The sequence below is a fragment of the Trachemys scripta genome, chromosome 11, assembly GCF_013100865.1.
Source record: "Trachemys scripta elegans isolate TJP31775 chromosome 11, CAS_Tse_1.0, whole genome shotgun sequence".
NCBI lineage: Eukaryota > Metazoa > Chordata > Testudines > Emydidae > Trachemys > Trachemys scripta.
The window spans coordinates 35,381,226-35,669,583 of NC_048308.1; the positions used below are offsets into that span (position 1 = coordinate 35,381,226).

General features: G+C 41.8%; 2 protein-coding genes across 5 annotated transcripts in view; one reads left to right on the top strand and one right to left on the bottom strand.

Annotated features, from left to right (window-relative positions):
* Positions 1-10,407: 10,407 nt before the first annotated feature.
* Positions 10,408-174,725, bottom strand: STK39 (serine/threonine kinase 39). Of its 3 annotated transcripts, XM_034785163.1 has the most exons (21): positions 174,487-174,611; positions 166,670-166,825; positions 166,150-166,246; positions 132,502-132,614; positions 123,874-123,982; positions 122,175-122,316; positions 118,965-119,020; positions 112,329-112,438; positions 112,135-112,236; positions 108,491-108,624; positions 104,734-104,782; positions 104,564-104,629; positions 76,864-76,932; positions 75,927-76,049; positions 75,766-75,798; positions 71,896-71,958; positions 71,237-71,304; positions 46,694-46,746; positions 44,559-44,627; positions 18,827-18,891; positions 10,409-11,975 (listed from the first exon to the last, which is right to left on the bottom strand). In XM_034785163.1, exons 4-21 carry the CDS (start codon positions 132,514-132,516, stop codon positions 11,901-11,903), a joined length of 1,401 nt encoding a protein of 466 aa, XP_034641054.1. In that variant the 5' UTR covers positions 132,517-132,614; positions 166,150-166,246; positions 166,670-166,825; positions 174,487-174,611; the 3' UTR covers positions 10,409-11,900. The 3 variants fall into 3 exon arrangements, with proteins under 3 accessions (XP_034641051.1, XP_034641054.1, XP_034641053.1); XM_034785160.1 differs by lacking the exons at positions 166,150-166,246; positions 166,670-166,825 and having other exon boundaries at positions 10,408-11,975; positions 174,487-174,725; XM_034785162.1 differs by lacking the exons at positions 76,864-76,932; positions 166,150-166,246; positions 166,670-166,825 and having other exon boundaries at positions 174,487-174,723.
* Positions 174,726-242,032: 67,307 nt separating this feature from the next.
* The window catches only part of CERS6 (ceramide synthase 6), a 215,759-nt gene continuing 169,433 nt past the window's right edge, over positions 242,033-288,358 (top strand). The window contains exon 1 of one of the 2 annotated variants that reach the window (XM_034785788.1): positions 242,033-242,532. In XM_034785788.1, the coding sequence (XP_034641679.1) occupies positions 242,363-242,532 (170 nt within the window). In that variant the 5' untranslated portion in view covers positions 242,033-242,362. The remainder of the gene's footprint in view (positions 242,533-288,358) is intronic. The other variant, XM_034785789.1, reaches the window with a different exon arrangement.

Sequence of the window (288,358 nt, forward strand, 5' to 3'; positions counted from 1 at the left end):
TCATCACAATTTGGCAAGATATCTAAGCTGTGGAAATAAACCTGCTGCTTTGAAGGACAGATACATTCTATACAGTGATGATACACGAAATGAAATCCTGCTATAATTCTTAAGACTACATAAATATTATGGGAGTGACACACAAAAAGAGGAGACAAAAATATTTGTGTGTTTAAAAATGGCACAAAATAATGAACAAGGACTTTAGGGAAATTTCAGAACATAAAAATCTTTCAGCTCCATCATTGATTGTGGTTTATAAGTAAGTTATGTTGAGACATGCAGTGCACAGCAGTAATTCATGATGCAGTTGGCAACATAATTTGTGGGCTGTCCAGCTGTATGGAAAGTAGCATTATAGGCTATCATCTACAAACTTATACAGGAATACTTCTCAAAATGCCTAGCACAAATGACCCCAAAATACTATTTCACAGATACTTATCTGCTGCAGGTCCCACGGGATGATGTAATGCATAATTTTGGGGGATCATCTCTCCATCGTCTTTCCATAGTTCATTCTTGTAACGCACGTTCCGATAAAATATTCCTGTGTCTCAAGTTTCAGCTATGTTATAAAGCATTACATATAACCCGATTACAACAGCATATGTGTATAAAAATCAGAATATTTAGAGCTCAAGGATGATTGTATAGGAAACTTGGATGGGGATGGCATATTCAATTCAATCATTCCTTTGGTTTCAGAATCCTCGAGAGATTATTTTGTAGTTGATTTAAAAGATTGGCTAATTCCAGAACTCAAGGTTTCTTGACAAAAATGTTCTGATGCAAAATTCTTTCCTGCTCATTCAAAAGTTCCAAGCCCAGAAATAAGGGTTACTGACAATTTCTATTTCTTAGTGAAATACACTGAAAACTTTTTAGTGTCAATTCCAAAAGGTTAAAAAGAAACCCATCTAGGTATCATGTAAAGCAGGTAAATAAAACTAATTTTATATCACTGTTCCTAAGTTTCAAGAAGGCTGGAATAAAGGAACAGTATGGACCATATGCACAAATCCATCTTCCTTTGTATTTTAGTTAACATCAAAACAGATTTGAAATGTCGGGGTTCTAATGAAACAGTTAAGTTGCCCCATGAAAGGACTGTGGGGGGAAAAAGGCTCTAAGATGACTTTGCTATCATACTCTAAGTTGTGCTGATGTCCTAAAATTCCAATTGGCTGTTCTGGCAGCCAAGGATTTCTAGGGCAGAGCCTTCCCACTCTCCCACAGCCATGCACATAAACCCGCTACAGAGTGGAGAATGTAGTAGTGCAGGAGCCAGTGGTGAGCTGGAGCCAGTTCGCACGAACCAGTTGTTAAATTTAGAAGCCCTTTTAGAACCGGTTGTTCTGCAGGGCACAACCGGTTCTAAAAGGGCTTCTAAATTTAACAACCAGTAAGTTGAAGTGATCCAGGAGCGGCCGCCCACCCTGAGCACATTATCCAAAAGTGGTGCCTTGGGCGCTGACCTGTGGGTGCTCCGGGGCTGGAGCACCCACAGGGAAAATTTGGTGGGTGCAGAGCACCCACCAGCAGCTCCCCGCCCCACCCCCCAGCCCCAGCTCACCTCCGCTCTGCCTCCTCCTCCCCTGAACGCTCCGCCCCACTTCTCCTCCTCCCCCCCCGCTTCCCGTGAATCAGCTGTTCGTGCGAGAAGCCTAGGAGAGCGGAGAAGCGGTACGGCGGCTTCGCGCTCAGACCCAGGGAGGCGGAGACGGAGCGGAGGTGAGCCGGGGCAGGGGGGCCGCCTGCGCTGCAGCAGGTAACCGGGGAGGGGGTGCAGGGGAACTGCTCCCTGCCCCAGCTCATCTCTGCTCCGCCTCCGTCTCCCTGGGCCTGAGCGCGAAGCTGCCGCTTGCTTCTCAGCCCTCCTAGGCTTCCTGTGCGAACAGTTGATTCGCGGGAAGTGGGGGGGCTGCAAGCTCGGCCTGACCTGGTGCTCTAGGTGCTGCGCGGCGGTGGCGTGGCCCAGCTCCAGCCGAGTGGTGCAGCTGTAGCACCACCAGCCACCTCCAGGCAGTGCAGTAAGGGGGCAGGGAGTGGGGGGGAGGGTTGGATAGAGGGCAGGGGAGTTCGGGGGGGGGGTCAGGGCGGTCAGCGGGGGGAGGACGGGGGGGGGGAAGGGGCAGGGGGCCTGGGTGTGTGTGTCAAGGAACGGGGGGGGTGGGGGGGGGCGGGGGTCCGGGGGGCAGGCCATGACCCCTTTGTGGGGTGAGGAGGGAACCGGTTGTTAAGATTTTGGCAGCTCATCACTGGCAGGAGCCATTATGGCAGCCCTGTGTTACTCAAGGATCTAGGACACGTGTTGTGGGACAGGTAAGGTAGCTGTTCACCAGCAGGAGAGCAGTGGAGAAATGCTCTAATGCATCTGAGGGACTGGTCATTTAAATCAATATTCTGATCCACTCAAAATAGCTTCAGCATTATCTCAATCATTTTGGATTTTTCAAAAATAATCTCTGAAGAAATTTGCCCAAAGTGTCCTCTTCTGCCGTTCTTTAAATAGTGTTCTGAAAAAGTGAGGATATAAAAATGATACCTGCTTACCTAACAGATCTTTGGGTTTACTTTTAAGTACCTTTTTATTTTTAATTCTGTTTGTCCTGCAGAACCAACGCAGTGAAGATGAAGTGAACTAGGTTCTGTTCATTTATGTGTGTCAACAAGAAATTAAGAGTTTTAACCTAGGGTCCAAAAGATTACATCTATGGAAGCCCATTGAAGGCAATGGGTTGCACTGGTATTACTGAGGGCATAACTTGGCTTGCAAAACCTCTATCACTGGTGACGATGCACAAAAAGGAATGAATTCAGTTTGATTCACAGTCCCAGGTTAAATTTGCAGGGTTGTACATTAGAAGACAGAAAAGTCTTCTTGCTTGTAGATTAAGTAAATTTAATACAATTATTGCAAAATAATAAATGTTGACCACCCCATATGTTATTTTGCAATCATTTTTTTAAAATAGAACTGCACTAAATATTACTGATTGGTGAGGAAAACAGTTTACTTTCTAGTGCAACGTAGAATCAGATCAGGGGTGTTCTCACTACAACTAGTGTGTGGAAATAAATGTAGAGAGAATAAACATTCTGGGAGTGAGGATGATGGGGGAAATGGGGTGAAGGAAAGAAATGAGTGATTTATGATAACTTGATCTATGTAAATGCATTGGCAGTACTTAATCCAAAACTTCCTAGCTTGGTTTCAAGTTCTCCTTAATATCATTCAAGAGATGTCATTTTTATGCCATAAGGAATAGCCCCAGACATGTACAAATACATAAATGCAACAAAATGCATATTGCAATTAATAAAAGTCAAAAATGTTACCATGGGCTAAATATATCTTACTCCTCACAGCTGAACTCCAGTCTATATTTTCTGTTAGCATCAGCTCTTACTTTGCCTAAATATTATAGCCAAAGATGTAAACTCCAGCAAGACTAGAACAGATATATTCAGACTGATCACAAATCATCATATGGATATGGTGAAATTCCACATTGTTTATTATTAACAAATACCTGTGGTTGAATATCCTGTAATGATTTTAATTGCAATAAAATCAATTACTCCCTCAAAAGATCAAAACCATGATTATGTTGAAAACTGAATATTTTGCTATTAAAAGGCAGGGGGAGCTGGGGAAGAATGAACAAGGCTTTTAGCTCATCTGCATGAACAGAAGCCTGTTTTAGATTCTATAGAGCAATCTTTTGGATGATAGTAACAATGAATATAGTAGATCTCGGATTCAGATGTTTGTTGGTCTTGTAAATCCAACAAAGGAACATTGTCACACCTGCCATATGAATGTCTGAAAAGGTAATTTAGAATCATAGTGATTATACAATGCTGAATTGTATTTAAATAGCTTTCATCCATGGCTCTGAATTCATATTTTTAAAGTGCTAGGTAGAAAAAAAAATTTATCCATCACATCTTATGAAAGGAAACTCAAAGAGCTCGGCTTGTTTAGCCTAACCAAAAGAAGGCTGAGGGGAGATATGATTGCTCTCTACAAATATATCAGAGGGATAAATACCAGGGAGGGAGAGGAATTAAAGCTCAGTACCAATGTGGACACAAGAACAAATGGATATAAACTGGCCATCAGGAAGTTTAGACTTGAAATTAGACAAAGGTTTCTAACCAGCAGAGGAGTGAAGTTCTGGAACAGCCTTCCAAGGGGAGCACTGGAGGCAAAAGACATATCTGGCTTCAAGACTAAGCTTGATACATTTATGGAGGAAATGGCAATTAATTGATCTTTGACTATTAGTGGTAAATATGCCCAATGGCCTGTGATGGGATGTTAGATGGGATGGAATCTGAGTTACTACAGAGAATTCTTTCCTGGATGTCTGGCTGGTAAGTCTTGCCCACATGCTCAGGGTTTAACTGATTGCCATATTTGGGATCGGGAAGGAATTTTCCTCCAGGGCACATTGGCAGAGGCCCTAGGGGGTTCGCCTTCCTCTGCAGCGCAGGGCATGGATCACTTGCTGGAGGATTCTCTGCACCTTGAAGTCTTTAAACCATGATTTGAGGATTTCAATAGCTCCGACAAAGGTTAGGGGTTTATTACAGGAGTGGGTTGGTGAGATTCTGTGGCCTGTGTTGTGCAGGTCAGCCTAGATGAGCATAATGGTCCCTTCTGACCTTAAAGTCTATGAGTATGTGGATACAAACTTTTGTCACTTTGCTTCTTTAATTCTTTTGAGGGGCTTCATGTTTATGGATGACAAAGCTGTGCAATGTCTGATGGACAGTCTTACAGTGTTAGCACTGAAATCAACCATAAACAACTGGAAAGCTGTCTGTCAGAGATCATTCTCTGCTTGACTGAATACGATGTGCTATTAAAAAAAGGAAAAGGTTGCTGCACGGAGAGATGTGGAAGATGTTTGGGATATTTTATTAACCACCTTTCATTCAAATCAAAAACACATTCAAGCAGTGGTGGGGTCATTATTATTCATTTTATAGCCCGCAAAAGCATGCTAGGGAATTCTTAACTGAGAAACACGGGGTGAAAACCTGACCTCATTGAAGTCAATAGATAAACGCTCATTGACTTCTGTGGGGGCCAGGATTTCATCAATGGTTTTCCATCAGCTATTCTATAGTTGTTCTGTTTCTATAGCTACGTAATACACAATAAATGTTCTATTTGAGCCCAATCATTTGACTATCATATAGGGACTCTTTACTCAAAACAAAAATCATGTTGAAGTCAGTGGGTTGTAATCAGGTCCAACACATCTGTCCCCAAACTTTCCCTCTTCCTGTGGAGCTTGGTTGCTGAAGCTAAAGAGGAATGTTTAAGGTGCTGTAATTGTTCCAGCTCTAATAACTCTAATCATGTGTCCACATTTATGCCTTTATTTTAAAATGAACTAAATACATAAGTCATGTATGACTGGAGTTAAAAAACAAACAAACAAGTGGTTGTGAATGTTTTTACTTTCACCGATAAAACATGTCTATATATTGCCAACCATTGTAATGACTTACATTGTCAAGAATACAGTTTTCAGATCACCCAAAGAACTTTACAAACACAACATCCTTGAAAAGTTGTCATATCCATTTACCAGTCTAGGTATAAAAATCTATTCTTTTGTCTTAATTTAATAGTCTAATAAAGTTACTTTCCCCATTTATATATAATTTTGCAAGGCTTTTATACAGCGATATACACAGTCATGGCAAAGATCACTACACCAGTGCTGAAATGAAGTGATCTCTAGCGGGGAAAAAAGACATCAGCCTTGTTATATGGTAGTGGCTATTGTGCAACAATTTAGGCTGGAAAGTGAAGAATGCCCTATCCAAACTCAATGGCAGGGAAACTTAGGAAGCCAAACATATAAATTGCCCACACTGGAATTTTGTCAGGGCATCAGAGCTATCAAATGCTATTTCATAACCACTTTGTTTTACACTTCATTTATTGTTGTAGTGTTGTAGTATGTTCTATGCGGCCAATTGACAATACAGGACATTTACAGAATATGCCTGTTTCTTTGTCATATAAGTCCCAACATGATAAAGATTAAAGAAGAATTTTCAACATTTTCAGGTCACTCATATGTCTTGTGAATGATAGTGATTTATGGATCCAGAGAGACTTTTCAGGTGCTAATCTTGTAAAACTACCACGTGTATAACCTCTCCTTTCTTTATAGAATAGTACAGGTATCGGATTTAACATCAAAACACATCATCCTTAATATCTAAAGGCATCTAAACACAGATCCCTCCCATCCACAACCACTGGGCCACACCAGTACCCCTGGCTCTTGATAACATTTCATTTTAGATGACAATGAAGTTAGCTGTTTTTCTGAGAGCCAAGACTAGATATCTCATGATTACCTTAAATCCCTTTAACTCTGGAGAAGCTATACCTCATTTATCCTCCAGAAAATTAGCAAGTAGAGATAAACCTATACGCTCTATTAAGTAACTACAATGTTTTGAGCAGGTACATCAGGGAAGGCAGAATGGAACCATTTAGCCACGGGCACAGTAATTGAGATTAAAAATAAAAGCACTCTCTATTTAATAAACCTTTCCATATATTAGCAGAGTCCCTCCCTAGTGAATTACACTTTTCTCTTATAACAGGAAAGACCCAAACAACTCAGTCCTTGAAGATCTTTCCAGTTACAGGTCTTTGGCACGTGGAAAGGATGCAGACACCTTTTATTCATAAAATTTGCATATTAAAAAAAGGAGAGGGATAGAGGAGAGAAATGAATATGGGGAATTGATGTTGAATAAAAATGCCTTAACTGTTTCCCCACAAAAACACATCCATCTGCCATAATGGTTTTCTCTACCCCACGGAGACGGCAGAGTAATACAATCTTTCATATTCATGTTTGTAGATTGGATGGCAAGATACTACCTGGACTTGCTTCCTGAGAAGCACATTATTGCCTCTCATTTGGTCCATGCAGCAAAAACTAAATTTTCTTGCTCATGGCCATAACTCTTTATGGATAACTCCCTTTAATATCTCGTCTGCTCCAAGAAGCACTGCCTATGAAGATTACATTCTTTGCTTCTCAACTACTGGGTTTGATTCAGCGCCTCTGATTACTTTCACTATGCAAACAGTTTGACAAGCAGCTGTTTAACAATCATAAAGCAGCCATAAAACCACATTTTTATGTACACTGTAATGTTAGTAATTCATTTTGTCACTGTGAATAAACCTAACATGTCACAATGCTCAGCTATTAAGTCTGGATATTTAATCAATTGGACCATCGTGTAATAAAATGCAGTAAAAGAGGGAGAGATTTTGCTGGTGGGGATTTTTGCTGGTGTGAGCAAATCTAGTTGCTCTGTCAGTTCATTAGCAGAAGGAGATCAGAGATGTTGGTTCCTGCTCATCTGCCAACTTCTCTCTTTAAAATTACTACCACAGTATGGTCACGCCTGGGTATGGAAACATTGCAAGATGCTTGGTGAGCTGGTCACTGATGCTGGGAAAAATCTCCACAAATCAACCTAACATGCACTGGAACTGAGCTAAAGAAAAAACTGAACTGCTCATTATGATGAATATAATTAATTACTAACAAAGTCTCACATTTTCTGCTGCTTTGAAGAACCCTAAAGAGAAAACTCCTCCCTCCTAAACAGAATCTGTAATTTCACCCCACTTAATTAGCAGATTTTTTTTTTTTTTTTTTTAAGGTCTGTGTCAGACTCATCATCATCATGACTGATTTCAGGCACAGGCCATCTCACATCCAACATCAGTATGCAAGTCTAGCTGGTGGAAAGGAAAACAAGCCTCTGATTAGGCAAGAAAAGTGGGTCTGGGGGCAGAGGAAGAAAGGGCTATTTACAAGTTATGCAGAATGATCCATTTCTTAGGAAGATAATTTTATTTAGAAGCATTTTGCAGATGAGCCTTTTCATCTCCAATCCTAGGGGAATAAAAGCAGGATCTGTTCAGGGAATAAATAACCCTTGAGACTCTGGCTCTAGGATGTCAAATACCATCAGGACTAGCCAGTTTCCTAAAGGCAGGCACGGTTCCAGTGGATATGTTGGCAGGAGGAGGAAGTGATCGTAGCTATTGGTCAGGACTTCCCTCCCTAGCTTCTAGCACGTCCTCTTCCTGCCCCTGTTAAATACCCCTGCTTCCCTGACTTCTGGATGTCCTTACAGGAAGCAGCAGGGAGCTTCTGGTAGAAGCAGCTGCACAGTGCAGGCGTGGGGCAGAAAGCAGTTGCCTTGGGACCCAGAACCGTAGTATATATTGGAGTCATATGCCAGGAAGCTGGGCAGAACTTCTTATAAGCTGAGGGTCAGGGAAGTGGATGTCTCATTTGACATCAAGGAGAGGGAATAGTAAGAAACGGGGGAGGAACTGCTGGGAAGGGGCACAAAGAAGAGAGAGATGGAAGCCAAGCTTACTTGGCCTAAGGTTAAACATATTGAAGATTTCATGTCCCGAGAGTTAAGAGGATGAACATTCCACCTTGCCCGTACACCCGGCTTGTTTTTTCTTAACTGAACATCAGCTAACAACTGTAGACATTGTAGCAGGTCAGTTTGGCGCTGAGCTGGTTTTATATGCTTATTCTTTTACAGCAGTGGGCAGACACAATTGGTTTTCCCATCTACTGGCTTCAAACTCTACCCAAAATGAAGAGCTGCTTTCAACACACTGGAAAGAAAAGTGTACTGAAAAGGCTGGTTCCACAGATATTGAAATTAATTAATAACTTCTACAAGTGCAAAACTGTAAGCAATGACATATAATCATTGCTGTAAAAATACTAGAGATTTCTTCAATAAGCCCCATTCCCTGGGCTCACAGATGACTATACAGTACCTCACCTGTTCCAAGTTTGTCTAATTAACTAGACATTTCTCCTTTTCAATGTAACCAGGTGTTCTCCATCCCTTACTAGACATCACCATTGTCTGATCAACTCCTGCAAAATAAATAGCACCCATGACTACTCTGGGGCCACACACCATCCCAGTGTGTGCATCCATGTTTTGGTTATTTCTCATGCAAAATTGCTCATGTAACAGTCACTGGTTTTCTTTTCCTCTCCATATTCAGTTGAAGTATCTGAATGCAGCATTTAAAAGGTCCTTCACTCTGGAATGCCATTGTGCTTTCTGTTTATATTCCTACACAGAAGCTGCACATGTTAAGCTATGGGTTTTTTTTGTTTGTTTGCCAACTTTGAGTATCAAATCTTTGTCTATACTGATAGTTTGGTGGCATAATCTGCCTCATGAGAGTAATATTTACTAAATTTAAAGCTGAAGCTGTTATTTTTCCCCAAGTTACTTTCCTTCTAAATTCCTTTTGTTGTTGTGGGTTCTATTTTACATACAGTGCTTTGGTACTTGCAAAAAGCACTTTAATGCAACTGTAATAAAGCAAAGAAACTATTTCCTGGCATGAAGACCAGCTCTTTCTTTGTATCCAGGAAAACCTTTAAAGTGTTTTTCATGCTTCTACAGCATATCACTAATGAGCAGCACTAGAATAGGCACACCCTTCTAGGGTACTGTCGACTACTTCATCAATAGGTTGTGTTGTCTCTATCTAGGTACTTATATACCCCCAATTACTGTGCTATCTGAGCACATTTGGCTTCCCAGCCTTTTTCCTGGCTTCTTTAGTGCAGCATGGAATTTCTAAATTCTAATCCTGATTTCTCGGGTAGCCTAGGGCAAGCAGCAAGCCTCCCTGAACACCACTTTTCTGTAAAATGAAAGTTATCCACCTATTTTCACAGGAGAATTAGTTAATAATTGTACAGTGCTTTAAAAATCCAAGATGCTGTATGTGCCAAGAATCATTAAATGCAATCACAGCTCATGCACTTAAATACTTTCACTCTTGCTTAGTGACTAATGATCTGTTCACAGCATTACAAGCATGTGAAGTGCTTTATCAGAAGCCAGATGGGTTTATAATTTCCCCTTTTAGTTTACTCTTATTTCAATAGAGGCTTTTTCTTGCTAACTGATACTTCTTAATTACATCGCCTGTCAAATTGCACCTTCTCCCCTAATTTGGGCAGGCGAGCAGTTTCCTTATTCTTATTCAAAACAGTTTTGAGAAAGTAGTTCCACAGTTCCAGTTCTGCTCTCACCATTGCCTCCTTCACAACTATTGCCTCAACACTTGGGACTTTTAACACTAGATTTGACAAAGCACTGAACAGTGAGCAGTAGGGAACACTCCTCCACTGCAGGCAAATGGACAGGAAAATATAATTGGGGGTGGGGGGAGCGGAGGGGGGTTCCATTTCTTCTTCTGACCTTTATGAACCAGGGTTTCCTTTCCAGGTGGCATTTTCAATAAGCCAAGTAAAGAACACAAGTGTTGCAGATGATCTTATAAGAGTGTGTGTTATTTGCCATATTACAACAGTAATGCACAAAATACACAGATCAAAGAAACTCATTACACAGCCTATTTGTGCAACACTTTTATTTTCCTTTTACCTTTGCAGTCATCTTTGAATTGTGTAAACAATAAAATGGAATGAAATTACACTGAGTTTTATGCAATTGGCTCTAGAACACCCCAACAATTATGACAAGGAGTTATAAATAACTTTTTCTTAATATATATTTGCCATTTTCAGTACATTAAAGAGCTGCCATTGATCTAGTTTTAGCTAGGAAGTAGTTTAAATGGTAACATCCAAGGAATATACCTCCTTGAACATGTACTCCAAATTTCAGAATCTTTCTGAAGTTTATTAGCTCCATAATAGCTATGTCACAGGTTAAGCATAAGACTACTTGGGTCAGAAGTGGGGTTTTATTTTTTTTTTTTTTTTTAAACAAAATGTTACCTTTTAGTCATTGCACAAACCCCTTTCTATTATTTTCACTCCACCTTGGTATTTTGCAGAATTTCAAGTAAAGCTCAGATTCTGTTCAAGTTTTATCACCTTTACAAAGTAATTTCTATCGCTTAAGGATAAGCCAAATCAGACATGGGCACAGTAAGCAGTCTAGCTTAATGGCAATATTTTATAATAATTCTTGCTTGTAGACTCCCCAACAAAGCATAGTTTAGGCCAAACTTGTCTGAAGTCTTTGCTACAGTATATCCCCTTCTAACCAAGAACAAATATATACGGTGCTTCTAGAACTGAGTCTATTCTAGATTTAAGCAGCCTCAGGCACATTCTCAAAACATCAATGTCTGCAAGGCACCTCCCACACCCTTGACAATCAGATTGTGGATTGGTTTTTAGACACACAAACCAACAAAAGCTTCCTAAACTCATAATTAAATCATTTCAAAAACTAGAAGTTACAAATACTTCAAAGATATACCTGAAACTTTTTTTGTTTCAACAGGAGATTAACTGCAAGTAGCACATAATCAGCTCAATCATTTTCTTATAGCTAGGATGTGTAATGCATAAATATATGAAAAATAAAATTCACAGTCAGTTTTAAAACTAGAATTCAAGTTTGGCTAATACAGGTTAACTTTTATAAGTATGTTAATTTCTAAATACAACAGAAGAGAGGTGGTATTGTCAATCAGAAGTACATAATTAAAATAGTATCACTGAAATTTTATGAAAGCTGAAATAAATTTGATAGAAAATTCCTTTTGTAACCAATAAATACAGCCACCTGAGTGCATTTCCATATGCTTTTCACATAGGGGAAATCCAAATTGATAAGAGACGTTTAGTAGCATTTTGAATGTTAGCAGCAGCGGTGTAGCTGAGGGCTTTGCGTCTTCTGACTTTGTGAATTGCTAGAGAATGAAGCAGAACTCAGTGTGGGTGCTTTAATTTTCTTTGCATCTAAGCTGGCCTCCTCACAAACTCACAATTCTGCTGGGGGTTGAGGGACAGACATCAGCTGACACTTAACTGAGCAAACCCAATCAGTTTCACCTCATCAGGGATCTCAGTGCCATCACAACCAGAAGCCTGGAAGAAGAAAACAGACATTCATTAGAACATTTGACAGCCATTCTATAATTCTACAGTTCCCTGTACTGCCACACTAGTAACAAAATGCTTTATTCAGTTTAAGAATGAAGTGTCTACACAGTTAGGACTATCCTCTATCACTGTTCATAAACTGCACACTTATAGCAAGGCACAAAATGTTTAAATCAATATGGCTAATTACAAAAAAATTGTGAAAAATGTTTGGGGCCATGCTTCCAGGAAAACAGTTGGCAATCATCCAAAACTGGCACTTTTAAAAAACACAAAAGCAAATGGTTTTTTCCAGAGGGGCCCTCCAAGTCTGCCTTCTAAATGTGTGAGAAACAGAATAGCTATATGCATAGTTGCAATCTGATTTGTAGAATACATTCTGCTGCATACACAAAAAAAATATGCCACAAGATTACAATTACTGATTTCAAATCTGTTTTAGAATATTTGGCCAGGAATTTTAAAAATAAGAATAGGGACTTTTGGGGGAGTCTGTGCTATTATTTGGGAAAGTACTAAGGTTTCTCCCTTTGACATACTCTACAATCTAGTACTAGCAATCACAAGTGCTTCTTTATTAATGTGCTTTGCAGCATGCAACTGGCACAATGTAATATACCCATTTAAAGGGTAAATTATTTTCACAAATAATAGTGAAAGTATAAGTCAGATTTTCTAGCAAGGAACTACTGCTTCAAAACTACTTTTAACAAGTGCAATTTGTTTAGTCTTGTAACTGTTCTTTTTAAATACAAAATTGGTGCCTGTAGCTGAGTGGTGACTACATTTTCACAGAAGTCCTCATCAAGTTGCTAGAAACTAGATACACCTCTTTGGTGCATACATCTGATTATAAGAAATAAAGTACCAGTAGTTTGATGAATGGTGGTTAGTGGTAAATTACACTGAAAGACACCTTTTGACTCTACTTGGCACAGCTCCCATTAAACTGTTACAACACTTAGTCTCCCCCATGAAAAATTCTTTTAATCCTTTTATGTCTTTATTACAAGTTAGTGTGTATATCTGGAACAGTGAGAAAAGAGCCACAGAACGTGTACATAAAGTGCATGCATTCTCACTGACATTTTTCACCAATAGTTTTTCATCACTGACAAGGAAAACCAATTGGGTGTTTGCAAGAGCCATACTGAGTTGCTCACTCTTAAAGGCCAGATACAGTAAAAGTATTTCATCAGTTTCTCTTCTTCTATTTTTGTTTGGGAGTCAGAAAACAATTTTATTTCTATTACAGAAATGCAGGATGAGGCCTTGTCTTCTCCCTCAGTGCAGAGTATTGAATAGGCCTTAGTTATCACTGATGCCCTATGTTAAAAGCTTCATGTAGCTCCACTGATTTCAGTAGAAAGACTTCCACTGACAATGGGCACTGGACCTTTAGTGGCTAAATGCAGTTGTCATATCATCTACCAATCTCACTCTCACCCTTATCCACTAGTTATATTTCTCTTAATTGAAAGGACTTGTCCAGGAGAAGAGGTATTCTGTTTTAAAAGCAATCTAAAGGTATTGTCAATAAGACAGGCAACTTTTTATATATATAAATATATATATATATATTTTTTTTACAGTGTCACTTTAAAAGATTAGGCAGTTACAGATTAAAATAAGAGTAATTCTAGCTAGTATTGTTGATAAATGCAAAGTAATGCACTTTGGAATACATAACCCCAACTATACATATAAAATGATGAGTGGTAACAGCTAATTTAGACCCCAAGAAAGATCTTGGAGTCAGTTCTGGGTCGTACTCTGAAAACATCCACTCAATGTGCAGCAGCAGTCAAAAAACCCTAACAGAATGTTGGGAATCATTACATTAGGGATAGATAAGAAGATAGAAAATAATATATTGTCTCTATATAAATCCATGGTACGCCCACATCTTGAATACTGTGTGCAGATGTGATCACCTCATCTCAAAAAAAGATATAGCAGAATTGGAAGAGGTTCAGAAAAGGGCAACAAAAATGATTAGGGGTATGGAACGGCTTCCGTATGAGGAGAGATTAATAGGATTGGGACTTTTCAGCTTGGAAAAGAGACAACTAAGGGACGATAAGATAGAGGTCTATACAATCATGACTGGTGTGGAGAAAGTAAATAAGGAAGTGTAATTTACTCCTTCTCATAACACAAGAACTGGGGGGAGGGGAGCGGAGGGGTTGTCACCAAATGAAATTAATAGGCAGCAGGTTTAAAACAAACAAAAGGAACTATTTTTTCACATAACACACAGTCAACCCTGTGAAACTCCTTGCCAGAGGATGATGTGAAGGCTAAGACTATAACAGCGTTAAAAAAAAAAAAAACTAGATAAGTTCATGGAGAATAGGTCCATCAATGGCTATTAGCCAGGATGGGCAGGGATGATGTCCCTAGCCTCTATTTGCCAGAAGCTGGGAATGGGCGACAGGGGATAGATCACTTGATGATTACCTGTTCTGTTCATTCCCTCTGGGGCATCTGGCATTGGCCACTGTCAGAGGACAGGATACTGGACTAGATGGACCTTTGGTCTGACCCTGTATGGCCGTTCTTATGTAATATTGAAATCGGCTCAATTTTCAACACGGGGCATAAAAATAGAAATTTAATGAAGTATAAATGCCAATATCTACATTGCAACAGTTAGGAAAGGCTCCAATTAGTTACAATTTACAGTTCATGAACCAACCAAACAAGTTGTCTCATTCAAGTATTTTACTCTAAGGCAAACTTAGAAAAAACCCTAATTATATTGAACAGCATTTCTGTTTCCTTGGCTATTACCACAAATATTTGTATCTGAATAACAACAGTTTCCTTCTCAGTTCTTGATCCCGCAAGTGAAGTCATAATTCTGAGTTAACTACAACAGCCTATTGCCACAAATTGAATTTCACACTACATCTTTCATATCATCTACCAACCTCACTCTCACCCTCATGATTACGGTGTCACAAATGGCACAAATTCTACAGTATGACATTAACAGAGGGTTAAACAATCACAATTAGGATTTCATCCCTGTTTGCTTCCTAAAAGTAACATTTTTAATCATCAAATGGGTACGCAAAATTTATTGAAGACATGGAAGTTGCGTGGATCTAAAATTCTTAGATATTGTATAGTTAAAGTTTTCTAAAGGAGACAATAGTTGCTATTTAAGCAGAAGTCCAAACATGAATGGAAACAATCTGTAAACAGACAGAAAGTAACAGACACATAGTAATGAGGCAAGATTAACTTGCACGCTTTTCAATCACATTTACAAAGTCAGTGGACAGACGATGTGTGTTAGACTTCAGCCTCCCGGGAAATATTTACTAGCAAAATGAATTTGAACTGAGTTGTATAGAAACACTGTCAAATGGAGTGAATCTTGCCTAAAAATTAATGAAAAATAGAGGAGAGTGTGTGGTTGATAAAGTTCAGTGTTAGGCACTATTTTATTTGGCATCTATTCCACGACCTAGGAGCAGGAGGAATCAGATCACGTATGAAATACACTGAAGGATACTACGAAACTGAGAGGTATTAAAAAGTCAAAGGATAGGGAAATGGAAGAGAAACTTGGGGAGGTTAGAAATATCCATAGGAATTAGGTAGCTTTTTCCCAAGAGTGAATCTAACAAAGAATATCTGTGGGAGAACTATCCAAATAGAAGATATTCCCTCAGAAGATGACACACAGGATGCCCAGTGATGTCAACAGAAGATAGAACTGTACTTCAGAAAGGGGTAATGCTGAAATTTTTTTTAGGTTGAATGGGCATAGAAAATTATGATCTGGCACCTCCCCTTCCCAAAGGGAACCAACACCATTTTGGACCATACATAAAAAGGCCTCTCTTCACAGACCAGGAGAGCGATACTCCTTCCCTACAGGCATTGGAATATCACATGCCACTGTGTATGCCTCAGTACCAGAAACATAGTAGAGAAACTGAAGAGATGTCAGAGAAATACAAGAAAGCATGTCAAGTGGAATGGTTTTTGATGAGCTATTAAACTAACTGAATGCTATGTAGCTAGCCTGGCTAAACAATAACAAAGAGGAAAGACAAGAAAAGACTATATTTAGAGGCTAAATGACATAGGCTAGGTCCACACTACCCGCCTCATTTGGCGGGTAGAGATCGATCTTCTGGGATCGATTTATCGTGTCTCATCTGGACGCGATAAATCTATCCCAGAAGCGCTCCCCCGTCGACTGCGGAACTCCTGCTCACCGAGAGGAGGAAGCGCTGTCGACGGGGGAGCTTGCCTGTGCCACGTGGACCCGCAGTAAGTAAACTTAGTTCTATCTAGGAAACGTCGACTTCAGCTACGCTATTCTCGTAGCTGAAGTTGCATTTCCTAGATCGATCCCCCGCCCCAGTGTGGACCAAGCCATAGAAATAGAGAGAGAGTTTACGGTATGGGATTAATGGTATGAAATCAAGCAAAGGGAAGTTTTAAACCTACATTAACACTTTTTCTTGAATGGTTGGTTCTATGAAACAGTCTGATAAGGGAAGGGGTGGAAGCCCCATTGATGATGTCATTTTAAAATGACAAAGAGGGAACAATCCCACACTGACAAGTGGATGTTCTAGGTGATCTATTATGTCTTCTCTCTAAAAATCGAATCTAGACTATAACCCATCATGAAGTAGCCTATTTTATAAAGAAAGTACCTCTCTGGATGGTCTATCCTTTCATATACAGCACAGTCATTCTCAGCTAAGAGTGCTAAAAGCTAGAAAGTTAATTGGTAGCAGTAATAGTTACATAACTAATCAGTCATACAAATTTTCTACTTAATTTTGGAAAAATGCAAATATAGCACATCAATGCAGGCAATTTTGAAGTCTTTGCAATGTAAGTTTAAATTTATATTAATACATCTTGTATTGTTTTGACATAGACTTCAGGCATCTATAGATTTGTATATCTAAGATGATCATTTTGGTCAACTTTTATCAAAATTTATTAAAAGTAGTAAAATAGCAGTAAGTGAGATAAAATCTAGATTATGCTATGACAACTATTTGCTACATCTTGATTTCATGTTTATTTTGAGTGACCTGAATGCCATTCCCATCACGCTATTTCACAGGCACACCAGAGACTACAGTCATTATTTCCTGGTGTGAGTATGCCATTAAAATGTGCCTGTCCATTAGAGCCCATTATTGTGATTTGATGGTTGGAGTTAGTGTTACTTCTTGTTCATTAGGCTTTCACTTGAGCGGCTCTACAATAGCTCCCAGTCACATTAGACCTTTATATATTCACCTTGTATGATGTGCTCTCTCCCCCCTACAGCTAAGAGTACTTGGCTCCACAGGAAAGCTTTATTAGGAGAGTATAGCTTTGAATTCACTTTAATTCATGTACATGGTTCAGATACATTGCCAGAGGTCAGTAAAATGGTTGTTTGCATCAAGATTCCCAACTTGTTTTACTTAAAGAGTACCAAAAGTGTAATACTGAAGTAGGGGGCCCTTTACTCAGTGAAGAAACCATTGCAGGGACAGAGATTGTATAATTGTTTCTCTTGTTTTCCCTCCCAGTAGCATGGCCTATCCACACAGCAACTCACTTTTTAACTAATGACCAGATTGAGACATCCATACACAACCTGCCTTACAGCCACGGTTATATGAACGCATTCTGGGACCTCCTGCAGGGACTTCTACGTAGTTTCCAACCACAAAGTATTGCACTGAGGAATGGATTTAGAGGACTGAATTCAATGGCTTTTTCCCAGTGTAGATCAGATCCCTCAAGCATCGTACTGGTTCAACTGGATCAAGGTAAAAACTTTGTCCAATTCTTTCCAACAGCTAGTGCAGGGTTGGGCAAATTTTTTGGCCTGAGGGCCACATCTGGGTATGGAAATTTTGTGGTGGGCCATGAATGCTCACAAAATTGGGGTTGGGGTGTAGGAGGGGGTGAGGGTTCCAGCTGGGTGAGCGGGCTCTGGAGTGGGGCTAGGGATGAAGGTTTGGGGGTGCAGAAGGGTGCTCTGGGCTAGGACTGAGGGGTTCAGAGGGCAGGAGGGGGATCAGGCCTGGGACAGGGGGATGGGGCACGGGAGGAGGTCATGGGTGCAGGTTCCAGGCAGCACTTACCTCAAGCAGCTCCCAGAAGCAGCAGCATATCCCCCCTCCGGCTCCTACACAGAGGTGAAGCGGCGGCCAGGCACCTCTACGGACTGCCCCGTCCATAAGCGCCACCCCTGCAGCTCCCATTGGCCACGGTTCCTGGCCAACGGGAGCTGCAGAGCCAGCGCTTGGGGCGGGGACAGCGTGCGGAGCCCCGTGGCTGCCCCTACATGTAGGAGCCAGAGTGGGGACATGCAGCTGCTTACAGGAGACATGCGGAGCCACTGCATATGCGGAGCAGAGCAATCACCCGACCTTACTCCCCGGCAGGAGCACCGGAGTGGGGCAAGCCCCCGACCCCGCTCCCCGATGGGAGCTTGAGGGCTGGATTAAAAGGTCTGACGGACTGGATGTGGCCCATGGGCCCTAGTTTGCCCACCCCTGAGTTATTGCCACCAGCAATTGCAGAACACACAGGACAGTTGTGTGTTCCAATGGAACACATTGTCCAGGCATTACCAGATCATAGCATTCCAAACAGTGGTTTGTTGCAATGCGTTTTCAGCTGAAGAAGAGAGGGCTGCTTTCTATTTTCCTGTTAGTTTGTACACTGTTCAAAAATATAAATATTCTGTACAGAAGAAGAGCCAATAATAAATCAGAAGCTAAAAAAAGTTTGCTTCAAATATTAGTAATTATTTTCTGTGTGTACTGTTTTGTCACCAAGAACCTTTTACTTACCAATTTAAAAGTCAATGTTTTCAAGGCCTGAGGATCATCTACCATCTTCTGTAAATTAGCAGCAACTGTAAAACAAATTGTGAAAAGTAACATACATAGAAAATAGCATTAAATACAGTTCTCTTTCAGATGAGAGTATTCGAGCAATTCCACTAGCACACATACATTTGTAATATACCACTTAAATGGCTAAATTTCTGTCAGGCTACAAAGAATGTTACAGATATTAACAGAGCAGCACATAAGTCTAGAATCTATTATGTACTTTAGAGTGTACAATCTTTAATTTCCAGGAAAGTGGAGAGGGGAATGTTTGTGGGGGTAATACATTTTCCCATTCATCTGACCTTTTGTTAGCCCACGGTTAGAGCTCTCTCTCTATGGTAACCGTTTCTGCTGTGTTAGAGTACATATTGAGTGCAATGGCATATCTACCCTGGAAGATTATAAGCATTAAGAGGGAGTAGGAAACCGTCTGGCCAACCTGGCCAATTCAAATACTCTGGCAAGTTTCGCTCTTGAAACTGAAGAGAAAAAGAAATATTCAAAAAGCATGTACCGGGTCTGTGCACACCAGGAAAGCTAAATGACATTTTGTAACCTAAAACTACTAATTTAAATGAATCAACACAGAAACCAAAATACTGTCACCAATATTTTCAGCCTCGTGACAAGCGTTAGAAACTCAATGAGTCAATATGCTACCAACGAGAGTGGTATTAGAACTATTTCTGCCTTTTTAAAAAGGAGAGAGGACAAAGAAAAACAGTAAATCCCTTTTCAATGAAAGTACTTAACTTGTCTGTTAATCAATCTATTTAGATGTTAATCTTGGCAGATTCATTTGACTGTTTTCAAGTTCATTGGTTTGTTAAACCTACTCTACACAACTTTGAACATTACAGGATTCTGCACTAGCTAGTTCAAAATTAATCACTGTCAGCCTCTGTTCAATCCTGTTTTATGAGCGTGAGTACCATTGCTAGGACATCACCATGAGAGAGAGGCTCCGGTCTCAGCAGTGCTGCAGAGTCCATATGCACTGGTCAACAGAGCACAACAGGGGTACTCAAGTAGTGGAGATTTCTGAATACATTGGACAGATTACTGCAGCAAAATGGAGAATGAAGAAATCAAGTGTTTTACTAAAGCAATGTTTTCCTCTACATGCTTCCTTTCTGTTAATTGTATAAAAATGCAGAAAGCACACCATGGTTTATTGGTTTGCATGTTGACACTTCTTAAAACCCCTGGTTTCCCTGCCACTGGATATACATTTAAAAAGTACCACACTCAGAACTGACTGAGGAAATAGAAATCTAATTACTATTGCTAGTCGCCGTGGTCCAAATTCCACCCTGGGGTAAATGTGCACTGTCCCAGTACAATTTACTATACATCCTAAGGTGGAATGTAGTCCCATATAAAGAACTAGAGTTATTTAATTTATTAAATTTAAGTTATTAAAAAAATGTAGACATTTTAGCTTCCATGTAACCATGCCAAACCTGAAAAAAAATTGGGCTTCATTTCTACGCTAAGGTATGTGCTCACCATTAGCGCAGTCTTTGGTAGGGGGGTGGCATGCAGAAACTTGTGACAGAACTTGACCCTCTAGCTAGAAAAGGAATCTAGAAATAGTAGAAAGGGTGCTTGAAACTTCAAGACCAAACACTAACAAATTCTGTAAGGTAAACTGTGAAAATGACAAGAAGTTTGCTTGTACAATTGGATTAATCCATTTCAAATTAAAGTGATTTTCTTATTTAAAATTCCATTGGATTTTTTATTCTACTCATCTACAGTTTTTGTTTTAATCAGACAACTCACATCTCTAAACCACAGATCAATCTTATTCTAGCCTCTAAAGTCCACACATTCTACCCAGTCAAAATATAGTGCACATTTAAAACAAAAGTTAATTAGAATAATACTTAGACCAAGTAAATATATAATATGAGGCACATTGCCTCCCATCTGCTGAAACTAGGATAGAGCTGTGTAACACTATTAGGCCTGGAATTTCATCATGATACCATGATACCATTCAGGCAGTGTTTGTGACTTATCTGAAATCCAATAAAGTATTCTATTTAAAAGTAAGGGGTAGATTCTCAGCTGGTGTCAATTGACGTCATTGAATTAAATGGATCTCTTAATTTAAACGTTCAGTTTCAATTTTACATCAAGAAAAGTTGACTTTTAGTTAACACTGACTATTTGCTGACTTGCTCCTGGATTATTTCCATTCTGCTGCTGCTATTCCAGTCAAGTGAAGGGCTTCAATCTGCCCTCTAAGACACAGCTACTGCACCACACTGATATGCGCAACACCCCTTTATCAATATAATGCAATGTTGTGTAGTGGAAAGCAGCACTGAGCTCTTAGTTATTTGAATGATCATCTTAAAAACCATGGTCTCCAGTTGTCAATCCTGCATCTCAGGGACCTTAGAAATTCAAATTCTTTTAGTCATCTCAAAGCAAAAACAGCAAAGATGACCACGCAGCTGATTGCTTATCCTAATGCTATTTTTATATTCTCAAAACACTTTTACTTTCCTGTAAAAAATGTTAAAATGCCTGTATTTAACCAATTTTACATATTATTCTAGATGATGATATGTTTCAAAGGTAATGCTCATTAAAAGTGGAGGCTTTTTATTCACATTTGCTATGTTTTGTATCTAGACTCTAAGGCCAACTCAGAGTTCAGTACCGAAAGTTGGCCACCTAAATCCATATTTAGAAAGCTAAATAGATGTGGCTTGATTTTTAGGAGGCACTGAGCACCCATGGTCTTATTTACTTCACTGGGAGCAGCAGATGCTCACAGTACCTCTGAAAATCAGGCTGGTTGTTTGGATTCTTAAGATGAAACCTATGTGCCTAACTTTAAGCATCCAAATGTGAAGATCCTGGCTTAATCTGCTGGTAGGGATTTGGGGGGTAGGGAGGCAAACTGGAAAGTTCCTAGCATCCTTTGGGCATGATGGAAACAACCACATTAACTAATAGCACCAGCCAATGATCTGCTGCTGACTGTTTTAGGCCTTTAGTCCAAATTATATCCCTTCAGAAATATTGTTTCAATTAAGTGACAAAAAGAAAGCAGAAGCACACGCTCTAGAGATGTGGAATCAGATGGTTTAGGAGCAATTAAAGCAGGCTTGTCATTCATTCAGGAAGACAGCTTAAGTGATTTACTGACAGTCTCTTCAACTATGACAGCTATAATTCTATATTTAAAGTGTGACATAACGTCATACAACATAGCCAATATAAAATCATTCCATGTCTTCCTCGCAATACCTAGACACAGCAAAGCAGATATAAAATATTGCATATAAAATTTAACACAGAATTTCTTTGTCTTTGTGGGTTTAAGTTAAAAATTGTTTAATTTCCTTTTAGTTGTAATTAAAGAAAATGGAAGAGGGAGAAATCCACACCAACCACAGGGCCACAAACCAGTGAAAATGAGAAGTTTATAATGGCATCGTGCGATAAACTTAACTACAGTTGCTGCTAGTGATCACCCTTACTAGAATTATTGATAGTATCGGGCAAGAAATGGAGAAGAGCAATTCTTGTAAGTGGTACTGCTACCTAGGACTCATCTCTTCATCAATAAAGCCATCTACTGATTTAGCATCTTTGTTAGTTGGAAAAACCAGAAGAATGAAGTTGTGTGAAGATTTCACTGACCATCTAAGAAACGTTATGCTCTATCTTTACTTGCTTGGGGGAAGTGAGAAGACAAACAAAAAAATAAATTAAATGATCTTCATCCAAAATTGAGGGAGAAGTAATAAAAGACATGCAACAACAGTATTTCTATTGCAAGTCAATGGATACAAAGTCTATTTTATCTGATTAGTGCTTTGAGGAATCCTATACTGAGATAAGCAGTACTCCTCTCTTATTTCTTGCAATATTCGAAATTTCCAGAGAGATAAGTGATGTAGTGCAGAGACTCAGCTATGAGTTAACTTTCTCCAGCTGAGATATTTGAAGACGTGGGAGCAAAGAAAACCATACGTGTGTATGTGTTTCAGCTGTAAGATGGTTATAAGACTATTTAGCCTCACTGGGGTGATATGAAGTTTGTGTAAAGTGCTTTAAAATTCTTGGATAAGCACTACCTTGCATATCCAGATTATATTAGTTTGACTGCAGGCAGTAGCGACTGCCAATCTGAAGTTCCTGGTGGGAATTCCTAGCTCTCCCAGGACCCTACGTTGCTGGAAGGTCTCAACTTTATTTTGGTTTCTGGTATCCTTTAGGTGTTATAGTCATGTTCCCATAAGGTTCGAGCGAGTAAATGTGAGTAAGAGGTAGAGGGAAGATTAATAAAATTAAGGATAAAAATTCGTGCCAGCAATATCCTGGAACAAAAAAGGGAGAAGAGAGAAGAGTACCTGATGATATTTCTCAGAATCAAAATTTTCTCCAAATGTTACAAGCATTTTTTTTAGTACAATAGGTTTTATGTTGTGTACAGCAGTGAATGAGGTGGTTTTTTAGGTTTCTAAGTGATCTATATTTGGCTTGGGGACCACAATTCATTCTAGATACCACTGTAAGGCTTTGCTTAGTTACAAATGGCTGCGCCACTCTGTCAACCTGATAATGTTACTGCAACTCCACAATCACTGCAGAATAAAAGGTCAAGAACAACGTTTATGCAAACACAACATGGACTGCTCTAATTCAGGACAGACGTAACAAGAAAAATTAAACAAAAACTTTGCACTCTATGAAATTGCATATATTTATTTGGGATGCAGATACATATTACCATTTTCCATACAAGGCTTCAAGCTGATAAATCAGATCTTAGTTTTATAAAAATGACCAACCATCTAATTCAAGTTACAGAAACACAAACACAAACACACAACAAAAGTAAATGGCAATTCAATCTCCAAGATTACAAAAAGTTTGCCTAACTGCATTTTCATCAGTCTCAAATTGCAGTTTTATTCTTCTAGTGTCATAGAATATTGTGGCTGACTAGTTGAAATTCTCTACACAGGAGTTTTAACCCTAATGACTTCTGAATAGGGAAAATCTCTGGAAAAATAAAAAATTAAGGAGATAGTAAATACAGTAATGTGAATAATGCTTTTCAACTACAATGCCAAGTCAGTCAACTGAGGCAGAGCCGTCTGGCATAAACACAAAGCACAAGACGGAATCCAGAGGTTTGAGACATTACTTTGTGGCCCACTCCAGAAGGAAATATTTTCATGCACCTCTCCATTTTCAGATGGATGGGGAGCCTTTGATTAATCTTCCTGGCTTCTTAACATTTAAAAAGTGATTCACCATTTGGTAACCCTGTCCCTCCTGCCCAAACCTCTCTAGGGTACAGCTGCTGGCACTGAGAAGAGAAATGCTAGGCTAGATTCTGAAATAAACTATTTTTTTAACAGTGAAAATAACTGTATGCATATATTGTATCATTACATTTTAGGCTAGATAATTTGGTTAGGGATACCTTCAGCAGCTAACTGAGAGCTAGTTAAATTCTCCCAAATATGTATATATTTCTACCATGGAGTCCAAAGGAGAAGTAGTAATGACAGCTTCATTTTCCAGCTGATTGTTCTGTGGGTAATCCTGTTTGAAGGCAGCAAAACACAGCCTGTATGTAGTGGGGACACAATCCCTCCAAGTTTCCTGTGTGCGCTCAGTCTCACCAGATTGGCCTTTTCATTTTGAACCTTATTTTCCTATGTGTAGGCAGTGACTTTGGCACTTTCATTTGATAAGCAGATTACTACATGAAACGGCAACTGCCTTTGGGATCTGCTGGCTTCAGAATTCATTCTGCTTCCCCTTTTTACTGATATTAGAGAGAAATGGGATGTTGGATTGATGGGACACTCTCCAATGGAATAATGAGCTCTTGAAAACTCAACTGCCCAAAGAACTGAATTTAATCTGTACATTCTTGTGGTGGTAGTTTGTCATAAGGCGTTTGCTGGGCTGTATATCCATTGATGTCTTAGACTGGGCAATACTGCATCACATTTGCAAGACTGTGTCAAATGCAAAATTCTAAGTTTTACAGCATGCTTAGACAGCATTTCATTTCTGGTTTATCCATTATGCAAATGAATTTTTCTCCCTGGGCAAGTGTCTTAATCTGTACACCTATCCAATCCCAAAACATGGAAGTGTGTGAACTTTGGTTACATAAATGTTTCTCTGCTTCTAAATTTGCTCCTAGTAGTGTACTGAACAGCCAGAATTGTTCGTATGAGAAACTAAGGCGGGGTTAAGAAAAGATTTATAAATGTATGGAGTTACTCCCTTAGTGCAGACATTCAAGATAACAGTCAAAAGACCCTTTTATCAGAAGCTGTTTAAGAAAAGCAGCCAGAGAACTATTACAGCATTTGGAGATGATCTGTGATTGCTCACTAAGGAGCGGGTATTCAGAGGACTGGACGGTAGCTGACATTTCTTAGAAGAAAGGAACAAAAGATACAGAGATCAACCGAGCTGTAAGTCTGACTTCTATTGTGAGGAAGATATTGGACACATTGATAAGGAAAAACATTTTGAAATGCATTATTTATAAAGGAGCTGTCATCAGGAATTCAAAGAAAGATTAAGCTTCACAAATTTGTTTGAATTCTCAAAGTACATTGCTGAATCGGTAGATAAAGATAAAAACAGTGGACGTGATTTATCTGGATTTCAGCATGCGATACTCTCTTGTGCAACAAATTGATTTGGAACTTCAGAATACACGGTTTAAGGAGAACCATATTCTCAGCTGGCTAGAAGGACAAGAAAAAATAGTTATCTACCTTTCTTAACTGTTGTTCTTGGAGATGTGTTGTTCATGTCTACTCCATTCTAGGTGTACGCGCCCACATATGCAGCCTTTGGAGATTTTTGCCTTAGCAGTACTCATAGGGCCAGATGTAGTGCCCTCTGGAGTGCTGCACTCATACCGCGGTATATCAAGCGCTGCCGGCCCTACGCCCTCTCTGTTCCTTCTTGCTGACAACTCTGACGGGGGGCAGGAGGGTGGGTAATGGAATGGACATGAGCAACACATCTCGAAGAACAGCAGTTACGAAAGGTACTTAACCATTTTTTCTTCTTCGAGTGCTTGCTCATGTCGATTCCATTCCAGGTGACTCACAAGCAGAATCAATGGAGGTGGGCTCAGCGTTCACAGTCTCACAGCTTGCAGCACTGCTCTGCCAAAGCCAGCATCGTCTCGAGCCTGCTGGGTCAGCACGTAGTGCGATGCGAACAGGTGGACAGATGACCAGGTCATGGCCCAACAGATCTATTGGATTGGCACCTGCGCCAGGAAGCCTGCTGCTGATGCCTGCATCCTAGCTGAATGAGCCGTCACGATTGCCGGTGGGGGCACCTTTGCCAGCTCGTAGCAGTAGAGGATGCAGGCTGTGATCCAAGACGAGATTCTCTGGGCTGACACTGGGCAACTTTTCATCCTGTCAGCGACAGCAATGAACATCTGTGTTGACTTACGGAATGGCATTGTTCTCTCAATGTAGAAGGCCAACGCCCCTCTGATGTCCAGGGTATGCAGCCTGCGCTCTTCATCTGTTGCATGAGGCATTGGGCAAAGGACTGGTAAGTAAATGTCTTGACCAGTGTGGAACTGGGAGATGATCTTGGGCAAGGCAGGGTGCGGATGCAGTTGGACCTTGTCCCTACAGAAGACCATATAGGGTGGCTCCAACGTGAGAGCCCTGATCTCGGACACCCTACAAACCGAAGTTATAGCGACCCAGAAGGCGACCTTCCAGGAGAGAAGCAGAAGGGAGCAGGAAGCCCCAAGCCACTATGTCCAAGACCCAGCGGTCCAACGTAACCTCTGACTGGGCTGAGTGGTAGGGGGAAGGTGGTTGAGGAAAAGGTGGGTAGGATATGGTCGACTGACTGGGGCGTCGCTCTTGGGTGCGCCTTCAAAATGACTGCTTCTGGGCCTCTGGGTGTTTGGCTGCCCCAGGCTGGGCTGGCGAGTGGGAGGAAGAAGGGCAACGAAGACTTAAACTAGCATCCCTTCTCCTCGTAGGTCCCTGACGAGGCTGCCAGGGTCTTGGCGGTGGCCGGAAGGGCTTCCTGGCTGCTTGTGGCATGTGCATGCCCAGCAAGCGAAGGGTAGATCTACAGTCTGTTTGATCTGAGAACAGACCAACTCCATCAGAAGGAAGGTCCTGGATCGAGGCCTGCAGTCTGGAGCCAGAAACTACGTCGCATGACCACCGCCAGTGCAACTACCCTTGCCGCCGAATCCGCCGCGTCCCATGCCATTTGCAGGGAGCATCTGGCTGCTGCTATGCCTTCCTCCACCGAAGTGCCAAACTCTTGGGCCAAACCCTGAGGTAGGGATTCCTGGAACTTTTTAAGACCGTCCCACAGATTCAAATTGTACCGGCCCAGCAGGGCCTGATGATTCGCCACCCAAAATTGCAGGCTGGCGATAGAATAAATCTTTCTCCCAAATAAATCAAGTTTCTTAGCATCCTTGTTTTTGCGAGTCGAGGTGGTGGGGACCTGCTTGTCTTTTTTGTTGGCTGCAGATACAACCAGCGAGCCTGGGGGCAGGTGGGTATAAAGGTATTCGTAATCTTTGGCCGGTGAAAAGTACTTTTTCTCAGCCCGTTTTGAGGTGAGTGGGATGTGGTCTACCACAAGGACATAGCTATCTTGAGGATCCCCTCATACACAGGCAAGACGACCCGGGCGGGCACAGAGGTCGAGAGGACGTTGAAGAGGGCATCCTCCTACTCCGCTATCTCTTGCGTCTTGAGCCCCAAGTTCTCAGCCACATGCTGGAGAAGGGTTTGATGTGCCCTAAACTCATCCAGCAGGCTAGCTCTGGAAGGTCCTGCAACCTCCTCGTCTGGGGAGGACGAGGAAGACTAGACTGTCAGTGCGGGTGCTGGAGTCTCAACCACCGGAGAAAGAGGCTTTGGCGTGGGCACAGGTTCCTCTGCCCCGACCTCACAATGGGCTTCTGGTACTGGGTCCGGTGCCAGTGGGGCCACCATGTAGTGCTGTGAAGGAGGAGTGTCACTACTGGTATGGGTCCACATGCTTCAATAAAGGCCACTGCGCTGGCCACTGGCCATGCTGCCATTGTGGTGCTGCTGATGAGGGAACAGGCTCCAGTGCCCAGTCACACCGATGAGACCGTGGGGACGGGCTGAACTGGTCCTCCGTACCGGAGGAACCCTCTTCTAGTGACCAGGGAGGAGCTGTCGATGCTTGAGTTTGTTTGCTGGACGTGGCTACAGGTGACCGTTGCCTGGGCATGACTGAACGGGAACTGTACCATGGAGAGAAGTACCAGTGCCGGGGGGACTGGAACCAGGACCATTCCCACCATTCTGGTGACTGGGACTGACACCTAGAGGACAATCGTCAAGACAGCGAGCGGTGCCAGGAATAGTAAGGGGAGCGTTGGCCCTGTGCTGGAGAGTAGCGCCGCGGGGATCTGGAAGCTCACTTGGGCAACCAGCGACCTGACCCGGGATTCTGAACGTGGCAACGAAGAGCGATGCCTTCTGTCCAGCGACCGGCATCGTTCTCCTGTGCCCTGAGGATCTTAACAGCGGGCTTGCCCTCTTGGGGAGCCTTAGCCAGGTCCTGCGGCATCGGGCTCGTCACTGGAGCAGGTGGAGACTGTGCTCTCTCTGCGCTGCGGAAGCCTGGGATGATGAAGGTGCAGGCAAGAGTGCGGGTCCCATACTGCTCCCAAGAGTCGGTGGCAGACCCTTCAGTGTGTTAGGATCTAAATGAGCTGGATGTGTTGAAATAGTTAAGCTCCTAGTTATCTATAAAATCCTTAGGGGCTAGTCTATCAATAATGTGTGTGCCCCAGCAGGGGAGGCACGATCGTGTGGCTCCAGAGCAGTCTGGTGGGCAGTGCTGCGTCCCTTGATAGATGACTGCTGGGCCTTCTTGCTCGCTGCCGGGGAGCACTTCTTGGCCTTCCTCTTCGGCACCCGGGATAGCGAAAGGTGCCAGGAGGAGTCAGGTGCCGGTGGTGGACTGTGCATGGAGGCTGAGGCACTCGGTGCGACCTGCCCAGAGGGGTCGGAAGTCAGGTGGAGGGTGGACTCCATCAGAACAGCACTGAGGCAGACGTCCCACTCTTTCTGGATGCGGGGCCAAAAGTTTTTGCAGATCCGGCACCGCTCCTTAACATGTGACTCCCCCAGGCACTTAAGGAAGCTGCTGTGGGGGTCACTCACAGGCATAGGCCTGCTGCAGTCCGAGCAAGGCTTGAACCTGGGAGACTGGTACATGCCCCGCCTCGAAGAAGAATTAGAGAGAGCCAAAGCAGTTTTGGCTGAAGAGGAACAGTGAAGTGGAGGAAGGGCCATCTAGGATTATTGTAGTTTTTCCTGTGCATATACGTAAGGGACTAAACTAGCTGACTGGGAAGAAAATTCCATAGTGATAAATGGCTCGGATAGCTCAAAAGATTATTTATATTACAGAAGTACCCAGAAATTCAGCCCTTTACATTAATTGGATTTAGTATTGCCCAATATGCACCAATCTTTTGCTTGTACAGAAAAGGAGCAAATACCAATTGTAACTGATTAGTAGAGGGTGGCACTTCTGGAGACTATAGAATGTGTTTTTGCCAACTAACAGCACTATTGCAGAACAAACACAAGAGGACATGATCCCTGCTGTGTACTTTAAGATAAAGGATAAGGCAACACACTAGTCACCACAAAGAATCAAAGGCTGTGGCCTACACGGAAGCAGGATACTGAATACTAACCAGAGTGGGAAAGACTTGATGGTGATCATCAATAATACACTGAAGAAAATCTGCACAATGTTTGACAGGAGTAAAAGGCGGACAAACAAGGCCTAGAAATATATACATAAAATTATGGAATATACATTAGCGCAAGCTATTCTAATACTAATAAGGGACAGGTCCTGCCCTGATTTAAAGGCTGTGCAACTCCATTGGGTTCCCTGGGTTTGCACAGAATGTAAGTCAGGTTACAATTTGGCCCTAAGGCAGTGAGTAGTAAAACCACTTTCAGAGAGTGTATTAATCGGTTTCTCTCTTACATAGGATGAAGTCATTGAAAGGGTTTGCTGAAGACAACCAAAGTTACTGGGGCACCGGGGGGGAATTCTTAGAAACTGGCCAACCCAGGGCAGACTAACCAAGTCTGGTATCCTGTTTCAAAAGAAGCCAAAAACTTAATACACCTGGCTAACCTTTCAGAGTAGCAGCCGTGTTAGTCTGTATCCGCAAAAAGAACAGGAGTACTTGTGGCACCTTAGAGACTAACAAATTTATTAGAGCATAAGCTTTCGTGGGCTACTGCCCACTTCTTCGGATGCATATAGAGTGGAACATATATTGAGGAGATATATATACACACATACAGAAAGCATGAACAGGTGGGAGTTGTCTTACCAATGCTGAGAGGCCAATTAAGTAAGAGAAAAAAAACTTTTGAAGTGATAATCAAGCTAGCCCAGTACAGACAGTTTGATAAGAAGTGTCTATCTCCCGTTGTAAGCATTCTCACATTTCTTATCAAACTGTCTGTACTGGGCTAGCTTGATTATTACTTTAAAAAAAAATTTCTCTTACTTAATTGGCCTCTGAGTTGATAAGACAACTCCCACCTGTTCACGCTCTCTGTATGTGTGTATATTCCAAAATTTAGCAGGAGATTAGAACATTGTGTCACTACTAGTAGACAGCTGAATCTTAGGTGCACTACATTTTGTTTTGAGAAGAGGACTCATGAAAGCTTTGAGGTCAAAACAGACAAATAGAGGAGCAGTCCAGCTAAACAGTGGGGAAAAAAATATCCTAAAATCAGTGTGCTGTATGACAAGGAGCCAATAGACTTCGTGACCGTATTTTTTTTTTCTCTCCAAGGAGTCTAAGAGGAGCAACTAGATGTTGCATGAGCTGAAGTCAATACAGGGAAGACAGCAGCAGCCCCAGCAACTAAAATGCTCAACTCCAAGTGAATAAAGTTCAACACAATTATCAGATTAAAGTGTGTGTTTTTGGAGATATTGTATGGATGAAAAATGTTTGCCCGTGATGTTTAATTCTTAAAATGCTGGCATTTTCTACAGAGCATTAATTTCGTGTGTGTGTGTGTGTGTGTGTGTGTGTGTGTGTGTGTGTGTGTGTGTACAGTGAGAGGACAGATATCAAGTCTCCAAAAGATTAAATGCTGAAACAATCTATAACCCAAATGCACATCCTAGTCGCAGACTGTAAGGGGAGGTTTGAATCTGGTCCTGTTGGAAACAGATATTGACAGTAAGTCTTCTTAAACAGGAAATGGTGGGATAAAAATGTTGAATTCTTGCCAGCCTTATGTAATAGGAAGGTTGCAAATCCATGTTTGCATTGCTTAAAGACAGTTCTGACAGATAGGAACCTCTGAAATATTCATCCCCACTTGAACTGCATCAAATCTAGAGATTATGTAAAAATGGTAGTCCTCAAATTCCTTAATACCCAGAAGCAGCAGGCAGAAAGACGCGAACTCAGGACTGAACCAAAGTAGTATGCAAGCAATAGCTGCCAGAAAGTTTTCCATCTATTGAGAACAGAGTATATTCCATTGAATAGGAACATTATATCAAATGTGAACATGAAATAATTTTGGTGCTAGAACTATACCTAGTGTTCAAGCAATTCCAGCAACATGGTATTGGTTAGGGGGTCAAAAACAAAAAATACTCAAGATAAAGTACCGGGTAAGTAATATATGATACCAGTGACTCATAGCAATGTATTCCTCATATTATAAGCAAAACAAACAGATTCAAATTGTGACAATTGTTTTCACAGAGTTTATAGGAGCAGCCACGCTCCAACCTGCTGACACGTGCATACCTGGGACTATGAAGCCCAGCTCTAGTTTGAGGCTCTGCCCCTTCAGTCCTATTGGTGGAGTCCCAGAGCAGCTGACTGGCCTGCTGGCCCTACTTAAGCCAGCAGGAGGAACAAGAAGCTGTCTGAACAACTGGGCTCCACCCTATTCTGGACTGTGTGCCTTGTGCTTCCTTTTCCTGCACCTCTGGCTTGATTTTCTGACATCTTGGGCTGGCACAACTCCTGGTGTCTGATTCATGGTTCTATCCTCCAGTTTGTCTCTTACTTCTGACCCCCTGATAAGGATCCTGATCCAGCTGACTCCTGACCTGCGACCACAGTCCCTGGCTCTGACTGCTTGGTCTGGTTGCCCACAGCCTGCCCGTGACAGTGTTAAAATTATGCTGGTTAAAAACCAGGAAATGTGTAGCCAGAAGTTAGTATGTTGGCTATTGGGTATAACTGGTGGACAAAATAATGAGGATGAACAGCCTACTTTTCCGTTTTTGGGTTTCTTAAAAAGAGATTTTAAAAGAAAAAAACCAAACCAAAACAAAAAACTAAAACAAAACATGCTCCTCTCTTCCGTCCCATTTGACATCCCAGCTCACCTTGTCTCATCCTATTTTCCTTGACCCCAAGACAGAAGGAGCAGAAAATGAGCCTGAAAGACTTTCTTCCTGAGAGAAGGCTATTAAACTTTGCTCTTCAAGGAACTTTCTTTTTCACTTGTGAGTCCTGAAAATCCTATTATCCTGACATCCATTCCTCAGGCCATCAGTGTGGATACCTAACTGCCAGTACTGTAAAGGCACATAAGAGCCTGTTCTGTTCCATTCCTTTTGGAACTTTCTCCCCTTCCTTCCTTTTATTTTATTGACTTTTCATCAAATGCTGAAATAAACTGCATTGCATCAGCACAGTGAGATGAGATGACCACAATCCTACTGTACCTAAGGAGAAAAGGTCCAAACACATGATGTCCCTGACCAGAATGTGAACCAGGGTCCACGCAATAGGTACTGTGGTTGACCTGTCAGGCAAAGTATCCATTCGTGACTGACCAGCCATTCAGTGTTCTAAAGACATCACCAAAAGCCATATTTCCCCCACCTTTGCCATCCCCTCTCTCCTTTCACCTTGGGTCAGTCTGTCTGTTAGAAACAGGAAAAGTGAATATTCTTTACACATCAGAATTGTAAGTAAAATTAACTCTTTCCTTTTCAACAGAGGCTAATATTTTATATCTAAAAAGGAGACGGGCTTTAAAGGTTTAATTTTGTTTTGCCTAATCATTCAGTTTCAACATAAACACTTGTTTTAATAGGGTTACCATATTTCAGCAAGCAAAAAAAGAGGACGGGAGGAGCCCCGCCCCGCCCCTCCCACTTCCCCCCCTCAGAACCCCCAACCCTCCCCCCCACTCCTTGTCCCCTGACTGCCCCCTCCTGGGACCCCTGCCCCTAACTGCCCCCCAGGACTCCACCCCCTACCTAAGCCTCCCTGCCTCTTGTCCCCTGACTGCCCCCTCCTGAGACCCTCCCCCCATCCTAAATGGCCCCCTAGGACTCTACCCCCTACCTGTACACTGACTGCCCCAACCCTTATCCACACCCCCACCCCCAGACAGCCCCCCCCCGAACCCCCACCCCCCCCCAGTCTATTGACTGCCCCCTCCAGAACCTCCCTGCCCCTTCTCCGACCCCCTCGCTCCCTTGTTGGCCTTCGCCTAATGTCTCTGTGAACTTGCTCAGGAACGGCTGGAGCAGTTCGTCCCGGCACATTGGGGAGTGGGGGAGGAGCTCCAGACTGCCGGAGGCGATCTGCGAATGCAGGGAGGGAGGGAGGGAGGGATCTCTGCTGCAGGGGAGAGGAGGAGGAGCTCTCTCTGGCTGTCAGAGACCCATGTAAGTGGCACCATCTGGCCGGCTGCCCTGTTAGCCACGTGCGCTCTGCATGGGGGGGGGGTGAAGTCCAGACATTTACAAATTCCCCCCGGACGCTATTTTTAGCTCAAAAAGCCAGACATGTCCGGGGGAATCCGGAGAAATGGTAACCCTAGTTTTAATTTCTTGTTCTTTCTTGTCTTTCAACTTTAGAACAAATGCTTTTGCATGTTTACCAAGAAATTGAGTAAGCTAGCTAGGGTTTCTGTAGGAAACCCCCCCAGAATTCATTGCATCTCTGTTTTTATGTTGGACAATGAGTTTAACACCCTGAACTCTCTTGACCCTTGAAATTAATACAGAACATATTTCAATGAACATAAAGTTCTTCAGTATCAAAGACATTTTATACACAGCTTACATGATTAACAAGGCATAATATTCAGATTTTTCTTCTTTGAAGGAGCAATTAGATGCAAGGTTTGACCACCTAAGGCTGTATTTGATGCTCTCTGAATCCCCAAGAGTCTAGTCATTATGAGTCACCCTTCAGTGTGTTAGGATCTAAATGAGCTGGATGTGTTGAAATATTTAAGCTCCTAGTTATCTATAAAATCCTTAGGGGCTAGTCTATCAATAATGTGTGCGCGTCTCTTATTAAAGCTAATGGGAGTTACGTGACTGTGTTGAGATGACAATACTTACTATAAAATAGCTCAAGTAAAATTAGCTGTAGGTCAGGAGAGAGATAAATAAGACTGCTCTCCAGAACAGTCTGTTCCAACCAGAAACACAGATTAAAACCAATTTTCTAGCGATTGAGTTTCTTTGGTCTGTCATTAGGATCCTTATGGAGTATCTATATATTTGATAGGTACTATCAAACAATGGCAGGAGAATTGAGGAATGGAACAGATATTACAACTTTACTCTATACAAGTATAAAGCTTGAACAACAACAACAAAACTATTTAACAAAACTTCAACAAAGTCCTCAAGACTACCAAAATTAGCAGGGATTTGAGATGCAATGAAGATATTAATGAAGAACCTGTGAAGCTTCAGGCTTTCAGAAAGTAGTGCTACCCAAATTAGGTACTTCTAGCAATGTTGTAGCTTTTCATAAATAACTGTAAGAAACTTACTTTCAGCAAAATCGCTTTTCTGATTACAGAAAGAAAGGTGGTAGGCTAGAATTAAGTGAACAAAAAGCATCACTAAGTTCAGCTAAGTAGTTTTTTTTTTTTTTTTAAAAAGATGAAGATGGGGATAAACAAAGCCAAAGGGGGGGGGGGGGGGACTATAGAAGCAAAAAGGGCAAGCCACAAGGAACTGTGTGGCATTTTTGTGTGCCTACAACATCAAATGCTCTTATAGGAAGAGGTTAAGAAGAGTAAAATTAACATACTGAACTTTCACTTTTGGATCCTTTGGTTGAAGCAGACAAGCATAAGATAAGTTACAAATGAATCCCTACAGGATTCTTGAACGAAGAGAAGACTCTACCTTTTGATATCCTTCAAAGCCGTATCATTCTACTGAGTGATCAAGCTGCCTAAAGTACTATACAAAGTCTTTATGCATCATGTGGTCTATGTATCTCAAAACTAACAACCTTTTCTAAAAATCACATGTGGATTAACATGAACACTTCTGCTTTTACCTCTCCAGACAAACAAGCAAAACCACTATTCATTTACTAAGGGCTGGTCCACACTTAGTCCGGACTTCGGACTAAGGTACACAAATTCAGCTACGTTAATAACGTAGCTGAATTCGAAGTACCTTACTCCGGACTTACCGCGGTCCAGACGCGGCCGGAAGTCTCCCCCCGTCGACGCCGCGTACTCCTCTCGGCGAGCTGGAGTACCAGCGCCGATTGTGAGCACTTCCGGGATCGATCCCAGAACATCGATGGCGTGCCTCCGGACCAGCCGGTAAGTGTAGACTAGGCCTAAGAGAGCAATTCCCTGGACAGAATTTCATGACAAAAAATAGCTTTTGTGGTATGGCAGATATATCCCAAAAGACTGACTTGCAAACGAAATGAATGAATGAATGAATGAAATAGTCTCAGTGCAACGAATCTAAGAATGAAACTTGTGGTGATCGGTCAAATAGTTAGATAAGAATTTGCAATGAGATACGGTACAAAAAAAAAAAGCTGATCAGATTTTAGGCTGCAAGCCCTGAAGCATTAAGTCATGGAAGGAGAAAGTAACAGAATTGTTGGATGGAGATAGTTGGAGCAAAGATGGGGACAGCTTTTTCTCTCTTTATATGGAAGGTTGGTAGCACTACTGCCACTGCTTCACTTTGGTGTTCTCTAGTGTGCCTAGCAGACTCAGTGCTTGGCCTGTCATATGCACTATCCTCCATTTTAGACCTTAATGCATAACAGTAGAGCAAAAACCAAAACAGAGGGTAGTCATGGCTGCCACCAACCTCACCTGAATCCCCAGGGCTTATGCTACCTAGGACTAGCTTCAGATACTTGAATGATGGAATAAACACAAGGGAGAGAGAGGAATTATTCACCTGAGCATAAGGGACTATTAACCAGACTATTAATCAGAAAAGGAGGTAAGCAAAGGAGGGAGGGGAAATTCTGATGCTAAAAATGAATAAACTATTCAAAAGGGAAGAAGCAGAAGCTCCAGCATGTGAGACATTTGAAACTAGACTGGACAAAGTAAATAAAATTAAACACATAAACAAACAGTAAAATATTGTAGGGAATAATTTATCAGTAGAAGGGGGGAGACCAGTAGTCTTTTCATTTTCTAATTTCTATGACACTAAGGTTAATAGAGAGCCATCAATACTATTCTTTATTACTCAGTATTTCTTATGGCAAAGCCACTGTGAAGTTGGTCCAGCACCCATTCTTTGGTGTGGCCAGCACACTTGTCTTTGAATCCAACAATCTTTTACTTTAGATGTAAGGCTTTCAACCTCACCTACTTATTGCAGCAGTTCTTACAACCTTTGCTGAATGTGAATCAGCACCCAAATGAAAAAGAAACCATGCCATATTGCGATATTTTAAGTTGAATTAATTAAATGAAACGTATTAATGAAAGGGCAGGTGTAGAAACGAGATTCAAACAATACTCTCCAAATGGCTTCAAACTTCTTACAAGAGCATGTAACAGATGTATATAAAGAAACGATTAGTGTTGCCCATTCCAAATATTATCTACATATTACTCAGTTGGCTCTTTCTGACATAGTAGACTTCTCAGTAGAAATTTTTGATATTCTTGAACAAAAGTTGTTGTTCTGGTGACTAAGTGATGTTGCTTGGTTCTGATTATATCATCTGGCAAATAGGAGTCAAACTAGTGGTAGTGAACAAGTGCATCAAATATCTGATATGTATCAGACTATCCTCTCCTCTATGCTGTTCAAAATCTATATGGAGGTCTCTTGGCAATCATTTCTGAACACAGGATCGTGTCATTAACACACTGATCCACAATTGTATATCTCATCACCAAGCCCTTATCAGGGTGTTTTGGTTTTGTTTCATTTTTGGTGGGCAGAAAGGGACATGCTAATAACTGTAAGAGCATCTTGACTTTGGGGGATTTAATTGAAGCTAGGCTCTAGCACATAAAATAGTACACTTTTGAGTGTTGCAGAAATATACAATTCCACTGGCTTCATAGAAGACAAAACATTCCCTTAAAAAAATGGAGGGGACTATAGATTGACAAACCGTGCCAAACGTGTTTCTGAATTGAGTTGCTATTTTTTTAAATGAGAAATTGCCACAAAGCTTACTCATATTTGAGCTGCTTGACCATTGTCAAGCCAATAGCTTAAAAGTTTAGTTTGGCTAAATATATCCAAGTAGCAAGCTGGCCTACTGTCCAAGCTAAATCAGTTGAATGGCATATGGCAAGCTTTAATCATTTAAGGCTCTTCTACACATCCATTTAGTTTGCGGCAAGCTGGGGTGTGAATCTACACAACACTAACCTGCTGCAGACTGAGTGGACCCTGCTGGCATGCATTAACAGTTTGTTAGTGAGCTTTGATCGAGTCCTTTTTGAAAGCCTCTACTGTACAGAATCAGTAACACATCACTGTTCTCTACCTTGGCCCTACATCTTGCTCCTAACTCGGATTTCTGAGTTGGGTGAGTAAACAGAACCCTGTCTACTAGAGGAAGAAAGCACTGATTACTGCAAGATAGACCCGCAACGAGCTAATGAAAAGACCCGAGTTCTTCAATGACCAGACATAATCTAAATTGACTGAGATATCTTCAGAGTCTGAAGATAACTGATTGCACTGTTCCCAAGTAGAGAAATGTTTCCATTTAGCTAGGAAGCAGTTCCTAATTGAATCTTTCTTACTTTGAGTAAGAATGGCTTGAATGGCCTCTGAACATGAGCATTCTAGATCTGATGCCCATCCAAATGCCAGGCCATCAGGTGAAGTGGATCTGAAGTGGATCTGAACTGGAGTGTCTGATTTTGCAATCTTCCTGAGTTAGGTGATCTCAGAAGGGACAGACCCTGAGAGGAGGACAGGCTGACATTCTCAAAATTCTGGGAACCAAAATTCTCTGGGGCAGTTGGGTGCTATGAGAATGACTCTGACCCAGTCAGGACAAATCTCTCTCAAGACCTGTGGTAGCAGGAGAGTGGGTGGAAAGGCATATTGGAGTTGGTCTGTCCATGTCAACAGGAAAGCATCACCTTGGGAGTCGTGGCCCATAGCTGTTCTGGAGAGGTACAGGGGAAATTTCCTGTTTGTTGGGATGCAAAGAGAACCCATTGAGGTATTCCCCACAGAGTGAACATATCACTCAGGACAGAGCTGTGTATTCCCCACTTGTGATCTGCACAGAAGTGCCTAACTAGGTTGCTTGCTAAAGAATAGTGAACACTTGGTAGGTATGTGGCTATCCAGTGATGTGGTTTCTGATGCATCAATTCTGAAGCCTGACTGCTTCCAGGCAAAGGGGAAGGGATCTTGCTCCATCCTGCTTGTTTATATAAAGAATGTGGTGATGTTGTCCAATATTACTTGGATATAGAGTGACTATAAGCAGGAGAAAGACCTGCTGGCCAGGTGGATCACACTCAGTTCTAGCAGGTTGACGTGCAGTCTAGCCTCCCATGGGGTCCAAATGCCCTGTACAGTGTGATCATTCAGGTGAGTGCCCCAACCCAGAAGGGCTGCCTCTGTTGTGGTGGTGGCACTGGGGGTGGGAGTGCTGAATGTGACTCCTACTCACACTTGTTTTGGGTTCGACCACCAGGTAAGAGAGGTAATGACATACAGTCTTTGTCTGGTGAGCAGACAGACCAGAGAAAGGCCTGCAGGCAGCACAGATGAAGTTTGGTGAATGGTGTCACATAAGTACATGAAGACACATGGCCTAGTAGAGAAAGGCATATTTTCACTATAGTCTTTGGTCTGCAAGTAGCCTGTGTTATCAGACTTCTCACTGAAATCTTTCTGTGGGGAGAAAAGATCTTGCTGAAACTGAATCCAGCATTGCCCCAGTAAAGTTTGTCTGTGTGTGTGGGGGGTCAAAATGGACTTTTATTTGTTCACACAGACACCCAGTGCTGCTAGAAGATGGAGCAGGAACAAAGTCACGGATTTAACCTTGTTGTTGGAAACCTATTAGGAGCCAATTGTCCAAATATGGGAAAATTCTGTAATCGTGACATCTCATTTGGTCTGCCACCACAGAGAAAACCCTTATGAATATCCTGCGCGCTGTGGCGAATCCAAAGGGAAAGACTCTGAGCTGATAGTGTTCCTGACCTACCAGGAACCGGAGAAACTTTTTATGGGATAGATGACTGTCTATACAAATATAGGCAGTCATGTTGAGAGGCGTGAATCAGATTCCCTCCTCTAGGGAGGGAATTATTGATGCTAGTGTATTTTGACTTTCTGAATTTTGACTTTCAAATAAAGATGTTCAACTGTTAAATGTCTAGAATGGGTCTCCATCCTCCATTTTTGGGGGTGATTAAGAAGTATCGGGAATAGAACCCTCTCCCTTGAAACTGAGGTGGCCCTTGTTCTATTGGTCCCTGAAGAGTGAATCTATTCCTGCCGAAGAATCTCCTTTTGAGTGGTCCCTGAAGAGGAAGAGGGAAGGAGGTTTGTGGGGAGGAAGGGAGAGAAATTCAATGGAGCAATCACAGTTAATAATTTCTAGAACTCAACTGTCTGTCATGACACAGTCCCACTTGTGGGCAAAAAGTGAGAGATTATCCCAAAGATTGGGGAGGGATAGAAGTGTTTGGCATCAGTAACACTGGGTGGTTCTTGACTAGGAACAAGTAGAGGTCACAGTAGTAGTGGGGGCTGAAAATTGAGACCCGTGAACCCTCTGCTGCTTGAGCAGAGGCTGATGGTGGAATGTTTCTCGAGAGGGTCGTCTTGGCCTACAATCTCTGGACTGGGGTGCATGGCACGTATACATGTCCATGGGTGGAATACATGGGACCATCACTCAAACAACAAGTGTATATAATTCTTTATGTATATGCAACACCTCCTTTTTTCGCTACTTGTCCTTCCTGAACAAACTATGCCAATATTTCAGTCATTAACTTTATCCCACTAAGTCTCTCTGATGCCAAGTCATAATTTAGCTTATGTACTAATACTTCTTGTTTTTCCTGTTTATCCCCCATATGCCTTGCGGGTGTGTATAGACATCTAATATGTTGTGCAGATTCCCCCACTGTTTTCTCTCTTGATGTTCCTATGACCCTACTTTTCCATTCCTCTCCTCCCTCACCCATCCCAAAATCTAGCCCTTTAAGGACACCTTTTTCATACTTACACATAGGCTTTTGTCAGCTTCCCCCTCTGAACCTAATTTAAATCCCTCCTCCCTAGGTTGATGAGCCAGTGTCTGAAGGTGCTCTTTCCCTTCCTGGTCAGGTGGGCCTCATCTCTTCCCAGTAATCCTCTTTCCTGGAACAGCATCCCATGGTCTAGGAAGCCAAAACCTTCTGTCAATACCCCCTGCACAGCCATGCATTCATCTCTAGGATGCATATTCTTGCCAGGGCCCTTAATCTCATCCTACTCATTTGCTTTGGGTTATACCAGACGGTATCCTTGGTGCCCACATGGTTGAACATCATGGGGTAGTGGTCAGAGGTCCAATGAGCCTCATCACTCTGTGATGTCTTGGATGAGGGCTCCGAGCAGGCAGCACACTTCCCAAGATGTCGTCAGGTCAGCAGATGGATGCCTCTGTGCATCCACCACTTTACATCTCCTTCTCTTAGGTGTGGTAGTGTGAGCATCCAAGTCTTGGGGGCAGGTGGCTTCTCCTTCTCAGCCACTGGGGTCTGCTCTTCTCCACCTATTGCCAGTACAGCATATCTTATCCTTGACACCCTTATTTCAGTTCAAAATCTTCCTCTGAAGCCCATGTTAACTGAAGCAAATCCAGTAGCACTCAGGAGGTGAAAAATGTTGAGAGTTAACAGCAAATGCTGTGAAAGGGTACATGCCAAATGAACCCCAGTAACAGCTTTTATTCACATGCAGTTGCCACACTTTCTGCAACTGTCTGATGAGCACAGTTCCAACAATCCTTCAGGAACAGGTTATGCCAAGAAACTGTCTATCCTGATACTAATCACATGTGTCCCTGATTTTCCAACTCTACAGCTCCTCAGATTTATAAAAAGGAGCTATGAAAAGATCAAGTTTCACAAGGCTTTCACAGAACTCAGCTTTGTTTTCATGCACATTATTTACAGGCTGAATTTGTGCATGCTTCAGCTAAAAAGTGAAACAATTTATCAGCTGCATTCAATCTGGAAGCTAATGGAACCAGGTCCTCTGCTGAAGCAAGGTTAACCGAGCTAATATCCCTGCCATAGCTCCCCCACTCACCCACCCCCACACACACAGGAAGATTTTAAGCCTTTTATTTTGAAAAAGCCAAAGCAATATCAAGACATGCACAAGAAATGAGCTTCCTAAACAGATTTACACGTTCAGGACCATCTTCCCGTCAGGATTTTAGCTTGTTTTTAAAACCCAAATGGGTTAAATTAATTCCTCCAGTATTCAAGTTAGTGGAACAAGTTTTGCTCAATTTCTTTTAACCTACTCTGGGAAATCCATTTTTCAGTTCCCAGTTCAAATGATTTAATGCTGTTTTTTATTTTCTTACAGGAGGTATGGCAGTTAAAAGACCCGTGGTAAATCTATTATTCAGGTGTACAAGCATAACACTCAGTTTGTGCTCTTGACTATATTTTTTGGACAAGACTGGACAATCCCTTTAAAGCATGGTTAAAGAATGAATTGAAATATACATAACATCTGGACATGAAACCTGAAGTCCAAGTTTCTCTGGCTCCAGTATTACATTCACTACTGCTTCTAGTAATGGGCATAACATCCACTGTTCTTTTCTATCTACCAATCACTATTTACAGGACTTTTTCCCCCCATGCTATAAAATCTCAGTGAGATGAAAATTTGTAGAGCCCTGCAAATCTGTAGATATCAACATCCGGATACCCGTGGACCATGTTTGCTGATCGACGCGGATCCGCAATTTTGTATCTAGAGCCCTACAAATCTGCAGATATCCGCTTTATATATGTGCATATCTGCATCCGGGATGGTTTTTGGTTTGGTTATTTTGGAGGAGGTAAATGGACCTTAATTTAACTCAAATTTAATTTTTATATTTTTGTGCAGAAGCAAAACAAAGTTTGCAGGATGTGTGTGTGTGCGCATCAGTGAGATATGAAAACAGTAAGCCACATTCCAGAAGCATACTGTTCTGTCTACAAATTTCTGGAATGTTAAAATGCTGCACAAAATGAGCAGACATTATGAAATACTACATGCAAAATTTTAAAAAATGTAGCGCAAAGATCAGCATCTACAGGACTCAAGGTAAGGACTTGCTTTAGTTTTACCAGACATACTATTACTTGGAATTAATTCATTCGTACAGGATTTTAGTACAGTCATGAAATGTCCAACAGCTACACAAATGGCTTTCCCCTCCAATATGAGGCAGACTATGGTATACCAAGAAACAATCATAGATAGGGAGAACAATAAAGATCAAGATCCCCAATGTATTAAAAATATCAAACTCTCTGGTGCAGTCCAAAATAAGGTTAAAACACGATAATCTATTTTTTTTTTTTTTTTTTACTGACTAGCTGGATAATGTCTCTATTTATCCAAAGAGGAACAACAAGTTGATTGAATGTTTAAAGTTGTGAATTTAGTGTTTGTTCAGTGGTACATGTCCCAATCCCTGCAGCCCCTATGGTACCTCAGGCTCCAGTTTTCAGGGACTGGGAGGCCTAAATTTAGTCTGTGTTGCTGAGATACAAGAGAAGGAGCACCAGTGAATGCAGCCAGCACACCACGTAAGAGGAGTCAGCTTCCAGCTTACCCAGGTGCAAGTTTGAGCTTACTGATTTTCAAATACTGATTTTCAAATATGCCTTCCTGTCCCCTAGGATCTGTACAGTTTTCTCCATCCCATCCATATGCCATCTCTAAAGCAAAGGGGAGGGCTAGAAGGCAAGGGATTCTTTTTCATGGGGCCAAGTTGAAACATTAGGCTTGAGACTTTGCATGCAGAGAGAAATGGCTGCAATTCTGGCAACCTCCCACTTCTGCTGTGAGAAAAATGGAGAAAAGAGCTGGGTGACACTGCCTGTGGGAGAAGCAGCAGGGAATGGCAGCTGAATTTGGGGACTGAGTCAGAAAGGAATCATACTCCTGGTTGACAGCTATGGAGACTGAAATTGTCTGTTTATATGTAAAGTGGGTATGGCTTCTTTTTCAGCTTCCCAGTCCCAGCCAAAACAAACATGGACTTTGTTTATACAATAGCATTGGAATATCAGTTTCCTTCCTAAAATACTTCAGCGAGTTAGATTTTGATAAAGTATCTGAGTAGCCTCTTTTAGGTAGGTGATGAGGCTAAAAACCCTCAAGCAGAACTTTTTTGTACTTAGATGTAGGAAATTGGATCATGGAGGGTACGGGGATCCAACCAAGTGGACAAACGTGGTGAGGAAGGACAGCAATGCAAGGACCAGGAGTTGAACCCACTAGGTAACCTGGACAAACAACTCATCTGAACCAATATTTGATGAGTGTGAATGTTCCTTGACTGCTCTGATTCTGACACTGGTGCAGTAATTCAATTCTACATAGTGTTACCAGTACCAAATGTACATCACGTGAGAGGTAAGCCTCTAATATTTTTTAATGATGTTCCAGTCACAAGTGTCCTTTGTTATGCTCTTCAACAATTCCTTTATTATGGTAAAAAGAGGAAGCTACTGGATTCTTGCATCCAATTTTTGAGGAGCCAACTTGCAGAGAAAAGAGACTTTCCTAGCCAATCATGTTTTGCCAAGTATAATATTTTAGAAGCGATCACCAAAGACCCTAGGGCAATTAATCACTTTGAGATTCTCCCTTTTCACTAGAAATTGCTTGACGACATCAGGTGGGATTTTTAAAATCTTTCAGGACTGGTCTAATTTCTCTCTCTCTCTCTCCCTCCATGAATTCAATGGGAGATTTATTATGGACTTCTATGAGAGCAGAATTAGGCCAATGCTGAGCCCTTTTGAAAAAATCTCATCCATAAATCCTAACTAGCTAATTCAAAAGTCAATTTTCTTTTGAACAAAAATTGGAATTAGCACAAAAGTTATGACTTACTGCTTGGAAAATAACAGCAGGAGAGACAGCCCGGTGAAATCAAAACCTATGTTAAATCAGTAGGAGTTCTGACTTCCAGAGATAATGGAAGGATTTATATCAAAGTGGACCGCTGGCTCTCTTGTGCATATATGAAAAGGAAAGCAAAGTAGAGAATGCATTTTGTATAAAAAGATGCAGAAGCACATCCATTTAGCACAAGTTTTAGTAAGAGCATAATTGCAAACTAAGTGTAATTTACCTATAACTACATCGTGACCATCAACCAGGCCTGCAGAGAACAGCTCTTGAGAAACGCCATCTGCCGTGTCTGTCCAAAAGGTGAAATGAATATGTATTAGTGGCCATAAAATAAAAATCAATAATCCAATGCAATTTAAGAAAATATATTTCAGCTTCAAACACCCAGCTAAGTGTGTTTGAATTCAAAACGGTCTTTATTAGAAAAAGATAAAAAAGGGTACCATAATTCCCCATTGATTATTAGCCCATCATACTCTGCACAGCAAGAAACAAGAGAACATTTTGATTCTTCATGAAGCCCATAAAGATCATTCCCTGGCATTGACATTTCTCCCTTATTACCTAACTAGATATTTTATATTGCACTCATCATTGTAATATCTGAGCACCTTACAAAAGACGACAGGGGGTTGTTGCGGTGTGATTCTCACTCTCTTCCTCCCCAGGCAGAAAAGATAATCACGTTAAGTTCTCTTGATGAGCTTGCTTTATTATTGTTATGAAGAAAGAGCTACATTGAAGAGATGGGCCCTTTCATTTGGATTTCAAAGTTGTAATTTTCAAGGTCATTCTGATCAGGGAGTTCCATAGCTGGAGTAGACACTAAGAGCAACATCTTCAACTAATGTCTTACTCTGTGTACAGCTCCTTCATTCCTGAAGGATGCAATTGTTGAAGAAAGCCAAGGCTAAGGAAGGAGAGAGACAGTGCCTAAGATAGCTCAATCCCCACTCCTGCAGAGCTTAGACCTACAACCTTGTTCTCAATGTTGTCTGTAAATGGGAGGTCAGGTCACTGACCGGAACCCTGGGGTGAGGGTGTTTCTTAGTAAGCAGGCTGATATATTTTTGATCATTTGGACATTTTCCATGGCTTGTGTACTCATTCCCAGGCTTAGAGAGAGTTGCAGTAATATAGCCTGGAGTTCACAAAAGCATGACTCATGGTGTCTACCTGCCTGTCAGAATAGTGCACTGGCTCCTGGTCAGCCCTTGTTCTCTCTCTTTTCATTGCCACAGTCAGTAAGAAATCCAGGTAGAGAAAGATCTGTCTGGGGGATCATCTAGAGGCTGATCTCCTTAATGATTGCCAGTGATAGGGGGTATGTTTGTGTACTTATATTAAAACAAATGATTGCAAAAATCCCACTATATAAATAAATTAAATTAATAAGAGAGGAGAGCATATAGCTCTATATATCCCATCCACTACACTATAGGTATATTTTACCCAAAACACCAACACACACACACACACACACACACCTTCTTATGTCCAAGAAAAATACATCTTTAAGTAATCATAATTTCCCTTCCAATTTAGATTCCTTTGTAGGCAGTAGCACTCTTAGTATTTATTCAGTTTAGAAAACTGTTGCTGTGAAATCTGAAGTACAGTGATAGCCGAAATGTTGGCTAAGTGGACTGTATCTTCTTACTCAACCTATCAGCTGTGTGTTTTAACCAATAACATCTGCAAAAATACAGTTGTATGGCTTCTTACAACTATTAGCAATAGAAAGCAAATACAGCTGGAAAAGTGAGCTGGATTCTAAAATTCCAATTACAATAACGTAATTATTAGTGAAGATACACAAGCCAGAAATACAGCTAAACTTTCAGATAAAGATGGAGTTTGCAGAATTGGCAAATACTTCTCACTTGTAAAACTGAGCAAGTTTTATATGGAAGTCAAAAGAGACTCAAATGTGGACCCTCACAATGCCATTTTCAGAGTACTATTTCAGACTATAACCACACGTGCTTTCAGGGATACCTTACTCTACTTTCCATCATTCATACAATGATCAGTTTATTGTTACAGCATGTACATTTTTATGGTGTAACTCATGTCACCTTGCAAAGAGACCTTTCTATATACTGCATATTTCACTATATTAAAAAGTGAAACGAAAAGTCTATCCTGTATCTACTATACTGTTCAAGATATAACTTTGTCACTAGAATTTACATATTCTGCATTATTTTTGTTTGGTTTAAATAGTGTAATATAAAACCTTTGCATAGTAGGAAACACTTCAGAGTGGTAAGTTATATTAACCATAAACAATAATGAATTCTGAAATACCCTTTTGAGCACTAAAATAATTATTTTAATTAACAGTCGTCTTACCTCTGCCTGGAGTAAACTCAAATCGTATGTCATTAAGTTCCTTTCTAGAGTTCCTGAAAAATATTCAGTGGAAACATTAAAATAAGTTTGAATAAGCTGTGCTTCATTACAAGTGTATTCAACTTTATAAATAAAGTTGCTGTTAATATATAAAGAGCATTTTACAGTTTTATGTTCTACGGTTACTCAACTGGAGTATAAAATACAAGCAGACAGGGAGGATGGGTAGCTCAGTGGTTTGAGCATTGGCCTGCTAAACCCAGGGTTGTGAGTTCAATCCCTGAGGGGGCCACTTAGGGATCTGGGGCAAAATCAGTACCTGAACCTGCTAGTGAAGGCAGGGGGCTGGACTCAATGGACCTTTTGGGGTCCCTTCCAGTTCTATGAGATAGGTATATCTCCATATTATTATATAAATACTGGTCTTATAAGAGCAACCAACAGAATTATGTATTTTTAAAGTATTAAAAAAAATAGTGGCATCGGATCCAGTAAAACAAACTTTTATTATGGGGGGGGGGGGGGGGGGGAGGGGAAACCCAGCTCCAGTCCTCCAATACAGGAACAGCCCATACTTTAAAGTTGTTGGGATAATCATTGCTGCAGTATTTCAGTATGGTACTTCAAATTTCCAGTACTTGATGTACAAAATCTTAATAAAACTCTGTACAATGAAACAAGAATATTTTGGTGATTATGGTGGATTATATTTAGTTTTTCTTTAAACAAACAATCTTGGTCACATCATTTTCAGCCAGAAAATTTCAGGGACCCACATGCTAGAATAAACCCAGAATACAAAATGAACATCAGACTCTATATATAACCCTAATAATGTTAGTTTTCAAGTGAAACAAAAAACATAATAAAGCAATGTTTTGAAAGACAGAAGTCTCCCAGCATCAAGTTATATAAATGTATATGTATTATAATATCAGAAACAAATCATCTCTCTACCACCCACCTACCACTGAGGACAGAAATACAGAGCAAGAAAAATGGTTTCTTTTGTTTTTCCCTCTCCTTGCCTGACAGTTAACGAGAAACAGTACAAAACATGGAAGTCTTGGGAATTCAAAACTGTAAACAACCCAATAAGAAGCCTTATTTTTGGTTTCACGTGCTGGCCACCACTTCCTGCAGCGCCCATTGGCTGGGAACGGCAAACCGCAGCCACTGGGAGCTGCGGGTGGCTGTGCCTGCGGACGGTCAATATAAACAAACTGTCTCACGGCCCGCCAGTGGATTACCCTGACGGGGTGCGTGCGGCTCACGGGCAGCCAGTTGCCCACAACTGCTCTATAATGTTTAATAAAATTGGTTGGAAAACTTTTCAAGATTTCATTGGTAATATACACACCCTAACACTTATTTTATGTAGCTCAAGTAAGCCACATTGTCTATTCATTCTTTAGGAGCCTACATTCAATATACTTTCAAGAGTAAAACAAGCTATGATTAATTGTAAGTAGTAGTCTTGCCCCATTGAGGCGATATATAGTTTGCAAAATGCCAAATTGGATATAGCTACTGACGGTCAAGTATCGAAGAAACATCTTCAGACTCCAACTTAGCATTTTTAACTGAAAGCACATTATTGTTCCTCTGGGAACCATGACTATAAATTTTACATTTGACTTCTGTGTTTAAACCCCTTCTCACAATTTAATGTGATTTGGCATAAGGTGTTACAATCAGGTGGTGTTTTCACAGAGACATGATATTTAATCAGATATTCAGTTTAACACAGTGTGCACTTATTATTTAGTACTCACCCTGCGGTAGCACCCACAGTATGCTAGGCTGTCTCTACACATAAAAAAGAGTCCCGGGACTCAAGAACACACAATCGAAACAATAGACAACAATCCAGCCAATGGCAGGAGTTGATGCTTGGTATAAACCGTGCCAACTACTTCAGTCCCTGTACTCTCTCTTCTCCGCATCCTCTCCTCAGGCATGCCAACTAACCTGCTCTGTCACTGTTAACACAACGTGCACTCCTTCCAAGCAGCCCAACCTGGATTCAGGTTTAGTATGAGAGAAGATGGTAGCCAGTAGCAAGATGCCCTTGTTAATGCAAGTATCTAAAAGGTTAGGGGCCCACATGGTCTGACCTGCCCTTTGCAGTCACTGGATGCTCTTTCATCTTGGATCCCTTTTCCTTCCCTGATCCTGAAGGCATGTATTACAGGCATAGACCATGCATCTTTTTTGAGCTCCATAACTTAGTTTAACCATGGCAAAAATCCATGCACTGCACCCTAGTAGGGAGGGTATACAGTGACCAATATGGCGGTATAGCTCCATAAGAAAGCTGCATGTAAGTGCACGTGAGTGAACTGCATCCCTACATACTAGATGAGTGTGTGTTGTGGATAGAAACAGGCTGGCACAGAAAACAACATTGGGGGTGAGGCAGGGTGGTGATTGCTGGTGGAAGAGGCCAGCAACACAACCCTCAACATGGACCAAGTGGCTAGGAACCCTGACAAAGGAGGTATGATGTGATCGTGGCTGTTAGTTCAGTTGGAAGAGTGCCTGCATTGCAGGCCTGCATCCTGCCCATAGTGTTGCCCCATTGTCACTGTAACGAAGTGGGGGATTTTTTTATTTTTTTTGTGGTTTTCCAATGTTTGCATGCAGAGGGAGTGGGACTCAGGGTCCCTGGGTGTTACTGGTTTAACGAGGTGAGGGGGAGTTTGCTGTTACAGAGGACTGGAGAGGGAACTTGGGACCCCAGCTGATGGCCTGGAGGGGGGACACCCCTATCCGGAGACCCAGTTCAGGAGTTGCAACCGGTTCTGGCCAGTGGGAGGACAATGGGCTGCGAAGAGAGGACCCCATGACCTAACCAGCCAGTTCCAGCCAGAAGAGGGCGGAGAGGAGAGGAGGCCCAGACGACCCCGTTTACCTGGAAAGAAGACAATGGACAGAGGTGGGGCCTGAAGCCCAGGTGACATCAGATGCCCAGCTGGGAAGCAGGGGGGCTCTGGGCTGGAGAGGGGGAGCAGGCAGAGCCCACCTGGATGCAGGGGAGACTGGGATGTGCTGTGCTGAGGGAGGCCAGGCCTGAGGGTCAGAGTTTCCTGTGCTGTGTTCAACGCTCAATAAACCCTCCTGTTTTACGCTGGCTGAGAGTCACTCCGGTCTAGAGAACAGGGTTGCATCAACCCCCGGGGGGGGTGGAGGCCCTGGAGGTCCAGAGTGAGTGGACTCCCTGAGGAGGCCCACGGCGAGAGACAGACCTGCTACGGCTCAGAGAGGTGCGGGGCTCCAGAAGATGGAGGGCCCTGACCCCGAGAGAGAGAGGACCCCCGAGAAGGGCTGTCTCACTGAAAGGGGTTCCCCCCACGGACCGCACGGGGCCAAGAGTGGGCACGATCTGTGAGCCCGTGACAGTCCACTCTTTGGTCTCTGTGCAAAGCTTGGTTTTTGTCAGGGTGAGGTGAATTTCACCCACAATATGATTTAACAACAATTTAAATAACTTATTTCTATATATACTTTCTCTAAATATGTCCAAGCTACTAGTACTTGTTGGGGACTAAAACTGGAGGTTAGTTTATAGCTTTAAAATATGCTTGAGTGGTCCAAGTGTAAAATAAACTTCTGAATACTATCTGAAATATGTAAGATATCATTCACCTGCCATTCACCTGCTCCAATAGCTTAGCAAGAGCAATCCAATTTTTAACACAGCTTTTTACAAAAAACAAAAAATTTCATTTGGGCGGCTCAATTAAGTTTTCATCGGAGAACAAACTATTCAAGAAATGTAAGAATACGTGGAAACAGGCTTATAATTAAAGTGCTTCATCAACCATAATTACAGCATTGCTTTAATACAGGAAAGCATAGGGGTTCCCCCCCCATTCTAGCTGTAGCAATGTTTATAAAACTGCTTTAATACAAACAGTTCCTTTTTCCAGTACTTTTTCCACTCAGAAGTTCTTCCCATGAATACGAGATCAGACTGCTTATATCGATGGTACAGCATTCAAGCCTAAAAAACCACTGCCTTCATATTTACCAGGAAAAAAGCGTTTCAGCCAGTTCAGCATGCAACAAAGTCACTGTATGTTTCCTATACATCGTAAAGAATTTCTTTTGGATTCTACAGGGATTGTGCTGCAAAAATCTCCTTTCCGTTCAAATTTCCAATTTTGGTATTAGTTAATAATTTTCACCATCAATAAAACATTTCGTTCATTTGCAAAATAGAAATCCATCTCATTTTTGGAAACAGCAAGCGGGCTAAGCCCAGAGACTAACTTAATTGCTGTAGCACACTCTTTTTTCTAATGAATAGCTCAATCTACTTGAAAAGCTAACAGCAGTAGAATGTGTTTTTCAGTCCATTATTCTTCTCTTCAGTAAGGAAGCTATAAGCAGGTTCAAATATCAGTGTACCAGGCCATGAAGTCTTACTGTGGGAAACCTAAATCCAACAGGCAGGCACATTCAGCCATGACGGAGATCTATCATCACTTGCTAGAAACATTATATAGTCAGGAAACAGCAAAACATAACAAAAACGGATACTTCACCTTACCAGAATGAGCTAGAAGATATTGAAAAATTACAAAGCTACATGCAATGTTTATAATGAAAAGTATCCACCTACTGAATATACCAGACACTTATTATTATTCAATTATTTCAACTTTGAGGTATCTGGCACTTTATTGTAGCAAAACAGATACTAATAGGTAATTTGGTATCATCTAATAGAAAGATATAGATAATGCAACTATGCAGTTATCTGATTAGTAACATAGAGCCTTTTATTGGGCTCATTTGCTTCTGCCATCAAGTCCACATCCATTAATCAGCAGAGAATTATAGTATAAAATAATGTTTCTCTCTGGAAAAACCAGGGAGGCTCTTTCTTTTCTTGGTAAGGTTACTTGAAAGCCAAAGCTTTCATTCTTTGGGCTTACTTCCAATATCAGATTCACAGAAATATGTGGAATAATTTATTCAGCAGAGGGCTGACAGTGAACTTCACATTAAACACCCATTCTTGAAAAAGCAAGTGAGCCAAATGTCTAACATCCCCCTTAATCAGGACACTGTTTCACCAAATGCAGGAGGCATCACCTCCTGGCACTCGGTATCTGCATACTGCCTTTTGAAGCTAGTGCAACAGGAGCACCAAATCTTTACTCCATGCCTTTATGGGGATGAACAGTAGACTCTCACTCCCTCAGATTTGTAGACAACACTGAATTGTCCAGGCTATGTGTGTTTTCACTGGAAAACTGAGAAATCCAAAATGCAGCACTTGGGAACATTATATCAATTTGTACTAAATCTGTTAGTCTCTAAGGTGCCACAAGTACTCCTGTTCTTTTTGCGGATACAGACTAACACGGCTGCTACTCTGAATTCTGAGGGCTGTGTGTCTAGCAACTGCAGATTACGATTTCCCAGCTGGAGAATACAGTATATAACAAGACATTAAAAGTATTATATACTATTTGATAGAAGTTACTAATAAGCAACTTTTAAATGATCCTTCTGACTTTCAGAGCAGCATCTATGCAAAACACATTTTAACAGTTATAAAAGGGAACTGCATAGTTTCATTGTATGCAGTTTACCGCCCAGGGAAGTGAAAGGCCTGCTATAGTCTGGAGTTTGGGGTTGTTTACTTTTTTGGACTGTGGCATTTTACAACAAAAAGACTAAAATTATGACATAACTTTCACTGCACCAAGACACAAGCCACAGGCCTCAAAATACCACAAAATTAGCTACAAAGTTTTGCAGTGCTTATTGGTCATGCTACACTACATGTAGTTTGAGAATGCAACTTTCAAAGACAGGATACAACTGTTCCATGTTGTGGACTACCACTTACAGATTCTCTGATGGACCACTTCCCCTCCCAGTTGCAATCACAGAACGTCTCCATGGCAATTTCAATAATTGCTTACATGGAAAAATAGCAAGGAAAGTATTCATGCACGTTAAGTGTTTATATTTTCCATTTAGAAAAGTTATTTTTACTGTCTTTTTCATTTCAGCTCCCCATGGTGCCGGAGCATCATTCTTTCTCATCTACTCTGTTTCTTTAAGGCCTAGTAAGTTTTACCAGAATACTATGTATGTTAGGAGTGTGAAATGAAATGAAATAAATCACATCTCAAACCAGTATAGCTAATCTGGAAAAAGCCGCAGTGTAGATAGAGTGATACCAGCCAAGAAGTCCTTTCACACGTATACATACTCGGTTCAAGGAACTGGTTTAGACTATACTGGCAATAGAGTTCTTTTGCCAGTATAAGCTGCATCTCCAACAGGGAAATTGCCAGTATACCTCTACAGGCTAACCATTTCTAGCAACAGCAAGGTGTAATTTGGAAACCAGAAGGAAGAGAGCCAGTATCATGTTGCCAGCCCGGTTTCTGAAGACCACCAGCAATATTCTGTTTGCCACAGTTTAGGAATGAGACAAGCTTTTGAATTTACACAGCACTCTTCTTCAATTCTGGGAAGTGTACTCAGAGCGTCACAGCTGTAGCACAGCAGCTCTGGTGTTGTAGTTTAGACACTTACTACAGTGATGGAAGGAGTTTTTCCAGTTGCTGTAGTAAATTCAGCCCCTCAGCACAGGGCATCTGCCATCCTAGCAGTGTCTACAATGGGGCTTAGGATGGCTTAACTAAACTACATTTCAGTTATAGGCCAGGCCTTAGGCAAATTAAGCCTTTTATGTTCACACATTGTCTGCAAGCAGCTTATAATTTTCTCTTATAATTTGCAAGCCTACTTCTAGCATTTGATGTGAACTGTGTTATCTGGTGTTGGACATACAGATCAGGCTCCAATATTTGTCCCATGACTGGAGCTGCCAAATTCTTAGAATGAGATTATCATCAGCACAAATATTGGTATTTGAGGATTCACTGTTTGCTGTAAACATTTTCATACATACATATATATATATATATATGTGTGTGTGTGTGTGTTTCATATATATATATATGAATGAAACACACACACACACACACACACACACACACACACACACACTTCAAATTCACTGTTTCTGTGAATTTGTTTGCTGAAATATTCAATGAAAGTGAGCACAAAGCATAACTAGCCAATTCCATTGCTTTTTTTAGAGTGCATTGCCAAGGAAAGTTTGGTGGTATTCTTTCACCCAACACTATTGTTGACTGTCATTCTCTTTTATGGAATTCCAGCCAGTTTTCAATCCAGGTGACAGTATTAGTGTTTGAGCTAATTTGAATTAATTTTAGAAGCAGGATTTCATGAGACTATCAGAAGTTTTATTAAACTCAGAACAATTGCCTGCTGCATTCTCTTCATCCATTAATTGTGCAACAAGCAAAGCAAGTCTTTTGTTAGGCAAGACCCATTCTCTAGAAATCCACAATGCTTATTGCTTACAGTCCCATTATCCTCTAGACATTTAATGATTTCTTTAAATTATTTGTTGCATTTTAAGAAGGCTAGATAAAAGCTACACTTAGGTTTCGAGAGTTCAGAGCATTACTTCTTTCTTTTGGTGTAAACTGCCTTTACTTTTCTGGTCTTTAGACATCTCTCCAAGGCTAATTAGTGTAAGTGATACAATAAATTAATTTGCTAATTCCCTTGATTCGCTTGGATGCAGGTCCTGTGGACTAGCTAATCTGTATGTAGATTTCCCAGGTATTCCTTTCCTTTATTTATTTATTTATTAAAAACAGTTCCTATTTTGTAAGGTATAGTTACTTTTCATTAGTTAGTTGTTCAAACTGATTCCATGTATTTTTGTTAGACAGAAGTGTTAGAAGAAAGGAATTCAGTATCTTAGTCATTAATTTAATCTCCCTCATTATTTGTTAATGGCCCCTACTTTCTTCTAGTACTACTTCTCTCTCTAATATATCTGTGAAACTCTACTCTTTGAAACACACACACACACACACACACACACACACACACCTTTTTGCAGTCCCTCATCATGCTTATTTGGCAGCTATGTTTCTTGCTTCTTCAGAAGCACTGTAGCCTGAGGCACCTTAATTATGGTAGTTTGGGGAGATTTCCCAGCTTTTTTCTGCAGTAGAGCAGCGTACATTAAAGCACATTAACTGGAGTTAGCTTTCCAAAACTGCTTTTTTGATAGCTAATAGGCACATTAGTCACTTCCAGGTGCCAAAGTTCTACAGAGTCACTTTAAATCACCCCTTCCCCCCACCAAAACATAATGAATGACCATTTAATCATACCACAACATTTTGGCAGGCATCACCCTTGCAATGTGATTTTGGTATTTAAACCCTGCACTTTATGACAGACATTTTAAAATCCTTCATTGATTTTTTGCTTTCATTGTTATCATGTGATGCAGATGTTAAACAGCTAAGGTATCCCACTTTCTGGTTTGATAAGCACTATGTTTTCATACAGAAACCAAAGCAAGGTGGTTGCCCATTTAGTCACTTGATCTTTCTGAACCTGGCCTTTCCTCTTTTAGAAGATGACCCAAAGGCCAAAATAGAAGTAAGTGTGTGTTTGTGTGTCTCTACAAAACAAAAATTCTGCTTTAAAAGCAATGACTGTGGGAAATACAACCACTGAAGCTGCAAAATGAACTTGATTGTTTGGTGGAGTGGGGGGAGAGCATGAGACATGAAGACAGTATAATTTCATACACCCACATTTAAAAAAACACATTAAGTAGTTTTACAAATAATTATCTAACTATACTTCTGCTATGGTCAAGTAACCATGTTCCACAGGCTAGCTACAAAGAATCTACCATTATTGACTACCATATATGGTTGAAGATTAAGATAGGACACTATGTTTTTGCAATTGAAAGTTCAACAGATATTCAATGGGAGTATATCTTATCTTTTTTATTTTTATTTGTAAAGTATCCATCAGCTAGATATCTAAATGCTGATAAGAATGAGACCATAGTGAAATAGGTGTCTGAAAACTAGACAGACTATAGTTCAAATCAAGTTGAGCTAGCCGGGGTAGATGACAGGTAGCAAGTCTCCATGGATTATTTTTTATATTATACCAAAAACTTTTTTTTTTTTTAAATAAGCAGTAAAGCTATTGAAAACAAGTTGTTTTGATTTTAGCCCACTTTCTAGAGAAAATGGATACAGTGCTTCTTATTTACCAATTTCAACTTAAAAGAAAGTTGTGATTTCATATATTTATTGTTCTGAAATACCAGAATCTGTACAAAATGCCATTTTGTACAGATACTGAAGTTTCATATGACTGTTCACTGAATACTCTTTATGAGAAACACAAGCAACACTATTTTCCAAAATGAGACTCCAAGACTTTCCTTTTCTGACTCCTTCCGAGGAAAGGACAGGTTGACAAGGGGAAAAATAAAAATAAAATCAGCTTGTAGATCTATTTTGATCTAGCATGAAATGATACAAAAGGTCATTCCAGGGCTACTGCCAGTTTCATTCCTGAAAAGCTGGTTAGCAGACATGCATACAAAAAACAAATTCAAAATTTTTTTAAAAAGTGGAATTTATGTTCACCTCAAGATCTGGATGAAATGTTGGTTTTTGTTTTATACAGGCTGGCTCATCCGCCCCTATTTCTCATCTGCCTTAAAATGACCCAGCTTGTCTAAAAGCCATATGCAGGCTGTAGATGACAAACTATTCCAGATCGGAGTATAACCACATTATCCTGCCTACCTTGTTAAAGAGTTTCTCTTCCACAGTGGAAGGGGAAAAGAAGTAACAATTATAAACCCACACCACACAGTAAGCTAATATTTTTTGTTTTAATGAGAAGGGGGAGGGAACACTCAAGTGGGCTTCTAAGAACTAGACTTGGAACACTTCTACATAAAAGCAATGTAACAGGGACATCTGTATTCATTACCTGTACATCTGTTTTCTGTATTCTAGCTATCTCAGGCCTCCCTTAACACACAGAGGGATATTCTATATTCAGACAGACAGCAACACTAAGAAACTAAGCTGTGCTGGTGCCAGAATACTCACTCTCACCCAGCTGCAACCTGGTTTTACTCTGTCTTAACTGAGCCAGACATACACAGGTAGCTGCAGCAGCCCTGACCTGAGGAAGGATTCCTCCCACCCACCCTTTGGTTTCTTTTCTATGTTGATGATGCAAAGAATAAGACTTCTATTTCCCCTCTTCTTCTTGACCTACAGTTTAATAGAGGACAGTAGAGGTCAAGGGGAAGGGAAAAATGTTTTTAAAAGATGAAAATCAGAAGCAATTCTCTGTGGCATTATCATCAGCACAGAGTCGACCCAGGCAAGAGCCCCCAGCTTGCTCAAGTGGAGAGGCTGTTAGGGAGCCAGAACTCTCCACATCTTCTATTCTCGGGTCATTTGTCACAATAAAAGCCTCTGTGCACCTTCAGCAACTGAGCAGCCATGTGGAGGATCAAGACCCAATTAAGGGAATCATGAATGAAAAGCAGGATGGCATCTCTCAGGGAGATAAGAAGCCCCTCTCTTCTTTCTTGGATGCTCCACTAGGACAAAAGAGCCAATTTGAGACCCACATTCCTGGGTACTAAATATAATGTTGGCCCATGCTCTAGGAGGCACTATTAAATCTCCACTCTCTAAAATTAAGAGTTCTAAAGCCCTACAAACGTAGCCCACCCAAAGGAGTCTGGGCGAATAGAAAAAACAACCACCCAAACCCACCAATTTAATAAACTCCTCTTTATGAGCTATTCTTTCTTCTTTGAGGACCACTAGTGAGATTGCTTGCAACTAAGGGTTTGTCTACAGAGGGACAACCTGAAAAATTAATCCAAATTAATTAAAGATGTGAATTTGAAATAGTTAAACTGCATTAACAGCATCCATGCAGGGATGTAATCAGTATTAAAGCAGCTTTAATTCAGTTTAGTTTAATTCATTTTGAAAGTGAATTAATTATACCAAATTAAAGACATTTTAATTCTGAATGAGGATGTTCACAAAGGGATTTAACATGGTTTAAGTAATCCACTTCAAATCCAAAATTTTAGTTAATTCATATTAACTTTCCTGGATGTCCTCATGCAGACAAGTCCTTAAACCATATATCCCCAGCATCTGGGGGTAGAGACAGAGCCTGGATGGCATCATTTGGCAACCTGAATCAGCCTTTCACCTTCCCTGGTCACTATATCAATGGCTTTAGCCAGGATGGGAAGGGATGGTGTCCCTAGCCTCTGTTTGCCAGAAGCTGGGAATGGGCGATAGGGAATGGATCACCTGATGATTACCTGTTCTGTTCATTCCCTCTGGTGCACTTGGCATTGGCCACTGTCAAAAGACAGGATACTAGGCTAGATGGACCTTTGGTCTGACCCAGTATGGCCGTTCTTATAAACAATTGGGGCATGTCACATACACCAATCCCATTCCTACAAAGCAGGGAATTTCCACCATAACCAGAGCCTTGTCTAAGACATATTTATCTAGAATTAAAATCAGAAACACCTCTCTAAAAGCTGAAATTCATTTATACCATCGCTGATGCAGCCAACTCATTTTTAAAAACAACAAAACAATCCACCCAAAGCACACCAACAGCTTAAAAACCAAGGAATTACTGTACAATATTTGTGCAGCCTCACTGCAGTTGCTGCTGTAGTTAAAAATAAAGGAACACAAAGAACGTCGCTCATTTAGATTTCTGAGAAGGCAGAAGTTTAGATCATAACAACACTGGCTGAATCAGTAATCAGAGCCAAAGCTACATGCTGTATATCACAGAGCTGTATTAATCTTTACCCATTTCTAATTTTCATTCTAGTTCACCAGGCGAGATCTCATTTGGCATCCCATAAGTTTTCCCTTCCTGTTTATGCATTTGTGTTTGAAATAACCGGATAAATAAAATTAAGCCAAAAATAAGAATGATTTAGAACCACAGTTCCTTTCAATGATTTTCCCTTCAAAGAATTGGTTAACGTTGGCTCATTTCTGCATCCTTGGATGCATTTTTGTATGTTTAATATTAAAAGTTACAATTCCTTATTAAGCAGTAAACCAGTTAAATATGGTTGCCTTTCTCACTTAACATTTGTGGGATCAGCTGCATTTCAAGCAAGTTCTCCCAAGAAAGGAGAGGGGGGAAAAATTCTCTCATCTATCTATCACTGTTCTTCCAATGGGCTGCTTCCATTCCAAGGCTACTATAATGAGTTTACTGTCCCTGTGGATGGTGATTTACTGATACAGTGGCACAAAGTCAATTTTACTGTAAGATATTTTATCAAGGTTTGATTTAATTTTGGTGTTAAAGGAAGCCTTGACAAAATGCTTATATACCTGAATAAAAATAGTAATTAAAAAAAAGAAGAAAAAAAAAGATCAACTGAAAATGGACTGAAAAAAAATATATATAGAAAAAAGTATTTCTATCTGTTTCTATTGCCTCTAACAAGTTGTTAGAGGACTCTATTGTAGTTACTGCAACTTTAGATACAGATAGTATTTATAAATACCCTCAATATACATAAACTGGAATGAAATATTTTAACGTGTGTATAGCTGTAACTTCACATTTTTGGAGTACTGGGATGATTATTATTACTACTTTAAGAGGAAAAAGAACAGGAGGAATCCTTTGAGGTACCCAGTTTCTATTTTATTTATCCTCATTCTGTGGCCCTATGTCACACTCCAACTGGTGTAGTGGGGTTAGACATGGTGCCCTATGCACCTGCTACAGAATAGTACTTAAAGTCATGTGAGGTGCTCCATCCTCCCATCATCAGATACAAACATCCAGGCTCTTATGTGGCTGTCTGTCTAGCCCAGCTGACACAACACTAACCTAGGACCCAATAGAAGAAAACATCCTTATTCAGGAAGCACACTTAAGCCCTTGCTTAACTTCACACATGTGCTCTAATGCTTTTGTGAATCAGTGCCCTAATGTTCTTATATTAAAAATACGAGATTCTCCACGCATGCAAATTGGTTGGAGAAAAAAAAAAAAAAAGTTTCCTGAAAAGTAGCTTCTTGAGGATTCACTCTGTGTGAACGGGACATCTTCCCATTCTGCATTGTTCTCCTCTGTTTTTCAGTTACTTTTTGAAAAACAAAACGGAGAGACAGTCCCTCTGAATATGTTTCCTGTAATTCTAGGTCATTGTCAAATGCAGGGTCACTCCTGCTTTAACTCAATACAATTTTTTGGTATAAACATATCGGGTGCTGAGGACTTGAGCCTGCTTTCATTGAAGTCAGTGGCAAGACTTCCATCAGCTCCAATGGGATGAGAAGCTGGTTCTTTGTAAGTAAATATGGGCCTGATCCAAAGCCCATTGAAAGTAATGGGAGTTTTTCCTCCTATTTCAATAGGTTTTGAATCAGGCCAGACAGACATACTTGTAAGTTCCCCTGCCCTACAAATATTAGGTACCTGCTATTCTAGGACAACATTTGTTTTTAGCCTGCAGTTTTAGGAATCCTCAGAGTTGGAAGCGTTTTTTAAAAATGAAAATAGAATATTTAGTATTGGTTTCTGGCACTGGTCCCAGGCCAGACCTTCCTTTCTTCAATATAAATATTCTACTAAGTTTTCTGATCATATATTGCCAAGAGAAAGTATAATAAAGCAAGGCAATCACAGAACGAGAGAGTGGTGTTTTAGAAGCGATCTGGAATACAAGGGCAGAAAACATTTTTCATTTAAGAACAGATTTCAGAAGTGCCTGAAGGCTGGAGAAAGTGTTTTAATTAATCATGGTGTGCATTTTATACCATTGCTCCATAGCTAAAACTAAAATTTACTTTTTCCTCCTTACTGAAGCATGGGCTATTTTTCATGGAGCAAAATGGCAAGTTTTAAGGGGCAATATGAAATGTAATTAAACATTTTATGGTCTGTACCTACCAAATATGCTTTAGAAAGATACAATAAATAGTTCAGTTCATATCTTAATGAAACACTTCCATTCACTTCCTACATTGCTGGAGCTTGTTTTTGGAAGTTTTTAATTTCTGTATGGATTGCTCCTGCTGCCAGTCTCCATACAAACCTACCCTTTCATACCTGCTGCAAAAGCTACAGCCACTGCAGCTCATTGGATTGCTACTACCATCATTTCATTAATTGGTACAAAATGTTATGCAGCCACCAATGGACAACAACTGGAAAACAACTTGCCAGGTGAAGAACAAATTTAAGACAACCCCTCCATAGCTGACCCATCCCAATCTAAAATGAAACATCAGTATGTAAGGCTAAAAAAAAAAAAAAAAAAAAAAATTACATCAGTCATAGGTACAAGATGAGAACCCTTCCAAAGGATGGGGCATATGGATGAGATTTATGATTTAGCTCAAATTGCTGAGATTGTATTCACTAGTGCCTCAAACACTCATTGGTGTGCGATAAATATACACAGATTTAGGCTGATGATGAGCTGTAATGCACTAAAACCAGAGCAGGCCTGCAAAACAGTGTTTGCAATTCCTACTCCCACCTAAACAACCTCAAACCAAATTCTGTCCTTTATCCCACTACTTTGCACAGAGACAGCCCCAAATTAGCTGGCTCATTCTAAGGTGTGCGTGCATGTGAGTGAGTGAGTGAGTGAGTGAAAAAAAGGCTCCTATTGCACATGTGGAGCCAAGCTGCTTGTTTAACATCAAGGCTATCTTGACAATGAAAAATGCTAGAAACGCACTTTTAGTTCTTAAGGTGCTGCAGGTGGTGACTCTTAAACCAAAGAGCCTTTACAAGGATGGGGATACAAGTAGCAAGATAGTAAGGAGGCAGAACGAGAGAAAAAAAAGTCTATTTTTCCTTACTGGTCACTATGTCCTGTTAAGTCATGGACTGGCAGATTGCAAAATGGACAGTCTGTTTACTCGTTATTTCCTTTCTGGAATGGACCTCTCCATCAGTCTAACCCAGCCTGCATGGATCTCCCTGGGAATTCAGTTCTTTGGCTAGTGAGAGGAGCATAGCCTATGTACCTCATTACATTGAAAAGCAATATTCAGTTAAAGCTTCACTTATATGCTATCTGCAGACTTCTATATTTCTCTCAGTGTTTGTATCCATTTCTCTACAACATTTTCTTTGCTACAGGACAGCATATAAGGTTTGGGGCGTTCTTTTAAAGCTATTCTTGGAGTGTAGTAACAAAGAAAAGCAATGGTAAAAATACAACTTGACTAGTGAAAAACATTTTTATTTAAAAAAAAATGCTTGATTAACTAAAGATGGCCAATAAAATTGTACCATCTTAGAAAATAATATTCATCATTGGCCAAAAACAGGCAGGAGAGGTTTCAGTTCAAAAAGAAAGCTCTCCCCTCCCCTAGAAATAGCTGGAAGTGTCTGAAAATAGACTCTGATAATGAAAGTGCAAAAATATTGCAATTTATGACAATGAAGGGCACAACTGCTTATGCATACAGTAATCAACTTTTATTGCACACTGGAGCACATACTGTGGATATAGAGGACTTTGATTCTGTCAAGTTAACTAACCTCCCCACTCCCCTGTGATGTATCCGTATGAAAGGGATTTGTCTCTCTGTGATAAAATACACCATGAAGGGATAGCTCAATGCACCCAGCTGAAGGAGTCAAATCCACATTAGCTGTGTGACTGAACTAAGGTGAGACATTGCATCTTCTTGACTAACAAAGGGGAACAAGTTCAGATTCAACATTTAAAGCCATACTGGGCTTCTGTATACCTTGCACAAAAGACACAAGGTATTAGTATGTTGACATATTCCCCAAGTACAGAACTGTGAAGTGACCAAGCTACCTAAAACAACACTACAGTTCTTCAGAAGGAGAGTGGGATTAGTCCATTACAAAAGGGTTGGTTCTGCACAGTGATTTCATTTATTCAATCAAAACAAAAGCCTTGTGGCAAGTTCTAAAAGGAACATGCATTTCTTGAGGAGAAATTCCTTTAGTGGGCAAAAGGGGCTTTTGAAGAGGCCTAAAAGATACCTTAGGCTTAGGCAGGAGCAAAATAAGCTTGTTAAAATTCCAGACAACTTAAGTTGCTTTATCAAAGCTTTCCTGAATGTGTGCGCCCCTTTAAATGGGAGGCTAAATTTTCCACCTCTGATGTTGTATCAACATGCTAAGGTAACAACCAAAGAGTTGAACTGAGTTGAATCTAGTTGAACTGGAATAGAATAAGTTACTAGCTTTCCCAACTGACCCCTTTGTCAAAAACATGATACTGTCTGATTAGCATCTGTCTAACGTTGATGGGTATGACCTGACTAGCTGATCAAGGAGAGAGTGTGAAGTATTCTAGTAGCGAAGGTAAACAAATATTGCTACCCAATGCATCCGACGAAGTGGGCATTCACCCACGAAAGCTTATACTCCAATACATCTGTTAGTCTTAAAGGTGCCACAGGACTCTCTGGATATGTCTTCACTACCCGCCAGATCGGCGGGTAGTAATCGATCTATCGGGGATTGATTTATCGCGTCGCATCTCTGTTGACTGCTACCCAAAACAGCTTAAGATCTCTCTCAGAAGGGTGCATCAACTTTTCCAGCCGGGGGCTAGTCTCCCATAGGCAGAGCACCCTGAGTAATCAGTGAAAGGTAATATGTATCTGCAAGGACAGAATTTGGTTCAAAGTCTGCAGATGCCAGAATCTGTTGGAGGACGACAGTACTTAGTATAGCAGTCAAAATTGTATTCATCTTTATAACTGCTAAGAAACATTCCAGTGCTTTAGACCACATGACAAAAGACTGCAGAAAATGTGGAGGACCTACTTTCTCCTTCACTGTAAAAAGGAGACTGACAAAAAGAAAGCCTATGTCACTGTCCAGGTTTAAAGCATTCAAGCATTGAGAGTTGTGTACATGACTTTTACCATTCAGTGTCTCCAGGGCACTGGAAACCAAAAACTGAAATCATTCTCAAAAAACACAGTAACCAGGTGTGCCTGCATTTGATAAACAGGACAAATCCTCGGACACGCCTTACAAAAAAGGACTGGAATGGAAAAGCGTTTTAAATGCTAAGGGCTTGTCTACACTGGCAAGTTTCTGCACAGTATAGCAGCTTTTTGTGCTCAAACTGCAGACATGTCCGCACTGCCAAGCCACTTTGTGCACAGAAACTCCTCAGTTGCAGCGCTGCAAAAAAACCACATAGGGCAAACTTGTGCTTAATTTCTATCTGCTTGAACAGCACAGGTGCAAAATGCACTTAAAGTCAGATGAGAAAGCCCCATGAAATGGAGGGTGAAAAATGTCATGTGTTGGGTGACAATGTGGATTTTATATTTTTTCCCCTTACTGAATGTTAGGCAACAGCGATTTGACACATCAAATCATGTGACCATATCCTTCCAGAGATCTATCAAGTAGAAACAAGATTGAGACAGCACTATGTTTGAAATGTTCCCTTTTTGGAAGGAGAGATGGTAGGAGAGAGAGAAGCTTGTGATTTACATACAGAGCAGGATGAGCCAGGGAATCAGGGACAGAGTGGTGAGGTCAGAGTGTCCAAGATTTGGGCATTCTTTACCTAGGATGACGGAGGCATTGCGAGATTGTTGTGGAAGAGGGAGATCTCCTCCCACAAGAGAAAGTCTATTTAAACCCATGGGAGACCCCTCCATTTTGTCTTCAGCTGGCTAAAGAAAGAGCCTCTCCACCCCCCCCCAAGAATACTGGAAGGAAACTGGAACAAAGGACAGTAACTACAGGGGGTGTGAGTGATTGCTGGACCCAGGCTAAAAGGAAATTAGCCTGTAAAAGGGAGCATTCTGGAACTGGTGAGGATCTTATCTGTATTCAGTGTTTGATTAGACATAAATTTGTGCATTTTATTTTATTTTGCTTGGTGACTTACTTTGTTCTGTCTGTTACTACTTGGAACCACTTAAATCCTACTTTCTGTATTTAATAAAATAACTTTTTACTTAGTAATTAACTCAGAGTATGTATTAATACCTGGGACAGCAAACAACTGTGCATATCTCTCTATCAGTGTTATAGAGGGCGAACAATTTATGAGTTTACTCTGCATAAGCTTTATACAGGGTAAAACGGGTATAGAGGATCATTTGGGTTTAGACCCCATTGGGAGTTGGGCATCTGAGTGCTAAAGACAAGCACACATCTGTGAACTGTTTTCAGGTAAACCTGCAGCTTTGGGGCAAGTAATTCAGACCCTGGATCTGTGTTGGAGCAGACGGGAGTGTCTGGCTCAGCAAGACAGGGTGCTGGAGTCCTGAGCTGGTAGGGAAAATAGGAACAGGGGTAGTCTTGGCACATCAGTTGGCAGCTGCGAAGGGGGGTGGTTCTGTGATCCAACCCGTCACAGCAGATACATTCTTTAGAAAGGATCAAATCACATATTATTATAACCATTATAAAACTGTTTATTTTACTTTAGGAAATGGACTTTTAGTTTAGTAAAAAGGATATTTATCCATAAATATTGTGAATTAAGTGTGAACATTCTTATTTCTTAACATTATCTCCACATTCAACTTTCCAAATAAAATATGCAATTATACAATATAACTACGCCATTTGCAAGTGCAAGTGGAAAGTACTTACCCCTCTTGTCTTTCCACAGGATTAATTCATCTGGTTCACAAGAACTACCAGTATATTGAATTAGTCTTGGGGCAGTGTCAGTTAATCTTTTATTCCTTACATCCTACCAAGATCATTGCTGTGTGGCCAGAATACCATACAGACCCTTTCAAATTCACCCACAGTATGTGTATCAAGGACCTCCTGCAGTCTCGGAGGATCATCATTCCTTTTATCCTGATCTTTAAAATTGGAGGTAAGCCACCATATTTTGGCCTTCTGTGGAGAGGAAGTAATGTATGTTTCCATTAGTTACTCGTAATGATGGCTTTGAGGACACTTGAATTATGAGTTATTTTCTCATGACAAGAGGATACCAAACACTAATGATTGTAGCTAAGGGAGAAACATATTAACATGTAGGTACTCTGAAATTCTAATGCTGTCAAATAGGTGTAGCTATACTGCACACAAAGTATAGACAACCTTTTGAAAAGAGAAATATTTTTCAGGCCATTGAATAATGCTAGCAGTGTAGTCTCTTGAATGGAATTTGACTTTACAGATTCCATTGGTATACAGTAAATATTTAATACCAAAGGATTTCAAAGCAATTTGATAAGTTATATATAGGGATTACTTTAAATCAATGCCTCTGGGGTGACAAGCACTAGCTATTTTACAGTGCATAGCAATACCATACAACAGTCTTTCTAGGGGCAGGAAATGAACAACTAAAACTGCAATAGAAAATCTAACTAGACAGAATGTAATTACTTAAGACTCAATAATGCTACCCTTGCTCACACTGAGAAGCATCTTCCTCCACGGTAGTCCCATTGACAAGACTACTCACTAAATACAAGTTAAGGATGGCAAAAATCAGCTACTCAAATTGAAGCTCACCAGACCAGCAGAGCTCAATACTCAGATTTTTATAACGAGTTCCAGGGAATTTTTAATGATGTCTCTTTGAGAATTTAGAGTTGTGTAGCTTATTCAAGAGGCAGCATCTCTAGCAACAAATAGTACGCCCCTACCCAGAAGACTGAAATCACCAATCTAGGTCTTGCATGGGATATGTCCAATAAACTTCTGACCCAGCTAAACCTTCTTTAGCTTGTGAAATCTAACAGGACTATCACAAAGCAGCATTACTTTGAGACATTTGGCCTAGAAAGGAACCAAGATACACCCTAAGATAAATTTTCTTTTGTGAGAATCAATTTGGGATGTAGCTCAGCACTTTTATTCTGCTGTGGTCACTAACGACAAGTAGAAGTTATTTTTGTGTGACCCACCACTGCTTATTTCAGCATAGGTCTTTAAGAAAAAGTCTCCAGCAAACAGAGCTGCAGAGGGAGTAAGTAGTGACTAGTCTACATGAACACTTTGGACAGTCTTGCAATCATAGATTACAGCTAATTAATTCCTGCGTGTATTCTGCTGGTAAATATTTGCATTTTTTCCAGCAAGTTCTAAGGATTTTTTAATTTTTCAAAGGTACTTGCTGCAAACTACTAATGACACACACTGAGTCATTTTGTTTTGAACCTTGTGAATGTCCTCCAGTGGGCTTAATGTCATGAGTGTTTGAAGAGTGAACTTTCATTTTAAGAAGAGTTTTCAACATTTTGGATGAAGAAGCATGTTTTAAAGTTCTCAGTTCTGCCATTCAGAGCTCAGCTCACAAAGCTTATTTGAATACAAGTTTTCTTTTAAAGGTTTAGGACAGTAGCATGCGACGTATTCGGAGAAATGTGTTTCTTTTTAATATACTGTAGTTGGTAGCTATTCCATGCTAATGCTAGCTCTCACCTGTACGGATCATTCTAACAATTCCAATAAAAATTCTCTGAGGTGTTCACATCTGTATTGGCCATAAAGACTTAATGAGCATCTCAGCAAGAAATATTAAATGAGTTTAAAAATCAGCAGAGGCGGCAGATAAAGGCAAAAATCCTAAGGAGCATTCTTGCTGCTTACCATTTTGTAATCCCAACTGAATGTAGCATGTTGCAAAGCAAACTACTGACCAAAGTCACCTTATGTGCAGAAGACAAGTGCTTTTTTCCTCCATTTTGAATGCAGAGATGATGGAAGCAACAGTGAGATATACTTAGTACAATATTATGCATATTGACTATATCATGCACAGAGTTTTTATTAGCTGCAACTGTACGACTGAAGAATTAGTGTACTTTTCCACTACGGAATTAAAAAATTGACTAAATATATGTTAATTATAACATATGCAGACACACACAGTTCTGGACCAGAAGCAGCTTTTTCTATACATAGAAATGTCACAACTTCAAGGTCCATTATCTCAGGCTGCTGGTAGAATGGAGAGTCTTATGCCACTGAAGACTGAGGGAAAGTTTCCCCCTTCCAGTATGACCCTGGACTTGCTTGTAGTGATGCAGGGCCCCAGCTAAATTAAGTCATTTGTAAACATTTTGATGTTTTCTCTGAGCTCTGTTCAGTTGGGGTCCAAGTTACAAAAAGCACAGATAAACTGACAAGAAGTAGATCTAAAGATGAAAACCTCTTCCCAAAAATAGTTTTTCTGTAACGTGTGATAAAGGAACACTTCATGGTATGGTCTGAGGTGGTATTAGCACTTCATGGTATTAGCACTCATTTGGGATGATCTGCCACCCTCTCCACCTCCAGAATATTCAGAGACCTAGGTCCAGCTATCAGAATAAAACTGGATACTTAATAAGCAATTATTATTATAAAATATTAAACTATAAATGGATTATAAATATATGCCCAGTGAAGCCTGAACCTCCTTTTACATGTAAAGAACTTGCAGTTTCTCCAGCACAAGTTCTGCTCAAGTGAACGTGCCCACAGTCACATTTCAAATCAACAACAGAATGGAGAACAGAACCCAGGAATCTGTTTCCCAGTCCCTTCGCCACCAGACCACAACAGCCACTATTAACGTAGCTATAATGAGATTAAAAGCAACGCAGACAATTTAATTTAAAACAGGGTATACTGCAGGAACAATGAGCCTAGACACGGATGTTCTACAAACACCCAAGATGGACTAGACTGGTTTTAGAATTGGCTGAAAGTCTGGGCAATAAAATTTTATTTAAAAGAAAAAAAAAATCAGTAATTTTTAACTAGCTCTTAATAGATTGCTAAATTATAGTTGAGTTAATTTAATAAATAAGAATCAAAGAACCAAAACACACAAACCAAGTTTTAAGTGATAGTGTAACAAAGCCTCATTCTCCATAGGTAATGCAGCTCTTGCCATGTCCATACTGGCCCATACCCACTTTCCTTTTTGGCCTCATTAGTGAAGAGGAAATGCAGCTCCTTTGCCTTTGACTGACAGCTCCAGCAGTTCTCATTCCTCCTTCGCCTGCCCTCTAGTCAAAAGTCAATCTTCACAATGGAGGGTTAGCCAGAGGTTGTCCCAATTTAGAAAAAGTCTACACAACCCACATCAGGCATCTTAATAGAGAAAAAGCTTATTTATGGCCTATGCAAAATAAAGACAAAGTTCCTAGCTATTATAAGCCTAAGTTTAGTTAAGAAAATTAACTAAGCAAAATGAAAAATATTAGAAGCTTCATTTCAGCGAGCTGCTAACAGCCAGTTGTTTATCAGTGCCTCAGAAAAAAGGTTCTTTGTTAAGACCCAAGAAGTCTATTTACATTTATGGATCTTTCTGCTTTATAGAAAACAAGATTCTTTAGTTCCCTCCCCTGCCAAGGAACTATTTGCACCTACCACATACTTGTAGCCAGAGAGTCCAGTTACCCATTATGGACTTCCAACAAACTTGACTCACGAGTCAATATTTGTATGAGCAAGAACTAGTCACATAAATAAGGTTTTGAAAGATCAGATCCTATATCATTTTTAAAAGCCAGTTTGTAGATCTGCCTCATCCTTCATCACAACCCCAAGAGATATAGAAAACAAATGGTAACCTCTTACATCTCATCATTTCAGAAGGGGTTTTGTCTGTTGTCAACCATACCATCCCCTCATCATCCTGTCCCACCCCAAGCACAAAGTAACTCTTTTGGCAATACTCAACTGTGAATATTTTGCAAGATAAATCTTATAAGCAGCTGTCACAAAAATTATTACAACTTACTCATACAGAAATGGCATTAAGATTTAGAAATATAGTACACACATTATAATTCTGTTATAGACTGTTTTTATTAAACACACACACCCTTCAACAAAAACCCAAACAGAATTCCTCTCTTCCACTAAATCTCAGTACAATTACCTGTTCAGAAATTAACCTCCCCACACATTCTACCTCACTGCTTCTCAAAGCTTGATTCAGTGTGAGTGATTCTGAAAAAAAACAAAAACTAAGGGCCCATTTTTCGTTAATCTAGTAAAAAGCACTCAATAGTTTCTTGCTTTGCTTTTAAAATATAATCTACACAAAGAATTCTTGAATCCACTTGTATTCTATTTTGTTGATATGAAAGTAAAATCAAAAAGGGATTTTCATTGCACATTCCTAAACATGACCCACAGCTAGCATTTCCAACTACATCTGTTCTAGTGGTTTATTTTATTTTATTTTATTTTTTAATTCTTAGAACACTAGTCACCATCTTCCCTAGGTGCAATATTCAAGGTTTGTGTTTCAAGAAACTACCCCAATTGGTCAATAAATCATTATGGAAATTCCACCCAGAGTCCCCAATAAAGATCACGATCACATTGTGTTACACACTGTACAAATACATGGGAAGAGACTTATGATCTAAGTGGAGATAAGATGAAAATGAGTATGAAATAGTCGAGGGGCAGATGGAAAGGTGAAGGGTAACAATGTGACTGTGCTGTTACATAGCTTGGCTGCTGCACAACTTGATTCCAAATCACTTTAGAGACTTTTTTAAACAAAGTCACTTATCTCTGACTCCCACACAACCCAGCCATTGTTGATTGGGCAATCTCTTGTAGATGTCACAAGAGGACAAGGATGGCTTTCTGGATTAACATAGGATATTTAGCTTTCTGGATTAATCATGCAGATATTTTATTGATTTCTAATAAAGGAGTTTTAAATTTGTATTGCCTTCAGGAAAATCACATGCTGTACTTTTATATAGCTGTTTTGTTTCTGGCTTAGAGTCTACAACTATTAAAAAACAGTTGGCTATAAAAAGGCTATTTGTACTCCCTTCATGTGTATTTGTGCTAATTAAGTATAATGTCATAATACTCTTATTCCCCCCCTCTCCCCAAAATGCCTGCGGAAGAGATTATCACCTCGTTATCTGCATGAGCAGAAGGATGACAAGTTTTGAAGTTGTGTTCCCCTGTAAATTACTTTAAATAAATTAGCCATTTAAGGAGACACCCTATGAAAAATACATAGAAAGCTAGCTAGCTTTTTGTGAAAAAACAGTTTTCTCCAAGAATAAAGCTTGATACTTAAGAAGCAATTATTTTATAAGCAGCTGTAAACTGATTTTATTAAAATATAAACTGACTTTCTTCTACTGAATAAAAACTATGAAGTCAGACATCACATTTGTCTCTATTTCCTAAAAGACTAAATGTTCTTTCAAAAGATATCTGTCATTTCTCCACAGTGGCTGATCAAATCTGCTAGTGAAAAATGTTTTGAGCAAGCAACTTGTAATACAGCCATGGTTTATTTCTGTCAGAGGCCGACTGCTGAAGTGTGAAAGAAACTCATTAAAAATCACTGACTGTGATCCTGCATTGCAAGGAAAAAAAGAAAATACTTAATGAAGGGTATACGTAGCCGAAAGCCACATTCATATTCTGCTTTTCATTTTCCTCTATTTTAGTAGACAATTAAAAGATACCAATTAGTCATGGGAGCACAATTCATACTGGTCATACTGGGAGATTAAAGAGGTTAATATTTTTATTTTATGCTAATGTTATGGAAGTTTAATGAGGGAGAACAGGAATAACACAGGTCGACAAAAAAGGAATGCTAAAATAAATAGATGAATCCTTTACCTTAATCTTAGAACAAGATTCACTGCATGTGGAACTTCAGTATATTCATCACTAACAGTAGGTAGGGACTATTAAAGAAAAAAGCAGCATGTAAGTTACAATGGATGCCGGACAGAAATGTTAAGTAGTTTCCCAGTTATAGGTTTGATGCAAGCATAAAATATTTAACATGTACTCTGACTCTCAAGCACCTTTTAAGGGCTTTATTAAAGTGCTAGGTCTAAAGTACAAGTGAAATCTGCAGAACAGTCTGTGTATTTAAATAGATTACAGAACCACAAATCATGGAGCTTAAATTAGGGCGCTGGATTTTTCTCCACTCAGCATCAAATTCTGATAAGCTAAGTAATAATTTTGGAGTTAGTGCTGTGTGAAAACAACTGAAGAATGGCTCAGTGTTCTAAGTTTCTAGTCTTATTTCTAGTTAAATCTTGTTTCTAGCCGTAGGTGGAGAACTAAGAGAGTCTACCATGATTGACCTCATCAGCTTTGCCAAATCTTTATATTGGAATCCAAGTTTGTTATTTCTGTCTCCATCTTCATGTTATCCTTTCCCCTCTATCCCCACCATATAAGAATTTGTACTTCCCTGAAATCTAAAATAAAAAATAAAAAAATAAAAAATAAAAAAAACCATAAACTATAACTATTGACAGTACCTGAGGGTCTTGTATAGATAGATTCTGGATCTGTTCTGGGATATTAGTGGCATTCATGGAAATCTGTTAAAAGATTATGATGAAATATTTATGAAAAGTTATTTTTAAAAAATCCATACACCACCAAAATAGTTTTATGAATGCTGATTTTTGGACAGTGATGCCAGTTAAGGCATACTTATTAAGAAAAAAAAAAAAAAAAAAAAAAGACACCACACATTTGAGATTCATAAAAGGAGTCATTTTAACATGTCAATTTAAGTACTGTATGGGCACAAATTTAGCATTTCTGAAATTAAAGAATCCTTGGTCAGCAAGAGTTAAAAAAGAATGCTTTAGATTAACTAATTTGTGTCTGTAGTAAGACTACAACCTTTTTACACGTGTTTCTACATCTATTACAGATACACCATTTCAAAGTGATAGTCTTCATGGGGATGGGAAACCCTGACAGGCACACAGCACCAATGATATGCTCCACGTATTTTGCACATCTTACTCTGACCACCTCTGATCCAAAGCACTATCCTACAGCATTTAGATATGTACAGAGATTAACAGAAGAATAAGAACGTTTCCTCCACATTTCTAACCCAAACAGTAACCAATTCCTAACCAGCAAGGAAACTTTATAAAACCCCACAACTCTTGTCCTAGGAACTAGTTACTGATTTAACGGAGTGGACGATTCTGCATGTCTGACGTACCAAACGTTTACACGTACATTTAGAATGAAAGGAACTGTCTGGTAATCCCACCTTCACACAGCAAAAGGGAGACTTAAATAGAGACCACTGCTTAGAGAACGGATGCCCAAATTATACTTGGAGAGACATCAAAGCTGTGAACAAACTACCGCCTTACTAATGAAGTCCACTGTGGCCTTCCACATCTGACCTACTGGAGTGGGCTAAGTAACTGACAAAGAAATTGGACTGGCTGAGATAGGAGGGATTTGGTTAAGTCTGGGGGCAGGAAATAGGGGGCCACAATGTGTAAAGCTGGAAAAGCATGTGCCAGAGAGCAGAACAAGGCTGGTCGCTGCTAGACTTTGTGGAACCCAAAGCAAACAACATATCAACTTCTGGGACATAGTCCATTGGTTGGGGAAGGATCAGCATCCACTACAGAACCAGAGCATCTGCTGGATGTGAACAGTTCCCAGGGTGAGACCATTTTCTTTAAACTCTCCAGTATTCTCAATAAACATAAATGAGCAAGCCACGCTTGGAATGTTTAAACCAAGTAGGATGGCAAGCAAGCAGATGAGTCTACTTATTGAACCTGAGCAACTTCGCTTGTAGGTGCCATGAGCTTATTGTCAGGTGCTGCTTTCCTCTATTAAAAATCAGACATATCAAAAGAGGGTGTGGGCTCACAGGGGCATTGCCTTCAGGACCAGGATGGTCTGGAAGATCATAGGCCCTTCCTGAGAGTGCTTGGTTAAAGCACAACAACATTATTTATGGTGAACCTTTCCACTTCCACCCATCATCCCAGATGTAATCATCCATAAGATTTATTATTTTAATAATCATTGTATGTTACCCTGGTTCCTGGAAAGGGAGAACAGTAATGGAAAACAACATTTTGCAGGGATACTTTCAGATACTGAGACTCATAACCGTCTCTGGGAGATACAATGCCTGTGCATCTATAAATGCCAGGGGGTCTCCTGGACCGGATATCGGAACTAGGCTGCCTTTGTCTACACAGTTTTGTATTTCTTCCTTTCTACAAAGAACACTTAAGAGCCAACTTTATTTAATATCCAATCTGTAACCACAAAAGCAAACTGAATAAGCCATAAGAGCATGGACTTCCTAGATCTTTGCCGGATTTGAGATGGGCCTGGGATAGACAGATGAGTTAACTGATGGTTTGGTTCTAGCTCTGTTAAACCTTAACTTTTCTGAAATACAGATCTTGCAAAGACAGAATGCCTGACTCCCTCACTGGTTGAGTATGTTCCTGATTAAAAGGATTTCCACAACTACCATTCCCCAATAAAAGGAAGAAAGCTCTACTTTATCTAAGATTTTCATGACAGCAGCTCATAACCTTCATGACAAAGCTCTCCTGCCAAAGATGAGAGTGACCTTACTGCAAGATGTGGAGACGTCAATGAAGAAACAAAGGAAATTAATCACAAAGCAGATGTTAAACCATTTGATTTTATAGATCAGGAAGCTGTGGGTTCCTTAGTTACTCCAGGAGAAGTCTTACCACGGGGAATGCATAAATGAAGACTCTACAGGGCAGATGATAACTCCAAGGACTTCAGGGCCTGGTTTACTTATTTCATCCAGGAAATTTTAAGGGAGAAATTTCCTCCTGTGCTCCTTTGACTATAACTATACCAGCCATAGATGTACTGTCACAGACACAGGTTAGGCTTTTCCATAGGAAATCTGCACAACTAGTGCAATTATAGTAGATGAAAATTAATCAAGTTTTCTTTGCATCACATATGGCTGATGAAGGCATAGTCACCATGCAGAAGACTGCCACCTTATCAGGCTTCCTTCCTCTTTCAATGGCAGTCATTTCCCATGGAGCAACTTGGAAATTTTTTTGAGAAATGGGACAAGAACCTGCGTCCTTGGCAACTACTTTATAAAAATGGCAAATCCTTCAGAAGAAAAATATTTAGGCAGAATCCGATTTGGCCCCTTTGAAGTCAGAAGCTTAGCTACAGACCCTCTGCTTTACGTTAGTCCAGAAGGGTGGGCCAACTACTTCACTAATCACCCAGATAAAGAAATCTCTAAGTAGAGTGTTTTCAGAATGATCTACTAGCAAAGACCCAATCTGCTCAATCTATGAACTCTGGGATTTACTGGGCAGATGATACAACTTTCAAATACTTTAAAGGAAGAGGAAAGAATGTGTCAAATCTCGAATCTATTCAAACAATATATATTTTTATTCTGAAGGTCACCTCCAGCTCTGAAGGCTGATCTAAAGAAGCAGCAAGAAGTTCACTGAACAGCACCACAAAGCATCTCAGATCTTAACAGCCACTTCCAAAGGGATGAGCATACCACATGTTAACTGGTTCCATGTTTGAGAGAGTCAGGCAGGAAGAAGTTGAAAGATTTCTTTTGAATGTCACAGAAGAGCACTGGGGTCAGAGAAAGAACAAGCACAGAATTCAGAGAATCCTGTGGTACCAAAACTTTTGCAGACTCGGCAACACATCAGTTGGGATTGGAGGATCCAAAGCTACAGATGAAGAATGTATCCGTTTCATAGATCCAATAAATAAGCATCTGAATAGAACTTTGACAGTAAACCAGAAATCCTATTATTCCATTTATACATGGCAGGAATCCTTCCTAGTCTCAGCATAAGAAGATGGCATTTAATATGGTATTTCTTTTGTGTTTATAGGTGACTGAATCAATCTATTCTATTGTAGCACTGTACTGAACCATTATACTGCATATGGTATGAACCATTCTAATTACCAGTTATGCACAGTACCGATACAGATTCTAAAAGGCTGAAAATTCTTTGGAGACATTTCAGCTACAGAGAAACAGCCATCATTAGTGTGAAGAGAAAGGTAGTAATTAGTGTGATCTAGTTTTGAAGATTCATTAAAAATAGCCAAATTGCTCATTTTAAATCAATATTTTTACTAGACTTCAAAGCTAGAAAGCATGAGCAGAATCAGCTTGAATTTCCTAGCCATTTTACCCTGTGAGTGCTATAAGTTAATCACTCCAGGCCCACCTGCATAACCTTCATGCTCAACCCCTACTCAAAATTATTTACTACTCAGCAGAAAGGCTGCAGAATCAGGCCCCTACAATTTTACCCCTATCCAAGCTATTGGGGGCAGTAAAGTAGCAAAGGATGATTTACCTCTGTATTCTCTTCTTCTTTTACTCTTCTTGACTGTAGAAGAAGTAGTTAGATATTAGCTGTTGTAGTTTATTTTATACTGTAGAAATACTTTTCATGAAAAAAATGAAAACACTACATTACTTTGCTAGTGTATCAGCAGTTAGTAGAAAACAACTTACCTTTTCTTGAGAAAATGCAGCTTTGCCTTCTTCACTCTTTTCATCCATCTCATCATCACTCCATTCCCAGTCCCCATCTTCCGTCTTATGAAGATGGCCACTAGAGCCAGGTACTCGTCTAACCTGTGAAAAATGAAACAATAGATGTTTAGTTCTTGTACTTCACTTGCATTCTGGTAACTAAGTCGACAGTTACAGTATACATCAGCTGTTCTCCAATGCTTTCATTTCGTAGTTTGATTCAGGAGGGAGGTCTTTCCACAGATCACCTCTCCTATTAATACTTAGGCTTTTAAAAAACATTTAAATTTTGTGTGCCATCTCCTTGGACTAATGGCGATTTATAGACCATCTTTTGAGAACCACAATACTTGGGGCCAGAACCTGCAAGCAATTACTGTACGTAGCACTCACTACTGTGAGTAGCCCTTTTCTCTTAAATGGGACAGGCGGTTCATGGTACTATTCAAGGTTAAAGTTATACATACTATTGTTCATAGGATATGAGCCTTAAGCATTTGGACTTTTGAAGTGTTTATGCAGAAATGTTAGTTGATGTTAAATTGCTGGATTAAAATAAAGTTCCACCTCTTTCTGACCCACAAAACACGATCCCTAAAATAAAAAAAAATAAAAAATGTGTTGCTGTTGACATGGAACAGATTTAATATGGATGGAGAAAAAGCTCTTAAAGCAAAAAAACAACCCTGACAAAGCACAAAAATGTAGTGAAAACCTATTAAACACTTCTGACCTTTAAAGTAAGTCTGGATCTTTATAAATAACTCAGTAAAACGCATTCAGGCATGACTACGAAAACAGGAGGCATGCACGTAGCACGTTGCAGACTGGGCAAATGTATGTATATTAGGCAGCCTAATGAAGCACGCACCAGGAGCATCCAGCAGCTAACTCCTAAATTAAAAAAATCAAATACCCTTCTGTTGCCATCTTGCTCTTTCTCAGAACCTGACATCATGCCTGTTTTCCCAGGATTCTGCTCAACCTACTTGAGCAAAACAAAACAGAATCAGACTACTCTTAACACACCTTGGAAAGCATTTATGAGACTCATGAGATTGCTAGAAGCACAGCATGATAATCAGCAGCCACACTGGTGTTTGATTATAATCAGTTTCCTTAATTATTTCAAATGATCAAACCAAGAAACAAGAAGTAGTCCACAGTGCAGAAATTTAAATGCCTTTGCAGTTAAACTCAAGAGGATGCCTTTTTAAAAATTATGGCCCATTGTACTAAAAGTATAAAATGGAAAAATTCTCATTTGAAAAAAAAAAAAAAAAAAAATCAACACATTGCAACTGGAAAAAGGGGACTATGAACAGTTGTATGGTACTAGCCATTAATATGTAATGGGGAGAACTTGTCATGACTGGGGCTTGGGTGGTCAGAGTCGAGCCAAGGGTCAGAGCCAGAGTCAGAGACCAAGGACAGGAAACTGGAACGAGGCAGGAACAGATCAGGAAAGTAGGATCCAGGGATAAGTCAGGAAGGCAGAGTTCAGGAACTAGGTGAGAAGGCAGAGTTGGACGTAGCTGCCAGACAGGAATTCACCCAGTTATGTGGACAACTTCCTGTCTCACTCCTTCTTTGGGTTTAAATAGCAAGCCCTATTTAAATAGGTCCTGGCATTCCTTCAATCAGGGCCCAATGGCAGCCTTCTAGATGTAGCTTCAGGTTTCATGGTCTCTCTACTTGGTCAGTTGGTAGCAAGCTGCTGAGTAAGTGCAGGACAATGTCAGTCAACAGGGAACTCTGTGGACGCAGGTTTGAGACTCGTGGAGTCATGATAGAACGATGCATAGAAAGCAGTTTTCTGTACAATGAGAAATGCCAGATAAGATACCTTTTAAAGTTTTCTTTAAAAATAGTAATAATCCTTTGTAGTTATCACTTCCTTAATCAGGTCTAGATATTTAGCCTCCAAAGGTTAAAAAGGATAGAGTAGCTCAGGGGTCTACACAACATTTTCTAGGCTCTTACAAAAGGATGACAGTTTGATCCAGGTTTGGTTTTATTTGTACCATTTCTCAGAAGAAACCAAAGTCCAAAAACTAGGTGTGCCCTGCTCTGAAGTTCATTTGTTTATTTAATCCTACCATGATAATTGTCTTTCCTTCACAGCCTGTAGTGACCAAGAAGTCATTACCATGAGAGGTGCTATTCTGGAACACTGAAGAAAAGAGAAAAAGCAAATTCCCACTCAGACAGGATAGAGAATTTTTGGTTTTGCTTTTTAACTAGATTAAAATCTACATGGAGAGCTAAACTTGCAGAGTCCATGCGATGGTGGTTACTCTCCAGTAGCTGCTTACTGCTAGCTCGGGAGCTACATAGCACAAGGTAGACTGCAGGGGATTTTAAAAATATTGGAGTGTGACCATTGCACTCTAACGTCACACCACATATAGTACCTATTTGGCTTGACAATGAGAAACCAAACCAAAGAGGTTTAAAACACCAGCTTCTAAAGAGCTATGCAATACTATTAATACAATGCAAAAAGCTGCTCTGCGACCAATTTTAAATATAGGTGTCGAATTAGACAAACAAGACAACACAATTATTATTCTTTAACAGCTGCACTGAAAACTCTGGAATTACACCAATCACAAGCCAAAATGTACTTTTTAGACATGTTATTTTTGTATTTTCAACATCTATAAAGCTTTAGAGCCTGACATGCTCATGCACTACACCTTTTGTGCTTAGTGTAGACACTTACACCTATATTTTCAGTCATTCAGAAGACCTCTTCTAATATAGTTATTTTCATGGAGTTTAATGGTGCTGGCAAAGAGCTGAAAGAGAAAGCCTTACTGATGAAGAATGAGTGTGCTTTAAGTTTTTAAACCAATTGCCTTTGAAGAAGCAACAAACAAATGCCTCAAGGAAAAATATCATCATCAAAATATGGTGTTCAACTGAATAATGTTTTTGAAAGTTGTCTGAAGGCAGAATAAGCGCAAATCTAGGCCAGTAGGGATCAGCTGGACGTGAAAGACCACAGAACACATGCTTACGTAAAGGAAAATAGGAACCTCAGCTGCACCAAAAACCCCAAGCCACTGAACAATAAGTCACCTTCAAGGATTGCAACTGTGCAGAAATTCTGCACAAAACATTCTTTATATGCCATGAGAGCTTGACATTTATGTTCTCCACAACTGGATTTTGAACAACTTGTGTTTGCCAGGATCAAGTGTAGATTGATTGACTCAATGCAAGCTCAGTTTTAGTTTAAACCACAGTCATCTTAATCTGCATAGTGTCAACAGGTACCAGTGAACTTGTTTAAGCAGGCTAGAGTGGGGAGAGGTTAGAGGTTAATGGCAAAGCAGTGGCGGGGGTAGGGAGGTGGGGAAGAGCTGCACTCTTGTTTCCATCTGTCACACAACCTTACAACTGGCAATATCACAGATGGGTCAGAACTATGCTAACGGGAAATGCTCATTGCAATAGGAACATTATCTATCTTGAAACATATCCTTAACATTGTGCAGCCCCCACACCTTCTTCAGTTTTCTAGTATTCCTGAATTGGCTTATTCACATGTTACTCATTTGTACACATATGCACAAAATACATTTAAACCAGTATATTGAGGCTGATGTGAACATTCAAACTAGCATTTAACCACTTGCAAATTATGGAAAATTAACATTTACAAGCCAGAACATCAGAACAAAATTCAAATCTAAATCATTGATGAAGATATTGAACCCCACTCAATACGCCCTTCCAGCTTGACTGTGAGCCACTGATAACTACTCTCAGGGAACTGTTTTCCAATCAGTTATGCACGTACAACCTAGATGGAGCTACTATAAAGTATTTCCCTAGCTACAAATCAAGATACACCACAACTACTGCTTCCCCCCCAGCCACAAGGCTTGTTGCCCTTTCAATGAAAGCTAGCAGGTTGATTTGACACAATTTGTTCTTAACAAATCCATGCTGACTGTTAGTTTACAGCTTATCTTCTAGGTGTTTGCAAACTGATTGCTTAGGCCTTGGCTACACTTACCCGGTAGTTCGACGGCTGGAAATCGAACTTCTGGGTTCGACTTATCGCGTCTAGTCTGGACGTGATAAGTCGAACCCGGAAGTGCTCGCCGTCGACTGCGGTACTCCAGCTCGCCGAGAGGAGTACCGCGGAGTCGACGGGGGAGCCTGCCTGCCACGTGTGGACCAAGGTAAGTTCGAACTAATTCGAACTAAGGTACTTCGAACTTCAGCTACGTTATTCACGTAGCTGAAGTTGCGTACCTTAGTTCGAATTAGGGGGGTAGTGTAGACCAAGCCTTAATTATTTGCTCCATTATCTTTCCAGGTACTGCAGTTAAGCTGACTTATCTGTAGTTCCCTGGGATGTCCTTATTTCTCTGTTTACAGAGGGGCACTATATTTGCCCTTTTTCCAATCCTCTGGAATCTCTCTCGTCTTCGGTGACTTCTTGAAGATAATTGCTAATGGCTCAGATATCTCCTCAGTCAGCTCCTTGAGTATTCTAGGGTATATTTCATCAGGCCCTGGTGACTTGAAGACACCAAACTTGTCTAAGTAATTTTTAACTTGTTCTTTCTCTATTTTAGTCTCCGATCCAAACTCATTTTCACTGATATTCACTATGTTAGATGTCCAATCACCACCAATCTTTTTGGTGAAAATGGAAACAAAAAAGTCATTTGGCATTTCTGCCATTTCCGGTTATTGTTTCTCCTCCCTCATTGAGTAATGAGCCTACCCTGTCCTTGGTCTTCGTCTTGCTTCCAACGTATTTGTAGAATGTTATTTTGTTACCCTTTATGTCTCTGGCAAGTTCAATCTCATTTTGTGCCTTGGCCTTTCTAATTTTGTGTATATATTTGTCCTTTGACCTAGTTTCCACTCAAACCTTTTTGAGTTCAGATAATTGAAGATCGCCTAGGTTAAGCCAGGGTGGTCTCGTCATAGTTCCTATCTTTCCTCTGCAGTGGGATAGTTTGCCCTTACTAATGTCTCTCTGAAAAACTACCAACTCTCTTGAACTGTTTTTCCCCTTAGACTTGCTTCCCATGAGAGCTTACCTACTAACTCCATGAATTTGCTGAAGTCTGCCTTCTTGAAATCCATTATCTTTATTCTGCTGTTTTTCCTCCTACCTATTCCAAAAGACTGACGTCTCCAGCGTGGTGTGAATAAAATACAGCCCATCGATAAAGTATCATTTTTGACCTTTAATTAAAGCAGCCCCTTTCATGCCGTGGGAAATGTACTTTTTTTTTTTTTAAACCACGGTCAGACAATGTGCTCTCTTTCCCCCCCAACCTTTCTTCCCCTTCCTTTCAAGGCCTTCCACCTCCACACAGGGCAAACACACGGTATCAGGAGCCTGGAAGTGTGGGCCAACCTACTGCAAGTAAGGAGAAAGAATCAGATGAGCTGATGGGAGAGCTGCTACATGAAACAAATCAGTACACAGAATTCCGGAAGGACCAAATGGCATATCAAAAGGATACAGATGAAAGATGGGAGGACAGAAAGAGGCTACAGAGTGCGAGGAGAAATTGATGGACAAATTCCTGGAGTATGACTGCTGGTTGAGGGAGGAAGACAGAGCACAGCAGGAACTGTTTGAGCCGTTACTTGCACTCATCACTACCAGACTGCAGGCTCCAGTGCCACCTTCAGCTCCTGTGTCACAGCGAGTCCCCTCCACGCTATCATGCCCTGCAGGCTATGCATCATTTGGACAACTCAGGGGGTAGCTGGATCATGTCAGGGGCAATAAACAATAGCAAATGGAACAGAAATGTACCCTGTGCATTTATACACCAATACAGTTGCAGCCCACACATACAAAATGACCAGAAAGCCCAAGGAGAATAGAGAGACAGACACCCAGGAATAGCTGGCCATTTCAAGGCTACATATAATAAAATTTGCTATTGTAATGTTAGAGGTGGCACAGACTTTAATGAATGTCATTACACATCCTTTCTCAGTAACGCTCACAACACAAATTTACAAACTGTCATCACAATAATCCATAAACCGAGTTGTAGTCCATGGCCAGTATTGGTGAAAAATGTTGATGTTATGCATTTTATGAAAATGTTTACAAAATTCACAATATCTAATACAACACATTGACAAATATCTTCCCACAGCTGCCCCATACCCTACACAGCAAAGCCTCAAGTATCATTTCATTGCTCTTCATGCATGGGACCATGCAAACTCATTATGTGGGAGCACAAAGTATCCCAGATTTCTGTTGCACATGTGGCTCCAGCCCCAGTCATGACAAGTGCCCAGTCTGGCTGTGCTTTGCGTATCTGTTCAGAAATCCAGCAGTGTCTTGAATCCACTCCTGGTAATAACGTGGATTGCATTGATGACACTGCCATCTAAATGATTTAGAAGGCTGTGACAACAGGATTTAAATCTGCCAAATGCACATTCCACCACTATCCTACAGCTACTGAGTGTGTAGCTGAACCTTCTTTTGCCAGGTTCTCTGAAACCACTATATGGTTTATAGCCATGGCAACAAGGGGTAAGCAGCATCCTCTAGGACAACAGTGGGGACAGTGACTCCCTTTATAACAGTGTCATTGTGTGGGAATAATGTCCCAGCTTCTCCATGAAGCTAAAGTTTCAATCTCTGGAAAATCCTGGCATCATGCACCCTGCCAGTGCATCCCATGTTTGTTGACATGAATGTACTCCTTGTGGAGAGTAAACTATAGGCACGAGACCCATCAATGGCCCCAGCGCAATTTGGAAAGCCCATTCTCTCAGATCCAGCAATAATTTCAGGAAATTTTGCAATGACCAGCCTCTCTGGGTTCATCACAGTCCTGATCATCTCACAAACCTCTGCCACAATCAATCCCACAGTTGATTTGCCAACTCCAAATTGATTAGCCATGGACCTGTAGCAGTCTGAGGTAGCCAGCTTCAAGGTAGCTATAGTGACCTGCTTCTGGACTGGCACGGACACCCGTAGGTGGGTGCCTTGATGCTGGAGGGTAAGGGCAAGAGATAAAGCTTCCAGAAACAACTGCTTCTTCGTGGAAAAATTCTGGACCTACAGTTGGTCATGCCAGGTCTGCATAATGATGCAATCCCACCAGTCTGTGGGTATGGCCCCACTCCAGAAGCGCTGGTCTGCACAGGGAGAACACATAGCTAAGACAACAGGCATGAGCAGCATCAGCTGGGTCACAGCTGACATCTCAGCAATCCTCTCCAAGAAGTGTCTTCGGCAATTCAAAAACTGTCATTGACATGTCCACCAGCGTCTCACAGATGTGCCACCTGTTTCCCAAAACGGGACTGAAAGAATGAGGTGTAGAAGTTCTTCCATTGGGTTGAAGACTGTTTTGATGGTTCTGCTTACTAGGAGCATGTGGACACAAAACGGATCAGCTGAATGTGTTGGCATGCTAAAACCACCCAAACGCTTCTGGTCAACGTCAACTGGATGGACAGATAAGTTCTCCTACAACCCACTATGAAACACACCCTAAAGCATCTACAGTTGATGAAGGTGGTAGAACCCTGGGATACCATAGTATATGCCCACAGAAGCTGAAGTTGAGACTGAGGTCTGTGTAGAGCAGCTTGGACATGTCAGCATAGTTGTGAGGCCCAGGTTTCCAATTCAGCATGGCTGCTCAAGCAGGACTTTGGAAACACAGTTTGCAGATGCAGGTCACAAAGACCCGGGCTTAGTGTGCTGTGCAGATGTACCCTAAATGGGCAGAGAAAGGTGTGGTTTGAGATCACACTATAGAACTGTTCATTTAGAAGTCTACTATCAGAATTGCTATAAAAAGAGAACGCTATAATCTCCTGTTTGCCCCCCCCCCATTATTGTAGCAGCTCACAATCTAATGTATTTCTCATCACACCTCTGTAAGATAAAAAAGTACTATTCTCTCCATTTTACAGATGGGGAATGGAGGCACCGACAGAATAAGTGACTTTCCCAAGGTCAGATATGAAATCTATGGGGGAGCAGAGAACTGAACTCAGATCTCTCAAGTCCTCTCTAAAAGATCATGGAAAATTCTTTAAATATGTATAAAAACCTAATAATGTATATGTCTGTATTGGGTGTAGTCATAACATGCTGTATTAACAGTTTGCCCTTATGCAAGGTTGGTATATCTCAGAGCAATATTACTTAGACTGAGGGAAAGAGGAAGATGGAAAACAGCAAAAAGAAGAAGAGGAGATTCCAATTTGGGTCTATTGTCTTCAAAGAATAAAAGCCTTTTGCAGTACAGGAGGCAAACTGATTTGTAACTTTAGCTAATAAAGAAAACAATGAGACCCTTCAGTCTTACAAAGACAAATTAACATGTATTAGGAAACATGTTTCACATGAATCAGAAGAGTGTGTAGGGAATAAAAATGAATTTGAATGGCTGGCATTTAAACTGTACCTAACACAAAAGCAGCTCAGCACATTGTAATCTGCAACCAAAAGCAGTTTGTGGGAGAGGAAAAAAGATTAACAAGCTGCTGCCAACATCACCACAGCTGCGGAAGGAAGGAAGACAATATGAATGTCAGCTGGAACTGAGAATGCTTGGACAAATTAGGGAGTGAAAAAAATCATGACTATGACAAAAAATATTAAAAAAAGTCAAATTATCCAAAGGAACGATTACAAGAAGTTTCTGCAGGGATTGGATCTCCTGTGCATGCTTTTGGTAGCCCAAGGTAAAGTCGTTATTCTAACAATAGACACCAGGGTTGGAAAGGGATTTATAAATTAAAAAGAGGTAATAGCAAATAATTTTTATAAAAACAATAATAATAAACTCAGAGGATTAATATGCCCAATATGCAGAGGTCCACATAAAGTATTCAGGCAAATGAGATTGTACACAAAGATAAACAAGGACTACATGCAAAAAGTAATACTATCATCTTTGGAACTTGTCAGAAGCTAATCCCACCAAATGAGGCTGTAACCCAAACCCACCTAAACCAATTTGTATAGGATACCTTACATGACACCTTTTAGATACAGATTATATCAACAGTGTGTTAGGTGTAGCATGTCAGGCCTGACAAGTGTTACTAACACAGTAATGAACCATAAATGGGCCGCTGTCACACCTTTCTCCCCGCCCTCCCCACTCCCACACATTGACATAGTACCCATCTGGGTCACCCAGGCCCAATAACCGAAGCGCCAGAACCCTAGAGGTGTTACCACTAGGGTGACCAGACAGCAAGTATGAAAAATCGGGACAGGGGGTGGGAGGGAATAGGCGCCTACATAAGACCAAGCCCCATATATCGGGACTGTCCCTATAAAATCGGGACAGCTGGTCACCCTACTTACCACCCTGCGTCTGCCCTGCTCCTAGTGGAGTTTTGGCCCATAGCTATCCGTAGCTGTGCCAGCCTCTCTCTATACACAATATTTTGGAATACAGTACCTTCTAGCTGTGGCTCAGTTTCCCTACTTTTCCCCTCTCTGTTTTGCTAGTTGTGCTAGAGTCCCACTGCTCCTAGCACACCCTGGCCACAGCCCCACTCAACTCTGACTCAGTTTCCTCAGTGAGGGTTTACCTCCTTGACCACTGAGTCTGGCTATTGCAATCTTGTACCTGAGCCCTCGGGCTCAAACTTGTTACATTATTACAGAACACACACCAAGAAGAGACATTTCCCACATTTCCACAGTCAGAACCCAGAAGAACCTTTAGTGTCCATAATGACTCATGCTACAGGCAGAACAATGGGATCTATCACACCCACATCTGTTCGTCTGCTAGTATCCAATCAGGTGCACCATTATGTCCTTCCTCCTGGGTCCCACGGTTATGACTTGACCCTCTTCTGCTCAAGCTGGCTGCATCTGTCCTGGTCAGACTGCTCCAGCGCTATTGCCACTCTCTGACACTTGGCCTCCAGCTCTACCCATCTTGCTTCCCCTAGCAGCCTTTTCCACGCCAGCCTCCACAGCTCTGTACCTTTCTCTATTTCTGAGGCATCTAGGGAAGCCATTTGCTTGGTCTCCTGCATACCCTGCAGGAGAAAAAGGGATCCCCTCTGACCCTCATTTGGAGCAAGTGCCCCATAGCATACAAGTGCAGCATGACCACTCGGATTTCCTCTGAGTGGCTGCTGACAGACCCCCCCCCTATACACAGCTCTTCTAATTGCTTCCTGATGAGCTCAGCACGTTTCTTTGCTCCTCCTGCCTTTTCTGCTGCTTACTCATTTTTACACTTCCCTTTGCTCTATTTCCTTCCCAAAATAAATGGAAAATAATAAAACTATAACCTTTAACTGTTCCCAGACTTCTCACTTGAGAATCACAAGCTATTTTACCAGTGCTTAATGTGTAAACGTCAGTTAAAGAGCAAGGCGCACGTAAATCCTGTTTAACTAAGCCAATGTGATGCTTGGGGTTCAACCCAGACCAGTAAGTGGTTGTGTCACCACCTGCCCGGCAACTCCGGATGCCCTTCTGCTTATATCTGGGCTGCTGGTGTCCAGGATGTGAGCGACAGCAGCACACCATTTAAAGGCACCCAAAGTTGCAGGGCAGGTGATGACAACCCCTTACTGGTCTGGGTTGAACCCCAAAGCATCACAGTGGTTCAGTAGGTCTGGTATCCCATCTGTGGCTGTGATTCATACCTATAGTTTCAGGAATGGTGGAAGTTCCCTGAAGTACACTGAAACAGTTGTGTAACCCTGTACAGGAGATAGGGGACTCCTTCCTGGCTCGCAGCAGTACGCTTATGTACGAAAGCACAAAACATGCTTTGACGTAAAGTGAACAGATATAAATATAATTTTATATAATATTTATATAATATAATATTATTCAGCCCTTGTTAATATGCAGGTACAGCGCTTTACCTTGATCTTCAACCACAAACTACAGGCTGACTAGGCACTATGGGCCCTAACTCAATGCTCCTAGGTCACCCACGTATCTCAGGTATTTGTACAATTCTTTTTGTCACAGTCCCTAGGTGCTGAAGTTATCTCACTTATTTCAATTGAAATGTGAGAGTCAAGATTACTCACGAGGGTAAATCTGCAGAATCATCCCATCCGAGATACAAGCCTATCCTTTGTTTGTTGTAAATTTCCTCTAGTGACCATTTGTTCTCATATTATGGGGACAGAATTAAAAAAGAGACAGCAAGTATTTTCAATGAGATTTTTGTGCACATGAAACAGATGGTGATGATCATTAAACATTTCAGAGACACAAAATACACCTCTACCTCGATAGAACACAAATTCAGATATAACGTGGTAAAACAGCACTCCGGGGGGGGGGGCTGGGGAGGGCGGGGCTGCACACTCCAGTGGATCGAAGCAAGTTCAATATAACGCTGTTTCACCTATAACACGGTAAGATTTTTTGGTTCCAGAGGACAGCGTTATATCGAGGTAGAGGTGTAATATTGTCTTGATATAGGATATCAATATCTCCAACTCCAGTTAATACCCCTGTATTCTTGGGAAGGGGCTGATATATAGGAAGACCCAATTAATAACTTCTGTCAGATCTGCCTGGCACACCCAGCACTGTTCCCTATATCCTTTTAATTGGAGGACAGCCAACACTGTTCTGTGACCTGCACCAATCTACAGAAGGACTATCTGTTCTTAGATCATTATGGAAACACTGCATGCTATCAACCAGCCAGCTGTGTTGCTCCTGCACAGTCTAACAGGAGACAGAAAATGGCTTTCAAAACACATTCCTATTGATGCCCTTCTCCACTGTATCTACCACTATATTTAAAATATTCAAGATACCAGAGAGCAGGAGTGACATGTTGATCATTTAATAGCTCCTCTTTGCCACTCACTGTAGCCCATTCTATAAAGAGCCCAGACCTGTCCTGGAGGCTGACAAGAATGACCTTTAAGGTCTCTCTGCCTCGAGACACTCAGGGTACGTCTACACTGCAAAAAGGAGTAGCAGCAATGAGTCTCAAAGCCTGGGTCAACTGACCCAGGCTCACAAGGCTAGCACTATGGGGCTCAAAATAGCAATACAGATGTTTGGGCTCAGGCTGGAGCCCAGACTCTGAAACACACAACCTTGGTTGGGTTTCAGAGTCCAAGCCCAAACATCCACATGGCTATTTTTATCCCCAAAGCACAAGCCTGAGTCAGTTAACCCAGGCTCTGAGACGTCCCACTGCAGGGTTTTTTGTGTGTTTTTTGCAGTGTTAACATACCCTCAGATACATTCACTCAAACTCTCCATGAAAGGCATGGAGTGCTCTGTCCCTTAGGGCCTGTCCTTACAAACTGGCCAGTATAGTTATAAAGTAAAAACAAACAGAGTTGAACTTTGTAGTATTGCAACAGTGGTGGGTGTAGGTAAGAAACATGAGCTCAGAAAAGCAACAAGGCTTTATACGCAAGGCTATTTGTGCAAATTTTCTACACTGATGCAACTACTGTCTATCGTTCTGCACCGACATTTCATAGGCAATTCTGTCAATCAAGTGCAGAAACCATTGGAAGGTCATTACTGTGAGACTGATTCTTAAGAGTATGATACCATGTGATCAACCGGAGGCACCACTGCCAGAGAAAAAGTGAGAATTCTTTGGCCATGTAGGAGATCAGAGATATTTGCATTTATACCATGCTTATATCACATCTATTTAGCCAAACATAACAACGGCCAAACTGGGTCTGACTCAAGGTCCATCTATCCTAGTATTATCCCTTTTGACAGTGGCCAATGCCCAGTGCCCCAGAGGGAATGAACAGAACAGGTAATCATCAAGGGATCCATCCCCTGTCGCCCATTCCCAGCTTCTGGCAAACAGAAGCTAGGGACACCATCACTGCCCATCCTGGCTAATAGCCATTGATGGACCTATCCTCCATGAGTTCATCTAGTTCTCTTTTGAATCCGGTTATAATCTTGGCCTTCACAACACCCTCTAGCAAAGAGTTCCATAGACTGACTGTGCGTTGTGTGAAAAAATACTTCCTTTTGTTTGTTTTAAACCTGCTGCCTATTCATTTCATTTGGTGACCACTGGTTCTTGTGTTATGAGAAGGAGTAAATAACACTTCCTTATTTACTTTCTCCACATCAGTCATGATTGTATATAGCTCTATCATATCCCCCCTTAGTTGTCTCTTTTCCAAGCTGAAAAGTCCCAGTCTTATCAATCTCTCCTCATATGGCAGCTGTTCCATACACCTGATCATATCTGTTGCCCTTTTCTGAACCCGTTTCCAATTTCAATATATCTTTTTTGAGCTGGGATAACCACATCTGCATGCAGCATATTTTCTGTCTCATCTATCCCTTACTTAATGATTCCCAACATTCTGTTTGCTTTTTTGACTGCCGCTGCACACTGAGTGGATGTTTTCAGAGAACTATCCACAATGATTCCAAGATCTTTCTTGAGTGGTAACAGCCAATTTAGACCCCATCATTTTATACGTATAGTTGGGATTATGTTTTCCAATGTGCATTACTTTGCGTTTATCAGCATTGAATTTCATCTGCCATTTTGTTGCCCAGTCACCCAGTTTTGAGAGATCCTTTTGTAGCTCTTCGCTGTCTGCCTGGGCCTTAACTACCTTGAGTAGTTTTGTATCATCTGCAAATGTTGCCACCTGACTGTTTACCGCTTTTTCCAGATCATTTATGAATATGTTAAATAGGACTGGGCCCAGTACAGATCCCTGAGGGACACCACTATTTACCTCTCTCCATTGTGAAAACTGACCATTTATTCCTACCCTTTGTTTCCTATCTTTTCACCAGTTACCAATCCACTTCCCTTTTATCCAATGACAGCTTACTTTGCTTAAGAATCTTTGGTGATGGACCTTGTCAAAGGCTTTCTGAAAGCTTAGTACACCATATCCACTGGATCCCCTTGTCCACAGGCTTGTTGACTCCCTCAAAGAATTGTAGCAGATTGGTGAGGCATGATTTCCCTTTACAAAAACCATGTTGACTCTTCCCCAACAAATTATGTTCATCTATGTGTCTGACAAACAGAACTGCTGCCAGTTTGCAGGACTATTCCCTGTAGCACAGTATAATTCCTAGTGCTTTGCCCCATCCAGTTTTAAGAGTTTCTAGCAACAAGATTTCCACCTTTCTGACAAACTGTTCCGTGTTTATATAGACCTTGCTGTAAATTTACCCTTTCTTAATATCACATTACTTGTTCTACACCTTGTACTATACTTAATATGTTATTTTACCACAATATTTACACTGTCTATGTCTTGGAAGGAGAGAAACTAAGTTTGCAGAAGATTCAAAAATTATAGCAAAAGCTATGAGGCTAAGTCATAATGTAGCAGTTTTAAAAGTCCAATACCTCATGACCTCTGAGGCCTAGAAAAAAAAAAAATACCAACTCTCATTGGAAAGCAAGGTGTAGAAGGAAATTAGGCCACAGCTTCCTCCAAGTAATAAAAATGCTCCTGTTTCATCCCTCATTGTTCAAAAGTCCATTCAAAACATGCCCTTGGTCCATGACTATAACTGGTCTATCCTACGTCTCAGACACAACAGCGATCTCTCCAGAACAGTATGGCTCATGGATGGGTTACTACAAAGGAAAGCTTATGCTGAAAGCCACCTCTCCTGCCACACTTCTTCAGTGGTGGTGAATTTCACTTTGCAGGCTTGACATTGGAGCATTTTTCACCATTACTAAATTCATTTTAGAAAGAAAAGATTTTCTATAAACATTTGTCTTTAACCTTTTGATTTAGAATCTATAGAACGTGTGTTAGAATTCTCAGTCAGAAAGACATTATACATCAATAAATAGTACTGAAAAGAAAGTTCTGCTGCCCAGCAAGACAGACAAGAAATTAAAGGGAAAAAAAAAAAAATCACTCATGATTAAAGTACCCACCTGGGGATTAATCTCTGAAAAGCCTGTTGCACAAGGATCATTGCATGACTCTCCTACTCAATTTTTGTATTCATGGCTTTTGCATCAGGATCCTGCCACAGCATCATCACTCCAGTGAATGCTTCATCTTCCTATGCGAGGGTATTCGCCTTGCTATGGAAGTAGTTCTACCTTGACAATTGTGGGCACAATCTCAGTTACACAAACGCCCCAGCAATGTAACAAGAGGCCTTCATAAAGTTGAGAATAGAAGCCTACATCTTATAGAAGATTTGGTGTACAGTTCATTGACATAAGGCAGAGTGTTTGTAGCATCCCTGTGATCTATTAATGCTGGTAGCTCACTGAAGGTAATTTGCAGTTCAGAAAGGGGTGAATGACACTTGAGGTAAATGGCACATTCACTGTCTCATTGCTGGCATGTTCAAACAGATCCCATGATGCAGCATCACTTAATTGGTAGAGCAATGAAGAGTCTTGGCAGAACGATGTTTGTGCATGTATGCCAAATTTCAAAGGTAAGTCTGGCTTGAAGAGGTGTGTACATAAATCCTAGGATTATAAAAAGGGACCACCAGCTCTTTGATGCACGAATTTATTCAGGAAGTGGCAGACATCCTAGCTGCTCTCAGAAAGATTATACAACTATGCAAATTTAATTAAGATTTAAAATGCATGTTATGGTAATTGATAGCCAAACCCTGTGTGAGGTGATTTTCTGAAATTAGTTGGTGACCAATGGGACACAAAAAGGAATTTGAATATTTCAATATTTATGACTTTTGAACTTTATAGAATGATCAACAGGAGACTACTCTGCCAAGGTCATTCCTGCAATAAGGCTCTCCTTTGTCTGTTTAATTGTAAAATGGTCTTTATTCTGCCTCTCTTCATTAAAATATTTATATGTAAGATACACAATCCTAGGGACTAGCTGTTCTCTACATATTTTAGGTGGGAATTTACATAGCTGGTTGTATTCAGAACAGCTTGAATATGTGATAAATCTGGCCAAGAATTGCAGAGTCTTAGCCATTTAGAAATTATCAATTCTGTACCAATTTGGTCAATTTGAGAGATATATCTTTGCCCAAAATCATGAGAGAGCTCATCTTTGGAATCTGATGTGATAACTATTTTACAGAAAGATTTATGCAAGAATTAGGACATCATAAAAACATTTCTAACTTGGACTCTGGCCATTTGCACAGGACATTGCTTCTATACTACATGCCATCTCTGAGAAGCAGAGCAACTTCTTCAGATACACATATCCCAGTTTGTTCCGTGACTTTTGATCTTTGCCATTAGTTTAAAAAGGTTATTATACAAATGTGAGCATTTTAGTAAGATATTCAGGAAAGACAAAGACATGCAAGTATTTAATACCTACCAATACAATTTTATGTTCTTCTCACTGGAATCAGTCAAACACCATCGTTGTCCAATTCCATTTCAAGTAAACCACTGCTTAAAACAAATTTCCAGGCCCTCACACAGCACTCTCCAATGCTAATAGGAGACATGCTCTGAGAGCAAAGTTTTGTCTTTTGAGTTAGTCCATTGCTAATGATATATTACAACACCACAAATAAGGCCATAAATACATGGACTCCCATCAGTAAGGGGTACACATTTGCCCTTTAGGAGTAACACATATACACATCTCTGACTAAAGTATAGTGCTAGGATAACAAAAAAGAAAAAGAAAAGGAATGGAAAGGGAGGGAAAGGAAATGAGAGAGGGATGGAGATCTTAGTTTCCATCTTCTAGGAATTATGCTAGGGTATTTAAATTACTTGGTATTTTCTCCCTCCACCCCCTTGGAGTACTAAATTAGTCCCCTTGGTCACTGTGGCATAGCTCAGGACGATTAGCTGCAAATCACAAATATGGCCACATGGAAAAACACCACTTTCTCTTTTCATTTTAATGCCTCATAGCTTGTCCTCTCCCCCCTGTCCATTTTTTAAAAGCAGAGATCCAGCCAACACTTCCACATTTCTGTGCAGGCAGGAGCAGGGAGCACAGAGGTCCATGCGCTTTATTAGTAATAAAGCGAAACTGAAATGGAAAGCAAGCACTACCTCTGGGCATAAATGAAAAATATTGTGTTAGAACCAAGCATCTCCCAGCACACAGCACGAAGTATGATTTTCATTTTGAGGTAGGAGGTTTATGGCATAAACCAACATCACACGGGGCCATATCACACCCTCTTCTGTGAGCATGGGATATGGCGATTCAATGGAGAGCTGCCTCTACTGCATCACTCTCTCCTTACCCCACCTTCAACGAAGACTTTCTGTGGGGAAATACTGCACTGAGCAGAGCTGGCCACACAGGTACTTTACATCCTCAACCCTAAGACAGTGTAAGACGGTGGGTGAATGGACTGGCAGGAACAAGGGAAGACATGGACCGGCTGGAACCAGGAGAGAAAGGGACCCCAAAAATATAAATAGAAAGAGGAGGTAAACAGGTGAACTCTAATTTTTCATACTGACTCTGAATCACCTTTACAACCATCTACTTGCTCCTCTTTCCAGCTCTTCAGAGTGCTCGCATCTCCAATCTTCTCACTTCCTTTGCTCCTTAACTGACAGCATATTTTACCCTCAACAGCTCTTTTTCACCCTGCTCCCAGTTCAGTTTCCAGTGGTTACAGGAGCAGGTCAACATGGCAATATACTATTCTACTAAGCAAAAACATTTCCCATGCGTTCCCCAGGAAAGATGGAACACTAGAACCATAACGAAGGGTGGCAGGAATGTGAGAGTGAGAAGGATCATGACTCTTGCAGCAGGAGCAAGGGAAACAGCATTTACATTTAATTAAAATGATTGAAGGTGGAAGATCTTTAGCAGCCACTCAAACATGGACATTATCATTTTCATACTCCACCTGGGGGACACTGTAATAAACAAAGTGGAGCAAGAGAGTACGTAGGGTCTGTGAGGGGAGAAAAAATACCCAGGAAAACTAGAATAAGTCAAAGAGAATAAGGGCAGGTCTACACTTAAAATGCACATAGGTGAGTATAACTATGTGTGGATTTTTCACACCCATGGGCGACGTAGTTATACCAAAGTCATTTTGTAGCGTAGATCTGCCCTAAGAACAGGACATGGGGGGCAGTTAGGTTTTTACTTTTCTGAAGAAAGACATATGATGATAAAATATGTTCATCTATGCCAGTCTGTCTGCCCTCCTCCCCCAATATGTTCATCTATGTCTGCCTTCAGTATAAATAAAACTGTTCGCCTTGCCCTAGGAAAACAAATAAAAACCCAGTTTAACTGGTTGTAACTTCATGAACAAAACTTTTCATCAGTCTCCATAAATGATTTGCAACACTGCAAGCTTCCAAGGGATTCACACATCCCTACGTCTCATTTCATAGTAGAGGAGGCCTTCCAAATGAGGGAGCTTTCGCAAGTAACTGAAGCGACCCAACGTTTAATGTCCTAAACTCTACCTTCAAATTTAAGAATTATAACTACTTGCTGTGATGTGCTACAGGGCACTTAGAGCCAGTACTGTAAACCTCACTAAATAGGGAAGGCCTGAGAATTCTGAAATGGCGTCAACAGGGGTGAAAGTGAGCCAGTACTGGCTGGTATGGCATACCGGTAAGAAGCCGGTACCAGCCCGTCCGTGGCAACGCTTTAACATCACTGCCCCCTCCCCATCCCTGCTGGTACGGACCCTACTGGCAGGGCCGCCAACAAGGGAGGCAAAAGGGGCAGGGACGTTAAAGCGCTGCCGCAGCGGCTGGAGCCCTGGGCAGCACGGGGGGAAAGCGGACCTCCCCCCCAATCCCTTCTGCCTGAGGCCCCGCCCCTTCCGGGGGCCAGAGCCTGCCCCAGCCCCCATACCAGTAAGTCTTCGGAGTTACTTTCAGCCCTGGGCATTGAGCACAGTTAGCTACAAGCAGAAACAAAGACTGAGTCATAGGCAATGGCACTCTCTGCTGACACCCATTATCAACAGGTAGACAGCCCAGTGTCCCCCTTTGGGGTTAACACTAACAAAGCCCTCACCTCTACTGTGCTGCAAGGACACTTTAAAAAACAAAAAAAAAATTGCATTGCTGGTTTCACTACCCGCAGAAGTAGTGATGACCAGATTACTACTAATGAAGAATTTACCTGTTGCAACCATGCGCCTTTCTGCTCATCTGCACCACAACAAAGCACTTCACAGCCAATAGCTTTACAAACATTAAAGTACTGCAGAAGAGGTTCTTGTTTCCCCCTAGCAAACAAGGAAATGTGGAATCATGATATTAATGGTAAGACTAAGGAACCTTTGTAGGTAATATTAGTACTAACAAGAGATTGCCATTGGTCCCCTTTGTTTTCTCTACAAATGGCTGACCAGCTTTCTCTCCTTTTCCTTTCTAAGGTCTTTCCCCAATCCACCCTCTTACTCTGTCCCCAACTCCTCTTCTCACAAGAATAATGCTGCTTTGAGCAATCAGAGTTCAGACTTGAGGCTCCATGTTGCACAGCTTGCATGTAACAAGAACGGAATGTTTCCCACAATATTTGTAATGCATGCTTTGTTTTGAAAAGCAGAATTAAGCCAGACATGTTTATACTCAACCTAAACAAGCTTAGGGATCCAAAAATATGATCTTGTTTTCTGTTACTGTCATGTTATTTGAAGTATGCACCGATAGTAATTCAGTACTGATTTTATTTTTTCAAGTATTTTTTATTTTTTCTCCAATTGTTAGTTCCACTACATAAAATTCCATTATTGTCATTTTTAAAAACAGTAAGTCATCCACATCTCTCCAATTCATATTGTTTTATTGGAATATTTCATCTTTTAGGCACAAATGTGCAGCTGTATGGAAGAGGAATTGGAAGTTTAGGTCCTTAGGGTAGTGGAGATTGAATGCTTCTATGGAAAAAAAGGACACAGCCTGAACACAGGAATCCCAAACTAGCTATTCATAGGGCACCCCCTAATGGTAATTCAGACATGTGAACAGAGCCATTCATTTGTTTTTTTCCACAGCTCAAAGTAAAGTACTACAGCCCAGCAGTTAAAGGCAGGAGTGGAAAGAAACCAAATTAAAGGGGTAACTAATTGCTGAAACAGGTAATTCAGCCAAAGATGTAGTAGCTCTTGAGATCCATTTCCTAGCCACTCACATGGATAATCAGAGTGAAGGCAAATCACTATCAAAGATTTTTATTTGAGAAGTAATTGGAAATTTATGTTAAAAATTTTTGGATCCCCTTCACCATGTGTTACCCTTCAGAGTATGTCTAACTGACCAACCAGCCACTTTCTCAGAAAATATATAATGATGGAAGTTGAATGCTTTCACTACTACACAATTGCTTTTTAAGGCCCTGATCCTAGCAGAATACAAGTATAATCCTGGCACCAATTAAGTTAATGACAGAACCCCCATTGACTTCAATAGAGCCCTACAAGATATAGTAAGTACAACTGACCGCAAGCACTATGCCCAGTCATGTGTTATTTAGGATCAGGTTCTAAAAAAATACGGGCTAGGAGATAGTTGAATTCAATCTTAACTATAAACTTCCACTAACATAAAAAGTTACACTAAAGCTCATAGGTTAGAGAATGCTGCGTTAGGTGTCACACTTGAATTCCTCCCTTTGCTACTAAAATAGCAAAATGAAAGGTCTTTACTCCCTCTTGCATACATCACAAGAGTTCTCAAATTTGAGTTAAGCATCTCTACATGAATTTGATAAGGTTTATCAAAGTTCATTCTTCAAATACTTTTTTTTTAATTTTTATAAGCCTATTCAAATGAAAGCTCTAGTACAATTTTGGATGCTGAAATCTTGACATTTTCACAGTACCGGAGAATAAACATGGAGATCCAAACAGTTTGCATATTGAATGCGTTTGAATTATCAAAAAGAAGCCTGTATTCTGATGAGTACAATAGTGTTTAACACCCCAGAACCAAAGCCTTTTCTAACTTAATGCTTTCTGTAACTATAATTATTGCCATGTCAATGTAGAAGGCAGAATACATTTCATTCTTACTTTGCACTTAAATCAATGCAATACAAATACACTGCTGCCCTCTGCTGGACATGTGATTACTCAACTATATGGTTAGAAATCCAAACCTTTTAAGACTTAGAGCTGTTTATTTGTTTTTTTTGATTGGACTTCATATTCTATATGCATCTGTGCATGTACATTTTGAATATACCCAGCCCAGCAACTGTTTTCTTCCCAAGCCTTAAGCAGAGCTTTCACTCAATATTTATATACCCACTATTCCACCGTGTCCCAATTCATTTTCTGCTCTTCTATTCATGCCTATTTTAAGGGCTTGTTCCCATCAACCCCCAAATGTTCAGCCCCATACTAGGTTTTTCAATTCTTGAGCCGGGAATATTTTTCAGTTATATCCATTGTCCCATAAATTCTACCTCTGGCTATTTTATTCCCATAATGTCCAGTTCCACTTCCCTAGCAGTCCCCTAGTAGCTCCTATAGCATCTCCAGCTGCACCAGTCAGGTCTCAAGAAGTCAAGTTTTGTTTGTTTGTTTTTAAAAAGAAACAAAAATGATTTTTTTGCCTTCTTTTGGTTTCTGAGCCTTTAAGGTGTACTTGGCTAACCTTTCCAAGCTTCTCTACAACTGTGAGCATTAGAAACCTATTTCATTTGTTTTTATATAAAAATCTCTGCTCTCATTATTACTTAACTCCAGAAGCTGGAGCTTTCAATTATTATATACATACATACATACATACACTCTGAGACTTGCAATAAAATAGTGAGTGCAGGCAACACTGCTTCTGATTCATCTTGCAAATTCAACCGCAATCCCTTCTGGAGCTAATCTACATTGCCCGAGCCTCTTGCCAGTTTAACAAAAACAAAACAAAAATACCACCTCACAGACCACTTCTCATGCTTCTCAATCTCTTCATTTCCAAATGTTCGCACAGATTACTTTTTGGAATGAATGGGGGCTCTTTGACCGTCCCCATACCAAGTTAAGCAGGCACAAAGACCTACTCCTCCACCATGTTTCACAGCATATTAGGAAAACAGTAGTTGGAGACAACTTACGAAGTTTGAGATAACCCTCAATGTCAACTGTGTATGTGCATGCTGAGCAATATCTGTTCAGTTTGGCCTCTTCTAGATTGAAGGGATTGAGGGCTGTATGACTCCAGAAAGGAGTAATGGACTACAGAGCCATCCACCCTCCAGCACCCTGGCTCAAACACCTCACACTGGTGTTTGGTGGCTTACACAAGAGGTGTTGGTGGTTTCAATCCAGTTCTTTAGCAGGAAAGTACCCACATCTACAAACCCCACCACAACCAGCACCTTTCACAGGCAAGAGGACAGGGATGGAATAGTCATGGAAAATTAGCTATCCCCTTAGGCTAGGAGCCCTCTCAGAGCTAAGGTAACAAGAAGCTTGCACTACCACTGCCTAGAATCAACCCCTTCTGAAAAGAAAAGGCTTGTTTCAACAATTCTCATTCCAGAACTTTTCCAGCACCACAAAATTCATTTAACACTTTGTGCCATCAGACTACACAATGCATTTCTGATATTAGAACACATGTTCACGGTCATGATTTTAACAGATTAACCCAAGATACAGCCAATGCTAAGCATTCTAAAGTCATGAGTCAGGCCCAATAGTAGCATGAGATTGGTTTAAAAATAATGCAAGATTTAAAAATAAGTTGGGTCTTATTTGCTTTGTCAGGCTTGGGCCTTTAGAGTGCACACAGTTTATGATTATGGCCTTCTCTGCAACCACAAGGGCTAGAAACTTTTGTTTTAAAAAAACATTCTCCAGCAGTTATTTAATTTCAGGAACTGGGGTTGTAAAAGAACGTTCTCCAACTACCATGAGATTCATGTTAAAATTGAAGAAGAAGAAGAAGAAGAAAAAAATCAAATCAGCAATCGTTAAGGATTTGAGTACATGTTTGAGTCAGTTTACATGCCCATCAGTTCTTTGTTTCAATCAGAGAGACTCAAATAACCCTGGAGTCTGAGCTACTGCTAGAAACATCTAAACAAGCCATCAGGTCAATACTGGCACTCAAGAGACACTCACTGTTTCACTGAAGTTAAGTTTGAAAAACATCACCTATAGGTTCTTATGATGAAGATAAACACTTCGGTGCTTTTAAATCCTGATGGACAGTATACCATTTAATTGCTGTAGGATATAAAGTCACTTGAACTTTAGGTTGCAGTGGCATATGGACCATCTCAGGCACCAACATTGGTGGTGGGTGGGGTTTGTTTAGGAGATCGGTTTGATTCTGCAAGTTCAGGATTGGAGAGGACTCAGGCTCAACACCCACAAGTGTTCCAAGGCTTCCATTGACAGTGTCAGTGCCATATTGGAAAAAAACAGAAACTCACTGTTTTGGTTTCCACATATCTTATGACAGGAGTTTATTTCATACATGTCCCAGGGTCAGCATGGCTCACAGCAATCCTCTTCCTGAAATTGCAGGGTCAGGACAAAGTTTATCAACTTCAAGCTCGTGTTGCAGTGATCTCATTCAATTTCCATCCACTTGTTAATTCAGACACAATCAGAAGCTAATATTCTGGTTGTGTGGTTTTTTTTTTTTTTTTCTTTTAAAAGAATTTGTTTAGTAATAATACTGAAAGCAAACATTATATTTGATAGCACCTTATAATGTATGTTTTTTCTTTTAGCATAACACAGTCAGTCTAGCCACAAAGGAATCAAGACTCTTTCCTTGGAGTTATATTTTATTTAAACTGAGGCTAAAATCCTACCCTCATTGAAGTATTGATATTGACTTCACTTCAGTGTGATCAGGATGAGGCCCCAAGTTCTGAAGTGTACTTCTGCTCATAAACTGGATGCAGTTATATATTTGGGAAATGTAAGTTACAAGTACAATACTAATAAGCCTGAAAAAAATACAGTGGAACCTATCTTAAAATAATAACCCATGGAAAGGACTGGCAAAAAAATTAGAACAAATCTTTAGTTAAAGTCATAATAGAAACCACATTCTTGCTTAAGACAAGAATTTCCTATTGTGTCTATTTCTCCACTTAAACGGTCTTCCTCAGCCCTCAAACCTTTTGATACAGCAGTCCCCAGGATTTAAAGGAAAAGAAGTCTTTTGGAAAAGTTGCCTGGTAGCTGTAGCCTCATCCAACCCCCTACTCGGCTCTTATGTTTCAGAGTGGATGGTTCCACACTCCATCTTGTTTCTGAGCACTTGGTAGGCCTGCTCTGAACAGGGAAAGACTGACCAACTCCCTATCCTACGGACTTCTTCACCACTGTAAAATCTGAAAAGATAAACTCCTGGGACCCGTGGAGAAAGGGAGATGGCTGGGGTGGGAGGAATAGATGACGATCCAAAATCTGAGCTTAGTGTTCACCCTTCCTCCGGTTACTATTTGAAAATGTTTCCTACCCTCAGGAAGAGGGCCAATGCCTAAAGATTCCTATGTTCAACAATCCCTGGCTCTTAAGATGTCACTTTATTTTCCACTGTGACCTCTAACAATACATTCGTGTTCTACATTACAAAATGCATCAGGACTTCAAGATACACAGTATTGTTATAAATTTATTTATATTGAGTTGGAGTGCCAATAAGAAGTTTCCTAGTATTGTGCTATTGTCAGGAAAATCAGTACTAATATATATTAAACTAGGTTTTATGATGGGTTGGGCGGGTGGAAGATAAGTCACACTCCTTTCACATGATCAAATTCAGAAAGTGTCTGGCTATCATCACTGTGGCTGAAAGTGCCAGGAGGGAGGAGAGGATTTCAAAATGCAAAGTTAACTCTGTAGAAAACACCTAATCTAGAATTAGTAAATTAACCAAAAACAAAAAACAAAAAAAAGAGGCATATGATTGGGGAGTAGATATCTATTGTAAATCCCAATTTTGTAAGGTTACATTTGTTACAGCCTCGCACATTTTACCCACTCATTTAAAGCTGCTGTTTAAATACGGTATCTTTAGGATTATACCAAGGTGATGTGAATTAGGTTTAAAATAAAGGAATAGGCACAAATAGTGCTGACACAGCAGCAGCACAATAAAAGAGGACATTAGGTAAAGAGAAAAAGGTTAACTAAGTGGAATAAGGCTGGAGTTTTGGGCAGCGAGGCAAACTAATCACACATATCTTAGATGCAACAGAAATTACATTACTATACCTGTACTAGCAGGATTGGCATGGATGTCAATTACAGACTTTTGACGCCAAATGCCATATTAAAATATATTTTAAAGTACTGATGACACCAATTGCCTTCCCCACCTTTCCAGCACATGGGTTCTTCAAAAAGTGATTTCTGACTGACATTTCACATGTTGCATAAGTTTAGTTGCTCAAGTTCTATTTATAAAATATTTTTAAACAATCAATTCAATATTGAAATAGATTTATATTATATAGCATTTTAAAATAGCAGCCAACTGATAATTAAAGCTTAAATTTCCAATGAATATTAATATTGAGGCTTTTAAAACTTAAGTTTTTAGCTAGTGAAGACATTAAATGACTTAACAGTTTTCAATTTATGCTGCAGTTGGCAGATGTTTACTCTATTGGCATTTTTAGTACACAATGGCGTTTACAGCTCTCTCAAGACGGTCCTTTTTCTTCGCAATCCTAAGGGGGTGGGGGAAGTGGGGAGGTTTATCCTGAATCTGAGAGCAGAGGTGCCCAAACTGTGGTCTCAGGAGTACTTGATGGTGGTCCACAGAAAGATAGCATTGTGCTGGCTTCTCATTTCCAAATGAAAAGTTACTTTATGAGATAAAGTTACATTAAATACTTCCCTAATGAGAATTTGCTGCAGTTGACTCAGATATTATGGGATTATGAATAGAAGGGAGGCTGGTCTGCATGGTCATGAGACAAACTATTTAAAATGTGGTCCATGCTATATAGGTTTAGAAACCGGTCTTCAAAGATAGAAGATTATGGTGATTCCCACTGTGGTATAAACTGAAAAATCCTATTTTTTCCCTTTTAAAGTCAAATTACACAAACTCCTTCCAACACATGCTGTCACCACATGGACAAAGATGTGGTGCTCACTGCACCCTCTCCAAGTTTTCCATTCCTCCTGCCTGCTGGGGTACGTAAGGGTTAAGTAAAGACTGGGGAAACCGCTATCATAGTGATAGTGAGTGAGGCACAGGCAAGCGCTATTTCTTCGCTTGATAGATAAAGTTGCCATCCTTTTCCCTTCCCTTCTGCTTGTTAAGGATAGATAAGCATTGCAGCTGAATGAGGAATATGGTTGTCTGAAGGATGTGTGAAGTGTTATCCCCTCCCCCCTTCTCCCAGCTACATAAATGAGCTTGGGGTCATGGCCCCTTCCTCCCTCCCCTGTGAACTGCTGATTAAGGGAACTTGTGGCTACAATTACTGCAAAGAAATGTATCTTCAAGGTAAAAAAGTCTGTATAACAGGTTTAATGCTGTAAACAGTAGCGGGTATAATTACATTCAATATATAGCTATTAATATTCATTATATGGGCATTCATATTATCAAATAAGGATTTTGGGGGTGTTGTAGTAAATGTAGGTATTTACATCTTAAACTTAGATAAAAGTGTGTGATGTGATTAACTCAGGGCTTACTCGACAATTGGGTCGAGGGGAACAAGTACTGCAATAAAGGAGTCTGTTTACTCAATCCACCTCTGTGTCCTTCATTCCATCTCTAGCACTGCCTACTTCTACCCAAACAGTCTGTCTATTGCCAGAACTGCTTCTTCTCCTCCTCTAGAATATTACCACCACCCACTGTGCCACAAATCCCTATTGCCAGTCACTAATGTCCGGTAGAGTCCTGTAACCCAATGGGAACGGACTATATGTGTTGGATCAGGTATGAAAAATATCCGGGAGAGAGAGAGAGAGAGAGAGAGAGATTGAGATTCCAACTTCCTAATGCCCTCATCAGGTTTCTTTTGTAGCCTATATTAGTTATTACCCTCCCCTGCTCCTCCTTCCGGCCCTTCACCCTGCCTTCTCCTCCCCGCTCCCACCCCTTTCCCTAGGCCCTACACTGCTTTCCTCAGGCCCACTCTCTCCACAGTTCCCCTGGCCCCATGATCCTCTGTTCACCTTCCCCCTTCCCTCAACAGCCTCTTCGCTCCCCAGCCCATCTGACCAGGACCCCATTCTCCCCCCCTCCGCACACACACACACCCCCGACAGAATGGTACCCCAAGCAGGAATGACTTTGGCGGAGCCACAGGATTCAAACTCCCGGAAGCAGGACAAGGATTGATTCTAAGGAGAGCGGTGGCTGTAGTGGTGCTGCTGTTGCCCAGGTGGGTGGAAGCGTCCCAGTGCTGCTGGCAGGTTGAGCCTGCTCAGGGGCAGGTGCACCTCTCCCCACCTCACAAGAAGGAACAAAAGAGGGAATAACCCCTGGGCCTGCACACAGCAGTCTGAGTCCTCGGCCTGCACTGCTAAGTAGCACATGCTCCAGCTGGTTGGCCTTATTGCAGAGATGGGGTGTCTGAGCAAACCACTGCTGGCACCTGCAGACAAGGCAGCTTTCCCAGTGAGCAGGGCTGAACTCATCATCACTTCCCGCAGGCCCCCGACTTCCATGGGGGCAAAAATCCCACTGATCCTCTGAGCATGGAACACCCCACCTGAGCCTGCAGGCAGTAACCCCACTGCTCTGCCCATAGCTCCCTGAGCACAATTAATATGCTACAATTGTCAGAGTTGGGTCAGGGTCTGGAAACAATTCCACACTCTCAGGCTCAGGAATGACTGCAGTGTAGTCAGGTTTGGGTCTGGCTTTAAAAGTTAGACCTGAGCAGACCTCTATGTCCCAGCACTGTCCTGTATTTATTAGGGAACAAAAAATCATGAGCGAGTAGTTTAAAGTATATATTTCTGAGTTCACTGAAAAATGTCTTTTCCGAACGCTAGAGGCTTCTACAATAGTTATATAAAAAAATAAAAAAAAACCCTCATTCTTGCAAGTTACATTGGGTCAATAGCCACAAGACTCCTGAAGAAAGTTCCTACCTTAGCCCTTTGAAACCTCAGTCAAGCCAATCTCTCAGAAAGCCCAAGAGAAGAGCAAAGCCTTGCAGCACATGGCTCAGTGGCTCAACTAGGGCTCAGTCTGTTGGGCCAGGGAAGAGAACACGGGTTCCTCTCTGGAAGTGCCCTGCTGCCAGCTTCTTCCTAACTGAACAACTGTTACTGACGTCTTTGTGACTTATCATAATTACATGGAAATGTACACTAACCGGGTAATCCTTTGTAAATAGTGTTTGTTGTGCTCTTAACACTGTATTTTATGACCTGAATTTATGACTTCATTTTCTCTGTCTGTGGATCTATATGCTCACCATTTTCTGTACCTCCTAATAACAATTAAGAATTTTCCTGCTTTTATAGCTTTCTAACTAAAAATTTAAAGAATTAAAAAAAACCTCTCTCTCTCGGCAAGGCACAATAAGGAAGGAAGTCAAAATGACCTAAGACTTTTTGGAGAAAGCTCAACCTCAGAAGCCATTCATTTTAAACAGTCACCATCTGCGAAGGGTTAGCAAGAGAATTGCTACATTCTGACAGTTAAAAATCAACATACTGAGTTTTCCCCCATGCTGGTCTCTGGACAATATCCTATCTTACTGTCTAGAGAAAAAAGTGTGAAGAACCTTACCTTTTTTGCTCTTTGTGCTATGTCAGGTGTTCTAGTCAGAAGCTTTTCTATCAGGTATTCTCTATTCTGAAAAACCAACATTTGGACAGTTAAACCCAATACAAGGAAAACAGGAGATTCACATAGATTGCAAGACAGAGCAGATTTACATGTAGGGTTAAGTATTTTACCTTGGCTTTCTGGAAGAATTTGCATTTTAAAAGTTCCGCTGCTGTGGGCCTGAAAGATCAATAATAAATTAGAGCAGAAACAAAGATCCCTCCTAATGAATACTGTACAGGACATTCATGAAATGACATGATACTTTTGAATTACTGCTGAATGAATAGCAATATTAACTGCAAAATTAATTTTAAAATCCATAATGATTCACAATGTGTATAGTGAATGAATATGTGTAATGATGTTCCTAGATGGTGAAAGCACTGGATATAATCAATATCCTGTCCTTGATTGTCCTTTTTTTTTTTTAAAATGAATTTAGTGTTTGTGAGGGGTGCTGAATTTAAAAAGCCAAGACCTACAACCTCCTTTTACCCATTAAAAAGTCAATACATGCTTCCCTAGATGACCCTGCCCATGTGCCTAAACCATACTCCAGACGCAGGGGTAGTCAATTATTTTTTGTCAAGGTCCAAATTTCTTGTCAAGGTCCAGACTCTATAGAAAATAATAAAAAACAACGATAATAAATAAAAAGATTTTGGAGTCCGTTCAAAAGTGTCTGGTGGCCCAGATTTGGCCCGTGGTCCGCCTATTGACTACCCTGCTCAAGAACAAATCAGCTTATACAGATGAAAGGATAATTTAAAATGTTCCCAATAGTGAGGTAAGTGCCATTTATTTCAGTGATATGAAGACCTGTCCAAAAGGAACTGGACTGAACCCATTAACTTGTTTCATAAATCAAACAGCACTGTCAGAGCTTTCAGTCCCTAGACACACAAGTAGAATCTGATGCAGTGGCATAGAGGCCAAATGCTCTATGTTCCATTTTTACTCCCTGGAGTTATCTGTTGGGTGCTCTTCCTCCCAGACCCCCCTGAATTTATACTTTTGAAGTTTGCAGCAGTTGAAGTCACAACCTTGCAACCAGAGTGTTATTGTTTACACTAATGATATGCTAGATTTCTGAATGCGGAGGAGCAACATTTGCCGACTTTTGCCTAGAGGTACAGCAGAGGACCTATGAATGTATTTGTCTGACTGTCAAGCAGAGGTGGTCAGAAATCGGGTTCCCCACCCTCCATAGAAAATTTCAACCGAAAGACATGAAATATTTCAGCACAAATTTAAAAACAAACAAAAAAACCCACACACTTTGATTTGAAAATGCTCCTGTGGTGCCCCAGGGGAGTTGTATTTCAGGTATCTGATGTTCCTGTTCTTCATTACAGACTGGGCTCAATTTCCCATGATGCACCACTGTCCCCTTGTTAGTGAGGGGAGGTGGTACATCATGGGAATCCCTGGTCAGGGTGCATTATAGGAGATGTATTCTAGCTGGGAAGCATTGCCCATAGAAGGGACTGGGGACATGAGGGAACTAAACCACAAATCCCATGAGCACCGTGGTGGCATATCTGAATCAGAGTATTTTGGTCTTTGGGCATTCAGTTTTTTCAATGGAGGGATGGAAAGAAAAATTCTAACTTTGCACAAAAAACAGACACTTTCTCACAAATTAATGTTTAATTTTCAATGGAAGAGTGGACTTTCAACAGAAAAATAAGTTCCATCATCCCTATTGCAGAGGATAAAGAGGACTGAACAAAAACCAAAACAAAGCCCAATTAATGCCTCACTGCATTTGTCTATGAGTGGTTAAAATGTAAGAAGAACCTACAGTAATTCAGAAAGGAGGTCACAAGGGCTTGTCTCCACACAGAAGTTGCACGGGTTTAAGAAAAGATGTGATTATAACCCAATGTAGATGGAGTGTCCAACAAAGCTGCAAATTCTATGTTGATTAAAAGCTTGCTTAGCTTGTTAATTTGCCACTCTTATTTGATGTGGTATAAAGTTTTGAAGAGAAAGAGAAGAAGAGACCAGGAAGAAAGATTTTATTATTTAAGTAAGCCCAGTTCACATGCTCCACACATGGGGGGGAGAGAGAGAGAGAGCGCGCGCGAGCACGCGATCCTGCCATCAAGGAGACTACTATCCAATTTAGCAATAGACAACGAAGTTTTATAGACCATTTTTCACATCCAGTGTATCTACAGCACTTGGATATGTGACACACCTAGAAGCTTCCTTTTCAATATGGGCAAACTAATGGAAGCTTTAAAAGAAAAAACTGAAAGATCCGTTGTAGTCAGAGCTAACAGCAGGAAGCCAGACCTGGACACTACTAGCACTGTAGTTTAGTTTTACACTAAAAAAGCAGAAAGTCACCAGGAATGTTAATACCCTGAATATCACACACTGGTATGCTTAATGCAGAACAGCTAACCCTGGGAACTGCACTGCAAGGAATCAAGTGTTTGCAGCAGATACTACCACATAGAGAGAGACAGGGAAAACTACTGCAACTGCTAACTTCCTAGGGACAATCATATTTATGCACCAGTTTAATCATGCCCCGAAAAGATTTGTCCATTTCTACAATAATTTGTAACCATAATAAAAGTTGTTTTTCCAGAACATGTTTCAATCTAAAGAAAACACTAAAATCTATTTAAGCAGTCTGCAAGTTGTAGGACTATGCTTAAAGCATAACCAGACTCTGGGGACTTAAAGTTAAGGAGACAGACTATAAAGGTCTGGGGAATTTGAAGATACACAAATGATCCCCTGAGCCAAGAGGACGAATTCTTAGGGGTTCTGGGAAGTTAAAAAAGAAGGTCTCTTGTTTGCACTTATTATTTCTTAACTATTCTTGATCTATTATCTCTGCTCTCAGTTCCTAAGCCTTATTATTCTGACAATATTTACCCTGATTGCCATCAGGCTAAGTCTGACTCACAACTATATTACTCTAATTTTACACTATTGTAACATCACTAAACTCAAATTACACCATGAAAATAAGGTAAGAGAGCAGTGAGTCAGGTGACTCAGACAAGGAGAATTGTTTCGTACCACTAGCACTGTAACTTCTAAAACAGATAAGTGATTTATTAAATACACTAAGAAAACATGTTAATTACAGAATGTGCCTCCCACAGAGTCCAAAGCAAGAGAAACATACAAAATGGGTTTACATAGAAATAACTATCAAAAGGATAATGGGAGACATCATTGTGGGACTTTACCAACAGTTTTGGAACAAAGAGTGTAATTATCTGGAGTATTTCAGTCACAAAAATAGAGCAGAAATATATGATTCAGAATAAAACAGAAGAAAGAGGGAATATATAATTTTCAAGTTAGCTCAGAGCCATTCAGTTGTTTACACTATCTATCTTCAACATAAAAAACACCTTAACCCTCTCGAGATAATCTTGTCACACAGCACAAATGACAACGTAGAGTTAGAAATAAGCTCATCTCAGAAAAAAGAAGGCCAACAGCAATTTCTGGTTTAGGCTCAAGCAGTCAGTATGTTCAGACTGTAAAAGCTCAGCTTGATCAGCATGGTCATAATCTTTAACATGGGTTTGCAAGAAGTGGTGGGGGGGGGGTTGTTTCAAATTAGAGACTGTAAGCTCTTCAGGGTAGGGACCATGGTTTTTCAAAATGTTCAAGAAATGTTTTGTGCAATAGAATTAGAATATTTGGATACTAGTACACTAAGTCAATTATCAAGCTTCAACAATTTGGTTAACAGCAAACTCTCCCCAAACCAAAGACCTAATAATTTAGGAAACTCAAGGATTTTCCAAATCAATATTTAAGAAAAAATCTGTAACAAGGATATTTAAAGTAAAGTAGTCTTCACTGAATTTTGGACTAATTCCATTTTACACAACAAAAAAGCCATACCTTTTGGAAGGGTCTTTTTGAAGACATAGTGAAATTAGTTTTCTAAAGGATTTGCCATACTTTTTCATCATTTCTTTGTCCTCTACACCTGTCTCTAAAGTGGGAGGGTCATTTTGCAATGTCAGCATTAACACCTATAGTAAAACCAAAAGGTGACATGGTAAGTGTCTCAGTGAAATTACAAACACAATAGTAGATGAAGTAGGATACAAATATTCCACAAAACATAGAATATTCATGTTTAAAAACACTTTGAGGCATCACACAGTGCTTATCAGGGTAATAAATTATACATTACTCTCACATTTATGGGGTTCATTCACTTATCAGACCTTCACTTTGCTCCATCTATTTCGGATACTGTGTGATGTTCAGACATACTATGAAACCCACTTCTTAGTTTTGAGTTGGTGGTCTTCAGAACTAATTTAGCAGTCCTGAAAACCACAATGCTCCAGTCTATCATAAGATTCCAAAAGAAACAGAAAAGCCATTCTAAAAAGAATGAAAAAAAGTTGAGTGGCAAATCAGGGATGGCATAGGTTTTTGCAAAGGCTGACAGGCAATACTCAACCAAGTTCTCCCCCTACCTGTAACCAAGCCTATGGCACATCACTCACAATGCCACACATCTGACCTTGGAGGACATATAGATAGCATATAGCTAAAGCCATCAATTTGTGAAGACAAAGATCTGGAAGTATCCCTAGGATGGTCTTGCTCCCAGATAAGTTGCATCTGGACACCTTGTAAAAGCTACAGAAGGCAGAGAGAATTGTTTCTATATTATTCTGCAAGTGACCTGTGCTAAAATATTTACATAGGAAGTTTGTTTTTGGTAGCTATGCATATGGGAAAAGCATGGGATGGAAAAGGGGGTGAGGGAAAAGAGGAAGCAATTTATCTTTGAAGGATGAGGCCATACAACTTGGATCAGCTTGTTTTAACTCCAGGAATGGATAATGAAGAACTTGATCAAATAGCAGGCAGAGAGATGGGGGGAGGGAGGGGGAGAGGGAAATGTAATAGGGGAGCTAACAAAATATGAAAACCAAGAAAGCTTCCTGGAATTAGCAGAAACACATGAATAGAAAAGTTCATTACCAGAGAGAAGTGCATTATAAACATCAAAACATGGACTACTTGAACAGAAATTTAATACAAAAGGTAACAAAGGTCAGGCTCAGCTAATGAGGTTTTTCATATACTGTAATGGACTTTTATGTTGTATCAGTACTTTAATGAGAGAGTTTCACTAAAATGAAAGTTGTTTAGTTTAAAAAAAAAAAATCAAACTCTTAACACGAGCCTCATAAATACATAAATCTGCACTAACACATACAGCCACATGTAAGCATTCTCACAAAACCCTCTTAGACCAATGACGAGTATACTTGACAAGAGAATAAAAGACAATTTACTATTCACCAAGGAGACAAGGGGGAAAAAACAAAAACAAAACAAAAAAACCCAGCAGTACTGCAAAATACTGAAAGGTTTCTGCCAGGCCTTCATATCAGGATTAGTCAGTTTAATTCTGGTAAAATGAGAGAAGAGTCATAATAGTGAAGTTGCTACAAGCAATCAACTAGTGTTTACAGAGTTTAACAAAAAAAAAAAAAAAGGCAAAAAAGAAACTGGGGGAAAAAAACACCACATTCCTCTTTTGAAATGCCATGGTACTCTAACTCTTGTAACACTTTGGATAGAAATTTTTCAGTCTGAGAGGGCTGTGTAGGAATACTGCTATGTACAACAGTTGCTGTAATTTAAGCATATTAAAAACAAATGAAATGAAATTATAGAGTTTCTCTAAGTTCAGAACATTAACATTTAAGAATTTAAAAAGTAATTTAGCAATTTTAAAAGGAGAATATGAAACAGCAGTAACTACCTCAGTTTTCATCTGAGAAATGTTTCTTTTTAAAATGTTCCCTACTAAAATTCACCCTAGAATGTTTCCCAGAAAAACAAAGATCAAGCTAACTTCACGACTTCTTAATCTTTTGACGTAAAGCTCAGGGATGGTAATGCTATTTAATAAAATGGGAAATGACTGCCCATGAAGGAGTACTGCAGAAAGGGATCTGAGGGTCATAGAGGATCACAAGCTAAATATGAGTCAACAGTATAAACACTGTTGCAAGAAAAGAAAACACCATTCTGGGGATGTATTACCACGAGTATTGTAAGCAAGACACAAGAAGTAATTCTTCCAGTCCACTCTGCACTGATTGGGCCCCAACTGGAGTATTGTGTCCAGTTCTGGGCGCCATGTTTCAGGAAAGATGTGGACAAATTGGTGAAAGTCCAGAGAAGAGCAACAAAAATGATTAATGATCTAGAAAACATGACCTATGAGGTAAGATTGAAAAAATTGGGTTTGTTTAGTCCGGAGAAGAGACGACTGAGAGGGGACATGATAACAGTTTTCAAGTACATAAAAGGTTGTTTTAAGGAGGAGGGAGAAAAATTATCATCAACCTCTGAGAGCAGGACAAGAAGAAATGGGCATAAATTGCAGCAAGGGTGATTTAGGTTGGACATTAAGAAAAACTTACTAACCGTCAGGGTGGTTAAGCACTGGAATGAATTGCTCAGAGAGGCTGTGGAATCTCCAGAGCAGGTTGGACAAACACCTGTCAGGGACGTTCTAGATAATACTTAGTCCTGCCATTAGTGCAGGGGACTGGACTAAATGACCCCTCGAGGTCCCTTCCAGTCCTATGATTCTCTGAATGAAAGGTAGTGGAGAATGTGTGTCAGAGCAGCCCTCAATTGCTCAATTTAAGATTATTTTTAGTGAACTCTAAAGTCAGCACATAAAATCTTATTTTTGGCAAATGTAACGTCAGTTATTGCAGCTTTCTGCCATTTTTGAGAATAATAAATTTGCAATTCCATACCGTCATTCATTTGATGACTTCAGAGTGCTTTACATGCCCTGAACCTTACAAAGGCCCCCCATCTTCCTAATTTTACAATTGACCAAGTATGATCAGAAAAGTGACTAAAAACGGCACCCTTCTACTTCCATCAGATCCACACTCGAGGAAGTGACTCTGAACACACCAATTACTTTAGTATCAACATGCTTCCAAGATTAAACTACTTTTTCCTGTTATTAGCACTGAAGACCCAACAGAGCTAGGGAAAAGCAATGTGAATCCTCTTCCGGTCGCACCTCAACCTAACTTCTGGTTGGAGAATCTGTTACTAGTGATAACGTGCAAGCCAAAAAATGCAGAGTTTGACCTTTACATACCAGCTGTGCCCAAAGGGCTGCAAGTTGTAGAGAAAAATATATTACTTATGATCTGAACAAAAACTGATCTAAAGTCAGAGAGGCGCTACCACATGGAGCTCTACAATGACAGAGCCACTTTTCAGATAACTGCGCATGACAACTTGCTCATAGTCATGCAGAAACAGAGCAAGGAACAATACGGGAATCCCATCTTCCAGTTCTATGGTCTGGACAATCTTGCCTCCCCCATTTAATCTATGCAAGACTGTTTTTTAATAAGCTAAAAGTAGAGCAATCCCAAGTGATTAAAAGAGAAATGCTAGAAATTTCCTCAATGTAAAGACATGAATGTTACTTATGCAACACTAAATTATACATAATTTCCAAGGATAATTACTTTCATAGGAGGATATTTGTGGTAAGGTGCAGCTCCTGTTGCTAATTCAATGGCAGTTATTCCAAAACTCCACATATCGGCCTTGAAATCATAACCTCTCACCTATTGCAGGGCAAAAAAAGAAGTTTTAGTGTGGTGTTTTAAAATGTAAATCATCATAAGATACAAGTGCATTTAATTAGCCATAAAGATACCTGTTCCATGACTTCAGGTGCCATCCAACATGGGGTACCAACAAAGGTTTTTCTTACTTTGTTACGGGTAACATCGCCTCCTGTTGCTAAAAATGCACTAACACCAAAATCTGGAACACACATTTAAAAAATAAATAAATAAAAATTAAAAATTCACCCTTTTCCCCATACCAAAGCTAAACAGAAAATATAAATATATAAATATATTTTTTTAAATGGAGTCCAATTATAAAATCTTTTGTATAACTAAATTTAGCTGAAGAGTTATCTTTTCACAGCTGGCAAAACTACACAAAAATGTTAGACACGCAGAATAACAGCCTTATCTTCCTCAGTTCACATTCTTCTGTTAAGGTCATCTTAATAGACATCAGGTTAAAAAACAAACACATGACACACCATCAACCTGGGGAACTTATTGCCATGGGATGTTGTGAAGGCCAAAAGTATAACTGAGTTTAAAAAAAAGAACTGGATAAGTCTATCAATGGCAATTTAGCCAAGATGGTCAGAGACACATGCTCCGGCTGTTTCCTAAACCTCCAAATTGCCAGTAGATGGGACTGGACAACATTTTGAGATCACTCAAAATTTCCCGTTATGTTCATTCCCTCTGAAGCATCTGGCACTATCCACTATCAGAAGACAGGATACTGGGCTAGATGGACCATTGGTCTAACCCTCTTCTGCTGTTCTTATCTTAAAAAGACTGCAGTATTTCCAACTGGCCCAGTAATTCTGGCATTTATGAAGAGTACTAGATTACATTCCATTTGCCTTCAAAGGGAATTGAACCACCAAGTATTCAAATTCGTATTATTTTCTGATCATTGTACCCACTTCTAAGGTTCCTTACTTTTTCTGAGCTTGTTGATGTTTGGTAAGGATTTCTTCCTGGTCTTGTTCATTTTTAATAAAATTTAAAAACAAAAAAAAGAAAAGAAGAAGTGTGCAAAGTCCTCTGGAGACCACAGCAAAGAGGAGAATTAAAATCATAAATGAAGTAAGGCAACATGGGCAATAAAAAGTTATATTCTTGGTCAGGAACCAGCAACAAAACATAAACATGATTGTTTCTGCTGTATTGTTTAGTCTTTTTCCCTACAAGAATTTGGGATTTTTATATTATCCGTACAGTTTGTGAAATCAGTGCAAAATTTGATGTTCTTATGCTGGACTGCAGAGTTCTGTATCTTAATATACCCTGCAATTAGACACCATTTTTGAACAGAGAACATTAAAGGGCTTGTTGCTGCTAAGAACACAGCCTCTTATGCATTCCCCTTTTTAAATAAGCAATTCTTGCTTGTCCTAAAATTGATTCATAGGACTTGAATGCACTCCTTAATTTAAGAGTTTACTCACACTTGAGCCCAGTCTTATCAGCATGTGGCTGTGCATTTTTGTGCTTTCACAACAGCATAACTAAAGTAGGTCTTTGAGACATTACAGAACCAAACCTGGACCCACTCACATTCATTTCCTCACTGACCTTGATGGGGATCAGTATTTAGGATTTTACCTTTGGTTTAAAATGGAATTAAGAGTTTGGTCATTGATACTTTGTCATTAATCTCCACAAAGCCATTATCAAGTGTCCTGCCAGTAAGTGCATTACAAGTAGATTGTCTTTTTTGGTTCCCTCCTATATCTCTACACACAAAAAAACAATGCATTTAAGTTTGCATCTAAATATGTTTTCAGGGACCTGACCTGCAACTTGTTTGGTAAGGATTAAAGGAAGATCCTTGAGAATCTGGGCCTGCTGCATGAAGCACTTTTGTTTTATATAAAACATTGTAGGTTAGGAGTTGCTGCTTTGGGACTTGTCAATATTCTGTAATGGGTAATGTCTTCTAAACACGGTCCTTCTGTCTAACCAGGCAATTCTGCACTGAGTACTGAAATATGAAGAACGATGTTATTTTATTAACTAGTTATCTATATTTCAGTTCTAGTTTATTCGTTAACTCACTTCATGAAAAGTTATCCAGATGAGAGACTGTTGTAGTTTTGTTTTTCAGGCCACATTTGTTTTATCTTCAAGCCTGTGCACCACCTTTTAAAAATTTTATTTTATTTATATGCACCTATTTGTATTTACTGCCTCTTGTTATTAATACATATTTTATATTTTGCAATGTACTACAAATGGCAAAGGCAAGAGACAAAATACCCAGAATCAAAAGCTTCATAATAATCACCCAAATACTGCCCAATAGATAAGTGTATTTTCTGTATTTTATGTCTTCACAGATATGAATGACTTTCAAATGCATATTAAACTAGCAGGAGACTGCAGTGTTTGACAAGTCATATACAGATGAGGAACAAGAAGAACAGAAGTCATAACAAAAAGCATTCCTTCACTGAGTAGCTTTGTATCTCAGTAACAGATCCTTCAAAACATACCGTTTGTTTACTCAAAGGTTCAGAGAGGTTTAACTTCCCCTGTCCTAACCCAATAATGTGCCTTTAGCGTTGACATTTTCCTGTATTGTTAGACCACTTAACCAAATGGGAAAAGGGAAGTGGGCAAAACTGAAGAAGTTAGATAGCAAACTGTTACACATTCATGGTAAGAGACAGTAACAATGTACAAGCAGCTGCCAAGGAAGAGAAGTTAACTATTGGTGTTTATGAAGCTTCTTAAGAGCCTTGCAAGTGGAAAGAATGGTGGGACTGGGACAGCCTCACACATACAGTGAGTTAATACACTAGTGGCAAGGTTTTCCAAAAGTATTTAAGTGACTTAATCCATTTTCAAAAGCAGCATATGCATGGATGACCCCAAGTCTCACTGAGTACAGTGCAGGGAGAAAGTCAACAGGCATTAAGCTCACGTACCCAAGTCACTTTGGAGAGAGAGACACACTTGGAAGCTTTTGAAATGTTTATTCTGGGGAAAAAAAAATAGATTGAACATGATCTGTGTCACACAGGAAAATAGTTCAGCAATCTCAATCTAATGCGTCATAAACAGTTGCCCACATGGCACAATTTGCCAGCCTTAAGTCATGAGATCTCAGGACTAGGATAGCAGGAGTGACAGAGGTCAGGACTGAGATGGATTGGTAAGAAAGACGGGTTTTTGTGTACTATGCTCATATGTGCTATCACAGGCACTAGACAAGGTTTTTGCTTAAAAGGGAAAGGTCTTTCATCAAGTTTCAGGATTTTCCTTTAGAAGAACATAACCTTCTGATTAAAGTTAGAAAGCAAGAGGCAAACCTACTTTATACTCCTTCTTGCAAATAAAAAAAAAGATTTGTTAGACATTTTTATTATATAGTAGATGACGGGAGAGAGTCACCTGTACTAAATCAGTACTTGCCAACTTTTACTACACACTATGGTATCCAAGATATCTCAATTTTTCCCCTGGATTGAGAGGAGGTTACTCTGTAGTAAAATGCTGGTGAATGTAGGTGTGATGGTGTCCGTTATACCCAGAGCTCTAAACTATGCTGTTTTGGCTGAAGTCTCCTCTAAAATCAAAATTAGGTGGCAAGTTTTAAACCTTTTCTTTCTAATAAAGATGGAGACCTTCACAAAACTCTGCATGACCGAGCTACTTTCCCAGGCTTAAAACTAAGATTAATACTGAACAGGGCCTAAACGTACCTTTGTTTTGAAAATTTTGAAAAGAGGCAGCCTCAAAAGCATCTGAAAAAAGGTCTGGTTAAACACAATCTGTTCTGTGGTCATTCATAGCCACATCAATGAACAGTGGAAGAACTGCCTGGTGAAATTTAAGGGTTTTGCACCCACAGCTACATATGAAATGGAAATGAAAGACCTTCTCCCTAGATTACTAAAGCTGCATGCTCTTTAAGATAACAGAACTGTCACTTATACTGACTAAAGTAAAAACTTTACCAAATAACCCATACCTTCTTTCAGTTCCCTCTCTGTCTCCAATTGTGATAGCAAGAGAGGATTGTTCATTACTGTGTGCTCCTTCTCTCGACTTGGTTTTCTGTTCCTTCACTTAGTTCATGGCTTTTTTATATTCTCTAGGCAAGTCAAGCTTAGAAAGCTGAAACGTCGATGAAGTACCAATTATCTCTTGCACAAGATGTTACAATCTTATTGGTATTTAATAGGCTATAGGACTGTGGGCCAGTAATGATTTTAGAATCATTTAGTTAAAAGTAGGCTGAAAAACTTTCTATTCACTACAAAGGAGAAGTGAAAGAGGAAAAAAGTTTTTCGTTTTTGTTTTTGTTTTTAATTCCAAACCACACAACAAAAGGTTTGCTACATTCCCCCTAGCCAACTCTGTTCCGCTACCCCAGGATCTCTGGCTAGACGTCACTTTCCTGCACTTCAATTTCTTTGAAGATTCTAATGGACTGAGCCTACTTAAATATTTAACACCCTATTAAGTCCATATAGACTCTGTTTCTCATTTGTCATACACAATGCCAATATTTGTCAGCACTTTGCAAAAAGCGAGAATATTGAAGGGCAATTGCACTTTCAAATACCATTCTTTACAAAATTTAACATTAAACAATAAACCATTTTGTCTTTGTATATTTCTCATTTTGAGCTGACCTTTATTATGCAAAGCCACCCATACTGTGGCCAGGATTGAATCCTTTAATTATAGTAATCAGAGGTGTAATTGTTAACAAAGGGAGGCATAAAAAGTGTTCAATGAAATGCGATTTTTGATTGTGTCCTTTTATGACTTTAAAAGAAAAAAATACATACAAACTGAAAATATAGAGCACCCACAAAGTTGAAAAAAATAGAAGATTTTTTTTAAATAGATTGTAAAAAAAAAATCAAAATTGATGACTCTCAACCTCTTAAATGTTTTCATCTTGCATATCTACTTTCATTTATTGCTGGATTTACAACAAATCACATTATAGGAACTGCCCAAACCAGCAAGGACTCTCAAAGACAGTTCAGATTCAATTATTCTCCCCAGGTGAAGATGTGGAATAGCCTTCTAGCTAGAAAGTGTGCCATAAAAACCACATGCCACAGGATACATGCCATATGTCCACACAGTCATGGAGTTCCCTTAATTCTGGATGTACTGCAGGACTTTGCAGCACAGTAAAGGGACTTACTCACTGAGAGTAATGCCAAGGACAGGAAGGGATAGAACTGATCACAGGGATTCTCACAAGAGCAAGAAGAAGCAATGTACTGTCCAAAGAGACATATGGTAATCCTGGCAAGAAACACAGTATTACTCATGAGAGGGACTGCATGACCTTCATAGGATCAAAAGTATAATCAGAGTATCCAAAAGTTAACAAATCAGTTGAGACCACTTTTTCAAAAAAAAAAAAAAAAAAAAAAATCTAATGCAATCATGTGGATGGAGTTTGGGGTAATTCCTTTATAAAAACGAGTGGATCTCAAATATTTGAGCTAGTGTTTTAGAAAAGTCACAGTTTCTCAGCAAGTGCTTGATATGTCCTACACTTGAAGCCATGTGATTTCAGGTACAGCTATAAGTCTGCCCTATTATTTTCTTTGATTTCAATTTAACATTAATAGAAAAAGCCACAGAAGACTTAATATCCCATTAGTTTTAATATTAGGGGTTTTTTGGGGGGGGGGGGGAAAAGAGGAGGAGAGGAGGTCAAACCTCCACATGTTACTTCTATTTAATTCAAAGGAGATTTCTGCTCACAAACTGAAAACTTAACATTTTTCTGATTAGTGACTTGCTCTTGACATCTAATCTACTAATAGCTTCTGCTCTGTTCAGGATCCGAAGAAGTGGGCGGTAGTCCACGAAAGCTTATGCTCTAATAAATTTGTTAGTCTCTAAGGTGCCACAAGTACTCCTGTTCTTCTTTTTGCTCTGTTCAGTGTTATTTCAATGCCCTTGTAGACTTCTATTTAAAAAGAAATAATCAAACGAACAAAAAACCATGCAAAAAGTCATGTGGACAACCCATGATATGTTCAAAGCTTCTTCTAAACCTATGCAGCCTAGTGGCTAGCAATCATGAGAATTAATTTATTTGGTTGATAGACAACCACTAAGACGACCACCATGTTTTATAACCTGATCTTTAAGAGGCCTTAGAGATTATTGGAGTGTCCATCATGAAACAATGAGATGCCAAAAGTGGAAAGGGAGGCATCTTCTCTTAAACATCCCTCCACATATCTTCAAGAAGAGTCTTGAGGCCAAGGTCACTGTATAACATCTCCATTGTATTTTAGTGTAGACTTTAAAGTCACCATGATGTATTAGAATAATTTACAGAAATACAGTTCATTACATAAGGCAGAGGACAGCAAAATGAATTGCTGAGTCTGGGTAACAAATTCTCCCATGCATGTGGATAGTTACAAGATGCTGGGGGAAAAGGAAATAGGTTTTTGGACACTTTTGCTATGGCTTGTAAGGCAAGTATGATATATGCTGCTCAGATGCTTTATTGTTGCTTTGGAGATCATGTAGTCTCAAACTGGGTTATTGCACCATATTTTTCATCTGACACTCCCACATTATGAAGTTGGTAGCCCAAGAGATACTACAGCATTTCTGGGGGGGGGGGGGGGGGGAGAGGGGGGGGGGGAATCTCAAAAAGGTATCACTTAGCTTCATTTCCATTTCCCCTTGACTAACTGTTAGGCCTCAGTCACCATCATTACCTGCTATTTGTACTGAGCCATCTTCACCCAAAAGGATATTGCCAGCTTTCAAATCCCTATAATGCACAAAAAGAGAGTTAACTTTCTGAATAAGTTTCATAATGTGTGATTATAGCTATTGTAAAGAAAGCTTCATAAGAAAAATGTAAAATTAGTAAAAAGGTTCAACCACTCAAAACATGTTGATTATCTGATCTGAAACTAGTTAGCAAAGATGCTCCACTGACGTTTAAAATAAAAGGGGGGGGGGAGAAATGGAGGGACACAATTTTGTTAGCTTATATAAAAGCAAATAGACGTGCAAAACTGAGCTTGCATTCTTTCAGAGTCTAATGCCAGAAGGACCCATTTAGGTCTATGTCCAGTGTATGAGATATAAAATTTCACTCAAATACCCCTATATTGAGCCCAGTGACTTTAGACCAAAGCATTTCAGTCCTCATGAGATTAAACTGTTGCAGGCCACAGGCAGAGAACAGGAGAGCAACAACAGAGAAGTGATTAGGTGAGAGAGACCCAAATGATGCTAGCAGGCAAGCCCATGCTGCAGCAGAAGGCAAAAAACTTCCAAAGTTCCTGCCAATTTGACTTGAGGGAAAATTCCTTCCCAATCCCAACTGTGGAGATCAGTTTAACCCTGACCATGAGAGAAAGACACACCAGCCATTCATTTAAGAGAAGACTGCTCTGTACAACCTCAAAGCACCAGTCTACTCCATCTCCAGCTGGGGCCAATCTCCGATGCTTCAGAGGACGGCAGAAAAAAAAAAAAAAAAAAAAAACCACCCCAGAACACATCTAGCTAGTTATGCATCAGGAAAAAAATTCCTTCCTGACTCATGCAGGCAACTGGCTGGAGCACGAGTCATTATCTTAATGCAGAACTGCAATAATTATGAGTTTGAGGCAAGGTAGGCAATCCTATTCTCCCCAGGGCCCACGAAGGAAGGGGATAGGCGGATTCACACATTCCAAAGCCAGAAGAGACTAAGGAGGCAATCCAGCCCAACTCCCCTGCACAGTCCGTAGAGTTCCCCCCAGAAACTGGATTAAATCATATTTTTAGAAAGAAATCTAGTCTTAAATACTCCAAGTGACAGCAAATCCACCACCTCTCCTGGGTAAGCTGTTCCCTTGCAGCTAGGAAATTGTGTCTTACCAGTAAGAACACAAGCCAAATCCATTTTGCATGGAAACTAAGGGCCCAAATTCAGCTTTGATGTAAATGGACACAACTCCAATGACCTCAAGGAAACTGCACCTTAACAGCAGAGGTTGGCCCTAGATGTCTCCATCCTAACGATCCAATGAAACTTTTCAAAATTCTACAGTGAGGAGCTGCCCTAATTCCCACCAATAATTTAAAGAAATAAAACTGCTTTCTTTAATCTTCTGTAAAATGCTCTAACCAAATTTATGGGACGAGATTAAATAGTTTACTGCAAATTTACACCTGACTAACGTGCTGCATAGGTGGTTTATAAAGGTAGTTAGATGGGCTGTAATACTTTGGTCTCATTTTGGTTATTGGGGTTAATGTAGCTGGTGTTGGTGGCCTGTGATATACAGGAGGTCACACTAGATCAATAACTCAGTCCTACAAAGACATCTACTCATGCTTCATGTTGAATTCAGTGACTTTATTCAGACATCTAGTGGCACTATTCATATGCTTAAAATTAAAAACAAAAGCATGAGCATAAGTCTTCATAGGATTGGGCATTTTTTAAATGACAGATTTATACCCATTTAAACTGCACAGAATACATGTTCCTTTCAATAACCATAAAGTAAAAAAATTAAGAATTTCAGTAGTCAGTCTTCCTAGGATCTACTGAACAGAATTAGCATCTGCTGTCATTGACTAACTCTTCACTCATTGATATATTTTAATAGGGAAGCAAGTGGTGGTGAAGGGAAAAACAAAAACACACTAGCCATTTTGGAAGCAGCAACTCCAGTTGTTTAATTTAGTGTCTACTAGGGAAAATCAGTGACAACCCATTTGGGCAAGAAGAATGTAAAAGATTCTACTGTAAACAATGCTTCCATGCTGCTGCTGTATGATTTAAGAGAATTATTTCTCAACTCTGTTTTGTAATGAGACTTAAACAAATAGCTCTTCTCCAGCTTCTTATGCACCATTACAAAAAGAGCTGAGAAAAATCTCTTCCTAATCCAGAGGACATGGTGAGCATTAGACGGTAATGACTCTTCCTCTGTTCTGTTAGCATGGGCAACAAATTAAGGTTTGTGGCACATCCTTTGAAGGTCTAGATTGGAAACATGGGTTCTAGGTGAGGAAAATATATGTCTTAATTTGACAAGAGGGGGCTTATTTGTAAAAAGCAGTTTGAAGATGAAACATGCTACGTAAGTGCAAGAAACTAATATTGCATTGGGCCTGTGCTGTACCGTTTTAGGGCATTTGTTTACAGTATTAATTTAATCACCTTTTGAAAGCAAACAATTAAAAAAATAAAGGCACTACTGGATCAAGCAAAGAAACTGTTGAAAGTCTCATCTTAAAGCCAACTTTGTCTTAACCAACAATACTCATGAGGTCAACATATAGTGCTTCTGACACCAAAACTCCAAGTCATGGAAATAACTGGTACAGTATATCACTATAGCAGTCATATAGAGTAGCCTGAGTGAATAGAAGAAATATAAAATTACATGTGATCTACACCTTAGGAGTCAGTGGGAAAGTAGATGAAAAGTGGGCATTTACTAAGATACAATGTTTTGTTTTGTTTTGTTTTTAAAACAAGTACAAAGGTGTTCATGGGTCCTTCAAAGTAGGTTTATACTAAGTCAGAGGAAAACACACACCAAAAACTAAGCATTGATTCATAGCTATGAAGGCACAGATATTCACTGGGGGCCCAAATCAGGCCTCTATCATGCTATGCACCATGCAAATATAACAAAAAGAGGGTCAAAGCCCCGAAGAGCTTGCAATTTATGTAGAAGAGGAGACAGAACAGTTGGATATAGACACACAGTACAAGATAACAATGATAAGCCAGACAAGGTATACCAGTTGCCTAAACAGTGCTATCTGCCACCAAGAATTATTGGAACATAGTCCTTTAATACTTGGAGAAAAGCATCTATTAACCAACCTATTAGGATTGACCAGTGTCAGCCATAGTGAAGACTATTAATGCAAATTAAGAATACAATTCACTGTATACATTCTCCTACCTGTGAATTTGCCCATTCCTGTGTAGATAATCTAAGCCTTCCAAAACTTCTTTAAGAATTGTTGCTATGATAGATTCTTCAAGGACACCATTCCTGTGTTCCCCTCGGTTGATGATATACTTTATTATATCCAGCATTGAACCTAAATTGAAAAGCGGGATTTCCATGGGGGCGGGGTGAAGGGGAGGGAAAACAAGTCAGAAACAATCTGTTTGAGAAGTCTTACCACAGTGATTACTGAGCTATAGAGACCAGATTTTCTGATCTCTATTAGTTTCTACATTTTAATATTTACACTTCTTTACTCCTATTAAGCTATTCTGCTCCAACTTAAAAAAAAAAAAAAAAAATCTTTGTATTCTCACACAGAGACCCTCAACTATCAGCTGTTTGAATAAAGTGCACAGATTGCTCAAAAAAAAAATAAATCATTTGGTTTAAAAAAAGCTAACATTCAACTTTCTGCTTACTTGTTTATTATCCTACTGTTATACATTTCAATATCATTGAAAGTTTACACAAACACTTTACAAAACAGACTAGACCATGCTTTCTGCCCTCAAGAGTTTCCATCCAAGGTCCCAATTCTTCACTCAGATCCATGTGGGCCAAATCCCATGCCTACAGAAATCCAGTTGCAGAACTGGATATGAAAACTGTGCATAGTAATGAAAAGTATTCTAAGTAGAGCACTGCGTCCTTGGCAACATGCACTGTGATGTATCACGTTTCAAAACAAAGTTTTTGTTTTTAATTAAAATGTCAACAGTTTTCAATAGCGACATTGTCTTTTCAGCTAAGCATTTCCTGACAGTAACTAGCTAGGGTATTAATGATCATTTGGCTTCATTTTCTGTCCTTAGCTGCTCTAGCTAGTCATTAACTGTTGGCCAACAAAGATATTTCGTATTATTGCTTAATGTTTTCTGCATTTCAACGAAGCCCAAGTAACAAACTGTTATTTTAGGCAGATTTTCCATATTTATTTTCTGACCATAGAAGTGCACTAGTCAACTGCTGCCATCAGAACAGATCTTGGCAATCTTGTGTTACATTTAGTAACACAAGATGATATAGTAAGTTATTTGCCAGCAAGGAAAAATTTGGTTTCCCAACTGCAAACACATGGAGTTTTCTGTCTTTTCCCCTCCCAGAGATGACTATGATTACGTTTTCATATTGTCCACAATAATCATGCAAGCTGTGGGAATCTTTTTAAACATCCAGTCCAAAAATAATAAATAAATCAATAATAATAATAATAATAATACAGCGGAGAAGACAGACAACTTTTGCTACAGGCCTAATAGGCATGAAATAGTGTTGGTCCTTCTCTTGGTGAGGGACAGGATGAGGGGGAAATGACCTGCAGTGGTTTGTTTACTCTTATTTTAGATAAGTAAATGAATGTAATGCTCAAGAAAAAAAATGACAATAGAACTGATTAGATCTGGCAAAAGTGCATGTTTACTCACATAGCCTGAATAATGTACATTAAAAGAGCAGCATCCCTGTTATGCCATTGAGCCAGTGTGTTCCTCTACTACTTCTTCCACACAAAAGGAGGTATTTGGACTGGATACATTAATACAAAGAATGTGCATATGCAAATGACATCATACATAATCTTGAAGTTAAACAAGCTCAAGCAAAAAATAAATAAATAAATAAATAAATAAATAAAGAGTCAGGAACTTACCTCCACTTAGTAACTTCATAACCAGCCAGAGTTCATCCTTAACCACAAAAGACGTGTAATAGGTCACTATATTGGGATGATTGCATTGACTCATAGCTTGAATTTCTTTCTATAAGAAAAGCAAAACAGGACAGTCTGGAAAGACAGCAGTTCTATTTTGCTATAACCATCATTTTTAGGTTATTAATAACTTCCCAAGTGAAATATGAGAAAAGAATAGTTTACACACATGTTTACGATTTACATAAACCTTGAGCAACAGAACCAGTTTTGAAGATGGGGAATATTAAAGGGAGGCTGGCCAGGAGATTGATGCCACTCTTTTCTTCTGGAGGGAGGGAATTGTCAGAGTCATGATCCCACAGGGAGCGATGGTGGACAATCTACAAGGGTAGAAGGCATGGGAGTAGATCAAGAGAAAAAACAGGTTTGGCATGCAAGTTGGAATTAAAAGGAGAGAACAAACCTGCTGTAGAATAATGAGCCTGTACCTTCCCTGTTTTTTCTCAAAAGGCCCTTGGCAGCACAGGAACAGAGAAAACTGATTAAGGAAACTCGGGTTGGAAAATGCATTAGACAGAGAGGAAGAGTGGTGAAAGGGGAGTAAAGTGTGGGGCTCAAGGTAGAGACCACATAGCCAAGTGAGTGGAGGAAGCCGGCTCACAGCTAAAGAAAAAAAGGCAAAGGAAATGATTTAGTAAACAAGTACACCATCAGCAGTCACCACATGATGTGGCCAGAAGCAGCAGCAGCACTACCAAGTCATACAGTCTGCAATAGGTTGCAAGGAAGACTGTTACCTTCATGAATGTGTACAACTTTCTTAAGCCCCAGACCTCCTTTTCCAAGGTTATTTCCTTATTTTTAACTTAACATTTTAAGAGTATTTCTTACAGTGCCTCCCAGACAGTTAACAGAAATAGCTCCTATGTGTCTTTAAAAAGCAAGAAAATGTAGTTTCTAGCTTACATCTGGTTTCCACACTTTATTTTAGTCAGCATGAAGGCCTCTAATGGTATGTCTACTCTGCAACGTAAGCCCCTGTTTGAGCCCAGGCTCAAACCTAATCCCTCCCTTGCGTCCATACTGCAACTGCACTAACTCAGGACTTGGACCCAAGGTCCCGGGACCCTGCAGGGCTAGAGCGTCCGAGCTCAAGCCTAGCCAGGATCCAGAGTCTGAGCCTTATTACTTTGTAGCGTAGACGCAGCCCCGTTTAATTTGTGCCCCATGAGTCATCTGGATGTATCCCACAATTCCATGGGACAACTTGCTTAATCTTCTATCCCAAAAACCTGCAATCCACTCTATTGAAAACAGAAGCCACCACCCACCCACCCACCCCATAGTGATTAGCAGCAACTTAGGTCAGCATTAACCCATTCTCTTCTAATCACAGATCTGCAAGCATACTATCAGAGAGCCTCCTGGGTTTGCAAAGAGTTTGGCAGGCTGCTCAAACTTTCTGTAACTTGAAGGGCAGGCACCATGGTCCTAGGGCTAGAGTGGCCACATTTGGGAAATGGACGCTAGGGATAGCATATCTGGGAAATGGTACTTTATAGTGCATAGACCAGAGTCAGCGTGGATGCCAGAGCCCTAAATTCAAGCATGGGTTAGAAAAGTCTTAACATAGGATTTAAATACAGTCACTGTTGACAGTCAAGTCCAGGGTTCCCTAACATGGTTAGGCTGACTCAAGTCCCACTAGCCCTGGGCTTACATTGCAGTGTACACATACCCTAAAAGGAAGAGAGAAAAAAAATGGCCAAGTTATTCTCACCACATTTAATTATATGTCAGAATAATAAGAGGGATTTAAATCACAGCAGTCTTAGATGAGATGTTAAGCCAAGGTCCTGAACAAACATGATTTATTAATAATCTCATTGTACTTTTTGTATAGTCAGGGTCTTAACCCAGCTGTCCACATCAAGCTGCAATACCGCAAGTCACATTATGACTCAAATTTAACTTGCAGTCTCAATTGAACAATATTTTTTTGTTCACGCTTGTATACTGCTGCTTCATGCTGTAAAACAGCTGCTGGTGTCTCTCAGAGGTACCTGCATGTCACTGTTGGGCAAAATTTACTCCATATGTTTACAAAGGGTATGCAAGGTGTAATTGTTTGAAAAGATCGTTAAGATACTTTAAAGCATAAAAAAAAATAAAAAGGATTTAAGGATTAAAAGACTCCAGTTGTCCACATTATGCTACAGTTAGCTGGTGATTTAACAACCACCCACTAAGCAAGCACCTCCACAAGTCATTTAGCTCAATATCAGTTAATTGCCTAAAAATCTTGTATTGCAGAAGGATGGGAATTTCAATTGCAAAAGATTTCAGAGCCTAAGATCTACAAATAGCAGTTATTTGGCTGAGGCACAAAGTTTGCTTGTAGTGGGGAGGTTCACCTAATGGGATATCAACAACTTTGAAAAAAGTGCATAAAACCTCATTTTAAACCACCTTCGGTAGAATACTTAGAAGGATTAAGAGGATGAGCAAAAGGATTTTTAATTTTTGTTCAAATCTGCTTACCAAGTGCTTTTCACAGCATTGAGTCTAAATGGGTAAATATTTTTCTTGTTTCTACAGGTCTCCCATGCAAACACTCGAGGGTTTTGGTGGTTTTGTTTTGTTTTGAAATAATATGACTAAAGCTACAAAAATTGGCAGAGAGGACTCAGAGCAGGTGTTATAACTGAAGGTACTTTTAAACTTGTTTAATAGATTGGTTTCCAGATGGTTGTGTCCCTTTTGTTAGAGATCCTCTTTTTATAGGTTTGTCCTAATGCCACAGAAGTCGATTGGATAACTATATATTTATTCAGATAGAGCCACTCTATTCTATCAGGCAAATGATCTAAGCTCCAGAATGAGTACAAGAGAGTTTCCATTAACTGGGCATAATGACTCTGCTACGATAGCTAGTAGCCAGGTAAGAATACAGAAGTGCAAAAACAAACAGCAAGCTGACCCTATATATTAAGAGTAGTTCAAACCCATGTGTACTCAAGAAATTGTAGGAGTTTCTCTTCTTCCTTGCAAGCACAGCGATATGCAGAAATTAAGGGGAAAAAAAAAAAAAAAAAAACCACACACACACACACAGCACACATACCCCGCCCCCATAAAAATAGGTCTCAACTTTAGAATTTATTATCAGGTCATGATGAATAGCTATGGGGTCGAGGCAGTCATTGGTAGCCCCATTTTATAAATTGTAAAATCAGATGTCTATTTTATTAGAATAATGGCTAACAAGAGTCATAGTAACATTAAATGTTACTATTTTAGAAGAAATCTATCTATCTAGCCTTCGCCATAGAATCTGAGCACCTAATTCATTAATAGATTTCATCACCACAAACACTTGTGTGAGAGATAGCAAGTACCCCATGAGCACAGGGTAGATCAGATGACTTGTCCTAGATCACACAGGTAGTCTGTGGCAGAAAAGGGAACTGAATCCAGATCGGAGTCCAGTGACTCCTCCAGTAGACCATCCTTCTTCACTTCACAGAATCATTATGGAGCCAAAGTTTGACTTCCCTTGTAGCATTTGGTAAGAACTTTATTTGGGAATATTCTTCTTATTCAAAACAGTAATGGCAACTTTTACTATATTTAAAACAAGGAGTCTGGTGGCAGCTTAAAAACTAAAAGATTTATTTGGGCATAAGCTTTCGTGGGTAAAAAACCTCACTTCTTCAGATGCATGAGGTAACTCCCTTCTCTTCATGTGTCAGTATGCCTGCACCTGTAATTTTCACTCCATGCATCTGAAGAAGTGGGTTTTTAATCCACAAAAGTTTATGTCCAAATAAATTGGTTAATATGGCATTTAATATGCCTATAGAAATTTTGTTTCCCTGGCTGAGACTGAAGCCTGGTCTACACTTAAAACTTAGGTTGACATAGCTACCATTGCTCAGGGGTGAGCGCTGTAGCTATGCCAACCTAACCCCAAATGCAGACACAACTAGGTCAATGTAAGAATGTGTTTGGTTGACCTACCTATTGTCACTCAGGGAGCTGCAGTTCCTACAGTGATGGGGAAAAAAAAAAAAAAAAAAAAAAAACACAAACACTTTTCCATCCCTGTAGGGTGTGTCTATGCTACAGGGTTATGGCGGCACAGCTATGGTGCCGTAGCTGTGCTTCTATAGTCCTCATAGTGTAGATGTTGCCTGAGTTGATGAAGACAAGGACCCCCTGGCACTGACATTTGGTAGCAAACAGCTGGATTCACAGGGTAGACGACAATTCTGCAGACACCAGCAGTGACATAAGATCTCTATTTGCACATCAAGTTACTGAAGTCTTTTTCTAAAATGCAGCAGCTTAAGATTGTTAATTGAGCTCACTTTGTAAAATGAAGTGGACATTTAGCACAAAAGAAATTCAAGTACAATTTAATATTAGAAAGTAAAGAACACACTGTAAACAGAAGTATTTAATTCTTGAGCTACCTAATAAGTTACTTATTAAAGGCAGTTCTGTGCTCGCCCATTATAAAAGCCACTACCATCCTATGGAAAATATTTATCATAGTTATTGTATGAATTGCATTCTTAGTAGAGTACAGTGTTTAACACAATCAGTATTCTCAAAAAGGAGAGCTCTCATAGAATGCTTGGGAAATATATTCGAAGTGCTATACATAGAAATCAAAGTACTTGTACAGATGCAATCAAATAGTTTAGGGATAAATGGTGTGTGTGTGTGTGTGTGTGTGTGTGTGTGTGTGTGTGTGTGTGTGTGTGTGTGTGTGTGTGTGTGTGTGTGTGTGTGAGAGAGAGAGAATATCTTGTTTTGAAACAGTGAAGTCACAATGCTAGAACAGAGCTAACAATTATCAGGGTCCTCTGCCTTTTAATGTATTTGACTAAAGACTCTCAAACAGATTATAAACATGCACTTGGAAGAGTCAACACGGGAGGACAACAGTCACGTGTAGCCACCGAACTGTGTGTGGGAGGGAATTTCTGGCTCAAGTAGAACAGTAGCAGAAGGAGAAATAAGCTGTTTGCACATAAAGGCAGAATTACCATCATTAATATGGTAAAAGTGTGGGGAAGGAAGAAGGCAATATGGCATCAAAAGGTCCAGATAAACTGCCTCTGTTTTGGCAGACAGGCAAGATATCTTAGCATTGACAGACAGACATGTGGATACCTCAAGCCCTGACAGAGAATGTTTTACAAGAAGGTAGCCCTTAAGAGAAGGCACTAATCCCTTTTGAAAAGATTGGGATTGTTTAACCCTTTCCCTCGGAGTTACCTCTAGAGCCAGTTTAAGAAAGATTGTTTCATATTACACCTCTACCCCAATATAACGCTGTCCTCGGGAGCCAAAAAAAACAAAACTTACTGTGTTATAGATGAAACCGTGTAATATCGAACTTGCTTTGATCCACCAGAGTGCGCAGCCCCGCCTCCCCGGAGCACTGCTTTACCGCGTTATATCCGAATTCATGTTACGTCGGGGTAAAGGTGTACTTTAAAATAAAGCCTCTTAGCACTTTTGGGAGGGATTGGGTGAAGTAGTGGGCATGTGCTAACACATCACACCACATTCCAGTGGAGTCTTTTCCCCTCCCAGGTCCAGTTCAAGGCTCTGATTATCTACAGAGCCCAAACACATTGGAATTAAGCTGCCTCAGAAGACAACTCCTCTACCACAATCCTCTTGAAAACAGCTACAACTGGTTGAGACATCACACTATATCAAGTGGGCAAACCTTCTGGCCCAAGGGCCACGTCTGGGTAAGGAAATTGTATGGTGGGCCATGAATGCTCATGAAATTGGGGGTTGGGGTGTGGGAGGGGTGTGTGGCTCCAGCCAGGGGTGCAGGATCTGGGGATGAAGGATTGGGGGTGTAGGAGAGAGTGCTCTGGGCTGGGACCAAGGGGTTTGGAGGGCAGGAGGAGGATCAGGGCTGGGGCAGGGGGTTTGGGCACAGGAGGGGGTCAGGGGTGCAGGCTCTGGGTGGCACTTACGTCAAGCAGCTTCCAGAAGCAGCTGCATGTCTCCCCTCCTGCTCCTTTGCAGAGGCATGGCTAGGCAGCTCTGCGCGCTGCCCCGTCTGCAGGCGCCACCCCGCAGCTCCCATTGGCCGCAGTTCCTGGCCAACAGGAGCTGCAGTGGCGGTGCCAGGGGCAAGGGGCAGCGTGCAGAGCCCCCTGGCTGCCCCTACATGTAGGAGCTGGAGGGGGGACATGCTATTACTGCCAGGAGCCGTGCAGAGCCACAGCACACACAGAGCAGGGCAAGCCCCCAACCCCGCTCCCCAGCTGGAGCACCAGAGCGGGGCAAGCCCTGGATCCTGCTCCCCAGCAGGAGCTCGAGGGCCGGATTAAAACATCTGAAGGGCCGGATGCGGCCCCCAGGACATAGGATTATACAGTGCAGGGGTGGACAAACTAAGGGGAAGGCCATCAAGAACCAGATGAGGAACATTTGCAGTGGAGAGCCCAAGACGACAGGATATACTATCAGAAGGAAGATGGCTGAGCCCAACTTGTGTGAGGGCATGGCTACACTTGCAGATGTAGAGCACTGTGAGTTAAACCAGCCTTCGTAGAGCGCAGTAGGGAAAGCGCTGCAGTCTGTCCACACTGACAGCTGCAAGCGCACTGGCATGGCCACATTTGCGGCACTTGCAATGGCATTGGGAGTGGTCTTTATGGGCAGCTATCCCAGCATGCAAGTGACTGCAACGTGCTTTTCAAATGGGGGAGGGGAGGTGGAGTGTGACAGGGAGCGTGTTGGGTGTATGTAGGGGGAGAAAGTGAGGTTTTGGGGGGCTGAGAGCATGTCAGCATGCTGTCTTGTAAGTTCAGACAGCAGCAGACCTCCCCCCCCGCCTCTCTCTCTCTCTCTCTCTCTCACGCACACACGCACGGCTTGCTTGCCTGCTGTCAGAAACAGAGCTTTGAAAGGGCATTTCCGCATTCCTACAGGAGTTCAAAACAGTGACAAGAGTGGCTACTTGACTTAAGGGGATTATGGGACATTTCCTGAGGCCGATCAGAGTGCAGTAACCCAACACCTCGTTCACACTGACGCCCATGTGTTGTAGCCAAGGTGCAGCAAACATTATTCCTCTCGCCGAGGTGAAGTACCAGCAGCGCTGTAGCCGTGGAGTCAGAGCATTCTACGTACCTTGCCAGTGAGGCTGGGGAGTGAGCTAGTGCGTCCGGGGCTCCTTTATTGCTCACGAGTGTAGCCAAGTCCTCAGTATCAAGGGTAATAGTCAAGACACCTTTATCTTGGCATTTCCACATCAAGGAGACCATTTCTCTTCCAAGAGAAATTTAACTTACCTTATAGTAACTGGAGGTTCTTCAAGGTATGTGGTCTCTATCTGCATTCCACTGTGGGTAGGCAAGCACTCCATGAGCCTGGAGCCAGAAAACTTTGAAAGCAGTGTCTCTTGATCACCTCATGCCTCTGACCAAGGGATAAAAGGCAGAGCGGATCAACCATCTCTCCAGTTCCTTCTCCACCACAAATCAGAGAATAATCCGAAGCAGAAAGGAAGGAGGGCATCTAGTGGACCACACATCTTGAAGAACCCAGTATACAGAGCGTATGCCTACCCCACAGTGGAACATACATAGGGAACAGCATTTGAAGAAGAACTACAAGTTTCTTCATTAGAAAATAAAAAATCCACACCCTCCCGGTAACAGCAACCTGAGAAGCAGAAAGTAACACTCTCTTTTTTGGAAATATTTGGCATTCTTGGATTCTTGTCATGCTGCCTAGATAGCATGGTGATTGGTCTTATAAGCACCTGAATAGAAGGAGAGTTATGAAAGTCTGCTAAAAGAGTTCACTCACCTGATAGACTGCCATCACTGGTGCATTAACCTATTACACTCCTACTATTCTAAAGTGGCTATTGTATAAAAACGCACTAAAAAAAAAAAAAAAAAAAAAAAGTCTGTATTCCTTTGATCAGTGATCCAAACAAGAGTTTCTAAAGCAGTTGGTATGGTCTATTGGATTAAAGCTAAATGGCACAAACCCATATTAGGTCTGTGATATGAAAATCCTGATATGTGAAAAGATATGCTCTTAAGGTGTGCTGTAATCCATTTTAAGACCAAATATAGACATTATTATTTTTCCAAAACTTGCAACTTCAACTGGCTTTTTGTTTGTTTAAAATGCTGCCATTCTTCATTGGGATTTTTAACCCAAATAATGTGTACACACACACACACACACACCAAAAATAGTAAGTAAGTTTTGATTTAGACATGAATTTCTTTTTGTAAGTAGTCTTAACATATGAAGTTCAAACATTTTTATGGTCAAGTTTCAAACTCCTGAAGACAGAGTCACTTGTAAGAAATGGCTACGGCTTAGAGTAGCTCTTCCAAAGGCCTCAACACATACAATCCTGAAATACCCAATCTTTGCATGTCTGGTATTTGCACATTTGAAATATTGTATGGTAGTATAGTTACTGGATGATCTGGATACAGTTCATTTATTAGTGCAGTGGCACATGTCTCCCAGATCCCTTTTAACCTGTTTTCTACATAAAAAATCTCAGATCAGGCAAAAGAAGAGCTGCCCACCAACATTTTTCTCTTTGAATTTACTTACAAGCAATTCATCCATACTGGTCTGGCATTTTTCTAAGTTGATTCGCTTTATTGCTACACGTTCTTGTCTGGGGTTGCATAGCGCTGCCTGGACTACTGCTGTAGCACCACTACCTGAAAAAGAACAGAATTGGAATACATGCTTACATATATAAACACCACAAGTTTACAGTTAATTTTAAAAGTGTCAGGAGTAAGAATCAAGTGCTAGTCCGTAGCTAAGAAGTTTGAAGAAAATAACTTGAAACAAAAGTTAGGCATCTACCGGTGTGTCAATTTGGACATTCCAAAAATGAACTGGCTCTCCGTGAGAAAGGACTGAAAATGCGCGCGCACACACACACACGCGCACACACACACACACACACACTTACTTGCCGAAAGAAAAAAAGTTTTAAGACTCAATATATTTAATCTTTTTATTTTCGTGTTTGTCCCATACTTCTAATTTCTAGAAACAGTTCTCATCTTCCACATTTATAAAATGGGATGACCACAACTTAACTACGGAGTCACCTAAATAACATAAATTAAGAAGGTGGAGGCCCATCCCAGAACATGTCAGTTTCAAATCAACAGGAATTTAAACCTTCCATTACACACAGAGTTAGCATATTACTACAAAAGAATACCAAAATATTTTAATTTTTTTTTTTTTTTTACAAAATGTTACTTGGCTCAATTGTTTCAGGATGATCCAAACTTCTTAGGATTTTGTCCATGCAATTTAACGAACTGAGGGAAGTTCCAGTAAAACTGGGTGCGCCAAAACTTCTGCAGTTACATTTGTGTTCCTGCTTGTTAACAGTGAGGTGGATGAGCACCCAATAGTGAGGTCTGACCTTGGGAGCAGCATATTAGGACAAAATACTGCTTCCCGGTGAGGATCCTAATTAGGTATATCTAGGCTACAAAAAAACTGGACTTAAGTCTCAACTGAGTTGAGCATGGCTAAACCATTTCTAGTTCTCATACACAGCAATACTGTATTAGAGGTGACCAATGGTATTTTGCATGGAGTAACACTATTTTGTTTTCAGGAAGTGTTTTATTTTGTCACAAGGATTAGAGAGTACCATTGCTTCCTTTACCAAGAGCTCTTGTTTGCCGTCAAGTGGACATCTCAGTACTGTTGTTTCTAAATTAAATGCATTCCTTTCAACTCCAACTCAGAGAGAAGGACAGTGAAATGCTTACATGTTTTTCAATATCCTACTGTGATCAGAGTGAGCCCGTATACAGGAGGAGCAAGGAGATGCGATGGGAGCATTTTGTCCATTCATGTTGCAAACTGTAATCCTCCTGAGTAATTACTACCTGTAGTCCCATTTTTTATTTTAATTTAAAATTATGGATTTGTACCAACTCACTGAACTCACCAGATTGTTCTATTCAAATTGGCCTGCTCATACACTATGTTCTACTTAGGCTTTGAAATTGGTATGTTCTAGAGGAATACAAATTGTGAACAAAAGCCTTTTGTTCCTATGTTCCACAAATGTGGTGTCAGTTACCAGCTGGCTTAACAACAATAGGCAACTTCCTCCTCCTATCTGAAAACAGAACTGACACAATACCACATGACTAGAAGTTACTGTGTATGTTTGTTTACTTATTTAGATGTATTGTTTATTGGTATAATTTTGTTCACATCATGCTTCAAAACAAAAGCTTTTAGCTCAGTGCATCTACTTAGTTACAAAATAAAGCTGATCTCAAAAAAAAAAAAAAAAAAAAAACTGCAACAGAATAAGTCAGAAGTGCTTTTGCAGGATGTGGCCTTTGACAAATATTGGTGCAATCTGCTCTGTCAACTTGGGGGGAAAAAAACATGTCTAAGCTGTTCCTGCAATGGCATCCAGCAAAAGAATTAAGTGATATTAAATAGACACACCAGGAAACGAAAGGCCTACCCCCAAAGGCCAAGTTTCTAATATGTTTTTGTTAATTTTTTTCAATGAACATCAGTACACAATGTGTGTCATTATATTTCAGCTCCGTACTGGAAGAGTTGCTGCAGAATGAAACCAGGATACAGGAACTAAAGAAAAAGCTTGCCCTTTATGTATCTTGTCCTATGCCAGGAGTTTAGTTAATTTGTAGTGAGGGAAACTACCCAAATCTGCACTTTCCTGCTGGGTGAAGATTCCAAGGGTAAAATCCTGGCCCCACTAAGGTCAGCAGCACAACTCCCACGGACTACACTGGGACCAGGATATGACCAGTTTTATTGGATGCTAACAACTCAAGAGCGCCCATCTACCCGTACCACCTTCAACTACTAGACCCCCCCCCCCCCCCCGCATCCCCCCCACACACACACACTTTTGGCTGCTACTCACTCTCCCTTCCCTTTTCTTCAAGGCCAGAAGGGACCACTATGATCATCTAGTCTGACCTCCTGCACATCACAGGCCACAAAACCTCACCCACCTACTCCAGAAATAGACCCAGAACCTCTGGCTGAATTACTGAAGTCCTCAAACCATGACTTAAAGATTTCAAGTTTCAGAGAATCCACCATTTACTCTAATTTAAACCTGAATTTGATTTGTTTCTCTTTAAACTTGCCGAGAAAAAATTATCCAGGTTTGTTGTTCCCAATTATAGACCCAGGTCTTAATCCTGTAAAGATTTATGCATGTCATGTGCTTAGCTATGGGAATTATATCATTGATTTCACCAGAACCAGTTGTGTGTATAACGCATGTGCTTAGTTTAAGTCTTTGCAGGACTGGATCTCAAGAGTATACAGTTATTGCTTGGAGGCTCCCCACCACACAACTCCTATCCAATCCTCTGCATTATGCATGATTAGAAGACTTCTCCTGCCCTGTGTCTACTGAACTAGTATTTGATGCAAGTTCCTTAAGGAACTTCCTTTGAAGTCCAGTTTAAGAACTTCTTATATCAGTTTCAAGCATGAACAAAAATTACCAGCCACTTACCACTTGTGGTCTCCTTCAGCAGCATGCCAGAGACAAAAGTCATCCATGATATATAGTGACAACTGCTCAGGTGGCCTTCTGTGTTTAGAATAAAACAAATCCAGCACCATCTCTGCTAATTAGTTTTAGTTTCCTTTCCATTTTCATGCTCAGAGGGAGAGGCACAGCGCCCCACAGTATTTATATGCTATATGGCCAGCTCAGCAAGACAGTTCAGCACCTAGCAGATTATGTTGTCTCATTTCATATGTGACTACATCTTTTAGCTCATGCCAACAGGATCTACACTGGGCACTTAGATTGTAACGTTACAGTGCACTACGATTCACACCTCTGTAGAGTGCACTGCACTGTGTAGAAAAGCCCTAACAGGTGGGAATTTAAAGTGGCTTAGTTAAACTGCATTAAACCCCTGTCTGGACACCAAGGCCAGGTCTATACTCAGTATAACTACATCACTCAGGGGTGTGAAAAATTCACATCGCTAAGCAACATAGTTATACTGACCTAGCACTGTCTACAGAGGGGCCTGTGTCAGCAGGAGAGCTTTTCCCATCTGCCAAAGGTTCATTAACTACACCAATGGGAGAAGCTCTCCCATCAACGTAGGAGCATCTTCACTTAAGTGCTACGACGCAGCTGTCCCGATGCAGCATTTTAAGCATAGACCTGCCCTAATTCTGAAAGAGTGTCCTCACAGGGGTTTAACTCAACTACTTTAAATCCCAATTATACCTTTTAGTTAAATTTACTTTCCTGAATGTCCCCATGTAGACAAGCCCAGAGTGATTTTCTTCCATTGTTGGAAGGGGAGGTGGAAAGGGTTGGGAGAAGGAAAGTTCTCTCATGACTGCTTTAGTAGGCACAGGGACTCACTGAGGTGTAGACTGGAGAGTTTTCAAATTGCCAAAGGTCACTTGCACAATTTACAGTGAAACAAGACAGTTCTCTACCCTGTCCCACCAAACTATTGCCTTTCAGCAGCATCTTTTGCAAGTTCCAGAGGTCATATCAGCACCTGTTCTCCGATGGCAGGTGCCTCACTTCTCCACTTGCCACATCATGTCCTTAACAGTTTGGAGGCCCTAGGGATCTTCTTGTCCTTGTAGGCACTTTAACTCACATGTAAAAGTAGCGTGAATGCTCGAGTCAGCAGTACTAGTTGGGTGTTCAAAGTTGTGTGTATGTTCAAGTGCTTTGCTGGGACGCTGGAGGGTCAATGTTGAAAGTCTTGTCACACCTGTTGGTAGAGCTACTGGATCACTCCAGAGTTATCTTTAATGAAAAGCTTATTTCTCTTTCGGGACCTTGCATGCCCCTTTGTGCACCTTGCGTGTGCCAGCACCACAAGAAGGTTATACTGGGATCCTTGGAGGTGCAGTAGATAAAAAGGAGCATGTATCTTCTCTTCTCCTTTCTTAGAAAGAGGTTATGGCCTGCTGATGTGGGAACTACAGGACAGGAGAGCTCTGTGCTGGTGTCTGCTGGCCATGAGGGAGGATTAGAAACAGGTCTGGCTCTGTGGAGGGAGAGCCTGGAGGAGTTGCTAATTGTCACTTCTCCTCCGAGCCCAGAGGATTCAGTGTGGGCCATTGCAGCTGCTCTTCTGCTTGCTTAGCAAGGCCTGACCCTATTATGGCAACAGCTGCTATCATCCACCTGACACAGGCATCGACTGCACTCAGTTTGCATTTCAAGGACTTCTTTGCTAACAAAGGCTAAATTAAAACATAAGTTCAGGAGAAGTTGATGGCTTTGCTGATCGAGTGCCCTACTCCCTGCAAACAGCAGGCTGGGACTTTGTAAGGCTGATTTTACACAGAACCCAAATAGGAGTTTAAAAAGCTAGATTTAGATTAGCTTTAATGAAGTTTGTGACGTTGTGCAGTCTATATGGTTTTATAAAAATAGAAGTGAATATAATGTAACTGGGATATGCTTCATGCAAAAGGTCTCTTGTAAGGTATCATTACAAAGCTCATAATCTACTGTGTGTGATCATCCTATTTGTAGAAATGTACCACTCTTGTATCTAAAACTAGAAATATAAAACATAACTCTGAGGGCCTATTGTAATTATGTAAAGTGTGGGCCATTAAGGATGGTTTGGAATCTTGACTCCCATTGTCTGCAGATGGCTGTATTTACCTATGAGTCTTCCTGTTTATGTGTGTGCTGGCAAGTGAGTAATGAAGTCCTGCAGTGACATGTGATCATGTCACCTGAACTGGAATCCATCTTTAACCCGGTGCTTTTCCAGTGAGGGGGGGTGGAAACCCAGAGGGACAAAGGGTTCCTGCCTTATGCAAAAGATATATAAAGGGGTGAAGAGAACAAGGGGAGAGAGGAGCCATCATGAAGAATCCCCTAGCTATCACCTGAGCTGCAACAAGAGCTGTACCAGGGGAAAGAATTGTGCCCAGGCCTGGAAGGTGTCCAGTCAGAGAAAAAAAACTTACTGAAGCATCTCTGAGGGTGAGATTATCTGTATTCAGTTTGATTAGGCATAGATTTGCGCATTTTATATTTTATTTTGCTTGGTGATTTACTTTGTTCTAAGAAAAAAAGAACAGGAGTACTTGTGGCACCTTAGAGACTAACAAATTTATTTACTTTGTTCTGTGTGTCACTACTTGGAACCACTTAAATCCTATTTTCTGTATTTAATAAAATCACTTTATTTAGTAATTTACTCAGAGTATGTATTAATAACTGAGGGAGCAAACAACTGTGCATCTCTCTATCAGTGTTAGAGAGGGCGAACAATTTATGAGTTTGCCCTGCATAAGCTTTATGCAGGGTAAAACGTATTTATCTGGGTTTAGACCCCATTGGGAGTTGGGCATCTGAGTGCTAAAGACAACCACGCTACTGTGAGCTGTTTTCAGGTAAACCTGCAGCTTTGGACAAGTGATTCAGACCCTGGCTCTGTGTCTGGAGCCAGACAGGAGTGTCCGGCTCAGCAAGACAGGGTGCTGGAGTCCTGAGCTGGCAGGGAAAACAGGAGCAGAGGTAGTCTTTGCACATCGGGTGGCAGCTCCCAAGGGGGTTTCTGTGATCCAACCCGTCACAAAGTTATCAAATTAGGCTTAATAAATCCTTGACAAATACTAGTGTTTTTACAAGAGCTGGCTTTCATATAAAGGCACTTACAAAGAAATCACTGAATCGTCAATTCTAACTCCTTGCAAATATTCCAGCTTAACACTTACTCTTCCTCAGGAAGGTGGTGACTACTGTATTTTATCTATCACGAAGTGACAGATAAAATGCGGTATGGTGGCCAACAATCATAGCTTTTCACTCAGTTTTCTACACTGCACAAAACTAAATAACTGAAGGTACTAGGCAGAACACACAAAAATGCTGAAAGCTGGAGGAGTGTGGAATGCACAGTATGGAGCCCTAAAGGAACCACCTGGCTAAAGGGATGAATGGGCTGTCATTTTGTTTCAATTCAACTTTTTATGAGTTGTGTAAAAGCTCAGATACCACAGTGACGGATGACAGCACAAGACAGTCACGATTAACTGCTTAACACTTTCTAAATGTCTGTTTTATTCATCATCAAATGGGAATGGAGGGGATATTGACGTGGACTGAGACAGATTCATTTTAAAGTTTGAGGGGACAGAAACAGAGGGGAGGAAAAAGAATTGATGACTTTGGCAGGGCCAGGAAGAATTATTAAACCCTGGGTGAATGAATGAGGAAGTGTCAAGGCTGATTCCCCACACTGGCACTTCGAGTGCAGAAGGTGGGGGCCCGCAAACACTTGGCTTGGCAAACGCTGCCACCACTCAAGTGAAAAAACTGCCTCTTGTGAATCCCGGAAAAACTCGCTTGGGAAGTTTTCTCTGTGGCCCCTTAGCTTTTCCACCCCTCCTTTGGGAAAGCCGAGAAAGAAAACAAAAGGGAAACCCAGCTGTTGCCACCAGCTAATTGTAAAACATATGCACAGATCTTTAAAAGACAAAATCAATCAGGTGGGGTTTTTTTTGTTTGTTTTTGTTTTTTAAAAAGGGTAAATTTTATTAAAAAGAAGAAAGGAAACATCTGGAAAATCAGGCTATGGCTAGATGTTACAGAGCAACTGAAAAGGGGTTAAACACCAGGAATGGCTCCCTGGGGTCCAGTTTAACATTACAAAAGAAAACAAAAATACCTGAGCTTAGCACAGAGGAAATCCACAAGACAAAATAAAGAAATAAACTTGATTGCATCTATCTAAACATTCCCTGTCCTAATGAATCCTTCTAGGTATGGAAGATAATTTTTCATACCTGGTTCAAACTGTACACAGCATTCCTGCTGCCCCGTCACTTCAGCCAAGGGAAAGCTCCCCCCCCCATTTTTAAAGAGTTCTAGCCTTCCCATTGGCTCTTTTGGTCAGGTGCCTACTCCCTTTCTTTTACCTGGGGGACTTTGTTAACCCTTTACAGGTGAAGCAAGCAGAGAACAGCCACCAAGAGGGACTTTATAGCTAACTGGCTGGGTGGGTATCCATAAAAGGGAGCTACTCCTACTCCCTCCCCCTTCATTTATCACAGGGCAGAGTCTTGTGTGTATTCCTGACCCCTGGGGAGTAAATGAATGGCAGGATGGTGTGTGAGAACAGAAAGAAGTGAATGCACAGCGGGTGAGAGAGGAGTGCACATGCAAGTCTGTTGAGGAATGATGTGTTGTGCATTCACAATGTGTGTATGCCTATTGGCCACTAGGAAGGTACTGGAATTTTTGGCAAAACCGGCAAATTGTAAACACACAATTTATTTAGCATGTTTTGACCCCCTGCAGGGGGTCTGCAGACTATGTTTAAGGTTTCCAAAGGGGGTCCACACCTCCATTTGAAATTTTTTAAGGGACCACAAATGAAAAGGTTGAAAAGCACTGCACTAGAGAACTGATACTGCCCATTGGATTTGGTTACAGTTATCATTAAAAAAAAATAATAATCCACATTCAGCCACAGATCATATCAGTGACATTATGTATCTCTGAATAGAGAAAATTTTCCTTCAATATCAGATTATATTACACAGTCAGATGAACTACTGTTTTTCACAGGCTGAGCAAAATCTGTAGAGATGGAGGAGATGCACTTTGACTTCTTAAATATTTTTAGTTACCCTGTCTCAGTTTACAGATCCCTGTTTTCAAAATGCAGACTTATGTACACTATTCTCCCCCCCACACACACACACACCCCTACCCCCACCTGCAAGTGCAATATGAATACTCTGTATCCAAAGGATTTTTTGCAAATCATTAGCAAACCCAAGTGACTGTGGTCAGAGACTGTGCCTGTGCAAATATAGGCTAACTCATAAAATGTATATGCTCTATAAAGTTCTAATGGTCACATCACTGTTAGAAACTGTCTAGTCCTCCAACTGATTGTGGAATAACTATGGAAATTCAGTACCTTATTGTGTCACACATCCAGCTAATGATTGTGATGCTCAAAAACACAAAGAACCCATTTGGTAGGTAACTCCAATTTAGAGAAATAAGAGGCTGAATGTAGTCAAAGAATCCTTGTTCAGGACTTTTTTCAGTACTATCATACATATGAGTGCTTTCAATTTTAGTTACCTGTTTCCTTCTACAATAAATATTATTAAAGTCAAATTCTGGACTTTAAATGTAGACCAAAAAGATATCCCATCTCTAAAAATCCTATTTAAAGTTTAAGCATCTTGACAGAAAACTCCTGATTTCTCTTTCTAGCTTCATGCAATAGATCAAAACACAAACATTTCAAGTGACATTAGAGTACCTTCAGAATGGCCATATGGAAGCAACTGAGATGAGATAATTCCTACTTGCAATACTTCCAAATGTCAATTGCCATGAAAAATTTGACATTAATGATTAATTTTTGCTTTTACATTGCTCAGTGAAGAATCTGTTAGATACAAATCTCTGCAATTTAGCAATAATACTATGCTCTATTTTCTATATATGCAATTCAGAAGAACTCTTTTTAGAGTTCAAATTTGAAAAGCATCTTAGAATATTTTCTTAATCCCACTACAGCCTTAGATAAGGAACATGCATCCCTCTCTCCATCGCTAAAATACTATTAAAAAAAACCTTCAAGAGGAGTTTCTAATGTTTTAAACATGCATGTGCTATAAGGACAGAAGAGTGGCAGAAAAATCTGATAGGAAGTGTGGGTATTAGACAAAAATTCACCATTCTTAGAGGGGAGGAAAAGAAAAACTGATCAGCCATAAAAAAACCCTATATTTACCAAAATTAGAAAAGAGGAAGGTTCTATCCCTCAGCTGCAGAAGAGAGTCATTATTTCCAGGCACCATCGTTGAGAAATGCTATGAAGATTAGCCACATCTGATATTTATTAAGTGATAAGAGATTACAGAACTAAGATATTTTCACTTTCACTAAGGAACATTGCAATCATGTCACAACTCCCCTGCTGCCAGCCCCTATAAAAGTCTGCAGAATAGGATAGAGAACTGCACGCATTCTGTTCCCCCAAAAGCACATGGGACTAGGAAGTCACCTAGTCTAACATGAAACAACTTCCCATCACAAAACTAATTTGGGTAGTGACCAAAAAAAACAAACAAAAGGAGAATGCAGAAGCTAAGCCCATTCTTAGCTGGTAAAGTAGTCTTCTTTCCTTCCCTCTGTGAATGTTGCAATACTATGCAACTACTCTACCATAAAAAACTACTTGCCTTGCTTCTTAGGAAATTAGACATTTGTTAGTGACAGCTGTCACAAGAGTCAGAGACGGTAGGGTTCTAAAGAGCTCTTTCACCTAGGGGAGAAAGGCTTAACAAGAACCAGTGGCAGGAAGCTGAAGCGAGACATATTCAAATAAGAAATTAGGCACAAGTTTTCCCCACCAGTGTTATCAGTCATTGGAAGTGGTGGATTCTCCAGGTCTTCAAATCAAGAATGGCCTTCCTGGAAAATATACCTTATCCAAAAACAAGTTATTAGGTTCAATACAGGATAACTGGGTGAAATGTAATGGCCTGCAATATACAATAGGTCAGATGAGATGACCTAGTGGTCCCCTCTGGCATTAAACCCTATGGTTTTCATGATGGACTATTTAATAAAACATCAACAAGATGGCATTGTGCGATTATTATTTTTAATAGGAGTGAATAAATACGGAAATGGCTGTTAAAAAAAAAAGTATTAGGAATCTTAAGCTAGTAGGCCCAAGATCTACACTGGAAGCTGTTAGACAGCAGGCGATCTCTGGCAACATTGATGTAATGCAAAGAACTATACTGCCAGATGCATTGTGACCACCTCCCCATCCCACCCCACTTATAATAGACTACCAATCGACCCACTCGCTGTGTTTTCAATGTACTAAAAGAGGGTGTAGTATAGGTTTGGAAAGCCACACCAGGGAAGTTACAGAAGTCAAAACCGATAGCGATGAGAGCACTGGAAAGTTTTAGTTGTTTGCGAAGAAAAAGATTGCATCTACCAGTTGGGGGAGGATGAAATGGCAGAATTGGACATGATCTGGATACGGAGGGAAAGAAAGTTGCAGAAGACATCAGGCTATAGGCCCAGTATTTGCTCTCCCTCTAAAAGAGTGAGAGCAGGATTTAGGATATAAATATTTTATTATTGCAGAATTAATGCAATCTTTTAATTAAGATTCTGGGTCTGACTTTGCTTATACCTGTTTAATATTGGTTTAAGTCCATTGGGTTCAACAGTTTCCTGCAATTTACATTGAGATGCGATCAGCTCAAAGAAAGTGTTAAAGTTACCTACACAACTGCAGCTGTACTGTTTTCTGGATTATGAGCAACTAAATGGGTAACCTTAAAGTATTCTCTTAACTTAATTTTTTGCATTAAATACCAGGAAAATTGCTCCCATCTCTGAAATTCTTTCAAATATGATGTGCATGTAAAACATATTGTAAAGAATGAAACTTAGAGAATGCAAAATAGAAACTTTTCCACCTTTGATGCTTGGTATCTTTGTACAGCCACGGTCAATTACAATCCATTTTTAAGAGCATTTGCAGTCCAATATATTAATGAACTCTGTAGCAAATATAATTCCAAATCTCAGTAAATTAAGATTCCATATAGCTTCTACCACAGTCAGCAAAACTAAGCTTAAATTCAAACCTTATGTACAGTAGTCAAGGGAAATCCATGGTTCTAAAGAAGTATAAATTAGTCAGATATACATCTAAATCCTACGCTTAGTAAAAGAAACAACTCCTACAGTCCTCCTCCCTCCCCACATCTCTGAATCTAATTCTTCAACATTTTTCTTAAGTGAAACACAGATATGTGAAAATCTGAGTGTGCCTGTCAAACAAGGGGCCATCAACAGGAAGTAGGATATGGTTTTGAACAGTATTTGTGATTAAAAGTAGGTTTTCAATGAATTATGTAATGAGTCTCTGCTTCTTTAAAGACAACCTGTCCTTCAGCCCTGGTCTACACTACAAACTTATGCCAGTATAACTATGTTGCACAGAAGTGGAAAATCTACACTCATGAGCAATTCATTTATAATGACCTAACTCCTGGTGTAGACAGCACTATACTGATGAGAGGGCTTCTCCTATCATCATAGCTACCATCTCTTGAGGAGGTGGAGTACCTACGCCAACAAAAGCTTTCCCCATCGACACAGCGTCTTCAGTAGGCGCTACAGCGGCGGTATAAGTGCAGACAAGCCAACATCAATCTTCAATACATTTCCTTCTCCCCGCCCCAACACAGACAGGAGAAGAATGCAAGCCTGTGTCTCACTTTTGTTGGCACCAAGTAAAAAGCAAACAGAACACTGAAAATGGGATGTGTATTCCCAATAATATGACTTAAGAGGAAGTAACGCTACACCGTGGAGATCAATCACCACAAGACCAACATTTTGTACTTATAACAACATTTACACATGCATCGGATACTTTCAAATTTCAGGTCTCAAAAAGGTATGACAGTGCTGTGTAAGAAAGAAGAGAGGGTTCTCTTTGAACTGCATCACATCAGCATACTAAGACAAAAAAAAGATATGATTTTAATATATACGAATGACAGTAGTGAAGTCTTGTGCTCTGGAGTTAACTGAGCTCTAGTCTATTCCTTTGGAATGTGCTAGCCAAATTCCCTCAACCTTTAAATACATAAATATTTCAATTAAAGCATTTAACGCTTGCTTACCCCCACCACATTTTCTATTTCACAGCTAGAAAAATGGAAGCAGGGATAGCTTAAAATTGCTTGAGTCAGTAGTATGGCCAGAAACAAAATCCAGGAGGCTTGACACCTAGTCACTAATATTAGCCATTGGACACCACCACTTCCTCCTACCTATTTTTGTCAGAAATGTCAAGTTGCACTCTAAATTCAGTGCACTACAAAAAATTTTTAAAAATTCCTTGCAGAATTTAGAAACAGAAAAGCCCGAAACTAAAGGCAAATACTCTGCTAGTATCTTTGAAGAAGACTCTCTCAATTAAGACTCAATCTGGAATGTATGAGACAAGAAATTGACCATGAAATATAGTCATGCTTAGTACATCACAATTTAAAGACTACTCCAAAGCTAAATTTTTGGACGGGTATATTTTGTCTCAGCAACTTAGAAAAACCCTCCTAAGAGATTATTGCATTCCAGACCTAAACTTCAAAGCTAGAACCTCAGTTTCCTTGTGGATAATTTCAGTTGACCTTTTCAAATATACGAGAAGGAGAAGAAGAGCAAAACAGTCTCAAAACATCACACCTCAACATGTCTGTAGTAAAAAAAGCTGTTTACATAAGTGATATGGATAAGATTCAAATAGTAAAAATCTGAAATCTAATTCAGAAAAAGTTTGCAGTAGCAAAATAAATATGTAGAATATTTGGGAGTTTGCTATTTCTACTTATCAGTTAAAGCAAAACTGCTCCAATGATGTGCATGAAAGGATTCAGAAATGCATGCAGGATGCATTTGTCAAAATGATTTGTGTACTGAATGTGAAAATGCTATTTAAAAAAAAAAAATCATTCATGTTCATTCACTGACTAGGGAAGAGCTCTGTAAGGTGTGTCACACAGGTGTAGGTCTCTAAAATGCCCGAAATCCAAGGTGGGGTCAGGTATACTCCTGCAAGAGGATATCACACCTAATCTGTGGAATGGGGAGGGGAACAGCAAGAGGACCACTAAAGAGCAATCTTAATTCACCAGAAGGGAATAGGAAGAGAAAACAGGAAATCATCTGCAAAACTGAGGGAGTAGAAATCAAAAGTTAAGATCCTAGCCCTCCTTGGCTGCAGAGACAGCTTTCCAAATGAGAACACTAGTATAAGCTAATGCTGTGCTGGAGGTTAGCGACAGACTACTCAGGTCACATGTCTCTACTGCTGCTCAGAGTTTTGCCAAATAGCATAAGATTAACAAGATTCTGATCAGTTTCACCGCTACAAAGCCCATCCAGAATCAATTGTAAGATGCTGTTACTACTCCTGGGGAAAACTGAGCAGAGGCAGGAGGAGCACTCAAAGACAAAGTAAAACAGAACCACACAGGCTGGGAAGGCATAGATTAGTCCCTTGTCTTAGAAAGGAGGACTTAGAGTTGATCAGACAGAAGTAGATCTGAAAAGACAAGACGAGGTGGGAGCCCAACTAGTGGTTCCCAGGGGCAACACCTTGCTAAAGAGCATGCCCCTCCTCCCCATTAGCTTCAGCTGCTGAGGTAGGTGAACATTCTAGGATTTCCATTAAGGGGCACAAACAAGAGAGAGAGAGAGGCTAGCTGGCTCTGCATCAACCTCTGTAACATACGTCCATTAGCCAGAGGCTGAAAGTCTGAAGAGATACCATCCTCTCCCTACTGAATAGGAGAAACAGCCTTTTGGGCTGCTCCGAACATTGTTCCAACCCTTCACCTTATCTTTTTATAAGGTTCCTCTTTCTGTTGAGGAGGTTCATGACCTTCCAAATGCATATTGGAACAAACAGGGAGGTTTTGTGCCAAAAACGTGTGTAGTTGAGATTCTGCTCTCCCCTTTAAGAACAAATTTTTTCCAAAGTTATTGGAAACTTAACTTTGTAAATAGCTACCAGCACAATTAGATTGCAGCCACAGAGACACCAATCAGCAGTTCTTTATCCATGCTCCTCGGAAGTTGAGGACTGTTACAGTAACTACTTGTACCTGTATAAATCTTGATGCGGTATCTTTTGAGACAATTCAGCTAATTAGAAGCTGAAACAAATTTCACTTTTACATCAGAACCACTGAAACTGCAATATGAGTCATCTGTTTGGCAAAACAATCCCCCACCACATTAACAACTAGTTATTTCAGGGTAAGGGGAACTAGACTTGACCACACATTGGTCTTTAATACTGTGCTTGTGAATATGATTTATTCAATCACTAGATAAAAAGGAAACACTTTATTTGCCTGAAATGCACAGACAACAGAGATGAGAAACATTTGTCCTGTTCAGAAGTGTTTTAATTAAAGTTGAGATTTTCACTAATAATGGAAAGATTCCTCTTCTTTCAGCACATCAGCCCACTTCACACGTACTTACTAGATGCTGTTCAATACAGCACTTTGAGATCATTGGAAAGTGTTAGTGCAAAGAACTGTCATAGTAACATGGTTCAAACACCAGCCTCCAGCAAAAATATCCTGTAGAAAACTGGAGGCATTATGCTAACCTCCCCACCCCCCAGATCAGCCCTGTAGTCTAGTCAGGCTGAAAACTATGCAACAACAGCAATATTTATAGGAAGGGATGGGTAGAGACTTTATAATAAATGCATCAGCCTTACATATATGGAAAATTGGAATACTCTTTAGCCCAGAGCTCATTTGTCTTGACGGACAGACATCTTCATACAACAGAAGTTAGCAATGCCTCAGACTGATTCCTTGCATTACCTCTTCTAGTAATGCAACTTCAAATTTGCATTCCAAAGTTTCAGCTGCATCCCATCTATGATGGAAAGATATTGTTGCATGGAAATAGTCACTTCTTTCCACATCATTCCTTGCCTCTCTGTCACCTCTGGTGACATCTCCTTCTAACCCAAATGCCTGTCCTCGCCTCTGCAAACTGACAACTAATCCTGACAACCCAATATATTGGCCTTCCTTTGTCTTTTTCCCTCTGAAGTTGCCAATTTCCATGACTTCTATCTCAGTTCCTGTAGACACCTGAACCTGGGTCTCTCCCAGTGTTTCAGCTTCTGTCATGGGTCTCACCTTGGCCTCTCATTCCTGACTCAGTGATTCCAGTTTTAATGCAGGCCTCTTCATCTTACCTATCATTTTCACCTTGCACTGAAAGTGGAAATATTCCCAAAACTTTTCAGTATTTTGCTGTTGCAAACATTTTCTGAGTCAGACTTCAGATTTTTGACTTTTGCCCAGGTTCCTGTTCTCCCTCCATGTTGCAACTCTAGCAGCCTTCCTTTCTCTCTCACATTCTTCCTAATCTCAGTGACGCTTCTGGGGCAAGCGAGCCTGTTGCCCTGGATGCCAACTTCTCCAGGCTGCCTGGCCACTGTCCTGCCTGACTTTAACACCCACACCCACCCACCCCGCTCTGGTTGGCCAGCCATTTGGAGGGGGGGGGGGAAGAGGGCCCTCAGCCTTTTGGAAAGGAGGCTGAAAATCTTTCCCAACTGGGCCAACAATTTGGCTAGGGCTGCTCCTGCCTCTCCTACCAACTCACCCCCAAAGTCCCTCACCTTTCTTAGAAGGGAAAGAGGAGACTGATGACAACTTCAGATTTCACATTAATGACCCTTCAAGTTTCACTGCTCACTAACAGCCTCATTCAAGCCCCAGTTTCGGTCCAACTCCCTTACTGAATTGCTACCATTTGATATGACTTTATCTACACTGCTCTGTTTCTTACACACACAGCTAAGTTTTGCCTCTGTCCATTTGCTCTCCTTTAGCCCTGCTTACTCTCCCATCACTTCACTAAGACAGATACCTTCAAAATTAAGAGATTTAATGACCAAGCCAGCTGCCTATGCAGGGAGCTAGTCTATGTAATTACATGCTCCCATCACTGTTGCCCTTGTGGGGCAACCCAATAAGGGGGTTATATGCTCTTTGGGCAAGTATTGGCTGTGCCTTTGTACAGTGCCTAGCACACCGGGGCTGTGATCCGGATTGGGACCTCTGGGTGGTCATTGTAACACAAGTTCATAATAAACTATTTTCTTCATCTACCCATTTAGCCTTTGACATAGCACTCTGCTTTCCTCCCCACCTCTGCTCCTTCCTATTAAAACTGGCATCCTTGCCTTTAGATCTAGCCTCCTTCACTCCCCCTCAGAGAGTTGGCCACCCCTCTAATCCCCCAACCTTAGTGTTCTCTCCCCATACTTGACAGTGCAAGCACAAAAATAGTGAGTATCTCAAGGAACACCCCGTTATGCAGCCTTCCTACACACCACTCTTCTCTCTCCCTGCCTTCTTTCTCAACAGCTTACTTCTCTTGCACAAGAAATTCCTGCCTGACCCAGTTGGCCATCAAATTTTGCCCCAAACAGCCCTTATTCACTCTGTAATAAATCCTATCCTAGGTAAAATGAGTTTTATTGATCAAAAAGAACAGGAGTACTTGTGGCACCTTAGAGACTAACAAATTTATTAGAGCATAAGCTTTCGTGGACGACAGCCCAAAGCTTATGCTCTAATAAATTTGTTAGTCTCTAAGGTGCCACAAGTACTCTTGTTCTTTTTGCGGATACAGACCAACATGGCTGCTACTCTGAAACCTTTTATTGATCAGTATCAAAGGATTTTTTGAAGTTGAAGAGTACTATACCTACCATATCACTGCAAGGGCAGTGGTACTACCATGATGCAACCAGCTGCTGTGTTGACACCAACATCAGTGCATTTGCTTGAAGTGGCTGTACCTTCAGGATGAATAATGCATCATGGGCTCACGTGCAACACATCAAAATCTGTGCCCCAGATAAGAATCTACTGAAGTGCCGTGAGTCAGTCTGGCATCATGCTGCCTCTCAGTTACAGAACACAATTTGATTTTATATAGCATCCATCCAATACTGTATTACAGAACATAGTAAGAAGGGAATTATTCATAAAAGGTAAAGGAGATATAGAAATAGTAAGATTCAAAGAAGTGACAATCATTTTTGAAGGAGGATGAGAAGAATAAGAAAGAGACAAGAACTCCAAATATAGGTGGCTGTGAGTGAAAGGTCAAACCTTACTGAAGAGAGAGAGAGAGAGAGATGAGAAGGGGCAGACAAGAGACAAAGATCAGCAAAGGATGAAACAGGAGAGTAGGTGGATACTCAGAGAGGCAGGGTTGAGCAAGTCCACAGAGCTGTTAGGGATTCACTGGTAGAGAAGTTCTTACAGCATTTGTCAGACTGGGTGGGGCGGGTAGAGAAGAGAAACAGCCAGTCTGCTTATGGGCAGAGAGAATCAGACTGTAAAGGCGTAACTGTAATGTTACCTGAGGGGGAAATGGGGCACGGCACCGAAGAGAGAAAGGGGAAGAAATATCATAGTGGAGGGATCATTATACAATACTTCTTTTGACATACATCCAGTTCTATCAGTAAAGAGATCCCCAAGGCACAAGTAAACGTTTTAGGGAACATAGTGCCAGCCACATGAAGAAACAATAGGACACTGGCGTACTGTGTGCAGTGTTTTACTAAGAGTAAGCTGCACCCATTCTGTCATTTTCTATCACTCACTGTGTTGGAAATGTTGCTTGTCCTTTAAACATTTCACATTATCTTGTTTTATAGAACACAAATGCAGGAGTCTGCTTAGTTTAAAATTATATTCTTGTTAAAGGGGTACTGGAAAGGGTAGAGTTAGAGCTCTTTTAACACATCATTAGTCCTGGAGATGAAGTCAATATTTTAAGGAGGACGAGGGCAGCAGTAGAAGTGAGGCATATACATTCTTCAGCCAAATGCCCAAGGTTGTGTTTTTCAGCCATCCATATAACGTTTAGATAAACCATCCATCTCTCCTATTATATAACTTCAAACAGCGGTGGTATTGTTGATTTGGTTGTATTTTATGTTTACATGATGCTTTTCACCCCAAGGGTTCCTAGAATACTTTAGAAATTACATATTTCACCACCTCTAAAATGCAGCCTCCTCTATGGTAGAAAGTAGCAACCTGCAGTATGGGGAACAAAAATTTTTGGCCAAGGACTCTGGACAGATCTCTGTTCTTACAAAGATCATTAGGAATGAAGAGCTGACATAACCATGCCGGGTTTGAAGTGGTGTTTTCAAACCCGAAGTTTAGGACTACGTCATCCCCTCCAGCAAAAGCCCATGCACAAGGCAGCATCCTGTACCAATTAGTATCTAAGCACCAGATAACTATAAAGAAGAGTTTTAGTATTGCTGACTTTAAAGACAATACATATACAGTTCTCTCTGTTGTTTCTTTGCACTTTCATTCTGCTAATAGCAAATAATGACTGTGGTAAGCACATTCCACTACGCTAATCCCAGGGTGGATAAAAACTGATTTTTTAAATAAAATCATTTTTTTAAAAAAAAGGTTATTTATTAAAAGTAAATTTTGACAAAATACGTTAATGCCTAAATTTACTGTAATCTATTAATCATTTCAATTAAATTAAAAAACATTAAGAAGTAGATTTATGTTGCCAGATTCTTCTACTGAACTGGTGGAAAATCACTGGCTAAGAACCTGGAACCAGTGTTTGTTCAAATGCTGAACTAGCTTTTGACAATAGTTGCCTCTTCCATCGATGCAGAGAGAATATTTTCTTCATTTCAGTTTTTTCACAAAGTTCAATTACAAGTTTGTTTTTTAACTTTGAACCAACAGTTGGAAAGGAAAGGAAGAAGTTTGTTTTCCTCTTATAATCTCTGAATAAAAAAAATTGTTTCTAGTTAAAACATCCTTCAAGTTTTTAGAATCTATCAGCTCAATTAATTTGTTACAGATAGAGTTACCAATTTTCTAATTGCAGAAAACCGAAAACCCACCCTTTCCCAAGGCCCCACCCCTGCTCACTCCATCCACCACTGGCTCTCCCACACCCTCACTCACTCATTCATTTTCACTGGGCTGGGGAAGGAGGTTGGGGTGGGGTTGGGGATGAAGGGTTTGGGATGTAGAAGGGGGCTCAGGAGTTCAGAGTGTGGGAGGGGGCTCAGGGATGGGGCAGGGGTACAGGCTCCAGGAAGCACTGACCTCAAGCAGTCCTGGCATTTCCTGGGGACAGAGAAAGTCTGCGTAGCTCCCGGGAAGCAGCCAGCATGTTCCTCCAACTCCTAGATGGAGGGGCAGCCAGGGGGCTCCACACGCTGCCACCGCCCACAGGCGCTATCCCCACAGCTCCCATTGGCCGCAATTCCCTGCCAATGGGAGCTGTGGAACCGGTGCTCAGGGCAGCGTCTGCAGGCGGGGCAGCTCATGGAGCCCCTCTGGCCGCCCCTCCACCTAGGAGGGACATGCCGGCTGCTTCCCGGGATCAATACAGAGCCTGCCTGCCCCACTGCAGTCAACTGGACTTTTAGCAGCCTGGTCAGCTTTCTGACCAGAGCCACCAGGGTCCCTTTTTGACCGGGCAGTCCAGTTGATAACCAGACGCCTGGCAACCTTAGTTACAGATAATAATACTTTGTTTATTAAATCAGTTAGACTTTTTTCCTTATCTAAACAAGTTTTGCATTTAAAATTATGCATCCACCACATTTAAAGGTATTTTCACTAATAATGCTGTTTTTGCACATTTTTAATTTAACTTTAAGTTTGCATCCAAGTAGAGCTTTCCTCAAATCACAAGAATTTTTTAAACTAAACTTTTACACCATTAAACATATATTTTCATTATGTTAGAAAATGGTTAAAAATTTGAATTAGGGTAATTTAATTGCTTAAATAAATGTGTATGGATATAGTATTGTCCTGGTTAGCAAAAAAGTACCACCAAATTGTGCAAAGGCTGAGTTTAGTTGTAAGCCAACATATTTTAATGGTTATATCTACCAATCAGAATAAACCTCTCTTTAGGAAAGCAACTAAGTACAATTGCAGAACAGTATTACAATACATTTAAAACAAGGTTTCCTGCTTGCTGATATAAATTATGATTCAAGTCAGTGATTTCAATTAATCCCCATGGAGTGGAATAGTCACCTTTTACCTTTCCATCTTCCTCTGCTCAATTATAGAAGAGTGAAAGGAAAAGGGAAGGTGTCATTCCTCCTCTCCCAATGGTATAATGTCTGACTTTGCTGCCGTGGAATTCCCAGCAAGGACTAGCTCCTACTTGCTCCACCTAGTTATAGCCTCTCCAAAAGTGCGAGATGAGATCTCTCTATCCCTTGCAGGAAAGCTAAGTCCAATCATCACACACATCTAAGGTGGAAGGGAGTTTTTTTCCCTTGGTTTTATATTTTCCCTCCTTCTAGTTTAAAGAAAAACACAAACACACACCACAACGAGACATCCCCCGTGGCTTATATAGCAGGGATGAACCCTGAACTAGTATTGGTGATTTAGGGTCATGCTTTCTATTGGTACCCATTGGAAATAAAGATACATCAGTGCAAAACTATCAAGGAATATATTCTACAGAGAAGACTCACCTGAGGTTTACAGAAAATAATGCCTCTGAAAATGTGTCAATAAGCAAACCAACACCACAGCTCTCATATAATTTGTCCGATTTGAAATTCTGCTATGTAATGTATGTCATCCTATGTTTAGTGCAGAATATGTTCTAGTAGTATAGAAGACAAAAAATAGTCACCAACAAGACATCACATCAGTAATAACAGAAGACATAGCTAAGATTCCTATTGCACAAACAGAGCATAAGTTATTGCATAGAACAAAACAACTTCCCAGCCTTTTCAATGGTCAGTTTCAAGGATTGTGGAGGAACTTAAGTCGTTCTTATTAAATAAAGGCAATAGTAATTACTACATTGAGGGGCAATTCTTATAATTGCAAAAAAAAAAAAAAAAAAAAAAAAAAACACAATGGAACTAAGATGTATTCCAATCACCACCTTGACTAGTTGCTTGTATCCTATACTCCACTTTTACCCATCTTTATATCGTAAATTCTTATTTCCAATACCTCTGTACAGTGCCTAGCACATTTTGGGCACTTACGTTAATGAAGTATTTCCCCAGTATTGATATTCCTATTATGACTTGGTTCACATAATGAGTGTTTTTCACCCCACCAGAAATCTCATCCATCAACAAGGCCATATCCTAGAGAGCACTACTGCAATAAGGATATATAGGTTAGTAATGAAGTTCCCAGGAATAATATAACCACATTAGGAGATGCATTCCAAACTGAAGGGTAGGTTTCTTGTGCTATCAACAGCACTCATTACATGTTATAGTATAAGGAATGTGTGGACTTGTTACAAAAGTGATACAAAATCTCCACATGTTCACTCCTATAGAAATCCCAACACTCTCCTCATGTAGACAATCCCTTATTAGTATAAATACCTCCTGAGTTTAACAAAATTCATTTTGCTCGTCAGTGTCTCAAAAACCTCAGAGGAAGACGGAACTCAATGGATAGACGTGGTGAAAAATGGTATAGAACAAAAAGATTTAAAGATGAATGAAACTGAATCCTATTACAAGACTAAGCACTGGAAAGACTTCATTCAGCCCCACATTACCCTTCTATCCCAGTAATATCAAGTTGATTATGAAGACAAATGACGCTTTCCTCATAGAAGAGGGGGGGGGAGAATTCTTGTCTCAAGAGCAACTAAATTTATCATGGTTTTAATTGTTTAGATAAACTACAGGCTTTAAATTTAATTTAGTTGTTCTTTAGAAAACCTGAGTGAAGGCATATTGCCAGTTAGGACAATTTCCACTTGTCTCTTTCAATCGGATCACATGCTGCATATCTGCATCCACCCCATATTTAATTAAATTAGTCTCTCTTTCACTAGAAAAAAATCAGGCAAGTGGGAAAATACCAAGATGAAAAAGCAAGAGATTTGCATTAGTTTTAACACAATAGTTCTACTTTACATTTAAAAAAAAACAAAAACTAAATTTAATTCCCAATTCCCTGCCTGTAATGACAAGCAGCATATACAGTAAATAAGCAAACCTGCTTAGTTGTCCCTATCTGATGTGTACGTGTACTGCAACTATCCTCAGTATTTAAGGAGATACTGACATATGATGCATTTTTGTAAATTCATCAACGGCAGATTTATACCGGGGAGGGCAAACTTTTTGGCCCGAGGGCCTCATCTGGGTATGGACATTGTATGGCAGGCCATGAATGCTCATGAAATTGGGGTGTGGGAGCGGGTGTGGGCTCTGGTTGGGGGTGCGGCTGGGGGTGCAGGAGGGTGCTCCAGGCTGGGACCAAAGGGGGTTCAGAGGGCAGGAGGGGGATCAGGGCTGGGGCAGGGAGTCAGGGTGTGGGAGGGGGTCAGGGGTGCAGGCTCTGGGCAGCACTTACCTCAAGCAGCTCCTAGAAGCAGCAGCAGGTCCCACCTCTGGCTCCCATGTGGAGGCATGGCCAGGCAGCTCTATGCGCTGCCCCATCCACAGGTACCGCCCCTGCAGCTTCCACTGGCCGTAGTTCCCAGACAATTGGATCTGCAGGGGCTGCACTTGGGGTGGGGACAGCGTGCATGCGTACGTGTAGGAGCTGCAGGGGGGGACATGCTGCTGCTTCCGGGAGCCACGCAGAGCGGGGCAAGCCCCTGACCCCGCTCCCCAGAGGGAGCTCGAGGACCGGATTAAAACCTCTGGAGGGTCGGATGCAGCTCTTGAGCTGTAGTTTATAAATCAGGGATGGGCACACATCATACAAACAGATTACATAGATAACCTTAAGGGCACGCTTCTTCTGCAAGTGTTTCCTCAGCAGATGGCAAAGGTTCCATTAATGGACTTAGCATCTTAATAGATGTGTCAGATGTATGTTGTGGAAGCAGAAAACAAAACAAAAGAGTGAGAACTCTGTTTTTCTCTGACAACGTGGAAGGAAGGAATGGAGAGCCATTCTTGTCCGACTGCACCCTAATTGGAAGAGTATATAAAAGAACCAGAGGCTAGAATGATGGGCTTTTTAGAAAGGCATTTAAAAGGATGGAAGGGTTAAAACGTCTATTCCTTTTGACAATGAAGAGTCAAGTGATACTATAGGTAATAACCTGGCAATCAGACCCTCCCCGTTGGACCCTTGCACCCCTAATGGAGTCCACTTAAGTCAGTGGGGCTCCTTACATGCACAGAAATCCACTTGCACTGGCCAGAATCCTGCATACTTAGTTAATTAAGTCTTGCTGTGCAATGGAAAGTTCTAGGGACATAGCTGAGTTGGTCAGGAGTTTGGGGAGGATGGGAGCTAAATCCTGTCCAATATGGCTATGCCGATATACCCCCAGGGTAGATATAGCTATGCTGACAAAAGAGGGCTTCCATAGACATAGCTAACTTTGTTTGGGGCAATGGTGTTTTTACAGTGACAGAAAAACCCCTTCTGTTGGCATAGGCTGCGTCTACGCTATGGGACCATTCCGACTTAGCTACCACCTCTCGGAGAGAGGGACTCAAGATGGGAGAATCCTGCCCACCGCACTGCTGTCCCACTGTAGTGCTTTAAGTACAGAGACTTAGGCTAAGTATTTGCTATACCTCTGAAAATTCTTTTGAATACACATCTAAGCCACTGTAGACAACTTTACACCACTGCTTCAGTAGCTCCAATCAGTGTGCAGTAACACTAGTGTTTCTCGTAAGAGCTTATGTTTTGCAGCTACTTCATCTCACTGGACCTTTTTTTAGTAAGAAATAGATGGAAGACATGAACCTAAAGCTCCATTCATTCCAGACGTTATATGCATTTCCAGTATCCTAACCAGAGGTGTGAAAAACTTGCAATGAAGTGTAGAGCTACTTGAAGATTTCTGTCTTAACTCCTCAGTGTGTTTTGTCTATTTGCTCATTGCATCTTGTAGTCCATTTTTCTCCCCTTCGCAATGCACATCCATTTTCCAGAAGATAGGAGCCTCAACATTTGCATTTTTGCCTACTTTGGCCCATAATATGCAGTCAGATTTCACAGGAAAATGAAGGCACCTAAAAATAGTAAGAACTTTTGTGTAGGATTTCATGGAAGACTTCTCACTACACTCACATATACAATGCAAGTCAGAATTTACAGCCAAAATGATGGCTCACCTTATTTCCCTACAGTTTTATTTTTTGTAATTCGATGTAAGTGATTTCAACCTAATTTCTTTCTTTGAAGGCCTAACAGATGGTGGGAAGCATGATATATCTTCATTTTTATGAAGGCTTTTGATGCAGTCCCACCAGACATGCTCATAAGCAAACAGGGAAACATGGTCTTGAATTAAATTATAAGATGGGTGAACAACTGTACACAAAGAGTAATTATCAATGGTTTGCTGTCAAACTGAAAGGTGGATCTTGTGGGGGGGAAGGGCTCAGTCCTGGGTCTGGTACTATTTAATATTTTCATTAATTACTTGGACAATGGAGTGGAGAAGGTTTATAAATCTGGTGGATGACACCAAGCAGGGTGGGGTTACATGTATTTTGGAGATCAGTATTAGAATTCACAACAACCTTGACAAGTTAGAAAATTTGTCTGAAATCACCGGAATGACACAAAACAAAGGGAAGACAGATACTACCTTTAGGGGGAAAAAAAATATATATCTATATCTATATATATCTAACAGCTACAAAATGGGGGAAAATAACCAGCTAGGTGATAACACAGCTAAAAAGGTTCTGGGGTTAGAGCAGATCAAAGTGAATATGACTATTGATGCAGTTGCAAAAAAAAAAAAAAAAAGACCAATACTGTGACATTTATATAGAATACTGATGCTAATATAACATGGGAGTTAATTGTCTTACTCTACTAAGCACTGGTGAGGCTTCAGCTGGAATGTGCATCCAGTGTTGGATGCCCCACTTGAAGAAAGATGTGGACAAATTGGACAGAGTCCAGAGGAGAACAACAAAAAAATGATAAACAAGTTTTACAAACCTGCTCTACAAGGAAAGGTTGGGGGCGGGGGGAAGGCATGTTTTTCTTGAGAAAAAGAGGACTCAGGGGGAGACTGATAGTCTTTAAATCTGTTAAGGATTGTTATAAAGAGGATGGAGATCAGTTGTTTTCCATGTCCGCTGAAGGTAGGACAAGTAGTAATTGGTGTAGTACCTAACATTAATCTCCCTTACTGGAGATGAGGAAGAACTGCCTAATTATAAGGAAGAGATTACCAAGTGGAATAAGAACATAAGAATGGCCATACTGGGTTGGACCAAAGATCCATCTAGCCCAGTATCCTGTCTTCCGACAGCAGCCAATGCCGGGTGCCCCAGAGGGAATGAACAGAACAGATAATCAAGTGATCCATCCCGTTGCCCATTCCCAGCTTTTGGCAAACAGAGGCTAAGGACACCATCCCTGCCCATCCTGGCTAATCACCATTGACGGACCTATCATCCATGAACTTATCTAGTCCTTTTTTGAACCCCCTTCTAGTCTTGGCCTTCACAACATCCTTTGGCAAGGAGTTCCACAGACTGACTGTGCATTGTGTGAAAAAAATAGTTCCTTTTGTTTTAAAGCTGCTACCTATTAATTTCATTTGGTGGTCCCTAGTTCTTGTGTTATGAGAAGGAGTAAAGAACACTTCTTTGACTTTTTTCACACCAGTCATGATTTTAATAGACCTCTATCATCTCCCCCCTTAGTCGTCTCTTTTCCAAGATGAAAAGTCAGTTTTATTAATATCTCCTCATATGACAGCCATTCCATACCCCTAATAATTTGTCACCCTTTTCTGAACCTATTCCAATATATTTTTTTGAGATGGGGTGACCGCATCTGAACGCAGTATTCAAAATGTGGGCATACCATGAATTTATATAGAGGCAATATGATATTTTCTGTCTTCTTATCTATCCCTTATTTACAGTTGGGATTATGTTTTCCAATGTGCATTGCTTTGCATTTATCAACATTGAATTTCATCTGCCATTTTATTGCCCAGTCACCCAGCTTTGTGAAAATCCCTATCATTGGAGGATTTTAAGAACAGGTTAGACAGATGCCTGTCAGTTATACTTGGTCCTGCCTCAGTGAAGGGGGCTGGACTAGATGACCTCGGAGTCCCTTGAAACCCCATGTTTCTAGGATTACATTATAATTCACTAGAAGACTCCTTTAACATGTATTTTTATAATATGCACAGGCTTTTTTTTTTTAAATGTTTTTATTAATGGCCTTTATAAATTCTAAGTGAATTCTCTCACTTCTTAGTACATTTGAAAATTGTTTCTTACAGGTATTCATTTCATCTGCTGCATTGAAGATACATCTCTTAACATGTACTCATTTAAAACAGGCTTCACCACTTTGATCTAGTATTCCAAGAGAAAACAACTTTGGGATCTTAATGGATTTTTGTAGGCGATCTTTGTTTTGTTTTTAAAGTTGGAGCATAGTAACGTGATCTGAAGTGCTCAGTTAATTACATGCCAATCTGTTATAGTTTGGATGCCCCAGGGAAACTATTTAAAATAAGAATATTCAAAGACAAGTGAAATTTAAGATGCTTTTTAATCATAATGTTGCCCAATGTTCTAAAGTCTATTCATTTTTATTAGCATTTTTTTAATATACAGGAACAAATTGAATAGTAGCAGAGGGGCAAAAAGCCAACAAAGATCCTACCTTGGTTCAAATTAGGAAAATAGCCTTTATCCAAACCCACTAACAGCAGCTAACTGAAATACCAGATTCAGTGTCATTCTAAAAGCCTCAGTACCTGGAGTAGAGATAAGGGGAGAATCTCACCTTTAAATTAAAAAAAAGTTCCTAATCCTCACCATTGCAGAGGCAAGCCAGAAAACATGAACCCTACTGGGGTTCAAGACACTATTAGGCAAATGAAGAGAACCCCAAAAGTTATTTGCGACATCGCATGATTTAGGACAATTTTATGATTTTTGGCTGCCTGGCCAATAATTTCTGAACTCTCAAGTCTGGCATTCCCGCATTACATTCAAAGACTAGGAAACTTAAAAATCTAAGGTGGCTCAAAAAGGGATTGAGCTCTTATTTGGTAAATTTAATTCCACAATAAGGTAATTGCTTCCAGTGTAGTTCTTTCCCCATCCACACCATCCTCAAGAGAAATATTTTCTCCTTCTCTACTTTTCTGCTGGTAATCTACAAATTCCTCCTCTATCTAATTAGACATCCAGGAAGCGTGCCAGAGGAAGCATTATGTCTTTTGCCACTGACCTGGAGCATAGAATAATATAAATGCTCCACACACAAAAGAGGAGTACATCATAGAAACTAGATGTTTTATCATTTATTCAAATTCAGCTAAATCAAACTTCTACAAAAGCACCTGGCTCCAAGTCAAAAGAATGGCAGACGGTACATCATGATTAGTTTTAGAGTGGCTCAATCCAAGACAGAAATGGTAAATTGTGTTCAAGCCTCCCTTAAAAATTCTGATGCAGAATTCATTGTTTCCAAGGTCTAAAGAGTTACTCCGTATAAAACAGCCCACACAAGAGTTTTATGGGAAAATCTTAACATGTTATCTTTGAAACACAAAACTGCCAACAATGTAATAAATAATTTTGACTGAAAATTCTTATTCATGGGCAAGAGATGTTGGAGAAAGAATAGGCTAAAGAGAAAACAGAACCATGGACAAGCAAATCTGAAAGCACTAAAAGACAAAGCTGTCAAACCAAAAAGAAGAAAAAAAAAAAAAAAAAAAAGCAACTTATTTGAACAGAATTCCCAACATTCTGGAAAGAGGAACATAGTTCGCACCCTATGAATTGCCTCCAAATCAGTCCCCACTGCTGACAAGGGAGACAAGACCAAGTTGCAGAATTAATATGACAACTGGCCTTTGAAAGGCCAAGGCTCCAATCAGATCTTTGCTGCACTTGTGTTTACAGCTGGCCTTGAATTTAAAAGCTTCAGTGAAACTGCAAAAATATTCTAATCACTTAAGTAACAGTATGATCAATGCATATGCAATTGCTTACATTTTGCAGAATCAGGGTCTAAGGCACGGGGGGGGGGCGGGGGGGACCAGCAAACTGCTGATTTGAGAACGGATTGTTAGTGCAACAGAGATTTACAAGATATAAAAAATAGTCAGGTTTTCTAAATCCTTGGGGGCAGGGGAGATTAGGAAGCAAAAATATTCTGGTTAAATCAACTACTACACAAATCCACAAAAATATATGCTGGTTTTCTTTACAAGTCTCAGAATTTACAGCAACTTTGAAACCTTCTGGTTTCCAGTATTCTATAACAGGAAAGCCAGTTTTCAGACCCAAATCCCTGCTGAGCAGTATCATTCAAATGGCACCCTCAGAGACCACAGACTCATTTACTGAAGGAGATGCTTAAGAGGAATTATATTATTTTCTTACATGGCTAGACAATTAGTTACCTAAAATGTAACGAGTCTCTGGAGCTTTCCTTCGAAAAATATACATTTTAAGAGTGTCTTTAAAAAAAAGAAAAAAAAAAAAAAAAAAAAAACTGTTGAATTTCAAAATGCTTTATTCTCTCTCCCTCTCTCACCTTTCATTAGCATGCGGAATGAGGAAGCCATCATTCAGTACAAGTAATTGACATCTAAGGCCCTTATCTTGCATAGCTAGAGGATCAGCATCGGAGCACAAGTCCACAATATCAAATGCTTATGTAGGATCAAATCCCAAGCCTTCTTGACATTATAACAGAAGGGTTTCTACAGAAACCACTACTTCTACCAGCCCCACTTCTCAGGCTGTTACATTACAAATGATTTTAAAAGTTGTACAGAAAGACACTGCCTAGAAACAAGTTTTTGAGAAGAACTACAGCTTACCTTTAAAGCAGCATCATAAATAGAGAAAAACTGTGATGTTGATTTAATTACTGGGCATGTTTTCCCTGCTCTTCCTTCAGTTTGGAAGTAAACATTTTAAAACAATTATAGCTGCACAGAAACATCAACATAGCATTTTCTGAGTCTTCTGACTGTCACTGCTGAGTGCGTCAGACTAATAGCAGTTGATTAAAAAAAAAAAAAAAAAAAAAAAAAAAGGGTAAAGGATATATCTACACTACAGTTAAATACCCCCGGCTGGCCTGTGTCAGCAGATTCAGGCTCTTGGAGCTCAGGCCACAAATGGAGTGGAAGAGGGTCCCAGAACCTGGGCTTCAGCCTGAGCCCAGACTCCTACACTGCCATTTTATAGCCCCTCATCCTGAGATGCAGTGAGCTTGAGTCAGCTGACACAGGCCAGCCACAGGCCTTCAACTGGAGTGTGTAACATTGTTGCGGTCCTGACACCAACGTCTCCAGCTAATGCTCAGATGTTGAGCAACAGAGCATCTTCAGCTAGCTCCCACCACTCCAGGTAGCTTTTATAAAAAAAAAAAAATAAAATAAAATAAAAATAAAAAAAAAAAAAGTTAGAATCTGTCATGACAGGACATTAGCAACAAATTACCGCTTACAATGATCCCCCGAAAATTAACAAAGGAGGAAACAATGAAATTTGTAGGCATTGTTCTTACCAAAAAAAAAAAAAAAAAAAAAAAAAAAAAAAAAGTTAGAAGCAGCTCTCACTTTCCTCTTTGCTAAATTGCCCTTAAGACAGTAGTAAGGCCATTTCTGTCTATCCTCAGAAAGAGCAGGCATGTTGGACAGCAATATGCAAGAGTGAGTATCTAATTATAAATTCAGCATAAAGTAATTTAAGTCTTTATTAGTTGTACTACCACCATGTACTATAATTAAGCTACAGTAACTCCTCACTTAATGTTAACCGGGATGACTTTGTTTTGTTATTAAGTTGCCGATCTATTAGAGAACATACGCGTTTAAAGTCGTGCAACGTACCGTTATAAGGTTGTTTGGCTTGCCCCATTCCGCCCACTTGGCACTCCTGCCAGGGAGCGGGGTCAGACACGGGGTCTTGCCCCACTCTGCCCGCCCGGCATTCCAGCCGGAGAGCGGGGTCGGGGAGTGGGAGCTTGCCTGGTTCTGCCCACTTGGCGTTCCAGCTGGGGAGCAGGGACAGGGCATGGGGGCTTACCCCATTGCAGCCAGAGAATGGGCAAGCCCCAGACCCCGCTCCTCAGCAGGAGCGCCGGGCAGGCAGAGTGGGGCAAGCCCCCGTGCCCCGACCCCACTATGCCCCGCCCCAACCAAGCTTTACAATCATCATTGGTGAGTACAGTATTAAATAGTTTGTTTAAAATTATTTAAAACTTGTACAATGTCTTGTCTGGTGGAAAAAAAAAAAAAAAAAAAAAAAAAAGTGTCCCTGGAACCTTATCCCTTCCCCCCCTCCTTACATTAATTCTTATGGGGAAATTGGATTCGCTTAACATCGTTTCGCTTAAAGTAACATTTTTCAGGAACATAACTACAACATTAAGCAAGGAGTTACTATATGTTATTGCTCAGAACTAGTTATGGCAGCAAGATCATGAGCTTTGCCTACTATTTCCTTACAAGATAGGAAGCAATACCCACAAATGAAAATATCAGAGCACATTTTGCAATATACAAACCCTATACTTTTCTGGCCTATTACATGACAGAACCATATTTTTATCCCCATCATAAAATGCACACACACGCGCACGCACACCCCACTTGCAGCTATACTAAAAATTGATTGGTTCAGGTAAAATGCATCAGCCCCAACTTTGAACCAAACATATGATCGCTAAACAAAGCTTCACCACACAACTGAGCATGTGACCAGAGCCATAAAAACCACATACCACACCATCCACAGTAGCTATGATCAGACAAGACTGCCTACTACCTCTTCTCCTTTCAATTTTCTATTTCTACACTACCTGTCTCCTTTTAGATGTACTACGTAGTGCCTAACTGGTGGCATACCTGCGTCCATAGTAAGCCAGCTTTTTATGACACCCAACTCCCAGCAGAATTTTACTTCTGATCAGAAAGCCCGTGCATCAGTGATCCACAGTGTTTTGAAGAATAATTAATTAGTCTAACAAAGTGATTCACTCATATTGTTAATCATAAAAGAATCAATCAATGCTGATTTATTACATTAGGCTTTCAGAAGCCCATTGACTAGTTAAGTTAGGGCAAACATCTAGAGACCAAAGGTCGGAAATATTAACCCCACTGATTCCATAAAAATTAATAATTCATTACTGAGTAATGCTGATGATTAAATCTTTTCACTAAGGCACCTTTGAGAACATCCCTGAAAGGTATGACACTGCCAGCACCTCTTGAATATTTCTGTAAAAGGAAAACAGACCAAAAAAAATGGGACCCTAAAAATCCTCCAGGCTTTAAGGTACTTGTCAATATCACAAGACTGTTGTCAGAGACCCTGTTCACCATGTAATCTGGAAGTCATGGAGCTATTAAGATCCCAGAGGAAGTTGGTTTTTGACTTCCTTCTTCTTCAAGAGAAGGAGGAGGGATGCGTGCAGAGAACTACCTAAAATTCACAAAACTCCACAGCTCTCTGGCTTATCTGAAATCAGACCCAAGAAAAAGTAACCCTTTTCTACCACCAGGCATCTTCCCCATCTCTTTCCTCAGTGGCTTTACTCCCCTCCATCCCCATGAGGTTGATCTATGTCTCCACTGGCTTCTCCCCTTCGTTAACAATTACCTTTCAGGTGCAGACTTCTCAGCAGGTCCTCTCTACATCTTACTCCCTGACACCTGCTTCTCTCTCAGCAGAGAACTCCCAGCTCTGTCCCCTCTTTGCCTCCCCTCCCCACCCTCAACTGCCTGTAGTGCTTCAGAGAGTGAGAGAGCTCGCAGGGAGTAATTCCAGGACAGGCTGAGGGAATGGGGGGGTAGGGGTGGGAGAAAGAGGATATATGAACATTTTTTGCTGATCAGTGTATAAGACTATAAAATATAAGATACAAGTAAGCCTTAGCTGACTGAACACAGAATAGGATGCCTGCTCATTTCAATCCTTGGGCTGTCAGCACCAACATAGAATACACACCCTTGTAAGTCAGCAACCAGTTATGCAGAACTCCACAGTACTCAAATACAGACTCATAGTTACAGTAGTGTACTTGCCTAGATCCTCCCAATAAGATTTTCAACTATACATTGCTCTACAGCTCCATAAGTGCTGAGCAAAGAAGCTGCTTTAAGGCTATTTCACATCACCCCAACCCTATTTTGCCACCTCACCTCAATCACCATAGGAGATTCATACTTACAAACCATGACCATTGCAGCTTGTTTTATCTTGCATTAAAATAGTCTTGACACACTACGCAAAAATATTTTCCAGAAGATAAAAATCATATACTAGCACTCCAAAACCTCAAAAACAAACAAATACAATCTACTGGAATTGTCAATACTTCAATTTGCTAGCCAGTGCTATAAGCCAGACTTAAAAAACAAATACAAAAAAAAAAAATTTACTGCTTGCTAGGAGTAAGTGCCAGCAATCTCCACAGAATGTATGCTTTCAATTAAAGTAAATAAGTTTCCAGCTCTTCTGATAGTGAAGATTCTTTTCCAAAAGAAAAACCAAAAGGGTAAACCAATGCCATAGTTATCTTCCAATCTCTGCAGGCAGATTGCACCCATGCCTCCAGCAAGCTTTGGTGGTCACCAAGGGTAACTGCTGTAAAATGGTGAGGCTTAAACACACTAAAAGCCTAAGAACTGAGAATTTATTTAAATCTTTTTTTTTTTTTCCTTTTTTTAAAAGCCACAGCCATTCAGTTCTGAAGGCTAAGACATCCACCCCTTACCACCCCAAAAGTCATGCTGCAGAGAGGTCATAGCCAAAGGGCTGGTCCACACTAATCCCCCACTTCGAACTAAGATACGCAACTTCAGCTACGTGAATAACGTAGCTGAAGTTGAAGTATCTTAGTTCAAACTTACCACGGGTCCACACGTGGCAGGCAGGCTCCCCCGTCGACTCCGCGTACTCCTCTTGTGGAGCAGGAGTACTGGCGTCGACGGCGAGCACTTCTGGGATCGATTTATCGCGTCAAGACAAGACGCGATAAATCGATCCCAGAAGATCGATTGCTTACCGCTGGACCTGGAGGTAAGTATAGACCAACCCAGAGTCAGCATATTAAAACATGAAGTAGGGTCTCAGAGTCAGTGCTGCACATGGAGCTGTTACACAGCAATGCCTGCTTTGGCAGGTGGTTATTGCAGAGGCCTTTTCCCTTGTGTAATGAGCTATTTCCACTAAGTGAGTGAGTGGATGGTTCTAATTTCAAAGAGTTTCTGGTTCCACATGGCAAGGAGACTTTGGATCAATGCAATTTGTTTGCTGGCCTATCAGTTCCTTGGGCAAATGACTCTCCAGTAGGGAAAAAAAAAAAAAAAAAAAAAACAACAAACACAACAACAAAAAACACCAGTCTAGTAGAAGAGTTCTAATGGAATTTCTTCTAGGGTCCTCACAATAGGTCCTCATCAAGAATTGTTACAATGCATATTCACAGAAGTTAGATAAATATAAAAATGCTCTTTCTGGAAGTTTGCAGTGTAATCCTACTTTATTTCTTGGAATTCATAACACAAGAACCAAAAAACAGATACACAAAGCAGGCTGCTCTCTAAAACAGAGAGGCACAACTCACCACACTTAACTCTAGGCTGGCTGCACACTCATTCTGCTAGGCCCAGTTTGCATACTTCCCTAGAGGCCCATAGCCTGCAAGCAGGACCAGGGTAAAACTGTGGAAATATAAATTTTACAATTACAATTTTAATACACCACATCAAGCAAACAAACACACACTCAAAAGAGTACCTATTCTTGACTCCCAGACTACTTCTGTTCCCAACACTGCCCCACACAACAGCTCCTCTCAAAGCACATACCACCACCACCCACACACACAGACAGAGCTAAGCCTGTTTAGGTCTCCGAGCTGTTGCACCTCAGATTTCAAGAAATCCTTGGGAATGAGTGATAAAGTGGCATGGGAGCTGGCTGAGTGGCTGCACAGCAGTTTGGAGGGGGGGGGGGGGAAATGTAATTCTCTGTAAGTTTCACTACACAGCACCAGGTGAACACACAGCATGTTGAACATTTTATACACCTTTGACTTCCAGTTTAAGAGTTAAATTAGTTTGAAGTTACCAGGCTTTATTCACCTTGGTTTTGCTCCTATCAATATGTAGGAAATCCAGTTTTTAGTTTGTTCCTTCTCTTCTTGAGCATTAATTTTTGGCTACTTTCATAGCATTCAGCCTTCTGGTGTGAAGGTGGTCAGGCTTTTTGATTTGGAGGGGATGTCACCCTAGGATATTCTAGCAAACAAAAAAAAGTTACACAAGTTTGCTAAGTAATGGTGAAAATAACCACATCACTTACAAAACCCAGAACTTAGGCCTTGGCTACACTTACCCGCTAGTTCGACAGCTGGAAATCGAACTTCTGGGTTCGACTTATCGCGTCTAGTCTGGACGCGATAAGTCGAACCCGGAAGTGCTCGCCGTCGACTGCGGTACTCCAGCTCGCCGAGAGGAGTACCGCGGAGTCGACGGGGGAGCCTGCCTGCCGCGTGTGGACCAAGGTAAGTTCGAACTAATTCGAACTAAGGTACTTCGAACTTCAGCTACGTTATTCACGTAGCTGAAGTTGCGTACCTTAGTTCGAATTAGGGGGGTAGTGTAGACCTGGCCTTAGATGTAAGACGGCAACAACAACCACCAAGACCTTGTCTGCAATTGACTATTTTCTCAATATAACTATTTTGGTTAATTAATTGTACCCCTAACCAAAATAGTTATACCAGTAAGACTTTCAATTATAGACCAGAACCCTAGATGCCCATGTAACCACCATCAAATTATAAAGAAACACAAAAGTTTCATCACAATAGAGCCACCTTGACTAGGACTCATTAATTTCAGTCTTTTCCCCTCCTCTGTATTATGTATTTTCTATTTTAAGAAATGAGAAGTTAGAACTTCCCATGTAACAGTTTATCGATTGACAGACATTTTTGGAAAAGTATTTGTAACTGTTTCCTGAGAAACATGTAGCTTAAAAGAAAAGAAACTTACAGACAAGTAAGTTATTTATGTGGACTTCAGTTTAGGCTGATCAGTGGCATTTATATATATAGTTTTCATGTTTAAAGAAAGAATCATAGAATATCAGGGTTGGAAGGGACCTCAAGAGGTCATCTAGTCCAACCTCCTGCTCAAACCAGGACCAATTCCCAACTAAATCATCCCAGCCAGGGCTTTGTCAAGCCGGGCCTTAAAAACCTCCAAGGAAGGAGACTCCACCATCTCCCTAGGTTAACGCATTCCAGTGTTTCACCACCCTCCTAGTGAAATAGTTTTTCCTAATATCCAACCTGGACCTCCCCCACTGCAACTTGAGACCATTGCTCCTTGTTCTGTTATCTGCCACCCCTGAGAACAGCCGAGCTCCATCCTCTTTGGAACCCCCCTTCAGGTAGTTGAAGGCTGCTATCAAATCCCCCCTCATTCTTCGCTTCTGGAGACTAAACAATCCCAGTTCCCTCAGCCTCTCCTCAAAAGTCATGTGCTCCAGACCCCTAATAATTTTTGTTGCCCTCCGCTGGACTCTTTCCAATTTTTCCACATCCTTCTTGTAGTGTGGGGCCCAAAACTGGACACAGTATTCCAGATGAGGCCTCACCAATGTCGAATAAAGGGGAACGATCACGTTCCTCGATCTGCTGGCAATGCCCCTACTTATACAGCCCAAAATGCCGTTAGCCTTCTTGGCAACAAGAGCACACTGTTGACTCATATCCAGCTTCTCGTCCACTGTGACCCCTAGGTCCTTTTCTGCAGAACTGCTACCTAGCCATTCGGTCCCTAGTCTGTAGCAGTGCATGGGATTCTTCCGTCCTAAGTGCAGGACTCTGCACTTGTCCTTGTTGAACCTCATCAGGTTTTTTTTGGCCCAATCCTCTAATTTGTCTAGGTCCCTCTGTGTCCGATCCCTACCCGCTAGTGTATCTACCACGCCTCCTAGTTTAGTGTCATCTGCAAACTTGCTGAGGGTGCAGTCCACACCATCCTCCAGATCATGAATAAAGATATTAAACAAAACCGGCCCCAGGACCGACCCTTGGGGCACTCCGCTTGAAACCGGCTGCCAACTAGACATGGAGCCATTGATCACTACCCGTTGAGCCCGACGATCTAGCCAGCTTTCTATCCACCTTACAGTCCATTCATCCAGCCCATACTTCTTTAACTTGGCGGCAAGAATACTGTGGGAGACCGTATCAAAAGCTTTGCTAAAGTCAAGGAATAACACATCCACTGCTTTCCCCTCATCCACAGAGCCAGTTATCTCATCATAGAAGGCAATTAGGTTAGTCAGGCACGACTTCCTCTTCGTGAATCCATGCTGACTGTTCCTGATCACTTTCCTCTCCTCTAAATGTTTCATAATTGATTCCTTGAGGACCTGCTCCATGATTTTTCCAGGGACTGAGGTGAGGCTGACTGGCCTGTAGTTCCCCGGATCCTCCTTCTTCCCTTTTTTAAAGATGGGCACTACATTAGCCTTTTTCCAGTCATCCGGGACCAACCCTGATCGCCATGAGTTTTCAAAAATAATGGCTAATGGCTCTGCAATCTCACCCGCCAACTCCTTTATCACCCTCGGATGCAGCACATCCCGCCCCATGGACTTGTGCACGTCCAGTTTTTCTAAATAGTCCCGAACCACTTCTGTCTCCACAGAGGGCTGGTCACCTTCTCCCCATGCTGTACTGCCCAGTGCAGCAATCTGGGAGCTGACCTTGTTCATGAAGACAGAGGCAAAAAAATCATTGAGTATATTAGCTTTTTCCACATCCTCGGTCACTAGGTTGCCTCCCTCATTCAGTAAGGGGCCCACACTTTCCTTGATTTTCTTCTTGTTGCTAATATACCTGAAGAAACCCTTCTTGTTACTCTTAACATCTCTTGCTAACTGCAACTCCAAGTGTGATTTGGCCTTCCTGATTTCACTCCTGCATGCCTGAGCAATATTTTTATACTCCTCCCTGGTCATTTGTCCAATCTTCCACTTCTCGTAAGCTTCTTTTTTGCGTTTAAGATCAGCCAGGATTTCACTGTTTAGCCAAGCTGGTCGCCTGCCATATTTACTATTCTTTCTAAAGGTGCAGTGTTGTTTGAGATTTAGTGGTGAAAGTACACTACAACCTTAACTCTGATCCAAATCAAGTAGTAGTATATCTATACATTTCTTTATACTTAGAAACATTTCCAGGGACAGAAAAATAACTTTAAACACAACCACCACTATCTGGTTCTCAAATAATGCAGTTTCTTAAACATTTTACAATTCATGTATTTGAACAGCCTCTTGCAAGGGCTAGTGTCAAGATCTACCTGGGCTTCAAGTACTGTGGTGTAACATTTTGTTTAGCAGATTGGAAGTGGCTAGTGTTTCTTTGCATTACCACTTCAAAAAGAAGCCCTTTGAATATTTTCATCTCAATGAGTACTCGCTCAGGTTTAACCAAAGTTTTCTAAGGTACTCTGGTAGTCGGTGATACTATACCCTCCTAGTTATAGGAAGGACAATGGGGAAAAAAAAAAAAAAAAAAGGCACTGCAGTTACATCCACAACTATCAAAAATCTTTCCTCTCTCCATTATAAGACAGCAAACACTTGCAGACTCACGACTGGAACCTCAGTCCTTCATTTCCACAACCACATGCCTCCAACACTGAGCTATATGAAGGTCTTCGTTAGCTCAAACCTACAGAAGTGCTCATTCTTTCTCAGCTAAAACTAGACACTAGATAGACACTGGGTACATGGCCCTGCTTCCAGTGAAGTCACTGGCGCAAGGGAGGGAGGTAGGAAGGGGGAAGCACCAAACAAAAACCCTAATATCAGGAGCAGGGTTGTCCATAAAACCATCCACAACAAAAATTGATAGGTTTTGCTAAATTATCTGTTTTATGCAGAAGTTAGATTCCATGAGTTATAGGAAATTAGCTACATTGGAAGTTCGGTGTTTCATGTCACAAGTTTTTTGAGCTGGAGGGTGACAAGGCAATGTTAGACCAAAAAGTCTAATCTTCAAATGAGAACTTCTTAAATGATCTGTAACGTAAAATATGCTTCAATTCTCTTCAAACTCTGTAGACACAATCCTTTCCTTTCAAAGTAACTTGAGCTTGGCCAGAACCTTCCATCCAAGGCTCTCAAAATAGCCAGTAAGGAGGAGAGAACTAGCCCTTCCCTTACAAATAGGGAAACTGAGGCATGGAGTCTTAAGCAATTTGCTCAAAAGCATTCAGAAAGTCTTCTCACGCTCATCATAACGTTGCTTTATCTTTGGTAACATCCATTTGATATAGGACTCAATACAACTAAGCAGATACAGAATTATATAAAAATGTCATAGAAACAAAAGCAAGGAAATTCAGTTAGCAAATCCTTAAGTGCGAATTCCCTGATATGTTAGAAAGGAAGATATGTAGAAGTTTTAGGAAGGGACAGAAAATCAGATGTGTCATCTTATTCAGAGCCAATCCACAATGAAAGAGCCCAATTTGACAAGAATATTGAATCTTATTTACTTCCATTAAAGATAATTTGCTTATAATAAGTAGCTTTTTGTAAATCTCAAACTATACCAAGACTTGCAAGAACAGCCAACAACAAAATCTTCAAATATGACCAAATCCACCACACAGTTTAATTGAATATGTTCATGGTACAGATAAAAGCTATTTCCTTTGTTTCAAGAATCTACATACCAGGTTTCAACCCACAATTATTTTTTAATAAAAGTTATTAACTCATGATAGTAGGAATTTGCAATGAAAGTGCTGACACAACCTTAAAAGAAAAGGTATTTTGTTTAGCAAAATGGGCAGGGTTTTTTTGTTTGTTTGTTTTTAAGGTTCCTAGAGGAAACAGTGCTTCTCATATCTTAATTATCAATTTTTCCCCTACTGGGCATTTGGGCCTCCAGCTAGCCACAGCTATATGATTGGGGAAAAAACATTATTTATGACACAGGCTATATGGAAACTCAAAGGCAGTTTTTAAAATTGCCATTAAGGTAGGAAGTGGTTTAACCGTAAGCAAAGATTTGATTTAAAAAAAACAGTGGCACCATTTCCAGTTGCTTACCCTACAATAGCAGGATGGAAACTGATTACCCTCTCACCATATTAAATCAAACATGACCAGTTCCAAAAAATAGGTTACTGTACTTTTCAGCAATATAACCGTCACTAATAAACCCTGAAATCTCTCTTAAGACATTAGATTTAGTCTACAGATAGAAGGTGACTTTAGTTACATTCAGAAATATTCCATACTATGTAAGCCTATGAAAGTCTGTGCTAAAGAAGACTGGTATGTCTTTCTTCTTAAAAATCCCACTCAGATGCCTCAATATACTGTACTTTTCCTGTTTTAACTGGCAAAGGACTATTAGAACAAAACATATCCCTTCAGGCTCCTATCTGGCAGACAGTTTTGTGTGTACTTAAAACTATTCACCTGTGGAAAGTTTATTTTAATAAGTGGCAGTACTCATGTTCATGAAGTGATTAAACTTTAAGAGCTTCAGTGATTAAATGCTGCTTACTGAACAGGAGTGGCAGTCAGACACTGGAACTGTATTATTTTCCCTTGGATACCAAGATGAAGGTATACAAAAGCAATCCTACATACATACTCAGCACATCCAAGAAAACACACTCTGCACCTTACTGGATCAGGTACCAGTAGAACCCTACCTGGCCTTCCTCACTAAGTAGTGATGATTCTTATGCTACAAGAAACTGCCCTGTCACTTTACTGTGGTAATCGAATACTATCTTAGTTAGCCTAGAGGCCTATCTACACAAGAAATGCATTTCCCCAAAAAGAGTGTCCCATCTTTGCATTATGGGCACTTGAAACATTTGTATCAATAAATAGATAAACTATACCTATTTAGCATTTTTGAACAGTCCATAGACTCTTTCTAAACTGCTTTTTTGAGAAGTAAACACTCTTCCCCCCTCCACCCGCTACAAGCCCTTTGTCTACACTGGCAATGTACAGTGCTGCAACTTTCACCCCCCTGAGCGCAGCAAGTTTCCGCGCTGTAAAACACCAGTGTAGACAGTGCACCAGCACTGGTAGCTATGCCGCTCGTGAAGGTGGCTTTTTAGAGCGCTGGGAGTGACCACACAAGCCACGTTTAAGCACTGCCGCGGCAGCGCTTTATCGTTGCCAGTGTAGAGTAGCCCTAATCTTCAGCCATTCTGCAACTGCACCAATGGAGGACAACCAGTACTTAAATAAGAAACATACTACAGACTCCCATTGCAACAGCAGATAAGGATTAGATTAACACCTTTCTCAAGCCTTTTCTACAGCAGAAAGGATTTCTGGGTATAGTTTACCTGCAAACCCAGCAACTGGGGGATGTATCTTATACCAGCAAAACAACTCTTTTTTGGGTATAGATTATTTCAGTTCTCTTGGTACACTGGCAAGAGGCCTGCATCCATACTAGGGCTTTCAGCGGCTTAGCTATGTCACAGTTAGAAGTGTGATTCTCCCCCCCCCGCCCCCAATACACTCCATGTTTAAAAGTTTTGCTGGCATAGCTATGTAAGTAAACCAGGCCTCAGCCTTCTTCATTTTAGTGAAGTTCAAGTGGAGGAATGGGGAATAAAAGGGGAAAGAATATGAGTAAAACAGAAGCCTGGTAAAACTTGAGAGTGAAGGAACAAGTTATTTCTCCTTGGTAACACTTAGTTTCAGATTGTGGAAACTAAATAGCCTCAGAAACAAAGCTGAATGTACATGATTTACAACCCTGATTAAAAATGTCATCTGTCATAGTAATCAGCAATTGGTGTGCAATATTAAAAGCACCACTAATTACAAGAGCAACGCAAAGCAAATCTACAGGAAATGTTTGAGGTAAATGAATTCTAGCCTAAACCTCAAGGAGTAACAATTGCAATTTTGGACCCGGCCTTTAGTTTCTGCAGGTTTTTATATATAAAAATAAAAAACAGAAGAATGAGTATTCTTGAACTGATTAACTAGCAATAAATAGCATCCAGATCAGAAAGGAATAGAGCTTCCCATTATACATATTGTTACCATCAGTCATCTTTTCACCTTGCAAGATTCATGATGATCAGTTTCACACAGATGGGAGGAAAACTAAGTCAGTCACGTTTTGATGCCAATTAACTGTTACATGCACAAGCACAACACACACTGCCTGTATGTTGGGGTAGGGGTGTTAAACCTTAAACCGAAGGGGAAGGTTTGCACCAATGAAATTAAGTCAAAATCACAACAGCAGTAAGAAAATAGTGTATAGGAGAGTAGAGTGAGGGGAGGGCAGAGAAGAGGAGATGGGGAAAAATTAAAGTGATGCAGAGGGGGCAAAAGGAAATGAAGGCTTTCAAAAAGGAAATCAGCACAAGCCGCAGATGGGGAGATTTAATACACACACACACCGAAAACCACCGGAAAGATGCAGACTAATCTGAACGGGGTGCACCGTTACAGCAGGCGAGAGCAGAGATGAGGAAAGGCCAATGGTTAATTACAGCTCGTTGCTCACCATTGATGCTTAGGGGCTCATCCCCACCCCCACGGCCCCGCAGAAGGGCTGGGGCAGCTGCCACTGCACCCCCACCAGGAGCCGCCGCCCCTGCGCGTGGGGAGAGCGGGGCAGCCACGGAGGGACACGCCAAGCCCCCCGGCCCCCACGCGTGGGGAGAGCGGGGCAGCCAGCCCCAGCCGGCGCCTCGGAAATAAAGTTTGCAGCCGCTGCAGTGCCGGGCGCGCCCGCCGCAGTGAGAGAAGCCTGCGGAGAGCAAACGCCGGTAGGCCCAGAAGCCGGCTACCGGCGCATCCCCCCTGCCTGCCCACCCGCCTCCTCCCCGGCGCAGCCCGGCTCCCCACCCCGGCCCCCCGCCCCACTGACCGATAACCTCCTGCAGCTCGTAGGCGTCCCTGCAGATGGGCCAGGCGGCGGGAGCGGCCGGCGGCGGGGGCTGCTGGAGGTGGACAGGCGAGTCGCTGGGCTCCGCCATGATGCTGCCGGAGCGCACAGACACCGCACGACCTTCTCCAAACTTCCCTTCCAGCGGCACCTTTAACCCCCGCCCGCTCGCTCGCTCGCTGCTCACGCTCCCTCCCCGCGAGCCGCCAGCCGCACGGCGGGGGGAGGAGGAGGCAGGGCACCGGCGGCGAGGAGGCGGGGCGGGGCGGGGAGCTGCGGCTGCACCAGACAGCCCCGGGCATGGTCCCTAGCGCCTCGCGCCACGGAGGGAGGCTAGCGATGAGCGCCGCCGAGCTGCGGGGGGCTGGGGGGCCCGCTCGCAGCCAGCTGGGCATGCACCTGCCCCGGGGGGAGGAGAGGGTGGATCTCCGCCTCCCTGGATGTGTAACTCTCCATCGACAGCCCCCCGCCGCTCTGTGGTGTCTGGCATCACTTGGCACAGCTTGAAGTTGGGGCGCCTGCCATGTGAGAGAGACTCCTCGAGTCTGTCTTGTAGGAAAACCTACGGGTGAAGCCGGGCTATAGAAATATATGTGTAGTTAAGGCTTATTTTTTAAAAAGTGGTGCTAACTTTTAGGAGGCATCATGGCTTTCTCCATTCCTTGCTCTGCTCATTGCCGCTTTTTGTACAGCCCTTCGCTCAGTCTGTGGCCATTTCCAGTCCTTTGAATTCTGTTTTAGGTCTGTTGTTGATCATCTGGTTAGTCTCAGTCAGTGATGTTGTAAGTGATGTGAGGCCATGGCAAGGATGTCATGGCTCATTTTCAATGTATAGGCCCCAATCCAGCAAGTGGATCCATTGTAGATCAGTGGTTTTCAACCTGTGGTCTCCAGACACCCCTGGGGGATTTGCAGACTGTCTGGGGTTCGCAAAAGGTTGTCGTTACTATAGAACAGCGATTTTCAACCTGGGGTCCACAGACTATGCCTAAGATTTCCAAAGGGGTTCGTACCACCATTTGAAAATATGTAGTGGTCTGCAAATGAAAAAAGGTTGAAAACCACTGTTATAGAGGAATCTTGTTTGTTGGGAGTCCCATTGAAGTCAGTGGGCTCCATAGGGGTTGCAAAGAGATAAAAAGCCTCTGTTAACCTGTTCTTCTTTCTGTTAACCCCTGAAGACATACACATATGCTTAACATTAAGTATGTGAGTAGTCCCATTGATGTCAGGTAGATTATTCATGTTCTTAAATTTAAGAACATGCATTTATCTTTGCAGAGCGCTGGGGCCTTTGTACCTTAACAAACAAAGGGCCAAATTCACTGCTGGTGTAAGTTCCATTGAGGTGAATGGAACTGTGCCATGTTACACTAGTATGTGAACTCGGTCTATATTGTCAATGAACTAGCAGGTTTCTGTGCAATGCAGAGAGATAATTCCTTGCTTGAACAGAATTTAGATTAGTACTGAAGAGATTTTAAATGATTTTGTTGCTCTATAAAAGTTAGTAGTATAAGGCTTTTCCACTTTGTTTTTTATTATACAAGAAGAGAGATGACTGCAGAAAAGCAAAGTCACTGTGTGAATTATGGAACTCTGCTGCTTGTGATGTCAGCAACATGGATTTTAATTCTTTTTTCTCTTTGTTGTACATTTCATAGCTCTAGTAAAAATGTTTACCTATTAAATAATTCCAGAAAATACAGGTCCAGTCCTGCCCTCATCCCCATTCTTGGCCCTAAATGACTTGTACATGTCACATTACTTCAGATTGACAAAGCTCTGATATTATTAAAAAACAAAATATACTTTCAAAGGTTTTTTTTTAAATTTCAGTTATTGCAGCTATGACTGACAGATTTTTGAAGGTTATTCAAACTAAAATTGGAAAATTTTATCTGAGTGGGGAGAGTTTCAGGGTCAATATGTCTATACTGATGAGAACTAAAGATAACAGAATATTAGTTCCTACTAGTACTATGAAATATAGAGTAGCAAAGGTTAAAGCAATATTGGAAGAAACAAAAGAAGAAAAAACAGAATTGGACCAAGTAATAAATGTGAACATTGCTGTGTAGCTTATATAAGGAAGCAGTTTAGTTAGCAAAGGAAGATCACCTTGGAAAAGCATAGCAATTTGCCTGATTATTAAGTTATTTCTTTGTCACAAAAGTTCGGTTGGGAAATCTGAATGCTGACTGAAAGAGGAATCCCTAATTCTGGCATCTAGCACAAATTATACCTATACTTTGTAAATACCAAATCATGTTTGTGCATTGAAGGTTTTTTCTCTCATCCTTCTACATGTCAATTAGGCTCAAGATGGCTACCGTTTCTGCAGTACAGAAAGGAAGCACTGTATATTTTTGCATTGCACTGATGCTCAAATTTCCTCTCTTAATTGACTTTAAAGAAATGTAATTAAAATATTTTAATATATACACATTAGAAATTATCTCCAACAAAATTAAAGGTTAGCAAAAATTGGAAGAGGAAGTATAAAATTGTCATGCTAATACCACAATAATCAGGTTAATACCAAGACAACACAACTTGTTGTTAGTAAAGAAGACCTTTCTGCCAGCAATAGTCTGGGGAAAAAAAAGACCACAACGTCAGCAGTCAATCAGCACAGAAAAAATTAGTTACTTGCCACTCAGTGGAGAACAGCCAACTCCTCCATCTGTATTCAGATTTAAAAAAAACAAAAACATTATGAATTCTTGTGCTGCTGGTACAGTATCACTGTTTCTGCTGAAACTGTGCTCAGTTTTACATCTGATGATGTTATAAGACACTTCCTTCCAAGGTGCATGACCTATCTCTAGGAACCTAGAGCTCATAAGGTCCCTGCCATTTTATGAGATTAGCAGCTTTCATGGGGAAAACCTTTCAGAGCAAGGGTCTTACGCACTATAGAACTTCTCAAATGTGTGCCATGCATACTGGGGTATAACTCAAGGGGGAGCTCCAAAACCAGGCCAAATATGAAAGAGAGCAGCAGTGAGGCCTTCAAACTGTTGGGCTGTGCCACTTGACCAGCTGCCTTTGTTAAAGAGGTCTCCCGCGAGGATGCATAGGAGAGGGGCCACACAGCATTGAAGACTTTGCTAATTGGCTAAAGGGTGAAAGGAGACACTTCTCCCAGAAGATCCTTCAGACATTTAAAGAGGAAGAGGCCCCACCAACATATCTGCAAAGATGGGAGGTGCCATGAAGGGATCCGAGAAACTCATTTGGAGCTACAGATTTATCTGATCTGAAGAAAGGATTAAGTTTGAGGTACAGGTGAAGGTTCAGGCTGGTTTTGTTTTTTTCTGAACTTGTTTTGGCCTTTCCTCTTGATAATGATGAGAATAAATCCTTGTCAGTACTTGACATGCAATGATACAACCCTTCTAGACTACAAGGGGAAAAGAGATAGGCCAACACTGACCACTTTTGAAAATCCCACCCTACATGTTTGGTATTGTTGCCAGTTGATTAATCAACTTTGTTCTAAGAATTTTTGTTCTAAGACCTATTTTACAGGTGACAAAGGTCATAGATGGGAAGAAATAATAGTACCTAGTTATAGTTTTGTAAGGACTCATAGAATATGGCTGTTACTTCTGATCCATTAGTTGTATAATTGAAAGTATAGAACTATTATTATCTGAATGCTGAACTTTATTATTGGAAATCTAAATAAAAACCTAAATAAGTTATGGTAAATCAGACTCTAAGACATATGTGGGAATTGTCCTACTGACTTCAGTGAGACTTCTCACTTAGATAAGAGCTTGCAGGAGTGGGGCCATGCAGTTTAGGTGTAGTTACTAGTATTTACTAGTCTATATGTGTTTACACTTTACCAAGTTAGACGATTAAATATAGACTCTTCTTGGCACCAACATTACATTACAAAAGGATATAGTACACTGACAGAGCCATTGATTCTGCAAGGAATATTGTGTGAGCAGTCCACTGTGCCTGTGCAGAGCCTCAGCGAAATCAATGGCGGGGTCCTTGGGCACAGGGGTCTTACTTGTAGGATAAAGCTCTTTGCCGGCCCAGTGTGTGGTTTGCTATATCCAAGTGGGATCGGAATTTTCTACCTTGGCATTTAATGAATACATTTCTTTAGCTCAAACAATAGGCTTTTGTGTTCTTGGTACAGGAGATTCCAGGTTCAATTACTGTTGATGACTGTAATTTCAGTGTGCACGATCCTGCCATTTGCTACACAAACATTCAAATTAGTCTTTAATTCTTTCCCTTCTCCACAGTGCCCCATATTCATATGGACTTTTGTGGTGGAAACTATTCTTTGTGCTATTCCCAGTGGGTTGAATCACAACCACCAGTACATGATTTTTTAAAAAAAAAAAACCTAGTGACTTTAGTTCTTGTGAATGATGTCTAACAATCCTAGATACAAAGGCTAACATTTTAAAAAATAAGGTCTAATTTTGGGTGACTTATTTTTTGAATACCCAGCTTGAGTCATCTAGGGTCTAATTTTCACAGGTACTGAGCACCTGCAACTCCCATGTTCAACAGCTCTGTAAGTGAGGCATCAGGGCCCAGATCCTTCATTGCTGCTTGGAACATATTAAAATATTTAAGACTCATAATATTTAAAAGAAATATGTCTTCTGCTGTAATAAACACTACAATTGAAAATAAACTGAACTTAATAAAAAAGGCTTCTGTTCACGCTAAATGTGTTTATATTTATTGATGAACTGACAGTTCATTGTACGAATGATATAAAGTATTGAACAACTAAAAAGTGGTGTACGTAGAGCAATTAGAAAAAAGAAAGCCACCTTTTATATTCAAATGCTGTCCTCTAGATGCTATAAATCAAATGACAAACAGACATTCTGTAGAAAGAACTGAATTATATTTTTAATTAGGGTCTGTGAGCCTGAGCTACAAACTAAAAGCCATAAACTACCCTAGACTCACAACAGATCTCCCACTGCTATCAACAGAATTATTAACTTTTTAAATTAGTATTTGCATGCCTATTGTACTATTAATCTTCAAAGCACTTTAAAAACACTAGCAAATTACTTCTCATAGTACCCTGACTCCTTTGAGGCATTATGGTTAGAACTAGTCAAAAAACAAGGGAGAGTGGGGGAGGGAATCTAATCAAATTTTAGTGGGGGGCTTGAGAAAACATAGGAAAAGGGGAGTGGGATACAACAATACAAGCCAAGTGGGCAGGATGATGATGATAGGCAGATGACTGTTTTATCCCCGTGTTCCAGAACAGGCTACACGTGCAGGATGGGGGAGAAAGAAAGGAGGAATCAATCTGTGCAGTAAATTCTACATTAAATCCTTTTCTATATGTACATAAAATACTTCTAATAAAAATAAATACAATACTCAAGGTTTCTTTCTCAGTCCCAAGAGCCAGTCGCTTTTTTTATTTTTTAATTGAAAGTTCAAATTCTGCAGAGTTGGAAACTGAGATGGGGGCCAGACGAATACATCAAGCAAGCTGCCTTCAGCCCTTGGACCCGCAATCTGACACGCACGCTATAAATCAGGGAAGTAACTCGTATTGATTTGTATTAGCACTGCTGACATTTCTCTCAGCAAGTTTCAGGTGACATTTCCCCTCTCTTGACAAATTACAAATTCATGTGTTTTGTAAGGACAAACTGAAAGATCTTTTACTTTCAAATGAATAATTTCATAATGGAAAAAGATCAGTTTATGCTTTCTGGAGCTTTGGGGTATTTTAATCTCATATCACAAGAGATACTAGATTGACTGGCCTGAAGCCACTCAGTTAACTGCAGAAAAAGAAAGTACAGGCAGTGAGGGTTTCCTCTTTGTCCAGTCAAAATGCCTCAAGCCTGACCAGCAGGCATCACATCTAAGATGAGAGGGCACTATAATCTCCGTGCCTTGTTAGTCCTTAGCCTCTGCTGAGACTGCTAAAAATGTCATTTCATGCCAATTGTGGTGATTTGTGCTGTCTGCCAGATACTGGATCGAGTCAATACATTTCACAGAGGCTACAAAACATCCATCAAATGGAGAGAACCTTCAATCTGCCAACCAGGGCTGGGTACAGACAGATCTCAGAGGACAATGGCACCACATCTCTTACAATTCCCCAGTACAGTTAACCTATAAATCTAGGAATGGGCTAATTTTTTTCATTTTGTTTCTGTTGTTATGCTGTATTCATCACTGGGATATCTAAGCACCTTCCAAAACTGTGTGAGTGGTCTACACAGAGACCTGATCTTCTGCTTCTCACCCTCTCTCCAGAGGCTGGTAGGTTTCATTAGAACTTAATTTCTTTATTCTTATCCTTCTGTTAATCTTCCTTGCTCTTTTCCCAACAGGAAAAGTAGTGTTTGGGTTTTGTTTTGTTTTTAGGGAAATCACCAGATAGGTATGTGTGTGCCTTAGGGTTACCACCTTTGAAATGCAAAAAACCCAGCATCCCGCCACCCCAAGACAAGCCCACCACAACCACAACACAAGGCAACTTCGTAACTAACCCCTCCAACAGCCACTTATAGTATCTAGATTCTAGAGAGATATCACATATAGATAAGACTGAGAACATCGCACATCTCACTCTCACGTGACTCAAACCCTCTCTCATACACATGCATGGTGCATTTGTGTGTTGGTGGGCAGACAACTGCTGTGTTTTCAATAGTTTTGATCTGTTATCACTTAATCTGTGGAAGTGGGAACACTGCAGCATCTTTAACTGGACACAGAAACTTTTAACATTAGATATCACAGTGTATTGTGATAATAATGCAAATCTTTAGACCCACATAAAAAACACCATCAGACTAAATTATTTTTCTGTCAACAAATCCATTTTAAAAAAAATAACCAAGCTAGTCAAATACCAGCCTGGGCATATGGCAGTGCTATAGGAAGGGTATGTTGTGCATTTGTCTTAAATGTCAGGTTAATTGTCCTCTGTAGATCCATCAGAAAGGGGTCCCACAGTTGTAGCCATCCATTGGTCTTGCTTTGTCAGTTGAGATTTTCATCTTCATGGAGGGTAGAGACTGCCTTTGGAGACTGTGGTCACAGAGGAAGAGTGAGTTTTGAGATAGCTCAGTCTTAGCCCATTGAGATCTTGGAAGGTCTAGAGTAGGACTTTGAAGATGTTCTAATATTTGATAGACAGCTGATGTAGTTGTGTGGTGTAAAAAAACTTGATTTTCCTGCTAGCTCATCTTTTAGTCCTTAACAGCAATCAAAGAGTCACCAAAATACGGAAATTATATTGAAGTATTTAAAAAAAAAAAAAAACATCTCAGACACTAGGATCCAGGGATTTATCAAACCACAGTTGGACCTTCTTTTTCCTGATCCTAAAAAACAATCTGACCAGACAAGATGAGGAGATGGAACCCAACAACTCACAGTTTCCATGACTGTATCCTAAAATGTCAATCTATCTTTTTTCTTTCACCTTTTGTGTGCATTTGTCATTAGAAGAAACAGGATTAGAGTTTAACAGAACCTGAGCACTCAGAGCTACCACCTAAAACTTTATCCCACCTCACCAAGGACATTGGCTCCACTACAGTTTATGTATCCCTCTCAAAATACGGCAGATGGTGAGAACACAGCCTTTTATTTAAAATGTACGTTAATATATTTTTCCCCCGGGGTAATGCTCTCAAATCTAAAATCTGCATTAAGGCCTCAATCCTGCCCCCATCCTTTGCAAGGCCTGAAAAGCTGTGGAACTGAGGCAGTTCTGTTGCACAGTGGTGGAAGGTCTCCCCAGAAGGATCTATTACTTCTCTCATGCTGCAGAGGCTACATCCATGATAGCATGAAGGAGAAGTTTTGGGTAAACCAGGGTGGGGACCAGTGAATCTATGACTAAGATTTGTGACTAATCCACTGTCTCTCTCTTTCCCCTTCTTCCTGTTTCTTACTTAGCAATGCTATAAAGGCCATGGAGCTGATGGCAGGAGGATGGATTCTATCCCCACTCAACTCACGTAGAATTCCCTTGCACAAATCATGTTTACTCAGCCTGCATGCTGGGGAGAGGATTTGGGTCTAACTGAATTGTGTCAAGCATTCCTAATGGGGAGTGAAAAGTCCTTCCAGCAACCCATTATTGATTTGAAGATGGCTGTGATTAGTTTTCTCAGATTGTATACAATATTCTTTTGGCAAAATAACTGATTTAATTAGGATGATGTAGTTGAAGTTTATATCTATTTTTGTTACTGAATGACTTAATAAAATCCCCTTTCATAGAGCAGAAATTGTGAACAATACAGCATTCAAAGTGATAAGCTCCCGACATAAGAGTTTAGACTACAGCAACACTTTTTAATGAGACACGAGATTTGGAAGTCATGTTTTAACATTTCTTATTATGTATGTTTTAACTTTGTTTATTGCTTTTAAAATCACTTACAGAACGGGAATACTTTGATCCCAGGATTTTATATAGTAACTGGTGTACATTGCAAGTCTTGTAAATATCTGAGTTATCTCTCTGCAATCATAATTAAGCAATTTAAATGGCTGCTATAAAAAAATCAGAGTTCCTTTTCTGGTTCCTTTCTCAGTATAACTGTCAAGCCTCACGGGTGGGGGAAAGAGGAAAGCACATGTTTTTTCCAATAGCTGTAAAGCTACACATTTATCTTGAATAATATTTATGCAAATCAAATCAGGAATATCTAAGATCCACTTCCTGACACTTACCTATAAAATAGTGTCAGGATATAATCTTTCCCCTCACCTTCTTTCTTAGGCTTTCTATTAGGGGATTGTTGGAGTGAGATCAGGGATTATACCAGATTAACACATATTTAACGTTAGTGTTTTATTAGAAGTGCACCTAGAGAATGTCCAATAAGAGCACTGTATAGAAATGAATAAACAGCTACAGATTTGCCCTTTCACACAGTTTTACCTAGGAACTTCAGAATTGGATTCTGAAACTGCAGAGTGATCTTAGGAAGACACAACATCCTAATTACCCACATTGCAATTTGGCCAGGAAACTACCTATTCTTTCCATGAGATCTCTAATGACCAAAGTGTATAGGATGACCTCATGCTTACAACTCATCTGAAAGATAGTAGCGCCAGTAACCAAGTGCCCCTAACACCATTCAGGATCTTAGTTCCATACTGACTGATATGGAAGAGGATTTCCTCCTGATCAATGGTATTTCTTAGAGTACCTTGGTTTTCCTTAGTGGTCTCCAATGCAATCAGGGTTTGTCTACACAGTGCCTCAGTCCCCGCCAGCAGGGGCATAAATTCTAATTATCATCAGTATGGTTGTGTGGCCCATGTGTACTCTGCCGGCACACATTAAAAGTTCCTTAGTATGCATTAATGTAGTACCATTTGAAATAGGAGTACATGAATGCCCACTAAGGAACTTCTGGTATGCACCACCAAGGTCCATGCAGGCCAGTTAGTACACGACATGCTGGTATTCATCACAATTTACAACCCCTGCTAGTGCAGATTAAGGCACTGTTTAGAAAGCACTTGTCCAGCTCTGCTTGCATGGTCTTACAAAGCTCTGCCCAAGGTAGTAATGCTGCAGACATTATAAGGTGCCCAGTAACATTTCGCTACATAAATTGATTGAGTCACTTTTGCTATTTAAACAAATCCACAATAATACTTTCAGCAAAATCTGTTACTCTATTTCACTTTCTTGCTGTCATGAGTATACGGCTATGTCTAATTTGGTCTTTTAAATGCTTAATACATCGCTCCAAAAATCACAATTTTACAAGCACATTAGCATGGAAAGCCTTCTCAACTTCCTGTAAGAAAAACAAAAAACAAAAAACTAATTTGTTTTCTTCTCAAGGACATCCAGCCTTTTAAAAGAAGCTGTTACTCCTTATCTAATGGGCTGAGTTTTTGACGGCTGTCATTTCAGATCTCTCCTCAAAAAAGGTCATGAAAGTTTGCAGTCTGTAGCTCTTCAAGTACTGTTTTTTTTTACAGAGCACTTTTTTTCCTTGCTGTACCTGTGTGGCCACCTGGCAAGTCTGCTGTTCACTTGGGGGTAGAGGCGTGCCTTTTGGAAAGTCAGTTTTCTCTGTATTTTCCTTTGTCCTACTGAATGTCTAATCCATGGCATTAGACAGCAAAATCCTTTTTTTTTTTTTTTTGGTGTCCGGAGGTATGGGGGCTGCCCAAAGCCCGTAGCACTCGGCTCTTAAACAGAGCCGAAGAGTCGGGGAGGAGCAGAGTAGCCGTGGGAGGGGAAGTGCCTGGCCGGCATTTTCCCGGACATGTTCGGCTTTTTGGCAATTCCCCCCGGACAGGGGTTTGATTGCCGAAAAGCCGGACATGTCCAGGAAAAACCGGACGTATGGTAACCCTACAGAAGTGCCCACATTCTGCATGAAGCAAGAAGTGTCTGTTTTTGTCAGGAGAACAGTGGATCAGTAAACGGTGCAAACTTCTGGACACCAAGCAATCTACAGACCATCAGGAATCAACAGAAGAAATAGAGCACTGAAACACAGCAAGTGCACAAATATGAAACTGAAAGTAAAGCAGTTAAATTAGAAAATAGTGTGTGTTTTTTTAAATTGAACATGGAGGGTTCCAAGCCACCCCCACCTTTATCTTTACCTGGCAACCTTGCTTAGAATTGGAGGAGATAGGAACAACACTTCCACATCTATAGAAAGCCTCAGGAGCAGATAAAAAAGAGGAGGACTTAAAAGTAGCCATTTTATTGTTCACAGTGGGGAGGAGGCTCTGGAAGTTGATAACACATTTGTATAGCAGCCAGCTGAAATGCTCCTACTTTGAATGAGGTTTTTAACAATGCTTAGGAACTACTGTAACCCAAAGAAAAATGTTGTTTGAACGATACCAGTTCACAATAAGAGAAGTCAAATACATGGGACACGTTCTCTCATCACAAGGAATCAGGTCAGATGACAGTAAGGATGAAACCAGAGCTAACATGGAACCCCCACAGGGCAAGACGGCACTACAGAAGATCCTGGGGATGATTAGATTCCTTGCACATTACATCCCTGGTGAAGCATCTTTGGCTGCTCCACTGACACAATTGCTACAGGAGAACATAAGTTGGCAATGGTTATGGGAACATGACAAGGCACTGCAATAACTAGAGATAGCACTCCGTAATGCACCAGTACTCCGATTCTAAGATCCCAACAAACCAGTCACCATTCAAGCAGATGCATTCAAAGATGGTTTAAGAGCTTGTCGACTGCAAGACGGAGGCCCCATTTCATACACGTTATGAGGTCTGACAGAAGTAGAACAAAATTATGCCCAAACAGAGAAGGAACTACTAGCTGCTGTGTTAGACACAAAGAAATTTCATCAGTACATATATGGAAGACAGGATGAGGTACAGTCTGATCATAAACCGCTGGAGACAATATTCTCCAAACCTCTAGGAAAAGCACCTGCAAGGCTACAACACTTGCTATTTCAGTTACAGAAATATTATTTTAAACTCATGCATATCCCCGGTAAAGAAATGCTAATTGAACATACATTATCGAGAACTGCAATGTATATTGCATAGTATAGACTGGGGTGGCCAACCTGTGGCTCCGGAGCCGCATGCTGCTCTTCAGAAGTTAATGTGCGGCTCCTTGCATAGGTGCTGACTCTGGGGCTGGAGCGACAGGTGCCAACTTTCCACTGCTCAACCCCAGGCCCCACCCCCACTCCACCCCTTACCCCAAGGCCTCCACCCCTTTCCGCCCCTCCCCTGAGCCTGCTGCCCTTGCTCTCCCCCCCCAAAGCCTCCTGTACACTGCAAAACAGCTGATTGTGGTGGGCAGGAGGCATGGGGATGGAGGGGGAGGTGCTGATCGGCAGGGCTGCCGGCGGGCAGGAGATGCTGGGGGTAGGATGGGGTGGGGGGCTGATGGGGGCTGCTGATGTATTATTGTGGCTCTTTGGCAATGTACATTGGTAATTTCTGGCTCCTTCTCAGGCTCAGGTTGGCCACCCCGGTATAGACCAAGTTCATTAAATCACTATTGATTTGATTGCCTATGCAGTTGAGGCCACTACTACACTCAGCACACATCTGTTAAACAAACTGAAGGAGGATACCGAAAAATTCTGTAATGCATGCTTTACACGATATTGTACATGAGGGATGTCCATGCAGAAGAAGATATGTGAATCCCAGGTTGCAGCCTTATTGGGCTGTGAAAAAACACTATCATTACAACAAGGTTTGTTAATAGTTGGTGACAAGCTAATTATTCCTAAAAATACAAGGCAGAAAATGCCTAAGCACTTGCACGAGTTACAACAGAGAACAAAAGCATGAGTTAGGTTGAAAATGTACTGGTCAGGTATGATTCAACATATAAAATAACTTATAGAAGGATGCAGGGTATGTCAGGAACATAGACCTAGTAACCAAAAAGAACTATTCTTGTACCATAAGATTCTTGATCAGCCATGGCACAAGATAGCTGCAGATATATTTGAATTTGGCAGCTACTCATACCTAATCCTAGTGGGCTACTTTTTCAAATTTCCAGAAGTTCTGCATCTGCCACTGCTACAACCCAAAATACCTCAGAGGGTTCACACCTGATTAAAGCATCTACAGGAAAGACAAAAGAAATAATATCACTAGACAGTTAAGTGACTATCAGTGTTTCATCCTCAAGAGCCAATTTGCCCGGAAACAACATGAAGTTGGCAACCAGCAAAGGTGGTAGCTCCAGGTCCATGGTTATGTCAGATTGAGACACCTACTGAAGAAAGGTGTCTTCTATTACATCTGTACCTACAACCTGACCATACAGTTCCAACAACCAATACACAAAATACTTCTAAATTGGAAGATTCACATTAGCAGCAAGTGGTAATTATACCAGAAAACCAGCAATCATAATCATCTCCAACATCTTGGAGACACTGATTGCATCAGAAAATAAATTCAAAAGAAGATGTCAGGTTCATAAACCAAGTGAATGTCAGGTGTGCATGCCAGCATGATACCAAGACTTGTATGACAACGGACTACCTGCAGAAGCAGACTGAATCAAAGGTAAAGATTGAGCTCCAATAGAATAAGTGTTAATCTCTGATCCACACATATAAAGATTAAACAGCAAGTAGTCAGCTGCACTGTGATAGTCTTGCCATGCATACACACAAAGAAGACACTCTCAACTGCCTAAACATGTTAGAAAGCATGGCATTGTAGTCATCAAAGATCCCCTGGCACTTTTCATAGAGTTGGGAGTGTAACAAATTCTAACTCAGATATTCTAAATTTCCCCAGTAGTTTCCATTAGAGAAGAAAAGAAGAATGTATCTAACAGTCCTAGACCCATTGTTTACTATTTAATAATACAGTAGCACACATAGGTCCCCTACTTAATCAATTTCTTGTTTTATTGGCTCTGATTGTGGTTGAGCTCATAAAAGACCAGAATTACAGTCTAGTAACACTTTACCAGGACTCCAGAAGGGCAACTATGGGAACTATTCTTTTATGTTGAAAATATTTCTATTAATATCTTTGTAGAACACTTGTTATCTTCAAAGCATTCAACAGACATTAACTAACTAATCCACACATTATCCCCCACCCTCTGCAAGATAGGTAAGTATTTTCCTATTTTAGGTAGAGGTTAAATAACTTGCCCAAATTTGCAGAGTGAGTATTGGTACTGGAATTCATGAGTTCCTGGCTATGCATGGGCGAGAACTCTGCACAGTTAAAAGCACATGGACTGAAAGGATGAGCATTCAAACGGAATTTTAGCTCGAGGTTGAAGGTCTATGGACAATCGTAATCATGGTATGGAGGTAATGTGTCTTCATTTCATTTTGCGAAGACATCCTGGTATTCTTGGTATTTTGCAGGGAGGCATGGTTCATCATGGAGAGTTGGCATTTCTGGATCCGATAGAGTGGCGTCTATGGGGAGGGACCTCCGGGTTCTTGGAGTAGGGTTCTCTGGCTTGGGTTCTAGGATTCTGGATTCTAGACCTGGGAGGCTGAGGACCTGGATTATGGAAAAATCCAGCAAGTTATCCCTTGTCCCTGAGTCAGTCAAGGCTTATTGCACAGGAAAGGCCTCTGGGATCTTTGTAGGGAAATTTGTAGAAGTGGGAAGGAATGAGAGCATCCTAGTTGAACACCCCTTTGGGATCTGTTGATGGTGGTGCTCAGGCTCAGGACCCCAAATGATTCTGGATCTAATTTTTTCCCATCATCAGGCTGCCAGAGATTTTGGCAGGGCACATGAATACCATGTCCTGCTTCACAGTAGAAAACAGAGGTTTTCCCATCTCTGGTGCTCTCATGCTCCGGGGGATAGCTAGGGCTGCGCCACATCTATCTAAATGGGCTCAACCGGGGCCAAGCTTCCTCGAGTCTGAGGGCTGAACACTGGGCTAGTGCAGAATGAAGATGGGGTATTCCTGCAATCCATTTTTTAATTAATGAAGCCTGGTGTATATCCTGATACACAGGTCCGTAAAGGCCTCCAACCTGGCAGGAGGTACTACCTGTGCCAGCTCATCCTTTAATTCATTGCAGAGACCGAGCTGAAACTCATGGAGGAGTGCGACACCATTCCAGGCAGTGTCTGTGGCCAAGTATCTAAACTGGGCGACATAGGAAGGGGCTAACGGAAGGATTTGCTGAAGCTTGCATAAGGTGGTCTCTCTGTGTGAACTATATGTGGATTGTCAACACCCGGTCTAAAAGGAACTCTGGTGGCTCTTGGCAGCAGTGCTGACTGGGCCGTTAAAAGTCCGGTTGGTGCGAGGCTGGCAGGCTCCCTACCTGGCTCCGCACAGCTCCCGGGAAGCTGCTGGCATGTCCCTAGGCATAGGGATGGCCACGGGGGGGGGGGTCTGCGCGCTGCTCTTGCCCTGAGCGTCGGCTCCACAGCTCCCATTGGCTAGGAACTGCAACCAGTGGAAGCCACAGGGCGGCGCCTATAGGCGGGGCAGCACGCAGAGATGAGCCACCTGGCCGCACCTCCACCTAGGAGACAGAGGGACATGCAGGCAGCTTCCTGGGAGCCACCTGAGGTAAGCACTGCCCAGATCCTGCACCCCTCACCCTCTCCTGCACCCCAACCCCCTGCCTCTTCCTACACACCGAACTTCTCAGCCCCAGCCCAGAGCCCCCTCCTGTATCTCAAACCCCTCATCCCCAGCCCCACCCCAGAACCCACAGCCCCAGCCAGAGCCCTCACCCCCCCCACTGAGCCCCCTCCTGCACCCTGAATCCCTCATTTCTGGCCCCACCCTGGAGCCCGCACCCCCAGCCAGAGTCCTTACCCTCTCCCATACCCCAACTCCCAGCCCCAGCCTGGTGTAAAGGAGCGAGTGAGGATGGGGGAGAGCAAGCAACAGAGGGAGAGGGGATGGAATGAGCAGGGGTGGGGCCTTTGAGAAGGGGTGGGGCAGAGGTAGAGCCTAAGGGAAGGGGCGGGGCTAGGGTGTTTGGTTTTGTGCGATTAGAAAGTTGGCAACTCTAGCTGTGGTAATGGTCAGGAGTCAGACCAAAGGTCACAGCTGGAATCAGAGGTAAAAGCCGTGCAAAAGGTCAAACTGGAGTTAGAGCCAGAAATCATACCAGGGGTAAAAACTGTAGTCAATAAGTGGGGGTCAGGACAAGGGAGCAGGAAATTGATCTTAGGGGTCTGATCTGCAGCAACTAGCTGCTCAGACAAGGGGTCTGGTAGGAACAGGAAGCTATCTGCTAGAAGATGACCAATCAACATTTGGCTGCTAGTCAGCTGATCCTGCTGAGTCAGCAGATTTGGCCTCTGTTTGCAGGGTATCCTCTGTAGTTTCCCTGTCTAGCCTTGCAACCTAGCAAAAAGAGTAAAGCTCCTGCTTAGAAACCCTATGGGCCTGTGTTTGAGACTTGTGGCACCTGATACAGCCAGGTGATAATATTGTCTGTAAGATCATGGTGCTCATTCAGCTAACACCAACATTCTCTTAAGTCAATCCTTCATTCATGTTGCGTGTAGCTGATCAGGATTCCGACTGCTACACACTAATATGCTAAGGTGACAGCTTGATATTGTTGCTGCTCTGCTGTAGCCTAAATCTGTCTTCTGATCAATTTGGATGCTTCCGGTAAGAAACTCTGCTATGACTGTGCTTTTTTGCTTTTCATACTAAGCTTACTGCAAGTAAAGAAGGTGAGAATTGTACTCCTTTCTCACCCCAGAGGCTTTGATCAATCCACCTATCACAAGAGTGTAGTGTCAGTCATGTGTGGTACTGCGGAGCACCTAGTTCTTTGTGGCCCAGTTAGCCTTTCTCTTTAATCTGTTATTGCCTCTTCCAAATATAGTTCAATTGGACAGTAATGGTTGGGGGTCCAGAAGTGTTGAACACCTGCAGCTCCTACTGTAATGAGGGCATTATTGAGTGTTCTTGGGATGAATCAGAATATCCACAAGACAGAGCAATTTCGAGCAAACTGATTTTTTCTTAGAAGTCTGAACCATATAGACCATACCTCAGGCACTCTTTTACTTAGGGAAATAATTTTTGCTAATGTCTCTTTGCCAAAATCAGTTGTAGTGACAATTGAATCTGATACATCAACTGTTGAGGGCTATAGCCTACCCTTACAGGGGAATGGATTTGGCCATCAACTAGTTCTTCTCTGTTTCCCACTGCTATGATGATCCACTGTAAGGCACCTCACCAATGGAAAAGGTCAGCTCAGTTCAAGAGATGTTGGCTAATCTCCATGCAAAGACAGAGAGACTGCAGAAAATGCTGTCCTCCAGACTAGACATAAAATATGAGTCAGTGAATGCAAAGATTAACAATTTGGATGGACGCCTGGTCTGTATGCAGGAGTGGATTTATCTGAGTGATCCCAAGGTAAAAGCGTGTAAGTGTTTGAATGCGGATTTGCTGAGGATTCTTAGAATGGTATTTTGATGGAATTGGAAAATCAACCTTGTTCCAAAAATATAGTTGAGGATTGAGTTTGCTTTAGGTAGGTTTCATTAAGAGCAGGATGAATTATACTTACTTTGTGTTTTGTGTTTAATATTTCAAATGGACCTAAGAACTTATTTGTCAGGAACCCTTACTGCAGCTGACCATGTAACATAAATCTCTAACTAAGGCTATAGAGATGCGGGGGGTTGTTCCTGATTTTTCAGTGTGTGAAAGAGAAGCTGGCGTTGTATGCGGGGTTTACTCTTCCCACTCCGGAGGTGTGCATTTCTATATGGGGTTGTCTCTGCTGTCTGTTGGTACTAGGGAAAGAGGGAAACTCCAACCCACCCTGCACTTTACAGTTCCAATCTCAGGCCCTTTATCAGGGCATCTGACCGCATTGACTTCCCAAACTCACCATCCAAGACTACACCCTCTTTCCCCAACTGCCTTCCCTGTTCCCTGTGGGTAAAGAAGAGTTTCCAGCCGTTTATAACCCTTTTGACAGATTTAACAAACAAGCAGAGTCTTAAGGCTCATTTTTGTTCCAAGGGAGAAACAAAATACAGACCTAAATTCTCAACGCTGTTTAGTTATTAGTGGATAGTGCTGAGCACCTTCCCTCTGAAAATCAGGCTCCTTTCAGATGTCTCCAATTGGTTGTCTAAAAGTTAAGGCATCCAAAACCAGTAGTCACTTTTGAAAATTTAGGCTTTAAATCTCTCCTTGCTCCAAAGGAGAAACAAAACAGTCTTTTAAAAAGACCAAACCTAAAACTCTCAGAGGAACTTCTTCCTCCTTATATGGCAGCTAGCAGGTTGAGATATTCCCAGTAGCCCCTATCAGCTGTCTTCAGGCTTGTCTACACTGGCAATTTTCAGCGCTGCAACTTTGTCGCTACGGGGTGTGAAAAAACACCCCCTGAGCGCAGCAAGTTTCAGCGCTGTAAAGCGCCAGTATAGACAGTGCACCAGCACTGGTAGCTACGTCACTCATGGAGGTGGGTTTTTTAGAGCGCTGTGGAGAACTCGCCAGCACAGCTGATCATGGAGACTCAAGGCCGCAAACACACTCCAGCATGGAGCATACAGGAGGTGGTGGAGCTTATTGCTTGTGGAGAGAAGAGTCTGTGCAGGCAGAGCTCCGATCCAGCAGAAGAAACACTGACATCTATGCCAAGATCATGCGGGACATGGGGGAGAAGGGCTACACCAGGGACATGTGAAAATAAAGGAACTTCGGCAAGCATACCAGAAGACAAGGGAGGCGAATAATCGTTCTGGTTCTGCCCCACAGACATGCTGCTATTATGCGGAGCTGCATGTGATTCTAGGCGGCGACCCCACCACTACCCCAAAATGCTCCATGGATACCTCCCAGGAGCCCCGGGCCACCTCAAGCACCAACGAGGAAGACATTGTTGACAAGGAAGAGGAGGAGGAGAATGTGAGGCAGGCAAGCAGAGGATCCATTCTCCCCGATAGCCAAGAACTGTTTTTAACCCTGGAGCCCATCCCTTCACAGGACCAGTTGGCAGCGGAGCATGATGCCAGGGAAGGTGCCTCTGGTGAGTACACATTTCTAATCAAACTGTAGGGGTTACATGCTATTATTTGTTATGTTTAATCTGAACAAAAAGGTAGGTGTAGTGGGAATCAGTGGCCACTCCAGCTACGCAGAGGGATGGCCCTGGAATCCTCCATGGAGATGTCTAAGAAGCTTTCATGGAGGTACTCTGCAATCCTTTGTAGAAAATTTCTGGGAAGGGCTGCTTTATTTCGTCCACCACAGTAGGATACTTTCCTGCACCACTTCAGTATTAACTATGGTGGCATCACTGCAGCACACAGCATTGCAGCATAATGACCAGGTCTGGGTCATAACGACCCAGACGCTTGCAGCATCTGCTCCCTTGCCACCGTTGTTACCTTCAGGAGAGTGATATTGCATAGAGTCACCTAGGGGAAACAGGGGAAGTTTTCAATGCTAGCCCTTAAACCGCAAACAATTCATCAAGTAATCCGCCTCCCAGTTTGGTGAAATATGGGTCACACAACCATGGTTTCCCAAACATTTTGTGGTTGGAAGGGATCACCGGGTATTGCAAGTAGCATTGAAAAAAAAAAAAGGGGGATGGCGGTTTCCTGTTTGTCTCTCTTCCCCATCCTTCCCTGACGTGGTTCTGCTTTTGTAACAAACAAATTATTTGGGGGGGCTTTACACTGGTGCCTGTCCTCAAGCACCATCCAGTTGCTAGGGAAAGGTGGCTTTTCTCAAGTTCCAACCTGTGATCCCAAGGATGTCTTCACAAAAGCAGCAGCACAAAACCTCTTGCCCATTCCTCGTTGCCTTATTCACTATGGCTGAAGCAACAAACTGACTCTTGCAATAGCCAGTGGTTGTGATTACATTGTGGCTTGCAAAGAAGTGTATTGAGGGGTGGGTTTTTTTAATAAAAAAAATTAACCTTGCACCAGAAACAAAGCATGCACTGTCAATGCTACCCTTGTGCTTTACATTCCTTGCAGCTGAAACCTTGTCGGTCTGCACATCCTCCACACCAGGACAGAGATTTTCCCAGATTAGAAGGCGGAAAAAGATGACTCAGGAGGACATGTTCAATGAGTTAATGCGTGCCTCCGAAAGTGACAAGATGGAGCTCAGAGAATGGGAGATTACATGCACAGGGAGGACAGGAGAGCATGCAGGGAACAAGAGCGCGCCACACAGGATGAGATGCTGCAGATTATGAAGGAGCAATCAGACATGTTGAGGTGTCTGGTTGAGGTTCAAGAAAGACAGCTGGATGCTAGAGTCCCTCTGCAGCCTATGCTGAACCTGCTGCCATCATCGCCCAGTTCTACATCCTTCTCCCTCAAACATCCTATGAGGCTGGGGAGAGGGGGGGAAGCCCGGTATCCCTTGCACTCAACACCAGGGGAGGGCACAAGGACCAGAAGGTGCCCATTCCTATTGATTGTTATTACAGTGCATCTGTAAGCAAGCTTTCCTTGTTTCTCCTTCCACCCCCACAGTGTTATCAACCCTTTTGCCCCAGGTTAGCTTACTTTTCTTTGCTGCCCCTGTGTGTTTGTGTGCATAATAAAACTGACTGGATTGAGGAGAAAAGGCTCTTTATTCATTTAACACACAGTGGTTGGTGCGGGTGGAGTTTACAGGGGAGAAAATGCAATGGAAGGGACAGTTCGGTAAGGAACAACACAGATAAGTGTCACTTTACTCTGGCTCTTTGCTGAAACTGGTTTTCAAAGCCTCATGGAGACACAGAGCCCCTCGATGTGCTCTTCTTATTTCCCTGGTTCCTGGCTGCTCAAAATTGGCTGCCTCAACCCCCCCACCCTAGCGGAAACTTTTCTCCCATTGTTTCACAGATATTATGGAGCACAAAGCAATAACAATGGGGATAATGCTTTCACTGAGGTCTAACCTAATAAGGAAACAGTGCCAGTGACCTTTTAAACATCCAAAGGCACATTCCACCACTATTCTGCACTTGCTCATCCTATGGTTGAACCGGTCCTTACTGCTGTCCAGGCTGCCAATATATGGCTTCATGAGCCATGGGAGCAAGGAGTAGGCTGAGTCTCCCAGGATCATGATTGGCATTTCAACATCACCAATGGTTATTTTACAGTCTGGAAAGAAAGTCCCTGCTTACAGCTTTCTGAACAGACCTGTGTTTCTAACGATGTGTGTGTCATGCACCTTTCCCAACCATCCCACGTTGACGTTAACGAAATGGCCCCTGTGATCCACCAGTACTTGCAACTCCATTGAGAAGTATCCCTTTCGGTATATGTTCTCTGTGGCAAGGTGGTCTGGTGCCAAGATAGGGAAATGCATTCCATCTATTACCCCATCGCAGTTAGGGAACCCCATTGCAGCAAAGCCATTCACTATGTTCTACATGTTTCCCAGAGTACTACTTGTCTTAGCAGAAGTCTGTTAATGGCCCTGCAAACTTGGATCACAACAGATTCCACAGTAGATTTACCCACTCCAAATTGATGCCCCACTGACCAGTAGCAGTCTGGCATTGCAAGATTCCACAGAGCGATCGCCCCTTGCTTCTCCACTCTCAGAGCAGCTCTCATTTTAGTATTGCTGCGCTTCAGGGCTGGGGAAAGCTGTACACACAGTTCCTGGAAAGTGGCCTTACACATTCAGAAGTTCTGCAACCACTGTTCGTCATCCCATAGTTGCATAACCAGTCAGTGCTTGTTTCCCGGGCCCAGAAACGGTGCAAAACCTTGTCAAGGTGATGCATGACTGCTGCCAACAACTGCGAATTGCTCTGCTCTATGTCTTCCAGCAGGGCTGTTTGTGTGGCATCACATTGTTCCACGCAGCGACTACTGTATTGGCTGTGTAAACACTACAGGATAAGGTCTGAGGTGTTTGTAATGCTCACAACAACAGTGTACAACTGAGTAGGGTCCATGCCTATTGTGCTATGGTGTCCGTTCAGGTAACCCAGGCTTACGAAAAAAGGCATGAAAAAGGCTTGGTTTGTTTGTTGTTGTTTGTAAGTGCATCGTGGGAGGCTAACACCACGTTCCCATAACCACCCACACCAATGTTTTGGTCCCATAAAGCATTGCAAGCCCAATCCAAAATTCCACTCAGCTACATGCCCTGTTGGATAGCTACCCACAGTGCCGTACTCCGTGCGTCGATGCAAGCTCTGCTAGTGAGGATGCACTCCACTGACACAATGAATGTAGTGTGGACATGCAAGATTGACTTGCTTAAATAAGAGGCTCGATGTCGACTTACATAAAGTCGACAACTTTGTAGTGTAAACATGGCCTGAGGCACAATTTGGTCCCTGTGCTGCCCCTTTCTTATAGCAGATTGCGAGGTACCAGTCTAGCCCCTGACAAGTGCCTCATCATTAATATGGTTACAATTAATCACTATCAAATGAATTAGTAATGACTGGCCATGTGTTATCTAAATTATAATAATACCCGATCAGAAGATATTGTGCATTCTAGCTGAAGCTCTATCTATGAACCTTAGACTAGGATTTAAATGCCACTAAAACTTTTCAATTAAAAAGGACCTATTAGCCAATATTTGGGCTTCACTCATAATTGTTCTTAAGAAGTGTTCCATCCATGTAAAGTTTCTGAGCATAAGGAGATAGGCAGGAAAGAACTGTGTAATAAGGCCATCCCTCTCCCAGTGCACACACTTGCAAAATCATTTATTCATATAAAATGTGTGGCCTCCTCTAAGTTTAATATTCATGAAAGCAATATTTCCAGATCATAGGAATTAATTTTCTTTCTAACTTAGTATCTTTTTGAGGACATCCTCAATAGAAGCACTGTTATGGCTCCAAGGATTTGTTAGAGCCGCCTCCCCTTTCTTACCTTTTGCATTGTTGTTGCATTCCTTGCTTTATAATTCTCGGTTTAAGTGTGTAGCTGAGTATTGTTTCATTTCTTAGGGAGGAGGAGGAGTGAGAGTTGCTGCCAAATATTATTATTACTTTACAAAAAGCTTATTTAATGGTTAAAAACTGATGAGTGTAAACAAGTGTTGTTCATGAGGATGGCAGAATACAAGTAATGTAATTAACATCAATTGTATGCCTGAAAGGTCATACCAAGCAAGCAGAAATTCAGACTCTTTGAACATGAAAACAATTGGAAATGTCCTCCCCCTCTTTATTTTAAATAGGATAGACCCAATTTCAAACACATCATGCTACTGTCATAAATCATCAGTAATAGTTAGACTTTGCACTTATTTAGCAGCTTCCATCCAAGACCCTCAAAACACCTGACAAACATGAGGGGCTTACTCCTGCCATGCACTCAGCAGCTCCCGCAAAGTGCATCAGGCATTGGGGTTTGTCAGCACTTTGCAGGAGCTGCCCAGTCTGAGAGTTCATCAAAAAAGAGGTAGGTTCAAGGGGAATTCACCCCCTCTCCCAAACCAGTTGCTGTTGACATTTCTGATTTTCTATTAGCTCTTCTCAGCAGCATCTCCCATTTCATTATGCATTAAATTGGGTCAATATCATTCCTGTTTTTACAGCCAGGAAAACTGAAGTACATCATGTCTAAATGCCCTACCCAAAGTCACATAAGCAGGAAGGATGGTTCCATGCTTAGGGTATTAGCCTAGGATTCAGGAGACATGCATTCAATTCTTTGCTCCGCTACAGATCTCCTATGTTATCTTAGGCAAATCAGTTAGGGCCTTGTTCCTCATCTGTAAAATTGAGGTAATAGCATTTCCCACCTCACAAAGGTGTTGTGAGGATAAATACGTTGAAGATGGTGGCATGCTCAGATACTTTCATAATGGGAACCATGTATGTGACTTAGAAGTAAATTTAAAAAAAAAAATCACAGAGTGAATTTGTTTCAGATCAGAACTTGGCTCTCATGAGTGCTCATCTTGCACATGAACCATTAGACTATGGTGCCTCTGTTTGACCCAAGTAATTATCTGTGGTGGGTTAGTTCTTCATGTGCTTCCTTTAGCTTGTATAGCATCATGTATATGGCAGGAAAAGGGTGAGTTCATCCAGGTAGAGTTTGCAATGTCCCTTCGGATGATAGCTAAGGAAGGTGGTGTACATTAAGGACTGCAGGGTCCATTTCAATGCTTTATGTAATTGAAATTGGAGTTAATCTACATAAAAGAGACCAGTCTGCATAAGATGTGTTTGTCTGACACTGGTGGGATATATCTAGTTAGTAAGCTTGTGAGGTCTTGGATCTGCATCTTCAGTATGGGTCCTATCCACAAACTGAGTTTTGTTTTCTGTGAGAAGTCAAGTACTCACCCTCTTCAGTTCATTCTCACTAACCCTATGTTTTAGTGTTTTCTGCTTTAAGGAGACCTAGGAGAAAAGAGATCATCATTTGTTGATGAAATTCCTAACTAAAACACCTGAATTTGTAGCCGAAATTGACATTGTCTATTAAAAAAAGATTGAAAATTGCAACATTACAGTATACAGAAGAGAGAGAGCTTAGTACTAATGTGGACACGAGAACGAATGGATATAAACTGGCCGTGGGGAAGTTTAAGCTTGAAATTAGACGAAGGTTTCTGACTGTCAGAGGGATGAAATATTGGAACGGCCTTCCGAGGGAAACGGTGGGGGCGAAGGACCTGTCTGGTTTTAAGATTAAGTTAGATAAGTTTATGGAGGGAATGGTTTAATGGAAAAACATGATTTTAGCCAAGGAATACCGAGCCATGGCAGGTAAATAGTATAATGGCTAACAAGGGTCAGGATGGGAGACTCTTGCCTACATGCTCGGGGTATTGCTGATCGCCATATTTGGGGTCGGGAAGGAATTTTCCTCCAGGGTAGATTGGCAGAGGCCCTGGAGGTTTTTCGCCTTCCTCCGCAGCATGGGGCAGGGATCGCTAGCAGGAGGGTTCTCTGCCAATTGAAGTCACTAAACCACAGGATTTGGGGACTTCAACAGCAGAGTCCAGGGAAGGGGTAGGGACGGTTTTGTGGCCTGCAGCATGCAGGGGGTCAGACCAGATGATCATAATGGTCCCTTCTGACCTTAAAGTCTATGAGTCTATGAGAGGATTTTATTTATGCATTTGATGTATGTCTTTGTTTATCAATGACAGATTTTCAGGCCATTTGCTATTGTGCAATCAATTGCCTTCTTTTATGTTAGAAAATAAGATAGTAAATTATTATCTGAACAAAATTATCAGGGTTTGGTACTGCACCATTCAAGTAAATGGAACTTTTTCTATTGATTTGAATGGGAGCAGGACCAAGCCCTAACTGCAGAAATGTATTCAGCAAAAACCATAAGAAGCATCAACAAACTGGGCCCAATCCAGCTTCCACTGAAGGCAACAGAACTTTGTCTTCAGGGCAAGCAGGATCAGGCTGTAGGTGCACTCATGGCATTAACATAGTGGTCCTTAATGGACCTGTTGGATGGGTGTGAATAATATGGTAATAGAGCATCCCTAAGAGCTTGCAAACAAAAGAACCTTCATCAGCTCCCAATGAACAATTCCATCCTGTCGGGTGAATATCCATTCTTTCCACAGATGAGCCATTTTGGTAGATTGGGTTAATATTATGCATTGTTAAAAGTCCCTGAATGCACAGTGTAGTCATTACAATCCACATAGCCAATAAGAGGCATTTTTAAACTTCAACCATTAAAGAAGATAAATTCACACATTAGAAGAATGCTGAGGATTAATTTTCAGTCTTAAAGGTCTCTTTCCCCCTAGATAGGTGTATTGATACAGAGAGATGCAGCTAAAAATGAATCTAAGAGGCAGTGTTGTCTGGCCCCTAAACTCAGGGATTACAATCCTGGGTTCTGTTCCTTGCTCTGACACTTACTAAAGGCTTGTCTCTATGATGAACACTTAGTTTATGGCAATCTGGGGTGTAAACTTTAGCCTGCCGTGCACCAAGTGACCATGTGGAGCCTGTTTCCATATGCTAAAATTTCTCTAGTGCTCTTTGATCTACTCAGCTTTGAAATGGGAGTAGATTAAAGGAAAATTTTAGTGCACCACAGCAGGGTCCACATGGACCCATGGGGTGTGACAGGCTAGTTTAAAGTAGACTGACATCCCAGCTTGCTGCGGACTAAATGTTTGTAGAGACAAGCCCTAAGACATCTCTTTTCTATTCAGTGGAATTGATATCATAATATTGGCCCACCCCATAAGGGTGTTGTGAGGTTGTGTAGCACACTGCCTCGGGTGAAAAGCACTATAGAATTGCAAATTATTGTTGCCCATATGGCCTCCATACTTTCATTTGTGAATGATCATATATGTTCTCTGTACAGCAATACCTGGGCACAACACAGCCAGTAATGGGCTGAGTTGCAGTTTTAATTCTCTGACATGTATCAGTCTGCGTCAAATCCTTGCTTTTTATAGCAGAGTTTCAAAAGCAGTTTGTTTTAAAATTATTGGAGATCAGGAAATGCATCTGAGACCTGTATTGTGACTCCTGGAGTGCCTGCCTTTTACTGGTGGTGAGCAAACCTCAACCCATGTTGTTGTGCTTCCCCACATGAAAAACCAGGCTGAAAAGAACATCAGAAATCAATTGAAGTATATTTGTCCTGCAACCTCTGAAGAAGGAAAATGTTAACTACAATTGATTTTCCATTTGAATGGCCTGCAGATGGGTGAGGGGCTAGCTTGGCAAGATGTTTCTATAGTGAAAAGTACATACAACTATAATAGATGCACATTGAGATCCATGTATTGTTCACAAAGAACTGTCATGGCAACTATCACAATGACAGTTTCGTCTGCTCATGGTATAGAGCTGTCAGTAATTGGCAATAAATTTGAATGTAATGTGGGAGACAGATTTCAAAGTTAATGCCTCTTTAAAAGCAGAATTAAAGAAACACATCTCGACAAGCAAGGAAGCCTCCAGTGTTTAAGAAAATAAACAGACAGGAATTTTATGTTTATATCACAGCCTAACTCTTAAAAGTGCATAACTTACACAGTAAATAAAGTAGCATGTACAATGCACGTGCAGTTAATGTCCAAATTGGAAATGGTTCTGAGTCTCAACTGAAGCTGAATTCTCTAGAATGAAGAAAATATCCAGTAAAAGCAGAATTGGGCCCCTCTTTCCACATTTGTTCACTCTCCACCACTCTACACACATACATATATGTATATACACCTGTTTCTGCTTGTTTAAATATAACATATATATTGCAGAAGCTTTGGGGAGAAGAATGTTGCTGACAGCTGACATATTTGGGAGGCATGTTTGAGATGAGAAGATTAAAAGTAAGAAAATGAGGATAGGGAGGTTCTCTTTAAGTTAAATTTTTAATAGACATTTCATTATTTATGGCTACATTTTGCTTCCTGTTCACCTGAAATTCAATATATCCTGGTCTAATAAATTCAGAAACCTATAACCTAGATCATAACTATTACCTTGTAAAAGGAAAGTGCCTTAGATCCTTTTGGGTTTAGGTGACGGATGCTCAACTTTGTGAAAGGGTGCATTTTATAAATCTAAAAATAAATAATAAAAGGACTTGAAGGTGATTTTACAAACATGGAAGCAATGCACTAAGCTCTTTGGGGCAGAGACTGTCTTGTTATGGTTGTACAGCGCCTTGCACAACAGGGTCTTGCTGAATAACTGGGGCTCCTACATGCTAATGATATATTCAAAATAATAATTACCGGTACTAGTATCATTTTACAGAGAGGTTAGGACCAAACCTGTCAAAAGGCACAGAAAGGTTAGGACCAAACCTGTCAAAAGAGGCTTCTAATTTTAGGTGACCAGGTGGAGATATCTAGGGCTAAATTTTCAAAAGTGGCCTCTCATTTTGAGTGCCTTAATAGTCACATAATAGAGGGGGACAGAAGCCTTATTTAAGGGCAGGGTCTGCTCCAAGCTTACTCTCTCTCAACAGCCAGCTGTCACTGGACAACTGAAGGCAGAAGGCCCTACCCACCTGGCACACTGACCGGGCCTAAGGACCCACACAAAGGTTGGGTGTAGATTTAGGGGAGAAAAGATACAGTCTTTACCTAAAGCACACAGGAGTTACAGATCTTTAAGAGTAAGGGTCACTGTGGTTAAGAAACTCCCGAGTAATGTCTCTGGGTACGTCTTCACTACCCGCCGTATCGGCGGGTAGCAATCGATTTATCCGGAATTGATATATCGTGTCTCGTTAAGACGCAATATATCCATCCCTGAACGCGCTCACCGTCGACTCCGGAACTCCACCAGAGCGAGCGGCGGTAGCGCAGTCGACGGGGGAGCTGCGGCCGTCGATCCCGCGCAGTCTGGACCTCAGGTAAGTTGATCCAAGATACTTTGACTTCAGCTACGCGAATAGCGTATCTTGGATCGATCCCCCCCCAGTGTAGACCAGCCCTACGTTCCTTGCAATATGTGCCACATGAGCCCAGACAGGTTAAACTATCAACCAAGGTGCCCACGGCAAAGTGGGACTCTGAGGGAGAATGCATAAGCAACTGGGGAAGCTTGGGAAGTCTCAGCTCTAGCTTTGGGGCCTCGGACAGTTGGACTGTGGTGTCCCATATCCCAAGCAATGGTGCCAGAGAGGCAGTCAGCACATAAGAGTGTTCCTTAGAGGCCCAGAGCTAGGAACAGTGACTGGACGCTGCCCAAGCCCAGCTGACTTGGAAGTGTGTGGGATCCAAAGGTTGGGTCCAATTACAACAGACCAGTGACCACCCACTGATGGGACTCAGCCAGGTGTTAGCAGCGCCCATCACCATGCTATCTGGATGGTCCAATACAAAATATTACCTCACTCACCTTCTCTCTCAAACTTTAAAGAAGTTATTCCCACAACATCCCTGTGCCTTGCCTTCCTCTAGTCTAGGTTTATCCTCCTTTTATGGATGGGGAAGTGAGGGGGAGAGGGAGAGTAATTTACCCAGGTGAGCCTCTACTAGAATCAGGGATTTTGAACCCATATTTCCTGAATTTCAGACTAGGGTCTTAATCACATTACCATCCTCTCTCCTGCTCTAGTATCCCTGTCGCCCCCAAAATGGGGATGAGTGGGTGACAGACATGTTTCTCACTGATATTTGGTTACAAACACCAGTAGGATGTGCTGAAAATAAAACGGAAACCAAAAATGTATATAAAGAAAACAAACCCAGTCACCAAATGCAAGTATTTTGAAAACGTTTACTTAAACCTAAATGTGATTCCTAAAATTGGCTGGCAGAGTCTTTATAACATTGTTTTACAAATACATTTCACACTTTATTCCTGATGAGAAGTGCTTCCGAATTCTCTGACTGCTGCAAAGCGCAAAATAGCTAAATATTTTCCATAAAGTATTCTAGCCCCACAAGCTTCTGCAGAAATCTGTGTGATTGCTTACTAGCATGAGCATTAGTAAAGTTCATTTGTCGTGATGGACAGTACCTCAGGAGAAAAGAACAGCAGACAAGCAGAGTATATAAAAGGGATTTCTGGTGGAACTGAAATCAAGTTATTTCTTAACTAAGATAAAATTATGGCGTATCATTAGTATTAATTTAGAAAGCGAACGGAGGATTGACACCTATACACTATGAAAGTAAAGTTGAAATACCCTAGTTTAAAGAAACTGCATCAGATCAAAATTGTTCCAAAATTTGATTTTTATAAAAATAAGTTTTTGAAAACCTAAGGCCAGTAGGAATGATTCTTTTCTTTTTAAATTCCATTAGAAACAAGTTTAAAAATAAAAAACAAACAAACAAACACCAACCACTTGCATTCTCATGCAGCATCTTACAACCTAAACCTACAGCTTAAGTATGGACAAGGGAAACGTATCAGAAACTGATTATGTAGAGAAATGAAACTGATGTGTCTATTTTTAATTGTCCAAATATCATTTTTACAGTAGAAAGGGAGTTGAAATAGCTGGGTGTGTGGATGGAGGTAGGTGTGTGTCCCCACACACTACTACTAAAAGGGAGAAAAGGGCACTGTATGATAAATAGGAATAGTTTAAAACTTACTTTTCTCCTATGTGAGGAACTTCAGAGAGACTGAAACAAGCTAGTGAATAGGTAACACTATGCCACATGATATTCAATGTTGATAAATACAAAGTAATCCAAATTGGAGGGGAACATTTACATTGCTAGTAACCTTATTGGGTTCTAAATTAACTGCATGAATGAAGAAATGGACCTGGGTGTCATTGACAATGGAAACCTCTGCTCATTGTGTTGCTGTGGTCAAAAAGCAAACAAGATGTTAGGATGGATAAGAAATGGGATGGCAAATAATACAGAAAATATTGTAATACCATTATACATATCAATGGTGCGGTCTCATCTGGGTACTGTGTGCAGGACAGGTTACCTCACCTCCAAAAGGATACTGCAGAAGTAGAGGGGGTCAGAAAAGGGTAACAAGAATGATTAAGGGCCTGAAAAATATTTCTTATGAAGAGAGATTGAAAAGATTGGGGTTATTTACTTTAGATGAATAAGAGGGTACATGATAAATGTATATAAAAAATGAATGATCTAGAGAAGGGAATTAAGAACTTCTGTTTCACCATCTCATAACACAAGAACAAGTGGACGTGTAATGAAACTAAAAGAGGGGAAATTTAGTAAAAGGAAATAATTTTTCACATCATGTAATTAAACTGTGGAATTCACTGCCACAAGAATCATCAAGGCATCATCACAAGAATTTAAAAAGATTCAAAAAGGGATTGGACATGTGTATGGATATCAAAAATATCTAGAGTTATAATTAATTATAACAAATTTTGGAATGGATATTAAACTGTATGATTCGGGATTAAGCTAATCTCCCAACTATTAGAAATCTGGATGAAATCTAATATGGGGAGGCAAATCAACCCATATCCGCGTGCCATAGGGTTCTTACGCCTTCTTCTGAATCATCTGGTGCTGATTACTGTCAGATACAGGACACTGACTAGATCAGGGGTTCTCAAACTTCATTGCACTCTGACCCCCTTCTGACAACAAAAATTGTTACACGACCTCAGGAGGATGGACCAAAGCCTGAGCCCACCTGAGCCCCACTGTCCCGGGAGGGGACCAAAGCCAAAGCCCAAGGGCATTAGCCCCAGGCAGGGGGCCTGTAACCTAAACCCCACTGCCCAGGGCTGAAGTCCTTGGGCTTTGGCTTCAGCCCCGGGAGGTGGAGCTCAGACTTTGGCCCCGGGCCCCAGCAAGTCTAAGCTAGTCCTGGCAACCCCATTAAAACAGGGTTGTGACTCACATTGGGGTCCCAACCCACAACATGAGAACTGCTGGACTAGATGGACTCAGGTCTAATCCAATATGGCAATTCTTTTGGTCCTATGTTCGTTCCATCTCACAAGAAACATTTGTGGTTTGCTCTTTGCAAATCTGTTAACTACCTCAAGTTAATTGGCACCCAAGTAACTTGAGGTAAAAATCTCTAGTGTAGATAAGCCCTAAAATAGCATGTCTTGGGTTGTAATATCTTTGGGACAGACTCCAAGCTGGTGTAAATCAGTGTTATCCCATCAATGGAGATGAGGATCTGGCCCAAAACCTCCAATAACTTTTCTCACCATTCATCAGGGCCACCCAGAGGATTCAGGGGGCCTGGGGCAAAGCAATTTCCGGGGCCCCTTCCATAAAAAGAAGTTGCAATACTATAGAATACTATATTCTCATGGGGGCCCCTGGGGGGCCTGGGGCAAATTGCCCCACTTGCCCCTCCGCCCCCCCCCCCCCCCGGGAGCCCTGCCATTCATTTCACATAATGTGCATGGGGGGAAGTTACAAATGCCACACCTGCCAAGAAGGCTCTATCAGCCCCATCCTACTACACCTGCAGTAGGTGTGAGGCCTGGAGGGAGGAGCTAAAAGGGCTGACCTCAGCTCAGGTCGGGGCTAACTAGAAAGGAGGGCAAATCTCTGGCTTTCACTCAGGAAGAGAAGCCTGGCTGCAGCTGAGCTGGACTATTGGCAGACAGACTCCATGAAGGCAAGCAGGCCTGAAGCAGGGAGCTCAGGTGAGTGTTGACTAGAGAAGACAGACCCTGAGAGGAAGGGCTGGGTCCAGCCAAGGCCTGGGATGGATTATCTTCTTTTTAAGTTTGTTATAATTGGGTTGGAACTTTGATACCCTAGTAGGGGTGGAGCTGCAGCTAAGAGTATCTCTAGACTAGTTTAAAAGGTGGTGAGTTTAAATCCCCTAGCATTCACGTGTCACACGGACACATGTAGACAGAGCAACTTGTATTTTGACACTAGAGTTTTTAAATAAACTAGCAAACATGTTTAAAAACAACAAAAATACACATCTTATCCTAGTCCAGCTATACCCTAAGGCCATGTCTACACTGGGAGATAAGGTGTGTTTAACACACGTCCACTAGTATATGTTAAAATTCTAGTGTAAACAAGGCAGTTTTAGTTAACATATTATCTGGTTGAAGTAAACTCTAGGGGAAGCCTAGGATTTACCTTGACCAGCTCATGCATGGCATCTGCGGAGCAACATTCTATAGATGCAGCTGTCGCTCCATTAGCCATTTTAAGGCCTCCTGTGTGACATTGTGGATGCCATCCAATTCACCTTTGAATCCATATTTGGGGCACCGTGTTATAATGCTTTGGATGTTCTCACTGCAGTCGCACAAAGGAGAGTCTTTGATTTTCCACTTTTGCATCAAGCAGCCACATCTTCCATGGGTTTGTTCAGTTTGCTAATCAATGTGTGTGTGGCAGGTTGAAACCAGGAGGACAAAGGGTTGTTGGTTCAGTAATAATGTGCTTGTTTGGAATGGTAGATGAGGTCTAGACACTTTGCCATTCCTTGGTTGGATCCAGAGACATGAGGTGGTCACGTGCGGTCCTTAGTGCTTTGCACAATTTCAGGCATTGTTCAGGTATGTTATCCAGAACTTGCTGGTTGGGATGTTCTGGGTAGTCTTTGGAGCATTTAAGTTCTCGTGCTGTGGCTGTATCTCTATGGATAGCTGGAGGTTCGATGATTGCTATTACAGAAAGCCGTGGTAGAGGTGTTGATTTGAAAGATCCCATGATGATTCGCATGGTCTGATTCAGTTGCCTGTCCACAAATTGGGTATGGCAGCTTCTTGTCTACACCAGTGCACAACACTCTGCAATGGAGTACACCAGGGCCAAGACGGATGTTCGTAGCACCCAGGCTGTTGATTCCCAGCTTGCTCCCACTAACTTTGGAATAATCTGGAGGTGAGTCTGCACTTTACAGGCTACTTTCTTTAGGTGGTCATGAAAGGTCAGTGTGTGGTCTTAAGATCAGATGCAAGGGTTACTTCACGTTCTTATAAGCCAGAGACTTGAGTTGCAAGTGCCAAATCAGTCTGTGCAAACTTCTGTGCCATTGTTTCAGGCATATCGCTCATGTAAACATTGAAGATTGTCAGAGCAAGTACAGAGCCTTGTGGGAGCCCATTATTCAAAGTGCATGGCTTGCTGGTTTGACCTCAATGGTATATGCGCATCCTTCGGCCACTAAGCATGATATTCAGCAGCCTGAGAATCTCCACACCAGGGATCACTTTGGCCAGTTTCAGTAGCAGACCATCCTTCCAGACTGTGTCATATGTCACTGACAGATTGATGAAAGTGAGTTTTTGTTGGAATCCAGCCCCAATGTTTATAGTGAGGGCCAGGATCTGGCCGCAATAACTTCTGTGTGGTCGAAAACCAGCTTGATTCTTGGGTAGGCTGGTGTCCAACTCACATGTTAATTTATCTGCACTAGGATTTTAACATGTGATAGCTAATGACATGTTAAAAATACACCTTTTTTCTCCTAGTGTAGTCTAAGAGGATTAAACAGGGCCCCAGAGCCTGTGAGGGGTAGTAGCTGCAAAGTGGCCTGGGGGAAAGATGTCTTTCACATTAACAGTCCCCCTCTTCATGTGCACAACCTGGTCAAGCAGGGTCTGGCCCTCAGTGTATTCCACTGTCAGGAATTTTCACATGACTATGTGCCAGATAGCTGAGCACCTCCAGCTAAGGATTTCAGCACATTGTATGTACAAGGGGCCAGATATTCAAGAGTTCAGCATCGCAGCTGTGGCCAAGTGATCAAGAGAGCTCAGCTTCCATTTAGGCACTTGAATAAAGGGTCAGCTTTTGAGACTTCAGCACCAAACCTGCTCAGTTCTCTTGAAAAATCTGGCCATACATCTGTGGCAGCTTCTGAGTACTGAGCACTTTTGAGATTCTGGCCCCAATTGTGGGTGCAGACAGAGCGCTTGAAAATCTGGTCCTAAGCTCAGCTTTAATCTAGGCTACATGCTGCAGATGACTACCTACCTTAGAAAATCAGAAAGCTGCACTAAAGACTGCCTGAATGCCATGACAGGATCTAGTCTCTAGGGTAGTGAATGCACGTCAAGGAGGTGCAGTAGAACAGTATAGTTCAGATGACAGACCAATAGACAAAGCTGTGGCACAGTGAGTAGCATGACCCCCTCTGAAAGACAGCACAATTCAATGAACATGAGAGCCTTTGCTGTTTTCACAGGTGTGTCTTTCAGGAATCTGAAGAGAGGACGCGGTAGTGGCAGATCTGCAGAATTACAACATTTCTCAGATGTGTTGTCATTCACGTAGAAGGGTTTAAATTCATTTACGTAATTGTCTGCTTACTGGTGGCTGTTGATTGTCTTAATCGCATCATCCTTTGTTGCCTAACTTAAAGCATTATGTACCTGAGCTACGTTAGCTGGCAAACATTTTGGAATGGCATCATTGTTATTCAGCTTCCATAAGGGACTTGCATAACTGGCATGAATCATGTATTGTGATGTGGAAATCAAAGTCACTGAACTATATAGAGCCTACTCTGCTCCCATTGTAGTTAATGGCAAACTCCCCATTGACTTCAGTGGGGGCAGGCAGAATCCAATGCCCTAAGGCTGTTTAGGCCATTACTGTAATATACATTTTAATAATAAAATGGTCACAAAGCCCAAATCAGGTTAGGGGTTCCATGGAGCTGGGCACTAAACAAATACAAATAAAGAGTCCCAGAGTACTTACAATCTAACCATTCAATATAAATTGGAACATAAACACTATAATAATACTGAGCTCTTACATAGTGTCTTTAATCAATAGATCTCAAAGCACTTTAAAAAGGTCAGTATCATTATCCCCATTTTACATTAGGAAAACTAAGGTACAGAGAGTTGAAGCACCGATAGCCACCCAGCAGGCCAGTGGCAGGGAATAGAACCTGGGTTTCCTGCCTCCTACCCCATTGTTCTGTTCATGAGAAAACACTGCCTTGTCCATTCTTATTGTGGGGCAGTGTTCTCCCTCCCCAACCTTTTGCAGTACCAACTTAGGCAGATATTTACCCAAAGCTTGGTGAGCAAAGGACAATGTGCAGACAGGGCCAATTCCCCAAACTACAGTTCCGCAAAGGACCTTCCACAGATTTGGGTGGAAAGGACAGCCAGTGTCTCAGGGGTGGTATTTCTTCCTTCTGTAGTCCCATCATCAGGGATCTGCTGGGTTCTCCACAGTTTGGATTTTGATTTGTTCACTACCTTTCACCACAAACACCTAATATAACTAAATCACTAGTGACAGCAACTCTTTGCTTATGCTCTTAATGAAGCAAAAAAGAAACATTTAGCTGACTGTAATTATTTCGAATAGCACCTTGAGTGAGAAATGTGTCAACAGCTAAACAATAGTAAAGTAGAGCCTTTGAACATAATAAACTGATGCAGTATTTGGGCATTCCAGCAGGGGGCAGAACTCTCCTACATAAACTTTTCTCCCACTAAGGTCTTGGTCAAAGTTTAATAAGGTTAGCTATACTGGAGCTGGCTGTCCAGTTATGAGTTGCTGTACTAAAGGACAGTTTTGCAATTTAGAAGAGATAAATATGTATAACAAGCTTATTCTTCCTCCATCTTAGGAGTACCTGTTGAGGGCAGCTTCTCTCCCTCATTCATAGTTTTAGAGTGTTTCTCTGCAGACTTGAAGTAGAAATTCGAAGTCAATATCTTAGTAACTGTTGTCCAGAGAAATGCCATGACAAATTGGAAACACATTTGAGAGGTCATTTACTTGATAATTTTGATCTTACAACTTTTCCATGTAAAGATTATTTAACAGAAAGAAGAAAACAATAAAGAAAAGAAACTACCCCACACCCTTAATCTTTTATTTACCTGAAGCTAAAAATCTCTATCAGACTTAATAGATTAAAATCAGTATTGCCAACTCTCAATTTTTATCATGAATCTCACAGTATTTGGGGCGTTCCTTAAAGCCATAGCTCCTGAATTCAAGTGATTGTACATGAATTTCTGTTTTCATTTTAAGAAAGAAAGAAAAAAAAAAAAAAGAAAGAAAGAAAGAAAGAAAGAAAGAAAAACGCCCACAGGTAGCAGTTATAATTGGGTTGAAAAGCTTGAAAATGTGACCTCTAAAGGCTTACAACACCAGACAACAAATAAAAAGAATCCAAAAGGAATTTTTAAAAATCTCCTGATTTTTAAGCCAATCTCATGATTTTGGGGGCCTGACTAACTTCTGAATGTTTAGGGTTGAAATGCAAATATTACTTTTCCTCTACTGTTGCTGATCTTTGTAAGCTCCTTTCCTATTCTTCCCCATATCTTGGAAAGAGGGATTTTTAGAAGTGTTACTGAAGTTATTTAAGATAACCCATTAAAATGCTATGAAAAAGATCATAAATTGGAATATAAAATGCTGTGTGAAAGAATTAATAAAACACAACTAAATTATAACAGTCCTTAACTTTTTTATTATTAGAATACTTCAAATCATTCTCCAAATGGGATGTTCTGATGGGGGACTTCCTCCGTCTCTCCTGTTGAAACTGCTCTACCATGGATAAATAAGGAAAGTCATGTGGCCAGAAAGAGAGGGACTGAATCTGTAATCAAATGGATAGGGCACCCACCTTGGAGGGGGAGACCCCGGCTCCACTGACTCTGTCGCTGTTTAATCCACTGTGGAATAGCTTCAACAGGAGGAACTGAGGGAGTCCCATCAGCCTATCTCAGAGCTCAGTGGTTAAAGAACTCTCCTGAGAGGTGGCAGTCCCCTGTTCAAATCCTTTCTCCCTCTCTACTGGAGAGGGGGGAATTAAGCCTAGGTTTCCCACATCCCAGGTGCCTGTGCAACCCGTAGGCTAAAACACTGCCTTGTCCATTCTTAGTGTGGGGCAGTGTCCTCTTCCCCACCTTCTTCCGTGCCAACTTTGGCAGATATTTACCCAGAGCTTGGTGGACAAAGAACAATGTGCAGATAGCATGCAGCTCCTTGTAGAAGCGGCATGTCTTCAGCGCCATACCAGAGTGATGGTTGGCCTCCCTTGCCTTCTGGTACCCCTGCCTCAGCTGCTTAATGCCCTTTCTCCTGCATCCCTCTAGCAATCAGCCCACAGGTATCAAAGCTCCTACAGCTGGATCAGAGCTGCAACTGCACAAGCCTCCTCTCCCCACAGACCCAGCACATCCAACAGCTGTGATGTATTCCACACAGGAGCGCATCTACTGTGGAAAGCCGGCATGGTCAGCTGGGAAGCTGCTGTGTGAACTGTACACGCCGAGCAAACAGGAAGAGGAATTTCAAAAAAATTCCTGGGCCTTTAAATGGGGGAGGAACTGCTGACCAGAGCAATCATGATAAGCATTGTGGGACACCTCCTGGAGGTGACATAAGCAAGCACACTGTCTGTCTGTCTACACTGACACTGGATCGATCTAACTTTGTCACAAAAAGTTCTAGGCCCCTTGTTGAGATGGTTTTATTTTGTCAGTGCCACAGAAGAGTTAAATCAGTGGGAGCAGCCTTGTAGTGTATACACCTCCACTGTTCTGTTGATCTTTACCATTGGCTCAGTCTGCTTCTGAGGCTTTCCTATAAATGTGGAAGCATTGTTTCCATTTCCTCCAATTCTCAGCAAGGTTACCAAGTAAAGATAGTGGTGGAGGTGGTTTGTAATCCTCCCGGTTTTGATTTTTCTTTTCATAGTGCCCTGCCAGTAATGGGGGACTAACTACCCAGACATGTGATAGAAAAGTAATATGGCAACACACAACATTTTAAGTAAGTTCTTGGAGACAACTTCTTGTATCAGAAAGTGAAGGAAGTAATGCAGGACAAACCAAATGTGATTCTGACCAACAGGCAGGAATTGGTTGTGAGTCTGAAGGTGAAAGACAATTTGGTTGAAAGAGATCATGAAATGAGTCTAAGGAAAGTAAGAAAAAAAATGGAGATGTACCTATCTCAGAGCTGGAAGGGACCCTGAAAGGTCATTGAGTCCAGCCCCCTGCCTTCACTAAGAGGACCACGTACTGATTTTGCCCCAGATCCCTAAGTGGCCCCCTCAAGGACTGAGCTTACAATGCTGCATTTAGCAGGCCAATGCTCAAACCACTGAGCTATCCCTCCCCCCCAAAAAGGGCCATGGACTTCAAAAAAGCAGACTTTAACAAACTGAGAATTGGTAGGTAATGCCCCATGGGAAGAGAATTTAAGAGGGAAAAGGAATTCAGGAGAGCTGTGACTTTCTCAAGGAGACAATACTAAAGGCACAACTGCAAATTATCCCAATGTGAAGAAAAGACAGGAAGAATAGGGGGAGGCCATTATGGCTTCATCAGGAGCTCTTTAATGACTTGAAAATCAAAAAGGGTTTCTACAAAAAGTGGAAACATGGACCAATTGCTAAGGAGAAGTACAAAAGAATAGCACAAACGTGTAGGCACAAAATCAGAAAGGTGTAGGCACAAAATGAGATCCACCTAGCAAGGGACGTAAAAGGCAATAGGAAAAGGTTCTTTTAAATACATTAGGAGCAACAGAAAGAAAGGAAAGCGTAGGTCCTCTACTTAGTGGGAAAGAAGAGATAATAACTGACAACATCAAGAAAACATATCTATTTTGCTTCAGTCTTCACTAGACACTCAACACAATTAATATTAAAAACAAGGGGGAAGGAATGCAAGCCAGAATAAGGAAAGAACAGATTAAAGAATATTTAGATTGTATTCAAGTTAGCAGGGCCTGATGAAATTCACCCTACAGTACTTAAGGAACTAGTTGAAGCAATCTTGGAACCATTTGCATCTTTGAGAACTTGTGGCAGATGCATAAGATCCTAGAGCACTGGAGAAGGGCAAACACAGTACCTATTTTTCAAAAGGGGAACAAAGAGGACGTGGGGAAATATAGACCAGTCAGCTTAGCTTTGATATCTGGAAAGATACTGGAACAAATTAGTAAACAATCAATTTGTAAGCACATACAGCAGTGATCCCCAAACTGTGGGGTGCACCCCCCTATGGGAGAGTGAAGGAACATTTTGGGGACACACAGCCAGACCAGGGCTAGCCCCTCTGGGGGCGGGGAGGGAGCACCATGCTTCCAGCCCTGCTCTGTCCCCAGAACTGCTCTGCCCCCAGCCTTGCTCCTCACTCAACCCCATTCACCCCCAAGTCCTGCTCCACCTTCAGGTCCAGATACACCTTCACTCCCTCTCCACCCACACCCATAGCTCCACTCCATCCCCAGCCCGGCTCTGTCCTCATTCCCTCTCCATCCACAACCATAGCTCTATTCTACTCCCTGCTCTGCCGCCAGCCCAACTCTGTCCTCAATCCCTCTCCACCCGCAACCACAGCTCTACTCCACCCCCTGCTTTACACCCAGCCTGGCTCGGTCTTCATTCCCTCTCCACCCCCAGACCAGCTCTGCCTCTAGCCCCGGCTCCTCCTCCATCTTCAGTTCCATTCCCAGCTCTGCCTTCAGCCCAAGCTCCACTGCTGAGGAAGCCTGGGCTGTGCAGTAATGGAGGGGGTGGGCGCAGGGAGATTCCATGACTGAACAGTGGGGGCACGATTGAAAAAGTTTGAGCACCACTGACCTAGATGATAATAGAGTCATAAGGAATAGCCAGTATGGATTTTTCAACAACAAATCATGTCAAACCAACCTAATTTTCTTCTTTGACAGGATTACTGACCTAGTGGGTAGAAGAGAAGCAGTCAACATGATATATCTTGATTTTAGTAAGGCTTTTGACACAGTTCCATGTGACAGTCTCATAAACCAACTAGGCAAATGTGATCTAATAATGCTGTTATTCTCCATGTCCACTGGTGGTAGGATAAGAAGTGATGGGCTTAATCTGCAGTAAGGGAGATTCAGGTTAGATATGAGGAAAACCTTTTTAACTCTACAGGTAGTTAAGTTCTGGAATAGGCTTCCAGGGGAGGCTGTGGAGTCACTGCCACTAGAGATTTTAAAGAGCAGGCTAGACAAACACCTGTCAAGGAAGGTCTAGGTATGTGTGGTCCTGCCTCAGCGTGGGTTTACTTTGATTTCACGGTTTGTGCACTTACTGTGTCTCAGTGCTCTGCACCTGCTGTTAGTTCATTCTGGTCTGTAGACTGCACTTTCTTGGGTAGCAGTTTGCACCATTTACTGGTCCACTGTGCTCCTGACAAAAACAGACACTTTTTGCTTCATGCAGAATGTGGGTACTTCTGACCCCGTCATGCTTTCTAGCAGAGTCAGGCATCCAAGAGTGTCGTCCTTGTGAGTATGCTGCAGGCTCTGTACTTCAGGAACCAGAGTGAGACCAGGAATATGGAGCTTAAACCACAGCTCTCTCCATTAGATACATAACAAGGTGGCTCCTACAGACCATTGATGTGTTTGCATCATGTGAAAGATGCCTTACGCTGGGAGACCCTCTTGTGATTATGCATGACTACATTTAAAGAGACAGGGTAGCTGAGGTAATATCTTTTCTTGGACCAACTTCTGTTGATGAAAGAGACAAGCTTTTGGGCTTACACAGAGCTCTTCTTCAGGTCCTTAATTTAAGGAGACTACTATAATATATTACCATGTCATGGGTAGCAACATGGATGGCCACCTCTACCATAGCCGCAACTCATCCAAACTAACCTCAAAGACTGGGGGGGAATCCCATGACCAGTAAGAGTGGCTTTGGTGAGGACCATGAATTACCCAGGGTTCTAAGGGAGATACATCATTGCAGCATCCTCTCAGCCCTAGAGCTTGGATCTTATTTTGAAGACTAGCTTCCCAAAGAAAAGGACTAGAGACATAGCTTACATTTGAAAAAAAAGAGTGCTATTATTCTTGACATTTACAGGGTAGCAAAATTAGAGGCTATGGATGATAGGAGGTGGTGATTCAGTGAAGTAAAGGGCAGGAGACTTGACAAGCAGTAGCACAATGCCTGCAGTAGTATATGCAGCGTAGGAAGGCTGGATTCTGTTTTGAATTGGAAATCTCAACTCATCCATGGAGAGATTCAGAATTTTATCCTCATTCAACTGGCCATTGTTTGAATGTGTCTTATTTGTTAAGTGGAAGGGGCCTTAAGATCCTAAGTATTTGCCACTCGTACACAACGACATCTGCAATTGAGAATAATGGGCAACCTGCTTCTCAGGGCAATAAAAGAGAAGGCAGGAGCCAGTGTGTTGGGGAGAGAAGCCGATGAGTCACAGCAGCGTCTGTAGGAGTCATCCAGCAAAGAAAACTGTAGTCAGTTTACCTAGGAAAATGCATTTAGAGACTTAATGGACACAATTGATAGAATTGCTAGGATGCTGATAAGAAGCTGATTGTAGCCATCTGTTTAAGGACAAATTATGTTAAAAGTAGACGATCAAAGGATTTAAGGATTAGATTTTGTTAAGTTTAGAAAAATAGCAATTACGCTGAAAAATCAGGGCAGCAATGTGATCTTTTCTGGCATATTGTTTATTACTGGAGGCGGGAAAAGAATGATAGACTGGTGTAAATATGGGGTTTGAGGGCTGTACGGAGATGAATGTTTTATCTGAGTAACCTTTTAGAGTTAGAAAAATATTGTCATGAAAAGCAACTAATCTGGAAAGCTAGAGATTGCTAAGCGCCTCTTTCTAACGAGTTCTGAGTGTTGATTGGAAGGTAACTAGTCAAAGTGACAACAAACAGGAATCTCTTTTGATTAAACATTAACATAGAAGTAAATGAAAAGACAACATTTCTTAGTGCCTGGATCGTCAACTGTAAAATGTTAGCTTGTGCACTATACCACTCAGGAGTGAACTTAAAGCAGACCTTCTTTCTCATGACCATACTTTCCTATGGACATAATGGACCTAATATTGAGCTGTGTCTGGGCAGCATTTGACGCAGCATAGGAGGTGGGGATGGGAGTTGAGGTGGTTTTATCCATCCTGCAGCACCTGGGTGTAAGTTTCTAGGAACATAGAAGTACTCCAGCCATGACAATGTTTAATGCTGTGGGCCAAATGCTGATCTCAGCTACTTTCAGGTAGCTCATAAGGGATGGCTAATAGTAACAATCCCTCAGGAACCAAGGGCCAGATGCAGCTCCCTCCAGAGCTAGTCAGTGTAGTCCCTGAGTCAGTCAAACACGAGTACAGATGTTTCTTGCCCTCCTTGGACACCACCACTAATAATATTGTTAATTAATTGTACAATGTCTGAAGACCATTTCTGATCCCCCTTTAACACCATTTATTTCAGTTTTTTCTCTGTTGCTTGTGATCTTTCCTAGATCTCCCCATAATAAACAGTGAGCTCTGAGCTATCACAGCTGGAAGGTCTGGATCAGGAGTGCTGGAACAAGTTTTATTTAATATGTGAAGCCACCCCTCTTGCCAATGGGAGATGCTATTTATATCTAGTACCTCTGTTTTTCCCACATATGTGAAGCTCTCAAGGACATTGTGTCAAAACATTCACTTTTCCTTTTAAGCTGCCCTACTAGATGACTAAGTGTGTCAAGTAAGTCTTGATAAATATATTGACTATCATCAGTGGTTGTGAGTCAATATCTTCTTCTAACATGTTTTGAGTACCCTTCTAATTCCTGTCTTAGATAGATTCTGCTTATATTTCCGTCACTCTTTTGTCTTATTTATATTATGATGCCTTCAGATCAGCATGAAGGCAAAGAGAATATATTAATTCTAGGAACATACCAGTAAGTAGACCATTACCCATCTCAGATAGTGATAATCAAAATATTCAGATTTAAAACTCTTGTATTTTGTGAATGCTGAAAGTAGGTAACAGTTTACAGTAAAAAAATTGACCACATACAAAGGAAAGGACAAAAACACAGTCAAGCAAAAAAGAAAAATGATTTACAAGGCAGTGAAAAATCTGGAGAAGAAAAGCTTAAAAAAAAAAAAACCACTGATGCAGAAACTCAAGGACACAAACAGTAATTAGTGATTCAGATACCTAATGTGACAAAGATCCTCCTCTATCTTGGTGGGTCCTGCACTTATTGGCGGATTTTCTTGCCTCAGAGATTCACTATGTGGGTTGGGGAACAGCCCAGAGACCTTCTCCTCTGGAAGAACCCACAGTCCAGGTCAATTGGGAGGTTTGGGGGGAACCTGGGCCCACCCTCTACTCTGGGTTCCAGCCCAGGGCCCTATGGACTGCAGCTGTCTTTAGTGCCTCCTGTAACAGCTGCATGACAGCTACAACTCCCTGGGCTACTTCCCCATGGCCTCCTCCAAACACCTTCCTTATTCTCACCACAGGACCTTCCTCCTGGTGTCTGATAATGCTTGTGCTCCTCAGTCCTCCAGCAGCACACCCTCTCAGTCAGCTCCTTGCGCCTCTTGCTCCCAGCTCCTCACACTTGCACCACAAACTGAAGTGAGCTTTTAAAACCCAAGTGCCCTGATTAGCCTGCCTTAATTGATTCTAGCAGCTTCTTCTAAACAGGTCCTCCGTTCGTTCACGTATCCGGGCAGAGTTCCTCTGGGCGGCGTCCGCTGGCTCCCTTGCCGCCTTCGAGGAGCAGTGGGCGCTGTCTGAGGTTCTCTGCTCGGTGTCCCCATCTGGTTTGCTTCATTTGACCCTTTGACCTCACTCCTGACCCTGTTCTTTTATTAGTTGTCCCCCGTAATTTTTTGGTCTCCAGGTCCTGTGGACCCCCCGTTTAGGCTGGGGGGGGGGGAATCCTTTAGCAGGATCCCGATAGGACCAGACTCCTGTACCCCACTGGTCTGGGTCTGTCACACTAATTAATATTTTCATCTTATAAAAGAGCATCTGCCAGATGTTGAATGTTGGACTCTTCTATACATATGGATTAGTGATGGAGAAAAAGGAGAAAATTGTTACTGCCAACTGCATTTAAGAAAAGGTGACAAATTGACACTAAGCTCCCCTTTATATGGGGATTATCCATACTTCTTGTTAACAACATCCATCTTTATCAACATTGCCCTGTGTTACTAGCTTTTAATTCCTGGGTGTGATCTTGATACAATAAGTTACATTCACCAAAGTGAAAGCGAGAAGGTACTTTTCTAATTTTAGTTAAAGGCATTAAAATTCATATGTATATAAATACTGACTAATTCTAGTCATGATGCAATTTTAATATTTATGAAGTGTTTGCTGGTTTTCTATAGCAATACTCCAGGAGTCAAGATTTTTTTGTGTGTGTTTGAAGGATCTAATCCAACAGTGCTTTGGAGCACAAGTCAAATGGGAATTTGTGTGTGTGAAAGCTGAAGAATCTGTCCAAAAAATTGGTAATTATCAGTTAGGGTGACCAGATGTCCTGATTTTGTAGGGACAGTCCCAATTTTTTGATCTTTTTCTTATATAGGCTCCTATTACCCCCCATCCCCTGTCCCGATTTTTCACATTTGCTGTCTGGTCACCCTATTATAAGTACACCACTTTTATCAGATTATTTCTGGAACAAGTTGAAAAATATTTAATTACTGTATTTAATAAAAAAAACAAAGGTTCTTCCTTTTTATATGCCAGTGCAACTAAAACCAGGATGTAATAGTTATCGTCTGGCTTTGTGATATACACATTACGAGTTACTTACAATGGTGGAAACTATTATAGAATACATTATACAATAAATTTCTATTGTGATATGAAAATGGTATAGCAAACTAGGAGTCTACAGTGGATTTGAGAAATATTAAACAGATTATTTAATGTGGCTAAACATTTTGCATTTATGATTTCAAAAATGCAAGTTGTTTTGGATTTTAATTTGGAAATCAGCAGTTGAGGATCATTAACTGGGTATTTCTTTCAGCTTCTGCCCAGGACAACTTTTCACACTCTCTCTGGGGTTCTATTCCTGGTGCCCATTTCTGATCCATTAGAAAGTTGCTATGAAGCAAGGTACCATCTATCTCCTTCCTCTTAGGGTCAGGCAAAGTTTTTTTCATCACTTTTTTTATTTAAAGTTTCTTATGATTCCCAGTAGCATAAGGAAATCTTCCTCTCCCTCTCTTTCTGGTAGCAGCGTGTGTGATCTATGACAGTGGATAATTGCCAGTAAGGTATCAAGAGGAACTGCTGTAGAAAGCAAGTGCTGTAGAAGAGAAAAACCCAGAGAAAAGTCTGTCTTTTCAGGAAAGGAACAACAAAAAGGGAGACTGGGAAAAATGAGTTATAAACAGCTGAAAAAAAGTTAACTGGTTGAGAAATGCAGAGAAAGGCGCTTATCACTGAGGAGTGGACAAAGGCATAGCTAGTCAACCTGCTATAGTGTGAGGACCAGAAAAGAAATGATGGTCCAGGATTTCAGGCAAAACCCAGCCCAGAGAGTCTGGCAGGTGAGGGTTTCTGGTCCCGATTGATCCCCCTTCCTTGGGTCTCTTTCAGCTGGGGAGTCACCCCTCTCTTACCAGTTCAGTGCATGAGCCAATACCCCCAGGAATTGAGTTCTTGACAGATTCCCCTCCACTTTGCCATACAGGAACAGACTCCCCATGTGCCAGGTTGCAACATCATTTGGCCTGGCCACCTCACCGTCTGGCCGGAGGGACAGCTCAGCCAAATTTGAGTGGAGCTGCAACCTTGTGCACCAGGTCACAATGCCACTCCCTGAGATTTGGCCCGGCTACCGCTCCATCTGTATGGAGAGGCAGTCGGTTTACAGCCCCCCGAGTTGGTGCCACTGCTATCAGGGGCCTAAGGATGTTTGAGTGCACTTCCAGCTACCTGCTGGGGAATTACTTAGAATCCTGGCCCCAGGCCACTTGTGTGGTTACTTGGAGCCAGGAGCAGAAAGCAGCAGCCCATGATTCTGACCCTTGGCTGCAAGTTGACAGCAGAGAGGCAGCTCTGAGCTGTTGCCTGGCAGTGTGAATGCATGTCCTTGGGCCGAGTGGAATCCTGCTGATGCTGATATAAAATGATGAAAAGGGGGAGATGCTTCCCATAGCGTACCTGAGCAAGAAATTGCTTCCCTGAGAGAAAAACTATTGGAATAGAAAGTTTAGCCACAGCGTGGACCCTCAGCCTTATTTTTTTGATGACATTTCACTGTATATATTCACCACTTACCTGGCTGCATGAACTAAAAGGGACTAATGCCAAGTTTCTGAGATGGCGCCAAGATTAGGGTACAGAAGATTCATGTCCAATTGAATGCAAATTTGGTTGCTGATGCTCTGTGCAGGAAATAAGTCAGTGGATTCCCTTAAGGTGCCAAACAGCCACCCTTGCTAATATAGGCTTCTTTATGGGGGAGATGTGATAGATATTGCAAACACTTGCACTATCTTTAGGAGACCATATTGTATGAATTTAATGATTTATGTATCATTGTGGGCGAGGGATTGTATGCAACTCTGGGAGGATGGTTACCACAGCTCCCCCAGAATCAAAAAATAGCGGAGAGTAATTAAGGCTAGTGGCTGAAACTGTAAACACCTCCAGTGAGGTACTACCTCTAGGGGAGTCTTGCGTATGCTGTTCAGACTGGGTTTTCAGAGACCAATAGACAAAGAAAGGGCTTTTGATATAAAAAGGCTGTTTAAGGAGTGGGGAGGCCCAACACTTGCGGAAGGGTTGGAAAGACTTGAGTTTAGTACGACTGATGGGTGACCTCTGGTAAGCTTTTAGTGTGGGTATAGGAACATTTATTATTTTTATATTTCTCGGTAATGCTTTTACCTTAAGAATAAATGTACTTTATTTTGTGAAGGCTGGTTGATAACTGGTGTATACTCCTGTGGCCCTAGACCTTGGTCAGACCTGCCGGGGAAATCACAATGAAGTGCAGATGCCTAAACTCCCTATTTGGAGGGAGAGAGAGTTGCAGGTTTCAGCCTGAGAGAGGTGACAGCTGGGAGCCTGAAACCTTTAAGTGGGTGCCCTAGAGAAGAGACCAAGAGGGGAAGTCAAAGGTGAGATAACCCTGAAACTATTACCCTCTCCTTCATATTTCAGACTCTAGAGTAGAAAGTGCCTCTGTCTCAACCTTTCCGTCATGTTGGTTGCATAATTGTTCCTTTGGTTATACTGTGCTTTAAGCACATCTCTCTCGTGTACACCTGCCATCTCCAATCACTGTCTCTGGTTGTCTTCCCTGCATACACAGTCCTTGCAGATTGCCCCTACTGTCTCCCTACAGACTGCCCCACCATCCTCATATCACAGTCCCCACAGGCTTTCTGCACCATCTCCATATTCACACCACAACTCTATACCCCTGCCAGGACACACTGTCCCTTGCCTTTCCCTATTCACATTTGTGTTCTTTCTCTCACACCCCAAGGTTACAATTCTTGTCAGGAAGAGGGACCTTCCCGCCTCCTAGGAAGGGGAAGCACCTTTGAGCTGAGTCTCAAAGTCACACATACATTTCATCATTCTACCATGTTGCTGAGCAGGTATTACCAGTCTGTTTCTCCTTGCAGCATCAAATGGCAAATATAGGGCCAAATATTGCAGCTTGTAATTAGTTTATACTCATGCAATAGTCCCAGTGAAGTCCCCACTCAGTCCTTGCTTAAAGCATCACTCCTGTTGAAGGCTAGGGTTGCAGAATTTTGCCCATTTTTCCCTTCTCTTCCTCAGGAAGCCTGAGACTAAATCTTGAAGTGCTCACTAAATTTTGATCCCTCAATTTTTGCATGGCAAACTTGAGACCTGATTTTTCAAGGGTGTTGAGCACCCATAGCTCCCATTGAACTATCACCTCTGATGTCAGGACTAAGGTATCTGAAGTTAGTCACTCAAACATTGTTAACAAAGTGGTCACTTTATGTAGAAGGGTTTTCTGGCCCCTTTTAAGGAATGGGGGGTCCTAGAGCCAGTCAACCATGTTCTATGACATGACTCCTTTAAAGAACAGGTGAGCCTTCCAGCCCAGGTAGACAGACAAGTGCTAGCAGGGCTCAAACTAGAGTGCTAAAAATAGCAATGTGGATGTTCTAGCTCAGGCTGGAACTCAAGCCTAGGGGGTTGGGTGGGCTTGAGACCCTGAGCTTCTGCCCTAGTTGGAATGTCGGCATTGCTATTTGTAATATACTAGCTTGAGTCCCCCTGGCACGAGTCTGTCTACGTAGGCTGGGAAGTTCACTCCCAGCTGCAGTGTAGACATGCCCTGAGTGTCTCCTGCTAATAGCCCCAATGCAGGACAGATGCTGGATTTCTAATCCTGATGGCAAAACTTTAATAGAGGATTCCATGTGTCACAGACAAATCACCTCCTGAACATCACTAGTTTAAGATCGCACGTTTGTGCTGGAATTGGTGGAAGAGTGGGAAATAAATTCACAAGATGGTCAGGCTGTTTCCATTTTGCATGGTTTCAGATAATTTCTTTTTTCATGAAAGCTTTTTCTGAAATGTTCCATGTCCCAAAAATAGTGTTTTCAGTAGGAAAAATGCATCTTTTGGGAAATGAGAAATCTTTAAAATGTTAGATATAAAATGGTGATTAAAACTTACAGCATGTCCACAATCTTTTATGAAAAGCTTCATTTTCAGGAAAAGGATATTTTTGATGAAGAAAACTACTTGTGCAATAAAATGTCAAGTAGTGCGCATTTGTATTATTCAGCTACCCTCATTTTCTTGGTTTAAAGTTCATTTCCTATTTATTTTTGCTCTTTAGGCTTATAGCTTGCCCACCAGGGAAATTTCCAAGCTCTTGCAGCTGTATTTTGTTTTAGCTAGCAAGAAGTTGTTTTGGATTTATATAATTCATCCTTGCAAAGTTTCCAAATTATAGCCTTGCCATTTCACTGTGTGGAAATCAAGCTATTCTCAGAATTACAACAAAAATCAGTGCAAAGGAGGTGATAAAAGCCATTCAGCAGCTAGAACAGAAAGTTCCTGTGCAGCAGCAATTATCAGCATGTAGTTCAATATTTGAATTCAGTGGCTTCAGAGAGATGGCGACCACCAACCTCAACAACACTTGTCATTAGCTCCGAGGCAACTGCAATACCAAATACGTTTTGATTTTCTTGAAATAATATTCCTTTCCAAAGAACTTTAATAAAGTTGATTCATTGGCACACTTGATGTGCTCAGATGTGGTGGTCTGTTCAAAAATGTTCTGACATAGACTCTTTTGAATAATTAGAAGTAATTTTTCCAAATGGTTTTTTGTTCGAAGGTATTCTGTTTAATACAAGATAACATCCAGATGATTGTCAGACAGAAAATAATAGCTCAACCAATTGCCTCTACTATATAAAAGTCTGATCCGCTTCCCTTTGAAGTCAGTGGCAAAACTCCCATTTACTTCAACTATAGACAGATCATGCCCTAAATGATATAAAACTTCAAAACTACCTGTATCCAGTGCTCTGTTATCTCTGTACTTGTATGCTTCTATGAAGCCGAAAATTCCTCCCACATGTGCTACAATTTCCCCCATGATGACACTAATAAAGACAGTGGGTGGCACTTATCTGGCTGTGGATACAGTTCCTGGTCCTGCACCGCTCAGTTTCCAGACTGTTCCCAGGGCCCAGTCAACAGCAATTCCTCAGAGAATGAATCCAGGATACCCTCTAGCCCATCCAGCCACATGTGCTGATCCTGGGCTTACAGCACCATGCTCTGGTCCTGAGACTCTACCCCATCTTCTGCCATGGTCTCCCATCTCCCTACAGCATCAGCATTAAACCTTTCCCGCTCAGAAGCCTGTCATGCAAGACAGTCATCTTTGCATTTGGGGCAGTGGTAAGCACCTGGTTGACCCCTTAATAGGGGCATGTAGATGGGGATTTGCAGGACTTTCTATTGCCATCCTTAAGCTCTGCAGTAGAGGATCTTGACGCACTCCTTCCACAGCACACCAGGCTGGTGGTTGTCCACCACCAGCAGCCTCTTTGAGATGGTCTCATAAATGCAGATCCCAGGTGCTTCTCCCAAAACCATGCTCCTTGCTGTGCTCACACTAGAGGTTAACCAGAACCCTGGAGTGCTCCTCTGGTCAGCCAGTAGCCTGGTGCGTGATGAGCATTTTGCTGTTAAACAGAGCTGGGCTGAGCTGTGCAGAAAATAGAGTATGCTGTGTGGAACTGAAGGATTAACTGCTGACCACGTGTGTATATAATAGGTGGGCAGCTTCCAGAGCATACGGGGCAAGTAGGAACAAGTAAGTAGAAGGAAGAGCTGGAAGATACAGGCATAGGAAATTGGGGGAATAACATGTGTGTAGGTACTCAAGACTTTTACTGCTTCTCACTTCAGAGTAGATGGATAGAAGAATGAGTTGAAGGACAAAGTATGCTTTACCTCCTACTTCCAGTGGAGTATATGAACACAGGTTCAACACACAAAAACACATATTTAAGGGTTTTGAGTATGGATGGAAGGGGAATCTGGGCAACAACATATGCAGCAAGCCTGTAGTGTAGACATACCCAGACTATGAAGAGTGCTATAACCTGAGCATTCTCCCACATGCAAGGCAGAAGTAAATAAGCAAAATGAAGTTGTCAGCATCAGTTTTCATCTTGGCATGAAACGCAGCGAGAAATCTATAAAACAATCACTAAATCAGTAGAGTTGTTCTAAAGGTTTTCCACACAGTTAGTTTTACTTTGAGGGGGGAAATGGTCTTTTTCAAAACATGTAGGTTTTAATTAAAGATTGTTGTTGACTTTTCTGCAACTTTAAAAATGATTATTGAATTGCTTAGCCTGTAGGAAAACCCAATTTTTTGTTTGAAATTGAAAATTTTCAATAACTAATTTAAAAACTAGAAATTGGTCCATTTTGAACACTGTGTAATGGAAACAGCTTCAGTGTTTTTCACAACATTATTGGCCAGTACTGTAACTGGCTCTACTGAGCAATGTCCCCAAATTGCATTATGTTATTTTCATTGTGCTTTTGATACATGATTAGTGTTGAGTTGTAACGATGCACAAACATTGTAACTTGTTTGTGATTCTTTGCAAGTCAGTGACAAATTGGCTTTCTAGCTCTTCAAGTTTGGGGATCATTGATATAGGACATTAGTTATCATGTTTCCGGGTTGTTAATTTAATAGTGAAGTAGTAGCTGTAGATGGGATTCTCAAGAATGTAGATTTGACCAAACTGTTTTCACTGAAGTCAATGAGAGTTCTACCCATTACTTCCATGGAAGCAACATTAGGTCAATGGTGAGCACTCTGAAAGTCCCATCTGCATTGTTTGGTTGAGCTCACAGGATTCAGGTTAAGAGTAGAGAAATCACAGAACTTCTACTATTTTATTCAGTACAAGTCCACTTGGATACCAGGAAATGTCTATTTCATAATGACCACACTCATTGGTCTATCATAAGCGTTAGGATAGTCATTCCCATATTAATATTACTCTCATTGTACAGTCAGCTAAAAATAGTTTTAACTCAAATATCCAGTGTGTGTGTGTGTATATGAGCAAAGGGCAAATTTGGGGTGACAAATCTTTCAGTTTGTGTTAGCCCCTCTGTCAAACTCAAATTTATAAATCACTTATTTTTAATCCAAGACAATTGTTACATAAACTGCAGGATGTGGATGGATGCAGCTTCTGATGGGGGAGTGCATGAGAATGTATTAGAGGCATTTATAAATCACTGTGACAAGATTCATGGGTATGCTCATGCTGCTCTCCTGATACACAGGCTGCTTTGCATTATTGGAATGGGGCAAAGGTGATGGAGATACAGATTAATTTGGTTGCTGATTTGGATTAGATTTGTGTACAAATCAACTGTATTCAGAATTGTTTTGCGGGGCAGGAGGAGCAGTGCAAGGGGAGAGATATTGGATCATTGGATAGTAGTTAAAGATAGTAGTTAAGTGCTTCAATTTACGTTGCTGACGTCTTTGGTTTTTTACCCATATGTTCCCTGACAGACAAAAGATGTAGATGTTGTTCAAGATCTGAACAGTTTGAGGGGGTGGGGCTTGTAGAACAATCTTCTCCCTTTTATGTACTCTTATCTGTGTTTCTCAGTGCGCAGTAGGAAGAAAATCCAGTTATTTTCTGTCGCTTGGAGGCCCTGGTGTCTATGTGCAGAAATGATTTGAGTTTTCCTGTCTCCCTAGGAAGGAAGAAGTCTCTTCTTGAAGCTCTGACAGAAACACAACATTATGACCCCCATTCAGAAAGGTATGTAAGTATGTGCCTAACTTCAGGCATCTGCTAAAGTAATTTAGGGCCTGTAGTAGCTGTGCTCCAGTTACAGAGAGGTGGGCTGAGACTACACATCAATTCACAGATTCCAAGGCCAGAAGGGACCATTGTGATCAACTAGTCTAACCTCCTGTGTAACACAGATCTTCCTCAAAATAATTCCTAGAGCTTATCTTTTAGAAAAACACCTAGTCTTGATTTAAAAATTGCTAATGATGGAGAATCCATACCACAACCATTGGTAAATTGTTCCAACAGTTAATTACTCTCACTGTTTAAAAATGTATGCCTTATTTCTAATCTGAATTAGTCTAGCTTCAGCTTCCAGACACTGGATCAGGTTACACCTTTCTCTGTTAGATTGAAGAGCCTATTATTAAATATTTATTCTCCACGTAGGTACTTAGAGACTGTAATCAAGTCACCCCTTAACCTTCTCTTTGTTAAGATGAATAGATAAACTCCAGGAGCTCAATCACTAGAAGGCAGGTTTTTAATCCTTTAATCATTCTTGTGGCTCTTTTCTGAACCCTCTCCAATTTATAAACATCCTTCTTGACTTGTGGGCACCAGAACTGGGCACAGCATTCCAGCAGTGGTCATACCAGTGCCAAAAACAGAGGCATTCCTCTGTTTATGCATCCGAGGATTCCCCTGTTCATGCATAACTGCTTTCAACTACCTGAAAGGGGGGTTCCAAAGAAGATGGAGCTCGGCTGTTCTCAGTGGTACCAGATGACAGAACAAGGAGTAATGGTCTCAAGTTGCAGTGGGGGAAGCTTAGGTTGGATATTAGGAAAAGCTTTTTCACTAGGAGGGTGGTGAAGCACTGGAATGGGTTACCTAGGGAGGTGGTGGAATCTCCTTCCTTAGAGATTTTTAAGGTCAGGCTTGACAAAGACCTGGCTGGGATGATTTAGTTGGGGATTAGGTCCTGCTTTGAGCAGGGAGTTGGACTAGATGACCTCCTGAGGTCCCTTCCAACCCTGATATTCTATGACCGCATTAGCCCTTTTGACCACAGAGTTGCACTGGGAGCTCGTGTTCAGCAGGTTATCTGCCATGACCCACAAATCTTTTTTAGAGTCACTGCTTTCCAGGATAGTATCCTATCCCATAAGAATGGCTGCATTCTTTGTTCCCAGATGTATCCATTTACACTTAGTCATATTAAAATACATATTGTTTGCTTGCACTCAGTTTACCAAACGATCCCCAGATCACTCTGTATCAGTGACTAGTCCTCTTCATTATTTACCATTCCCCCAATTTTTTTGTTGTCTGCAAACATTTAAGTGATGATTTTGTTTTTTTCCAGGTCATTGACAAAAATGTTAAATAAGGCCAAGAGTCCATTCCTGTGGCACCCAACTAGAAACACACCCACTCAATGATGATTCCCTGTTTACAATTACATTTTGAAAGCTATCAGTTATCCAGTTTTTAATCAATTTAAAGGGTGCTATGTTAATTTTATATTTCAAAAGTTTTATATTTTCAAAGTTATTTCAGATTAGTTTTTACATTATTGAACAAGTTGCCACATTCAGTGTAAATGCAAACTGTGTTGGAGTTATGCCAGAAAAGAACTTGGCCCACTTCACTTCAGCTTTTGGTACCTTTTAACTTAATTTAGAAAAATACAGAAATAAAGCTTTCTATAACTTGAGCTACATAAATACTTAGTCAGTATCTGTATCTTTAAATTATACTGGATTATGCAGTTATTTATGAATTGGCCAATTTTTATCAGCTCTTTTGATTTATATTCCATTAAATCAAATGATCCAGTTTCCTTTAATATACTATTTTGTCAGTGAAGCATGAACTGTTAATGGAGTTTTGCTGGCATAGAATTTGACCCAGTCTATATTGTACAGAGGGTATCAGAAATTAAGTATCTTATGTGTTGGTGTCTTACAGTAAACAAAGTTGTTTTGACACTTGAGAAATGCAAAGCTCTCAGACCTATCCATCTCTTCCCTTGGCTTCCCTTCAGTGTGAGTGATACTTCTCTTCAAGTAAAAGAAGAGATTAAATTTCTAGTGACCTGTGAAATTGAGGAAGGAGGCAGAATTTCATTTCAGGTAACATTTCATTAAATGGCCTTGTTTCTCCTCTTTCACTGAATTTCATTTGCCTGAATTTCAGAGATTCAACTTGTCTTTAATGGACCTGACAATATTTAATTAAGGCTCAGTTGCCCAGTGATAATGATTTAAATGGGAATGTTGTTGACCACATAGGTCAGAAAGGAGTTGAAAGGTCACAGACTTGCACAATTTACTGAGAGTTATTTCTCATTTTGGTGCTGCAAGCGGGTGGGATGTTTGGGAAATATCATCACTTATTTCCACCCCACCCATCCCCCGTCAAGAAAAAGCTCCGGGAGCCCAGTGGAGCTCAGACAGGACATATGATCGCATTTTGAACATCTGCACAGTACAGTGAATCATCTCATGTTGGTGCTACAGATGGGCGGACCTAATTTTGGGAGTGGAGCTTGGAGAAGTTACACCACTTTCCCCACAACTACCCCAAATGTGACCACAGCAGAAATGAGGGGGAAAGAGAACATGCTCCAGGATTGGACAGAATCACTTGGAAGTTAAAAAGGGGGAATAAAGAAATAGAGGGCAAAAAAGCAAATAGAGGCATCTTTTAGGACTGTCATTGTTTTAAGTGAATCTGTGCACCTTTGCTTGTCATTTTGCTACCAGTTGTCAGCTTCCGGCATGGCTGGGGAAAGGATGGAATGGCCACTCTGAGCACTTACATTAATATTGTTGACAACTAGTTAAATAACTAGAGGGGCTGAGATGGAGGGAACCTAAATTGGCTACATGCAAAGCAACCCTCTAGAGGTCCCCAGCTGCCAGCTTTTGCAGAATCTCCATTGACAACAACTTGCAAATGCTGGCAATGATTCATGGACCACATCACAAACAGCTGGGCTCCACGCCTCCTGCAGCAGAGAAGGAAGCTGGTGATGGCGGTGAAAATTCTGTCCTTTCTGGGAGGCTTTCTTTGTAATCTAAACCAAGTCAGTTACATCTGGGGGTGGAGGGCTCCTCCAGAAAGAATTTCACTATCTCTCCTGAAAATCCTATGTGGCTATATGTGCTTACAGACCAGAAACAGAGAGATGCAGGTAGAGTGGGATAACAGCAAATGAGTTTGATCTGAGTGGGAGTTGAGGGCAGAGCAAGTGAGTCATATGACTTTAGGGATGAACGGGGTAAGTAACTAATGAAGAGTTAAAAACCAAAACAAAATAAAGTTACCAGTACCTTTGATGAGAATTAAAAGGAGCATAAATGCTGTGTTTCACAACAGGTGGAGTTAGTAGAGACCAATGGAGTTATAAGGCCAGGTGCAGTTTAGTCAGGGTCAGAAGTATCCAATTTATAGCTAAGAGTGGAGGAAGGCAAGTATTATGGTGGACACAATTACAGGCTCTCAGAGCTCTAGTACAGACAAACCTGAACTGGAGATTTGAGTATGAAATAGAAAGCTAGTGCTAGGTAACTTCTTGTCAATCCTATTAAAACAATGATAATGATTTATATTTACATAGGGACTTTAATCCAGAAAGATCCCAAAGAACTTTATAAATTCTATGTAGAAATTGGTTCATCAGCTCCTAAATGCAAAGTGTTAACAGATTAACAGTGCAACTGCAACACTACCACAGTGTAGAAGAGGAAGTAAAGATAGCTACTGTATCTGGTTGGGGGAATTATTTATATGAGCAGAAGTTCTATGGTCTGTGTGATACTGGAGGTCAGGCTAGATGATCATAATGGTCCCTTCTGGACTCAGAATCTATTAATATAGGTTTCAAAATAGCAGCCGTGGTACTCCTAATCTATTAATATAGTGACCCAAGTTAGAATTTGGCCAGGAAACTGGTCTACCATTAAATAAATCCTGGGCCAAGTTACGGCAATACATCTGTAACGGCAAATCTACACTTAAAAGACTGCATTGGCACAGTTGCAGTGCTTCAGTGAATATGCTACTATGCCAACAGAAGAGTTTCTCTCGTCAGCGTAGTTAATCCACTTCCTCAAGAGGCAGTAGCTATATCAATGGGAGAAGCCTTCCCTCTACACAGCACTGTCTACCCCAAGAGTTAGGTTGGTATAACTGCATGGCTCAGGGATGTGTATTTTCCACACCTCTGAGCGATGCCTCATAATCCACATGGAAATACTCAGAGTTCCCTTCCTGCACATTAATAGTTCACAGCAACATAAACTGGCCTCTCCCCCGGCCCCAGCCCCGGGGCTGCCACGGGGGGAGTCCTCTCTCCCTGCTGCAGCCCTGGGGCAGCCTGCACCCCAAGCCCCTCATCTCTGGCCCAACCCTAGAGCCTGCACCCCTAGCCATAACCTCACCCCCACACACACCCTGACCCTCTGCCCTAGCCGTGAGCCCCCTCCCACACCCCTCATCCTTGACCCCACCCCAGAGTCTGAACCCCCAGCTGGAGCCCTCACCCCCCCACACCCAACCCTCTGCCCCGAGCCCCCTCCCACACTCTGAACCCTAGACCCCACCCCTGCCACTCATCACCTCCATATTAGTGCACATAACAAAATTCATTCCGCACATGGATGTAAAAAGTTGGAGGAAACATTGGTATTGGGATGTGAACCACGAACTCTTGGGTTTAGAAGCAGTAGCTCTAGTGCCTGAGCCAGCCTGACTGATCGGAAGGAGAGACTGTAATAGCTGCCACTAATGACAGTTTTTCATTGTCTTCTTTCACATGGGAACAGGCCCATCACAAGTCAATGCTGGGTAACAGCCTGAAAGTCTTCCCCTCTCAAGTAAATCACAACATCATTCCATGCCCCCCTTTTTAAAAAAAAAAAAAATCTTTGTTAGGGATCATGGGTTAGCTAACCTGAATTAAAAACACACTTTTTATTTGCCACATTGTAAGTCACCACAGGTTTAGAACCCAGTCTGTAGTGCTATTAGGTGGCTAGCATCTCCAGGCTGCCACCCACCAGCAGCTGGAATTAATTTGTGCTACACTTCCCATGACCCGTTATGGATACAGACCAGCGAAGTTCCGCCTCAAGGGTTTGACAGACAGCAGTCTCATGGCTCGTTATTGGTTCCCTGCCCTATATAAACCCAAAGGGTGGTTTAGGATGCTTTTAGGCAACAGTGTGGCTTTCTGGTAGTTGCTATGATTGTTCCTGCACATGAATGCTTGGCCTGGCTTGACTTGGACTTTGCCTCCTGACTCAGACCCTGAAACCTGACTCAGGTTCTGACCCTTGGTGTTGACCCTGACCTGGAACCCAACTGTGAGCTCCTCTGCTACTCCCAGCCTCAGGTTTCCCCTTGTTCTGACCCTTAGCCTGGGCTGCTCTTGTTGGGATCCTGACAAGTATAGACATCCCCTAAGGCCAGTGGTGCCTGTATTGGCAAGGACAGAGCCTCCTTGGGGTGGTGGGAGAGGGGGCAAAAGTGGCAGTTTTCCCTTGGCCCCCTCTTTGAGAGGGCCTCCAAACTGAGGCAGTGTGACCTGGTGCGCTGGGTCACAACGCCACTCGGTGAAACTTGGCCCAGTGGTCCTTCTGTCATAATGGAGGGGCTGCTGGGCCAAACTGAGTGGCTCCATGCTGGGCTGAAGTGAGAGTAGTTCAGTTATGTATCCATGTGAAAACTTTCTGCCTAAAGCTTATCCTTCACTAGAAAGGGCTTGCTGGTAGAGCTATACTAGCAAACATCACCCGGAGATGGAGTTTTGTGCTTTTGCTGGTATAACTTGTAGCAGTGCCAGAGATTAAATAAGCTAAACTGCAAAAAGACTTTTCCAGTATTACTGTCTATACTAGGGTTTTTGTCATGATAAAAATGTCATAAAGAATCATGCCCCTAACTGATTTACTATTATACCAGCAAAAGTTTCTAATGTAGACCTGGCCTAAGTTAGTTGTAAGGCCTGGTCTAAACACAGATTTTTGTATTGCTTTAACTATATTGGTTTCTTCTGGGAATCTCACCACCACACTAGTGCCCCATTTCCCAGGGAGCAATTCTGCTTCAATCAGAGTTCAAGGCAGGGCACAAACTCTCTTGCTGCTTGTGCAACAATCCCTTCTCCTGCACAGAATCTTGCATAACCCCAAACTAACAACATAGCATGTCTTCCCAACAGTCTCAACTTGGCTTTCTTGCTAAGAAAAAGAACATAGCCACCTCGTCACACCTGCTATAACCATATATTAAAAGCACTATTAAGTAAAGCTCTACTACTCATTCAGACACAGTACAAGTCACTTGGAAGTTATGGGAGGTGGCTAGTCTGTTCAGATTTGTGATAGTCCTATGGAGTGGAGATGTCAGGACTGCTCTGCGGCAGCACCACTGAAGCTCTCAGTGCTGGAAAGGAGTCTGTCTCTTTTGCTTGTGGGGGGATTTTTAAAGTTCATTTGTTGTTTGTGAAAGGTGCCAAAACTGACAGTACATGAAGCTTGCATTCCTCTTTGTCTATAGCATGATTACGGCGTAGGCAGCAGCCAGGCGAGCTTCCTTACAACACGCTACCAAGTGTAAATTGACTAGTGACCCCCTTTGGAGAGGATTGAGGGAGTCAAACAGCATCCATTCAGCTCTGGAACTCTCTGCTGTTGATTACTACGAGTTGTGATGGTGTTTCGTTTGAATGGATAGCTGGCTTTTAGGAACTGGATTGACACCACCAATTTTACACAGGTCACCAACAGTCATGAGATGGCATCAACTTTCAGTCACTAGCTACCTGGTACAGATTCAAATAATCAAAAAGTAAATCTCTCAATATCCTATTACCAATTCCTATATTATCTAGGCCCTTAAATGCACTCACCTAGATTCTGATCACTGTTCCCTCTGTGTAAACGGCAGTGAGTAGCACTAGTCTGGATTAATACCATCACCAGTGAGTTTAGGTTTTGGCCCTCTTGTTTTCAATTTCTTCGTCATCCTTTGTAGTCATTTGCAGCAGGGAAGCTGACGTGAGTTGGTTGCTGTCTGTGACTTTCAGGTAGCTGGCAGCACTGTACTTCCAAAATGTCTCCAACATACACCTCTCCAAGCTCGCTCTAAGCTAATTAAAGGATCAAATGGCTAGGCAGCAGTTCTGCAGAAAAGGACCTAGGGATTCCAGTGGACAAGAAGCTGGATATGAGTCAACAGTGTGCCCTTGTTGCTAAGAAGGCTAATGGCATTTGGGGCTGTATAAATAGGGGCATTGCCAGCAGATCGAGGGATGTGATCATTCCCCTCTATTCGACATTGGTGAGGCCTCATCTGGAGTACTGTGTCCAGTTTTGGATCCCACACTACAAGAAGGATGTGGAAAAATTGGAAAGAGTCCAGTGGAGGGCAATAAAAATGATTAGGGGGCTGGAGCACATGACTTATGAGGAGAGGCTGAGGGAACTGGGATTGTTTAGTCTACAGAAGAGAAGAATGAGGGGGAATTTGATAGCTGCCTTCAACTACCTGAAAGGGGTTCCAAAGAGGATGGATCTAGACTGTTCTCAGTGGTACCAGATGACAGAACAAGGAGTAATGGTCTCAAGTTGCAGTGGGGGAGGTTTAGGTTGGATATTAGGAGGGTGGTGAAGCACTGGAATGGGTTACCTAGGGAGGTGGTGGAAATGCCTTCCTTAGAGGTTTTTAAGGCCCGGCTTGACAAAGCCCTGGCTGGGATGATTTAGTTGGGGATTGGTCCTGCTTTGAGCAGGGGGTTGGACTAGATGACCTCCTGAGGCCCCTTCCAAGCCTGATATTCTATGATACTTTGCAGTGAGGACAGAGGCTAATCAAGCACAGGTGCTATTTGGCCTCCAGTGCTAGCCCATAATTTCACCAGAGCTGTATTTTCCTATCTGCATCGTCTCTTCTGCACTGCAAGTCACCTACACTGGTTCAGCATTTTAACTGCACATTTGCCTGCTCTTCCACAGCATTTGTACAGAGATGCTATCCAAGAAATCCTCCTCCCGTGCTGCCAGTTGGCCAGAAGCTGACACCAGCTTTCTGGCAAAGCTGTAGTGTGATATCAGTAAGGCCCATAATTTGGGCAAATGTACCTGAAATCTCTACCTTTTCATTTCTTTCTGGTCCTCTAAATGCAAGAGCAGTCAGTTGGGTGGGTGTGCTACAAATCACTTTGAATTTCTTAATGACATTCTTATTAAAGTTCTAAGTGCCAAAGGCTGTTTGTCACCTTGAGAGCTGTCTGCATCCGTAATGAGTAATTCCATTTGTACGTTCTTTACACAAAGTATTCTCCTGGCAGGGCTACAGACAGCAGCTCCATGCTAGGATGGAGAGAGAGATCACCCTGTGAATGAATTCCTAGAGCAGCCCAGTTCATTACCCTGCTGAAAACCAAGGGATATCCCAGCATATAGTCTAGTAGTAGAGCACATTTGTGGGCAGTTACCTTGGCCTGACTTGGGTAGGGCTTTTCAGTGGGATGCTCCACACAGGCTAGGCTAACAAGGACTAATTCTAGGTATGTCTGTGCTGCAATCTAAGACCAGGGTCAGTAGGACTTGAGCCCAAAGACTCTTGTTAGTAAGCCTGGGCTTCAGCATCCACACTGAATGTTAATCCTAGGTTTTCCGAACCTAGGTCTCACACTTGTGCTCAGGCGTCTAGAGTGTATTATGCAGACCCAAGTCAAATCCGCCTATCCCAGGCTTCTTAACACCCTCCCCAGCTGTAGCCACTCTAGCCCTTTGTGGTACACTGGTGGTGGGGGGGGGAACGTGATTGTCCACCCCACGTTACAGGAAGTTGTCACAACCCATCAGTACATCCTGCTGAGCCAGCAACTTGGTGGAGTCACCATTTGAAGAACTTGTCTTGCTTGAGTTTTCACTCCTGTTTCAGGAAACAGGCAGTGCATGCTGGTTAACATTTCAATGGCATTTTCTGTCCCACTGAATTGAGCTCTACTGGAAAAGTTCATGATGCCAAAGTTTTCCATAGATCAGGAGTCTACATTCATGGACAAGCTTGGACACTATTCCCACTACATGACATTATCAATGGAGTAATTGTCCCCACTGTTCTAGGGGATCCCACACACCCTCTTCTGCCTTGCCTTATGAAACTGTATCCTGATCTTAGAGGGGGGGGGAAAGGTTCAATTGCACACTCAGTAGGTGTAGAATGGTGGTTGAATGTTCATTTGGCAAATTGAATCCCATTTGGCACTGTTCACAGACCCGTTTGGATTCCTGTGTCCTCAGTGCTGTCTGTGGAGAGTACAGCAAGCCACAGAACATGATCTTTTGAAGCCAAAGATGAGCCACTGGCCCCTGAATGGCCCTATGTTCGCTGAACTGGTACACTTAGCCAGACAGCGTACCTGTGACAGCTGGAGCAGAATACACACATGCAACAGAAATCCTGGATGCTCTGTGCTCCCACATTGTGGACTTGAATGGACAATGGAAGAGGGAAAAGAGTAAGTTTATGAATGTGTTTTTACAGCAAAGTTAACAATAGAGTACTGTCACCGTACCCAATAAATGGGGGAAATTGCTTGTCATGAATTTTAATTATGAATGAGATGACTTTATGAAATGGGGTGGAGAGGTGCACCGTGTGGGAGGAACTGTGGATTTTCATTATGGATTGATGTAAATGGATGTATCGAAAAATTGTTTGGCTACAACTTCCCAGCTGTGTCTCATGTGTTTATCTTTATTATTTGAAATATACATTATAGAATGTGATGTAGTGATAGAAATAAACTCTCAGTAAATCAGAAGCCTTTATTTGTGAACATGGTGGTATTACAAAAAAACAAACAAACATTAAAGCATTGGGATCCAGGCCAGTACCAATACCAAACACCAGTAATTAACCAACACCAAAACCAGTGATGTGCACAAAACAAACACCCGAACAGTGAAACCAGTGTCAACAAACATATTCCTTACTTTTGCGTGTTGTAGCTCTGTGGGCTAGCTTGCCTTTATTATATTTACTGCTTTGCATTATGTTCAGCAGTAATGCAAGAAACCTACAGACCTGTATCCTGTAAGACATTAGCTTCAGCAAGTTAGCATATGAATTGTGATCAGATAAGCTTTGCACAGATAAATGGCCCAATGGAAAACCCCAAATATTTGGGGAGCTGAAAATAGAGTTTATGGGGAAGTTCTGATCACAAGTACATGAGTCAACCACAGAAGTGTCCTGGCAACGAACTGACGTACATGAGATACGTCTAAGGCTAGCCTACTTGCTTGCCTACATATCTTTTCTTATAAGTTTCTTATTTTCTTATGGGTTTGATTATTTTATTAGAACATGTTTATATTAGAGTATATGTGGGCTGTAACACAAGGGACCTGCAGGCCACGTCCTGTATGTTGAGAGAAGGTAAAATTAGCATACGTATGTCTGGGACCTTTCACCTAGATAGATGGTGATGAGCTAAAGCATACGGTCCATGTATGGCTGCGACCTTTAACATAGAGGATGGTTTGAAGTGGGTTGGCATAGGGGGCTTTCCTAAGTTCATAAGTTTAAAAGGGTAACAGGTATACTAAAACCAGGAACTTGGAAAGAACTGAAATAACCAATAAGAACAGAAATAACAAATTTGATACCTAATCATAAAAGGGCCATGGTAATGAATTGATGTATAAGATAAGTTGAGATAATTGATATACTAACCTATAGGAAAAAGACACCCCAACAGTAGTAAGGTGAGGAAATACAAATAAGGAAAAGGGGGAAAATCCCCTACTGAATATGCATCAAGCATAGCGGTGTCAGTGTAACATATTATAAAAGTGGCATCCCAGCCTAGGAGCAGTAGGAGAGAGGGATGTAGTCCATGGGAGATGCCAGAATGTTGGCCGCTGGTGATGATGGGGAAGGTGATGAGGAAGATGATTAACATTTCAGGTTGTTCTACAGGAGCTGGTGTGAGTATATGGATATGCAGATGTACATTCTGTAGTATCTCTATCTACCTTACTTGAAAATGTGCCGCCCCAAGCACGTGCTTGGTTTACTGGTGCCTAGAGCTGGCCCTGGCTACAGCAGCGCAGCTGCACCGGTGCTGCTGCAGCGCTTTAGTAAAGATGCTACTGTACTCGACAGGAGAACTTCTCCCAACTGCGTATTTAATCCACCTCTCTGAGAGACAGTAGCTACGTTGACAGGAGAAGTTCTCTGGTCAACATAGTGCTGCCTACATAGGGGGTTAAGTCTGTATAATGATGTCACTCAGGGGTGTGGATTTTTCACACCCCTGAGAAATGTAGTTATACGGATATAGGTCTGTAGTGTAGATCTGACCTCCCATACAAAACAAAATCATAAAATGTGAACTAGGGCCTACACATGTTAATAGTTACCCGAGTGAGTCTTTCATCATTATTCACAGATGGGGTGATCCCCTCACTGTCTCATTGTTCCTTTTCACTTCCAAGTGGTTTTGATGTTTATGTTGATGTTTGTTGATCAATTTCCATTGACTTTTCTGGGTTGGTGCAAGAGTAGACAATTGAGCAATACCTTACATAATCAGCTAGCCAGGGAGTGGAAAGTTACAAGCTTTCAGTAGAGACCTGACATGCTACCTTTGTGGATAAATACCATGAAAGTAGTGTATCAGGTGTAGTGTAGATGCACCTTTGGGTCACAGCCACCGCCTTCACTGTCTCCTTCATCCTAATCCAGAAAGATGTCCTGACCAGACCAAGCCAAAAAGAGGGAGGCAAATTACATTGTTACCTCCTCCGGCTCCAGCTTCCTCCCAGATACCAGCTGGAAAGCAAGACTTTGTCACACATACACACCTGTTGTGTGTTCTTTTCCTTCCTCATCTTATTTCTTCTCTTTCCTATCCTTCTCCTTTTTCTTTCTGTCTAATAAAAGTCTGTCTTAGTTAGCCACAACTATATATTTTGCAATACTGCTGTAAGCCTGTCACAAACACGAGGCAGCTAAATGCAATGCCGTAAACAGCCTAAACCTGATACAAGTTTGCCAGGTCATCAAAGTGGTGACTATCCCTGTATGCTGTGCTTCTGTTTCTCCAGTAATAGGGTTGCAAGTATCGTTATCTGTTAGTCTTGTTTTGTCTTCTAGGAAACAAAATCTGACTTTAGCAGCAACAGCTCCAGTCCATTTCAACTTCCTCCCTGTTGTTCCCCCTCAAAAGAACAGGTATTACTATCTTTAATACCATTTAAAAATCTGTCTGATGGGGGACTTCCTTTGAAAAGCTCTCTACAGCTAAAGGGAAAGGGAACAAGGGATGTTGTTACAATCAAAGCCTTACTTAATAGTTTATATTTTAAATGCTTTAACTGTTTTTCTTTCTCTTCTGTATCTTTAATAAAAGGTTAAAATGGTGTTTAATGGTATGTTTGCCATGGCACTAAGCAAGCTAAGGTCTCTGTATACCCTGTTTAGCATTGTATAATGTTGACCAGTAAGTGGGTCATGGTAACACCTTTAACTCTTTGGGCCACTTTATTCCATCTAAATTAATACAGTGTGAACTTGTCCTTCACTTAAGATTGATGCTAGAGGCAGCTAAGGGGCCTCACCTAAAGCAAGGTATAATGGAATCTGCCCAAAATAGGACCATGTGGGTGGAGGGTTCCAGAGGGTAAGGTTTTGGGGTGTGTATCTGTATGGGTTTGTTTACACATCAGCAGGGAGGGTACTTCTGATGCTAGGTGTGTCTATTACTGAGACCAACAAGTGCTCAGCAATGCTGAAAAACAGGCCCAGGGTCTGGATCCACAAAGTGACTTAGACATTCCAACGTGGAACATCGCGGCACCTAACTTTAGACATCTAAAAAATCACAGGAACAACATTGCAATCCATAAAGCCTGAGTTAGGTGCCTAGGTTCCCTATACAATGAATGGGGAGAGATGGCGCCTTAGAATGAGATCCACAAAAGCCAGCAAACTAGGTGGGGAGCCACCTAAGATAGTCAATGGGAAATGCTGAGGACAGGGGTGTGTCCTAGCCCCTCCCCTTTCACAGAGATCAGCACTGCCTATCTCTGCTTAGTGATAAAGTTTGCAGATGACACAAAAATTGGGGGAGTGATAAATAATGAAGAGGACCGGTAACTGATTCAGAGTGATCTGGATTGCTTGATAAACTGAGTGCAAGCAAACAATATGTATTTTAAAATGGGTAAATGTATACATCTGAGAACAAAAAACAGTGACCATATTTACAGGATGGGGGACTCTACGTTGGAAAGCAGTGACTTTGAAAATATTTGGGGAGCATGGTGGATAATCAGCTGAACATGAGCTGCCAGTGCGGCGCTGTGGCCAAAAGAGTTAATGTGGTCCTGGGATGGATAAACAGGGGCATCTTGAGTTGGAGTACAGAGGTTATTTTACCTCTGTATTTGGCACTGGTGAAGCTGCTGCTGGAATACTGTGTCCAGTTCCGGTGTCCACAATTCAAGAAGGATGTTGATAAATTGGAGAGGTTCAGAGAAGAGTCACAAGAATGATGAAAGGACTAGAAAACATGCCTTCTTGTGAAAGAGTCAAGGAGCTCAATCTATTTAGTTTAACAAAGAGAAGGTTAAGGGGTGACTTGATTGCAGTCTATAAGTGTCTATATGGGGAACAAACATTTAATAATCGGCTCATCAATCTAGCAGAGAAAGGTATAACACGATCCAATGGCTCGAAGATGAAGCTAGACAAATTCAGACTGGAAATAAGGCATAAATTCTTAAGGGTCAGAGTACAGTAATTAACCCTTGGCAAATTGTTCCAGTGCTTGTAGCGAATTCTCCATCACTGACAATTTTTAAATCAAGGTTGGATGTTTTTCTACAAAATATTCTGTTGGAATTATTTTGGGGAAGTTTTATAGCCTGTGTTATATGGGAGTTCAAACTAGATGATCACAATGGTCCCTTAGGGCCTTAGAATCTATGACTCTATGATCCACAAACAAAAACCTGTCTCCTGGAGCCAGGCAGCTTAGGCACCTAAGATGTTTCTTGTGGAAATGAGTTAGGCAACTGCCTTACTACACCCAAAATGGCTGGAGGAAGTGCTGCCACTGCTGCCCACATTGTATCTTTTAGCCCACTATAGCACTAACCTGGGAAGTGGAAGAGACAGGTTAAATTCCCCCTCTCCCAAAACAAGGTCTCCTATCTCCCAGATGAGTGCTCTAGCCACCGAGCTATGACCTATTCTAATGTGGGGTTTCTGCAGTCTCTCCTGTTGAAGCTGTTCCACTGTGGATAAATAATAAAAAAATGACTGGAATAGGGGGACTGGACCTGTGATCTTCCATGTTCCAGCTGGGTGCCATTCTCACTTTCTCTCTTCCTGACCCAATGACTATTGAAGTATTTCTTCACAGTGTAACAGCCAGTGGGCCAGGAAGAGAGAGAGATTTTGAATGGGACAGACTTTGAATGGGACCCAATCCTGCAGGTGGCTCTGGGCATGCCCATTGGATCGGGCGATGCCCCTGAACTCCTGTCCTGCCCCAGTTTGTGAATCGCTCCGTGGCTTAAGCAGGAGATAAACTCGCAGACACCTAGAGGGAGGCACCAGTGTGTATGCCCAGAGGCTGAAATTTAGTTGCCGAGGGAACTTTTATTCTGAAAACTTAGGCACCAAGCAAGTTTAAAGCCTACAAGCTTTGGGTGGAGTTTTGTGGATTTCAGCAGAGCCAAAACTGGGATTTACTTAGCTGCCTACATGCAAGGTTCAGGCAGGGCCACCCAGAGGACGGGGCAAGTGGGGCAATTTGTCCCAGGCCCCACAGGGACCCCCACGAGAATATAGTATTCTATAGTATTGCAACTTTTTTTATGGAAGGGGCCCTCTAAATTGCTTTGCCCCAGGCCCCCTGAATCCTCTGGGCAGCCCTGGGCTCAGGTGCCTAAGTATTTAGGCCAAGCGGCTCAAGTTGGGTACCTCAAATCAATGTTGACCCTGCTAGCTTTGACACTGTTGGTACTGGGCAAGTACTAGCTAAGCGTCCCCTGATGGAAGCAGCTGAGATCGGGATATGCAGAGTCAGCATCATGTGGGGCTGAAAGGCAGCCCGGGCTCACTCCGAACCTGGTCGGGGATTTGCTGAAAGGTTCGTGGTCTTTCAGTGGACTCAACTCGTGTATCCAGCCAGCACCCAAACCTACCACCTGGTAGGGTGACCAGACAGCGAATGTGAAAAATCCGGACGGGGTGGGGGGTAATAGGAGCCTATATAAGAAAAAGACCCCAAAATCGGGACTGTCCCTATAAATCGGGACATCTGGTCACCCGTTTGGGTGCCGCGAGGAAAGTTTCGGCCGGCTCCAGCCGCGCCGTGCAAGGAAAGAGCCACGTTGCCTCTGCAATTTGCAGCCTGGAAATGAGTGAGCGGGAGGAGCAGCTGCATGGCTGCGGTTGCTGGACACGGGCCAGCCTGTGCGCACTGGGTACGAGCTGAGGCGGGGAGATGCTGCCGAGCCCCCGCCACGCAGGAACCCCGGCAGGGAGGAGCAGGGAGCGGGCTGCTCTCTCTCTCTCTCTCTCTCCCCCCGAGGGAGCAGCAGCAGCCTGCCTCGCCAGCACCTTGGCTGCATCCCGCCGCTGGCTGACGCGGGCGGGAGCCAATCAGGGCGCGAGGTCCGAACTGCCTTGTGACAGACGAGGCGGCCCTGCCAGCGCCGCGCAGCCCAGGCTGGGGAGCTGGGAGTCTGGGCGCAGAGCGCAGCTGCTGCGAGCAAAGCGAGGGAGGGCTCACAGCGGCTGCTCCGCAGCGGGACTCACACACAGACGCGCATCCTCTTCCTGAGCAGCCCCCCCCTCTCCCCCCGGCAGCACCAGAGCGAGGGGGGCTTGGAGCGAGACAAAGCAAAGATGGCAGGGATCCTAGCCTGGTTCTGGAACGAGCGGTTCTGGCTGCCGCACAATGTCACCTGGGCCGATCTGAAGAACACGGAGGAAGCCTCCTTCCCCCAGGCTGAGGATCTGTACCTCGCCTTCCCCCTGGCCTTCTGCATCTTCATGATCCGGCTGGTCTTTGAAAGGTAACGCTGGGCTGGGCAAGTGGGGCCACCGCACCGCAGCCTGCGCTCTCGCCCCGGGCAGGGGGCTGCTGCTGGAGCGCGTGTGGGGCAGGAGGGGCTGCTGATGGCCAGCCACGCAGCCTGGCAGGCATGGGGAGGGAAGGAAGGGGGTCCCGTCCAGCTTGCCACGGGGAGATGCTTGAGCTCCTGCTGCTCTCTCCTGGCTCGCCCGGCCAGAGGCAGACACCAAGGTGGAGGCGCTTTGGAGTTGATTTCCTCGCCCTGCCCGCTCGTCTCACTGGCCCTCCAGCTCATGCCACCAATGCAGACTGTCTAGCTGGTGGCAGCCCAGCGACATGCCTCCGCGTTGGCACTAGGAGGCGAAATTTCATCGGGCATGTTCAGCAGCGCTCCACTCGGTTGTGCAGGGCTGGCGGTGGGCATCGTTTGAGACTGAAGTGTGTTGAAAATGTAAATCATCCCTTACCCTCTTTTGCTGCCTAGTCCTGGCCGTATCGTGCTTCTAAACTGTCATGGGCACCGATCGCAAGTCTAGTGGGAGACGCTCAGCTCTTAGGTGCATGTTGTGAAATGTGTGTCCAGCCCTGGAATTTGCTTGTAAAAAAGAATAAATTGGGCAGGGATTAATGTAATAGAAGATCTTTAGCACGTTTAGTAAATATTCAGTTTTAGCTTTTAACTTCTGAGCCCAAATGGCAAGTTTTTTATATTTTCAATGAGCTCTTTGTAATTGTCTGTTAATTCATGACGTACTCTGAACCGCTCCCATTCTGGCATTTTAAGCCTTTGATATTAAATCTTTAAAAGTTCTTAGTATTAATGGGAAAAAAATGAGGTTACATAGTGTTTTCCCCCCACGTGCCAGGAAACAAACTGACCTAATGAGGAGTTTGTTTATCTTGAACTAAAATTCTGTGTAAACCTCACAGGGTTTTCTTAGTGGAACAATTTGATTAAAAAAAGAGCAATTTACTCTAGCCTTATCTATGCTATCTATATAATTGTATATAGATTACACTGGGTGGCAGGATTGGTTCTTGTAATCTGTTGCTGGAGACCTTGACCGTGCTGAAGCTTTGTACTGTATTTCATTGTACAATGCACCTTATGATAGCTGCATGTTATGGTTTTAAATGTGTATATTACAGCTGAACACTAGCCAAGATCAATTAGTAGTACATGTTTGTAAAGTGGCTTAAAAATAAGGGGCTATAATTGCCACATATTTTATTTTACTAATTTCTATTCTAATTTCATACAGTCCTGTTGATGTAGCAGTGTAGGAAATCATAAATCTAAGCAATAATAATCAAAGTGTAATCTGAAATTAGGATTCAGATGAAGAAAGTAATACACCATAAATGCTATTAAGAATAAAATTGAAACTCACTGTTTTCATTTAAGGCTGTGTCCTGGGTTGCATCAGTCCAAACAGATCTAAAAAAAAAAAAAAAAAAGCTAATATGAAAACATATATATCAAAGGGTCATGTTCTTCCAAAGTAAATATTTACTTGCTATGGACATTCAGTTACTTCTGTTTAACATAGCTGTCCTTGAGTGGATAAAGAGATCATTGAGTAAAGCAGGTTGCTCATGTGTGCTCATTTCTGGGTAGATTAGTATGCCATGTCAAGAAAGATGATATTCACTTTATCTGTGAAGAACAAAAGAATGGTTCCATTTGCAAACACCTACATATTCTTGGCAGAATCTTCCTCTATAATGATTACAAGATGTTCAAAAGGACACACGCAAAGTAACAATTATTACATTCCACTCAGGGAATATCTGTATGCTTTAAAGGTTAATAAAACATTTAGTCACTCTGGAAAGCTGAGACCTACAAAACTCATATCACCTCTCACTAGCATTTCATTTTCCCAGTCTGAGCAAAGGTGTTAGCATTTGCTGCCTGGATTTGTGGTTTGTGAAATATTCAGCTGTTTTCATTTCCCAGCTAGGAAGAAATGTTCGTTTTGAAAAATGGCCACAGCCTTTGTTGGATTGTTGTCTTTAGAATAATTCTTTTGTGCTGCTTTATGGACTTGGGTGACAAGTGAAGGTGTATCTGGAAATCAAAGACTTCCCAGTTTTGATTTAGATGTTGAACAAGAATATAATAAGTTAAGTAAAACAAAGTACTCTGTACTCTCTCAGTAACATCCAAGAACTGGCCTCCGGTCTTGCCTCTCCATCCTTACAGTTACCCTGTTGTACTGAAGGGACTTGAGGTAAGAGCATAATGTTGTGTATGGTGCCATATGAGCTGCAATATGTAAGCACAGCAGGGCTAGTTCAGGCTGGAAGAAAAGTTAACTAAGCAGAGAATTTAAACCCAAGCTTTGAATTGCCTTGTTTTTTCTCAGTTATAATGCAACCTTTAATTAGCTTTTCATAGTTATTTTCCTTTCTCAAGTAGTTCAAAAAAAATTTAAAAAAAATTAATATTTTATAAATACATAGTTACTCAGATCAGAAAAGCAACTAATTTTCATAATCCTTCATTGTAGGTAGGGCCAATAATCCACCTCCTGAAATGTATGTTGTTAGCCAGATGGAACATAACAGCTTCCTGCAGTGCTGTCGTTAGCTAGCATTGGAAAATATATTTCTGTTTCAGTGCTACTCTTTTTTTGAATCCAATTGCAAAGCTCCCAGTGATATTCATGAGTGCCGGTTTAGGCCCTTAATGTGGCATTAATCAATGTAGTATGGAACAATTGTAATATTAAAATGGAGATACTCATTAAAACAAGCCAACACTCGTCTTGGTCCTACTGTCATTGAACTAAGTGGGAGGTTTGTCATTGACTTCAGTGGGAACAGGATCATGACCTAATAATAATAATAATTATTTTATTAATTATTATGTAGTAATTTATTTTTGTGAAAAGTAGTATTTGAGAACGGCTACTTCTGAGGCGTGGCTTCTTTAAGAAACCAGGAAGTGGAGCCCCGAGGGTGAAGAAGAGGACCCCCCAGAGGGTCATGGAGAAACCTAGAGAGGGGGTGCCGTTAAGACTCCTGGAATAAAAGTTTGTTCTTGTTTGCATTTAAACTTGAGTGGTCTTCAAGATTTTGGAATATCACAGTAGTAATGAGGATATTCGACCCAAGTGTGCCTCCAGCTACTATGCAGTTCCCTGTTTTTGTGGCTGCACAAGCCCTGTACCTGATGCTACCAGGGGATTCACCCTTGCCATGTACCAAATGGATCGCAGCATTCAATGTGTGCTTGATGGCGGCTGGTCTGGAAACGGCACATGTAGCTTGCCAGCGCACACTCCTACTCCACGCACTAGGTACCCGAGAGACTTTCAGATCTTTTCCACTCGAGAGACCAGCACATCGTATCAGGAAGCGGTAAGGGCGCTAGCAAGTACACTGTCACCCCGCACCTAGAGCTATGTTCGAATGCATTAAGTTTCATCAGAGAGCACAGCTCCCCAGGACATTGGTCTGGAACTGGCAGTTATATGCAGATTTGCATCCCTAACTGATGAGATGATTCAGGATCAGTTTAAGGACTGGATTGTGTCCCCATGTTGTGGAAGTGCCTCCTGATGGGACCAGATTCCCTGACTCTCCACAGGGCAGTGGAGATTGGCTGTCAATTTGAACTTGCAGCACAGACCCCAACCCCTCCAGGTTCTTCTTCTTCTGGGGCATCATTCACACCATCCATTGCTGCAGCCACCCTGGTACAGTGTATTGATAGAGGTTCAGGTAACCATGTGGGAGTTATAGGGCAGCACCCCGATTGTTGGTGGACTCAGGAGCAGAGTGCCAGCATGGGTCCTTGCTACAGCAACTCCTGTCACTGTCAGAGATCCGGGAGTGTCCAGCCCAGGGACAAACGTGCCGCCGATGTGGAAAACTTAACCATTTTGCCAGAAGGTGTTGCTCTCCCCCAGCCATCACCTATATGGATGACCAGGAGATGGAGGAAGATTCCATGCCTGAGGGGATCAACTTGGTGACACGGGACTGGGAGTATCTTGAAATCTGTCCCTGCCATTTAGTAAGTGTGGAGATATTGCTGCTGGTGAACACTGGAACACGAGTCACACTAATAAACAATACCACACATCATAGATATTTTGCCTATTTTAACTTGCGGCCAGTGTAGTCCGTGCTATCTGAATATGGCAATGCAAAAATCGCTTTGCTAGGGATGGTGAATCTCCCTGTGATGTAATATCAACGAGAAGTGGGAGTGTTTCCATTTTTCATGGCCCATTCTGGAGCCAACCATCTCAGGCTGGATTTTTTCCAGGCACTGGGCTCTAAAGTGTTAGACTCACAGAACAAACAAATCAATTTTGGGGGAATGATTGGAGAGACGACTGGAGGTCTCCTCTGGTCTTGGCTGTGGATCATCTATGGGTGGATCCACTGGCCAGCCCAATTATACAACCATTTTGCAGACCTCACCTGGAGCCACAAGGATTTCTTGCTTGCTTCAGGAGGACACTTCTCCGTGGGTGTCAAACCTTTTTTTCTCTTGAACAAGAAGAAGCGGGACTATGCTTATGTGTGGATTTAGGCCAAGTGAACAAGGCAGTCATACCTGACTGTTATCCTCTACCAACCATGGAGGAATTGGCAGTGCAATGTCAGGGTTCAGCTATGTTCACTAAATTGGATCTATGTCAGAGATATCTCCAGATATCATTTTCTCCTTAGTCATGGAACCTCACAGCTTTTCTCACCCATACAGCCCTCTTTCGGTTTAAAAGGATTCCTTTTGGTCTATCTCTAGGCCCCAGCTGTTTCCAAAGAGGCCGGCCTTCTTGGGGTGGTTGTAACATTCTGGTTCATGGATCACCTTGTTCTGACCATGATGCTTCCCTTCATACGGTATTAACCCTGATTTGGGAGAAGTGTGTTTTTTCATAGAAATTCACTGGATTTTGTGAACCATGATCTGTTGGTGAGTGGAATCACCCCATTGTGGTCCAATGTGGATGCTATTGTTTGACTACCAGACCCCACAGAGAAGTCAGAACGCCTAGCGTTTCTTGGGTTAGCTAACTGTTACCTTTGTTTTGTGCAAGATTATGCTTAGATGCACTGCACCCTTAGGGCCCTGTTACACTGTAATGCAGTCTGGAACTGGACTCTGGAGTGTTCACAGGCAGTGGGCCTGCTCAAACAATGATTACTTCAGTTCCAACACTGGCACACTTTGCCTTATGAGGCCCTACTTTTGTCATGTGTGATGCCTCTGCTGTAGCTCTTGGTGCTGTCTCTGTCAGATCCACAAAGGGGTGGAATACACAGTTGCATTTACCTTTTGAGCACTTTCCTTAGCTGGGCAGAAGTACCCAGCAGGGGAGTGGGAGGCCCTAGCTTGCATATGGGCATGTGAAAGATGGTATCGTTATTTGCATGGTTGAACTTTCACACTACACACCGACCACTGGGCGTTAACCACACTGTTAACACAGTCAAGGTCAGAGCAAAGATCCCTTCATTTTCATAGATGGGCTGATTGCCTACGTCAGTACAACTTGTCAGTACAGTACCATCTGGATAAACTCAATCAGGTGGCTGATTGCCTGTCCCGGGCTTTACCTGACAAATCCACAGTAAGGGGAGTTATGAGCCAGGAGGAGGATAATAATGCCCTGACCGACCCCTCTCTTGTCAGTCCCAAATCACTGTTGGAGGCACTGCCCCAGGATGTAGTGTTATAAGAAGTTCTCAGATATGTTTGTCAGGGTTGGGCAAAAATTGTTCCAGATTATCTGGTGTCTTACTTTCTTGTGAGATATGAATTGTCACCATAGGTGATCCTGGTCTATTATGGGGCTCCCAGAGTACCAGAGGCCATGCTGGAGTGGTATGTATGAAACTGAGGTGTTGCACAGTGTATGGTGGCCAGGATAGTCACACTAAAGAGTTGGTCCGAAATTGTGAACCATATTTACTTAGTGGTGAATCCCATAAGCTAACCAGTGTACCTTTGATCTCGACCCTGCTGCTGCCTGGACCGTGGCAATCCATACAACTAGACATATGTGGAGAAATAACCCCTGCCAAACAGCATCTGTGGTTTCTGACAGTAGCCTACAATCTTTTTCCAAATGGCCAGAGCTAGCAGCAGCAGCACAAGTCGTCTGTGATTGGCTGGAGGAGTGATTCTCTAGGTGGGGCTATCTCCGCAAAATAATTACTGATAATGGACCGCAGTTTTTCTGCTTGTTTCACCCAGTTCCTGGCAGATTAAGGGCTCTGGCATGTCTGTACTCCCAGATACCATCCTCAGGCATAACACAGGTGTAGAGAGATTTAATCTCATATTGAAGAACGGGCTTCGGGCTCATCTGTGTCATGGTTTGCCCTTTCCACAAGCTTTTCATTCAGTATTACAGCATTACCGGGCTGTTCCCTAGGGAGCTAGGCTTCACTGGTACTGGAGTGAGAGTTTTTCTTTATCATTAGACTTATCATGCCCCTTTCTTAAAGATCCCAGGAATATATGTCTGTGGGAGGTTCACAACCGTGTATGGAAGTATCAGGCACACTCCAAAGGTTACACCAATGACAAATGGAGGGCTGGGGTGATGACCCTGGCAGTGGGGCAATCGGTACATGTACGCAGACCATGCAGGGTTAGGTCACCGCTTTCAATTCCAAGGCAGGTTACACGGCCTCCAGGAATGGTAACATGCAAATTGCATGATGGGTCCCATTGGCATATCAGTACTTAAGTCCAAGTATGGGAAACCATCACAGGTGAAGCGGGTCTGGAAATCCCCACCACACCATCAGCAGCTGAAGTTGTACTGCCTGCCCCAGTGGAGGTTTTGCCTGTTCCGGTAGAGGCTCCGATTTTGTTTCCAACTCCACCTCTGTTGGCGTCCAAAGGGTGATACATAGACCTTTATGGTTATGTGGGCCCCCACACTGACTGAAGGACTTTACAGTGTAACATCCAGAGGAATTACTGGAATTCTGAAGGTTTAAATTGGATAACTTGTTATTGTATGGTTGTACCAAAAAGAATGTTTGGAGGGGGAAAATGTAGTATTTGGGAATGGCTGCTTATAAGGTGTGGCTCCTTTAAGAAACCAGGAAGTGGAACCCAGAAGGGGAAGAGGAGGAACCATGGTGAATTGTGAAGAAGCCTAAAGAGAAGGTGCCTGTAAGACCCCTGGTAGAAAAGTTTCTTTGTTTGCATTTAAACCTGGGTGGTCTTGTGCCTTGTTTGTTTTGAGCAATACAACTGCCTAATCCAGGTTACAGATTAAGGGTTTGCATAATTTAATTTCAGTTAGCAAAGTGATCTGAGAGCTGGAAGGGACAAGGCAAAAGGGCTGCCAAACGGATGATGATTTTCTTCTTTAACTTAAAATGGCTACATCTGCTTCTTAAAAATGTATTAAAATTAGTTTATGGATGGCTGACAGTAGCCAAGTTGCATCTCAGCAAATCTTTGCAGATGTGTTATAGCCTTCTGGAAGGGAGGAGTTTATAATGGGAACACTTGGGGAAAAAGTTGCTGCCGTAATATATTTTTAAATTATTGTCTTATAAATGTATTGCTATACAGTTACCTTGGGGCTATGAACATATGAGTAGTCCTGTCTTTTAAAATACTTGTGATGATGCTATTGTACTTCTTGTATTGGGGAGGGGTGAAGGGATAGCTCAGTGGTTTGAGCATTGACCTCCTAAACCCAGGGTTGTGAGCTCAATCCTTGAGGGGGGCATTTAGGGAACTGGGGTAAAAAAATCTGTCTGGGGATGGGTCCTGCTTTGAGCAGGGGGTTGAACTAGGTGCTCTCCTGAGGTCCCTTCCAACCCTGATAATCTATGATTCTTAATATTGGTAAATTAGCAAACAAGGAGTGCTGAGCTTTAAATTAATTGGTACAAATCATTTAATTAGATTTTCTATTTTATTGACAGTCCACCAGGTTGATTACTAAGCTGCTAAAACTGTATGGTCTTACCTTTAATAGAAAGTGCAACCAACTATGAGCATTCACAGTAGCAAGAAATATAGTTAAGGTTGAGCTGTGATTTCCTCCTAACTAATTTTTTCATTTGCTTATAACTTCCTCAAAGCTCATTTGGGGTGAAACTTGCCATGATTGGGTGTAAGGCCAAGAGGTGATTTTATTTATACTTTTTTTTTTTTTTGGGTAGCAAAATGGCCCAGCCATTTTAAGCGATGTGGGTAAACGGGTTATAGTAATTAGGGACACTTTTATTTTTTCTCCCCCCCCAACCCGAACTTGAAATTGTTGGCCTACGTTGGGGTGGGCAAATTATGGCCCGTGGGCCACATCCGGGCCACAGGATAGTCCTGCCCGGCCCCTGAGCTCCTGGCCCGGGAGGCTCGCCCCTGGCTCCTCCCCTGCTGTCCCCCCTCAGCCTCAGCTCGCTTGCTCCGCTGCTGGCGCAATGCTCTGGGCGGCGGGGCTGTGAGCTCCTGGGGCAGCGCAGCTGCAGAGCCCGGCCTGACCTGGTGCTCTGTGCTGCGTGGTGGTGGCACGGCTGTAGCACCGCAGTCACTGGTGCTCCAGGCAGTGCGGTAAGGGGGCACGGAGCAGGGGAGATTGGATAGAGGGCAGGGGACTCCAACACTGGCACACTTTGCCTTATGAGGCCCTAGGAGCTCAGAGGCTGGGCAGGATGGTCCTGCGGGCCAGATATGGCTTGTGGGTCGTAGTTTGCCCACCCCTGGCGTAGAGAGAATTCCCTGAAGGAAAAGGGAGCTGTTACATTGGCTTCTTGTGTTCATGGACAGTTTGGGTATAAGTGAGGCAGCCTTCAAGATGCTCTGACTTAGACCAAGGGCCAGCCTAGTTTAAGATGAGACTGACCAGAGTGTAACCTGTTTAACTTACAGAATTTCATGAATTTTGTGAGCCTGACTTTTTTCTAACAGTGCAATCATAAAGTTGACTTTGTGTTTAATGTAATACACTATCATTCCTAGTGGAACATGTGTGGGGTTTATATTACAATATATATCTGATTTTTACTAAATGTGCATGTACATTCAGGGTGAAACTCGCTTAAGCCTTGCAATGTGTATCTGTCTCTGTAGTCTCTGCATGCACACATGCTCTTCCCTGTCACCATGCACCATCCAGTGCAGTTCTGTGCTGACACTAGGTACGCAACTGAAGAAGGAATCCTTGGGGGCGGGGGGATGGTCCATAGTTCTATCAGTGTGGATCCAGTGACCCAAAACTTCTGTAGAGGAAGGAGGTGAGATGAGGCAGCAGCCATTATTCCAGTCCGTGGTGAAATAGCAACTATAGAGGGGCTTTGTTGTAGTTCTATGGACAGCTCATAGGTTGCAGTGTGTGCAAATTTCATTCCCTCTTTCCCTGCTTAGTTCCATGCAAAATGCCTGATCACTTGGGCTTTGTGTGGGGATAGCTGAATTGCCCCTAAATAGACATGAATATGGATTTAAACATAACTTTCCAACTGTAAATAACTTTTCACTTTTATAAAACCTATTTGATCTCTTAACCACTTGAATAGGATTTCAGGCACACGTACCTAGTCCTACTGAAATTTAATCTGACATTTGTTTTTTTTAATATAGCATTCTTTCAAAGGGACACTATCAATGTAAAACTCCTATGTTGTAAAGAAACTTGTTTACAATTTTATAGGGTTGACATCCCTCCAGGATTGTCCTGGAGTCTCCAGGAATTAAAGATTAATCTTTAATTAAAGACTGTGTCATGTGATGAAACCTCCAGGAATATGTCCAACCAAAACTGGCAACTCTTCACAAACTGAACTAACAAAAAAAACAACAAAACAACAACCTCCCCCCGTCCATGAGTATTAATAGTGAATAGATGTAAAGAAAAATTGAATTCATGCTCTGGCTTCCATCAGACTTGGTTATCACTTGCAGGGTGACTCCAACACAGTCCCAGTCCCGGATTTTCCCCGGAAATGTGTGTTTTGCATTTCCAGCCCTCTCCTGGATAGTTCAGATATTAAAGGTCTGTTGCCCTTTTAAGGGGTCAATGTACAACAGTTTGCTTTAATTGGCATTACCAAACAATTCACTTTAAATACACAACACTAGATTAGTTTTGATTAAAGTATAAAACAAGTTTATTTAACTACAGAGAGAAGTTTTAAGTGAATGCAAATATAAGGCATTAAAGTCAGAAATGGTTACAAGAGAAAAAAGATATAATGCTTTCTAGTAATTTTAAAACTTAACAAACTAGGCTTGGATCAAGAGAAAATTCTTTCCACATGTTCCCAGCAACAGGGCTGATCAAATTCTCAACTCTGTTGTGACTTTTTCTGCTTCAGAAAGAAAATGTGTAAATATGACTCATATTGGATAGAATTAGCACATTTCCACACCTAGGACGTTTTCCCTTTGCACAGCCATAGAAATGTCAATTATATTACGTCATTAAATTATAACTCTTCAGATAATTGCTATTATTTACACAGCAACTAATAATGTTGAAGATCTGTATAGAAACAGAGCATCCTCTAAATTTGCTTTCAGATAGGAAGGAACAGAATGTTAAGAGATCTTCCAGACAACGTCAAATCAGTTGAATTTCTTTCAGTTTGCTAGCCTAACCCCCATTTCTAATGTGACAAATGATACCTTTTAATATTCATTTTTAGGTGACTCTAAAGTCTTGTCTAGGCATAAAAGTTGTAACATTTTATTCATACTAGTATAGTTAAAGCAGTTCAACAGCTCTTCATGGGGATGCAGTTGTACCAGTAAAAAGATGCTTTTTGCTGATGTAGCTTTATTCTCAAGAATGAGAATAATCTAATCTATATGGATATAAAGCATCTCTATACTGGTATCACTGTATCCACGCTCGGCGTTGGACTGATATAACTATTTTGGTGAACAATCACACTCAGTAATAGAATAGTTCTACACTCAACTTTTCTACTAGTATTGCCAAGAAGTTGACCTTGTGCTTGGGTATACAGCACTCCTCCTTGTCTATCCTCAGTAGCAAGCTACTTGTGCATCCCTTCCAGTAGCAAGCAGGCTGCTAGTGAAGAAGTGGTTGCTTCAATGTGTTGCATATGGTTTGCTCTCCCCTGTGTGGCTCCAACATACTGTAGGATCTGTTCTGCAGGCAGAAACAATGGAGGCCTGATTGAAATGGGGGTGAAAATCTCACCCTTGGACTCAAGATCTTTTCACACCCCCCCTCGCTTTCATTCTGTTGATGATTCATTTTCATTTGTAAATAGCTGTGAAACTGTGCACACTTCACCTAGAACTGTCATTCCTTGTATCCCAGGAGGCTGACCTGTAGCTGTAGTGTAAGAAGGTTGGGGAAAGTGATAGCAGAATCAGCTCCTGCCTGGGTGAACTCACAGTAGTGCTCTAAACGGACGTGTGAAAAGGGGCTTTAAACTTGGATGCAACATGCAAGCTAGACAGGAAGCTGTATTCAGGTTGACACCTTCAGCCAGGACAATTAACATGGTAAAGCCTTGGTTGTTAGGATAGGACAAAGAGTAGACAGCCTTAGGGGTGTGCGGAGGGGAGGGGGGAAGAGTAAGTGAGAGAGAGATTGAGAATGCTTGTTTGGAAATAGCTGTAAAAGGGGTACTGAGGGGAAAAAACCGTTAGTTTATGGTAGGGAATAAGTATGGAAAGTGTACAATGGATAAGGCATGAGTGACAGAGTGCAATATCCCAAATGGGAGACATCTGGATACCCACCTTTTTGTGTATCTGGTATGATAATGTACCAGGCACATTAAAGTGATCTGAAGAGTGCTGAGAGGATAGGGGAAAGACACAACCTGGATACAAAAGGCTCTGACATTGCTGTGAAACTGACATGTAGCCTTGAAAGGGTGAGGGAGAAAAGGACAAGCTGAACAACAAGATGTGCCCCCAAGAAGTGTAAGATTTTGCCTGTGGCACTGTAACTGCAGGAGCTCCTCTAGACAGGAACCATCTGTGTGGTGTGTTAGAGTAGATTCCCTATTCAGACCACTTTTATTTTACATGGACTTTTCTCTCTAGGCTTTGTCTACACTGGCCAGTGAAGGACAAAACTTTTGTCGTTCAGAGGTGTTAAAAACACGCCCCTAACCCCGGAAGAGAAACGTTTTGTCGAGGAAAAGTACCGGTGTGTGCAGTGCTTTGTCAGCAGGAGTTAGGGTCACCAGACAGCAAATGTGAAAAATCGGGACGGGGGTGAGGGGTAATAGGAGCCTATATAAGAAAAAGACCCAAAAATCGGGTCTGTCCCTATAAATCGGGACATCTGGTCACCCTAGCAGGAGTACTCTCCTGTCGACAAAGCTCACTGGGGGTAGAAGTTTTTTGTAGGCGGGAGAGCTCTCTCCTGCTAACAAACAGCGGCTATACTGTGCGCCTTTTAGTGGCATGGCTGTAGCAGCACAGCTGTGTTGCCAGAAGCTGCATAGTGTAGACAAAACCTTGGTCTTGGTTTACTACAATCCCTGTGGTTTTAGTTTGTCTGGGAATTTCATGCAGGCCATCCTCCTTCCATTTCCCCAGTTGTGGAACTGGCATCACTTACAGTAGCCTTACTCAAAGTAACAGCAGCGGTACGATAGCCTATAGCAGGGGTAGGCAAACTTTTTGGGCCGAGGGCCACATCTGGGTGGGGAAATTGTATGCAGGGCCGGGGCAGGGGGTTGGGGTGCGGGAGGGAGTGCGGGCTGTGGGAGGGGGTGCGGTGTGCAGGAAGGGGCTCAGGGCAAGGGATTGGGGCAGAGAGGGGTGCGGGGTGTATGAGGGGGCTCAGGGAAGGGGGTTGAGGTGCAGGAGGGGTGTGGAGTGCAGGAGGGGGCTCAGGGCAGGGGTGCAGGATGAGTGCGGACTGTGGGAGGGGGCTCAGGGCAAGGGGTTGGGGCGCATAGGTGCAGAGTGCAGCAGGGAGCTCGGGGGTTGGGGTGCAGGCCAGGGAGTTGGGGTGCAGGAGGGGTGCGAGGTGCAGGCAGGGGGCTTAGGGCAGGGAGTTGGGGGGCAGGGGGCAGGAGGGGTTCGGGCTTTGGCCCGGCGCCGCTTACCTAAAGCAGTTCTGGGGTGGCAGCGGCATGCACCGGGGCCAGGGCAGGCTCCCTGCATGCCTGCCCTGGCCCCGGCCCCGCGCCGCTCCAGGAAGCGCTGCAGTCCCTGTGCATGGGGGGACGGAGGGCTCCACGGGCGCTGCCCTTGCCACGCCTCCAGGTACCTCCCCCGAAGCTCCCATTGGTTGTGGTTCCCCGTTCCCAGTCAACGTGAGCTGCAGAGGGCAGTCCCCGGAGGCAAGGGCAACGCATGGCGCCCTCTGCCCCCCCCCACTCGGGGGCTGCAGGGACATGGTGCTGACCGCTTCTGAGAGCGGTGTGGGGCCAACGGTGCCACGGGAGGGGGGCAATCCCGCGGGCTGGATCTAAAGCCCTGAGGGGCCAGATCCGGCCGGCGGGCCATAGTTTGCCCACCCCTGGCCTATAGGTTCATTCCAGGAGCTGTGGACTGATAAAGTTGAAGGTCTGGCAATGTTCTCTTTCATTTCCAGCATTTGCTCTGTGTTCAGGGGACTGAGAGCAGGTGGCATAGAGCTGGCATTACGTCTACACCACAGGACTCCCCATCTGCCTTGTTGAGGCAGTTTTTATGGCTGTTTTGCTCTCCAAAGGATGTTACCCCCACACTTTTGTGTGTGTAGTCAACCCTGCAACAATATCAGTATTTGCATTATTGCAAACTTTGAGGTATTTGGGGAAGGGGTCATGAAAATTCAATATTCTTGGAATGTAAGAAGTCACATGAATTTATCAAATATTGCAAATAGTAATTTTAAAGGAATCACTTCTGTACTGTTGCAAGTGATGATAACGATGATGCTAGTCACCTCAGTTTGGAGGACAACACTGACAGTCATAGTTTGTACTAATGGGTCTTCTCCTGACTCTGTAGACCAATTCAGGAAGAACAACGTTTACCGTGCTGGCCCACAGAGCCGTTTGCCTACTTGTGCTGATTGAATTGCTCTGCTGCTACACTTCCAGCTGCTCAGCTTGATTCTTCTCAAAGATAGAGGGCAGCTGGCAGCACACTCCAGTGCAAATTCCTCCAAATGCAAAATATGTGGGTTGATCATAAAGCAGATGAACTCCAGGCCGTTGATGATCAACAGGATTCCAAAGGCTTCTGTGATGCTGTCAGAGCTGTTTATGGCCCTACCTGATCTGCTTTGATACTGATAACAAGTGCTGATGGTGAATCTCTCATCACAGATCACACTATCATCCACCATTGATGGCATGAACATTTTAGTGAACTACTGTTGGAATTATTAATAATATTTGAAATTATTGACATAGGAAACCATGAAACACTAATTTAACCATAAATTCTTTTATTAAATTCAAAGGCCAAATGATATTTATATAATTGCTCTAAATGTGTCTAAAAAGCTTAAATAATCAGTTTACTACCCCCAATACAGTAACAAAACATTTATAAGCATTTGATCCAGAAACTTACAAATGGGCTGTACCCAGGGGTGCTTAGACTCAGATTGGTTGGCTCCAATGTGGTCAGATAGGTATTAGCAATGACCCCTTTAAGAGTTTACATTTTATACCCTAGAGCAAACAAGTGATGTCATTGCCAATTACTGACTTCAGCTAAAAACCAATTTGAGACAATTCACACTTATTTCCAGGCTTAATACAGATAACATTTATAACTTCCTTTCTTTCCAAGGCCTTTCCTCCCTGTCTCTTTCCATGCTTCTTGCTTACCAGCAGAACAGTGGGAACGTTTGGGCTTGTTTCTTTTAAGACATTTTTTCTTTGTCTTGTTACCACAGTTCTTTATTTTATTTGTTAATTTTGGAACCAGACATCCTTCCCACACTACTTACTATTCTCATGGCCTTCTTTTATTTGCTGATTACCCACAAACTATAAAGCAAATATGTTATTTTCTTAACCAAACTTAAGCTAACTCTAATTCTTTATTTTTTTTATCCTACAACTATGTAATCATTTATCTATTGTTTCTCATGAGTCACTGGGTAATGCCTGCAAATTGCCCACATCTAATGCACTTGCCGATCCACCTACACGGGCTGAGGTATAGAAAGCTGTTCAAGTAATGAAAAATAACAAATCTCCTGGGCCAGATGCCATTCCAGCTGAAATTTTTAAACATGGAGGAAATCTTATTGACAGGCTTCTTGAATTTTTCTTATATGTTTGGCTTCAAGAAATCCTACCACAACAACATAAAGATGTCAATATCATCACTATCTATAAGCATAAAGGCTCAAAGAGTGACTGTGATAATTACCGTAGTAATTGCTCTTTCTGGCCTGAAAGATTCTTGCACGAATCCTCCTGAACTGACTTCTTACTCAAAATCATTGACAGGGTGCTATCTGAATCACAGTACAGCTTTTGTGCTCAGAGAAACTCTGTTGGCATGATTTTCACCAGTCAGTAATTACAGGAAAAAATGTTGTGAACAGCGTCAACATTTGTACATCCTCTTTCTCAATCTAGCCAAGGCATTTGACAGAGTCAGCTGAAGTTCTGTGGAAATTGCTTGTGAAATTTTGATGTCCAGACAGATTTATTAACACTTTAGCAAGTATACAAGGAATGTCCTAGAGATTCCTACACTATCAAAAGGACTTCCATTTTAAAAATGTGATTAGTCTTAGTCAGTGAACTGTTTATAAAGGTACTTTATGTGTGCAAGTGTTTTCTGATACGGATCCTATATTAAAGTTTCCAGAGGTGGGATTTGTATCTGAATAAGGACTGCAGGATGCAGCAACAAGTGATTTCTTAACAACAGAGTTTTGTTTGAAAAGGAATTTTAGCCAGCACTACAGAAAATAAGACAAAGCGGTCTGCAAATGCAGTGGTGTGATGACAGTTGCAGTGTAGGATTATCTCAAGTACAGCTATTGAAACAGTTCACTCTTATTGTCTGTTTGCTTTCTATCATCAGAGGGTATCATATTGTCCTTCTGATTAAAGAGCACTTGTGTCTTCTCATGCTCATTTTATTCCCCTGTAAATTGTTCTTCAACCTTTTCCCCCAGTTTGGATTATGTAGTTGTCTTTACTGCTTCACATTTTGAATAAAAAAAACACACATATGCCCCGAGAGTGACACTTTAAGAATTTATTGTTTTGAAGTTATTGATTGTCCCTGCCCTTGGTTCAGGGGGAGGAGGAACCACAATGGAAGGAAGACAAATAATGGAAACCTCTCAAGATTCATCATGAGTTTCTTATGCATCCTCCTGTCCAGGGAGAAGGGTTCCTGGACTGGACTGGTGCAGAAAGAGGACATTAATCTGGAAACCCCAGTCTTTGTGTGGAAACCAGGCTCTGTCTTCATGGATCCCAAAGGTAGTAGCACAGGGAGCTGGCCCTTCCTACCAAGATTTGCAGGACTGTTCTCTTGGGAGCTTCATAGCTGAAAGCAGTAGTTTTCTTCCCCATGCCGCTTCAATCTCCATCTTCTGTGGAGATGGGAGAAAGAGAGAGAGAGACTGAGTATGTTAATGCTACAGTGTCATAGGATAGTTGGCTCTTTAAAGGGAGATGGATCTCAGCCCCACCTGTGACACAGCCAACTTCTCCAGATGGGAAAAATGAAGCTCATGGCACCCTATCAGGCCTCTGGGCTATATAAGGAAGAGGGCTGGCCAGAGACTTAAGGCAGGCAGGTTTGGGGATAGGGATGAGAGGACTGCAGGGCACAAGAAAGCTCCTGCAGGGAGCTGTGAGACACCAGGCCAGAAAAGACTCCAGCTAAATAGGGCTGGGAATGGCCTGCCAAGGCAGGGAAGACTCCAGGTTGGAAGGCCTGGGAGTGGCTTGATTAAGAGTGGGGAAGGATGAATATATCAAAGTGTTGACTTAGACTTTGAGGAGAGTATTTTGGAAGTGTTTATGATAAAGAGCCATAGCGGTGTTGGCTATGAGAAAGCCTTTGCAAAATTATTGAGGAGCTCTGAGGGGAGAGAGACTGAAGCAGAGATGCTGCAGTGCAATACCAGGTTATGAGGGGTCACTCTGGAGGTGGCTGCCCCATTACATACAGCATTTACTACTGTGCAGAATTCCTGTAGGACATCTCTGTTTAGGAGGGAACAATGTCACATGAGTGGCTTCTCCCAGCCCCTGACATCCCCTCCTGATATGCAGGTCATACCCATTAGGTATGCTTGTAGAGGGCATTCCTGAAGGAAGGTTAAGGGGCATATCCCATGGAGCCACTGCTTCCGCTCTTCCACATGCCCTGATTTCCTAGGTATTTGATTTTATAATTTTTACCCTATTCAGACCATGTTCTGTGTTGAGGGGACAGTACAAGACTCCAATTACAGTACATTGGATATACATATAATATAATATGTTTAAAAAATAGGGGCTTAGGGAAAACTAAAAAAACCCTGCAGGCTTTTTAAGTCTCTTTAAGCCATTTGATAGTGGAAGTGATTTCTGGCTGTTTTGATCTAAACAATCTGGCCCACTCTTACATTTTTTCAACAGAAAAAACAGCTGCTTTGTTGGTATAATCACAGTCTCTTAGGAGTCTTATGTGAGGAACTTCACTGTCTGCAACATGGGCTCCCTCTTCTTTGCCCAGCGAATGGGAACAAAACACCATCCACAGCGTGTGTTGCTCCTCTGCATTTCCCACACTGAAGATGCTCCCAAAGGAGCTCTCTTGGATCTTTGGATTGTGTTTATGTGCTGGGCTTTCTTGTCATTCACTGGTTTTCACAATGAGGAGTTAACTGTCAGGAATGAAATCAATAGAAGTCCAGTATGTTCTCCGATGGCTTGGGGAATCCTCCTGTGGGTAGGTAAACATATTTCTACCCACTCGATGTTGGTGGTTGTTTCTGCAGTGCGCAAAAGTGTGTTCAGTAGTCTACACAATACATAGAGAGTCGTCACTCTGATGCTGAGGAGGGTGCAGTTGATGACTCAGGATGAATGTGGTAACAAAGAGTAGAGAGCGGATGGGGTGAGGAACAGCAAGAATAGAGCAATGGGGTCATACGGTTGCTGAGTCTGGGCTTATGCACATTTTTAGAGCTATAAGTGTTTTTGTTTATTTAAGTCGCTTCTTGTGGGCGCCACATAGGAATCTTGCTGAGAGTTTTAAATGAATGAGTAGTAGGTTATTTGACCATTATGGGGAGGCAGTCCATGCATAGGAAAGCACCATGGAAAAAGGCATGGAGATGGTTGTGGGAAAAGCAGACAAATTAGGTGTCTAAGCTGGCATCACTTGCAGAGGGAAGGGGTGAGGAAATGATGTGATAAGAGAATAGGTTAGAATATTGACAGTCCCCGACTCCGAGCCAAATTCTGTCCTTGACTATAACACCTTTATCACCCCATTGACTTCACAAAGGGCTGTGTTGATGTAACAGAGGGCAGAAATTGGGTCAGCCTGCTCTGGTAACAAACTGCATTGCAAACACTGGGAATTCCATACAGCTTGTTTCCATGAGGCAGGGAATACAAACTCCTGGGCATTCTGCATTGATGTGAAGGTGGGAAATCTGAGTGGAATGCTATATGGCTGAAATCCACCCCAGAGTGCTGAAATTCTGTGCAAATCCCTTACTTAAGTCCCTCCGTGGGGCTGCATTTGTTGTCTGTTGGCACAATGGACTCATAGGCTCCCTTTGTGCCACAGAAAGAGTTTTTTAACTGCCCCTTTTATAGTCTGGCATGAGTGTGAGGATGTGAGCCCTGGAATAAATCTTAATAGTACATCATCTTCCTCCTCCTCTTCAATATTTTGTATAACATGAGAATTATGACTTGGTGGTCTCCAGAATGCAAGTGGCATGTAGTTTAAATACTCACTGCTGCATTCTAAGCAAGATCTCTTGTTTATGAATAGTATTTTGAGCTGACTGTCATGTGTCTCCCCAAGTACAAGATGTAATCATAACATGTGATTTCTGCACAGTTTTTTTTTCTTATTATACAATGCCACCAACACTCACTTCTATTATCTCCTCAGAGGCTGAGTGTGGCTCCCTGAACTCCATCACATGCCTTTTTTTCCTCCCTTTTTTGTTTTGCTTTTAATGTCTCATTGGTGAACCAAATTAAGCTATGTGATCCCTTGTCCTTTTACTCTCAAAGCTGCTAATGGTTAACATACTATGAGATTTAATTACAAATAGTAAGGACAGAAACAATATGTTAGAAATCCAAACCAATATCAGATACACAGAATGTAGAAACTTTACCATGATCCTTGCTCATGAAGATGTGGAGTTTTCTCCAGTATGTCAGGTGCCATTAGATGCTTGTTTCTATGTTCTTGCACCTTGTTCTCCCAGCAATCCAATTTTAGCCCCAAAAGCTGCAAACTGCCTTCTCCCAAGTATGTTCATCCCACTGATGCTCTAGGGCTGCTACTGGAAATGCAAATGTCTAGCTTTGTTTTATTGGAAGGCTGACTTGGCTCTTCAGCTCTAAGCCCCATTAGTTTTTTCCCTTTACTCTTGCGGGTGAGGGGGGGTTTGTGGAATGGACTAAATGGAAATGTAACTAATCTTGGAAATTACATTCCAGAGGTGACAGCAGGTTCAATATGGTATCAGGGCGAAAGATACCAGCTCCTATAACTGGAATAATGATAAAATATATAATGCATTTGTCTTTAACAGGTGCAATGTTAGCATTCTTGCTATTTGGTAGATGTTTTAATGTCAGTTTTATCCAAATGACTTTTTTTTGGTTGCCCATTTAGCACCTTCAAGAGATGCCTTGAAACTAAAGGTCACTTTTCAGCAACAAAATAGTTCTATCATAGATAGCTGCAAATACGATCAACTGAATGGATTAGCTCTGAGACGGTAATTCCGACTCCTTGCCCACTCTATCATTTGTCTCTCTGAGACTTTCAGCAAGGATGCCAGTTATGGTGATGGTATATGTTGTTTGGATATATGCTCATGAGGAACAGAGCTGAGATCACCAGTTCCTTCTGTCTAAGCCATCAGACAGCTTTCTGATGGTAATGACTTCTGTCCATCACTGAACAGGCCTGGTTACAAGATAATGCTGTAGAGATGGAAGGCTCTGTATTGCTTTACCAATTCCCCTGAGACATCTACTTATGCAACAGGTCTTCAATTTAGAGTGGTTCACTCTATTTCTTTATAGAGTCTTTAGTGCATAGAAAGTATATTCATTTAACAGGTCAATTCTTACAACACAAGCTGATGTGTTATTGTAATCTGTGGCAAGAGCTTAAATCTCTAGTCTGAGGTTTATGTTCTACAAGTGCACTTTTCAACTTCCCTGCCCTAGCCTTTCATTTACAGCTGGCTTCAGAAGCCAGTTGATTTAAAGAGAAACTAACACTTCAAATCCACCACTGCCAGGGTACCTCTTCTGCTTGGTACTACACAAGTATAACATCAGCTTTTTGCCTCATAATTTCTAACAACAAATTCCTCACTCTAATAACAAATGTGAAAAATATGAAAAGCTGAGAATAAGCTAAGAGTGATGGCATCTCCACTTGTATTAATCTATTTCATCTCCTGCTGTAGTCAAATCTTTTGTCCTCTCTCTCTCTCTCTCTCTCTCCTTCTTGTAGGGAAGATTCAGTATTCTCAAAAAGAACAGGAGTACTTGTGGCACCTTAGAGACTAAAAAATTTATTTGAGCATAAGCTTTCGTGGGCTACAGCCCACTTCTTCTGATGCATAGCTATTTGTTAGTCTCTAAGGTGCCACAAGTACTCCTGTTCTTTTTGCGGATACAGACTAACACAGCGGCTACTCTGAAATCAGTATTCTTACTCCTTTCAGTTATGCCATGAAACGTGATGTCCAGTGTAGCATTAAGACACACACAATAGGGTTAATTTGATTGATTTATAAATATACAACTAAGGGGCATTAGAAGCCCCGAATAGAGCTGGTTGAGAATTTTTCCAAATTTTTTTGGGGGGGTCAGAAAATGCTGATTCATCAAAAGTGAAACTTCAGGGGCACGTACGAATTTTTATGAAACTTTAATCCGGAGCGGTTTTGTCCTGGATAGACTTTTGGGAGAGAGAGAAACATGCCATAGGAGCCTATACCCTGGTGGTTAGGGCACAAAATCAGGGATGTGAACCCTGGTCTCCCACACCCCAGATAGGTGCCCTTCCACCAGGCTATAGGCTATTCTCAGCTGGGTATCTCAGTATTTTTGGATTTTTTTTCTTTGAAAACGTCTAAAGGTCTCTTTCATCCCAATGCAGAATGGAAAAATTTGTTGAAATCTTAATTTTTGTGGAACGGGAAAACCATTTCCTGCCAAGCTGTAGTCCAGAAACCAAGTCACGTCTTTGTGGAAGCCATGTATTAATGGACCAATAAAACTTGCAATAGGGTGTTTTAATTATCTAATTATTTTTATTCTCTTCTCATTTGTTAATCTCTCCATTCACAAGAGCAAAAACGTTTATAACTTTGATATTTTAAAATTCTGTTTTACTCCCATTTTTAGTTTTGTGACTGTCTACTCTTTTTCTCTCCTTTTTTCCCCATCCCCATTCTTCTGTTCCCCTTCTCTATTTCCCTTAGAGCAACAGCAGCCAGCCATGCGGACAGCTGAACTCCAAAGGGAAAAAGAGGCTACATCCTAGCTTGTGTTGTGCCGGAGTGGCTAGCAGCCCTTCTTCCTCATCTGGATTGCTTTCATATTGCACTTTTACTTAAGAAGCGGTGCTGGGAGCCTTACAAATCCCAACGTAGCTTCTTAAGTGACATTTAAATGTAAAAGTAGCCAGCCATCTGAGGAGGCCTGCTGAGAGCAGCAGACATGAGAAGAGGGATTTATGGCAGGGGACATAATACTACAGGCTTTGAGGCTGATCCTGCTTTCACTGAAATCTTCTTCAGTTCAGTGGAAGCAAGATCAGGTGCTTTTTAGCTAGCTGTGCAGCAGAAGCCCTGAAGTATTGATTTAAAAAAAAAAAAAAAAGCTGGAGGAGATTTTCCTGCTTATCCCTCCCCCCCCATTTTGTACCCAGTGCCAATACATTTCCCTTGAAGAAAACTTCAACAGAAACAAGTATCAGAGGGTAGCTGTGTTAGTCTGGATCTGTAAAAAGCAACAGAGAGTCCTGTGGCACCTTTAAGACTAACAGATGTATTCAAGCATAAGCTTTCGTGGGTGAATACTTTCCATGCATCCAACAGAAACAAGGACACTTACTAGGAGAATGGCTCTGAGAGCTGAAAGAGGAGAGTGAATTTTAGAGCAGATAGACTGGAGCTCAGCAAGGTGAGGAGAAGGTCGGATATGGTAGTCGAAGCAAAGATACCCAAGGCTAAGTGACGTTGCTAGTGATTCACATAGCAAGGAAAAACTCAGCCCAATTTGGGTTGTCAATGTTTAATACTTTGTATAGAATCTCAAAGAGAAACTTCTTCCCTCAGAGGAATGCCAGCTTCTCCCATTGAACTGGTCTTGCTGCTGGCAGAATTTAGCTGTTGGAGAGACTCTGCTTCCTCCATCACAAACTCACTCTCCCTTCTAACCTTGCAGGCTCACCATAACCCACTAACCATTTTGCCAGTCTCAACTGTGCAAAACCAAGCATGAAAACCCACTGCAGGTGTAGAGAGCAGGATATCAAATGCAGTCCCAGCTGGTGGGACAGCTTGGCAGCTCTGAAATTACAGTTGGCTCCCTGTATCCCCTATCTCCTCTCTGCTTCAGCACAGCTTTGATGGGAAAGAGAATCAAACCAATAGTCTCCAACAGCTTCCTCAATCTTCATTCTTCATCCTGCTTTGGTTATTTCTAAAGACTAGCTCCAATCATGGCCCTGGACCTGATCACTCTTATATAGGAGGAGGAGTCTGGATTTGGATCCAAAGGTTGTAGCTTGGGTCTGTCCCCTTCTTTTAGATTCCGAATGACTTCCTCTGAGGCTCCTGATGAGCTTGTTCAGGTCAGATCCCCCATCTCCCTTTTCTGATCCAAGGGCCATATAGTAAAAAATTACAGACTATAGCAGCAGCCATGCCCTCCCTTGCTCCTCACCCAGTGACTTTCTGCACGAAGGTTCTGGAAACTTGTGAAGCACCCCCAGAGTTCATAAATCAGATTATCTGGTTCCCTTGGTAAATGGCATACTCATGACTGCAGCATTTCTGTATTTCTTTCCATTTAAAGAACATATTACTTCTGAGAAACTATATAGTTACATGTACAAGGAGTACTTTAATCACACAGTCTTACTTCTCCTATTTACATACTGGGCCAGATGATCCTCACCTGGTATAAATCACAGCTCTGCTGGAGTCATTGAGCGCTGCTGATTTACAGCAGCTGAGGATCTGTCATGCTGGATTTCTTCTGAGCATGGCTTGGTCATACATACAGTACCTGAATCTGATTTCACATCAATATAAATCAAGAGTTACTCCCTAGAAACTAATGGAATTCACCAGTATGATACTTGTGAAAGAGAGAAGAATCAGACCCATCATATGTTCCCTGTATGGGTACATATAATCAGCCTGTATATTTATTATACTGAGAGGATATCTTTTTAAGAATTATTCTCAGTGGTTTAACCGAAACAAGGAGATTCCTACCCTCTGCCTCCCTTTCCTCCCCTTATTTTTTTTTTTTAATTACTAAATTGTGGCTTCTCATTGTACATATGCAAATTCATACAGAGAAGCACAGCCCTGTCAGGAGATCCCAGAAACACTGCATCTGATATCTGCTGGGGGGGGGGGGGGCGAATGGGAGGTAGGAGGGGGAGCACCATGACAGCATAAGCCAGTCACCCTTCTACACCTTTTGAAGTGGTGAGATGTGCTATCACTCTTGCATTGTCCTAGGTCATGAAGTGGCTGTAGGGGGTGAGGACTATGGCTTCACCTTTCCCTCTCCTAGTTTCACTAGGTGCTAGCAGAGGGCAGTCCTTAGGCCTAGATCTCTGCTTGTGACTAGCCACTGCGCAGGAGTACAAGGGTCTGGTGGAGTGTGTGTGTGTGTGTGTGTGAAGCTACTTTTACTTTATATTCAGGAGAACATTACTCATAATAGGCTTGTAAACAAGCCAAGAGGAAGAGAACACTTAATGCTGTGCTCTGTTAGTTCACGTGGGGCAATTATCTTGTTTGGAGAATATAATTGTGTGTGAGTATGTGTAAACTATGCTGGAATGATAGCCTCTACCTAAGATCAGCTTTGTACAACTCCCACTTTGTCAGAGCAAGATGCTGTTTTAACTTGCTTGATAGAGCTCTGAGCTATTTATATGTATTGAAAGACATAAAATATCCTCTGGGAATGATTATATAATGAAATCCCCATGCATATCAAAACACAACTACTGCCTACAAGTGGAAGTGTCTGTCCCAAATCCTCTCAAAATTTCCTTCATCTCCAAACCATCTTCAAAGAATGCTTGGGCAAACAAGTCAACAAACTCAGTCAATAGATGAGCAGCCATTGATTCTAATGGACTGCTTGATGGACTGAGTTCCAGAGCTGAGTACATTCCCCAGAGAACCCCCAGAATTCAAAGCTAGATATTGTCAGTAGAAATGTCAGCTGTCAGCACAGAAAAAGATGGAGGCTCTTAGCCTAGGAAGATCTAATTTGAGTGCTATTACAATGCAGTGGTTAAAGCAGTGGACTGGGAATCAGGAGGCTTAGGTTCTCTGCTAATGACTTGCTGGGCAAACTTGAGCAAGTCACTTAACCTCTGTACCTGAGTTTCTCATCTATAAAATGGGTATAAGATGCCCATCTTTTGTAAAGTGCTTTGAGGTTCTTGGATTGAACCTATGAGTACAATGTGCTGGACTTGCTACAGGTTGAGCCACTCCAACTGATTCCTAAATCTGCTCTTAGCATTCCACAAGCTGTGTGTGTGTGTTCTGGTAGAACCTGTCCCTCCACATGAGGTGCGTTGTGAGACACACAAATAAAAAGTCATCTTCACTCTTGAGCTGCTTTTTCAACTTCAAAAATGGACTGATACTGATTATGTATTATACAAAGAAAAATACTATTACTGAAACAACTCCTTTCCTTCTGTCTGTCTGCACCATCTCTCCTCTGGCCAGAGAATATCTGCATGAATAAAATAACCTAAAATGTACCAAAAGTGAAGGTTCCCCAGTAGGGATCATCGTCAGAGAATCCAGACCTTGAGAAGTAGCACCGTATGTACCCTGAGCAGAGATATCTAGTTGGAAGCTTGGCTCTTTACTACTGAAATAATTTTCAGCACCTTCTTAAATTCTAGCTCACCTTATGAGTTTTCATGATACTACTTAGAAGCAGTATAGGGAAGGTTGCCCTTAAAGCACCAGCCTGGGACCTGGAATATCCCAAGTTCTAGAAATCGTCCTTTGTCACTAACTTTCTTTGTCCCTTGGTGAAGTCACACATGCTTTTTGTCTGCTTTCCCCATCTGTAAAGTAGGGTTGGTAATGGATGCCTGTCTCAAAATCAAGTTGTGAGGATTAGTTAATTAATGTTTGTAGATCTCACTGAGTCACATAAATTACTATGAAGTGTTCTACTTAGAGTTATATTGTTGCTACACCCATAAGTGGGAGAGAGGGCAGAGAGAACCTTTTGCCCCTTTCAGCATTTCTGTGAAGAAGGCAGCTACAACTCAAATGCTTGTGTTCGTGATATACAAAGAGAGGCATCAATTAGAGTTGCCAAAGACATGCAGCTTACCAAAGGGGATGGGATCAGCTCAATTAATACAAGCAGTTTGGCAATTTTCAGTAGTGCCATCAAAACGATGGTGATTTAAATGCTCAGATGCTCTTTAGAATAGGATTATACATAACAACAATTTGAACAGTCTTGTGCAATATTTTGCAAATAATTAACCATGGGTTCAGTTATCTTCCTTTAGGCTTTATCTGTGGTGTGATCAGGCCTAGTTAAAATGTAACACAACTTGCTGCTCACTCATTCAGATCTAGGCCCCGATTCCACAAACAGATTCACAAGCATGCAGTGAAAGATGAGTTACAATAAACTTTAACTAGTCCGAATCATATCGCAGGTCAGGCCGTGGGAAGATGGTTAATTAACACCTCTTCAGACAAATGGATGAGAGACAAAGAAAATGTAAAGTAAAAACAACTTGTACAAGTTCATACAGATCTGTGGAATGTAGAACAACTGGGTATACAGACTTGTTTGAACCATTTATCTCTAGAACATATTACCAGTTCTTGTTAAATCTACACTCTAAATTCAAGGGTAAATGATAAAACAGCACCTTTCACTATATGTGGGTTTGTTTAACTATATGTGTTTTAGGAAATTTCTGTGGTAGAAGATTTTCTTGCATGTACGATGGCTGTTAGCATGCTTGCTGGACAGCTGAGGCAATGCATATGAATCTGTTATGAAAGCAGGAGGAACGTGTGAGAGAGACAGAGAGAGCGCAACAGGGAGAAGGAGGGAGAGAGGATATGTTTACACTGCTGAATCTCCGAGACAGGCCAGCTGACTGGTGCTCCTGGGGGCTTTGGCTACAAAACTAAAAATGGTAGCATAGACGTACAGGCTGGGGCTGGAGCCCAGGCTCTGAGACCCTCCCCCCACAGGGTCCTGTAGCCTGGGCTCCAGTCTGAGCCCAGACATCTACACTGCTATTTTTAGCCTCGCAGCTTGAGTCAGCTGACCCAGACCAGCTACGGCCATGCCACGGGTCTTTCATTGCAGTGTAGACATACCCAGTGTGTCCACAGAGCATCCGCTTTTTGTGATTGTGCTCATCAGAACAGACTACTGGTAAGAAAGACAACAGATGCTGGCTGGATCACATGATGTAAGATGTGAGCAAACTGATATCTGTGCATTTCTGCTGATCACAGCCAGAAATTTGCCACCAGGACAGTTTTTTAATCCCCACTACTCCTTCCAAATCAATTAATTGGTGACCTCCAAAGAATTAGGAAGGCAGACTTGGAGGAGAAATAAAGGTAAAATAACTAATTAATTCAGTATGTTGCCTCAATGCAGAATCAGCCCCTGGTGCCCTCTCAACCACCAGGCAGAGGGCAGGGAGGCCTGGCTGAGCCGAAAGTTCTAAAGGAAATGTTGCAAGGTATATATAAATCTTCTTACAGAGTAGATTACTTCTATGCATAATGCTAGAAATGATATGAAAACTGGCATGAAGATCTTCTAGGAAAGATTTTCTGAGGCTGATAGCTGGAATGAGGGCACAGAGGACAGAGAAATTACAGCCCAGGATCACTTTTGAAGAAGTTAATCTGCCACTGTAAAGAGCCAAGAAATACGGGACGACCTAGAAGATGGATTAAGTAGACAAAATTTGTGGCTTGTAGGCCTTCCTGAGTGGGAAGGAGGAGGAGATATCTTGTCATTTATAAATAGCTTTCTAAAGGAAACCATTGCAATAGAGGATTCTGTGCCTGTGTTTGAACTAAAAAGAGCACATCACAGCCCTTTACCAAAACCCCCTGCTGACAAACCACCAAGAACTGTGATAATAACATGGTTGAAATGCTAAGATAAGGAGTGTATTTTAAAATTAGCCAGGAAAGTGGAATCTACAGCTAGTAAGAGTAAAGTGGTGGGGGTTGAGAGGGAAGAAATAATGGTCTTCCTTTTTATCTTTGCTGATACCAACAGAAGAAGGAAGCAGTTTATTCCAATAAAAAGACTGACAAAGGATTGTTCTTTTATTTATGCTATCCTGTGCGCGCGCATGCATAATATAAATTCTCCAGTAGCCCCAAGGAACTGTGACATTTTGGATCTTCTGGAAAAGCATGATATAACTCAGCAATTAATCTGTGTATGTGGGGTGACCACGCATCCCATATTGGGCAGGACAGTCTCAAAATGCAGAGTTCAAGTCCCGGTCCTGGGCTGAATGACTCTTGGACAGCATTTGTCCTGGATTGCCTGCAGCACTGTTCCGCACAGGCCTGAGGCTCAGGGGTGGCACCAGCCTCTTCTTGGGGCGGGGAAGGGGCCTGAGGTGGGCCTTAGCACCCATTCACCATCAGGCCCTACCCCTTGCTCCTCCTCTCCCCAGCCAGGCCAAATGCTGGAGCCAGGCAGTAGTAAGCTGCCCAGGGAGCTGTGATACTAACTATAATGTTCCAACAGAGGAAGGAAGTTAAGACAGCTGAAATATTGCTCTTGCTCCAAAGCTACAGTTAGAATATTCCTATTATGGGTGAATGGAAGATGCTAGCTGGCCACCTATATAAAAATATATATGGTCGGTTTTTGGAAGTAAACAAACAAAAATTGAATTTCAAACCCCATATTAAGAGCAATGTAATCACAGCCAGCATGCACAAAAATATTTGTGACCACCAATTTCTAAATAAAAATATAAGCTGCTTTCACTCAGATGCACAAAACTACTCCCTTTTGGCAAAGCTGTACTGCCATTGTCTGTATAAGGACAGATGCTCCTCAGTGTTCGAAACAGCAGAGCTATTCTCTGCAAATGCAGATGATCAAATTGGATATTTATCCTTATCTACTAAATAGGATTCAGAAGAGATTCTTAAATAATTTGATGAAGTGTTTACTGGACTGGGATGCATTAGGAATATAATATCACATTGGGCTGTATCTCTGCTCTCCTGACTTGTCCCTGGTTCCTGCTTTCCTGACCTGTTCCAGATCTCTACCCTGGATCTCTGATTCCAGACTTAACTCCTGCTGCTAACCCCGGCTCTGACCACTAGGGCTGACCACCCACACCGTGGCCGTGACAGTGGCACCTGCTTTGATAACAAAGTAGTTCAGCCAAAGCCAAGAAAGGTGAAGGTACTTGTACAAATGAAAGAATCCCAAACCGAGGAGACACTACAAGAAGATTCTTGGGCATGTTAACATTTAACCAAATTCATCTCTAGGTTGTGCTCAGTGATGTGTCCTATTCAGATTGGTGCTGGGAGATGGCACGGAATGGTCCTGGGATGAGATGTAAAAGAAAAGCTTTTGGAGAGTTCAAAAATAGCTGTGACTGAAGCATCTATGCAGAGAGATTTGGAGATTAACAAAGACTAAGCGTTCAGTTAAAGGAAACAAATGGGCAAGGGCTGTCTTTCTACCCAGTGACCACTGCTGGGAAACATTTTGTAAGGACCTAGAAGTCTGTTTCTCTCCCTTCTTGTACTGATGGGTTAAACAGCATGTTGCATGTGGTGGAAATGGAATGATAGACACATTTATTTACATACATGAATATGAAGGGCTTTAAAGTCATATGTCCTCTTTTTTAAGTTACGAAACTGAATATCCTCAAGCTGTTCTGAGCAGGAGAGAAATGAACACATGAACAACTGACACTTGGAGGACTAGAGCCCTGCCTTTGTGAAGGAGCGGAGGCCTGGGGCGTGCCTTCATATGCAGATACATATTTTATTTATATATATATGTATTTAAAAGCACAGAGTCAGTGTTGGAGATCTAGGTGTGTGGCCGAATGTTTCAGTTATTTGCTTTTTGAAAGTCCTATGTGAATGAGCCTGTCTTTCTAAAAGTATTCACTGAGGCTATGTCTACACTACCACTTATGTCGGTATAACTTATGTCGCTCAAGGGTGTGAAGAAATGCCCCCTTAAGCGAAATAAGTTACACTGACCTAAGCGTCGGTGTGGACAGCATTATGTCGGCAGGAGAGCTCCTCCCAGTGACATAGCTACCGTCGCTCATTGGGGGTGGTTTAATTATGTCTGTCAGCATAGAGCGGACGGGAGATCTTACAGCGGCACAGCTGCATCTGTACAGCTGTGCTGCTGTAATATCTCTAGTGTAGACATAGCCTGAGTTTTGTGTATGCCAGGCTTCAATAAAAGCTATCTTTAAAAAAAAATGATAGCAGATGCTACAATGTTGTGTCACTGCAAGAACAGCAAAGCAAAAAGCACAGCAATTACTGTATTTCTGCGCACTCCCTATCCCCATGAATGTTATTGCTTGTCTGCTAATCGATCCTTATGGCAGTGAGAGTGCATATGCTCTAGGATTACTGAACTGGAAACACCCTATCCATTGAGTTTTTCGCCTCTACTGTAGATGTGCAGGTGACCTCCATGATATGTACCAGGCATAATTCAAGGTATGACCTGAATGACTACTCCTCTTGCACTGCTATAGAAGAAATACATGAATAATTATTAAAAACTGAGGGGGGAATGAGGAATAGTGGTGAGATCGGCTAGCAAAAGATATGACCTAATTCTGTCAATCTGCAGATAGATTCAGTTGTAAAGCTGTGTTTTACTGAAAACTGTGCTTGTATTTCCTGCATAAGTCATTGTTTTGGTTCGAGTGTGCATGCTTGATGGGTCAAAATTAAAATTTTGTTATTGTGCCAGAGTATATAAAAACTTACATGTACTACGGAGGAAGTTACACAATATCAGCTCATTTTGACTGTAGCATTGCTGGATTGTTCTCCCTCCTCTGTGCGTGGTAGCAGTGTGAAATACTTGATACCATGACACACTTGTTTCATCATCCATCTGTGTCATGAGGAGGTGGCTTAAGCACTAATTTTCTTTCCCTTGTACAACTGTCAGAGTGAGTGGGCTTTGTGCAGAGAGCAAGGATGGGGAGGGGTGTATTTTATGTGCTGGTGTGTGTGTGTGTGTGTGTGTGTGTGTGTGTGTGTAAAGCTCTCCCTGAGCGAGCAACGCAGAGCAAAAAGTGAATGATTGGTAATTGCTAGTTAACGGAGAGCTCCTCTATCCAGCTCAAGTGGCAGAGGCCTGTGAGGTGTTTGGGGGGGGGGGGGGGGAAGGGATTTTTTGCTCTAGAAGACTGCTCCTCTGCATGTGCAACATATCTAGTAACTGTCTCTTGTCCGCAGCATGAGAATTCAGTGCAGATTGGTGTCCAGTTGTGTTGGATTTGACTCCAGGTGCTCAGGATAAGCTCAGCGTACAACACGGGGAGTATCCTGTGTGTGTGTGCGTAATGTTTGCCTTTTTGTGCTTGCTCACAGAGAGGATAAGAAATCTTCTACAACTATTTCCTACTCTCTCCTTTGACTCAGATGCCAGAGGCCTGTGTTTTAGCAGCTGATTGAGGGGACTCGTCTCTCTGATGTGTCTAGTAACTGTTTGTTGGTTGCACCACATAGATTTGTTACAGGGAAATCCAACCCAAAGTCAAGGTGTTATGTGGCCGCTATTTATAGATTGAGGCCAGAAAGGTCCATTAATATATCTAATCTGACCTCCTCCATAACACAGCGTAGCAGGGCGGGGCACTTGCTGCCGCAGCGCCTCCTGCTGGTCAGTCCGGGAATTGGCTCTTCCAGCTCAGGAGAGCTCTCCTCTGGTCGGTTTCTCCCCTGCCCTTACCTGCCCCTCTGCAGTCCCTTTATCTCCACCAGTTCAGGCCCCACGTCCCTCCTGGACCACAGTGCCCCTTACCTTGACGTGTTGCCCCGTGGCAGTGTCCCCACACTCTGGGTCTCCCCTCCCAGGGGAATCCCAACCCCCTATACCAGGGGTGGGCAAACTATGGCCTGCAGGCCATTTTAAGCTGGCCTGTGAGCTCCCGCTCCGTCGCTCCATCCAGGGCGCCGAGTTGGGGGCCACACCACACGGCTCGGTCCCGCTCCGTCGCTTCAGCCGGGGCACCAGGTTGAGGGTCGGACCACACAGTCCGGCCCCGCTCCAGGCAGGGTGCTGGGTCCGGGGCCGCACCATGCGTCGGAGCTGGAGAAGGGACATGCCACTGTTTCTGGGAGCCGCTTGAGGTAAGCACCGCTTAGAGCCTGTACCCCTGAGCCTCTCCCCATGCCCCAACCCCCTGCCCCAGCCCTGATCCCCTTCTTGCTCTCCAAACCCCTCGATCCTAACATGGAGCACCCTCCTGCACCCCAAACTCCTCATCCCCAGCCCCATCCCAGAGCCTGCACCCCAAGCTGGAACCTGCACCCCTTCCCGCATCCCTGCCCCCTCCCTGATCCCCATCCAAACCCCTTAGTCCCAGCCCAGAGCACCCTCCCACACCCCAAACTCCTCATCTCCAGCCCCACCCCAGAGCCTGCACCCTCAACCAGAGCCCTCACCCCCTCTCGCACCCCAACCTCAATTTTGTGAGCATTCATGGCCTGCCATACAATTTCTATTCCCTGATGAAGCCCTCCAGTGGCTGGGCCCCTACTGAGCTTCCGGGTCCCGCCTTTATACTTCTGGCACCGCCCCTTGGCTTCCAGGGCAGAGCTAGGGGGTAGGGCTCTGCCCATGAGGGGATGGAGCCACCCTCGTCCTCTGTGTCTGGGGAGGGCCAGTCCACCTCACTACACTAGGGTGACCAGACAGCAAATGTGAAAAATCAGGACGGGGGCAGGGTGTAATAGAAGCCTATATAAGAAAAAGACCCAAAAATCGGAACTGATCCTATAAAATCGGGAGATCTGGTCACCCTACACTACACACAGCCATAGAACTTCCTGGAATAATTCCTGTTTGAACTAGACCAGTGGTTCTCAACCACGGGTACGTGTGCCCCGGGGGGTATGCAGAGGTCTTTGTAGGGGTACATCAACTCATCTAGATATTTGCTTAGTTTTACAACAGGCTACATAAAAAGCACTAGCAGGGCTGCTCAGAGAATTCAGGGGGCCTGGGGCAAAGCAATTTTGGCCTTCCATAAAAAAAAGTTGCAATACTATAGAATACTATATTCTCATGGGGGCCCCTGTGAGGCCTGGGGCAAATTGCCCCACTTGCCCCCCCCCTCTGGGCAGCCCTGTCACTAGCAAAGTCAGTACAAACTAAAATTTTATACGACTTGTTTATACTGCTCTATATACTATACACTGAAATGTAAGAACACTATATTCTAATTGATTTATTTTATAATTATATGGTAAAAATGAGAAAGTCAGCAATTTTTCAGTAATAGTGTGCTGTGACACTTTGTATTTTTATGTCTGATTTTTGCAAGCAATTAGTTTTTAAGTGAGGTGAAATCTGGGAGTACACAAGACAAATCAGACTCTTGAAAGGGGTCCAGTAGTCTGGAAATGTTGAGATCCACTGAACTAGAGCACAGCTTTTAGAAAAACAGCCAGTGTTGTTTAAAAAATTGCCACTGATGGAGAATCCACTAAAGCCCTTGATACGGCTTAATGCCCTTGAATGGTTAATTATCCTTACTGAGAAAAATGTGCACCTTTATTTCTAGTCTGAATTTTTCTAGCATTGACTTCCAGACCCTGGGACACTAGAGGGGCCATGTGTCCAACAAGCCACATAATTGAATGCTCAGTGGACACACCCCTGGCTTTCTCCCAGCCTGCCCCAAAATCTCCTCCACAATGGCATATGCAGTTCTAAGCTGGAGTCTAGCACTACACCAAGTTTGTGGAGTTTCCCTCTGTTTGCTCCGGGGAGTAGCCACTGAGCTGTGAAATGTCATCTGTTCTGCTCCTTCTGGGATCTGTCTCTCTTACTCATGGACGGCATGTGGACTGCTGGCTGGGGGAGGCTAGTCCCCAGCCCCACCCCTTCCAGCCAACCCCCCACCCCTGCCATAGCCCAGAGCCCCCCCCAGATGCTGGTCCCCGCCCCTGTCACAGGCTAGGGCCCCCAGTCCCAGAGTGCCTGGAGGATGGGCGGCGCAGCCCTGGAGTGCCGGGAGGGCGGGCGATGCAGCCCCAGCCCTGGAGCAACGGGCAGGCAGGTGGGCGGGGAGGCCCCAGCCCGAGCTGAGGCCACTGCACAGGGGAACTGGGAAGAGTGGGCCAAAGTGGGAAGCAGGAGGGGCCTGGGGGCGGAGCATGGGCGGGGCCACGCTTGGTTGTTTGGGAAGGCACAGCCTTCCCCAGCGTATGATACCCACCGCCCATGCTCTTACTGATTAATTTGGTGTCAGCAGAGAGGTTATTGCAGTGGATGTCAACTTTACCCATTCAAAACCTGTGGATTTGAGTGTGTGTGTGTGTGTGTGTGTGTGTGCAGGGGAGCGGGGAGGGAGGCATTGAGAGAATGGCCATGACCTTCGCTAGCCTGAACCACATGGGGTCCATGGGCTTGAGGGAAGCAGGCAATGATGTAAACCTTTCAGACTTTGGTTCCTCACTTCACCTGTTTATTAGGAATGTCTCGGTCAGCAAAGTTTATCTGCTCTGATGCTCAATAGGGATAGTTTCCACCTGTAGCAACATTAAGTCAATTCATTAAAGGGTGACAGGACTGTTTGCCTCTCTTCTGTTGCCATAAAAGGTTTGAAGTAAGCCTAACTTTTGCTCTTGTTTGTGTACTTTTGTTAGCTGATAGTTCTACATGTAAGTGTGCACTTAATAAAGGGGCCTCTCATGAGGTAAGTGTTGTGCACTTGTTCCTTAGCTAAAGTAGGACTCGCAACATCTCTGTCTACTTCATGTTTTCCTTGAGAGTCTTTCAGTGTCCTTCATGTTTCTGGCTCTCTAATAGAGACTTTGCCCGCACTGTTCCGAGATCAGGGATGTGTCAGTACTGCTAGGCTAAAGGATGTTGAGTGAAATGTGTGTTAAGGCAGTAATTGACATCTGTCATGGAATTTGAAGGAAATACATGATCATGTGTATTGATTGGACAGTACTTGACATCAATCCGTGTGTGCTTGTGAATAGTTTATTGATCTGTCACGTCTTCCCCAGCTCCATGATATCCTAAAGAGCTACAGCCAATTTATATCAGTCCTGGGCTTATGATGCTTTTTTTATATTCTGGAAATAGATATAATTGTTGCTATCTCAGTACCAATGAATAAGAAAAAACAGAGTCTTGTGTGTAAATCTGTGTTGACTCTAATAATTGTAGCACCACCACTCAACACTTACAGGACTTCATATGATCAAAGCACTGTACAATTATTAATTGATGAATACACACAACACACTTGTGAGGTCGTGTGCTTGGGGTGCTGCAGACATTCTTTCCAGTCTGGGTAGTGGCCTGAATGGGGGTGTGTTCGCTGCAGATAGCCTGGGCTCTTACACAGATTTTGGCACTAAACCAGCTCTTGTCCACACACACAGCCCTTTCACCTGAGTTCAGTGGTGCTTTCAACCCAGCTAGCTGGCCTGGTTGGGGCTTTGGGTTACAGCCCAGGAGCCATTTTCCCTTGGGATGGGTGACCTCCCAGCTTTGCAGGGAGGACATAGGCTAAGAGTCACTTGAGTGTTTATAGTCCTGCAGGCCTTCCCACAATCCCCCTGTGTGCCCAGAAGGACAGACAAGTTCTCCCACAACTCATTGGGCAAAAGTCAGAGTGGGTCTGCTTCCTGCAGCACAAAGAACCTTGGGATGTGTCCCCAGAAGCCCTAGTGACATATATGGAGGAGCACAGTACCAGTGAGGATGCAGAAGCTTGGCCTTGCATGTGAGCTAGACTAACCTAGGTGCAGGGCTAATGCTGCAGTGAAGATGCTAAACTGGCCTGGATTGAAGGGCCATAGATTATTTTAAGGACAGATTAATGTTAATGGTAACAAGAATTGGTGATGGACTGTAGAGGTGTGGCTGCTTATTGAGTGCATTCTTGTGGCCAGGGGTTGCTTTACAAGCATCCTGCTCATATCAGCTCCCTCTTTAGCAATCCCCTTAAGCACTCTGTTGTGACTACATAACCCTTTTTTGGGGGGCTGGTTTAATATCAAATTAAGTTCATGCAGACCTCAGAGCCGTTACAATATAATACTCAAAATGGAGTCTCAAATCATAATTCACCAGTTCAAACTTGGCTCCAGTTCTTCAGCCACAGCCACGGCTCTTTCTCTGGCAGTCTGCTGCACCCAAAGCTGCCACTCCCCAGCCCTTTTTGGCAGGAACTCTGCTGACTGCTTGCTCTCGCTTTCTCAACCAGACACAGCCCTGTAGCTTCCAGCTGTCTTTTATATTAGATCACTTGATTCCCCTCGGATGAGGCCCATCTCAAAATCAGGACTGCCATACCCCCAGGCTCTCCAACTCACAGGCAGGTCACCCCCCTGTTATGTGTTGTGTTTCTCTCTTTAATCGATGGCATTACAGTACCGTTGTTTTGTTAAATATATAAAGAAAGATCTCCTGAGTTTTACATGACTAAATTATTGAAACAAATACCTGAATTAGGTGGACATCTTGATTCTTGTGGGTTTTTTCCATATTTATATTGCAGTAGGGCCTGTATGCCCCTCTTGGGATTAGGCCCCATTGCTCTAGAATTCTGATGTTCAAATACAGGTGAAGACGGTCCTTATCCCAAAGAAGACAAGTGATGTAGAAAGGGGAGAGGGATGCCACTAAACATATTTACAATTTGTACATACACTTGCATTTAAAAGTCACTTTATATGTGTTTCATTACTTGATAGGGCAGTTAACTGCCCTGACTAGCTTTCTGGACCAATAAATGGTCCCCTGTGCTCAGCCACTCCATTGTCACACTCTTTATTTCTGAACCAATAAGAGAAAAATTGTCAGTCCTGTCAGCATCACCCATTCACTTACATCCAACAATCCCTGGTACTGCTCCCAGCACTGTTTCATTTAGAAAACCTACTGGCACCTATTACTGCCTCCTTAGGGGTGGAGGAGGGTGGTTGTTTGCTTGTGCTCTGTAGAAGACCGGTCCACTTATTGTGATGCAGCTATGCTGCTTTTGGGAGGTAACTTAAGTTGGAGAGTGCCTTGACAGTGCAAGCCAGTGACTGAGCCATATCTTCTCTGTTCAGTCTGTAGGCAGTGTTACCTGTCTGACAGCATTAGAGGCATAACAAGGTTTTTTCTCTTCCATATACTTATGGTAAACTCAGGGAGGGGGAAAAAAAGTGCACTTACTTGGCAGTGAGTATAAGACAGCTTTGATAGCACTTCCATCCACTTGATGGTTGTCTGTGGGAAGTAATGGGTTAACTATGATATGGTTTGGGCTGTGAATATTCAGAAACCACAACATTCTCCTTTTCTCCTTCAGTCCAAGTTCTACATTCAGGGGCTGGCATTTCCCATCAAAATCCGTGATCAATCGTTTTTTACTGGGAGTTGCCTGCATTGCCTAGGTCTTGACTATAGCTAATGCATGTATTGCAGTGCTCCCTGACCCATGTTACTGACTATAGCAGTCAACATAGTAATTTCCAAAGTAGTGTTTGGGAAATCCACACACAAATCCTGTTATTTGTTAATGGGATTTGTTCTTGCATAGCTTTGTTTGATCACCAGTTGTTTATTGCGTATTAAGAGTACAATGCGGTGCCTGACAGCTGTGTATGTGCATGGAAGAATTATTCCATGTCAGTGGATTGTGCCCTGGGAGTGACTCCAACTAGTGGAGGACAGAAAATTAAGGCCAGATTTTCAAAAGTGGCCACAGATTTTTGAGAAGTCTTAACTTTGGCTTGATTATTCAGCAATGCTGAGCTTCTGCAGCTCCTGTATTTAGTTGGGTTAGTTATCAGGCAGGAATGGCATACTTGTTTCTCCTCAGAAAACAAATGAAACAGGAAAGGAAGGTGAAGAACTAAAGCAAGATTTGGAAACTGATGAGAACGGATTTTAAAGAGTATTTTTCTCAGTGTGGCTAGCATTTAATAATCACATGGTGTAACTGGAAGAGACTGTGAAGTGGGTTTCTTAGGGCTTATCTATTCCCAAATAACGCCATTTGTGGACACTCTTATTCCAGGATAATAAGAAGTTGACTACATTTGGAAATTCACCATATTCTGGAATAACTTTCAGTATAAGCCCCCGGGTGGGTGTTTATTCTGGAACAATAGTGCCTCTTTCCGGTTTAGCTTAATTCACTTTGGCAGATATAGCACACAGTGAAGTTGTAATGAAATGTGTTGCAACACTTAGACCTCAAACAATTCCCTCCCTCCCCCCCGAATTTTTCTTGATGGTGAATTTTCAAACTTCTGAAATTTGGCTTCATTTCAAATCAGCGAAAACCAAAATCTTGCATTCTTAACAAAATGAATTTCCACCCTCCGAACAGCTCTGCTGGTGAGCACAATAAACAACATAGGCCCAAGTCTACACCACAAAAGTCATCTGATGCTAATAACAGGTGTTTGGCAATGGATGCTACTGGACAGGTGCCGAACATGGTTTAGCTGCAAACGTACACTGTGTAGAGCAGAAACTGGTTTGCAGAAGCAAGGGTTAAAACCTGGTGGGAGTTAAATAGGGCTTTAAACAAAGGATTTTACCTAATTTAACTGAAACACTCTCCTCTGGCATACACATAGCACCAGGCTTTTTTATGGCTCTACTACCACAATCTTGTCATTTTTATAATGTCAGTAATGCTTCAGGGAGTCTTGCAAAGGAGACCAGTCCTGAATGAAAATGTGAAGAGGGAAAAAAAACCAAAATCTAAAAGCAAGAACCCTCTCTTCTGCCGCATCCCCTACTGAGAACGACAGAGTGTCTTGTCAAAGGTAAGAGCCACATTACTTGTTTTGAAACAAGTTGTGTGAGATAGCACCCGGCTTGCATTCACTTTCAGAGAAATGATACAGTATACCTCATCTTCCGCAAACAATACAGGCATCAGCAAACTCTTGAAAATAAGAACCTTCTCATTGGAGCCCCATAAAGAAGGTATTTTAGCAATATGCCACACATAAATGGCAGCAATAATCAGTGTTCAAACTAAATTTGTGCAATAAAAATGGAAATAATCTGTTTTCACAGTGTTGATTTGAAGCAGTAGTTACAGGTCCACCACATGGGCACTTGGATAAAATACCAGTATAGAGAACTGAGTTCCAGCAAAGCAATTTTTGTGATTTATTGAAAGCAACCACTCATGATAATGCTTGACCCAGATAATTCACATTTAAAATAAATGAATAAATAAAGCTACACAGCAGAGAGCAGTTCATCCAAACATGTTCCACCTACAAAAAAGCCAAGTTAATAAATGTTTAGCTGCTTCAAAGTGTTTTAAAGATGATGCAAATAGAGCTAACTTGCAGCCCTGTGACTCTGTAGTTGTTAAATTATCCATCAGAGGGTAGCCTGTATTGTCCCTGAATAAATAGAAACATATCTCCTTTAAAATCTACCATTTAAAGCAATCACTCTTCCTTTGTTATAATTAGGAAAAGGAGGGTTGAGGGGATTTTACTGAAGTGTTGTTCTGTGTCTTTCTCTTGTCTTATTTAGCCTGTGAGCCATCTGTTTAAGGATAGGTGCCTTTGTTTGTAAAGTATAAATGTATAGTACTGTGTAAATGTTTTGTAATAGCAATATTGAAAATTACCAGGAAAAATACAAAATAAGCAAAAGAGTTTGTCCTGTATTTTGAGTATATGTGTTGTATGTGTCTTCGAATGGGCACTTGGAGTATTTGAATGGTTTTTGACATTAGAGTGATTACTGTAGCTGAAATAAAATGGGGAGTAGGATTGTGTCCCAGTTTTGTGAAAAGCACTGAAAAGAGTAAAGTTCTGATGCCTGCTATTCACTAGTCAGGGCAATTCTCTAGATTCCCCATCAAGTTTGGTCCTATACAGACAGAAGTTCAAGTATTTTTATCTAATTTAGCTGAAATGACTAAAGTAGCTCAGGCTTAGATGCTTCTGCTTTAAGTTTGAGTCCTTTTAAAAAAATGTTTATTTAGGAAATATTTACAGGTTCACAGATCCTTGACATGTAAATAACCGAAACAAAACAATATTCATTACAACAGCAAGGTTTTGTTAAAGAGACATTTTACAGGAATATACCATCAGATTTCTCTATTCAGCAGCATGTTACCATATTCCAACACCAGTGATGTTGTTTCTAATTAAGTGAAATCTCTGATTACACATTTAACAGATCAGGCATGTCTATCAAATGTTAATATTCAACTGAACTGGACCATTGTGCTGTATTGTGAATGTACTTTGTCTGCATGTTGACTAACCAAATATCTAAGTGTCTATCCTCTGTCTCTTTTGCTGGGTACATAATTGGTAATTTTTCCATAACAACAACCTCACAATTTTTTTTTAACCATTCTTCTATAGTTGGACTATTTTTCTTTTCTCAGTGAGAGGTCTCAATAGCCACGCAGCTACTAGCAGATGAGAGATTAATTCCCTATTTCCTCTTGGGTGAGCTGAGCATTTCCGTTAGGAAACCATTTGCGTCCTTTTCAGTGCATCTGAGATAACAGCTCTCCCTTTGATGACAGACATCGCAACCTCTTTCTAAATTGTGTGTAAAAATAGCTTTTTGATCATCTTGCATGCCCGAGTGCTATCCACTACTGTGACGAGGTGCACTCACATCTCGTGAGCGCCTCCTATCAGCTGGGTTCAAAGCTGTGCGCACTCTCTCTGCTCACGGTGCCCCCTGTCGGCTGTTACCCTCATCATCTGGGTCTCCAGTGGCTCAGCCCCCCGGTTAAGTCACCCAGTTAATAGGTGAATGGATGGATGAACTCCTTCCGGGGAAAAAGACCCAAGTAGGCTTTTCCCTGTTCCCTTGTTAATGCTTTTAGCCCTGTTTCTGGGCTCAGTTCTCAGCCTCTTCTGGGTTAGCTTTAAGTCTGTTCTTGCCCTAGCATAGTGCGGTGTCCCCAGGGCTTTCTCCCTGGAGATTCTTTGCCTTTACTGGTTCTTATTGTCCCAGTTCTCCAGCCAGGTCACTCCTTCACATTCAGTCCCCTTCCAGAGTAACAAAGTCTAACAAATGGCAGGGCCTCTGCAGAATCTTCAGCCCCATTTCTGAGCTCTTTAAATTCCAGCCCTGTGCTTGGGCTTCTAAACGAAACTTGTCCCCTTCTCAGGGCTTTGGCCAATTTGCCAGTGGCCGGTGGGAGGGGGACCTAGGCCTGCTCACTACTCCAGGTCCCACCCAGGGATCCTATAGACAGCAGTCACATACTGCTTCCTTTACTTGGTTGCTGCTGCTCTTCCCTGGGCTGCTTCCCACTCAGTCCCATTGCCTTCACGCATTACCTTAGGTTTCAGTCCTTGGGTTCTATTTGTCTTGTTCCCTTGTTTGCACAGGGTCTCTCCCAGCCCTCCTTGTCCAGAGAGTTTCTCCATCTTCCAGGACTTCCTCGCCCTTCTGGTCCCTGCCAAGAACTGATCTGCTCAGGCCCTGCAGCTTTTTATTTGAACTTGCTGGACTCTGAATGACTGCTTTCCTGGAGCCTTTTTAAGCGGGCCTGGAGGACCCGCCTTCACTGCTCCTTTCCTGGGGTGTGATATCATAGGACCTCAAAGGCCTCTAGTGGGGGGCCTCAAAGGGCCTGGTACACCCTGTCACAACCACAAAGTTCTGAAAGTTGGCTGGCTTTTCATTCCCTCTCTTAGAATGAAAGTGAAATCTCTCTCCAAAGCACACCCACTCCCAGTGCTCCTGGGGGAATACAGACCCCACCAATGTGGGGTAGCTATGACCTGCTCTCTCCTCTTCAAGGGGAACAGTCTGCACCCAAAAGATGGTCTAATGTGAACACTCCTCTCTGAGCTGAGACACAGCAGCTGAAATGATGTGGGACAGTACTGCCATCAGCACAGGAGTATATGTATAATTTATGTAATCTGGCCCAAACACTCCCTTTGTTTTAGGTGGCAATTTGACTGGCTTTTCCTTTAATGAAGTATCATATGACTAAGCAGGGCCGGCTCCAGCTTTTCTGCCGCCCCAAGTGGCCAAAAAAAAAAAAAGACGAGCGGAGGCACTTCGGCGGCAGCTCTGGCAATTCGGCGGCGGGTCCTTCACTCCATCTCTTCCTCTTTGGCGGCACTTCAGCGGCAGCTCAAAGAGGAAGAGAGGGAATGAGGGACCTGGCGCCGAATTCCCGCCAAAGACCCGGACGTGCCGCCCCGATACTGGACGAAGTGCCGCCTCTTTGTATTGGCTGCTCCAAGCATCTGCTTCCTACGCTGGTGCCTGGAGTCAGCCCCATGACTAAGAGGTTTTCCAGTATCCCTCCCTAGAACACAGAGAATCTTCTCTGTTCGGCCTTCAAAGAACTTGCACCACCCTTTCATTGCTTAATGAGTTTCTTTTCGAGTTGAATAATTTCATTTCTCAATGCTTCACACTTCTTAATATTCCTTGTGAGTACATTGCTGAGCTGACGCAATTGTTCTCACCTGTGACTTGCTGCAATCTTTCAGAATAATATCGTACCATCTGATTGGTATTAGAGTGGACTACAATCAGTCTTTAGGGCTTTTAGCTATATCTTTCCAAACTTCATTTTCACTCTGTTGTTCTCTGATTTATTTTTATAAATAAAAAATAAATAACTCATGAGGACTTTGATGTGATGAAACATGATTTATTGTAGCCAGTTCAGGGAACTACAATGAAGGAGTCTGGCTGGGTTCCATTGGTTTTCTAGTCAACAGTCTTTGTTCTTGCTTCACATTATTTATCAAAATGATTACAAGGATCTAGTCTACATTAGAAAATTAGGTTGGTTTAACTACATTGGTCATGAATGTGAAAAATCCACACCCCTGAACGGCATTTGTTAACCTGACCTAAGTCACTGTTCTTCCATCAACCTACCTGCTGCCTCTCAGGGAGGTGGGTTACTTGTGCTGATGGGAGAACCCCTTCTGTTAGCATAGTGTCTACACTGAAGCGCTACAGTGGCTATAGCGTTTTAAGTGTAGAGTATCAGAGGGGTAGCCGTGTTAGTCTGAATCTGTAAAAAGCAACAGAGGGTCCTGTGGCACCTTTGAGACTAACAGAAGTACTGGGAGCATAAGCTTTCGTGGGTAAGAACCTCACTTCTTCAGATGCAAGACATACCCTAAAACTTTTACTTCCCTGCACAGTTGCTTTGAGTGGCTCAGCTGCTTTTCATTTCTCCCAGTGTTTTAAAAGAGTAGGTTGCTATAGCTTCTTTTGTACTTGGAGCCTGTCCTGCTAGGCCACTGTGCAGTGATGCATGTGAAGAGTATGCAACATGCATGCTAAGGGCCCAGAAGATGATGCAAATTGGTTACTAACTTTAATAAAGGTAACTGTTGATAGTACAAGTTATTTTCTGACGTCAGTATTAAGAGAGAGTGACAGTTACAAAAGATAAAGGAATTCAGTAGACTTGTGGTGGTACAGATTGAGTTACAATAGGATAGCCTAGTGAGATGAAGAGTTATATCAATTACTTTCCCCCCTGTTTTATCCCATGAGATCCATCTTTTCTCAAATAGATCAGTTGGGTGGCTACTTCAGTTTAAACCTTCACATATCCACGTTACATGCCTTCTCTCGTCTGGCTCCTTGGCCTGTAAGTTATTCACCTAGACTGCCGTCAGCTCCCTGAGATGTACCTTCTACTACTGTACATGTCAGTTCTGCATTTTACCTTAAGTCTTATGGTAAAACATCTTAAGTCAACACCTCCTGATTACAGCTCCCTCATCCTGAGAACCAGTCCCAGCCTTGGCAGCAGCTCTGTGTGGAGGACTCACTGCCACACTCTCTCCAATCCTTTCCTTCAACATGTTCCCTATGATATGGGGGAGAGGGGACTGGTGCAGGGCCCAGATCCAGTACACTTGTACCAGCAGGGGATTCTCCTCTAACAGGGGAACTTTCTGCTGACCAATTTTTGCCAGTTTCCAGTCTCTTTACACCACTGAGACAGCGCAAGGGGCAAGATCTCAAAAGAGAATCCAGGCAATTATCTTACCTTGACTTCAGAACTATTACTAAATGTGATGTTCACTGGCACTACTTTTATTGACCACTGGACTAGGACTTGGGAGACCTGCAGTCTATTCTTGGCTCTGCCACTGATCTACTGGGTGACCTTGCCCAAGTTGTGTCTCCTATCTGTGCCTCAGTTTCTCTATCTGTAAAATTGGGTTGATGATGCTGACTTCTTTGGTAAAACACTTTGAGATCTACTTGACAAAAAGCACTATAAAAGAGGTAAGTATTATTACTTTATTTTATTATTTGCCTCTTCTTCATTGTCTCTATTCCCTTCCCTTCCTCCTTTCCTCTTTCTCTAGCCTTTACTTGGAAAGTTTACAGAATGAATAAGCTATTTATTTTTAGATATTACAAAATATGCCAGACAGCTGGCTGCAAAAATATTTATTTTTGACCTTTCTGTACATCTGTACAGTTTTTGTGCTACGTTGGAGACAATTCTGTTATAATTATGGAGTGTGATTCCTCTCCAAAAATGTGTTCTTCAGTTACATGAAGATACAGAAAATAATAAGTGTTTATAGATCTATTTTTAAAAGCTTATAGATAGCTTTAAAAATTTAGGTAAAACTTGATGCCCAGGCAACTGTAGTTTATTTTCTATTTAATAGTATAGAGAAGGTTTATATTCCCATGTACTAAGGAAACTCCTTGAATTAGACACAGAAGCAAGGTACAGAAACTCTGAGCTTCACTGGTAATATCTGCAATGCATGAGTATTCATAAACGTACAGCTGAACCCCCAACTTCCTGTGCTAAGATGAACTAGGCCCGGGTGAAACTTGGGATGGATTTGCTGGAAGGTTGTTTTTTCTGGTCTAAATCTGGAGTAAATATCACCAGGATGTTACAAAATTCTAATGATGAAATGACACCTGTCTGGGGCAGAAAAAAGTCCATGTGTGCTAAAAGGTTTGTTGTTAAAACATATTTTTACCCGTGTTTGACTTTACCAGCTCTAATTAGATAGACTCCACTTAGTTTCTCACCTTTGTGATTTGCTCTCTCTTGGCTCTGTTAAAGGGTGTAATTTTATATATAAATCAGTTCCTATGCATAACTGTAAATACACTAGCCAAAAAGATACTGGATAGAAAAGAGGAGGCTAAACAGTCAAAGAGAAGTAAGCATTTGTTGTGATTATGTATCAAATAGGGACAGGGATGACAGTAGTACAAAGGAGGACTCCCTTAGCTGAGTATCAGGCAATATAGTGGAGCTGTTGGGTCTACACCTAGAGAAAGATATGATTGCATGTACTAGGCCAGTATATGGCTGTTAATACCAAAGATGAGTGTCTTGCCCCATATCACCTCTATCTTCTTACTACAGAGCATGCTTTTCTTACACAGTTAATAAAGCAATAAACAACACACTCTTTATGGTGCCTCCATTAGTAATCTCTGTGGGAAAACAATTCTCTCTCAGCTCCATTTGTGCCCAGCCAGTTGTTGGTTTAAGTTCGTGCCCTCTATTTCTGGGTCTGTCTCAATTCTTCATTTGCCTCAAACGCTTTACAGAGCTCCCTGTATCTACTTTTCCGCCCCCCTAAAGAATACAGATACAGCTTTCCTGATTTTTCCGGTGAGTGGCTGTCCCATGGATTCGCTCAGTTACCCTTCTGAGAGATGGGGTGAGTGGCTGTCTCATGGATTCGCTCAATTACCCTTCTAAGAAATGGGGATGGGGGGTGGTGGGGAGTCAGCTCATACAGAGCAATGTTGCCAGAGTTCTCTATATTATATTACGGGTGTAGTTGTCAGAGGCAAATATGCTTTTTTGTGCGGTTGACTCCTTTTTTTTTTCAAACAGACCCAGTTGTGCTCCCCTCTGCAGTGCTTGGATGATAGGGTGGGGCAAGAGTATAGGGGTCTACAAGTTTTCTGGTTCATTACCAAATAGTATGAAAAGTTTAGGTAAATTCCTTAGGAGTCCCCATCAGGCTTGAACACTGCAGCATAGTTTTTAGCCTGCATTACTACGCTGACCATTAATATTTACTAGTAAATCAGACTGACTGCTGCTTTCCCAAACACCTGCAAACACTACCCTCCCTCCTGTACTAGGAAAGAGAAAGATGAGGAAAAAAATAACAGCAGACATGACAAAAGCATGCAGAGTGTCAAATAACCATTGAATT

What these genes read in the sequence shown, in the direction of transcription:
- STK39 (XM_034785160.1), bottom strand. Translation starts at nt 174,595, where the DNA reads ATGGCGGAGCCCAGCGACTCGCCTGTCCACCTCCAGCAGCCCCCGCCG. An exon ending in AGGAATGGGCAAATTCACAG is followed by an intron (nt 119,021 to 122,174) that starts GTAGGAGAATGT and finishes TGTGCATTATAG; the next exon opens with GGATTTGAAAGCTGGCAATA. An exon ending in CTGCATTTTCTCAAGAAAAG is followed by an intron (nt 75,799 to 75,926) that starts GTAAGTTGTTTT and finishes CTTCTTCTACAG; the next exon opens with TCAAGAAGAGTAAAAGAAGA.